Genomic DNA, 248,139 nt, shown 5'->3' on the forward strand with positions numbered 1-248,139 from the left:
TCACAAACACTTGATTGCAGTTCTTGCTGGCATGGTTAGCATGATCAGTTTTCCCATGGTGGTGAGCATTGTTTTTTCCATAATAAATGAAATCATCATTTAAAAACTGTGTAATGTATTTACTCGGGTTATTTTTTCTAAATGTGAGGAATAGGGGGAAAAAACTAACTAGGAAATCAGAAAGAGAGCAAATACCTTTTCGTGTCACTGTACACACACAGAAGAAGAAAGTTGGAGGTACACTGAGATATTATTTCTCACCTACAGTCAAGCCGTTGTAATGGCACAGACACTGAAATCCCCATGGGCAATGGTGCATTCCCAGATGAAAATTACACACAGCAGCACTTGTTCCTGATTATTTCCCGGCTGTCTGCTATGTACAGACGGCAAATTGCGTGTCATTTATGTCTTGCAGGTCAGCCTATTCATACTATCGGTCATGCCAATTTGCAATAGTGTGAGAGGTAAACACTCTTTTTTTTTTTTTAGTCGTCATCTCCAAATTCAGCCAAAGTGGTCAGAGTAAAGTTTCTGTGCTGCTAAAAATACCTCAGTTTGAAATCTCACAGGGCGCCGGGCCCTGTGTCAGGATTCTGAATTCCTGTTACTGATTCATAGGAGTCACTGTGCATGCTAATCACTTTCTAATTCCAGCATACTAACAAGCTGATACATGACACGATCGTCACATACAAACAAGTTGTTGCAAAAACATGGCTGTGGTGCAAGCTCTAGATCAGGGGTGGGCAATCTCAGTCCACGAGGGCCGGTGTCCCTGCAGATCTCACCTTGGGTCAACACATCTGAATCACATGATTAGTTCGTTACGAGGCCTCTGGAGAACTTCAGGACATGTTCAGGAGCTAATTTAGCCATTTAAATCAGCTGTGTTGGTTCGAGGACACATCTACAACCTGCAGGGACACCGGCCCTCGTGGACTGAGATTGCCCACCCCTGCTCTAGATTCACATTAAACTGAGGGAGTTAACGCCACACTGATAAGACGCTCTGATAAGGTCCATAAAACCATTACACTCTGAAAGTGTAAATAAGAAATCTGATGACTGCTGCATTCATAAGAATTAGAAGGGGGGTGGACAGCTCTCATTCATAATATCATTCAAGAGTAGCTCATATGCCTTTTATAAATAGGTGACTCATGATGATGATGACAAATAAACAAGGGCAAAGTGCAATGCTAAGGGACAAACAGAAAGGAGAGGCAGCCATGAATGTCACATAACAAAACATTAAACTCTCTTTACCTCTTACCTCTGAAATTTTTGCACATTTAAAACATGCAAAGCTGCTGTGGATGTAAGCATTTGCACAAATTTGAACAGATTTGTTTTCAGAGAAAGAAGCCTTTGCGTCAGTAGAAACTGTAAAGATAGACAGAGTTTGTTATTCCTCTTTATGTGACAGAATGTGAATTAATACTTTCATTTTCTTATAATAGGCTTAAACATTATAGGATGTTGTCAGCAACAAGGCCAAAGTACACACAGAGAATTCAAGGATACAATCTATCCAGTAGCAGATTTAAGAGGTACGAGAGGAAAAACATAAAAGATGAATACGTATTGAGTGACATGGAACAAGCACGGACGCATGAGTGACGAATATTCAGTATGTGAATCAGTTCTCCAGTTAAGCAAAACAGGTCTGCAGGTTTATTGGAAAATTACCTTTTTTATTTTTATGTGTGTGTAAAACAAATCAGTTTCGCGAAATGGAGTCGGTTTTATAACCACCTTTATTTTTATTAAAAGACAGCTTTTTTTTCTTCAGTTTCATTCCACTGTTACATTTGTTCAAAACAGTAAAACAAAAAAGAACACTTAAACTACTGGCCTGTATCCAGTATTTTTTGGCTCCAATATTGAGCAGGTTAAATAGTAATTTTTTAAAAACAAAAAACTATATTTACTAAGCCAAAACATTTAAAGTTAAGCAGTATTTGTGTTTCAGGCATTTTAAATAATGTCCTTGATGCTATACATGCGGGGTATAAACTTAAGAATGGTACTTAAAACTGCCACTGCACTTAGAAAGGCAGAATATATGAAGGAGTACTGTCCTTTTTTGTGTGCATTTTTACTTGTAGACTATGTAAAGGGATCAGGAAATAACTGCTGTATCCACTACCTCTTAGTTAGTCAATAATTATGTGATAATTATGAAGAATTAACTTGTATTTATATATCATATTTTTTAGAACGTTTGCTAAGTGCTAAGTGTGCACATGCATTATGTTCTAGTGAAAATCAGTGGTTTACAACCTTCTTAAGCTTATAAAGCCTTAAAATGTTTCAGAAACAGGGTTGTTGTTGTCTTTGACTTCCTTTTATTTTGTGATATTTTGCTGGGACTATTTTATCTGGTGTTTCAGAAGAACAAAAGTAGCTTTTCATTTTCTTTTTTGTTTATACCATTACACATCTTCGTGACTCAGATTTTTACATAATAGGTAACCACTGAGTCTTCATCTTCTCCTCCAATCAAGCCTGTCTACATGCGCTGCTGATACCTGTCTAATAAGCTTTGGTTGTTGTCTTTTCAGAGCTCAGCTAAAAGACGATCCTCTGGCTGTGTGTCTGCCTTGCAGTATCGCTCTAATTCTTCTGACCTTAGAATAATACTGTGTTAATATACAACCGAGAGGAGGGCAGGCCCTTCCCCGTATGTCTGAAGAGGCAGGGCAGCTTTAGCAGGCTGACAGTCTCTGCTACAGTTCAGTACTCAAACGTAGTCAGGATTTTTCTACTACTGGCAAGGCTACACTCATGTCATCCTGAAAGGTACCGAAGAGATACTTCATTGCTACTTGTGAAAGAGCGTCTTTCAATCACAGGACAGAATAGACAAAGAGGACTGCAGTAAAATGCAACAAGTGACCATGAATGTGAAGAAGCAGTTGTTGTCCTTATTTTGTTTTCTTCTGCCTTCTGTGGGACTTGTGTTGATGTGTACCGGGATCTACCTGGTGTCCCAGGAGAACGTGCATGAGAAGGCTCTGAGGGTCATTTTTGTGTATATCATGATTGGCTGTGGCCTCCTGGCTATGGTCATTGGGGTCTGCTGGGGCCTCTGCTCAGGCATAAAGACCGAGAGAATTGGACGCGAGCGACACATCCAGGTCTTCACTATTGAAAGGTAAATCTGTGTTTTCGTAAGAGGTGTGCATTCAATGCAAAAAACAAATGCAGAAAAAAATGTTTGTGTACCATAAAAATTCTTTGAGTAGAAATTGTACATATGATTGTACATATAACATTAGCCCCTATATTAAATATATTAAATATCTCAATTCTTAGTTTGTATATATGAAACAATACACCAAATATCTATCTATCTATCTATCTATCTATCTATCTATCTATTTTCCCTTACAGACTGAGCTCTTTTCCTCCTTCATATGAAGATTCCCAAGAAAGTCAAGTCTGCCCTGATGCGTCTCCTGGGTTTATGGTCATAGTCGATAGCACAGACATGCTGATGAGCCTGGCTCCTCCGTTGTACAGCCAGGACAGCCCAGAGGCCCCAGACTGCAGGTTTAGCTGGGAGCAACCTCCACCATACAGTGAAGTTGAAAGTATTCAGCAGGGACATATGGATGCAGAGGAGCTGAGGGAGCGCTTGTCTGGACACTGAGGGAAGAACAGTTTTTGCCTGACTGGTTGAGAGAAAAAAAGGAATGCAGATTGCAGAAGTGAATGACTTCCACACCAAGCTGAGTGAGAAAGTTCCAGAACAACTGGAAATGTTTTTATGTCACTGGATCGCTCAAGTGCCAAAAGATGGACAGCAGAGATGTGCTGACATCATCTTTCTGCCATGAATCTACAACCTAGTGTCTGTCATCCGTCGTCTAACAGGCCTGAGGGTCTTTACACGGGTACGGCCAGAATGAGCCCCAGTTTTAAGCTGCAAAAATTATTTGGTGTGACCGATAAGCATGGTTGTATTACTCCAGGTGGACGAGGTTTCATTTAACAAGGAGAACTTACTTTTATCTGCACTTCATTCAACCACTGCTGTGTTGGATGATTTATGCATTAGAAAATGCATAAACTAGTTTTTAAAGGTTAATCTTTGAAGCCTGATATATTGTCAGAGTTGAATCAGCTTTACTCAGCATAGCAAACGGGTAAGCTCACTGTCTTTATCGTCTGTTTGTTCATGGAAATAAAATGTCTTTATTACATTTCTAACAATATTTACACTACAGTGAGTAACAAATGCCCTGCCTATTGCAAACAGAATAACATTGAGTTATCAATTACCTCTGAATCTCAGTGCACCATAATTTATATGAATATTTGCTGTTTGTTAATCAGAAGTTCTTATTTAACCTTTATTCAGCTGGGCTATTCACAGAAATTCTGAAAACCTCTTTTCAGTTAACAGTATTGGAACGTGTAGATGAAACACTGAACAACATGGCTACTTTTACACTTTTTACACTACAAAATTTTTGCATTTCATATGAATTTCTTATAAGACGCATTAATTTAAAGTCTTTCATCCACTTTTTGCTGTCTTTTTAAAAAAAAAATGGATGAAGTGGTCTAATCTGCTGATTGCAAGATCATCTTGCAGAGATGGACAGAAAATGGAGAGTGCATTGATGAGTGGTTTTTAATTTGCAGTCTTTAACAAATTTACTATGCCATTACCCAATGTAAGGTTTATGCCACAGCTTCCTTAATGAATAGCGTTTGTAATTACCCAGACCATTTTTTATGTTTCTGCAAGTTAAGCTACCAGTGTGTGCACGCACTTTAATCAAAGTTGTATTTTTAATTTTGAAATTAATTTTTGCTGTTATCCATAAATTGTAAAATTTGCTCTTTTACAAAAATTTAATATTAAAGAACTTTTTTTAAAATTAAGATGCCAAATTACAGTTCTTTTTCTTGTATTTCTGAATAAAAAAATATTTTGGACTTCTCAGAGAAGTCCAGCGTGCCAGCTCAAAGTTGAAGACCTGCCTAATAAATAAAACTATCATTTTTAGTTTTAAACAAGTTTTTTGAAATATTTTTGTTTATATGACAGGTGACCTAACAAATTATTATTTAGCACTGTAAATTATTGTCTGATCTTTTGAGTACATTAATGTGACTTGTAACTATGTAACTAGTGTGACCTAACAATATACTGTGACTGAAAATACTGTCTGACTGTTACATGTTTTCTGCCTTTGCTGAATGTGCACATGCTTTCTGTGTATGACACTATAAGATGTCCTAATAAAGTATTTCAACACATGAAGACTACAACTGACGGCGCACTTTATCCCAATAAAAAGGCCGGTCGAGCACAAACAGCAGCATTGCAGCTAACCCATTTTTATACACAATATAAAGAGGAAAAGAGTGGTTGCTGCCATTTTTTAAATTACACTATTGGTGGTATTTTTTGATGGTATTTTTTTTTTCTAATCATGCTTTTGGCTATAATATGCTAAAGCTTAAACAATTTTAACTAAATTGTGTTTTTAGCAACTTGTCTAAAGTTGATAAAGTGCCCCCTATCCCCGTCCAGCTTATGAAATAACACCTGATGCTATAAAACTGTTGTATGGGGCAATAACCTGCTATGGCTGGCTGGTAATGTCTGGCTGGCTGAGTGAACACATCCTTACGGATATCCACTGGCATATCCTCAACTGATAAAGACAGCAATCAGGCTGTTTATGAGTTCTGCGTGTCTCATTCAGGCCATATAAAGATCAGCCTTCTTCATTTTTTTGTCTCAACACAACAACTTCAACACACTTTATGCTTAAAAGCACGCTCTTTCCTCGAAAGAGCGTGCATTCATACACCTCCTGATATATGGTGTCAGCACAACAAAACACCCAAGGGCAACATATTTCACTAAGTCTGTTTTTTTCTTTTTGTCCTTAAAGCCATCTGACTAAATGAAAAGGACAAGAATTACACACAAATATTTTATTTGGATTAAAAAAAAAAAAGAAATAATGAATTCAAACATGATCATACAACATTTTCAAATCCTAAATTAAAGAATAAAAGCTAAAACTCTGTTGAGAGTACATTTTTCTTTTTAACTTATGTAGGTTTGAAATATGACTGTGGTTACTTATCAAGTATTCATAGAAGAAATATGTTTTAATTTTATGGCTTTAATAAAGTTAACACATATTTATACCACAGTATGCCTTTATACTGTATGTATTATGGTGCAGTACTAGCCTCGGTTTAGGCAAATATGATGCAAATTTCAACTCATACATGCAAATTAATATTTAATTTTGTTTTAAAGTTTAAACAGAAGGTTAACTAAAGTGTTCAGATTTTTAAAAGGTCAAATAGTTGAAAACATGCTGTGATAGGTTCGAGCAATCTGAAATGTGAGTTTGCACGCTCATAATCTGTTCGCTGTCGACCTTTTTTCATTATTTATCCACAACAATAATTACGCCTGCCACGTTGATCCACTAAATGGTAGTCGTCAATAAAGAACAGAGAACACTGTATGCGACTTTAACTTTATTTTTGAGAGACAAATGTCAGCGGTAAGCATCTGAGTCAAAAAAGAAATGAAAAATGAGGCTGAAACTACAGAGATATTTTAAAGATGAAACCAAGAAAGTAACAGGTGCTTTGAGGATATTTTTCATGTGTTTGCATATGAGTGTGAGTGTTTTTTGGTTGGTTTGTTTTTTTCACTTGCTCATGTGATTACATTTGGGCCACGGCGTCCTGTCCTCTCGTGAATGTTAGAGATCTTCAGGGCAATGGCAATGAGAGGACCCAGCACCACCTGAAGACAAAGCAAAGAGAGCTGAAGGCAGAGCTTCGAAACTCAATCAGACCTTTAAATCTTTCACATTCACACTAAGTTACTGTCGAGTTCTTGAGAATTTCGTGAGCTTTTTGGTCAGTTTTTCTGTGCGAGGTTGGCACATTATACTTATAGACATCACGTGTTAACAGATTCCAGAGCAGATAACCAAGTTAGACTTACGTAAGTCTAGACCTTTAAAACTGTTTCAACATCCGCATTAAGGGGATTTTATAGGAGCTTTAACTTGGTTATTCAACTGGTTCTTTTTTATTTTTACATTTAGAAAATGCATACAAAGTGAGCATGAGACAACAAATAATGACAACATCCCACAAACTTGACATTATGACTAACAGGTTTGCTGTTGGGTCAGTGTTAATTTGAACCCTTTACTGCACAGCAGTAGTAATGAAGGTGTTTGAGGCTGCTGAAGAACATCATCTCCTCCTCCATCCCAGACACCACAGATCCGCTGCAGTTCGCCTACAGATCCAACAGATCCACAGAGGATGCCATCGCCCACGTCCTACACACCACTCTCAGCCACGTGGACAAGAAACAGGGTAACTATGTTTGTTGATTACAGTTCAGCGTTTAACACAATAGTGCCCTGCAGACTGTTCACAAAGCTCAGGGATCTGGGACTTAACAGCCGTCTGTGTGCATGGGTGTTGGACTTCCCCACTGGCAGAACTCAGGTGGTGAGGGTGGGTAGATGCGTCTCTAACAGCATCACCATCAACACAGGAGCACCTCAGGGATGTGTCCTCTCGCCACTGCTCTACTCCCTCTACACTTCAGACTGTGTGGCCACCCATGGCTCCAACACCATTGTGAAGTTTGCTGACGACACAGTGGTGTTGGGTGCCATCTCCAACAACGATGAGGCGGCCTACATGGATGAAGTGAAGAATCTGGCATCGTGGTGCCAGGACAACCACCTCCAGCTGAACGTCGGCAAGACCAAGGAGCTGGTGGTGGACTTCAGAAGGGGTCAGCACAGAGACTACAAGCCCATTATCATCAATGGAGCTCCAGTGGAGAGGGTGCAGTCCTTCAAGTATCTTGGTGTCCACATCTCCTCAGACCTGACATGGGCTGCCCACATTCAGGTCCAGACCAAAAAGGCTAGGCAGTGCCTGTATCACCTACGACAACTGAGGAAGTTCAGGGTCTCTCCAAAGATCCTCAGGATTTTCTATACAGGCGCTGTGGAGAGCATCCTCACACAGAACATGACATCGTGGTTTGGGAACAGCTGTGTGAAGGACCAAAAAGCTCTCCAGAGAGTGATCCGTACAGCAGAACGCTGCTGCAGGATTGTTCTCCCCCCGCTTCAGGACACCTACACCAGGAGATGCCGGACTAGAGCAGCGCAGATACTGAAGGACCCGTCCCATCCTGGCAACAAACTGTTCCAACTTCTGCAATCTGGTAGAAGGTTCCGCATCTTCCGGGCAAGGACAGAGAGACTCAAGAGGAGCTTCTATCCCCAAGCCATCCGTGCCCTAAACACACACACCCGCCCTCTCACATCATCTATAATTGACTGAGACAGGACTCTCTTCCAGACACTCTAAAGTTTAGAGTGTCTGGAAGAGAGTCCTGGTTTAGAGTCTAAACCAAGGCACAATGTACATTTCAAATTCCTTTAATTTTAAATATGTTTATATTGTCTATCCTGTAAAATAGTCAGATGTCTATTCATATTAATGTACAGAATTCACCTGCTTGCTGCTACTACTGCACATTCACCCAATGTATATACTATATATATATATAATGTTCTGCCCCCATTTTTGCACATGTCGAGGAGCGTGTCAGGCTACATTTCACTGTGTGTTATACTTGCATAACTATGCATGTGACAAATAAAGAACCTTGAACCTTGAACCTTGGACCTTGAACCTTGAACAGTATTGTGTGATGGAAAACAACAGACATGTACAGGGCCGTGCAAAAGTCTTGAGACACCCCTCATTTCTTTATATTTTGGTTGAAAGTAGCCAAACCTTGTCTTTACAAAAATCCAGCAAGGACCTGAGAGATGCATCTGAGCCTTCAGCTGATCCATCTACTGCTCACTGAACCCTCATCAGAAATGGTCTCAGTGGAAGAGTGGCTGTCAAGAAGCCATTGTTAAGGAAGGGAAACAGGGAGAAAAGGCTGAGGTATGCCAAATTACACACTGAATTTCAGCCAGATCTTGTCAAAATGCATGGAATTATAAATGCAGGAAAGTACAGAAAGATTTTAATCTATCACATAGTACCATGTGGAAAGCAACTGATAGACAACAAATGCATTTTTCAGCATGACATTGATCTGACATATACTCCCAGTCCGGTAAAAACATATGTGGATAGATAAACACACAGTAAAACACAATCAGTCATGGACTGGCCTCCCCAGAGCCTGAACTTCAATATTATTGACAAAGAACAAAAGAAAAACCAGCCAACATCCAAAAGAGAGTTTAAAGTGTCCTTCAAGATGCCTGGAGAACTATTCCTGAAGAAATTATAAGTACATCACTAAATCTATTTACCATTTTCTGGTGATCTCAAGACTTTTCCACAACACTCTACATTGTATGATATTCTCATCCCAAAACTGCTACATGCAAAAAAACATGTATTACACTGAAAGCACAGATTTTACTAAGGCTGCACACAAACATGTGGCTTTTTTTTAGCTTGGCTGAGAATCTTGTATATAAAATCTGTCCCTCTAATCTAGCTGAGTAAGCATGGCGTGCAATCATGTATGTCGTCTCTGATAATTCATGCGCGCTGGGTAAGGGCCAGAATGATTAGATGTTGAATTTATGATCTAATGATGGATAATCCGAGGGTTCAGTGCAATGCCACAAATAACACATTTTTATTGGCTGAATAAACACAGCAGCTAAATCACAGTTCAGGTATGCTTATCGTAACAGCAGTTTAGCGAGGAGGATTTTCTGTTTTCATGAATAAAAAGGGGGATGTAACATTGGGACATAACTTCATGCTGCCCTATACGTTTTGAATTACCGCACCTGCATTTTAATAATAAAAGACTAAAAAGTAATTCTCAAATACACACTTTGTTGCTTTTCTTTGCTTTTTTTATGTGGCAAAGTCAGAATTGAAATGTCGTTAATCTGAACGCACACACACACACACACACACACACACACACACACACACACACACACCACTCTAAATTGCGAAGGCATCTTTATAACTCCCGGGAGTGTTTAAAGTACACTACCTATCCCAAACATCCATAGCCACACAACAAGCTTTCATTGTTAAACACTCCAAAGTCTACAGGCCAGTCATCTAACAGTTTGAATGAAAGTTATAATACATAATCACAATACAACCACAGTACATGCTGTATCCTCTTTTTTTTAACTGCTCAGCCTGACATAAACCTCGGATCAAAATTTAACCATACTTCATCAATTATTGTCTGAAGACGTGAGCTCAAGACAACAAGTGATGAAACCCTTAGACATTTTATCACTACAGAGTATTTACTCTGCTAATATGTAGTGAATTACAGTATGTCAGAAGTAACATGTAAACAATTAGTAAATAAACTGCAGCAGGAGTGTTTTCCCCTGTTCCCTGCTGAACAGCCGTCGAACCGTCTTCTGGCCTTTAGACTCAATTAAAAGTCGCGGCCCTGAATACTCAAAAACAAAACTGCCTGGGAGCAGGCGCTTGTAATCAGGCTGACTGATCAATGGTACACCGTGTGCTAGGTTTAAGATATTAAATAGAGTCTGTTTCTCAACTTCTAGATAACATATTCCAACATTATTCCTCTTGCAATCTGAGCCATAGGTTTTATTTCTGCTATAAACGTCACAAGTTTTGGAACGACTGCTTCATAATTATGTTAAAGGTTTTAAGGGACCCAGATAAATATGGACTCTTTTCATTCCTATTTTTGGGGTTCCACTTGTTCCTCTCTGCAGCACAAATATTTTTCCTTTACATCCCTGTTAAATTTCCTCCTCCTCCTCCTGGAAGTCATCTAATTCCCGCATCCAAGTCTTTGTTGCTTAAAGACATGATGTCAACTGGAAATAAGATGAATTTCACAGCCTCTGTTTTATCCCAATTTGGGATAAAACAGAGGCTGTGGTTATTGCTTATTTAAATTCTGTACCAACAATGACTGTATATTACTCCATTCATCTTGTGCATATATTTAATCTATGTTATTATGCTTACTTGCATACATAAGTTTGGACTTTATTTAAATGGTAAATGGCCTGTATTTGTATAGCGCTTTACTAGTCCCGAAGGACCCCAAAAGCGCTTTACACATTCAGTTATCCACCCATTCATGCACACATTCACACACTGGTGATGGCAAGCTACATTGTAGCCACAGCCGCCCTGGGGCGCACTGACAGAGGCGAGGCTGCCGGACACTGGCGGGCGCCACCGGGCCCTCTGACCACCACCAGTAGGCAACGGGTGAAGTGTCTTGCCCAAGGACACCATGGCCGAGACTGTCGGAGCCAGGGCTCGAACCGGCAACCTTCCGATTACAAGACAAACTGCCAACTCTTGAACCACAATCGATTTAATTTTATGTTTGCTAAATCACAGACTTAAGTAGTAGTTTAGGAGTATATATGTATATAATTAAAGTTTTTAAACATTCAAATGATAGAATATCTCCTGTGTATCACACAGATACATATCATGCATTTAATATGTTGAAAAAGCTCATTATGAAGCATCATTTCTGCTACTGTGTGCCAACAAAGCTTTCCTGCGGTGGTAAAACTGGCTAAAGATGACATAATAATGCTAAATTAATAATGTTGGAAGAATTTACAAATGGCAAACAAATGGCCACACCATAGTTCAAGATAAGGATAGTACTTCTATACAGTCCTCTATTTTCTTTGGATCGTGATTTGGGTGGAGCCCATCCTGGCTGTCATGGGGAAAGAGGTGGGTACACCCTGGGATAGTCACAGTCTATCTCAGGGGAAAACACAGAGAGACAAGCACACATTCTCTCATCCATGTCTTCGGACAATTAACCTCACATGCACCTTTATTGAACCCAGAGGGAAACTAAAACACAGAAAGGCCCCAGAGCCAGACAAAGAGGTTCAAATGTTCAACCTTGGCTAGATGCCATTCCTGAAGGGATTTAGGACAGGATTTTTCCACTGAAAGGTGAGAAGTAATTGATATAAGCACAAATGTCACAAAAAGAAGGTACATAAACACCATCAAACCCATCTGCGTACCTGTGTCTCTCTGTTGTGTCTCTCCGGGTCTCTCTCAAAGCTCTCAGCATAAATGCGAATGGTGGACCCCATCCCTCCGCCGCTCCCGCTCATTCGAAACACCAGGCGGGACGCATCATTAAAGATAATCCTCAAACCCTGGAAACAAAAAAAAAAAATTGTTTTCTTAATTTTTATCAATTGACTTTTGTCTACTTTTTCATTAACTTACTATTCTCTTTCTCTTTTAAATATTAAAAATTATATAAACATATTTTTTTAAACACAAGTAAATGGCTAAAAGTAAAAGACAAATAAATGGTCATGTATTTGAGTGGATAGGATAAAAAAATCAAAAATCATTTGAATGCACAAATTCAGTGTGACTTTACAGCACACAAAAGTACAAATCTTGTATCATCAGACCTCTGTTAAAACATTCAGTCCTGTAATTAGTGATGCAGTAAAGGCAAACATCCGCTAGATGTCACTGTTACTGTGTGTTTTGTTGGCGCATGATTCAAACTGTACTCTTGATGCATGCAGCGCACTCACATTCCTAATGATGTTGGCTATAAAGTTGCATAAGGTTATAACTACAGCTGCACTTTCCAAGAATCTCCTGACTCTTACAGCAGATAACATTCTCACTAAGGTTCATAACTGAACTCTGTGTGTGACTCTTCAAACTTAATCCCAGGATATCACTGCATTGGGACCAATCAAATATATCTCCTGCTGACTGACGTAAGGAAGAAACTTTTCGACTAATGCATCTGTAACAGCGCTTATCTGTCCTGAATTCCACAGTCTCTCCTTCATTATTCGATTAGAGTACAAGAGTTCAAGGGAGGTGACGGCAACATGTTATGAGAAAAAACAGGACTCCAAACTGTATTGTCAAAGTATCCCCACCTCAGGCGTTAAGCTGTACTAGATGTCTCGATACTGACAAATGTTATTGCAACTATAGTAAACAAAAGTTTTGTATAGTAGTAAAAGTCAAGTGGATGCACTGTCCCAGTTCCAAAGCAGCCAGTCTCAGACAAATGGCTGTGAGCCTATTAGTTAACTGTGGCTCAGCATTATTGTTTACAGAACGCAGTACTAAATGGAAATATCTGAACCACTCTGGGAATGAAGGATAAAATGCCAGAGTCCAGGTGAAGAGAGACGGCGATAATCAGAGACGTCCGTCCAGCTGTCTGTCTCTCTATCTGTGAGTCTGTCAACTCACTAACAATAGAGTGGCAGTTATCAGAAGGCTGACTAATGCTTGTTAAAAACACTTGCCAATGCAGAGCTCAGAGGCCCCGAGTGGAGCACATACCAGCCATAACTCATGTGTGTCGTGCATGTGTGTTCATCTTTATTCATCTATCAATCCATTTGTTCATCTACCAGCCTAAAGGTGCTTAGAGATTTTGGAGAGGTCTTTGTCTGAGCCTCCCTCCCACCTTCCAGCATCCATGCCAACTGCTGTTCCTCTGCAACTGTGTGGAATTATTCATGGATTAATGTTGGTGTGGAAATGTGGGGAAAGAAAGCACAGAGCAATAAAGTCCCACTAACACAAGAGGGGAAACAAGTCATGGCTCTTCATTTGCATTTTGATTTCACACATGAAATGAGCTGCAGCAGAGAATATCTACACGAGTCAGCACTGACCATCGTAATCAACTGCTTCTTATAAACACATTAGGGTTTTTTAAATTTACCTTCGCCTCATATGTCTATTGTAGTTATTGAAACAGTTCAGTGAAGTTAGGATGTCCTGTTGTCAGTTCCAATGCGATAAATCAGCATACATTACCATATTGCCAGGGCCATATGGGCTATAATATAAGGGCAAGTAATAGTGAACGAAACCGAGTAGTCTTCAGGAATAGTTCCCTAGACTTGTTGAGGGACATCAGCCCTCTTATTTTGATGCTGGCTGCCTTTTGTTCTGCTCTTTGTCAAGATGACCTTTAGTATTGTTGAGACTCTGAGGAGGCCAATCCATGACTGACAGTGTTCCACTATCTGTTTTTCTATCCTGCATAGGAAGTGTCTTTGAGATCAGTGCCGAAAAGTCAAGCTGTTGCTAAACTGATGCCTTCTTCCTGGCATTACACGGTAAATCAGAATCTTATAGTACTTTTGTGTATTCATAATCCCATCAGTTTTGACAAGATCCTCAACACCACTCACTGAATTACAGCCTGAAACCATGACAGAGCGTCCACCATGTTTTACAGGTGGGTATAGACACTCACTGTTTACCTCTTACCTCTCTGACCTCCACTGACAACAATGTGAACCAAAAATTTGTATCCATCACTCTATAATCCCTGTTGCCACTAATTTTCAATCAAATTCTCATGTAATTTATCTCAGTCTTTTCTCCTTGCTTCCTTTCTTTAAAGATGGCTTCTTCCCAGCCATCCTTCCACTGAGACCATTTCTGATGAGGCTTCAGTGAACAGCAGATGCATCAGCTTAAGGATCGAATGACCCTCTAAGGTCCTTTGTCAGAATTTCTGCCTATTTCTTAAGGATGTGATCTTCAGATACTGTTTATCTGCTGTAGATCATTTTCACGCCTGGCAGTTCTTCTTTGTTCCTCCATTTATCTATTTTCCTCAGATTTTTTTAAGAACACGGTCTGGCTTTTTAAGGATGAAATATGTCAAGTTTCTAATAGTCCTTTTAGAATCACCTTGTAAGTGCAAAATTATGATTTCATGCCTATGAAACTGTGGCATTTCTTAATAGATTCGACTAAACAAATGGGGAAAAAAATCATCTGTTTTTCAAGACAAAGCATGAAAATAATAAAGATCTATTGCACAAAACCACTTTTTAAAAAGATAAAAAAAAAAAAAGATAAAAGATAAAAAACAAAAAAAAGATAAAATAATAAAATAAAGACAATGCCTTTACACAGAACTGTAGATCAGACTTGATCTTAAAAAGTCTGTCTATCTACACTCTCCCGAGTGTAAGTGCTTGAAACGTGTGCCTAACAGCGGACATCTTAGAACAAAAACATTTGTGTTACTACAGCCCTGCTTTCCACACTCTGAGGCACTTACAGTCAAAAAGCCATCAAGACACTGCTAATTCTATAGCTATCTTAAGAGATACAGCCACAGCCAGCCTTAGCTAAAGATACAATCAAAGTCATTCTTTTAATGAGCTGTCATCTTTATCATTTAGTCATTAGCTATTAGGTAAAGCAACATTTGATCAAATTCAGTCATAGATTAAAAAAAATTACCACAAACATAAAGAAGACAAGTTTCTTACTCGTTTAATAGAAACCTTCGCTTCTTTTTGTTGGTAGATATTTTTTACTAAACAAATTTCGCATAATACCAAATTATCCAAAAGGCAGTATCTACATTTAGCGCACAAGTTGTTCCATCATCTGATATGCAGACGACGTGGAATGAATTCAGTAGCCAGCTACAAAAGGCCGCGATGCCACTGCTGTGTAAATCCCCCAAGCTTTGTCTTGTGTATTTGTGTATCGTGTTTGAGTGTGTTTGCGTCTCTCGTGTGCCAGCTCTTCCCCCTTCAAACACACTTGCAATGGAGAGACTGCAAAGTGAGACGACAGCTGATATAATTCTGTCCTGGGAGGAATGTGTGTTGTAATAACATTCACTGGGGCGACTGGGATGCTGAGGATTTATCAGTATTTTGGGGTGACTGACTAAAAAGCTGTTGGCCTGCTGTATCCATGGTGACACAGTGGAATAGTCACAGCAGGATAACAAAAGACTCCTTCACGGCGTTAAGATATACAAGGTGAAGCCGGTGGTCAGAGTGGAAAACACAAGTGCGAACAAGGATCGGGAGTGGAAGGGTACGCATGTGTTCACGCTTACGCTCATGGACAACTGGACGGATGTACACACCAAAATGCACAATGTGTGTGTGTTTGTGTGTTTGTGAGGTGGGGCGGAAGCTAAGAAGTGTTGACAAATTTCCACAAATTTCTGGGCAGGAAAGAGAAGTCAGCTGGGTGAAAGTCACAGACACAAAGAAGAAGAAAGAAGGGAAGGAAGGAAGGTTGCATTAACCTAGCGAGTTATCGGTGTTTGTAGTGATACATGATGTATGTTATGTCCGTGTATGCATATGTTTATAATTTCAAAAGGAAGATAGACTGTCATGTCCAAACATGGAGCCTTGCTGATCAGACAGCACTGAAGCTTAGTGGGTGGTCTGGCTTACACCAGGCTGAGTACATGTATGTGAACAAAGGGAAGAGAGAGTGTGTGACCTGATGTGAAGCAGCTTTTCAGTCACTTTTCTAATGCAATGCAATTCGATGTTGGGTTGAACAAACAGGTTTGCGGCTTTTGGTTGGTCAACTTATTGTCAATCTCAGTTTAAGGTAACCAGTCTGGAGAATGGAACCAATAAATGACTTCAAAGTTGTTCTGGTTGTTTTTAATCTAATTGAGACCATGACAGAAACGACTATATTCTGCTGCATTCTACACAACGTCTGCTCTTTGCAAGCATCTGCACGCACAGCATGCTGACACCAAGCCAGTGAAGAATCCAACACTTAAGTGATGTAAACAGTAGTGTCATGAAGCACTTTCTCTAGCGAGTAATTAAGTAATGCGCTGTGCTACGAGTGATGTGTAGTACTTTACTAAAACAATTACAACTCAACAGAAACAGCAGGTTCAAGAGATAAGTAAAGCAAACAGGACACTAATAGCACCCAGCTTCTAAGAGTAACTCTAGCCTGAGTGGCAACTATTTAAAACAATCTTTTTTGCACTTTTTTGCACAAAAGGATCTACTGATCTGTCTTGTTACAGCTTAAGGTCCTTCTATGCTAAATTAATGTGTCGGTTCATGCTATGCTGATTGGTTTACAGGTGAGTTGGGACAGGGAAGGGGTGTGACTTATGTTTCCTGGTTTCGTTTTCTCCCGCTCTTTACTTTTTCTGTATTTCTAATTTAAGTTGTATTGTTTGTTATGTGGTCCCTTTTAGGTCCTTGTCTCTGTGTCCTTCCCTCAGAATCTCCCAGGTAAGTCAGTCTTGTCCTCATGTTTGTTTGCCTGTCAGTCTCCTAGTTTAGTTGCCTGTTTTCCCAGTCGTTTCTCTGTGTGTCTCTCTCGTCCCTCGCTCTCTCGTCTTTCATGTAGTAGTCAGTTTGAGTCTTATTGTGTGCTTCTTGTGCTTCCTGTTTTATTTTGACAGTCTCTTGTCCTGTGTCTGTCGTGAACTCCTTCTTGCTGTGTGTCCTGAGCGTTGTGATAATTCTCTGTATGTCGGTTTAGTGTCTGCCCTTAGCCTTCTCAGTTTTGTTATGTATCTATAAATTCAGCAATAAAGATTTCGTTAAGTTCAGTCTTGCCTGTGAGTCTGCACTTTGGGTCCAGTCCTGCCTGCCTCACACAGCGTCACCTGACATGTTGTTCTCCGTTGTTGAAGCGGGTCCTGAGATTAGCTGAGTGGGATTTGTCACAATGTAAAACACCTAGCCAGTTAGCCAGGGCTTTTTAAACTCTGCCTTCCTGTTGACCTGTGCTCCCTTCACCTGTAGTGATGCCTGTGTCGTCACCATGTTCAGTTTTGCACTACATGCATTTCACATTTGTCAGAACATCCAGCATTGGCTGCTTTGGTGGGCCACAATAAGATAAGAAACACTTTATTTATCCCATATTTGGGAAATTCTTGAAGAATTTTTTTCCCTTGTGTGCAATTTATAAATTGGTCTTGGGATTCCCTCCTAGTGTGTAATTAACCTTATATGGTACGGTGGTGGCACTGTGGGAGCTGAACGGAAGCTGACGTTTAATTTGTTGTAAAAAAAAAAATTCCTTTTTCAGGGTGCTTATGCTGGCAGCTGGCCTTTGTTCTGCAGCTGGACGATCGAAGTCAAGAGCTGCACCACAGTAGACACCGTATCTACTGGAGTGTTTCCCATGGTGGGCTGTATATTCCCATTTGGGCTTCTTTGGGTCAGAGCTGTAGTGTGAATGGCCAAATAATAACGTGTCATGCAACATCCTGCTGTTACAGCCTTCCTTACACTGACCTGGTTTCGAGTCACTGTTCCATCCACAGGGTCAATGTACTCGAAGTTGTCAGCCTTCTCCACGCTGTACATGTGGTCCCCTACAGCAAACTTCTGGCTGGTGAATGCTTTGTCTGAGATTACTGCCTCCAGATCTCTCATTAGGTAAAAGGCTGCACGTGGGTCCAGACCTTCATAGTCAAACCTGACAATCATAAGATGCACACAAGATTTATGAACACACGTAAGACTCAATGAGGTCATGAAAGCAGAAAAGGGAGAGTTTGCTTATGTTAGGTACGTTCAGTTTTCTTGCCGCATCATCTTACTTATGTTACCGAAAAGGGCTCTAAATTGCAAGAGATGTACCACAGAGATTCTGGGGACACGTCTTGTATAACCTGTCCATCTACTTTATGTGTTGTGGGAAACAAGCATCAGTTTAGAGAAGCTCTCTGTGGGAACATAAAAACTACTGCAGCTATCAGTGGGAAGACTGACTGTGGCAGCTATCTGTGCCTCTCACAGGGGAGAAGTTAAAATAAGAACGAGTGAGAAGGACTGGAGGGAGGGGGGTGGATTAAGGTGAAAGCCAGCGAGGCATATGCGGGGTCGGTAAGGACTAAGACGAGGTGAAGAGAAGTTATTACTGAAGTTAGTCAGCATGTATTCACACAATCATGATGAAGGTTCTGACGAAAACTAGTAAACGAGTGAGAAAAGATTTGAGGTAACCACACGGCATTAGCTTGTAGGCTATTTTGGATGTGTGACAATCACAGTGACGTTGTAGGATCAAGTGAATAAGGTTTCAGTCACACCAGCTTAGAGGCCAGTCGGTGATCATCTATCAACCACTCATCGTGGGCTGTCCGTAGTCTGAATGGAAGTTACAGGCTTGCCTACAAACACCATCCAGCTACTTTTTGAGCTGCTGTGAAACTGTAAAAATGCAACACAAACTGGAAACAGGAACCATTAACTTTCAAAGTAAAAGATTCTTGAACAACTTTTGCTTTGAAGGCAAATCGTCTCTATTTCTGTGTCACACTTTGTCAAGTTTTACTACAGCTTGGCTAGAAGTTTACGAGTATTGAAAACCAAACATGAAAATGCTTGTGGCTACCAGTGCGGCCCCCTAGCCTTCTAGTAGATGCACATGTGTTATCAATTTCAAAATCCTAGGTGACTCGCTCCGAGAAATTGCATTCATAAGATTTTCAGAAAAACTGACCTCTGACCTCTTAAGGTTGAGGTGACTGAGATTCAAACTGACCCCTGAGTTTTAGTACATGCACCTGTTTGCATGGTATAATTTTGAAAATGATATATCGTCTCATTTTGAAGTTATCGCATTGACAACAATACCACATCACCCTCCAGGAGCCAGTATCAACTACTTGGGAATAAGCCTTTTTTAATAGCAACGTGTGGTTGCATCGCACCATAATATAGCGGATGAATCTCGAGCAATGTGCACATGACGTCACATGAGAAACCTCAATAGATACACAATGTTTTGATTACTTAGCTGTTTACCTGCAGAAGTAGTTACGCCCAAACCTGGCCCAGTGTTCTCTGACAATCTGCTCAACGCCTTGTTTCTTGGCTGCCATAATGGACAACCACACCAACACGGACCACAAACCGTCCTTCTCACGAATGTGGTCAGAACCTGGAAGAGAAGGAAAACGTGCAAAATTCAACATCTCTGTGTAAACTTCTCTTAGTTATTGGGGCTAAACTTCCATAAAAATCTGCAGTGGAGCTAAATGTGGCCTCATGCAAGACATTGAAGGTTATTTTAATTTTGGAAATTATGATTAGCCCTTTAGCTCAGTGTAACACAAACATTAGAAACAAGGATAAGCAGTTAGCATGGGTCTGTATAAGAAGTTGTTTATACTTTCTGCACTGTTGCTTACATGGTAGCGCAGGTGGTCTACCAAGCTGAAGTTTGGCATATTTGTCACCAGCTCCTCCAGTATACGTTTCAAATTATCTTTGGACAAGATGCTGAATCTCAGTCTCAAGGTATAGATAAAAGTGCTATATGAATAGGTTTCTATGATTAGGTGAATGAGCTTTGCAGTAGAATGTAAGGCTCAAATTCAGTAGAAAAGCCCTACATAAGTACCATTACCTAGCACAGGACTTCCACTAAATCCAGATATACGGTACCAAGGTAGGAAAAACATGTTAGTTTGGAGTTAAGCTAGCTATTTTATCTAGCTTCTCATTTTTTATAACACCTCAGCTAACCATCTCCTAGTAATAGCTGCAAGTTCGACTTGATTTTACTATCTGAATCTTGTTACAGTAACAATGAATTAAAATTATGAACTGTTACTTTATCAAAGAAAGGGAACAATACTTTCACCTGCAGTTTAACTAAAGGGAATGTTTATTGTATTGACCAATTATTAATGTAACTGTATAATGGTGGGTTAATTTTAATCTACAACATTCAACTGAATTCATTCACAGATCCAATTCGCAACAGTTGCCTCGGGCTCTTGGAAACGTACAAAAAGTTGCAACACAAACAATCTTTCCTGCCAGCCCAGAGCAAACATAAACTCAAACAGAGGAGCGCATCACACCCACAGTCTCCTTCACTGGGGAGCTTTCGCTCTGTTCTCAGAGACAGCTGCACTGTAAAGGTATGTGTTGAGGTTAAGCATGTGTTACATTCCCCTGCTTGAGCTTTAAATGGAAAGTGAGCTGTTATTTTAAGCTGGATTTATATATATTTTATAAATCGGAAAGAAAATAAAAACTAAAAAGCAGTACTGTGTCTGTTTTACTATTCCTCTCAACATCTACACTAAAAATAAGAACCTAAAGCTTTATGTCCGGCACATTAGGAAACTGGCAGTTGTTATTGTTAAGTCCCTGCCTCATTCTCTGTGTCTTTGTCATTCATCTTAACAGAAAAGGTGGCGGAGATTGACACCTAATAAAAGACATCTAATATCTATGTCAACAAAGCTTAACCTGATGTGCCTTTGTTTTCAAAGTGACACCAATAAAACCCACAAAGTTTGACATAGCTCTCTAAATTAGCACTGTTCTTGCTGCGTGTCTCAGAGAGAGCAAGAGTGGTGTGCAGCTCTGATGATTTACTATCCAGGGCTCCCTCTGAGCTTTTTTGCCTTACATGGATAGATAACGAGTAAGCTCCCATAGTCCTCTCTGAGTCTCAGCTCTTTCCCTTTCTCTCCTCCTTCTCGATACTTCTCATATTTGGATTTGCTCGCCATCTTCTCCTCCGTTTGCAACAATCATGGGTCTTTTCTCTTCTGTTCACACCCACTGGCGTGTTTCTTTTTACTTCAAGTTATAAAATGTTAAATGTGTCCTCTCTAGTGAATACAAAGGGTTGAGTAGTTGAAAGAAAAAGAAGCAGAGGAAGTCACAAGGAATTAGAGAACAACGACTAAACTTTGGGTGAGGTTCGGACTGTAGCAAGAGGGACACGCATCTAAAATGCAAGCCTATACATGTCTGTATTTTTATGAATTGTTTATACTTTCCGGCGTGAGTGCGTGTCTGCATTAGTATTCACAAAACGCTACCACTGGAGGAGTGTCGGTTTGTTGCCGTGATTCAGGGAGCCCCTGTCTCCTTTTATAGCAGAAGAATGGGGATTATTTACACATGCAGTCAGGGTCACAGCCCTCTCATCTATTAGTTGACTCTGAATGGAGCTATGAGCAGGCAGGATGCACTGCTTATACACGTAGACCTCGAACAGACTGGAAGAGAACGGAATAGGGAAATTTTCACAGACGCCCATGTTTAGATCAGAATCAGAATCCGAATACTTTATTAACCCCTAAGGAAATGATGTGGCCACGGTTGCTCCAAGACAATAGGAACAATAAAAAGTGAAAAGATAAGAAATAAACATGTTTATAACCAGCAAAAAATAAAAATAAAATTACAGTTGTGACAACTGGAGTCACATTATAAATCACGTTTTTTACCCAGGGTTATTAGATGATATTATTCCAGCTCTCATACAAATAGATCACCTATTCTTAGAGGTGACAGGTCGGTAGTGTTTTGCCTTTTGGTTGCATCCCAGCAATCAAAGTAGTTCCAAAATAAAAGCTTAACCATGGTCGCCGAGGTTACCACGACATCAGTTGGAGGTATCACTCAAACGTCGTCAGGATGTCCTCGTTAGACTTCCTATCAAGAGAACTTTTGCAGTTTGAGTCCACCTGCTGTCACACTGAGGATTTGATTTTACATTAGAATGAAAACATTCCTGAGTTTTTAATAGGGACACTGTGAACAAAGAGGGGACGACTGTAAGAGTCCGATTTGTTAAAGTTACCAAGCGACAAATTAACTTGAATTTAAAAGGGCAAAACCATAAATAGCTTAAAAGTGTTACAGTAGTAACTAATATACAGGAATACTTGATAAACCGTTTGCAAGCCATATTAGTTGTCCTTTTAAAAAAACAAAAAAAACAAAGACAAATCTATTTAATTTCTTCTTTACAATAATCTGATCTATGTTTCTAACTTTGTGACATGCGTCCATCTATGGTTCGGTTTTTGACGTCGTACCCCGACCAGTTTTGACCAGGGAGATTCTGGTCTTCAACCATGTTTGCTGGGATGCTAAGGAATGAGCTGTTGAGCTGATGGGGTTGTTATGGCTCAGGAGGGAGAGTTGGTCGTCTACCAGTCAGAAGGTTAGTAGATTGGGTTCGTCAGTCTGCATGTTGAATTATCCTGGAGCAAGCTACTGAACCATGAATCCCGCGATGCTTCAGTCAGATTGGCCAAAATGCCAAAAAATTAAAAAATATCGTCTTTAAAAATAACACTTACAAACAAAACAATAGAGCAAGAAATATTACGAACCAGATGACCATAAAGCTTTTAAACAAACCCTAGCATTATAAATATTAACTGACTTGACTTACTTAAAAATGTAAATGTGCAAAGTAATAACGTGTCACGTGTCTTACCCTGTTAGGCTGGATTTTGTTGACTTCTTACAGCTCAGCTTTTTTGGCAAACTTAGACTATAATAGTAGCCGATTGGCAGACAAAAGTAGCAAAAAAGACCAAAATCGTAGGGAAAAATGTAAAGGTTTTTTTTGTGGTGGTGGTGGTGGTGACTGTTTCAGCAAGTTCTTGCTGCACATTTAGCAGCAGCAGCTGCTGGCCACTGCAGTCCTCTAGTGACAGCTTTGTTTGCAGGCACCAGTTGTTGCTGAGGGGAAAGGATGCACATACTCCCACTCACATTTTCAAAGATAGTCCGGGGATTTGAATGAGCGATCCTCTTTTCACAATCTAACCAGCTGATCCTGCCTTGCATTTGCATTCAGTAGAGATCTGTACTCATAATATTCAGCAATTTCAAATCTCTCTTTATAAAGGCAGTGCTTTTTTCTGTTTGGATAGTAAGTGAATGTGCTAGGTCATACCTGTCCCAAAGCTTTCCTCCCCACAGACGGAACAACGCCCAGAATCCATCAGGTTCCCGAAGTATCTCCAGCCTGTGGGAGTCTCATACAAGGCCAGTTTCATTGCTTTGGCAACCCTACAAACACGCAGAGGAGAAAAGTCAGAAAAACTGCCTGTACACGCGATGTATTTGCTCACATACACACAATATATTCATCTAATATCTAATAAAATCTAACATCTAACATCCCAGGTCTGATGTAGAAACTAGCTTACACACAAAAACTCTGACCTTTGAAATAAAACAAACCAAATGCTGTATGACAAGCGCAATCTGCCAGCAGCTCATCCAATAACTTAATAAGGCAAAGGGAGCAGGAACAAAGTGAGTTAACCTTTTAGTTCATGTTTACTTAGAACCTCAGCCGTGTGCTAGCATAGCGAGAGGAGAAGATGGAGTGCGTGTGCGCGTGAGTGTGTTTGTGTGTGTGAATACATGTGTATGTTGGGATCACGTGGAGGGGAAAAAAGATGCCAACAGTTCAATATGTGGGAGGAAAGGGAGTGCAAAGAGCCAAAGTGGAAAAGAGCAAAGAGAAAGTCTAATAAAAGTTCCCAGTTGCAGATTACAAAATAGAGAGTAACTAATCGATTTACTGGAACTGCAGTGATGCGATAAGAAGAAAAATGCACACTTTATGGTAAATGGATCAGTACTTATACACTGCTTTTCTACTCAGTTTGAGCACCCAAAGCACTTTCTGCTAGACATTCATACAGCACTTTAAACTCATGGTTCAGCATCTTACCAGAGGATGCGTTACCACTCAGACTGGGGGGAGGGCGGGGATCGACACACTGACACTGACTTTTGATTGGTACTTGAGCCTTGAGCTTTCATTCGACCATTTCCGCAACTTTTGGTTTTACGGCCAACAAATGTTTTTGTTTGTTAGCAGGATTAAGACAATTTAATATTTGCGTTCTTGCTTACAGCTTGATATAACTATCGCTTGAAGAAAAGGGTCGGTCTTTGATCCTATTAGAAAAGTTACCAGCTCAAGCCTGCTTAGTTTAGTTTTAGTTTTAATGTTTAGTTTGCAACAAACATCTCCACAGCAATCATTGCATAATATATAAACACTTTACAGGAGAAGTCTAAAAACTGCAGAACCAAATATTTCAACCAACAAAACAGATTTTGCAGCCAAGGGAACAAATACATGGATACTAGCATCTCAAATGCTCGTACTGTGGGATGTGGTGAGAGTTCATGGTGCAATACTATAAATGTGAATATGGGTGAGCTTCAAAATTTTTAAGTGGTTTTATACATATACACATGCATAAAACCCCCAGTGCCCTCCGCAGCTGTTTACAAGAGGATGGGATAAATGACCAAATAAGAGTAAACCAGCTTTATTCCCCCACCCTGGGGAAGAAAGTGCTGGAATGGAAAGACTGGCATTCCTAAAAGAAAACAGGAACTCTGAACTTCTGACGAGCATTTGATGTTTTGAACGGCACGTCCACGGCCAACATAAGCACTGACACTGACTGTAGCAGTGCTCGGCTTTCATGCAACGTTGCAAAAATGTGGCGTCCGAACAATGTGAGAATAAAGCAAATCGTGCTTTCTCAAGTTTGATGATTGCACCAACAGAGCTTTGCACACACACCCATGCATAGCATTCACATCCATACATCCTCAGGGATAAAGCACAAACAAGAACAGGTTTTAAGATCAAATTTCCAGTTCCACTAAAAGACAACTTCTTGAACACACAGTGCTAGAATGACTGTACAAGTGCATTTAAACAGATATAATAAAATGTCTCAGGATAACCGGGATGTTGGATTCTTCTGACGAGATTTAAAAAAAAAATTTTTTTAAAAAAAAACCTGGCAGATTAATACGTCTGGAGACACAAGGAATGAAATTGGAAGGCCTATTTAGAGCTGCAATCCCCTCGTGTGTAGGTGTGAGCCGTAAACTGTAATGCTCTCCAGTCAAAGTTCATTTTCTCACACTAGTGTTGACAATTTACAGGCAAGGAATCTAATGTCGGTCACATAATATACAGTATTTTTAAATGGTTAGTATCAATCAATTATTAGCTATATTATCCTTCCCTGTGAATACCTTCTTTAGGGTATTAAGGAAGTTCTATTTTTGGATGTTGATTATTTTGATGTTTACTGTCTGTGTTTTACTTACATTTAATCTTCTAATATACATGAAGCGATGAGCAAGTCCAGCCTTGCATGTATGAACAAAGCTAAATAACTTCATTCTAGGATGTGACAACACTGAGCTGCAGTTGAGGAAAGTTAGAGCAGGTCTGTCTTGAATGGTTTGGAAGCTCTGCTCCGACAAGATTAGAGCTGGAAAGAAATTTCATAACTGAGCAGGTAGGAGGTATGTCCACTTTCCTTCATCTCAACTCTCTGGAACCTCTGTTGCACACACGCTTACAATATGACCCACACTAAGTAACCTTTATCTTGCACCTCAGTAAATCCCAGCGGAGGGGGAAGGTACAATGAGTGAAGATGTTTCTCTACATCCGTGAAGTAAAATAAGGCCAGCTTTTGGCTTTGGCTTGACATTTTACCAAACATAGCCTTCAGCACCCTCACGCCTCAGTTTGGATTTAGGGCTCAGGCTAAAAGAGCAGCAATGCCGGAGCATTACTTGAGCTTGACCCGAACCAATAACCCTTAGTAGTCAAAGCAGAAATGCAATGTTAATTGCTGATAATGCTGCCACGGAACTCAACGCTGAACTTCTTTTTCTTCTTCTTTACGCTGCTCTCTTCAGGGGGCACCACAGCAGATCATTTGCTTCCATATCCCTATCCTTAGCAATCACACATTCTTCTCTGTGATCTTATTCTTCTCCTCCTGTCGATATCCTTTGTCCAATGCATTTACTGTCCATCTTCTGAGATCTTCAAACCATCTCAACTTTGGCTCTGTTACTTTGTCTCCAAATCGCTTAATCTGAGCTGTCTTTCTGATCTACTCATTTCTAATCCTATCCATTCATCCTGGTCACTCCCAACAAAAATCTAAGAATCTTCAGCTCTGCCACCTCCAGCTCTGCCTCCTGTTTTTGGCAGCACTACCATCGCCACACCACATATCATATATCATATGTATATATATATTTACAACCATCTTGTAACCCTCCCCTTTCACTCTTACTACTACTATCAGTCATAAATCCCCCCTGACACTCAGTACATACTGTACATTCACCTTTCCATCCTCCTCTGTCTCAGTTGTACACAGATTCTGTTGCTTTCATTCCTCCACCTCCACCCCTCCAGTCCCTCATCCACCTTCACCCTACTCTCACTGCAAGTCACAATGTTATCTGTGAACATCATAGTCCACAGGAATCCTTCTCTGTCAACCTGTCCATAATCACTGGAAACAAGACGGGATCTTGAGTCACTCCCTGATGTAATCCCACCCCGACCCTGAAGCCATCTGTCTCTCCCTACCTTCCTCTCTTGGCATTTTATTCCATGATTTTTCTGTTAGTTCTCTACAAGTCAGAGCTGAACATACTTTAAAATTAATTTTAGCATAATTATTGGAAGTGGTCATAGCTATTTTGGAGTGCCAATCTCAACATACCTTTGTGACATAATGTCAAAACAGTTTTCTAGGATTTTGCAAAGCTGTGTCAAGAATATATTTGCTATCGATCATAGTAAATCAGGCGATAAATGTGCTTGTTAGAGCAATGTTTATCTTTGCCTGCCTAGTTCTGTGTTCTTGATGCTCCTCTCCCTGCCTGACCTGATTTAAGTGGCCTTGTATGGCGTTACCCGGCACAGCGTCGAGGTCAATTACTCCTAATGTTCTCTGTCAAAGTAAATATAAAAGGTACTGTGTAAAGGTTTTAATCACTTTAGGTTCTTATTCATCATGCAATACCACTAGAGAGAATTAGTGGCTTGGTTTAATTACTAATTCTTTCCTCAGCACAAAAACAATCCCGATGACCACAACGCCAACGGTCATTAACAGCTTTCTGTAACTGTTTAGCTACAGCACAACATCAAATATTTGACCTTTCTACTTTGCCGTGCTAATCAGTAAAAGAGCTCACATTTCATGATCGTAACACGCACACCAGTGGCTCAATCCTACATCCTTCCATCCCTGGAACTGTGAAAAGAGAGGCAGATGTTTCCTTTACCAACATTTCCCACCCACTTTCCCTTCCTCCCTCACCGCGTCTTGCATAGCATGTGCACAAAGACATAAAATCACCCACGCACACACTCCAACCAAAGTGATAGATTTAAATCCAGCCTCCTGTCCACCTGAATCCAGTCAGTTTCCTTTGCTTATCTGAAAACAGTTGCATTCACTTTCTCTCTGTCTTTTCTGTTAACACACACTAACATACACATCAGCGCACAGAGTATATACACCATCGCATTTATCAAAGCTTTTATAACACAGTTTGCTTGACTTTAAACACATAGCAGGGAGGGAACCTCAGTCTAAACACTCAGAACACAGATACACACGGTCTCCTAAAACAGCCCACACTTGGACAGACTCCAGGGTCCGACTTCACACTACTAAGCACTTCAACACTTTCTCGAGTTTATCAGGTTCATGCCGTTATATACATAACATGAGTGTGACATGACGAACTCGTGTCACGCTCATACGAGCGGCAGTTGTGAAACTAAGAGTGGAACAAAGTGACACTGGTCAGCAACAGTGTCATTAATTACCAGTTAAGTGATCACAGATTTGCAGATGTAGTCAGACTAATCAAGTGAAATCATGTTAAACGTGAAAAAAATCAAAAGCCTGTGTTATGCAGTTTATTATGCATGATATTATCAGTGGGTTAAGTATTATCTATAAGGTTGCTTCTACTTCCCAACTAAATTAAAGTTTCCAGTAGATAAATGCATACTATCATCAATACAAAAGGGCAAGTGCTCAGAAAGTAGACAACGAGAGATAAAGATAATATTAGAAGAAGAACTGAAAAGCGTGTGTTGGAGGCATTGCTTCGCGCTTCAGGGTTGCAGTGGGACATGTGACATTTGTGTCTTGGGTATCAGCCTGTGTGTGTGTGTGCGTGCATGTGTGTGTGTGTGTGTGTGTGTGCATGTGTGTGATGAGGCCAAGCTGACTGGGGAGCCAGTGTATGCAAACCTTTCAAGCAACTCATTCAGTGTGATTATTAGGGCTCAACATCATAAGACATGACCTTAGGCAAGGAGTAGTGCAATATCAAGGGATGCAGTCTGTGTGTTTGTCTGCCTTAGTGTGCAACAGCACCATGTAAATAAAGATAACCAGCAATTCTGTGACGTAAAATTCCAATTCGCATACAATGGGGAAATAATTATTTGATCCCCTGCTGAATTTGTAAGTTTGCTCGCAAAAAGTTATCCTTCTCTAATTTTTATTGTAGTTTCATTTTAATGGAGAGAGACAGAATATCAACCAAAGATCCAGAAAAGAACGCAGTACATAACAGTTATAAATTGATTTAAATGTCATTGAGTGAAAAAAGTGTTATCCAAAAGTAAAAATGACTTAGTACTCAGTGAAGAAACCTTTGATCACCAGATTTATTTGCTGCTGCTTGGCAACTCACAAGTTTAGCTCCCTCCACTCATTTTCTATAATGTTGAGGTCTGGGGACTAGCATCTAAGCCCCTCCATGACCTTAATGTGCTGCTACGGCGTTATGTTTTGGGTTACTGTCATATTGGAAGACAGATTCATGACCCATCTTCGGTATTCTTTATGAGGAAAGGATCAGATAATTTCTTTGTAAATTAGCAAACTTACACATTCAGGAGGGGGAATGACAAAATTGTTTCTCTTACTGCCTCTAAGCATCTCTCACAACTGTGAAACCCAGATGGATCAGGGTTGGTAATAGCATCACTTCATGTGCCTTTCAGCAGTTACACACAGTAAAGGATTAGTTCTTTCACACACATAAAGACACACATGAATAAATGAAATAAATTTCACGGATGCTGTTTAGATTTTAAATCACACATGGTGGTTTAAGAAGACAGTGTGACACATCACTGCCCACCACAGGCCTCTCTTCATCAAGTACCCTTTTAGGAAGGAGTCTTTTGAGCTAAGAGTAACTTCATCGGGATAATGTAAAATATTGAAAATAGTGATTTACTTTCTTAATCTCGTCCAAATGCTTTTGGAAGTCCATTACCTCACTTTAGTGCATCTTTAATGTGTCTAGTTCATGGACACAAAATAAATATGCACCTATACGCTTCTTCTGGTAGAGGGTCAGATTAAATAAATATAGGCAGGGGTCAAAAGGAGGTTGTGTTGAAAGTTACTAAAAGGGAGGATGAAATCTTTGCACTTCTATAAGGTCTATTATTTATAAAATATTAAATCAGGATGTTAAATGTTTTAATGTAGTTAGGTAGCACATTTTAAACAGCTAAACTTCATGACTGCCATCCATATACATAGTCTTTAGCAACTATAGTAGATTCATCATTCATCAAACGGCTCCCTTGAGCAGCATTCTGCAGAAGCGTCAGCGAGGTGCTGTGCCGGGATCTCTCCTGCTGGAACAATGTTAATGGAGATGACTTTGGCGGTGATCACGTCCTCTCACTCACCACCCTCTGCTTAGCTTTACCCTTACATAACACACAGTATTTATAGGGGGGTGAGTAAGTGTGTGTGTGTGTGTTTGGTGTGTGTGTGTGTGTGGGGGGGGGGTGATCTCACAGCTTTATTCATAGTGGGTGTCGTCCCTCTCCGGAGACTGGACTGATGCAGGAGTTTGTAGGAAGAGTGTGGGTGGTGTTATAGAACTTCTTACATCTACTGATTGTGTGTGTGTGTGTGTGTGTGTGTGTGTGTGTGTGTGTGTGTGTGTGGTACCTATCAAGGGCAGCACTGGTGGCCATACTGCGAGCAAATCCTTTGACGCCATACTGTCTGAAGTAGGGGATGGTGGAGAGGTTAGCACCCATGATGGCCACTGAGTCCGATGGGTTCACAAAGAAGCCATTTTCTCCAAGGATCATGTATCGGTCCTGAGAACACGACAAAACCATAAAGTGCTTTGTGAGTCCTGTGTAGTTAGTTAGCATAACTGCATTAATTAACCCTTTTTATAGTACATGTATTGCCAACAACCCCCACAAAAAGACCAAAACAAATTGCTTAATTCTCCTCAGGCCACCATTGTTGTATGTCCCTTCATTACAATGAATATAGCAACTCTAGTTTATTTTGAGTCGGTCCCCAGCACTCCATCCTGCTGCCGTAAATACTTTTGAACTCGCCAAATAATGACTTAAATAGTAATGAGCTGAATTCTGCTGAAGGGATAGGAAAGCTGTCACATTTAAGACACTGATTAGAACATTGTTGGTCTTTTCATGAGCGTTACTGATAATGAAGAAACATAAGAAACAACATCCTTTAAGGACAAAGTGTGTTTGTATCACAAACATTCACATTACTATAAATGATCTTTAGTAGACGGTTACAAAACATAGAACAGTACAAGTAACAAATTCTCAGTACTATCCCCCCACCCCCCAGGATTCATTATTACTGTGGGGAGCGTAGAAGATATCGGTTACTATATATCCCCAAAAAAGAAACATCCACCCAGTATGATAATAACCACCGGTGCTAATCACAGTGGAGATACCGATCCTTGGGGGAGAAACAGAGCAGATGTGATGTAATTCTCCTGATGTTACACTACTAAGCAAACAGTGTGTGCCTGTGTCTGTTTATACAGAATAAATGTCTATTGGATGACATTGTGGAAAAAGTGAGACGCCCGTTGGATTATTGTGCATGCACTGCAACTTTGCACCCATTGCCTTCACTCCTGAAATCAACGTGCAATTATAAACAAATAAAAAATAAATAAGGATTTCTCTGCTGCCTCTGGCTGGAGTCAATATCTTGGATTTAGCTTTTATAGCAATAAAAGTCAGCTAGGCTTAAAGAAATGAATGAATAGATTGTGGAGCAACATGACATGTAAATACCACAAAAAGGATCTATTTAATTATTTAATATTATGGATTATTAGAGATATTATGTATGTATGAGAACTAAAACAGCCACAGCCACTTAAATATGTTCTTAAATATGATCCCAGCGCACACTCAGGTCAGTATTTTCTGTTTCTTTTTAAAAATATATTTTTAAATGACTTATTAAACCAAATTTTGAAGGATATTTGCAGGAGTCCAAGTTACTAAAGATCTCTTCATGCATTTTCCAATCCCTGTATTTTAATTTCCTTTTAAGCCAAATCCAGTTGAAGGAATACTGGACAATTCACAGGGGGCAGCTCATAATGTTCTTTAGGAACATCCTCCTGTGCAGTACAGATTAATAAGACCTCAGAAACATCCCTAAAATGTACAGTAAGTGATTTCGAGTATTACCTATTAATTTTTGCGCACTTCTTCCTTTGTCCTGGTTAATAAGAGTGTTTGCAGTACAACACAGATCAAAATAGGTTTTAGTGGAAAATTGCCGGTCATCCTATTGCATGTTATTTTATCCAGTTTTTGAATAACTTGGGGGTCTGTGTAAACGTTTCAAATGTCGCCTTAAATCTGTTGTTTTTTTCACGGTTGTTTGTTTTTTAAGGCAAACAGTACTGAAGCAGCTTTCCCCTCAAGACAGCCCAGAAGACATCCTACATGACTTTTGTCATTGTGCAGAAAATAATTATCTATATGTAAGAAATTGGTTCTACGGTTATGTAACTTTCTCCCTGCTCCCTTTTTTCCGGTGTAAATTAGTAGCCAGTTGTCAAAGGATGAATGTCCTGGGCAGAGGTAAGCTTAAGATTACAATTTTTCTTTAATAAAACTTTGAGTTTGAGTTCTTTAGGTCTTGCGCATGTTTCACAATATAAACAGTGAAGCCTTTCTGTTTCCTGAAATAATAGAGGGCTTTTAATTTGAAACTTAAACAGGAAATCTTGTTTGTATAAAGCGTTTACTGCGGTAACCAAACATTAACAGAGGTACGCAACACACTCTGTGATTACTGAATTACATTAAAAGCCACTTCTGGCCATTCCCTTGTCACAGTGGATTGCCACAGTAGGTAGCACTGTTGTTTTGTTTGACTTGGCAGTTTTATGCATGATGCCTTTCCTGACAAAACCCCCAAAGTGGATTTGTGTCTTCAGGTAGAATTGTACCAGCAACCTTTCATTTGTGAAGCAAATGTGTAAACCACTATTATATGGTACACTTGAAAGTATCAGACCATGGGTGCAGTGCTTTTCAGCACCACTACACCCATGTAGTCTTGAATAAATGATTGCACATTCTGGAGTAGGACTTCAACCAAATGGCTTACCCCATCTGCATCAAATGCCGCCCCAAAGCCAAAGTCGCCTCCTTTCATGGACTCTACCAGAGAGGTGGCATAAGTCAGGTTGGGCTCAGGAGGTCGGCCACCAAAGTCCTCCAGAGGTACACAGTTTACAGCAGAGTTAGCAGGAGCTCCCAACTCATCACACAGAATCCTACGTACATAGGGGCCCATCACTGTAACAAAGCAAAAGGTGAGTAGAAGTTAGCAGAATAATATGAATAACAGTAACTGCAGTGCAGGGCTTACAGGACGTATGCTGATGAACTGACCTCCGTTCATGGCATCTATGTGTATTTTAGGCTGATCTGGTCCTGTGAGGAGACTTTTAATGGCAGTGAAGTCAAAGATGTTTCGTAGCATTTGTAGATACACTTCAACCGAGTCTACAATCTCCACTGGATAGAGACAGAAGAACCTGTTAGTACTGGATGAGAGTATGTTTTTTTTCTGTGCATTTTGAGTGACAGAAAGAGGGGTTCTACTAGCATCACACAACAGGAAAGTTTGTAGCAATGTGGGGGAAAATCCACGCTTGTGGATAACACTGAAGAATTCAGAATGATGCAGAGAAGCTTTTTAACTAAACATGCACGAATGTTGTACCTCTGAAAGGTTTGAATTTGTTCTCGAGGTCAAACTCCTGTCTTCCGAGCCTAGAGAGATCAATGCGGAGATCGGGGCATATGGCGTACTCCTCGAGTGTCCGGCTCACCTGGTAGATCCTCTCCATCACTGTGTCTGGAGAGGGCCCTGCCAGACAGAGAAACAAAGACAATGAAAAATGCATCCCTCACTGGTGTTACAACTCCTGGCAGTGCAAGAGTCTTTGGATACATGCATGAGTTTACTTAACTGCCCATCCAGGAGAAGGTGTGGCACAAAGGCATGCTTAGAGAAACTTGTAATGTTATTAAAGTTTTATTTGGTGCCCTAGGTTTTTTACAAATCTAGGGCACCAATCTTTAACAAATCTTTAACAAATCACCTGTATTTGTCAATTCTGATATCACACTCCATTTTATATCATGGCCTAGGAGCCAAGTTGTAACATTAGCATTAATTTTTGCTGTAATATATATTTTTTTTAAATCAAATTGTCTCAAACTTCTATTTTTGACTTTAAAATTTCTAAATAAGAGTCAGATGGAAAAGCAAATGTATTTTCTAAATCCTCACCTCCATTTGCCACATTGAACTTGATTCCAAAGTCTCCTCCAGGGCCTCCAGGATTGTGACTTGCCGTGAGGATAATCCCTCCAATGGCCTTGATCTTCCTGATGATGCAGGAAACCGCAGGGGTGGACAGGAGCCCACTGTGGCCAATTACCAGACGACCAATCTGTGCATCACCAATATTAGTGAGAAGCAATAATGGTTTCATATCATGGCAGATATCACCTGGTCTAAAATCATAATATAATATAATATCTTTGTGTTTCAAAAAGAGTCATAATGCTTTATAAAAACAGAATGCAACATATTTGTAAAAAATGTTAAAAATGTTTGTTCCATTTTCAATCAAACATATGCTTTGAATTTTTTTTTAAAATCCAATCCATTTGTTTCTCTCCTGATTTCAAAAAGTTAAAAATCACTTCCTGTCCCAAAGAATCTTGTCATTCTGCAGGCGACTAATTGGCTGCCTGCTTTAAAAGGCAAATGATCTCCCTCTAGAAGGATGCCTAAATAACAGAACTACGCCTCTATTTATACTAAAGTGGTAATACCACCAACATAATTCTCCTTCTCTAAATAAAATTGTCCTCACTGGAGAGGAATTTGCTCTCCTGGCATCCTCTAAACATCCGGAATGTTGCATGTGTATATAAAGGACAGATCAGAAAGTGAGGGAAAGCCCTAACAAATGGAATCTTCTCAGTAACCAGTGTTGAGAAGGACAGCACATGCACTGGGTGGGTAGTTGGCAAGTGTTTCTATTATCCTTCTGGTTCTTTTCCTTGCAGTATGACAGAGGATCCCCAGCATGTAGACTTAGCCCTTGATAGATTGAACACCGAGGTGTAGGCAGTGTGTTAGCGGTGGTGGGGGGCAGACGTAGGCAGGAAAATAGAGCAGGATGGATGGAAGTGCTGATAAGGCTGACACCAGAAGACATTTGGCTGGACCAGCAGAAAGAATTTTTTTTAAACGCACTGATCCCCAAAACAAATTATATTCCTTTCCAATTTTCCTTTGGAACTTTTCCAAGCCAACTGCAAAGATCTCACAGCCTAAGAGCTGCAGGGACTTTCCTCCTCAGTGCCTCACTTTGTCTTCTTATTTTAACCTATTTGCAGCTGACTTGTTAAATTCAAGTCAGCAGGTTTGTATGTATCAGTATCAACAATTACTGCAAATGTGAAAAAACTATAAGCGACTGCACAATTCTGATTTATTATAAAACTCCCAAAGTCCCACCAGAAGTAGCAGAATAACATCTGATGACCCTAAATTTCCCAGCCCAGTGAATTGTTCCATCTCTGTGTTAATGATTTAAACATATGTGCAGGTCAAAAGAAGCCATAGGCTACATTAACATCCTGAGTTTGTTGGTGAAGTTGAATAATTATTCCGCTGGTCTTCCATTCCAACAAGAAGTGTTTTTTCTAAAAGCGTTTAAGCCTGCTTGTAGTAACTCACACCAACGCAGAGCAGAACAGTAACATTACTGCTGGTTACAAGTGACTCCTGCATGCTGACAGAGAGGAACAAATGCATGACACTGGTGGTCGCCCTATTCTTACCCCGTTTGCAGCTGCCATTTGCACTATCACCTCGATGGCAGCTCGGCTGAAGTAGCGGCCGTCGCTGCCCACCACCATGGTGCAACCCTGTCGGTCCCGCAGGTCGATGGAGGACAGCACGCTCTGGATGTAGTTCTGCAAGTAGTTTTTCTTCCCCTCGAACACCGCAGTCTTCCTCCGCAGTCCATTGGTGCCGGGCCGCTGGTCCTCGAAGGGGGCGGTTTGGACCGTCACCACCGGGATCGGGCTCGTCTCCATCCTCTTTAACCAATCAAGCAAGTTTGGTGGAGTTTTTTGTTTGTTTGTTTTGTTTTGTTTTGTAGGAGTTTACAGCACTGAGTACAAAAATAAGTTCGATAGAAACAGCTCAAAGATGCAACTTGTCAGTCTAGAGTGAAGTAAAGGTTGTTTCCCCACCGTCGAGGAAAAAAGCGGTGACAGCAGTCCCACACAGGGACGAAATGGCTATAGTGACAAGAAACAGCCAATCAAAAATGTTTTCACCTCGACCCAAGCCAGGAGTCGCATCCTATAGTACTGGCTGAGCTAAGCAGCCACCAGCACTCTCCTCCTCTGCTGGCGGACAACTCCCTCTTCTAATAAGCCTGAACAACTGACTATGAAGAAAAAAATAAGGGAGGGGTGGACTCGTCAAGACTCACAATCAGCTGAGCCTCCGGCCAAAAATAGACATCTGACTGATGGCAAAAGGGAATTGTGTCGGCACCGGTCTGCAACCGGACACGCCTGTGTGTGTGTGTGCTTTTCACTCTAACCCAGGCCATTACTATAGTCACAGAAATCTAGAAGTATCAGAGTGTACCGTTTTTATTTAATTGTTATTATTTTCTGAATTGAAAATGTTTTGATAGATCTTGAATTCTGGGTGTTCTGTAAATTCTTAAGTAGCCCATCCCATAACACGGACCAACTTCAGTGCGCTAACATCTGCTCCAATATTTTGGAAACAGTGCGACCTTGAGGCAGAATGGAAAAAGTGACTTTTAATTATCATTATTATTATTTTGTATACTTGATGAAACACGTAAACGTGAGAGTACCAATTAGGGATACAGAGTTTCATTTCTAAAACCTGCTAATTAACTTTCATTTGAGTGAGTTTCATTATTTTATCGGCAATGACCAGTGCGAGTTTAAGCCCTGCGTTTGTATAGCTTTTATTCATTTCCTGGTTGGAAATGTGTTTTTATAATTTGACATTGACTTACTTTAATAAAACCTGATTTTTGTCATCATTCTTGTAGCCTGCAGACTACAAGTGAGTTCAGTTGATCAAGAGGAAGCAGGCCAACACAATGTTGAACCCTTACGGTAAATACTGTCAGTTAAATTATAGTAAGTCATTTTTGCTGTAGCTAAAATAAAAGTTTGGCATCACCTGTACTTCAGGTACAAATATCAATAAAGACTACAGAAATATAGAAAATCTAAGTGTTTTTCAAACTTACACACAAACAATAATTTCTGCTCTGAGTAAATCCACATATAGCTCTTACGAGCACTGTGCACTGACTCAGATTATAACAAAACTTGCAATCGTTTCCCACATATTCATTTTATTTTGCCACGTTACTTAATAAAAAAAACACATTCACATTGACGAAGTTTTCCCCTGAAGCAACCTTGACAAATATATTACAACACATCTTATTTACAGACATAACGCACATAAATATCATGCAATAAAAAAAACATTTCTTTAAGAAATGAGCTACGCCAAACATACAGACACTGTAAAGTGTTTTCAAAGGGTTCAGCAACGAGGGTACGACAGTCTGAGGTGCTCGTTTATAAAAGGAGCAGTGCTCAGGATGGGAGGAGGGCAAAACTGATTCCTTGAAGGCTGCAGGAGGGTCGGAACCAAACAGGCAGCAGGGCCAGGCATGAGTTGACCGTAACCGAGAGCACCGTGCGGGCCTTGCTGTGGATTTGAGTTGTGCTGACTGATAGAAGAGGGTCTGCTCATGATGCTGTCGATGCTGAAGGAGCACTTTGCCTGTGGGCCGGATTTCGGCTCAGCTGGTTCTGCTGCGCAAAGCTGTGCTCTTAAGTCTTTAGGCCCAACGCACTTTCCGTGGCTGTTCAGGGGTTGTGGTAGGAGGTGGTAGGATGAGGAAGGCATCATGATGCTTTCCTGCAGGGGCATGTAACGAATAGAAGAGGCAGCCGTGTGGCTTACCTGGCCAGTTATGCTATATGGGTGTCCGTACGGCCGGCAGCAGTTAAAGCTGGAATAAAACATCAGTCCGTCTTTGCCGAACTCGGGCTGGTTTCTCTTGAACCGTTTCCTCCGGCGAAGGAAACTGCCGTTGTCGAACATGTCCTCCGAAGCAGGGTCCAGAGACCAGTAGTTGCCCTTTCCCGGGTTTCCGGGCTCCCTCGGAATCTTGATGAAACAGTCGTTAAGGGAGAGGTTGTGCCTGATCGAATTCTGCCAAGCGGGAAACTTGTCTCTGTAGTAGGGAAACTTGTTGCTAATGAAGTCACATATGCCACTAAGCGTTAGCTTCTTCAGCGGGCTCTGCAGGATAGCCATGGTGATGAGAGCAATGTAGGAGTACGGGGGCTTTACCGAGCTGCTCTGGGCTTTCCTTGACGCCGGTGCGTCTGCGCAGAAACTGTTCTCGCTTTCCCCCGACGATTCTGGTTCTGAAGAGTCAAATTCCGCACCAGATTCTGCTGAGGAACCCGTAGAGCACTCATTTCGATAGTGGACATCCTCGCCTACTATGTCAATCGCATCCTCTTGTATAGGCAATCCGGCATGTTGTGAAGCTTCAAATTCACTTGAGAGAGTCATGGTCACACCTAAGATTTCTCACAAACGCGTAAAAACTAAACTGTGCCAAAGAGGCCTTAATGGTTTGCCGTGCGTAAAAACCAACAGGCCCCTCGACTGTGCGTAAAAGCGAATCTATTGATACTCCTTGTGCTATCGTGATGAGAGCTGTGGCTTTATATCCTAGTAAGCTGCTGCCCTGCAGGCCAGTCCCATTAACCCTCTGGACCTATCAGAGTAGCCTTACACCGCGGGGAGCCCCGGGAAGCAAACAAATGAGGAAAGGGGGATTGCGTGGTCCTGATGTGCGTAAGGCCCATTCACACAATACATAGAAACACCACGGTGCCAGTATGTTATTATTGTGTTTATTACGCGTTTTATTTCAGTTATACAAATCCTGGAAGCGGAGACAAGTCAAATTGCGCGGCGCGCGCGCGCACACACACTCTTATACAAAAAACATTGCATCTGATTTACTAGTTGTTGGGTTTGGGTTTGTTTGTTTTTTTCGCTTTATGGTTGCCGGTATCGAAATCTTTGATTCTTCATCGACCTGTAACTGTCTTGTTCTAAGAAACAAATAACAAGTTAAAACTTACATTTTATATTACAAATCGCACAGCAGCAGAGTGGTGTGTGCGTGTGGGGGGGTGTCTTGAGAATTTTAACACCAGGTCTAGCACGTGATAAGAAATCAAGGCTTTCTCACTCGGAACCCCCTGTGGGTTCGTTTAGTTTGCCACCTCTGGATGCCCGTGGGTGGTTTGACCATGAAAATGGCCATGGTAGGGCTTCCCGCAGCCAGTTAAGAAAAGCTGCAGCAGTCGCCTTAACGAGGCCATCAGCATCAGAATCGCAGTCGGAAACGGCACAGCTGCACGGTGCGCTTTGTGTTTTCGCGCACCTTGGTTTTACAATCGCGACAAATGTAATGCAAAGCCGTTCTTAAAGCAAACCTGGCCGACATCAGACATGTGCTAAAACAGCGCTGCTGTAGCATCTCCATTGCAAATGACTAAGTTGGGGAAACTCCACCCATTTCTTCACCTGACAGGACCTACTGTGCGCGCAAGAGATGGTTCTCACATACCTGTATCAATGAAGGCTTAAGTAACAAATACCAAAAATAAAAAATAAAAATAGAGTAGCTGTATTTGTCAAGGGCGAATTTGTCAAGTGTTACAATCATCAACTAAAGCTGCAAGCGCTATTATTTGACAATACTGTGAGGCGCGCCCCTCACAGTATTGTCAAATAACTGCATTATTCAAAAGAAAATAAATGACACAGTGTATTTTTTGAAAAGGAAATTAATTTAAAGAAAACCGTGCTACTTACATTTATCTATTCAGAACAATATTTACAAGCAGTGATGCTATTTTACCAGGAAACTGATGAAAAACAATTGTTTTGAGTAGGTTTATCAGGAAATCAGTAGAATACATACTTCAGAAGAAAAACAAACGTTTATTTTGAATAATTTAAAATCCACATATTCAAAGTGGGAAACATAGGTAGGACCACTTCAAGTACCATCCATTCCCCAAGTAGCAGAGCATGTGCATTGCTGGGTTGGCTCCTAACTTTGTAAATATGTTTATTTTATTAAATAAAACTTTCTAAAAATGCAATGGATTAATTAAATCACTGGACTTGTTTTGGGTAAATTTTCAGGGTCAGAATCTACAACTCCTTCTAAACGTAGCTTTTAAAGCAGGCTGTGATGGACACTAGTGCCTAAACACTTTATCCACCCTCTGATCTACCAAATCTTCATATAGAAAAGGAGTCTGAATGACAATCGCAGGACAGCCAGCCCCAACGCTTTTGCTCCAGAGTCAAAATCTGAAGCGAAGAAGAGGAAAAAAGGGCTTGAAGCTAATTTTTCTCTGAGCCGAGTAGCACTGTAGAAACAAACTTTTCCTGCAGAATGTCCTTGTCCAGGTTCCTTCCTGCAAAACAAAGTGGATTTTAATAAAGTTTGGCCACACACAGATATGAAAAGTGTAGGAGTTTTTTCCACTGCAGATAAAATGCCTCCATTTACAGTAACGTCCTTTGGTTATTAATGACCAATAAGTAAGCTAGACAGAAAACTAGGACGCAAAGAAAATTTATGATTTTTTTTTTTTTTATAACCAGAAAAACAATTTTACAATGGTGAATAAACGTTAGTAAACTATCTCCATGTAGTCAATACTGGCACAGAGAATGATTTAAAAATCTATAACAAAAGACCATTTTAATCGTTTAATGCAACATGCTGAATTTTAAGTAGTAAGAAAGCAAAAATTGTGTTTTTCACTGATATGCAGTCAAAGTGATTTACAATAAAATAGAGATAAATAAATCAAAAGTAGGAGGAATCACAGTAAATTAAAGTGCTGTTAATACAAAATCAAGTTACAACACAGAATAAAGTAAACCGGTAGAGTAAAAATAGTTTCTATGAGCAAAAGTCTCAACATCAACAAAGTTGTTTTTACAGCTTTTCAAAGCAACCCACAGAGTCAGCTAAACACAGCTGGAGTGTGATACTGTTCCAGAGTGGTATGAGGTGCATAAACACAAAAAAGTGTGTGTGCGTCTTCACCTATAAAGACAAGCCGGTTTATTCGCGGGTTCTCCCAGAGCTGTTGCGTCTCATTCAGCTCGTACAGCTCGTGAACCCCCTGCAGGATCACTTGGTGGCCTTTATCTGCAAACGACACTATGCCCTGTAAAAAACACACCGGTGACACATTAACCACACATTTGGAACTGATTACAGTAGTTAATAAGGCTGACATTATTGATCACTGTCGCCACCGGGGTGTCTATTGTGTTGTGCTGTACCTTTAAGCGGATGACGCTCATCGGCTGCCCGTCTTTGTTACAGAAAATCTTTTCCCACAGCAGATCCTGAAACGGAGGAAAATAAATTCAAAGGACGTTGCCGTTTTGCATATAATTAGCAATAACAGCAGAGATATGAATGATGAAGAGCGTGTTCACCTGGATGAAGGCGTTCAAGGCGTCCTCAGACAAATCCCCAGCAATTTCAAAGGTCACAGTTAAAATACTCTGAGGATGCAACATACAATATCAAAATCAAACATATAATTAGAAAAATATTATTACTTTTAAAATTAAAAGTATATACTTCAAACATGCTTGGTTTCTATACGTTTGTGCCCTGAGCAGAACTGATGGGATTTACTTCAAACACAAATTCACATAAATTTTCAGTTTACTGAAACTAGCAAAGTCGTAATGAAAGCTAAACAAAAGAAGTGTTTTTCTAGCACCCAAACTGATGACTTTGTAAATGAACGTGAGAAACAACACGACCCCACGTGGCACCTGAAACCCAGCTCCACACTCCTTTTTTTTTATCACCCCCCCCCCCCCCCCCCTCTCTTTTTCCTCTCTCTCACACAGAAACACAGTCCCTCCCCTCCATACTTCCTCACAGCATTTAAAGGGCACTTTGCAGATATTTGAGGGGTTTTGTGTCAAAGTGTTAAAGTTATATACTTCCTTGTCTTTTAGTATAACAACAGAATAAGAGCATTCTCATTTACATGAAAAGAGCAACATGGGGGGAGAAGAGGTGGAGGGGATTGAGAGTGTGCCTGTTGAGCTTCATGCGGGAAAGGAAACCTGAGAGAAAAAGACAACAATGCTGTGATTTACCCACACAAATAACCCTAATCTCTCCTCATCCTGTGATAAAAGTTCATGGGTATAAAGCACAAGTGACAACAGAAAGAGACCTAATTGCTTAAAGGAAGCATACGATCTATTAACTGATGAGCATATCCATGTGAAACTAACCCTGGAAGAAACAAAGTTTTGCCAAATATTATTTAATATGAAAACAAATCAGCTCAAGAGACAATTGTGATTAGAGTTACACTTTATATTTTGTATTCATATCCAACATCCTGGATTCATAAATGGATTCTGTTTAAACAACTATAACGCCACAAAACGCAGAGAAGATTCTTGCCAGTGTCGTGATCATCTAGTCAACACACAATATTGCGTAAAATTCTTGAGCGACCCTCAAGTTCTCTATATATTTAGTTGTTCAGGCTTTCTGAAAGGGTTGCAAACGGCTGTTGTGTGCCAAATAGAAAGAACTGGGCTGAAAAACAAGTGGCAACAGGTCTGATGGCATGATGAAGCTTTGGTACAAATTCTCATCAGTGTATAAGGCAGAGGTCAGCAGAGAGATACAGCAGTGAGTGTTTACACGATGGAGGCTCTGTCATGATTTGGAGCTACTTTCCAGCCAGTGGTGTTGGGCATCATGTCAAAATTGATGGAATTACAAATGAAGGAAAGTACAGTGTGATTTTGATCCACCATGCAATACCATCTGGAAAGTATCTGATCGGCAACAGCTTCATTTTTTCAGCATGACAATGATCCCAAACACACTGGCAGTCAAGTAAAAGCATACATGGATAGAAAAGCACACACTAGAAGACCATTAGTCTTGGACTGGCCTCCCCAGAGCCCGGACCTCAATATTACTGAAGTAATGTGGAAATATTGTATTTACGTGCATGATTCAATAAATCACTGCACCTATTCCACATTTTCCTACCAAAATATAAAGAAACAAAGACCGACTTTCAACTTTTGCTCAGTACTGCAAGTCTGTCAGCTGTGAATGTTAAGTTGTGTATGACTCAGTCAGGGTTTGTTTAAAATGTCATAAAAAACATCAAAAGCCTCAAGTTGATCTAATCACAAAAAGGGATTTTTCACTACAGTGAGACAGCCCAGGGGAATGCAGGGCAGAGTTTTAGCCTGAGGACAATGAAGCCCTCTTTCTCCCGTAGGAAATGATGTGTTGAAATAAATTAGCAAACAAAACAAGAAAAACTCCCAGTGGTGTACAAAGCTCAAGAACAGGAAATAAATCAACTGAAAGAGACAATACCTTGTCAAGATGTGCTCTTGTAGGTTTGACAAGTTGGAGTTTCTCTGCAAGACTTCGAGATAAGAGAAATTATGGTTTTACATAGATTTTTTGTGACACTCAGATAAAAACAGATAAAGTAAATCAACCTCATTTTTAAAATATTACAGTAGAGTATTTGCAGTTTTGCCTCTGTACGCCACCCCATTGGATTTTAAATGAAATGGTTGAAGTGCAGACTTTCAGCGTTTATTCAAAGGGTGTAACAAAACTACATCATGAACTATTTAGGAATTACAGACATTTTCTTTTCTTTTTTTCTTTTTTTACACAGCCTCCTGTTTTTCAGAGGCTTAAACATAATAGGACTGTCGAGTAGTTTCACAGCCAGGTGAGACCCGTTTTCTTATTATTTCATGACAGATTAAGCAGCTAAAAGATCTAAAGATGATTCTAAGTGATGAACTTTGATATTTGGTAACTGTACACTGGAAACTCTATATATGAGGTCCACAGTGCATGTCAGTAACCTGGTTTCAACCTAACAGAGCATCCAGAGCTGCTGAAGGCAGAAAAATCCACAAATGAGCAGCAACTGAAGGCAGCTGCAGTAAAAGCTTAGCAGAGCAGGGGGAGAAACAGTGTTGGGAGTTATTGACCAGTGTTTTTTAAATAAAAATTTAAAAAGTAATTACTTAAAAAAATTATTTCTTTGTCCAATTACATTTGAGCCTCTGAAAATGGGAGATTGTGGATAATATCTGTAATTCCTAAACAGTTAATGCAATAGTTTAACCCTATTGTTTTGACTTAAAGCCCACTGCAGTGGTGTACAGAAGCAAAATTTTAAAAAATCTAATTTAATCTAATTATATATATATACTCTTTGCATATTATGTTATGTTAGACCACCAATTACATTTTGTGCCTTTGGAGCTGCCTCTACTATTTTTGTACTGTGTGTCCTCTTCTCTGATAGCTGACGTCGCGGGACATTTAAGAACCTGTTTGTGTTGATCTCACACTGTTATTATTTTAAATTGGTAACAGTTATTCTAAGGGGTTTATTGCTTATTGCAGTGCTTCCTACTGCGGACAGTGGGATCCCCTCAATGGACTTTAAGATGAAGCACAAGTTATGAAGTTTGCTGCTATACCTGGAATTATTTCATTTCATTAAAAAAAAAAAAAAAAAAAACACAAGCAGAAAAAAGAATTCACTTTTTCCTCCAGAGTTGGTCAGGAGTGATCAATAACAATTAAACACTGATGCTGAGCTCATAAGAAGCCACTGCTTTGTTTTTGAGGTTAACCAGCCAGACAGGTTTAAGCTTCTATCTAAAAATGGCATCTGGAAAAAATGCTTGGAACCATCTCCGTTGTCTCGAAAGCTGCAAAGTTTAATTCTGATTTTGTGGTATGTTTACTTTTATGTATTACTGCCTATTGCAAAAACATTATCATTATGGCCTTCATTATTAAATAAAGGTTAACCAACTGCAAATGTACTTGACCCTACTGATGACTTTTATCTGTTTCCTCCTAATCTTCTACAGAAAAGAAGTGGACTTTAGAGATTTCTTCTTTGTGTTTGATCTCAAAGTATAATGCAATGTATGCTGTGCTTAATTACAGCTCTAAACAGACTTGCAAAGGCTTTAGAAATGCCAATTAAATCCTACAGAACACCCACCAACACTTCCAAACAAACTACAGCCCTTGTGCCCCCACTTCTCCCTGACCTCACAAGGAGGCTAAATGTTGTGTCCAGCTGCTTGAGCCCTGCGTGCTGTTAGTGCCACACAGGCTGAGCGGCGGGGGGCCGCTTCAAACAGCCAGCATGGGATTGAAGGGAGGCGGGGCCCGTGATCTCAAAGGCAGGGGTAAAGGAGCTATCTTTTGGGACAAGGGAAACTCCTCGGGAGCCAATGGACACACACAGCACTAATCCTCTGCAGCTGGCCCAGAGACAGTGACTCGGGGCATGTAAGAGAGCTTTAACACATTCACATGAAGGGATGAACACTGATTCTTTTCATTATAATGGCATTCTACAGGGGATACAATGTGATGATCATCCTGTGGTGTAACAGAGGGATGCTCAATAAAAGAGTCTGTTAATTAGGGAGAAACATGGTCACCACGGTATCAGGACTGCTGGGTAGACAGTTCAAAGTAGCAGCAGAGGCCATCAGTGGCATCAAAATTATTATGTTTTTATCTTTGGACTGCAAGTTTTTGAGATGAGGACAACAGATATAAGTAGTGAGCAGTACATAAACTGGACAATGCATTAATAAAGTGCCAAAGAAAGATTTCAGCTCTGAAATGCTTTTATGTCAATATATTTTCTTGAATTTCTTTAGGGTTTCACGTCAGTTCTTATTCTCAGTAACATACCTTAAACACCTCAACATAAATATTTGTATCATCTTTAGTTTAAGCTTTATTTTGAAAATCTGTTTCTTCATATGAGGATGTCAATAATCATGCAGCACTTACACGTGTACCAGTTATCTACACTGATGTTATGTTTGGCTTTCAATAATAACTTGAGTTACATTAAACTGACTCACTTTGCTCCGTCCTTACTGTCGAAGGAATGCAGATCCAACACTTCAGAGAGATCAACCCTGCAGACAAAGATCACAAGTTATTTTATTTTATTCTTTAGTTTAATTTAAATTCCACACCAAGTTGAGTAATAAATCAATAAATTAAGCCAGACATTTAAACTTTTCTAAAACAAAGTAACCAAGTCAGCTGAATTAGGCACAAAACCCCCAAAAGTTTTGACAATGTTTTTTCGGTTAACCCCTCGCTGCATGGCGTCTTTCATCTGCTCACCCAGTTCTGAACTCTGAAGGAGTTATGCTTGTGTTAGCCAGATGCTACCTGGGTTCAATAACGCACAGCAGGGTGCGTGCGCACACATATTTGGATGCATGCGCATTCGCACATATGCAGACCTGGGGTCAGAGAGCAAAGCCTTGTGGGAAACTGGACACCACGCAGGGGTTTGGTGTTTACTCAGGTCACAGCAGTTTGTGTTTGTACATGTGCAAGTCACGTCTGAACAGCTTTATCTTTGACACAAAGATCTGAGCAGGAGTCACACCAAACACAGCAGGGGACCAGGCCACAGAGAAGCCACTTAACCCTTTCTCACAACACGATTCCCTATACCTTACCACTCACCTTGATCTTTGGGTTTCTATGATCTTGACGAGCCCATTTATAGACCTGAAGTCAGAGAAACCATAAACTTTACACATATCCACTCTACAGACACCTAAATAGGGAGATGACAACCAGGACAAAATATTGAATGCTGACCTGACAGTGTCTTTGACTTCCTTTAGTTCCTCCTCCGTCACCAAGTCTGTTTTGTTGATAATGGTCAAGTCAGCAACAGCAATTTGTCTGAAAGGATAATAAAGACAACGCTGAGTTCATGTGACAAGTGAACACGCACTTTAAATTTTCTATGACACCAACAATGGACAAAAAACAAAACAAAACCCACAAAGAAGTGTAGAAAACCTGACACACAGGTACACCTCAGTCCCATGAAGGTTCTTATCTATAATCAGATATTATGCAGTCATGATCTTGCCTGGCAACTGGCTAAAAGAGCATTTCTAGTATTTATGCACCTGCAACACCTTTCACAACATTAATATTTGATGTACATCTACAGAAGTTTTTAGTCAGTTTATTTTATATTAGAGAAGCAAGTGAACACAGTTGTTAAGACCAGTTCTTATTGGTTTTCTCAAATTGCCAAAGTAAAATCTCAACTTCCTCCAACTTATCATTGCATCATCACCTCTGGATTAAACTACTGTAACTCTCTGTAATTTGATTGTGCACACATTAATCTCTCCTTTGCTTCCAGTTAGTCCTAAATATTGCTGCACATCTCTTTAACATGATCACATAACTCCAGTCTTAGCAGGTTTACACAGGGCCCTGCCCATTTTCGAATTGATTTTAGGATTCTTTTACTCACTTTTGGTGCTACTTCTTAACCAGCTGCTCGACTTATATAATCCTAAAACTGCATTTAGAACATCTAGTCGAGATATTTTTAAATCCCATCTTAAAATGAATGCTTTTACCATGGCATTTTTTCAAGCTCATTTTCCCATCAGGTGTTTTACGCTGTGGCGTTTGTTTGGTTTTTTCCAACTTGTTTTTAGTCAGTTTGACTGGTTTTGTTTCATTGATATGTGGTTTTATCTTGTTTGTTTGAAATTAACTTGTAAAGCACTTTGACCAACCTTGTTGCTTTCAAGTGTGCAACAGAAATAAAACCGACACTGACAACCACAAAAGTTAAGTTATACATGACCGGCAACCATCTACCGCACCTCTTTTCATTGTGATTAAGTGTGTCAATTTTCCAGCGGAAAAAAGAGGCTAAATAATACAGTAGCATGGGCATGTATTAGTAAGTCCTAATGTGTAGCAACGTGAAATGCACAGCAAACTCAAGTGAGACTTGAGCACTGTTTAGTTTAGAGGTGAATACACAAAGACAAAGGATGCAAAAGGTCACGCAACTGCTCTTTTGTCATCAGCATATTTGTTCAACGACAACAGCACACAGCTGCTGTAAGACACAAGCTGGGAGACAAACACAGAGCCGCGACGAGAGCAGAGTCCACATTGAGTCATAAAAGCTTGATGATGGCGATACTGTGCGGTTGGTTCTGTCTGTAATTTTGGGAAATCCACCCTATTCATGTCTGCACAGTAATTATAAAGTTTGTTAGCATAGCTTTGCAAAGACAATAAATGGCTCCTGCTTCCAAAGAAATTATTTAAAAAAAAATACAGCCAACTTACCTGGCTGCTTCATTGACAAGTCCATCTGCTTTTTCCTCTGCTAGTTGCTAACATGTGGAGAGTGGAGATAAGTTACAAATGCAACGTCAAAATGACAAATAATAATAAGAATTTAAAGGGGCTGCATTGCTCATGCTTTATGCGTTCTTTCAAGAATCAGAATAGCTAATATGTACAAAAATGTGACACTGAGATAGATAAGAAAGGCCTGCGTTTAATATCTGCAAATTAAGTGATTTTCTTAACACGTGGAACCACGGGAGATCACTTTCCATTTTCTTTTTATCTCCTCTTCTTGCTGGATGGGACACAAAAGACTGCACTGGGGGTGCTGCATTTTCCAAAACAGCTTAATATGTAATAACAGGGAGAGCAGGAGGTGTTAATCTGGGTCCTGACCCTTAGTGCCAGTGTGACATTAATCTGTCATCGGCTGAATCACCACAGCTTTGTCTCTAGAGGACTGAATGACAAAAAATGTATTAAATAAAACCTAATAGAATGACCAATTGCTGCTTTTATCTGACATCCTCTCTCCTGGGACTGAAAAGTCAGGGGCAGATAGATTTATATAAATTTAGGACAGACAGATATTTGATGAGATAGATGAAAGGAGAGACAGGTGAGTGGATGTGACATTCCTATTACATGGTCACATCTCTGATATCCATTACTCTTTCACTAAGATTTAAATCCCCTGTCTTTCTGTCAGGAGTTTCTTCACGTTGCCTTTGAGGAGAGGACAGCGCCTAGGCCATGAAATGTGTCACCTCAGTGAGTATGACACCTTCAAATTAGAGCCCATTATCTAGATGTCACTTGCCCCACTCCTTTTAAGTAGCACAAAGGGGGCAGGATGTGACTGCGTATCTATTGCTGTTTACTGCAGGTTAACAAACAACTGCACAAGTTTAGCACCAAAAAGTCACTAAATGAGTTTAGCTACTACTCAGAATTTGCACTGAAGCTGACTGACATGGTCAAGACTACAACTAACAGTTATTTTCTTCCTATTATTAATTATTCAGTGTGAAAGATCAATCAGAATGTCCCCACAATGCAAAGTGAACTTATTAAACAGTTCAAAATCTCCCAAATTATTAAACTCAAATGCTCATTGCAGACCGTTTCTTGAACATCTTGTCTGTCTTGAGTAATTATTTTAGTACTAAATGTCTCAAAGCTACTCAAAAGTACACAACACAAACCTGCAGTCCATACTTGGCATCAATGACAGTGACGATGCCTAGGAGAGACAAAAACACCACATATCGAGGATTAGTGAATTAAAGGCGAAACCACAACTTGTGCTTGTCCTCTCTGTGCAGCAGCTGCCTGTTGGTGTTTGGTTTTGTCTGTCTGAGCTACTTTGTCTGAATTATTTCGAGAACACTTTTGGTTTTGTAGCCTGTAACAACAGAGTAGACAGCTGAGTATTGAGCGTGAGAACCAAGGTACCATTTAAAGTAGACACAATTTGGCCAAGTCAGATACACTACATGGACAAAAGTACAGCTCCACCCAAATATAACACCTACAGGAACTGCTCACCCGTGAAAACCCATGCCGTGAAGCTCCCGGTGCACAGGTTTCATGCTGATGTTAATGTCAGTTATTGAGGCTGCATCCACCTCAGCACTCGCTGACCTGCTGCCAGTTGGTTGTTAAGCAGTTCCACTTTGCAATAACACCACATATGAATGAATGAATTCAGTGCGCTCTTTAGAACAACCCATTCTTTCATGTTTGTAAAGGCAGACCGCATGGTGAGGTGCTCTGTTTTATATTTATGTACTTTTGAAAATAGGACTGAGAAGACTAGAATTCAAGGATTAAAAGGTGTGGCCCAATACTTTTGTCGAATGTACGTCATCGCTATAAAAAAATAAATAAAAAAAATAAAAAAAACACGCAGAATTTAAGCCAGTGTGATCATGTTTTTTAAAATCACATTTATTCTGCAATTTGAGCTTCATAGGCCCGAAACAGAAAACCTAAATTTTAGCCTTTAAGAATATTTTAATTCCGTTCAAATTTTGTTTTTAATGGTACAGAACAGGTAGTAATAGTAGTAGTAGTTATACACATAAGGGACCAGAGAAGCTTAAGTAAACACACCAGAGTTTACATTAGGATCTTTATACTGACAACACTATTATCATGTTATTTGTACAGAATAATAAGATCTGTGCTGGGATTTTCAAATTAATCAACTCTGCAGTGAAAAAGTTGCAATTAATCAAATTCAGAACAATTTTTAACTAAAGAAAGTGTTTAGTGTAGTTAAAGGCTGTTTGCATGAGCACCAAAACAGATAGAAATCCAGCCACAAATGTCAGCTGTTTGCAGTTCTCTGCTGCTCCGTGTGTGTGTGTGTGTGTGTGTGTGTGTGTGTGTGCGCGCGCGACACAGTGTGACATAGCAGAAACACGTGCAGCAGTACATTAACAGTGAAAGCAACTGCTAAAGAGTGTTAAGAGTGGAGGCTTTCACATTTACCTTACATGACGCAAGTGTGCATGCACCTGATGAAAAATACGTTTCTTAAACTATTTGGTTTTTAAACTGTTGCTTTATACTTTTAATTCTCCGTCTTTACAAACACAATAAAGGCAAACACATTCAAATGGAAAGACTTACAATATGTGCACGCAACTAGAGAAGGGTGCAATAAAACGTAAACATTTGAAATGTGATTTCACGCCTCACCAAAGACGCCATTATCTCTGTTTATCTCTACATAGGAAGTAGATGTGTGATGGGCTTTACAGCTGCAAAGTCAAAAAACCTGACAGACACAGCAAAAGCGCCAAAGTACAAACTTACATCATTACATATCTCTTACCGTCCAGATAGATGTCACTGCCAAGCTCTGCATCAACCCAGAACATGGAGGCCACAGCTCCTGTCAGAGGAAATGCAAAGTGTCTGATACCAAGGGCTAGATCCACTGACAATTTTCTTTCTGATTTATTTGAAAATGCTTTAGCTATCACAATTTCCACAGATTCAAGACATCTTAATAGTACGTCTTTTATTTGAACAAAAGAACCAGCAAATATGTAGTAAACACTTTAATTATTCTCACAAACCTTTCATGCATTTTTTGTCTGTGTTTTAAACAAAACCAATATCTGAAGCCTTCAGTTGTTCCTGTCCTTCTCGTACATTTGACTTGTTTCTATTTTCCTGAGGACGTGGTTATTACAAGACCCTCTGTTACCATGCCAGCCACCGCTTGTTCACATAGCTCCCTTTGTCTAAGTGCCAAGCCAGAATAAGAAAGCATTGTAAATATTTGATGCACGTGTAATGAAAACACTGTTTTTGAGTGGCATGTTTCACATAACTCATCCAGCCTCTTCTTGAAAGAAATGAGATAATCCCCTTGGGAGTCTTTATGACTGACAGCACTGCCAGAGCCAATGACAGACCTGTCCTCGTCCGTAACAAGCCAATGACGTGGCAGAGACGCGAGCCCTAGACCCACTCTGAGCGTCCTCAGTTGGTTCTGTCTTTTGTGTAAGCCATTAGCGCCTGACACCTGTCATTTAGTGGCACATCCCAAATGTTATAGCACTCGCCTTGTTATAGCCCAACACTGATTTTGTGATTCAAGCCTAAGCAATGAATGGATAGCAATACTATCACAGCAGTTAGTTATAAAATGGTAAACTTGAGATGAATATCCCTAGTAAACGTCTTAGTGCAGTGGTTAATACATTTGCTCGGCAAGAAGAAGCTGGTTCAACTGGGGTTGCATCAGGAAGGGGATGTGGTGTAGCAAGGCAGAGAGAGACACTGTTACCATAACGATACAGAAACCTAAATAAAGAATTATGGTTCACTTTTTAACCCTCTCAGGCTCAAATTAAACTTTTTGTTGCTAATGCACAACCAAGTCCTGCAGTGGTACTTCTGAATAAAATAAAATCTCATAAAATATGTATGTGGGGTAATCAGGTTGTTAGTTTTTAACTGTTGCAAATCTGCAACGCCCACCTTGAGAGGGTTAAAACTTCTAGGCAAGAATTTTATCTCACTAAAACAGATCGTTTAGCCTGTCAAAACAGTACTGGAAGTAGACTGACATTAATTTAGCACTACTCTAGCCTTACTGACCAAAGCCATATTTAACCATACATGCAAACAGTGCATTCAAACACAGAATAAATCTGTGCAAGCCAGAGGAAACCCACGCAAGCACAGGAAGAACAAAAACCACAGAGATAGGCCCGAGCTGGCCAAGACACTAGAATCAACCATCATCCCTTGTTGGTTCTAGTTTACACCAATCTTTACCTTTACATGACTTGAAAAACTTTAACTGGTGTGTTCAACTTTCTCTAGCATTCAGGATATAAAACGTAGCAGCTGAAATTGTGAATTTAAGATTTATGATAAAAATCAATCAATAACCGACTGGCAGACACAGAGACTGCGAAAAAATAAGATCTGACGTTCATGACATGACATCTGTGTGTGTGTGTGTGTGTGTGTGGGGGGGGGGGGCTGTAAAAAAACTGCTTCCAGCCCGCACACACCACCTGGTGGAACAGCTGGTGACTGAGGTTTCACAGAACCAGCAAATAACTGAATGTTTGCTGCCTGTGCTGCAGATTAAAATCAGCTACAAACAAACACACATATATGCTCAACATATTCTAACTTCTCCAAAAAAATGAAAAAGTATGTTACCTGGATCAGCAAGTCCAGTGGTTTCTAACAAGATGTAGTCAAACTTTCCTTTCTTCTCCATCAGGTTTTCAATGGCTTTGAGACCATTGTCCCTTAAAAAAAACAAAACAAAAAAACCCAATGACCAATAACTAAAGACAGCTTATATTTAACTTGCCAATTGACATCCTATCGTCTTATCCAAGAAAACACAATACAAACTCTTATTTGACAAAACAGCCAAAATCAAGGACTGAATACCCGCTCATTTATGTTTATATTTTTATATATATTTTCAATCATCTCTACATTACAGAGCAGTGGAGGCCACATGAGAAACTGGGTTTTGCTGTGGAGGGCCACACCAAAAATGGGGAACTCAATTCTGCTCAATAGTCATTTTATCTTTTTATAAACTGCCACTGATAAGATGCTCTGATCAGGCCCCAACGGAGGCCAACAGAGAAAATTCACTGGACACCCCTGTTATAGAACAATACCATATACAAAGAATTATGAATGTAGGATATAAGGTAAGTTCACATATAAAATATATGAAACATATATCACTTCTTCTTCTTCTTTAGGTTTTTCCCTTTAGGGGTCTCCACAGCAGATCGTCTGCCTTCATTTCACCCAACCCTACCATCCTCCTCTGTCACACCAGCCCTATATATGTCCTCCTTCACTACATCCATGAATCTTCTCAGTGATCTTCCTCTTTTCCTCCTGCCTGGCAGCTACAAATGCAATCTCCGACTACCTCACCGACAGACCACAGTACGTCAGGCTGAAGGACATCACGTCTGACACTGTGGTCAGCAGCACAGGAGCACCACAGGGAACTGTGCTGTCCCCTCTTCTCTTCACCCTGTACACCTCTGACTTCTGCTACAACTCTGAATTATGCCACATTCAGAAGTTTGCAGACGACACAGCCATCATGGGGTGTATCTGGGATGATCAGGAAGAGGAGTACAGAAGTCTGGTGAGGAACTTTGTCGCATGGAGTCACACAAACCACCTGCAACTCAACACCTCAAAGACTAAGGAACTGGTTGTGGACTTCGGGAGGTCTAGAGCAGGTCCACTGCCGGTTCAGATAGAGGGGGAGGAGGTGGAGGTGGTCAACAAGTACAAGTACCTCGGGCTGTGGGTGGACAATAAACTGGACTGGTCATGCAACACAGAGCACCTGTATAAAAAAGCCCAAAGCCGACTGTACTTCCTCAGGAGGCTGAGGTCTTTTAACATCTGCAGGAAGCTCCTGAGGATGTTTTACCAGTCGGTGGTTGCTGGAGTACTTTTCTATGCTGTGGTGTGCTGGGGGAGCAGCACAGCAAAGAAGGACTCATCCAGGCTGGAGAAACTGATCAGGAGGGCTAGCTCTGTGGTCGGCATGAAGCTGGACACTCTGGTGACAGTGGCAGAGAAAAGGACATTAAAGAAACTGATGGACATTATGGACAATGCCAGGCATCCTCTGCACACGGCCATTAACAACCAGAAGAGTCTGTTCAGTGACAGGTTGCTTCTCCCCAAGACAAGAACTAACAGACTTAAAAACTCCTTTGTCCCACACGCCATCAGACTGTTTAACTCCTCTCTGGAGGGGAGAGGGAGGGGAAACAGGAGGACAAAGGAGGGGGGAACAACTAAGCTGTAGTGCCTCTTCACCTCACTGTACAATACCTTTTGTGCAATACTTTTGTAAATAGTCAACGGTGCAATAGACTCAATACTTGAAATGTGCAATTCACTTGTATTTTTATTTTTATTCCTATTTATTCTATTTATCCCCTTCGTATATTTTATTTATATTGTCTCTGTATTTATATATATATATATGTGTGTGTGTGTGTGTGTGTGTGTGTGTGTGTGTGTGTGTGTGTGTGTATTATATATATATATATATAATATTCTGTAACTCTGTAACTTCTGTCGGTGCTGTGCTTTTTTGGAAATCGAATTTCCCAGAGGAACCCACCCGAGGGATTAATAAAGTTCTATCTAATCTAATCTAATATCCTTAATCCAACATATCTACTATCCCTCCTCTGCACATTTCCAAACCATGTCAGCATCACCTCTCTAACTTTAACACTAAAACCCATTCCAAATCCTGTCCATGTTGGTCACTCTCAATAAATACTTTTGCAAAAAGTAACAATAAATATATAAAACAATTCAAACTGGTCAAGTGATACAGCACTTAATCTTCCTGTTGGTCAAATAAGCCTTACAGACACAACAGATGTATTTTAGTTTATTTAAAAAAAACTATGCTCACAAATTATACCCTCACTGTACGCACAAATCAGTCCCACATCCTCCTTCACGCTTTGTGGTCGGAAACGCACACTTTGTGACTCACAAAGAAACCACAACTGAAGGTAATTCATCAAACCAAAGTCCAGGTTTCCACAGGTCTAATGTCCCAGTTTCTTTGCGACAGTTTGATGATGAAGACATGATTCACAGAGTATCCTCTCGCAAGTTTATGTTAAGGTGACGCTGACCGGACGTTGCAGGCATTGGTGTGGGCTCTGATCTAAGACTGCAATAACTGGGGACTAATGAAGCTGGAAACTTGAAAAGGACTGTTTCTGTAAACCCACACAACATGCTGATGGTCTAAAGAACATTATGATCGCAAGAAATCACACTAAAAAAAACTACATATAGCACATATCTAGTAATTATTTCCTATGAATATCTTATGTAGCTGGTTAAGATGCTGAAGTAATGTAAAAGGCGACACCTTCAGAAATTCAAAATTTGTAACATATTTTTTCTTCGCAGACACTTTTATTCATGATCCTCTTTGTATTATTTCATATTTCAATATCTTCAGTATTCCTCTATATCTGACAAAATGTGAATGAGAGGATAATTTATTTATTTATTTTTTGATCGTGGGACCCATAGTGCCAGAAATTATACATGTGTTTAAAAATCATTGCATAATAATATCCCTGAAAAATCAGAGTGAAACTATGAGTTTTATCGGAGATGGCTGTCACACTGAAAAGAAATCTCATACTTTTCCAATCTCACATAAAAATGCACCAATTATTACCACAGTAGTAGTATTATAATGTCTTATTAGAAATAGAAATGAGTCAAAATGTATATTCTTAATGCTAACTCAACACTAAATGGGCTTTAGCTACTCTACATACTTGACAGAGCAGCAGAGGCAGCCGTTCCTCAGTTCTAGCCACTCCTCGTATAGCTCTCCTGCCTGACTCACTGCAAGGGACTTCTCAAGGGCACTGCCTGCAAGAAGAGGAAAGATGAGCGATTCACACCTAGAAATTTATACCAATACATTCAACATTTACAAGATCTATAAAGATGTCAAATGAGGTTTTCACACCAATCAAACTAATAAAAACACAAATGTAAATAGGCTAAACTACAAAACTGTCCACTGCTTGACTGAACATAAATGAAGGCAACAATGCCATACTTCAAATGCAGTTCCTAACTTTAAAAAATCTAGATGAAAAACTTTGGCTTTTTGTATATCAGTGTAAGTTTGTTACTGTGCTGCCCTCTAGTGGAAATCAGAGGAAATAACAACAACAATCATTCACCTGTCACCAAGAAAACAGAACAAAACAGGCAAAAATAACGCCTGCTTTTGATTTCTCTGAGGCATATTAACGGTTTACTACCTTCTCCAAATTCATTTAGTATGACAGCAATCCGCTTGTTGTGTTGTTCTGTAAGGATATAGTTCAGGAGTGTAGTTTTTCCAGCACCTATGAATAAATAAATACAGAAACATATAAGGAGTGATATTAGTACCATACTTATGATGTAACACAGGCTGAGTAAACAATACCCTGCAGCTTAGTCTCAGATTATAACTCTTTTATAAGCTCATTAAAGCAGCTCGTAATACAGATCTCGCTCACCAAGATAGCCTGTGATGATAGTGACCGGTATTTGCCCTACGGGAGGACCCGGCTGTGTGTCGATGGGCACCAACTCTGGGCAATCATCATCCTCATCCAACATCATGCCAGAAATTATGTTTTAGGTGCACAAGGTTTATCTGACCTGACCAATAAGCACAAAACACATATTGCTGAAGATATGCACAGTAAATAATAATAATAATTACTTAGTACATCTGGAGAAAAAGGTTAATGACATTAGTTAAACAATATGCCGAAGAAATCCATGAATAAAAACATAACTCAGGCACATTTTCTTCAGTTGTGTCATAACACATGACTGAACAGGCCTATGAGAATTTTTTAGAAAGGGACTTACTGTATAATAGAGAAATGTTTACAAGTCTAAACAAACCAGCAGATGTAATGTTCTCCACAGTTTTACCAGAACAGCAAAAGTGACATTCACTGAATTATACAGTTGTGATCAAAAGTTTACATACACTCGTCATGATTGTTCAACATACATCACCAACTACTTTAAAACACAAGAAGTAGGTGCACAAGTTTGAGTTCATTTAGGAATTTCTCAAATCCACACAGGGAAAAAATTATACAAACAGATTTAAATATAGATGTGTACCCAAACTAATATTTTTAAATACCCCTTAGCAAGTTGCACTTGACCAGATTCTTTTGTTAGCCATCAACAAAGTTCTGCCACAGTTCCTATATTTGACTACTCTTCTTGGCAGAATTGGCAGTTTATTTAAATTTGCTGGTTTCCTGACACTTCTACCACTTATAATGAGCCATGATTACTGATGGGAAGTTAGCAGGCATTGGTCTGATCTGGTTAAGACATTTTAGAGCCTTCAGCGCAACTTACTAACAGACTGAAGTCAGTGTATGTAAATATTTGTGTGGATCAGAGAAAATCCAAAATAAATCCATACTTGTGCAACCAATTCTTCTTTGTTAAAGTTACTAAAAACGTATGCTGCATAATCATTCAACCTTAAAAAAATTAATAAGAAATAAATTTAAATAAAAAACCCTTTCAAGAAATCATCAAAAATCTAAAATTACTGCTACATTCATGCCCACGATGAGTGGATCTGTCCACAATCGTACGAGCCACCAGAATCGCCTGTATAACATAATGAAGAATAACGAGGAGGAACCGTTGTCTCTCCTACCTGCTGAATCACAATGACAACAGAAACAACCGGACTTCCTTCGAGTTGCTATGAATTAATTAAAAGGCTGTTCTTCATAAAATTGCAAACACTTGAAGTTTCATCAAAAAGCACTCGTCTCCACTGCTGTTGATTAGACAGCGTGTTACACCGTCTACACTCCGCTCAAATCCTGAAGCAAGGACAAAGTTCCGCTTTTGCTACCAGCGATGAACTCAACAGGCAGAGTAAACGCTAAAGGTGGAAATTACAAAGAATAAATTACAAAGAAATTCTTCTAAACATTTAAAACTTTTTTTTCATTAAAATAAATACGCTAACGTGTGGTTTCTCTCGGCTCTAGAGACAGTTTCTCTACACGGACCTGGTCCTGGTTGATGGTGGCAAACAACCACACGGTGGGGACAAAAAACAGTTCATGACAAAGCGTGTCACATGGGCAGATTTTTATAAAGGAAACTTTTAGATATAACATATAATAGTAGCATTAATACAGTGCAGCACATTTATGATTCTGTATATTGGATTAATATTGTTTTAGTATTCTATAAAAGGCCGCTGTATAAGGAATATGGAGTCAGCTGCAACAGCTTCCCACGTTTATTTTTCGTTTATCAACTGTCTTCAAAAGTTTGAGTTTGTGAAATTTATAGAGAGGCTAAATATCAGACATCACCCAGGATCACAATGTGATCCCCTGTGTTACAGATATATGACAGAAAACAGATATTACAACTAAAAATTTAAAGCCACAATTTACTTTAACTTCTCCAGATCGATAAACCTTCAAACATTACTGATAGGACACTTGTCAATAGGAAACATTTTTATATTAGGCTCAGTTACTTAAATATTGCATTTAGTCTTTTATTTACTTTCTTCTTATGCAAAATTTACCTGTTGTTTGAAGACAGTAAGCAATAGTTACAGACAATTTTAATCCTAAAGACTTAATTTAGTAGTTTTGTCTTTGCTATTTTAGTTATTGTCATGGTTGTCCGTTTTGAGCCCTGAGCTTGTTTGTTTTTTGTTATTGTTAAGTATTCTTCGTTTGGTTATAATCCATGGTATGTATTTCAAGACTGTGAGTTTTTTGACAATATTTAATTGTTATTCCCGAGCCTTAACTATGATTCCTTGTTTGGACTGAGTTTTGTTTATTTCTATGATTCTTCTCGCATTCTGAGTTTGGTTTTTGATTCTGTTTGGGAGTCATCCTTGGTTTTGTGTAGTCTCACTGTGTTATCTCCTTGTATTGTCAAGTGTCTGTGTGAGACACTTGAAAAGTGATGTCTTTCAGATTAGTATGTTTTATTTTGATTTGCCTCTCCTGTCTTCTATTTACTTTTACTTCCTGTAGCTTCTTATCCTTGATTAGCAACAGCTGTTTTTGGTTACCCAAGTCTTTCCCCTCTTCTTTGATTTTCATTGCCTCTGTATGCATAATTAAAGCCTCTTTTTGTACTTACACTGCTACCTGTCCATCTGCTTCTCTGTGTGTATCCCTGTCCTTGTTTGTATGTTTCTTGGCAATTGTGGACCATACTTTGTTTCCATTTTGGAATGTATGTTATTATGGGCTTTGTAACAGTCTAAAATAAACAGCTCATCATTTGTTCTTGTACTCTGCTGCTGAGCTCTGCTACACTCCAAAACAAGACAGTTATGTTCTGTTTAGATTTTCTTTTCTTTTCTTTGTGTGTTTGTGTGTGTGTGCATCCCCTTGATGTGTTTTCCAGTGTTTGTGAGGCTTAGACCAAGCAAAACGGCACCATAGCATAGACTCCCATAGGAACTTATAACTTCTGGATTGCATAATTTCTTGTTTTTGTGGCTAAACACTGCGTGAAACATGGAGAATAGTGAAAAATATCTTCCCCCCAAAAAAATGTGTTGTTAAAAAACTTTACACTTTTTAGAGGTTACATACTCAGGAACACTTGCGATATACAACAAGACTTCAGCAAGAAGTGGGAGAGAAAAGGTTGGAACAATAGCACTGTTATCAGATTTAAGCTAATACCGTGAGGTGGAAGAAGTGTGTGTGTGTGGGTGGGTGGGAGGGGGGTTATGTACAATTTTGGTTTATTTTGAATGTCATCCCTATTGTCCTATTTTTTTGCTGTTTTGTATGTGAGTGTATGATGTGTGTGTTGTTGTTGTTGTTTGGGTTTTTTTGCTTTTTGAACATTAGGTGCTTTGCACTGGTTACACTGAAGCAGTATAGTTAATGGGACCCTTTCTGTCACAATAAACATACCGTTAGTTCTCTTAGTGAGAGACTATCTCTCCACATGCTAGAGAACAACTTATTCTTTAACTTACTAAGGTTTCGTTAAGATGGCTCTTTACTTAGTTTTAAACATTGTCTGCAGACTTTTTAACATTTTGACAATTTTACAATTAATGAATGATCAAACAGTTTGCTCCCACCTGTTTAATTAGCTCCCAAACTCCTGATGCTTACATTTGTTTTTTGTTAGTTTGTCAATGTCTAATATCTTTGTTCATTTTTGGTAAATAGGCTGTAATCAACTGAAACAATGGAGTTATACATAATATAAAGACATGCCCTGTTTTTCCTGTATCCTTATGAGTCTACATTATTGCACCTACTCAGTAATCTTCATTAAAACCAATATAGCTTTTTTTTTTTTTTTTGAGCAAGTTACAGGCCAGCAAGGCATTTATAACAGTTTATATACCAGCAATCTTTTTTTTTTTTAGCAGATGATTTGATTTGTGCACCATCATACTGGTGGCACGATGCATAGCAGAGATAATCTACACCTATGTTTGGTTCAGGGTTCCACCGCCAGGGTTTGGGTTAAAGCACCTTCATGTGGTTACGGTTGTGGTTAAAAGTGAATCTGACGTTTTTGGATTTGGACAGAGCCAACCTATCAAACAAGTGTATTTATTTGGTTTCCCTCTCAGTCTGAGTGTCACGCCGAAAGTGGTCAGCGCTTTTCTCTCTCTCTCTCTCTCTCTCTCTCTCTCTCTCTCTCACACACACACACACACACACACACACACACACACTGAAGGAAAGCGCTTGTTAAAGCTCACCACGGCAGCGAGGGAGCGCGCGCGCCTCATCCAGCCTGTCCCATCACATCCCCTCCCACTCTCGCACCGTCGATGTCTACCTCCCTCTCTCTCCCCCTCTGTCTCCACGGGATGGCTCTCATTAAATGCGGAAGTTTACACCCAGTTAAGCTGCTGCCGCCGCAACCAAGATGAGCGTTGGTGTGACAGTTGAGCTGTAGCGAAGCTGGAGGAGCGGTGCGTCGGAGAGAGCGACGGTGCCAAACCGCGAGAAAACACCAAAGCCACCAGCGACACCGTCGCCGGACTGGACTTCAGACTCGCGTATGGCTTCTCTGGGCAGCGCAGATCGGCGGGCTTTCGCTCTGAAAATCAACAGGTAAATGTAGAGAAATTATAATATAGTATTGGGGGCACGGTTTGGTTTGGTTTGGTTTAGTTTAGGAGTGAATGTGAAGTCTTACTTCCCCTTCAGGGAAGTCCAGAGTGAAGCAGGCAGCCACATGTTGTGAATGTCAATGCTGCAGGTTGATTCACTGTGTCCCGGGAAAAAAAGAGAAAAGAAGGCAGCCTGGAGGATTATAAACAGCCAACTTTACTGCAACTTTAAATGCTCAGAGAATTTATGGCAGGTTATGATTAACCCTCAGGCCTTGTTCAAAAACACCACCCTTTCAGCTTGTTCATGGCCACAAGTGGCCACCTACAGATTAGGTCTGTAATTTTTTATTATTTTTGTTTTTTTGCCATTTTTTTTTTTTGCATAAAGCTTTTAAGTAACTTCAGTTCTTTCCATAAATATAAAATAATTATTACTTTTTTATTTTTTAACCCTTTAAACACCAGTTTGTTTGTCCACTGCACCAGCTGGACGACAACCTCAAATCTCACAATTTTATATAATTGCATTGCTACTGAAATTTCTTGTATTATTAATAGTAGAGGCTGGGGCATGTAATTGATTCACATCAACATTGATTATAATGCATTGTTATTTTAGTGCAGAGAGACCAAAAACATAAAAAACCCCTTTCAGCTTGTTCGTGGCCAAAAGTGGCCACCCCTTGTTTACATTTACAAAATGCTATAAAATTATTATATATTAAGAAAAATGTCCAGTTTTTTTTTTTACATGATTTTTTAGATTAGCATCAGGGCTGTTCATCAAAATCAAAATTTCATTAAAATTCTGAAATTTAACCCTTTAAATACCAGTTAGAGCACATAATCATAACAACTCATTAATAGAGAAAATCATAAAATCCCAGTTTTTTTCTAAATAATACATGCCATCTGATTTATTTGCTAACCATGATTAAGGTTAGATGCATAGCAATAATTAACACCATCAATGACATTTGTGGAACATTGTTTTTTTCTGCAGTGGCAGAAAAACATAAAAAAAACCCTTTCAGCTTGTTCGTGGCCAAAAGTGGCCACCCCTTGTTTACATTTACAAAATGCTATAAAATTATTATATATTAACTTGTGTTAAGCTTACAGTGGCAGCCATGTGCTCAGTCGGTCATGCATGAATTTGTTTATTTCTTGCTCTTTATTTACATACATGTCAGATTTGAGCAGCATGCTGAGCTTTTATCACCAAGCTAAACGATTTGCACATTATTTATGTCACTTCCTCCTCGTGAGGATGCTGATTATATATATCTACTGTTACTAATGTGACCATTTCCTGTATTTTTGGAGGGCTGACTAGCTCATAGAGCTTGTATAAATGACTAGGGATGTGGTCATAGTTCCTGCTGTGACACTTGAGCAGGTGTGGAGGAAGTATGTACATGGAAGTCTATTGTGTACCATGCCTCCTGTGCAGTAGGGTCATTTAACAAAAATACACTATTTATCTACTGTGATGGAATATATTTATAAGGTTCTGTAGGGCCTCCTTTGAAATGGTAGAGGAGGTCAGTTTGTGTGGATCAGTTTAACCCTGAAAAGGTTTTTTTTTTTTTTTGGTCATATACAGCTTTTAGAAGTTTTCATATGTGTAACGCTTAAAGAGCCATATAGTAGTAGCCATATTTTGTGAAAGATGAGCACACTGGTTACACCAAATGTTTGATACTGTCGATTGACAAATCACTTAGTCAAGAAAATCCATGTTCTTGTTTTTAATAGCCTGGAAGAATCATGACGACTTGCTGTGCTGTGATGTGCTGAGCAGAGCTGAGCTCAGCTGCTAAGGGATGTGAGAGATCTTGGGTCACAGCCTGAATCTACTGATGAGCCAGCAGAGAGGCACTGATTAGTGGCTGCTGTACTGTAGCACCTTTTCATAGTAAAAGAGCAACGATGGAATAGATTAACACTCACTGTGATTAGATTTTGGATATTCTGCTGCTATTCAATGTGACATGAGAACCACATTGATTTATAACCCATATTATACTTAAGGGTTGTATCCTCCTGAAAGAATCTTATTGTTGTCGAGACTGAAGGCACTGATGCAGATACTTTAAATATCTGTTGTTATGTTTGCTTTCAAGTGCTTGTAGTTAAGGGGAGGGGGGGGGGGGGGCTGGCTGGGATTGAGTTTGTGCTGATGTCAGTATAAAGACTAAACAGGTGCTCGATGCAAGTGAAAAAGAGAACAGCAAAGTCGATCACGGAAATTGATAATGGTGGAAAATGAATGGTGAGGGGGAAATGCTTTTGAGTGGATGGCAAGTAAATGCTGAAAACACTGATGAAGATTTAACACAAATCTATGAGTTACACTGGCTGCTAACTGAGTTGGTTTTGAAATCTGATAATGAGTACAAACTACTGCACTCATTGTGGCTACCATGATACTTAACGTTGTTTGGACAATTGTTGGAGAAATTAAAGTTCAAATGCACTTGTTTGAAAAAGTGCAAGCTAAAGTCAGATGTGAAAGGGGGAAAAACCTAGAGAGCCATGCAAGGCAACATAGTCCATACATAAGCAGCTCACATGAACAAAGAGGAACAGTTGTCACAAGATGAACCTGATCTATGCTGTCTGTGCACTAGTAAGCTGTAAGACCTGTTATTTTCCATGTCAACAAATCAAATCCATATTTACTGAGTTCTTCTTGTATGTTACTTGTATTTTATATATTAATTATGAAGACTTCCTTCCTTGGCACCTCTTATCAGGATGGAGTGCGAAGGAAATCCTGCGACCTGGGACACTAAGTCACTCACTGGTTTTACTTCACTTTTTTGCTAATGGCAGTTTAAAATCAGGAAATGTGTGTTTCTTCATAAGCATATAAAAAAAAAAGAGGAATGGAAAACTGCAGTGAAAATATGTCAGTCAAAAATATAACATGAGCTGAGTGTCCAGTTTTTTTGCGTAGACTCTAGGTAGCTGCTGGACATTTAATATTCCGAGATTGAATGTGATTGGACTGAAGAGCATATGGTAACAGGTGTGAGGACAGCTGTAGATGCTGGGCCTCTGTCTTTCAATACGCTTCAGCGAGGAGGGGGGATCTAGATTGAATTTCATCTGATTTCCTCTGGGTTTTTTCGCTAATGACATCTGTGAACCTGCCTGTCTGTTGGTGGGCCACTGAGTTATGAGCCAGTGGAGTGTCAAAAAAAAGCAGTTTCCTACAAACTTTGGCTAAATGTGTGCAGATAAAGCAGTCGGACTAAGCTGGAAATTATAATTCCTTACAGCCAGTTTTTCATGCTTTGAGCCTGCCTGTGACCTGAGCCTTGCTAAATGACTGCTGTGTTTGTGCGTGCCTCCCTTTGACAGGAAGCTGAGTCGTGATTGTGCTGATAGCACTAAGGCCCATTAAGTCTGGAGACATATGATAGTATGAGATGCACACTGGGGGCATCCCTTTGGTCTGCTTTCCTGCTCTTGTCATTTATACCACACTTCTGTCTGTTTTCCTGTGTTTCCTCCCCTGCTCAGATTAAGGAAAAACACTGAGAGGAGGGAAAGGGTTTTAAAGGTTCAAGGATCTACCTATGTCTTGCTAATATAGATAATTTTATGCTTGGTGGGAGTAATCAAATTTGCCATCTCTGGGGCTTATTGATCAGAGATGTTGCTGTGAGGAAGGGGGTAGAAGCAGACTCTGTCTGAGAAACACTTGGGTATTGATTTCTAAAAAGCTGGAAGGAATACACCATATGCACACATGGCAAGTGGAGACCTGCAATGTATGACATAACAAAAAGGGGCCTACTTCTTTGGGGTAAAGGGTTCTTGCTCTACAAGTAGGTGTGGTGTGAGGATTAACAGTATTTCCTCACAGCAAGAAGGTCCTGGGTTTCCACCACCTGTCCTGTGTGGAGTTTGAATGTTCTCCCTATGCTTGTGAGGGTTCCCTTCAAAGACTGGACCTCAGAACTGCACAAGAATTACACAACTGTTGTGCCCACAGATAAGGAAATTCTCCCCCAGCATGATCTAATATAACTATACAAAAGTCTTGAGCCAAGCCTCATTTTGCTAGGAAAATTGGGACAGTAATTTGTTTAAGCTTAAGCTTAACAAGTCAATATTTAGTATGTCCACCTTTATTCTTCAACACAGCCTGAACTTACTTTAGCAAGCTTTCTTGCCATTTTGTTTAGCAGTCTTCGGGAAAAGTTCTTCAGGCTTCTTGAAGGACATTCGTAGCTCTTCTTTGGATGTTGTCTCTTATTCTGTTCTTTGTCAAGATAATAACACACTGCTTCAATAATGCTGAGCTCTAGGCTCTGGGGAGGCCAATCCGTGACTCAGAGTTTTCTATTTGTTTGGTATTATTGTCAAAGCTGATAAATTAAGCTGTCACCAATCAGATGCTTCCTAGATGGTACTGCATAGTGAATCAAAATCTGGTGGTGCTTTTCTGTGTTCATAATTCCATCCATTTTGACAAGATCTCTAACACCGACTGAAATTCGGCGCCAAATCATGACAGAGCCTCCACCATGTTTTACAGGCACTGTTGTACATATTGTGCACGTTGACCATTTGAACCACAACTTTAAAACTTAGAGTCATCACTTGGCCTTTTCTCCTTGTTTCCCTTGCTGAAGAATGACTTCTTGACTGCTGAATTTTATTTCCTATTACTCAAGGACTTAAACAGTATTTGAAAGTCATTATCTGCTGTAAATAGTTTTAAAAGCTTCTTCTATTGTGCTTTTGAGAGATTCAACTAAAGAACTGGGAAAGATTTGGTGTTTTTCTGACAGACTGAGTAATAAAGTACCCAAAAGATACAATTTAAAATTGAGTCTTTCCTAAGTTGTCTATTATGTGTAGGCACAACTTAAGGTCTCTTGAGTTAGGTACGTATGTTCGAATGATTCATACATCAGTGTTAAGTGGGTCAACAAATAAAACTTTCTGCTAAAAATGTTCAGATAAAAGAAATAGATTGAAAACTGTTGAAAAAGCAGATAATGTCCAAAGAAAAGGTTTAAAAGACCTTCAGAAAGCCTAGAGAGCTATTTTTCAAGACCATTTTAAAAAACTGCAAGAAAGTCTGGTTCCTTGGAAGCTAAATATAAGGAAAACAGGGGCAGCCCGAGACTTTTTTCAGTACTCTATAATTGGTAAATGGTAAATGGCCTGCATTTGTATAGCGCTTTTCTAGTCCATAGGACCCCAAAGTGCTTTACACTACATTCAGTCATCCACCCATTCACACACACATTCACACACTGGCGATAGCAAGCTACATTGTAGCCACAGCTGCCCTGGGGCGCACTGACAGAGGCGAGGCTGCGGGACACAGGCGCCACCGGGCCCTCTGACCACCACCAGTTCCCCTGTGTCATCTGATAAAAGTAACCCATTGTTTACTGACCAATGAGGGGCGTACCTGACATCTTGTGTATATATTTAACCCACAAAGCAGCTTCAACAAAAATTATTTATGTCTGATAAATGATAAGATATTTAGCCTTGCTGTCCAGTCTCAGTGTCTTTGAAAAGGAGAATCTTATTTTTTCTTAAGAACAATGTCATTGTCATAGTATGACAGTGAAAATAATGCTGACAATATCGTAACAGCTGATCCATTAGGGAAGTCTTACAGACTGTAAATGTCTAATTATTCAAGCATGTTATCATTCACCAATTTTTTTTTTTTTGTCTAATAAGGTATGAACTAATCAACTGTGTTTATAATTGAAAAATATCAAAGCTGATTAATGATGCTAAGCTAGGGTTTTATTGTAATTGCAGCATTTTGTCTGCACAGTATGACTTGTGAGGCATTTTAAGCCCTTTTACTAACAAATAACATGATTATAGTGTGAGGCTTGTTGTGTCTTAGCACTGAGCCTGATCTCTCATCAGCAGTTCAACAGTGGCTTCATACTGACTCCCGGGGAGCAGCTGTTTTGATAGTGCCGTCCTCATCAGTGTTGATTAAATTTTCTAAAATCATCACTTGGGGAGGAAAAAGGCAAAGAAAACTACTTTTAATGATTGTCTTCAGGCTTTGTGTTCAGCTAGGAAAATGTTTTCTTAATAGTGATTCAAATGTCATGTCCCCAAAAGGAGAATTTATGAGAAGTTTTAATTGAGGTTTAGCGTGATCTAAAAAGCCTATAAGCATGTTTTATGTGTCCGTCAGTAACACTACAAACACACACAATAAGGTTACTCAAAGATATTAAGTTACATAGAAACTCAAACAATGTTTTCATATGCACTGTGGTAACCTGGTTACTGTAAAACTGAATATATATACAGTAATTCAGGCAATATAATGGTGAAATCACAAGTTACTTTTAGATTTAAAAAAAAAAAATATTTTATATTATTTTTTTAAGTTGCCACCTTGCTTTTTTGCTGCTTTTTGTACTGCATTGCACCTCAAATGCTTTCTATTTCATTTCTGCTTATAATTACACAATGAAATGTAGAATAAAGGAGGTTTATGACCCCAGAGTTGACAAAAATTATGCAAAAATGATGACAAAATTAGCAGTCGTGAAAAAGTATTAGCCCCCTTTCTGATTTCTTAGTGTTTTGCATATTTGTTATACTTGCATGTTTCAGATCATCTGTGGAACCATGCAGCTTCCACTTTGGATTTGGGACACAGACACCGTCTCTACTTTTAAGATCAGGCTTATCAAAAACACTCTCTCCTTTTTGATAAAGCATATAGCTGGGGCTGGATCCTCCCTTAGTTATGCTGCAATAGGCGTAGGCTCCTGGGGAATTCCCATGATGCATGAGTGTTTCTTCTTCAGTCACCTTTCTCACTCACTATGTAAATATAATTGAATTGAACTGAAATTGAGTTGTACAAAATGCAGTTTTTAAACTTAATTAAGGGAGAAAAGTTAACCAAACCTACCTGGTCTTGTGTGAAAAAGTAACTGCTTCTCTTGTTAAATAATGAATTTGATTAACCACATTTTTGTAAGGCTGAGTTTCCCTAAACACACTCGGGCCTGATTACTGGTGGACCTGCTGAATCAAGAAATCGCTTAAAGAGAACCTGTCTGACAAAGTGAAGCAGGCTAAAAGATCTTGAAAAGCAACACATCATGCCACGATCTGAAGAAAGACCTGAGAAACAAAGTCACTCTCTGTCAGTCTGGAAAGGGTTACAAATCAGTTTCTAAAACTTTGAGACTCAATTGAACCAAAGTGAGCGCCATTATACACAAATGGAGAAAACTTGGAAGAGTGGTGAAGCTTTTTCCAGGAGTGACCGGCCTACCAAAATTACTCCCTAACCCTAACCCCACGACGACTCATCCAGGAGGTTGCAAAAGAACCCAGAATGACATTAAAGAACCGCAGGCGTCACATGTCTCAGTTAAGGTCAGAGTTCATAGTTCCACGATTTTAAAAAAGAAAAAGAGAGGGACTATGGAAATGGCATCCATGGCAGAGTTCCAAGACACAAAACATTGCTGAGCAAAAAAGAACACAAAGGCTTGTTTCACATTTGACAAAAAAAAAGAACTTTTTGGAAGGTTTGAGGAAAGGAACATCATACCAAAAGTAAACTATGGTGCTGGTAGTGTGATGGTCTCGGGCTGTGTTGCTGCGTCAGTACATGGAAGACTTGCTGAATTCTGCTGTCTACCAAAACATCCTGAAGGAGAATATCTGGCCATGTGTTTGTAAACTCAAGCTGAAGTGCACTTGGGTTCTGCAGCAGGACAATGATCCAAAACAAACCACCAAGTCCACCTCTGAACAGCTTAAAAAAAACAAAGACTTTAGAGTGGCCTAGGTCAGTTCTGACCTGAATCTGATTGAGATGCTGTGGCATGACCATAAAAAGGCAGTCCATGCTCGAAAACCTTCCAGTGTGGCTGAATTACAACAATTCTGCAAAGATGAGTGGGCTAAATTTCCTCCAGTTATTGCAAATGCTTGATTGCAGTTGTTGTTGTTGTTGTTGTTAAGGGTGGCCCAACCAGCTATTAGGTTTAGGGGGCAATCACTTTTTTCACACAGGCCCATGTATTGTTTGATGATCTGAAACATTTAAGAGTGACAAATATACAAAAAAGAGGAAATCAGGAAGGGGGCAAACACTTTTTCACACCACTGTAGGTGCGTGATGTCTCCAAGATTGGATTAAATAGGAAATGGTGAATGCTTAAACATTGGAGTCTTTTGGATGCTTTTGATTCCTGGCATCCACAAATTCACCCCAGTAGGAGCCAGGCACCTTACATGATGGTGGTGGCTGAGAGTTTGTGTGAGTAGGTGAATGAAAATGTATTGTAAGGATCTAGCTAAGGTTAAAAGTAGGTATATACAGTAATGTGGAAAGGTCTTGAATCAGCCTTTAGTTCTTTAAACTTTACTAGGGAAATGGGTGCAGAGGTTTATTAAAACATCTGCAAATAAACATATTGTACAATTCTAAGAACTTGGAAAGTCAATATTTGGTATGAACATCTTTGCTGCCTGTTGTTCCGTTCTCAGTCATCATCGCTGCTTCAGTAATGTTGAGGTTTGAGCTCTGATCGATTTCCCTATGGGGAAATTGGCTTGCAGTGGAAGTCAGACATTTGTACACACCACATGAAAACAATCACATCAACATAAAACACAAGCACACAATATGCAGACATTTTCGCTCTTCCACACTAATTTGGCAACCTACATTGGTATCATAATTAAGCTGTTGCCACTCAGATACTTCCCTGTTGGTATTGCACGGTGGATCAAATCTGATGGTGCTTTTCTTAGTTCATAATTCCAATAATTTTGACAAGATCTCACACCATTAGCTGAAATGCACAAACCATGACAGAGTCTGCACTGTTTTACAGATGGCTGTAGACACTTAGAATCTACTTGTTTCCTCACCTTCTCTGTACATACTGACAATGACTCTAACCAAAAGTCATTATTATGCATTCAAAACTTTATAAAAACCTGTCACTGATTGTCAGCTACTTTTCCACTGAGACTATTTCTGATGGCGCATCAGCTTCATCAGATATAGTCTGAGTCCTGTTAAAGACATGACTTTTGTTGCAGTTTTATGTCTGCCACAGTTGTCCTCCAATTGTCTGGTTTCCTCAATTCTTTTTAAGAGTACAGTGCACACCATATTGATATAGGCTGCTAGTAACAAAGTGTCTAAAGATGATCTAGTGTCTGGTTACTTTTTTAGGGCAAGACATAAGAGCACAGTGGAAGTTGGCAGCACCACTGTTGGTATTCTCAGAGATCTCAGGCTTGCAGTTCTGTATGAGAAGCTGGTTTAAACCAAAGCTATTTCAGTACTTTTCTTTACTCAGCAGGATCTGATAGATTTGATGAAAGGTCCTACAGTGAACATTTTTTTGCTCTTAGAGTCTTGACTTTTATTCAACCCTGTTTATGAACTTTGCAGTGCTTCCAGTAGTGGCAAGTATTGCTTAAAATCAAATATTTGTCCCTTTATAAAGTTTTGTTTCTGGGTTGATCCACAAGAAGCAATTCCTTTTTCCAGGAATTGTGTCTTTATGATGTCTTACTAAAACCACAATCAGATACCAGTTTTTGCTAGATCAGTGATGCAAGCTGTTTTTGGTGTTATTTTGCTTAAGTGACCAAAGCTCTGTTTTTATCTTTCCTAACAAAAGCAGCTTTGGTTTTATGTAGCAAAGGATGCCAAGACCCATCACCACTGAAGAGAGACACAGATGCTGTCTGCTGTGTCAAGCTGTTTGTGTAGTGGTAAAAAAAAATGCCTGCTTGGATCTGAATACTGTTTTACTTGCCTTGTCTTTTTATAGACGGGCATTTAATCTGTATCAGTGAATGCGTAGTAGCACATGGACCCATGTGCATATATTAGCTATACTTTATGTACAGTATGTGTTATTAGGTTGTATGAGCTAGAAAGTACCAATGGAAGATATGTAGAAATGGCACAAGTTAGAGTGGTTAAGGGCATGTCTTTATAAAGTCTCATGTAATGAGAAGGGTTATTACAGAGTTTATATCGTCTTGGGTATAAACTCAATACACCCACCAGACAATCTGCTTTTGGACAAAAAAGCCTCAGCCTTATTGGATTTTTTTATTAGTTTTGTCATGAAAATCTCAACAGTAGCTTATTCTGATTTCAAAGAGACAACATGACAGAAGAAGAGGCATTTGAGGTGGGTGATTTCTTTTTGTGTGTGTGTCACTTAGGTCTCCACAAATAGATTTTTTTTTTTTAAAGCTTATTATACTGCAGCCCCTTTTAAACCTCATCTGTGTATGCAGTTCTGACATATTACATACTAAAACTGTAACCTGGCACATTCCCTTTAAGGAGAGCGAACAGAGATTAGTTTATTGATATGGAGGTACAGGGTAAAGGTGTGTATGCGAGAGTCCTCCACAACCAGTGTCCACCGTGTTATCTCGCGAGGGACAAACATACTGCTCTACACTTGTTCACTAGATACCGCCATATGATTGTGTGCGTATACTGAGCAGACATGAGGTGTGAGCGTTTTTATGATATGTGTGTGTAACTTTGTAGACTATAATCAGGCCGCAGCTGTATTTTGACTTGCATAGTGGTTAAAATATATTTTAAACCATGAATGCAAAGCTTTTTTTTGCATTGCATTGGTGTTGCTGTTGCTAATCTGGTCAATTGATCAGCTGTACCTGTTCGTGTGGGTGTGTGTCCTCTAATCTGGCTCGTGTGATTATTTTACAAGCATATTGCTGCAATATGTGTTTGTTTTTTAATGTACACAATTAATTCTTTTTACTTATTGTGCAGCACCACTTTCTTAAAACTCTGTTTTAATGGCCGTGAGCAGCTAGCTATGGCTTTAAATAAAAATGCTGCTGCAGTGCTGGACTTTGGCCTTTGTGTAAATTGTGTATACTGTTTTCCCACCCATGCCATGACCTTTTCTGGCATTCAGTTATTTTATTGACTCAGCATATTATGTGCTTTAGAGGGGGAGGAGAATGTGTTATAAACAGCATGACTGAAACAGGCTCGCTCAAGTATAGTAAACACATTCATAATAATAGTATGTCATGTTGTTAGCTCAGTACAGTTCAAAAGTCTTAATCCGCCTCTTATTTCCAAGCAGCCAGACTTTCTTGGAACTTTTAAAGCGATCTTGAGCAATAGTTTTCCAGGCTGTCCAAGTTTTTTTTTTTTTTTTTTTTTGTTGGACATTGTCTGGTTTTGCAGTAATTTTTAGTCTAGTTCTTCTACCTGATGATTTTCAGAGGGATGGTGATAGGGGGAAAGGGGATGAACCAGTGAACCACATGAATCACAAATTAATTTGGTTTTTGCGTTGCTTGGCATATTGTGCATCGCCTCCTTAAAATATTTGGGGAAACTGGACAAGTGGAGGACAAAAGAAGAAGTGGCAGGCCTAGGGGACAATAGCTGCAGCAGATGAACAGTATCTGAAAGTCATTCCTTTAGGTAATGGGGAAAAAATCTAGTAAAGATCTCAAAGAGGGCCTGAGAGATGCCTCTGTCATGGTTTAGAGTTGCTTTTTAGCCATGGTGTTGGGGGTGGAATTATGAACACAGAAAAGTACCATCAGATTTTGATCCATCATGTAATGCCATCTTGAAAGTATATGATTGGCAACAACTTCATTTTTGATTACAATGAAATGCATTGCCAGTATAGTAAAAGCATACATGGATAGAAAAATACACAATAGAACATCATCAGTCATGGATCGTCCTCCCCAGTGCCAGGACATCAACATTATTGAATAAAGGTTTTCATGCCATGTATTGATTTTTAAGCTTATTAGAACTGTGCAAGCTCTGATTTTGCCTGATGTACTGTATTTACATGCATGTTTATGTGTTTCAGTACACCCCTGCACCCATTTCACATTTTCTGAGGAAATATAAAGAAATGGGGCTTGGCTCAAGCCTTGCACAATACTGTGTGTCATGTTGTTAGTATTCATATTATGCCAGTTTGTTTTTAAGCTTTGAAATTTGTACTTGTTTTGTAATTCTTTTTCGAAATTTCCATGAAAGTGCTCATCAGATTGTGCATGCTCCATGATTCTGTAGCTTCAGTGGTTTTGACATACTGGCATTCCTTTACAGCATTTGTTATTAGTTTGCGGTGATAATTAGTAACAGCGATGTTGTAACAATGGCCAAGGGGACTTACTGAACCCGTGAGACTGACCACAGGCGAAGCAGTCGGGAATGTGACCCATTTGCTCAAGTCTTTGCCCTCTAACGCTTCCCTGTGCGTCAGCGTTACAATAAACTCTTTCTGACGCTTGCATATGCAACAATACACAGAAAATGGAGTAAATTTAACAGAAGACGCACACGAGAAAACTCAAAATGACATATACTTACACATACATACACAGACTGGGGTTTTGTTACTGAGCTGCTGTTGCGCAGATTTGGGTGGGGCTCCAGTGATATGGTGGATTAATTAGAAATAAGTAACTAGTGTATTAGTGGCCGTATCATGGAGATGGAATGTGTGCAGAAAATCAGGGCACTGTTCTCCCTTCTTATTGGTAAAAGCTACAGGCAAACACAAACACCATCTACCCAACATATTTGAATAGTACTCCATTCTTGTGTCATGTTGATTTCCTGCTTGCTCTGACCCTTACAGCGGGACACCATATCATTCAACGCAAGCATGACAAAGCCTCTACACAGCCAGCAGCGGTGGGCTTCTGTAGAGAGTGAACAATAGTTGAATAGGAACACCATGGCTGGCCGATTCGACTAAGAACAATTGCGGAATTGGTGCTGTTGCATCTGTCATTAAGATACACTATGTGTGCATGTGGTTGGAATTATACACAAAAGATGAGGTTGTAGAGTTTTTAATGCTTGTTTTAAAGCAAACATTCCCTTTAAAACAGCACACAAATATGATACTCTGGCTCATGAACACAAAACCTTATAAATCTGTGTTTTCTAACATTTTGTTTCAGGCACTCTTCTGCAGAGATCAGGAAACACTTTGGTGGGAACCATGGCTTGCATCACAGCCGAACCAACTCGAACGCTTCGGCCACAGTGTGGCTTACTGTGGTGAGTTTCCTTCTGTTAAAAGAATTCTTTTGCTTTTGGAGTTTAGTCTTTTGTTTTATTCAGCAGGAAATTGTCATATCATCCAGATTTGAACTGCAGGCAGATCTCAGGAAAGGAATGTTAGCAATATGAACTTTTTTTTTTAAGTATTTTTTCCCAGTTATGCTTATATTTCCTTATTCAAATGCGTAACATGTTAAGTGTGCTGTAATATTACATCTATATATTATTACTTCCCTTGTACCAGAGCAGTAGTGATGAAATCCTAGTTGAAGTGGGGGAAAAATCATGCTGTGACTAAAACATCAGTGGAGTGGCTTCCTCTTATGCTGCTTTAGTGATTCTGCTTATACCACTGGAGAGTTATAAGTGTATCATTTTCACATCCTGCCTTTGCTGTCATTAGCTCTGGGACTGTCTGACTCGGTGTGGTGTCTCACCTTGAAGATTATGCTTTGAATCCTGAAACAGTTCTTCTACAGCATGAGCTGCTGCTTTTGCAAAGAGCTGCCTGCATAGCCGTTTACACCGGCCTGACGCTGCTCTTTGGCTTAACATGCGTTGAAAAATGTAGCACATACTGAAAAGACTTGAAAGTCATTATGGCAGGTTGTTTTCTACTCTCCTCATTTGAAGCGTGACAGAGAACGATCCCTGCCCTCCAATGCCTACAGACAGAATGATGCACAGTAATCCTTTGCGGGGATTTGCTCCCGCTGCACTCTCTGTAGTACCCTCTGAACCTCTGTCTCTGCCTCCCAGCTTTATATGTTCTGCTCTCAGTCTTCTCGCTTTTCGTCTATTTCTGTCTTTTCCTCGCATCTTTTCTTCTGTGTCGCCCTACATTTCTCTCATGTAAAATTCTCTAAAGCTTGCAGTTGTTAAGTTTTGTGACATATATTTGTGTTTGAGTGACAGAGCTTAAACCCTTAAATAATGTTTTTTTGGGCTGTTTTTTTTTTTAAATTTTTTTTATTTTTATTTTAGTAATGATTCTTGAGCTTTCTGGCTGACAGGTCTTGAGGAGAAGTACTTGAGCCAGCTGTCCTGACCCGGCTTGTAGCATGCAGCATGGTTAATCTGTAACCTGCTTGAGAAATGGGTCAGTGCCTTGGATACTGACAGGCACTGGATGGGCGCTGCCTACCTTGCAGCTTATCCAGGCAAATCTTCAATATGTCCGGATTTGGGATGCGGGAGAGGATTTTTAATACCATAATCTCTGGGATGATAGTTTTACATTATTCAGCAGTCCCGTCTAGCAAAGGGATGAGGGAGGGGTGCTTGTTGCTGCAGTTGTTATGCGGATCACTACGTTAATATTGACTGAACCTGAGTTGAAACTGTTGCCTGGTCAGAGACATTAACAAATTTAAAAGCTTGCAGTCCGTGTGTGTGTGTGTGTGTGTGTGTGTGTGTGTGTGTGTGTGTGTGTGTGTGTGTGTGTGTGTGTGTGGCATGCACATGTATGTATCTCTAGTTTCTGTTCCTGTCTGTTGAAACACCAGTTGATGGAGGGACGCCTTGCTGATGTCACTTCCTTCAGTGTTTTGTGGTTTTGTCCCTTTCAGCTGAGAACTGTAATGTCTAAAACTGATGTCTAAACGTTTTGTGGGTCTCTAAACAGTCAGGCTCCAATTAAAGCATTGACTCTGTGGCTTCTGATTTATTTTTGCTAATGCTGATGGTTTTCTTTAAGCTTCTAGGTCTATGAAGCCCACTTTAAAGGGGTTCTGTGCATTGCACTGTGGCTTAGTTTCACTCAAAAGCACTGAGCGCCAGTAGGTACACAGTGTAGGTTCCCCATATCCGGAGTGCGCCATTTTGTACACTTCCTTTTTATGGTGTTCAGTTTTCAGCAGGGTAAGTTTGCGATGTCGGCTTGAGCTCAGTCTTTTTGTGAAACTAGAGTGAGATTTTGCTCACATATCTTCTGTCATGTTTACTGTAGCTTTATTTTCTCTTGGGTTCTTTACATCTGTTTCTTTTTTCTGTGTTCCTCCTGTATATCGACAGCAGTAATGTGCTTCTAAAAATGGTCATTTTTACATGAAAATGCTTTATTTGTTTTTTTTGTTTTTAAAAAAGCTTGTCTTATTTAATCATTTGTGCACATTCTTCACTGAGTTTTGTCACATCTTCCAGCCGTTCATGGTTTTCACTGCAATTATTGCACCTGTGATCAAGTTTGTCAAAAACGTCTGGTGGCTGTTGGCTTTGCAAGGAAAGCTGGATTCTTGCTGGCACCTCTGATGACTCCACAGAGCAGCAGGCACTGATCAGAGGCATGCATAGATTTGCATTCATTTGTTTTTGTTAGCCTCCATACAAGAAAAACAAGAAAAAGAGGCCATGTTACAATGATTCTTTGAACTTTGAGGCATACAGCCAGAGAAATGCACATGGAGTCAGATGAAGTTTGCTACTATAATGGTACTACTGAGGTTGTCCTCTGTAGAGAGGAGGAGTTAGTTTTTTTTTTATACCGGAGCCCTCTCATTTAAAACAATAATGATATAGTTCTTCCTTCTGGCTGTCTGTGTATTCTTTTGTCATGTGTTGCATGCTAAGCATTAATAATCGGCCGTGTGCAACAACATGCTCGTCGTTGCTTAGTGGAGGAAAAATATCCCTTAGGGTGGGTTGATGTGCAAAAACATGTCTGAAGGCAAATGGAATTTGCTCAGCTTTTAAAAGTTAAGCACAGCAGTGACTCATGTTTTTCTGCAGGTATTTCCACCTCTTATGTGTATACATGTTATCTTTTACTGTCTATACCAGTAGCTGGTTTGGCCCCCTGTTTCCTGTCTGCCTGAAGACACACTTTCTCTCACAGTTTTTGACAGGCTATCTGTATTTTACCTGTATGGGACAGTCCGCGTGACTGAAAGCTGAAATATTCTTCTAAAAAATGTCTGACTGTTCTTGTTCAAATTCATACTCTTAGAATGGCTTCCTTTTATTGTTCATCAGTTTTGGGGTTTTTTTCTTTTTAGTAATTTTTCATTATGACATTTAGCCCATTTCCATGGCTCAGATTAAGCACAGTCACTAAAAATATTTCCATCAACAACAAAAACAAAACTAAAAAACTAAAAAAAAAAAAAAAAAAAAAAAAAGCTTTCCGTCTGGGACTAGGCTTAAAATTGGTCTGGAAAATGTAGCCATTATAGGATATGGTTCTAAACCTTTGTCCTACCTCAGCTAACCCCTGATGATTATCAGATTGGAGGTCTGCCCAGTTTGCTGCAGTGACACCTGCTCCATGCAGGTTCCTTTTTTGTTTTTTTTGTTTATTTTTTTAACGACCACAGTCAGCAATGCACGACAAAAAAGGATGTGTGGTGCGCTATCTCATCAGTTGTGCTTCCCCCCCCCCCCCCCCCCCCCCCCCCCCCCTTTGGTACACTTTCTAATGATTATAAAAGCTCATCTGTGTCAGAGTACAGATTTGTTAAAAGGCTTAAATATGAAACTTTCAACCCATTTATATTGTACTTTGAAACCACTACAGCTTTGCTTTTGTGATGATCTGATGTAGTAGAGATGGAGTTACAGTTTCTGTCTAAAAATAGGATTTAAAAAAACACACACACACACACAAACAGCCTGAATGCCAGCTTGTTCCGGTTTCCGCTTGTGTAAGTCCCTGTGTCTATTGTTCTCAGACAGGTATGAGGTATTAGAAAATATTCATGATTCAACATGTTTGGTTATGCTTCCCTTTTTCTTCTCTGTAGTGTGTCTGAATTTTACAAATGGCTGTATAAACTGTAAAATGAAAAGTGTTTGGTTTTCCATTTTGCTTCTTGTAAAAGCTTATAGTTAGGGCTGGATCAGGTAACCGTGAACCAGTGTTTAGATACACTGCAGTATTCCTGCAATAGGACTCTCTATAAGTTTACACATCACTCTGCATGTAATCATTAGTTATTATTCATTTGTTGCTCTCTTCCATAGTGTCCTCTTTGTCTTGTAGGATAGCACTGGTGGTTGCCAGTATTTTCTAGATATTTAATTTTAATGTTTTGTTTTTTTTTCTGATATGTATTTCCATCTTCCCAATCCCAATATTTTCTCCATCATTCTTCGATTCTCCAGCCTCAGACGTATGATGCAGTGGAGCCCTTGGACCTGGAGGAATTCTTCATGTCGCAGTTAAAAAGTGGAGACTCTGCCCTGATGCAGGAATTTGGAGACTTTCCTGATGATGACCTGAAGGTGGAGCAGGTGGAAAAGGAGTGTCGCACTATTCGACACTCTGTCCCAGAGGATGGGTATGTTACAGGCCAATGATTGTTAAATAAGAGGATAATTTATGAGTCAATTAACATGGTTTTCTAGAGCTCACAAAAAGCCAAAAAGGACAGCGTTTTTTACTGACAGGTTTCTCTGAATGTCTTAAAATATTGATTAAACTGATGTTCAGAGGTGGGTAACAAGCCTTTATTCATCTTCCAAAGAAGTTTAGCAGATTGTTTTGTAATAAAATAAATATTTAGACTGTCTCCCCAAATTCATTGTAAAACAACTTTCTGCACGTTATCTTTGCTTATTCAGAGTATTCACAACGTGACCATGAAGTCCAAATTAAGACAGGAGAAGAATTCAAAGTTTTCAGCTGCTTGCATGTGTCTGCATATCTCATTGTCCTCATCCTTATCTCTTAACAGAGTGGAACTAGATCCGCATGTAAGAGACTGCATAAAGAGTTACACCCAGCCGTGGCTCGTCGTCTCCAGAAGGTAAAAGACTGCGTGTCCTATCTGATACATTCTTATGTTTACATGTTTCCTACAAAGACTCTCATATTCACTGCACACATGCACTGCATAATGCTTCAGTGTTGTTATCCAGACTGGTTCAGAGGTCTTTTAGTTAACCATGAATGCCCTTTTTTGTGTTTTTGTGTCTTTTCTGTCTTATGTGTATGCATGAAGATGCCAGGGGGATGGCTGGAGTGTGTATTCAGAGCGAACTGGCCTACACAAACTTCTTCGGAAACAGACCTTTGAGTCGGATTTTCAGCCAGAAAATCAAGAAAAAACGGTAAGAAACACAAACACACAGTCATGTGCTAAAGTTTTAGTTTAGAGGTTCGGATAAATAACCCAATAAATATTGAGTGTAAGTACCCTTTTACTTAGCCTGTGTCTTAACCAGCACCCTGTTACTCAATGAAGGAGCCTTCCTCCTGTTCAGTGTTGCGTGCAGCATACTATGAAGAAACAAGTCCTCACTGATTTCCTTCTCGGCCTCTTGTGTGCAGCGTGATGCTTCAGACATGCATTGTTGCTGTAGTCTCAGTTTACAGTTAGGTCGTCACATCTGATTTTGCTTGTTATTATAGAAACAGGTTTTTGACTAGATGGTGTTGCTTTGGTTTGTTGGTTATTACCACTTTAGACGGTCAGAACAACTGTGTAATTTGTCTATCTGCAGTTGTGATGTAACTATTATTTGCTGAACAACAGCCAGCAGTGAGAGATGGTTTAGTTTAGTGGGTTTTTTGTTTTTTTGTCTAGCTAAGCTAGAATATGAGAAAGTTAATGACTTTCCAATCTAAATACTGACAAGAAATGGAGTAAGTGGATTTCCCCAACAGCTTAATGCTATTTTTAAGCAGAACTACAAGAAAAGTTACTTGCCACAACTTGTCCTTGAATGACAGTGCGTTGGAACTCTGATAAAGTGACTTCTGTGTGGCAAAGACATTGTAGTGAGAGCAGTATGGTAGTCCATACTGATCAAGGCTTGGGAGACAATTGTTGGTGTGAAATGTGAGGCTGGGGGGAGACTGGGTTGGGAGACTGAGCGGGGAGTGGGTGGGGGTTGCTTTAATAGAGAACACAACAGTGTGTTGTTATTCACATCACTCTTTTTTTACCCTACACAGTGGCTCTTTTAAGTTTAGTGCACCACAGCCCTGTTGTATTATATTCAGCATTTTTCAGATCAGTAGCTGCCATCCAAGTGTTTGGATCTTTCATTATGGATCCTTGCCTCAGTCCTTCACTGAGCCAAGTTCACATCCTCTCTGTGCCCTCTCAGTCGCTTATTTGTCTTATAGTGGCCAAATCCCAGCTCCCAGAATCACACAGTCGCGGCCAATCCAAGTCCCAGCCAGTGCCACTCCCAGTTCCTGGCCCAGCCATCCCTTAGCCCCAGCCAGTCTCTTGTTGCTTCATCCTGCCAATTCTGACTAATTACCCAAACCAAAAGGCCCTCATTACTGCTGTAGGCTTCCCATGATCTATATGCCAGAATGAGAGTGACAGAGAGGGGAAGAACAGCTCTATTGTCCTTCAGCACTTAATAGTTCTCTTCTATGGACCAGTCTGCTTTAACAATCATGGCGTGATGGACTCTTGGAGCCTCAACATTGTGAAGCTTAAGCAGACTGGAAACTCAGTCAGTCCTAGCCTGTGGTGTGAGAGCTGGGATATGAATTTGATGGATGATAGGAGTGAAAGAGACAAGGAGAACGGGTGGCAAGAGGGACTGCTCAGATCAGGATGCAGCTTGGGAGCAGTGAGGTTATGACCTGCAATCTGGCTAAACCCCATTTTTGGGGTTAGAATCTTGAACTCGTGTCATTATAATTACGGTTGTGCATACGTGCTTGCCTGGATACAAAGGCTATCGCTTCAACTCAAGGTGAAAAGCTCAATTCGCAAATCTCGACACAGGAAATGGTTCAGGGCTGAATGAAACCCAGGCCCCTTGCAGCCCTTTGGCATATGGGTTGCTTGCTCAACTGAGTTAGCTACAGCGGTGCCCCACCATCCTGTTTTTTGGGGGTTTTTTTGTAAATATTCCAACTACAGGCAGTGATTCATATCCCGGGCACTCTAATGCTACTTTTAGGAAATTTGATTTCTTTGCAGATATTTACTTGGCGACAGGGGGTTTTATTGTTTGTTTTTGTTTGTTTGTTTGTTTGTTTTTGTTTGTTTTGTTTTTTTTTGTTTTTTTTTTTTAATGAAATCATTGATCCATTTGAAGAGGTTATACACCAAATTAAGTTACTTTTGTAGGTGGACTTCCTTATCGTGCAATGCCTTTCTGAGAGACCTCCCACTTATGATTTCTTACTTGAACCATAACAGCAGATCAAAAAACATGATTTCAATGGGGGAAAAAATCTGATCATGTGATCTCCTTGTGCAGTCAGGCTGGTTTTGGTTTTTTTTGTGGGGTTTTTTTTTTTCTGATTCTGGTTTAGGTGGAGGCATTGATGCCTAAAGAGTTTTTAACATGTAAGAATCTTTTATATGCCAATTAAAACTGCTAAAAAACAAAAACTATAAAAGGTTGACCTTTTTTTTTTTGGAGTAATAAACGAAGAAGCTTGCGGTGCATTTTAGAATACTTGACTGAATATAAAGTTTTACATACAACATTGCTCACAACTACTCAATAGGTCTCCCTCTGGATGCACAGAATGTGTCAGTACAATAGTCAAATTCATCACACACTTTTGTGAGCAGTTCTGGTGTCAGTGCAGCCATTGCTGTTTTTATGCCATCTACCAGAATCCACTCTTTCTGACAGTACGTGTTTCGATCATTACTAGTGAATGGTGGCGGGATTAAAGCACTTTTGAAATCAGATTATTTTTAATACACTTCATTTTTTTTAAAAATTAGACAACATATTCAGATGCTGTTTTTTCAAAAGGCTTCTGAGCACATTTATGAATCACATCACATCTAAGTGTCAAAATTATGCCGCTTTTTCTAGCTCTGGGTTAGCTCAGTTAGCTCAACCCTCTATGCTGTTCTCACTTTTGTTGAAAAACCCAAAGGCCTGTTGGGAGATCTGATTACAGAATTTGATTAACTCATTTAAAATTCTGTCAATATCATATCAGGAATGATGAGTAACTTATACCTCATTACCTTCTGGCCCTTTGTTACTGATTGGCTGGTCAATTTTTATGTATCAAATATTTAAAAAACAAAACAAAGCTTCTTGTTCATAAAAAATTAAGGATTAGTTATACACACCTGCTGAATATTGTGAAGTAACTCAAGTCATTTTACTCTCTTTTAAATACAGTGAACATAAGCACAGCTATATGCTGTGTCTTCTATACTGAGTAAGCCTTGTTTAGAAAAGTACAAGAGCCTGTCATTGTCTCAATCTAAAACAGAGGCTGTCTAGACTGACTAAATGCCTGTTTTGTTGTGTCCGCTGACCACGTAATAGTGGAAGCTCTATTTTTAATACAGTGCATGTTGATGATGGTTGATAAAATGCTTTTCCAGCACGGTGTTGATATGCTGTTGTTACAAACAAGGTTTGAGGTAAATGCATGGTTGTCTTTTTCTTTAAACCAAGGGTGAACAACATGTGTCTACTAATCTTGTTCCTCTGGATATTATAGTCCCATAATTTGGCTTTCCTTGTGCTTTCCTGCCTTTTTCTTCCACTTCCTTGTGTTTTCATTTTATTTAATTCCTCTCCTCCTGGCCATGACATGACCCTTACCCCTGCTCTTATTCTGTCATTGCTCCAGGTCAAGTCACCAACTCTAGCAACGTTGACAGATGACTCTGGCCACACACTGACCTCCTCTGACTTTAACTTGCGGTGCCTGACTCCAGACAAGAGAGTTGAGGGTCTTCTGGCTTTCAGCAGCCATGAAGAGCTGGATCGTTTAAACCAGGAAACACGGCAAGGGAACAGACACCCTGAGCTGTTTGCGCTCTACCCACCACCTGATGAGGTGAGATATAAAAACAAAGTTGTTTTTTTTTTGTTGTTTTTTTTTCCATTAATATTTCAGCTGCTGCGTTTGCCTTTCATGATAGTTGGGATCTGCAAAAATTACCAAAAATCGAACGGATGTACAACCACTTCTTTCAGATAGTAAATAGAAAGTTTTTATTTTAAGACATCTAAAACTGAATAGTAAATAGAAAATACTCTTTTTTTTTTTTTTTTTGACTACACAAATTCATAAATGATACAAAAACTAATAAAATTGTGACTGGAAAATTGTAATGCACATTTTCACTAAGATTTTATAGACTGCCAGTTACAAATAATCTATAATGAAACTAATAAGAGTTGCAGCCCTTTCTCGTTTTTCATAATATATTAAATACACATCTGAAACCTTAGGTGCCCACACAGGGAGCAATATGCAATGAGCTTGGGGACTTTCCAGTTCTCTGTTGCCTAGGTAACTCTCTAATGTATTTACTACCTGGTTACATGATGATCAGTGTATCCTGCACTCTCATTGGTAATAACTTTAGTTGCTCGTCTTGAGGTTGAGAAGAGTTTATCCGGGAAGTTGCCTGTAGTTGCTTAAAGTTCACAAATATCACTGACTTTCTATGGTCTCTGGTTGTTATATTGCTGCAGATCGCTTCCTGTGTGGACATGACTTGTGTTCTTAATTTCGCTTCTTCTCCATCCACAAGCATCTGTGCTTAGTTAAATCTTTATTTTTTTAAACATATTTCTGTAAATATCTTACAGGAAGATACAGTGGAAATCCGTCCTGTTCCCGACTGCCCCAGAGAACACATTGGAGAGCGCGTTATGATCAGATGCCAGTCTATAAAGTATGTCATACGTTTTCATTATACTGTAGTAGGGAGAATAGTCTTGTAGTTTAAACAGCTGCATAGCTGAGTAGTTGTTTAAGTGATGGATGGAGGATTATGTGAGGGTGGAGGAGTGTTGTTCGGCAGTGGTTGTTTTCCAGAAACTCTCCGTCCCTCCCTTTCTCTGTGGGATTCTGTCTCTTTTGCTCCTTCTTTCATTCGAACACATGCAAATGCACTTTTCCTGCATTATAGTCTTGATCTTCGTCATCCTTGTATAATTCGTACAGTTGCCAAATATTTGAGTTGAACTGCTTGCAATGCTTTGGCAACTTTTCTAATCCTTTTAACCCTCAGTTCAAGCACATCATCACTTCCTCTAACTAATTTGTGTCTAACAGGAATTGAAATTTCCTGAAAAATCAGTAGAATCAAAAACTGATGGAAAGCTAATTGAGGAAAAAAAATGAGGATTTGTATTCAGGATTTGCATCTTCTCCTGCGATAAAACTCCTAATCTAATTTTCCTTTGTGTGGCCTTTTAGGTTTGAAATAGAAATTGAACCCATATTTGCCACCATGGCACTGTATGATCTGAAAGAGAAGAAAAAGGTGAGCAAACTTTTTTCACTGTCAAATTCACTTTTTTTTTTTTTAATGTTATACAAAAGTGTGTGTGTGTGTGTGTGTGTGTGTGTGTGTGTGTGTGTGATAAGCAACAAAGAATAACAGTAAAAAAACACTTTCCTCAGTCTTGGGACTCTCTGCTTGTTTGCATACTTGCTGTGTATTTTAGCATTTTCTCACACAGCTGGGAGAAATAATTATTTTATCCCTGGCTGAATATGTAAGTTTGGTCACTTTAAAAGAAATTAATAGTCTCTCATTTTTATGATAGTTTCATTTTAGCGGAGAGAAACTGAATATCAACCAAAAATCCCCCCCAAAAACCCCACCTTGACAGAATTCTGCTCCCACAGTCAACCAGTCCATTACATCTATTGCTTGTTATATGTATAAAGCACACCTGTCCACAAAATGAGCTTCTTCCATTCCAACCTCTCCATCACGATTGGGCAAGACCAAAGAAATGTCAAAGGATGTCAAGGACAAGACTGTAGACCTTCACAAAGCTGGAATGGACTATGAGGCTGTCAACAAGAAGCTTGGTGAGAAGGTGACAACTCGTGGTGCGACAATTCGGAAAGGGAAGAAATATAAATCTTTCCTCACAGGGTAATGATGAGAAAGATGGTGGATCTGCCAAAACTGCCAAAACACGCTCCTTGCGTGTTAATGGTCTGAAGGCACCATGAACACCACAGATAACAAACTACAGCGTAATCTATTGAAATCTTGTAGCACTTGCAAGGTCCCTCTGCTCATGAAGGCTCGTACATGTATAGGCCTTCTGAACTGTGCTAGAGTTCTTTGGCATCAGCTCAAACCGCTGTGTTTGGAGAAAACCAGGAAACTGTAAGAGGAGTGGTCCAGTATCACTCCTGAGTGCACACCTGGTGACCTACTTTAAGAAATATCTTACAGCTTACTGTAAAATAAGTCATGTTTTGCTTGGGCATCAAATACTTGTTTCACTCAATGCTCAATAGCTACTCATGCTTTTCAATTAATAATTGATAATATAAGTTTATATACGTATTATACTTTTATGTAATGTGGGGGTTTTTTTTTCTGGGTTTTTGGTTGATATTCTGTCTCTTTCCATTAACAAAGAAACTACCATAAAATTAGAGACTGTTAATGTAACTGAGCACACTGCTGGGGACTGTTTGATATCACACGACAAACAACCACCATAACAATCCTGCTAATGTTTAATAAAACATTACTGGTCACATATCAATCCTCAACACTGATAGATAGTCACATGGTTTGGATACTTGCTGTGTATTTTATAATGAGTTACAAGCTGGACAAGACTGAATATCAAAAACCAGTAGTTACAAGTATTGTATACTTAATAAAAATCACAGTTTTAAAGGTAGCTTTTGCATGTTATTTGCATCTTGTTGATCTGGCGCAGTCTTGTAGTGGCTTTGGAAAGTCAGCTCTGCTGTGTAGTAAGGGATCACTGTAATCTGTAAGGTTTTATGTCTCATCATCCTCAGAAATTTATAGCCTCGGGGGTCGTCATGTTTGGCCTTGTATCTACTAATACTGCACATTATTTTTGCAGTAAAGCATTTCTGAGCTGTGGCTGTTTGTTTGTTTTCTGTGGATTTACACAGCTGGATAATAGTAGGGGTTGGAAGGATTAAGTGCTCGTGGATCTCTCACATAAGACGAGGTTTTAGCCACCGGGTTTGCCCTCTCATCTGTGCTGCCCTGATTTACTCTGGCTTGCCTGGAGGACTAATGGCTCTAAGATACTCTGTTGGGTGAGATAGGGCAATTTAATACATCACAATTTTCAAAACTGGGCCATATCTAACCTGGTCTTGGGTCAGAATCAGTGAAATATTTCTTGCAATGAAACATACTAATATGACATAAACAAGGGTTGTTTTTGGTTCTGTTGGAAGACTTTAAGAGCAGCGCTGAATTCTGACAGTGTCATGCATTTTGTTAAAGGTGACTGATTTTTATTATGTGCTGAGCTGAAGTGTATCCTTGCAGAGGTTAGTATAATTTCCAGCTTATTACACTGACTAGATACTAGTTAATGAACTGTGTCTGCAAACATGAATTTGAACTGTAAACACAAAGTGCGTCTGTGAACGAAGGAGAAACTGTCAAGCTTGTTTTGTCAGTTGTTGTTAAGGCCTCTTTTTTTTAATCTCTGAACTGTTCACTTTTACTTTATCTTGTTTGTTTTTCTCTTTCTTCTGCAGTGCTCAGCGCAAGTTGTTTTCTTTATGAGAGCCTTATCTTCTGTTTTCTTACTTGCTGTTCTTCGTTTTCCCGCATCCCTCGTTGCCTTGTTTGGTTTTGTTCACGTCATTTCGTTGTTTCACATCTGTGCAGATGTTCGTATAAATCAAAGTCTCTCTGGTCAATAAGCCAAGGTGCAGACACGGGATTTGACCTAACAAGTGGCCTACTTATGATGCAATATTCATGAATGTAAGCAGAGGTTTATGAGTAGGCAAAAAACAAAACATTATGTTCTTTTAGCAAAAAGGAATATCCATTAGTTATTTTTTTCTTCGTTTGTTTTCCTGGTGTTACTTTGCAACACAAGGAAAGCCACATTTTACTCGACTGACTGGAGCCAAGTGGGAGGACGCAATAATGAAACCACAGTTGGCAAGACTTCAGAAAAGCAGAGGCCTTGAAAGAACAGTCTAATGGATTTATGGAGCTATATTGTCTAATATTTGTAAAGGAAGCGGCTGTCAGATGTCTGCCTGAACATTTGCCACTCAGATCTGTGTTTGAATGAAGCTGCAAAAGGAGTCATTGTAGCGTCCAGCTGCTAAATTGGCTACACAGGGTGTTTGCAAGTGCTCTCCATCAGAAAATGTTAATCATCTGTCCTGAAACAGTGTGTGCTAGTGTTTGTGTGTGTCAGTCAGTCACGGACATGGTGTTTGGGGGTTAAAAATATCATGTTGAAGAGGTTTTTACATTCCTTGTGTTTCATTACATCAAAATTTGAAGTTTTCAAATGAATGCTATTATGATTTACTGAAAATGCTGACTCATTTAACACTCGTCCTTTGACCGGTTTATTTTTCTTTATGAACAGAGGATATTTTAGTCAGCTGGCTTTGATTACCAAGATTATTATTTCTCTGATTCCAAGAAGTCATTTTTCAGTAACAGGGAGAGTGTGGCTCTTTTTCTTTTTCTTAAGTTAACTGGGTCGTTTCCGTCTCAGAATCTGTGCCGAGTTTTGTCCTTTTGGCATGTTACACAAGCATGGAAGTATGCCAGAAGTCATCATCATTGAAAATTTTCTTGTGCTTATCTTGAATAAAGTTGCTGCTTTGAGGATTTTAGTTATCAGCCAAGTTTGGCTTTCTAGAGGCTTCTTGGTGTGGTCAGTGTAGTGGAGGCCCTGTGGGATAAGCAGAATGAGGTAGAGTAGTTACTGGCTTTCCAGTGAATAGGATCACATGACAGATACCAGGCCGGCCCACATCTGTGTTCCTACACAGAGGTCATTATAGAGGTGAGAAGAGAAACAGCAAAGCGGGCTGAACAGATGAACATTTGGTTTACATCAAACTAATCACCTAGATTAATGTATTCTTTCAGTCTCTCATCAGAAACCTTCCAGTTTGTTATGCCCTGATTACCAAAACAAATGTAATCCTGGATTTAATTTTGGTAAGAAGTAAAATGTTTCATCTGTTTCCCTGCAGATATCTGAGAATTTCTACTGTGACCTGAACTCTGAACAGTTTAAGAACTTCTTGAAAAATCACACTGACCACATTGATCCGTCCTCGACAGCCAAATCTGCCATCTTCTCTATCACCTACCCTTCCACAGATATATATCTGGTCATCAAGGTAATGAGAAAATCTATTGCAATCCACTGAGACGAAAAAAGCAGAAATGGTAGGCCTAAGAAAAGCAAATATACTATGCAGCGGATGAATAGTATCTTAAAGGCATTAATAAAACACAGTGGAGGCTCTGTTATAGTTTAGCTGCATTTCAGCAAGTGATGTGGGGAATTTTGAACATGGAGATTTTGATCTATCATGTAGTACCATCTAAAAAGCATCTGATTAGCAGTGGCTTTATTTTTCAGTACAACACCGATACCAAACACACTACCAAAGCAGTAAAGGCATACCTGGATAGAAAAACACACAATGGGACACTATCAGTTATGAATTGGACTCTGCAGTGTCGTTAGAGTCATTGGAGTTTTGAAGAAGAGTCAGCAGTAATATAGAGTTTGTGCAGTTCATCGTAAACTGTTGCTGTGGCCTTGATATAATTAATGTTTCCGTGTTTCAGATTGAAAAGGTCCTTCAGCAGGGAGAGATCAGTGACTGTGTCGACCCCTACGTGACACTGAGGGAATGTGACTCTGGAAAGGTAATGAATGCAGAGCAAACAGTCAAATTATTTACAAAAAAATGCTCTCCGGTTTACCTTTTAGCCTCTTATTAATACTTGCTGGGTATGTAAAAGGATTCTGGAGCTGATGTTTTTCAAAATGGCTAACTTTATTTATTTATTTATTTATTTATTTATTTATTTATGTCTTTATGGTCAGAACAAGGACAAAATTGAGAAGCTGCGGAACCAGGCGGATAGTTTCTGCCAGAGGCTGGGTCGCTATCGCATGCCATTTGCCTGGGCAACTGTTAATATAATGGAAGTGATCAGCTCTGCTACATTGGAGCGTGACATCACAGACTCTGAGAACACAAAAGGAGGTGTGTGCTAGCGTCATCTTACCTTCTGATCACTTTGCATTTGTCTGCATTTCCTAGGAGTCCTTGAAGCTTAGTATCACACTTGACCCTTGACATTTTTTTTTCCTCAGGAAAATCCAGCAGCATTGACCGGAGAGGACTCCCTAGGAGGAACTCTGAACGTTACAGTACCATCGATGAACCGTTTTGCAACGTTTCTGGCTTCAAGCCTGCCACCATCACTATCTCCACCATCATCAAACAGGTTTGTCTGCTGCCCAAGCAAAGAAATGGATAAATCTGTGAAAATGCTTGAAATGCAGTGAGATACCAGATAAAGATAAAGTTTCCCAGACAGACATGCTTGTGTTTACATCTTGGACTTTGATAAAAATCCTATGTGTTTCATCAGATTCTATTATTCAAACCTGTAGGGCTATTACTGTGAAAAATTACATGCATATTCCAATGTTTGTATATTTTTTATTGCTCTAATGGTTCATTTGGTCCTTGTCATCTGGGTTTTTCATTTAAAATAAATAAATAAATAAATAAAATCACTGTGTTTTTTAGGAAGGAGATCGTCTAAGCGATGAGGATTTGCTCAAGTCCCTGACTGAGATGAAGAAACCACAGAAGAGAATCAAGACAATACCAGGTTATCACTCATTACATGAGTATATTTTTATTGTTAATGTTTTCTTTTTCTTTTTTGCTGCAGAGAAAATTGATAAAATTTGTCGATGGAAAGATGGATAGAGAGAGACCTGGACCTCTGCAATAGTTTTAAATCACATAGGTCACCTGTTTAACTCAGTTAAACCAGCACCTGTAGCCTGATACTTTCATCCATATAGAGCGTTTGGGTACAGGAAATTGCAAAAACACAGCACAGTGATGTCACACTTTACAAATAATTTTTTAAAAGAGCTAAAATGTGTGTTCATAGCATGCTTTAAATTTCAAGTCGGTATATTTTGTTACTAAGCTTTGCGGTTGCTTCCTGAAGAGGACACCGAAACCAGTGGTACTTCTCATCCAGCTCTTGACAAAAAAGCAGTGTGCCAGTTTATATATTATTAAATGATATCATAGGCTTTATTCTGGATATTGCATATGCAGGTTACTGACCTTTGACCTTTGCATCTTCTAGGTACCATAAAATTGGACATGTCTCCAGTCAACGATACACCAACATCATGTTTGTCAACTGAGCTTATCCCTCTTAAACCTGTGGCTGAGAAAAGCACTCGTCTCATTAAGGAGGTGCTGGAGTTCCCCTCCAGTGAGGTTTATGTTCCTCACAACATCTACAGGTGGGCTGGAGTATGCACTATGTTGGCAAATAAACTCATGCTCCTTAAACATTTAAATGTGAGGTTGTGGGATATTTTATTCTTTGCGTTTCTGTGTCCTAAATGTTTTTTTGTGACTTTAGCTTTCTTAGAGAAAAGGAAACTACTTATGCAAGCCTTGCACCTTCAAGGGATGAAAAGCGAACAAGCCCAACAACAAGTTATTCTTGCTAAGAATATAAACAGGTTTCTTTGTTAAAATAGGCAGCACATTTCGAACAAAGGGCCAGAGGCAACATGAACTCTCGCTCAACAAGATCACTCAAGAGCTGACATTAGAAATTGTTCTCCTTTTTAGTGTAGTTTATATTTTTAGGCATTTCCATCCAGGCCACCTGCTAAATTACCATCAGTCAGTTAACAGTACAGAGTCAAGAATGGGGATTTAATTCTTCTCAGTACTCCAATCTAAAAAAAACAAACATGCATGAACAAGTCTCGGTAATTGCATGCTGGTGTTCTCTAAACAAGTGTTCAGTGGAATCTTTGGTGTTTTCCTGTATTTCAGGTTTCACAACAGATTACAATGTTGAATTAAACCCACAAAAGAACACAGATAATTACTGGTTGGCTTTACATTTCTCTGACATTACTGTCGCATCAGCCCTGCAGCTGTTGTACAGACAGTGCCATCTAGTGAGAAATAATCAAACTGCTTTGGTTTACATAAAGTGTAGCATAATTTATTTATTTGACTGTTTTTTCTAAACCAACAGTGTTCCTGACACAGTTTCTCTCCCTTTGCATGTGCAGGAATCTGCTCTATGTCTACCCCCAGAGGCTCAACTTTGTCAACAGGTTGACATCGGCAAGAAATATTACCATCAAAATCCAGTTTATGAGTGGAGAGGATCCTGGCTCGGCTATGTGTGTGAGTGCTGTTGTTCATTACCTGTCACTCATTTTTACACTAAAACTGATTTAACTTAACTTTTACTGATATTTGGTGATTTTAAAAATAAAATAAAATATGAAAGTGCAGTTTAATAATTGTTTTATTCTCACAAATTATTTCCCAGCTGCTTGTCAACAGGGAAGTTGCAAAATGCCCTCTGGTGGATAAACTATGCAACCTCAATAGTCATAAAACTTTATTTAATCCCACACTGGGGGAAATTCACTTGTTCCAGCAGCACAAGGGACAGGAAGAAAGGTTGAATTAGAGATATATTAGTTTTTTAAAGTAGAAAAAAATAGATAAATAAATATTGTACAAGAAAAAAGCTAAAACTCTGCACAGATGGTTACAATATACAGTTAAATATGCCAAGATTTTTATTTTTATTTGTACATAATGTGCAGCAGGAGTAACAATAATATATACATGTGTTTTTAAACAGTATTTATCCTGTGTGGGGTATTGTACAGTCTGACTGCTGTCAGCCTGTATAAATGCCGATATTGCCATTTCAGCAGATGGCTAATATCGGCAGATATATTGGTCACTGTCTATTTACTGACCCAAGCTCTGACAGTTTGGGTCAGTAGTTCAGATGAACATTCAAGTCAAGCACAGTCTACACATAGGATTCAAATTTATCATGTTAAATTAAAAGTACCTTTTTATTCTTTTCTTCTTCTGTCTCTATATTCAGGTCATTTTTGGGAAATCGAGTGGCCCTGAATTTTTAAGTGAAGTCTATACCCCTGTTACCTACCATAACAAGTAAGGACACATTATTGTGTTTTGTTACACTGGACTGTGTTAGCGTCTTTTTATCTATTTTGAACAATCAGAGTACCTTGACTTCATTTATCTTTTTGTTTTTCTCGTTTCCTTCCCGTTGCCTCCTCTTGTTACTCCGTATTTCCCCATCTGTAAGGTCTCCAGACTTCTATGAGGAAGTGAAGATTGCTCTTCCAGCACGTCTGACGGAGAGGCATCACTTGCTGTTCACGTTCTTCCACATCAGCTGTCAGCAGAAACAGAACCAGAGCGGCAGCTGTGAGACGCTCATTGGATACTCTGTAAGCTTTTACACATCACAAATCTTAAGAACAAAGAAAAAGACTGTTTAGTGTTTCAGCTGGCAAATCGCTGTCATCATTGTCAAAGGAAAGTGTTGCCAGACATTTTACTATTAATATGTTGTGACATTTGTGTGTCTGACTGCTGCGTTTTTAAATCGTTGAAGCTCGGCTGACATGCTGAATTTGTCTTTTTTCCTCTGATGCAGTGGCTGCCCATATTGAATATTGATCGACTGCAGACTGGTCAGTACTGTCTGCCCATCATCTTGGAGCGTCTCCCTGTCAACTACTCTCTACACACACCTGAGGTATAAACATCCTCCTGTTAAAAGATTAAAACTATTTTTTTATTATTATTTATTATTATTATTATGAAAGTAGAGTAGCAAACACAGGCACAAAAGTCATATTTATATTTCCTGTGTCTTGTAGAAACTTCCTCTTCAGGTCCCTCCAGTCAAGTGGATGGAGGGTCACAAGGGACTTTTCAACCTTGAAATCCAGGCGGTGTCATCCGTGCACACACAGGTGAGCGAAGGCTGGATGCCTCCAGACCAACACAGCAACACAGTGAATGTCTTTTTGGCTCACCCTGTCTATCTGTATACATCAGTACACACATGCATACCACAAGTGTCCATGTTGTTGTTCCATTCGCCCTGAAGCATGTCCCGACTCTGTCGCAGTACATTTGTTTCCTTCTCTGTCTCCTCTCCTCTGTTGCTTTTGCTCTCCCTGCTTCCCGTTCTAACAAACCCTGCCTTCTCCCTACCAGGACAACCACCTGGAGCGTTTCTTCACCCTCTGCCATGCACTGGAAGGTGGAGTAACATTCCCTGTGCGGATCAGGGAGGAGAAGATTCCAGAGAACAAGCTGGAGCATGAGCTGAAGCTCAGCATCATAGCCCTGTCCTCGTCCAGTCTAGAGGCTCTGGTCCTCTCCCTCCACCGAGTGCTAGATAAACTCTTCACTCTCATCATGCAGCCCATGGTCATTGCTGGCCAGACCGGTGAGTGGACTCTGTATTGTATCATGTATATAATGGATGTATAGCAGTGATTGTGGTGCTACATTTAAAAATGTCTTTCCAGTTGATTTTTTTTCCCCCAACATATTCTCAATTTAGTTATTGAGCTACCATGAAAAAACTGAAAGATATATCCCCAGAAAACAGATTACCACTTTATATTTGTACTTTTATTTAACCAACACTGCAAAAGAAAAAAAAATCCCATAAATCATCAGATTTGAAGCTAAATTAGGTAAATAATCAGATTTATTTTTCATTCACTGTACTCATTTAATTACTTGTTTTTTTTTTTTAAATCCATGCTTCCTTTCTGCAGCCAATCTGGCACAGATAGCCTTTGAGTCAGTGGTGTCCATCATCAACAGCCTTCATAACAGCCAGGAACTGATCAGGGACCAGCTGGGTAGGAACAGCCTCTTGGCAACCTACCTGTACTGGGTGTTTCGCCTGCCCGATCCCCCTCGAGACATGCAGAATCCAGGTGCTTCATCATTTAAAAGGATGCATTTCTTTTGTTTTGTCGTTCCTGTGAACATATTTGCTCTGAGTGTTTCAAGTATTAAGAATTTTCTTTGTTTCTTTTTTCCTTTTGTATCTATGAACATGTGATCAGGTACAGGTGGCGCAGTACCTTCAGCAGAGAGCCGATACAGCACTATGGGTCGGGCCACGGCTGCCACCGTTGGCAGCATGCTTCTCCAGTCCAGGATCAGAAGCAGCAGCAACCCTGATATCCCAGGCCCACATAACTCCGCTGAAGATGACGAGGTCAAAAATATTCTCTCTGCCAAGGTACTGACCAGCTTCATCAGCTGAGATTTCTCATGTCTTAACCTGGATCTGGTGCAAAATACAGAAAAGTTAGTTTAGCTTGTGTCCACTTTTTTTTATTTTAACATACTCTTTAAGGTTTTACTAAGTCCATGTTGCACTAGGCTAATGTACTGTATGAATTTGCCTAATTGAGCACACACACACACACAAAGTACAGTATGTAAATATGCCAGCATGCATCTTCATACACACAAAATAGCCATTTGCTCTTCATCCCCACAGTACATTAGCTATTGTAATAGGCCACTAGACACCCACTCTAATGAATGCATCCATCACATCCAATGTGATGGAACTTGTGTGTTACTGTCTCCAGGGCCACAACAACCCAGGCAGCCGCATGTCCACCTACGTAGACGTAAACAACCATCAGAACCCATCAGGAAACACCAGGCCATCCAACAGAAAGGTTCAAAGTTCTTACTTTCTTTACTTTTTTGGACCCGTTTTATTATGTAGCAATGCAATTACATTTTTATAAAAGAATTAGAGACGGAAAATAATGATACAGAAAACGGCAAGGAATGAGTATGAACTGGGTAACATATTTCCTTTTAATGATTTGTATCAACATTGACTTTATCTAAACTGATGGATATCTGTTGTTTTCATCAAAGGTGATCCGTCCCTGTTATTCATGTCTTCCCATTTAAAAGATTAAATACCATTTTTATGCCATCACATATACTGAATATGCTGACTGTGCATGTGTGTATACTCGTGTAAGTCAACAGACATTACCTTTGTACTCAAAGAAGGTTAGCTGGACCGAAACAGGCTAATTTAATGTCTAACTGAATTGCTTTCAATTAAGAATAAATGAAAAGCCTTGTTATTTTAGTTTTTGAAGTAGAAATTCTGGTTAGTCATCTCTATTATACGTTAGAGACACTGCAGTGACTGAAAAATAATTCTGTAGCAGTACATGGAACGATACCATAAAAGCTGTGTTTGATTTCTGTGTTCTATTTCAACATTACTTCTATCTCAAACATCCTGTAACACAGCTAAACAAATACTTTCATCCTCCAGTTCACCCTTATGACCACAAGGTGGCAGTGTGACACCAGTGACACTGATATTGGAGCTGTTTATGCTTTTTTTTGTGTCTATTCAAAGCAGCCAGCATATTAAAACCAGTTCACAGCAATATGTTAATATAATAATCTATTAGAACTCCAATTATGAGGCAGTCTTTAAAAAAATTCTCTACCTGCTATCAGGGTAAGACGGGTTCTCGTGAATTAAAGCATTTGTATTTTTTCTCTTGCAGCAATTTCATGAGGAGCTGGCCCTGCAAATGGTTGTCAGCACCGGGGTCTGCAGAGAAAATGCCTACAAATACGCTTGGTTCTTCTTTGAGCTGCTGGTCAGTGTTTATTTTTATACCTCTCTGCAAGAGGGAAGGCATCCACAGATGTTAATGATAAATAGACTGAGTTATAAAAATGAGTCATATCAAGCAAATGTGACCTCATGGCCAAACACCTCCAAAGATAAATGATAGTGGTAGTATTGTATGAATATTAAGAGGGTGTTCGAAAGCGCCCGAGGCAATAAATTACAAAAAACACTTGACAATTTATTTTCTGTTTTGCAATTCAGCTGTGTCATCACTGACATTCATGCTCATTCACTCAATTCGTCTTGCTTATTTATGCTTCTGCCCTCAACCTCATTGCCTACTTTAATTAAATTAGGGATTTTTGCGTGGCTTGATAGGCTTGTTGATTTGAAAATAGAAGCTGATGATAAAATAATCAAACACTGCCCTCTTTAACTATCAGGCCACCTTTTTAACAAAAAGAAAAATCAAAGATTGCGTTTTTCACCTTTTCTTAACAATTATCAATGGGTGTGTTATGGTTTAAACAGGTGAAAAGCATGGCTCAGCATGTGTCCCAGCTGGACAAGTACAATATTCCTCGCAGAAGTCGCTTCTCTGACCGATTTAAAGATGACATCACCACAATTGTCTCTGTGGTTACAGCTGAGATTGGGACCATCCTGGTCAAACAACAAAAGGTAAGAAACGTTAGTAATGATGACGACGAAAATAAATCGTGAGCTTCTGAGCCTAATCAATTTGACTTCGATCTGCAAACTCTGCAGCCGAGCGCATTCGTGTACCTTCTGTCCTCCTGGGTTGTGTTGAGAGAGGCAATTTCAACCTGACTGTACATGTTGTCGATGTCCTCCAAACAACAGGAAGTTGGGAGTGCTAATTATATTTGCCTCTGTGGAATCGAGAGCACAGCTTACACAGCTAGATACTCAGTAAGATCCATCTGGTGCAGCTTCCTGATTGCTGTTTGTTGACTGTTGTTTTAGGAGGTAGAGCAAGCAGAGAAAGTCAACATCAGCCTGGCTTTTTTCCTTTATGACCTGATGTCGCTCATGGACAGAGGATTTGTATTCCACCTAGTGAAAAACTATTGCAATCAGGTAAAATAACAGATTAATGTTAATAATTATATCCCTCCAGATGCTGATTCTGGAAAAATAAACTTTTATGCTCCCTTTCACTTTTAGATGTCGGCTAAGAGTGTTTCAATGCCGACGCTGATCAGCATGCGTCTAGAGTTCCTGCGAATCCTGTGCAGTCATGAGCACTATCTCAACCTGAGCCTCTTCTTCAGCAGCCCTGCCTCCGCACCCGCCTCACCGTGTCCATCCATCTCCTCACAGGTTCGCCCACTCGCCAGTGCAAATTTTACATGAATTATTTGGACACTCGGGTTACCGCTTTACCAAGTTGAGTTTATTTATACAGGAATATTAATGTGGCTGCAAAAATGTTAAGGAAAGTAAGGACTGGCCATCTAGGAGAAGATAACTGGGAAAAATACAAACACAGAACGGGAGTTTAGGGAGTAATTTAACTGACTAGATGAGATAAGATTAAGTTTTGTTTTGTTTGTTAGTTTTCTTTTAGTGAAAAATTCTGTTTAAAAAGTGCTTTATTTTCCATTAAGAAACATTTTTACGCTAATCTTGTTGCCACTCCTTCATTTTATCTATGTTTTCAGAGTTCTGGCTCATGCAGTTTCCAGGAGCAGCAGAGGATCTTGGCTCTGTTTGAACTTTCTCCTGAATTCAAGCAGCAACACTACCTCACGGGTCTGTTACTGACAGAGCTCAGTGCAGCGCTAGACATGGAGTCAGAGGGGTATGGAAGTACAGCTACTTGCACGTTACTCAAAACTGCCTGCTTTCTTACTTGACTAATTACATTCTTACTAAAAAGCTCCTGTCTTATTTGTTTTGTAAAATATATCAATTAAATCAATATCGACCTCTGTAAACATGTGAAAGCTGTGTACTAATCATTGGCGATATTATTCAAATGAAACAGTATGCATGCGTGTTCACAGGGGAAAGGTCCAGAGAAGGTCCATCAATGCAATCTACAGCCTGCTGTGTGCTCATGATCTTGACCATCGCTGTATCAAACCTGAAGTCAGGGCCAAGGTGGCTGCTCTCTACCTCCCCCTGGTAGGGATTATTATAGAATCCACCAACTACCTGGATTTCACTGGTACGTGTGTACACACACACACACACACACACACACACACACACACACACACACACACACACACACACAGGTTTGCTCCAGACTACAAGCTCATTGAAAAGGTTCTCCATGATACTTTATTACGATAAGAAAACTGAGCTCTCTTTCTGCTGATTTGAGACTCTGTTCAATGTTAATTATCAGAAACAAATGAAGGGCCTTTGGCTCATAATTAAAAAATCATTTATATTTATATTTATTTGTCCTTTTTGTAAATTCCATTCATGCCTTGTGGTGACAAATATAACTACAACAGTAAAGACATCACAATTAGAGACATTAAGTCTAGTCAAGTCACCTTTATTTATATAGCACATTTAAAAGACATCAAGTGTTGGCCATTAAAGACATTGCCAGTAACGTCACCAAAAATCAAATACAAACACAAGTGACACCCATTTCACACCATTTAACATCACTTAGATTTGTTTACCAGATCTTTGTACCGCTGCCCTGATGGTAGTGATGAAGAGGATATGATAGGTCACCTTTCCCACCAATACTCCCAAAATTGCATCATACTATCTTGTTGCTGTGTTTCTGAAAGCTACATGAAAATAAATATGTACGCTTTTATTGATTTTAATTTATGACAATAACTCATATGAAACGTATTTACTAAATCTACGTTTATAACCATCCAACACCTTCTCAACTCTGTATAGTTGTAACAAGTAACTTTTCTGTTTTATGTATTTTATCTCTAATTGAGATACAATTGTGTTACTTTTAATGGTGTAAGGTAATCCTGTGTGCTGCAGTCCTTCTCTTCACCAGTTTAATATAATTGCCCCTTGTTTGTCTCCGTAGTTTCTGACTCGCGCAGCGGGAAAAACAAGTCAGGCGGACCTGATGATGACCTTGAAAATGTCCCACCTATCAATCAGTCTGTTGCCATGGCAATTGCTGGGAACCCCTTCAACACACTGGGACGGAACGCTCTTCTTTCCATGGCATCTATGGTAATGGCCATGTGTATTTAATTTCCTAATAAAAGGACGGTAACAGATTATAGCCTGCTGCCTGTTGTTTTTAAAAGTTCAGACGTGCTTGTGTGTGCGCATGTGAGCGACTGTATCTGTGAATATTCCCATTCCTAACAGGTGAGCTGCACAGAAGCAGATTGATTAGCTGTCAGAGCCACACACATACTTCATTCATCCTGAAAAATCACGCACACGCATACACACACGTCTCCGGGAGATGGTTTATGGGCAGGCATTGCCATCATAAGTGAACAGGGCCATCCTCCCTGACAAACACATCCATCAAGTACAGCTACAGCAACAACACAGGCGCCAAAACCGAACGCTGCCATTCTTTTTATCTTCCTTCTGTTTCTTTCCAAAAGATGAATCAGTTCCTTGTATGTTGCTGCAAGAAGTGCTGTTGTGGAAAATATGATTTTGACAAGAGTGAGCCATTGTTCTGGTATCCACCACAAAACTAAACACCTCCCCCAGAGCACTTGGTCCTCATTTTTGGGCAGTCCACCTTCTAACAATGTTTCCAGTGAATCTTACTCATAGAGAGAACAATATTTTCCTATGATAAACAAGAGATGCTTTAGATTAAACTGTAATATTTGATGTAGGTTCTGGTAAGCTCCGGGCAGTCCTGCTCTTAAAAAACCCAAAAAAACACCCCAAAAGACAGAGACCTGGAAACAAGGTTCTAGGTGGGACACCTAGAGCACTAGGAGGTTAATGGCTACATTTATCAAAGCTGCTGAAAATGAAGCAGCGGTAGCCGTCTATACTAGCGATTCATCATCTCACGAGTGAAGGTAAATGAATCTGCAATAGATTTAACACCTGTTAAGATGGAGGAGAGAACCATATTTCATTGAAGCTAGTGAGAAACCATATTTGTGGTTTAGAGAAGCTTGTCAGTGATGTACTGTTAGTTTATTGTATGCACTTGTTAGAGTACACTGTATAACTCAATAGGTTGAGCACTGGCAGTTGTGTCACATGAATTTAATATGAATTGGATCTATGACGTTATTGCAAGCAGAGTGTAGTTTTAGAACAGCTTCATAGATTTTGTTTTGCGTGTGACAGTTTAATTTATTTCTAGGACACAGTTTCTAAATGTGTAATCTGCAGCAGATGCACACATTTCCATTCAGTGAGAGCTGCACTCCATTGGATACAACACATATCTGTCTCTGTCCTCTCTTCTTCCCAGCAAGGTAAATCCATAGCCACCCTGGCTGCAGACACCAGTCGCCACCTTTTGGTGTGCTTCCTGTGGGTGATGAAGAATGCCGATGGGAACCTGATTCAGCGCTGGACTATAGATATGCCTCCCTCACAGCTCAACAAACTGCTGGAGCTCCTCACCATCTGTATCTCCTGCTTTGAGTATAGGGTCTGTCTTTGCTTATTTTCTAATAATTTAATTTAATGCACTACTTTGGATGTTTGTGTATTTGCATACCTTCCCTACACGTGTTTTTTCTCACACTCCTCAGTGCATGTTACCAATGTATCCTTGTGTATTTTCTTCCTGGTTACTACGTGCTTATTGTGTGTTTTGTAGGGAAAGCAGAGCAGTGACAAAGTGAGCACCCAGGCCTTACAGAAATCTCAGCAGGCCAAACATCAGTTGGAGGAGGCCCTGCTGAGAGGAATGGGAGCCCGTGGGGAAATGATGAAACGAGTTGGAGGTGATGTGTTTCTTGGCACTTTAAGGAATAAAGCCTGGAATTGGTTTTCTGACATTTAAATGTAGAATGTTTCAAAGATTTACACACAATTTCCTAATGTTGTAAACCTCAACATCTGGCAATAAACCCATTCTGATTCTGACAAACTTCCTCTTAAAATAGTCAACACTCAGATTTTGGAAATCTTATGATAATTTTTATAGTTGTGCGGTCGAGGATTGCTGCATATATGAAAAGCCTTTTGTTTATTTTGTAATCCACACTTTCAGGCACTAATCATATAATTTTCTTCTTACACTGCAGTAAATCTTTTCACATGACAGGCTGTTCATACTTCTACCACATGGATGCAGTTTTAGTTTATAGTCTGCACAATAAGTGTACTTTTTTTTTTCTTCTCATGCTCTGTTTTTATATACCACACAGGAACAGATAGGACCATGGGTCAGAGAGAGGTCCTCCGCTGGAGAAAGGATCTCACTCAGTGGCGACAGACCAATGACAGACAGGATAAGTATGTTGTAATCTTTGTGTCTCCTTCTCAGTTTTTTTCCCTTTAATTATTACCTCTTGATGCACCTGGATGTCTTCTTCTATGCCTTTCCCTTTCTCTCCTTTTTCTTTTCCTTCTTTCTTTTATATTTTTAATATTTGCCTCTCTTTCCTCATTTTCCATCAGGACTAAAGCTGAGTTGGACCAGGAAGCTCTGATCAGTGGGAACTTGGCCACTGAGTCAAACCTCATAGTGCTCGACCTGCTGGAGACAATTGTCCAGGTCAAAACTGTCTTAAATACCCTGAGTAACGTTAATGTGCATTTAATAAATACATTTGCAATCATTTTAGACTTACTATGCTACGTTGTCATTATATATTATCGCCAGCCACTTCACTAGTTACACCTTGCTAGTATTAGAACTGCCTGAACTCCTCGTGGTATAGATTCAACGACATGTTGGATACATTCCACAGATATTTTGACGTGATGGCATTACTCAGATTTCTCAGCTGCGTTCTGCAACATCCCAAAGGTGTTCTGTTGGCTTGAGTTCTGGTGACTGCAGAGGCCATTTCAGTGAACTTGCTCTCTTGTTCGAGAAACCAGCTAGAGATTATCTTAAATTTGTGACACGGCACATTATCCTGCTGGAAGCAGCCATCGGAAAATGGTCATAAAGGGATGGACATGATGAGCAGCAACAACTCAGGTTGACTGTGGCACGTAAACAATGCTCAGATGGTACTGAAGGGCACAAAGTGTGCCAAGAAAATATCCCCACACCATTACACCACCAGCAGCAGGGCGGATGCTTGCTTTCCGTGCTTTCGTGCCAAACTTGGGCCCTTACGAAAAATTGCTGTAGAGTAAAACAAGACTCATCAAACCAGTCAACATTTTCCAATTTTTTCCAATTCTTGTTGCTGTTGCCTCAGTTTCCTGTTCTCAGTTGACAGGAGTGGCACTGGGTGCCCATCTGCTTCAAAGTTCAATGTTGTTCATTTGGAGATGCTCTTCTGCATAGCTTGGTTGTAACAAGTGGTTATTTGAGTTACTTTTGCCTTCATATGACAAAGCAGTCTCACCATTCTCCTCTAGTAGAAGGTTAGTTAGTAGACAAGGGTACACGAGGGTATCCACTCTATGCAGCTTTAATGGTCTATCATAAACTTTTTACTCATCTGCTTGTTGTGTACTCTCTAGCTAAGAAGTTAAACTGGGACTTTTGTATTCATGTGATTTATTTATTTATTTATTTTTTCCCCAGTGTTTCCCTAGCGTATCATCTATTTTTCTCTCTGTCTCACATTCAGGCGGTGCCATTGGCTGATTGTAAGGACAGCGTAGTTGGCGGGGTGCTGAAGGTGTTACTCCACTCTCTCACCTGCAGCCAGAGTACCACTTTCCTCTCTCACACCTTCAGCACGCTCAGAGCACTTGTCGTCAAGGTAGTTTCATGATGACGTGTGTGTGTGTGTGTGTGTGTGTGTGTGTGTGTGTGTGTGTGTGTGTGTGTGTGTGTGTGTGTGTGTGTGTGTGTGTTTAGTTTCACTTTTTGAAAATTCAGGAGGTGGTGTGTGTGGGTTGGTCTGTTTAGATGAACACTATCTGTGTCTAAATTAAATGTTCTTATTTGTTTGTGTGGGTGGCCAACTGCTGATACAAGCCAGAATTATTTATGTATATATCTGTGTGTGTGGCTGTGTATATCATCGTGTGTGTGTGTGTGTGTGTGTGTGTGTGTGTGTGTGTGTGTGTGCGTGTAGTTTGGAGATCTGTTGTTTGAAGAGGAGGCGGAGCAGTGTGCAGACCTGTGCCAGAAGGTGCTTCAGTACTGCAGCAGCCCTGTGGATGAGAACAGAAGCCAGGCCTGTGCCACCCTCTATCTCATCATGAGATACAGCTACAGTAATGCCAGTGTAAGCGCACACATCACAGCAACATGTAATCACACAATATCCTATTTATGTGTTCTAGTGAGCAGTAAGGATGCATAGGAACGTCCACAAATCAAGAACTAGCCACGCACTACCCTTTTTAAGCTTTCAGAAAAAAATGCTTTTGTATCACTTTGAGCTGAAGTGCTCACACAAGTTCAGAATTGCTTTTTATACATGTTCTCATGAAGACACACAGAAGCAGGGAGTCACACAGATCTTATCCTATCTTCTGCTCTCTTCCCCTTCTGCTCAGCTTTAATGTCTTTTCCGTGTCTATTTTAAGCGTGCAGCAAGAAAGTTTCTGCTGAAGGATGTGTCTCTAAGTGGAAAGCAGAGAGATATGTCACTGTCTGCCTCCCCATGTTCCAACCCCTCTATAACTAATGACAGCAACTCTGTGTGTGTATTAACTGTGCGTGATTCACTGCATATGTGCGTGTGAATGTGTAAGTATTTGTGCCGAAAGACAGGAAAGGAGGAAAGTCATGACAGAGTCGGGGAAGTGTTGGTAACGGAGGTGAAGCAATGATAGGAGGGAATGAAAAGGACATGATTGAGAAAAGACAGATATGAAGGAAGGGAGGCAGAGGCTAGAGTATCTTCTTTCATTCTCCACGCTGGTTCGATAACTGCTGTTGCAGTCGATATTTCCTGTGTTTACAGTCTGTACACTTTAATGAAAGTCAGACTCCAGCCCGCACAGCACATGCACGCACATGCACACACGCACAGCATCTCCAGTTTAAATGGAGTATTTCTCCTTTGCATGTCCCAGCGTATGTTTGTTTATGTGCTGTATACAGAGGGAGCTGTGATCTGAATTAGCGTAGCAGCTGAATGACTCATTGATGCAGAACTTACTCCCTACCTCTTTCATTGTTTATGTTTTTATCCCGTGATCTCCCCTCGTCATGTTCTCAGTCTGTCGTGACACTTTTTCCCTCCCTTGTTATTTTAGTTAATTTTAGACTGCTTTAAAAAGACAAAGAAAAAAAAAAAGACAACTGCAGCCTTTCCCCCCTCACAAAACAGATAAATGTTGCTAAAACCGGCCCATTTATGGAGAGGTTAAAATGAGAACAAGAGGAAAAGGGGGCAGATGAGAAATACAATTACAAAGAAGGACAAAGAGGGTTATTTGTTGACTTAAGCTATCATTTAGGCTACTTCTCCGTACTTTTCTCTCATACGCACACACATGCACACACTGAGTTAGAGGGCAGTGATGGGTGGTTAGGCTCTGGCTCCATGCTCAGTTGAACAGAATGGGGCCGTAGAGATGATCCATGGGTGATTATGTCTCTGCTAATGGGAGATCATTTCCCGCTTAGCTGGTCATGCTGGAGATAGATGGGACTTCACACATACACGACCACATTCTCTCTCACACATACACACGGTCCTCTCTGCAGAAGATGGAAGGGTGTTTGTCACACCTGTTTTCTTGGACAGGTAGTGTGAAGGATGGAGAGACGAGGATAGGATAGGGAGGGGAGCGGGGGGGGGAAACAGGGAGACTTTTGTGCAATCAGTATTTGCTCATGCTTGCTAATGGGGACTATTAATTCTTTCCAAGCGCATAGCAAAATATGTGCTGTAGCTCACTCATTGTGCTATTAAATGGTGATAACAAGAAAATGTTTCCAAAGACAAACTGCATATTATTAGGTATTACAGTGTAGTGGTTTACACAAGCAAAAAATCCCCGTTTAGTCCCAGGAGGAGACGCATATCCCTTAGGGGTTGCTTCAGGAAGGGCAACCGGTGTTTACAAAAAAAAAAAAAAATCCACCTACCTCCTGCGGTGACCTCTTGTGAGTAAGGGAGCAGCCAGAAATGGCGTTTCCTTCTTAACTGTTGTAAAAAATGTTAGCGGTTTATTTTTTCCATGCAACTTGAAGGCAAAATGTAATCTTGCAGTTCCTGTTATGTTCTGTTCTGTTTTGTCACCAGTACTTCCCCTGCATGCTATAGAATAACTATGGAGAAAAAAGGTTTAATATTCTGGTCTGTGGAAATCCAGTATACACTTACAAACAGTGCAAAGCGTTAAACACATATTCACTGCGGTCTCTTCTGTCAGAATTTCTCGAGAGTCAAGATGCAGGTCACCATGTCTCTGGCCTCGCTGGTGGGCAAGTCTTCAGACTTCCAGGAGGAGTACTTAAGACGCTCTCTGCGCACCATCCTGGCCTATGCAGAGGAGGACACTGAGATGCAGAATACTCAGCTTCCCTCCCAGGTATAAAGTTATACGCACAGTCACACAGTTGAGCAGTTGCATTACTGATTTTGATTCATAACCTTAAGCCTGCTTTTCGATGTATGTCTGGGTTTTTTTTTTCTTTTTACAGGTGGATGAGCTTCTAAGAAACCTGAACAGTATTTTATCCGACACAGTGAAGATGAGGGAGTTTCAGGAAGATCCTGAAATGCTCATGGACCTCATGTACAGGTAAGAAACCAAAAGCATCTGGTGTAAAAGGCATTCACTTGGTTTCTGTCTGTCTTCAGTGTCTTCCTCTTTGCATCCTACTCTATCATCATTTTCTCATCACTCTGTGGCTTTTCTCTGTGTTTCACCACTGTTTCCTATTTCTCTGTGGCCTGGATGTTTTGCCTCTATTTGCTGCCCTCGCTATGGTAACCATGTGGTAGCAGTTTAGTCTTCTGATCTGGCTTTGTGTATATGCAAATGCAAACAGTATGTGTGTCCGAGCGTGCATGCGTGTGAGAGAACACGAAGGGGAAACACTGAGACAGAGGTCATGTATGTGCTTTTGGTTATTTTGGCACTTCAGCGTGCTTCGCTGTCACCTATGGTCATTTATCATGCACCTTTCTATTTAGTTTTTGGTCTCGGTCACATGGCGAGTCTCTCATAGCTTTACAGACTGACCTGCTAGCTTTACACATATACCTCCAAGCTTTCTAGCACACATAGGTCATTGATGAGCAAAACATGTGGTCACCAGATGCTTGAATTAATTTGTAAATTTTGTAGGGTGATTTGCAAACATAAATAAATAAATAAATAAATAAATAAACAGTGTTTTAGATTTAGTCTTCTTCTGTTTAGTCGATAATTTTCTGTTCTTCTCAAAAACAGGAAATTGTGTTCAGCGTTCATGTTCCCCATAAAACACAATAACCCACTAATGTTGCTGTGCTCACTCTCATGCTCACATTTTATTTTGAGAAATTTGTCTTTCACACATTGGCATTTATTTATATCTGTGCCACAGTTAAACTGATATTGCTTAAGACTATTATTTGATCTCCTTTTATGTAGTGTATTACACAAAAGTCATTATTTTCATACAGTACATTCATTTCCAACTTTTCTTTTTCTCTATTTGATTTCAAAATATTTTGACATAAATGCAGTCATTAAAATACACAGTTTATGCAGAACCTTATCTGCAGTGAGCCCATATCATTAACTACCACTTTTGCACTTGTTTGTCCAGCATGTGATGGTTTTCTGATATGGAGATTTTGATCTCAGATAGGCTTTTACCAGATGAATTAGGGGGGAAAATGATCCCTTCTCCCACTCCCATATCTCTCCAGGATAGCGAAAGGCTACCAGACGTCTCCTGACCTCCGCCTGACCTGGCTGCAGAACATGGCAGAGAAGCACAACAACAGGAAGTGTTACACGGAGTCTGCAATGTGTCTGGTGCACGCTGCCGCCCTGGTGGCTGAGTACCTCAGCATGCTGGAGGATCACAAGTACCTGCCTGTTGGCAGTGTCACCTTTCAGGTAGACCACACAAACATATACATACAGAAATAACAAGGAGATAATAAGTTTTTAGGACTGAAACACAGGAACATAAAATAAGCAGTCTTCATTTGTTTATTATGGCTGTTGGTTGTTCTGTTGAATGAAGGCAAACCTTCAAGTGCACAGCAAGAAAATCTCACATCTCCCCGTGGATTGCTTCCATATTTGGTTGTGTGTGTCCAGAGGGGGGAGCTGTACACTCATAACGTCAACATGTAAATATGATCCCCTGGTATATCTGCTTAACGCTGTGTCTTTGAAGATGAAGAGGAGAATAAAAAAGCAAATGTGCTCCCGTGGGAAGATGGGAACAGCCTGTTTCCCTCATCTGAAAACAAACAGTTATAACAGTCACAAAGTTGATTATGTTATTGATGAGCTGTGTTATACACAAGACCTCTGTGCTCAGGACAGTCTAACCTGCAGCAAGCCACTGATTGGATGGTCATTAAACGAGTTCCATTTCTCACCGCAGGACATCTTATTTTAAGCCGTGTTATTGATCATGTGATTAGCGGGGCTAAATGAGTGATTAGCTGACGGATCTTCTCCTCAGAATATCTCCCCCAATGTGCTGGAGGAGTCTGCGGTGTCGGACGACATCCTGTCCCCGGATGAGGATGGGGTGTGCTCAGGTCGCTACTTCACGGAGAGCGGCCTGGTGGGATTGCTGGAACAGGCTGCTGAGCTCTTCAGCAATGTGAGACCATAAAACTGCACTAGTATTTGTGCTAACATAAAAAACCTGTAATGATTTTTTATCAAGGTTGGAGTAATTACTTTATAAAATTAGTATTATTAATGTGTTTTGTTTTTTTAAGCGGTAAATATCTACTTTGTTAATGCTAAAAAAAAAAGCCAGCCTTTAAGGATGCTGTATAACTGAAACAGAGAAAATCTTTGCACTTTAACAATAAATGTTTATATTTTCTTAAAATATACTATACTCTGTGCTAAACAGCAGCTATGGCTGTCTTTCCCATCAGGGTGGTCTCTATGAGGCAGTAAATGAGGTCTACAAGATCATCATACCAATCCTAGAGGCACATAGAGATTTCAGAAAACTGGCGTCAACACATGACAAACTTCAGAGAGCCTTTGATAACATCATTCAGAAGGTAATGACAGAGGAGGTGCTGTGTCATTTATTTAGTTAAAGTGAAAATAAGAAAGATCGTAAGATGCTGTAGATAAAACATTTTAAAAATCATTTTGGTACATGTTCTTATTCAGTATTTAAATATGTGTTTTAAACATCCTTGAAAACAAAAAACTGCTGCAAATTTATTTTTGGCTTTTAATAAAACCTTCAAAGTCTTCTTTATAATTTAAAAAATCCACAAAGGATAATTGACACAACAGAAATATCTGATTAGTATTTATTTGAGTGTGTTTTCTTCCCTCCAGGGACATAAGAGGATGTTTGGAACTTATTTCCGAGTGGGCTTTTATGGGGCCAAGTTTGGTGATCTGGATGAACGGGAATTCATCTACAAAGAGCCTGGGATCACACATCTGCCTGAGATATCACACAGGCTGGAGGTATGTAAGAGGAAAATGTGTGCATGTGTAGGTATGAAATAAAGGATATGGTGCCTGGCTGGACTGGTGAGATCTGACGCTTGAGGCTTTAAGTGAGCAGAACGACAGAGTGAAAGATTCACAAATTGTACTTCAGTTTTGATGACATTTAGAGCGCCTGAAAGCTATCATTTGCATGCTAAAAGGTGAAAAGAGGAAAAAAAAGAAAGTAGTGGATGCATTGTCAGCTGCACTTGAGTCAAATTAGTGAATCAGTTCACGTTTAGTGTATTTCATGCTTTCGAGTGTTCTTTTAATGCTTTTTATTCTTTAAGGAGTAGCCACCAATCGCAATTTGTATTTGAGTAAAAATGATTCTGCACTTTTTAAAGACCATATATTATGAACTGTACTGTATATTAACGACACAATTTCTTGCACTCCTAGAACTTCTACAGTCAGTGCTTTGGAGATGACACACTGGTGATGATTAAGGACTCTACGCCAGTGGACAGAAAACAGCTCAACCCCAATAAGGTGAGTAACTGTTATGCCAAACAATCAACTGGTAAATGTTAATCTCTAAATGATCAAATACTAATTTTAGTAGCAAAAATCTCCCCTGAGGGCATTTTTTGCCAGGCTTGTAGTTGTGACACCTGTAAGGACACTGCACTGTGTATTTCTACAATATTGTTTCTCCAAAACTCTAAAACTGCAGTGGTATGTCTATAGCAGCGTTTCTGCACTCGAGGGCTTGCTCCACTTTCTAAAATTGCTAGGCGAGACAGAAAGCGTCGTGATAGATGAATGACAGGTTCCTCTCCTGCAGCCAAGCAGCCCGGAAACTAGCATGACTGCTCATTTGCAACCTTTCTCTTATGTTATTAAAATAGTTCAAGGAATTACAAACACTGAAAACGTTCGAGGTCCTAGAAAAGCCAGTCAGTTGTTGAATTGTCTTCATTTGAGATCAACAATGTGTAGATTAAAGATTCATCTGGAGTTTTCAGAGGCATCGACTCAAGCTGGACAGATCTGATTTGCATAAACTGGCCCAAATTTATGCAAATGACAAGTGAGAACTCAATTCCCTGTGTTTTAAACAGCAGCACAATTCAACCAGAATGCACTGCACGTAGACTATCAGCGAGAAATTATGGATTCTTTGGACACATACCAGAGTTTACTTTATTAGATATAAAAACAGACAATAAAACGCAGCTAAAGGCACACGTTCCTTAATCACGATAAGATGCTATTTTCATGAATAATAACTTAAGAAAACACTACCATTCCTCTCTAGGCGTATATCCAGATCACTTATGTGGAACCCTTCTTTGACGACTATGAGATGAAAGACCGACTGACAAACTTTGAAAAGAACTTTAACCTGCGGCGCTTCATGTACACCACACCCTTCACCAAGAGTGGGCGACCTCGGGGTGAACTCAATGAACAGTACAAGAGAAAGACCATCCTCACCACCATGCATGCTTTCCCCTATGTCAAGACCCGCATCAATGTCATTCAGAAAGAGGAGGTAAGTGCTGAATACACCTGGTGTGGAACACCTAGCAGCTATAACAGCAGCTATCACAGCTGCAGCAATACCCGTTGGCTATATTTACTCGTCTTGTATTTCCAGTTTGACTTGACGCCTATCGAGGTGGCCATAGAGGACATGCAGAAGAAGACCAGAGAGCTCGCGGTTGCCACACACAGAGAACAACCCGATGCTAAGATGTTACAGATGCTGCTACAGGGCTCTGTGGGAGCCACTGTTAACCAGGTAATGAGCATTTGGGGCCGCTCGGTAAATAAAGGCAGCGATGCCATTTTGCACTACTGTGTGTCTTCTCCTGTTATAGCAGAAATGATTGCGCTTAACCAAATGACAGCTGTTCTTCTTAAATGACACTTTCTATCATGCATAATGTGATGGGGAAAATAACAGAGTGATTTACCTCCTATTTATGCTACCACATTTACAGTTTCCATTGTAGTCAAGGAGTGCAGGTGGGAGACATGGCAGTGATCACACATCAAAGCCCTCACCCCATCCGCAACCCTAATCCTTCCTTTGCTTTTCTCCTGATTTAGTTAAAACGTCAATTCAGGGCCCCTCTTCCTTTCATGTATCCGCTGCATGGCGTGCTGCACCGGAGGTCTCTTTGATCTGATAGCTTCCAGGTCCTGCCAGCATGGTGAATGTCGGTGTAATGACGAAGCAAGCTCTAGCGTCTCTGCTCGCCTTACTCTTTATCTTCCAGTGTCTAATCTGACAGGTCCCTTGCTCCAACCTGATGGTTGTATACATAACGCTAATGCTCTGCAGCTCAGTAAACATATAACTCTTGACTGTAATCAGTACAAGAGGCCGGGTTTCTGTGTGCGGGTCGGCAGCTCAGACCCAGGGCTGAGGCCCGGGCCCAGTGCATTTATGATTCTAATCAGAGCTGTTTAACTGCAGATACTGTGCGAGCGCGCTGCGGTTTTATGATGAATATAAGTTAGGATAACAAGATCTCATACTGGGCAAATGGGAGCCAAATGGAGAATGTATGCAGGGTTAGCAGTGACATTAGCTATACAGGAGGTAATCACAGCAGCTCCTTTCCTGATGGCTTCCTCGTGTTTTCAGTTCAGAATCGTAGCTCTTAGCTGCGTTTAGCCATTCAGGTAGTTGGTCATTTCCCCCAGTATGAATGAGGGGCTTTCTTATTCCTCCTTTGTTCACTTGCTGTCAAAACGCTTCCTCTCTTTCCTTCCTCCAGCCCCTCTTTGCTTTCTCTTTCTTCATCTCTCTGCTTCTTTGTTTTTGCTGATTGCCTTGTATCTCCGCCCCCTGTTTGTAGGGCCCGTTGGAGGTGGCCCAGGTCTTCTTGAATGAGATCCCAGCGGACCCAAAGCTCTTCCGTCACCACAACAAACTGCGCCTGTGTTTCAAAGAATTTATAATGAGGTAAGACGCTATCAAAGAATCACCACCTAGTGACAAAGGGTGAATAAATGGTGGTGAACAATGGGCACTGACTCAAGAGATTGAAGTATATAACAACATGTCAAAGAGATTTTCTTAGTAGGAAATGGAATGTATTTGTGAGATGTGACTTGGAAAGAGTGAAAGTCTTCTCCAGGATCTATATGCCTCTATTGTTGCCTGCGTAGGAAGATAAAAGTGCGCCACAAAGAAGCGAGAGTGAGAGATATCCTGCTGTTTAAACAGCCTGTCAGTCAAGATGAAGAGACTGAAGTGATAATCACAACTACATTTCCAACCAGATCACAGTTTAAATGAAGCAAAGAAGTAGGAGTAATGTGAATAATTATATATTATTTACATATTGAGACTATTTCCACTAAGCTGTTATTCTTCTAGCTAACTCTAGATTCATTATCACCAATAGTTTTAAAATATTTTCAATGATCACGACATAATTTGAACCATCATGCCCTACACGCTGCAGTGAGTCATGATAATTTTGTGCCGAGATTGTGTCATATCTGCACGTTGCAAAGTATTGGTGCGTGTGCTTGAGTTTGTTTGCTTTCATCTCATGGTTATTTGTTGTTTGCTTCCAAAAAATGGTGTCTTTCATTTTGTAACCTTCATATTACTTTCCACCTGCCTTAAATGTTACAAACAGATTTGCTGTAATTTCAGAAAGGTTTATTTTCTTTCCTAAATCCAGGTAAACAGGACTCACGGAACGCCAATTTTCTCAGCAGTGGCATTCTAATAAATCCACTTAGGAAAGCATTATTTTTCTAAGCTGGTCATCTTGTAATATTTAGTGTTGTATTATGTAGCTACATGAACTTCAAAGTATTTTTAAATGAGTTCTGTGGAGCTAAAAATTTAAAGAGAGGTTTCGGGGGATTTGTTGTTTCCTGGATTTGCTGATGTCCCACTCTGCCACATGCTCTGGTGTTGTTGCTGTCTAGTCCCATCCTGCATTTATAGATTTAGATCCTGTACACGCAGTAATGGTTAAAGAAGCCCATAGGTTTTTCTTGTTTTGTTTTGTTTTTTTGTTTTCAATTCAGAAACCTAAACAGCCAAGCATATTTTCTTTTTTTCTTTTTTTTTTTTTTCACAAACGGCGCTCACTTTGCAAATCATAAAACAAAATGAAGATGCCAAATGCTCATCTGAAGAGCTGTCTAAATAAGCCAAGCATTCAGATAAAGAGCTATACACCACCAGAAAATCCTGCACTCTTGTGAACTGTCATTAATGCTCATTACCCTGCTTATTTACTGTATACTGTTACACGACATTGCAGCTTCCATATTAACTTCATTAAAGGCTAAAAGATAAACATGTGTTTGCAATCATCCCCTTCCCTTGATTTCCTGCAGACTGCCCTGTATGTTGGCCATTATACATATCATGATAGAGTACTGTGGGTGCAACCCAGACTTGCCCTCTACTTGCACTTCAACTTAGACCCATTGTTCCCCCCCCCCCCCCCCCATTATAACAGAACATTGTCCCCTTCCCGGCACATGAGAAAAGAGGGGTTTAGAGTTCTTGCTTCTGCTGCTACTGTGATTTAAATCAGACTTCTGGATCGTTTGCATCGTAGCTCACATTCTAGCAGCGTTACTTGACAAAGCCAAATAGGTGGTCCCTGCAGTAGAGTATAAATTTGAGCTTATTTAGAGTTCTGGTTTGCAAAGGATTCAAATTCTGGTCAAGCAGTTACAGGACGGTGCTTAGCATACACAAGCACAGTGACTTGTAAAAAGATTGTTTCGTTTCATATTTTTGAAGCTCTTCTTGAGGTTACTGTATAATGATGATAATAATTAAAAAAAACAAAAAGCTTGAGGGGAAAACTCGATTCTTTTTTTCATTACAGCCAATGAACTTACATGTCACTTTCTGTCCTGCAGGTGCGGTGAAGCAGTGGAGAAGAATAAGCACCTGATTGCATCAGATCAGAAGGAGTACCAGCAGGAGCTGAAGAAGAACTACAACCGCCTGAGAGAGAACCTAAGGCCAATGCTCGAGAGGAAGATTCCCGAACTCTATAAACCCATCATCAGGCCTCGGCTGGAGAACAGGTAAACAGAGCCACCGCACCAGACGGCTTTGACAAGGGAAACGGAGGTGAGAAACACACATTGATCATTTTATCAGGCTGTGTCATCACTGAACCAAAGGGGAAGAGAGAATGAATTGATTACGTTTTTTCTAAATCAGACATCATGAGTGAGGATGGCTTTGACTGACAAACCAAGGACACTTCATGCTCAAACAATAGAGTCTTGTGGCTTAGTCACATTACAGTGAAAATACTGTAAGGCCACAACCTTCTTTGTAACTAGGAAAAATCGATGGTTGCACGGTGACTGCAGTGAACAAAACTGCGTTCGTTGCAATTAAATTGAAACTGTTGGGGTCTCCAACCACTGTTTCCCAGTATGACTGTAGCATTATTAATCACAGTCAAACTGTTTATCACCTGTTTTACTACAACACTAACCACTGAGATGATGCACTCCACCCAAAAGGGGTTCCACGGGTCAAATATGAAGCGAGCAGCATGGGTCACGATCGGGGTTTTTTTTTTTTTTTTTTTGCAACCAGAAGAGTCACCCCCGTTTGAAAGAATGCATTAATGCATTTTGGTTTTGCCTTTAATTATAACTGGCAATTTCTATTTATTTTTAGATACAATGTGGATATGATTTCAGTAGGGTTACTTAATATTAGGAAGCTATTAAACTAGAATATATAAATATAACCGTGTTGTTGCTGGTTTTGTTTACTGCTATACACGTAACCACAGATGCATCGATTTATCTCCATAGTTTTTAAAAAGAGAGGGAAAAAAATATTACAAGTTGTGATAACTGTTATATCTTTCATGTAATTATCTTATATGTGACAGTGTCTAACACCCGAGCCTCGGTAAAAGAACACTAGCTAGTTGGTGTTGTGGAAAAAATATCTGCTGCTCTCGCTGTTATCTGGTAGAAATTTATGGTTAAGATTCAGGGTGTTTTTAGGTTGTGGGAAGTAAATGATTACCTTACATCTACGCACCTTCGCCTACTCACCATGACTGTTCCACCTCTTCTTCCTCATAATCATTCATTATCTTTTGTTTCTGTTTCCCCTCCCTCGTCCGCTGTCTTCTCGCAGGGATTCCTTCAAACGTCTAAGTTTCCGCAGAACTCAGGAGGAAAACTCCTGAGTGCTTCAGACAGGATGAGGAGGCTGTCACACAAGTGAGAGAAAAAGAGAAGATAAGATGAAAGAAGAGAGGGGGGGACAAGAAAAGGAACAGCAGGAGCAGTACGCCGTGTCAACAATGGAAGACTCGCGGTTTCTCAGTGATCTGGCAATGTGTATTAATGTTGGCTGCGTGTTCACTTTTATGATGTCAGGCTGTTTGTCAGAGGAGGGAAAGGCGAGTGAGCACATACAAAAATGGATGGTGGGGTGGGAATCACCGGCAAAGTGTAGCTTATTGAGCATTTCACTGTAAAATCTTCAGTTGCTGTGTTAATTTCCATTTTTGGATAACTTCAAGTCCTCAAAATGCTGCAAACACTTCCTCTGGGTCAGTAAACTAGCTCTCTTAGGTCCTTACTAATCCCAGGCCTGGTGTGTGTGTGTGTGTGTGTGTGTGTGTGTGTGTGTGTGTGTGTGTGTGTGTGTGTGTGTGTGTGTGTGTGTGTGTGTGTGTGTGTGTGTGTGTGTGTGTGTGTGTGTGCCAATAATCCTCGTGTTCTGTGTATGTACATGTATATAGATGTATGTGAATGTCTGAACGAATGTGTGTTTATTTAGATTGTGTTTAGATTAGAAGCTTTTGGTGCCATACTGAAGTCACTTTGTACTCAGTGATGATAAATGATTCTGTTATGTGCTAAAGGGCCTCTGAAATTCCACTCTGGGCGTCTTATGCATGACATGTTCCAGTGTGAGCAGTGAGTGTAGATGGATTTTTGTGCACTGGAAAAATAGGTACAGATTCATGTGTTAACAGTTGAGGCCAGCCATGTACCTGGATATGTAGCTAACAGAAAAGTTTAACTTATTAAGAGTTTCATAGGCGACAGAAAGGCTTTTAAGGCTCTAAAACACACGTGGAATACACATAAAGTGTGCATTGTGGATATATTTGAAATATTACTTCAGATAATAACAAGATGTTTACAAAGTTGTTAAAACTATTTTGTGTTGTATTTTATGGAAATGTATTTTTAGATAAAATAACAGCAATAATGATACTAATTGGAAGTATATTATTCAGTTGGTGGGATTCAGTGACTGAGTTTACTGTACAATCTCAGCGTATGTTCCAACAGTTTCAGTTGCTCTCTGTAAGTAGACCGCGCTTCCTGCAATACACACAGTGCCAAATTCAATTCCTTATGTATTTACTGTGAGTGAGGAGTAGGTGAGGAACTTCAGCAGAAATGCAATAATGTAAAAAGTCACTCCACACGGATTTACTTTGCAAATTATGTTTACTCAGTATGTGAGAACACATTCCAGTGAAGAAATTTTATTACTGCTTGGAATATTAAATTGTGACAACTTGATTTTATGTGACATCATGAAACATTTCATCTAAATGATGTTATGTTGCAGGTCATTCTGTATTGCAGTGATGTAAATGTGCCTGGAGTTTCAAAAAATGGGTGTACATGTTTGTCAATGTGATTAATGCTCATGGAAATATTTGTTTCTAGGTACATATCTTATTTATTAGCTGCTGGGTGATTTGTTTTGTTGTTGTTGTTGTTGTTGTTGTTGTTGTTTTTTGTGGGGTGGCTAAATAAAATGATAGCTATGCAGTATGCATCAGCTGTGAGCATTGATAAAAATGTATACCTATTTTTAAAACGTGTGCCACATTAGCGCTGTAAGATGTATTCATGGGATACACCCACTGAGACTGAGTTAATGTTTCATGGTTATCCTTTATGTTCGTACATATTTTTTGTTTTAATGTAGATCTTTTTCTTCCAATTGTCATACTTGCAATGCTGTTGAAGAACCTGAATAAAAATTAATATATGTCACCACTGTGTCCAATCACATTTTAATATAACTGAATTAAAATGCAAAAATACATGTATTACTAATAAGTAGACTATTTAAAGTTTGTTTTTGTTTTTTTAAGGTTCCTGTTAAGAGTCTTAGCTTTTTTTTGGCGTCCTTTGTCTCAAAATAAAATAAAAATAGAACAAATAGGGGACTAAATAAAACTAAATGTTTAGAAGTAGACAAAAAAATAAAGAAACAAATAAATGCAATAATTACATTGAAGAGTATCCCCAGGTTGCAATTTAACTGAAGCTAAAACTGAACAGGAAGTAAAATTACACACACTGGCTACTTTATTAGGTATACAGTTTCATCTGCCTGATACTAATTATTGAATTAGCCAGTCACATAGCAGCAACTGTACGCATTTAGACATGCAGACATGGTCAACACAATCTGCTTAAGTTTAAAGCGAGCATCAGAATGGGGAAGAAAGGTGACTGTGGACTTTTCACATCCGCTCCAGCTGTTCTTGCACCTGGTACTTCTCTACTTTCTCGTTCTCATTCATTCTTTTTGATATCATATATCAGAATGTATATATTAATTCTAAAAAAGCATTTTAATCGTTACTTCCGTAGTTATCATAAAAAATAAATAACGTGCAGCGCTCGAGAGAGCGGGGAGGATTCAGGTGAAGGACTACAACCCGCTGCCGTCGCACTAATGTGACGACATCAACGCTCGACTCGCACAGGACGGATACAGCTTTGTTGTAGAACAAACGAGAGCTTGTGATGCTCAGCGGTATGTTACCAGCTGTTTTGTACAAATATTAGTAAATACGCTGTTATCCACAGCGAAGCCGGTTATTTGTGGCGACACCGTCGCTGCGGTTGAACCGCAGACTGTTTAATGACAGAGACCTGTGATGGCAAGTTAGCCGAACTCCTTCATGTCAGTCAGCCAGCTTCACACTTTAGTGAATTTTAAAACTTCAGATGTTCATTTACGTCGTGCGGCGTTTGGAAACACTGAGGTGGAGACCTTCGTTTCCTGTGCTGACCGAAAGTTTCTGTTTTATGTTTTCTCACACTTCAGCCTGTGATTAAAAGAAAGGAAAACCCTGGTCGAAGTTGAGCAGTATTGTGACTTGCCTGCAAGCCCTGCTCTGCCTCCAAGAACACAACTTAATCACTTTTAACTGTGTGACAGCTATCTGGCATTCACTTCCGCCCACTGCTACATAATTCCTATACCCTTAGAGCAACACTCAAGTTTTCTTTCCTTGGTAACAGTAAACAGACACTAATTTTATTAACAAGCTGCACGAGCTTAATAAAAGAGTGGTCACATAGATCAGAGTTGGCTGTTGTTGTCCAATCTTTTACAGTTATGGAAGATATGTTTTTCTCCATCCTGTTGCTCAAGATATCATGTTTCTCAGTGCTCATAATTTTATAAACTGCACTGAATAAGCTCTGAGGGTTTCTCACTGTAAATAGTAATTGCACCTCTGTCGTGCCAAGCCTCCCTCCAGCCCCAAGCAGGCTAAATAGAAGGACTGACAGGAAAAATAAAAGCAGGAGAGCTTTAATATAGGTTTCTGCAGATAGTTAGCTGTTACTGTCTGTGTGTTGAGTTTTTTTTTTTTTACTTGTACTGCTTTGTTAACACACATCAAAATTGGATCATGAAATTGTTTTCCTGTTTGAAAGTCGTTTCATTGTGGAATGTGGGCATGTGTAGAGTTCATTGGAGTTAAATGCAGCTGTAGCCTGCAGTCACCATGATGGTGTATTCACATCATGGTTTATGCACAGACAAAAATGAGTTAGATTTTTTCCTCAGATTCTCAGTCAGTGTGGGTTAGTTTTTTTTCTGTTTCCTCTGTTTCAGCTATCTTATACTCAACTTTGATGTCCTTGGTATAACATGGACCCAGATGGGGACCTAAACCCTGACACGAATGACCTTCCGCTTCGAGCGAATACTAACCACATACTGGTCAGGCATTATGTCCTGGACCTTACTGTTCACTTTGACAGTAAGGTCATCAGTGGTAGTATTGTTCTGTTCCTGGAGCCTCGTTCGGGAGTGAGGACTGAGGCTGGAGGAAGTCAGGATGGTTTTACATCCAAATACAAGGAGGTGGATGCTCTGGAGGATGGTAAAAAAGAGCTTGAAACGACTACAACAAAGGTGGTGAAGATGTGTGGTGATGCAGAAAGTATTCAGTCTTCAAGTCTGTGGCACACTACAAGTGGTGGTGAGTTCACCTTAGTGTTGGACTGCTGTGATCTTGACGTGTCAAAGGTCGAAGAGGTGGACGTCACCTCTGTGGCAGCCATGTTAAGCCGCTTTCCAGAGGTAACATCTAAAAAGTCAGGGGATGTTTCAAGGAAGCCACAGGCAGCTTTTATTCAGAACCTCATCTCCATGCCCTCCAGCCAGTGGAGGCAGCAGCATCAGCTCTTTTCACTGTGTGGCCGTGCCCCCGGTGCTCAGGATGGAAGCACACTGCAGTTCCATAGAGACCGATGGAGTCTACAGGTGAGGAAAAATGGAGTCACATCACCTCAGGAGTTCCCTTGTGCTCTCAGGATCTGTTATGAGACGAAACCAGCAGGAGGTTCAGTGCGGTGGACCAAAGATCAGGACAACAGGTTTGTTTCAGGATGCAAATCATCTGAATTATTCCATTAAAGATTGGCACATTATTTAAAAAAAGCAACAACTGGCAACTGGCATAAAATCTGCTCTGTTCAAAGTTACTGTGTAAGATACCGAGTGTGCTATGTCAGAATAATATAATATGTGCATTTGGGCATTGAAGTGAGGGTTGTTTATAGTTTACCATTGTTTACCCTTCCAGGGTGTGTGTCTACACCGCCGGTTCTCCCATCAACAACCGAGCCCTCTTCCCCTGCCAGGAGCCGCCTGTTGCCATGTCAACATGGCAGGCAACAGTACGGGCCCCCAGTGAGTGCGTGGTTTTGATGAGTGGGGAGGAGCAGGCAGTACCTGCTGAAGATGGGGACACACGTAAGCTTTTCAAAAACCTCAATTGTATATGTATTTCTTTGTTTTATATAAAAAAAAAAAAACACCCAGCACGCCCCTGCGGGCGGTTTATCCTTCAAGCTCGGGTCCTCTACCAGAGGCCTGGGAGCTTGAGGGTCCTGCGCAGTATCTTAGCTGTTCCCAGGACTGCGCTCTTCTGGACAGAGATCTCCGATGTTGTTCCTGGGATCTGCTGGAGCCACTCGCCTAGCTTGGGAGTCACCGCACCTAGTGCTCCGATTACCACGGGGACCACTGACATAAAGACAAGAAAGCTCCTTACCATGCATGGAGGGTTTCACCCCAAATCCAGCACCCTGAGGCTGTACGCTAAGCGGAAGGAAGGGGGCCGGGGACTGGTGAGTGTCAGCACCACAGTCCAGGATGAGACAACGAACATCCAAGAATACATTAGGAAGATGGCCCCAACTGACCGAGTGCTCAGTGAATACCTCAGGCAGCAGAAACCCAAGAAAGAGGAGGGAGACGAGGAACCATCATGGAAGGACAGGCCCCTGCACGGTATGTACCACCGGCAGATAGAGGAGGTGGCTGATATCCAGAAATCCTACCAGTGGCTGGACAAAGCTGGACTGAAAGACAGCACAGAGGCACTAATCATGGCAGCACAAGAACAAGCTCTGAGCACAAGATCCATAGAGGCTGGGGTCTATCACACCAGGCAAGACCCCAGGTGCAGGCTGTGTAAAGATGCCCCAGAGACAATCCAGCACATAACAGCAGGGTGCAAGATGCTAGCAGGCAAGGCATACATGGAACGCCATAACCAAGTGGCCGGCATAGTGTACAGGAACATCTGTGCCGAGTATAACCTGGAAGTCCCGAGGTCAAAATGGGAGATGCCCCCAAGGGTGGTGGAGAATGACCGAGCTAAGATCCTGTGGGACTTCCAGATACAGATGGACAAAATGGTGGTGGCTAACCAACCGGACATAGTGGTGGTAGACAAACAGAAGAAGATGGCCGTAGTGATCGATGTAGCGGTTCCGAATGACAGCAATATCAGGAAGAAGGAACACGAGAAGCTGGAGAAATACCAAGGGCTCAGAGAAGAGCTCGAGAGGATGTGGAGGGTGAAGGTAACGGTGGTCCCCGTGGTAATCGGATATATATATATATATATATATATATATATATATATATGTATGTATGTATGTATGTGTGTGTGTGTGTACATTTGTAAACTTTTGAATATTACACAAATTTATTGACTACTAAACTGAAAAGAAGAGATTGGTATTAGATTTCATTACTTGGAATAAATGGGTCTGTAGTGTCCAGTGTTGAAGCTAAAAGCTATTATGGGAGCATGGACTATTGATGTGTTTGAGAGATTGGATTTGTTGGGTTAAATAAAAAGGGTACGTGTGCACCAAAGTATCGGCTGAAAGCTGGTACCAGCCATTATCAGCCTAATTCCCAAATAAGATAACATTTACCGATTGCCCACGTTTATCTGCGTGTCACCTCCAGTTTGAGCTGGCTAAGTCTTCAGATAGTGTGACAGTGAAGCTTTTAAAATGGCTTAGCTATGTATTTATTTATTTTTTGTCTGCCAGGCACAAAAAATAGGAATAAATAAAAACATAAACAAATAAACAGAAAAAAATCAGCCTAATGCTTTTTAAAAAACAACAACATCAATATCAGTGCTTCGAGAAAAGAGAGCATTGTTGAGGAGTACGAACTGCACTGAAAAAGGTCTTTGTATTTTATTGGAATCAGTAGAGAACATTTTTCAATAAATACAAATACAAACCTTTTAGAGCTCCACATTTCAGATTGGGTCAGTAATTCAAATATGTATGATGTCAGCATCTGTTCCAAACAAACCAGTGAGAACAGAGAAGGTTTACAATAAAGGATATGCTGTGCAAAAGCTCACAAAAGAAGTAGATGTAGTTATTAATGGGAAAATGTGTAAACATAAATGTAAATACGGTATATAAGGGAAAAACAGAGTTTGTGCAATTCTAATGAGACTGAAATCAATATTTGGTATGACCACCTCTTTATTCTTTATCACAGCCTGAACTCTCTTGGGCAATCTTTCTTGTAATTTCTTTAAGGAGTCTTCAGGAATAGTTCTTGAATGACATTCAAAGCTTTTCTTTGGATGTGTGCCTTTTTTAAAATCCGTTCTCCATTGAGATGATCCAACGCTGCTTCAGTAATGTTGAGGTCCGGGCTCTGGGGATTCCATCCATGGCTGATGGTGTTCCATTGTATGTTTTTCTCTCCTTTGTATGCTTTTACTGCATTAGCAGTGTGTTTGGGATCATTGCCATGCTGAAAAATGAAGCTGTTGCCAATCAGATTCTTTCCAGATGGTATTGGATGGTGGATCGAAATCTGATGGTTGTACTGCATTCATTATCAGGATCCCCAACATCACTGGCTGAAATGGAGTGGCAAACCATGACAGAGCCTCCACTGTGTTTTACAGATGGCTGTCAAGACCTCTCTCCTGACTTCCTTTACAATTTGTAACTTAGCATACATCAGCCCTTTCTTCCTGTTGCCCTTTCTTAACAGCCACCCTGTGCCCATTTATGATGAGTCTCAGATCCCGCGTCAGGTCTTTGTTGGGGTTTTTTTCTTTTTCCTAGTTATTAAGGATATGACTTTCAGATACTCTTCATCTTTTTCCTAGCTTCAACTAAATAAAGTGGAACAAATTATGTGGTTTTGCAACAAGCTGCTGGTAACAAAGAGTCTAAAAATACAATTTAAAATTGGGTTCTTGGTAGGTTGTCTGTTGTGTAGACATAACATTGATTCATTCCTTGAGTTTGGTGCTTTTTTTATTCTTGAATGATTCATAGGTTAGTGTTAAGTGGCGTAAACAAAAAAGCATTCCTCTGAAATAGTGAGGTTCAAGGACTGGAAATTAGGAAATGTGCGAAAAAGCAGCCAGTATTCAAACAACCTTTGAAAGACATTCAGAAAGACTGGAGAACTATTACTTATGACTATTTAAAAAAATTAGAAGAATGTCTCTTTTCTTGGAAACAAAATAAAGAAATATGGCTCAATATTTTTGCAAAGTACTGTGAGTTTACTTATAATAGAAGTAACAGTTTCCAGACTGAGATAATTCTCTGGCTGCCTTTCAAGATTTTAATAACTTTCACATCATCTGAAAGGTGGACATGAGAATTGTGTCACTCTATACCGATGGGTGGGACTAGAAAGAAATAAAATGTCAAAGATAAACACATCAGATTGGACAGTGTAGTAAAAGCAAAATGGCATTTCAGTTCAGATTTTTCTTCTGTTTCTTTCTCCATGCTGCCAGTCGTCTAAACTCTTTACTACTTCTGTACCTTTGACATTTTTATTTTCTCTCTCTGGCACTTCTTTGGCATTTTCTCTGCAGATTTCTTAACGTGGAATTACTATGTTACAATGCCCATGCCCGCTTCCACCTTCACTTTGGCAGTGGGTCACTGGCAACAAGTCACAGCAGAAATCCCCCCAGAGCTGGAAAAAGGGGTGAGGGACGGGACAGACTGTGGCAAGACTGCCAAACTTGGGCCTGAGTATGGGCAGTGGACTGAGGCTGAGCGTGTGTCTAGACTTGGAAGTTCTTCAAGTGAAGTAGTAAAGGGCTCTCCTCTCCAGACTGGCAGGTATTTTATTAGTTTTTCCTGTGTTCTTTCCTTCTAGTAGGACCTCTTCTCCAGACTGTTATTAACCTAAGTCTGGCCATTCCACATTCTATGGTCAAACTTTCCTTACACTTCACCAAAAATGGTGCAGGTGAAATTAGGGTGATGAATAGTGTGCAGCACTCAATCAGCTTTTTTATGACAAATGCATAAAGGCTTTCACCATATTACATTAGGTTCAGTGCCCAGCAGAAATTATTGTTGGATAGAAAAACTGAGGCTTACATAAATTTTATAGACATACAGGATATAAAACGCAGGTTGGAGCATTTCGAAAGGGCTGGTTTCCTCTGTGCAGGGCATGGTCGATCTGGGGTCTCCCTTTTGCCGGCCAGCAGGTTGGCAAGTCTGCCAGTGGTTTCCAGTAATTCTCCTCCTCCCCCTCATGGTTGTCCTCCAGCAGCAGCCCACCATAGCCTGCTGCAGGCCCCATGATTCCCCAACTACAAGGAGGGCCTTTATTTTCAGTGAATGGCTTGAAGGAAACTTGGCTGTTGCTTGAAACCCTTGGAATGGTTCTGATGCCGAGGACAGACTTAGTGCTGGATATTGGATTAGAGTGAATGTGATTGCATGTCGGCACTTAGATATTTTTGGGCTCATTGTGGTTTGTGATGTATACTGTCATTTCCATATTTCCACTCCTTTCATTTCAGTGAGACAGTGCACACTGTGCCATGGATGGTTCAGTATTTCAAGGTCCATGTAGTCAAAAAGAAAAAAAATGGAAATTTAAAAAATGTTGTTATTAGCCTTTGGTTAAACTTTTCTTTCCTGTTTTCTTCTACAGCAGGGACCAGACTACCTGCGTAGACTCTGCATTCTGTTACTCTTCCCTTGAGGATGAGGGACTCTCTGTAACTGATTATTCAGGCATGGTGGATGACGGCATTTCTTGTTCCCATGGCGACTACCCTTGCCGATTTACTGAGCGGTCGGCTTGGTCCCAGCGGGTGATTCCACACCGTGTATTTAGCCCTGCCTGCCTTCTGCAAAAGGCCCAGGTGGGTTCTGACAAAGAGCCACTGAGAGTTGTGCTAATTAAATTTTGTATGATTAAAGGAGACGGCATCAGTTGACTTTTGTGTCACTGTGTCAGAGGTTTTCAACTACCATCTCTTGGCACCCTGGTAAACATATTAGACTGTATTTCCATGGGGAGCGGTTAAAAAAAATCCTTATCATTTAAATATGTGAGCTATAATAACATTTCTTTGCTTTTGGTTTGTTTCCCTTTTGCAGATGGGAGTCCTTAAGCTGTTGCCTCAATGTTTGGCTGCAGCCCATGCTGTTCTGGGGGTGCACCCCTTTCCCCGACTTGATGTTCTCATTGTCCCAGCAGGGTTCTCAAGTCTGGGAATGGCCAGGTAATGACATCTATGTTTTTGTTAAGAGGTTGCAAGGAGTAGATTATAAAGAAATGCTGGAACGAGAGAAAAAATACTAGTGAACAGGACTACAGGTTTAAAATTAATACAGGGAGTGCAGAATTATTAGGCAAATGAGTATTTTGTCCACATCATCCTCTTCATGCATGTTGTCTTACTCCAAGCTGTATAGGCTCGAAAGCCTACTACCAATTAAGCATATTAGGTGATGTGCATCTCTGTAATGAGAAGGGGTGTGGTCTAATGACATCAACACCCTATATCAGGTGTGCATAATTATTAGGCAACGTCCTTTCGTTTGGCAAAATGGGTCAAAAGAAGGACTTGACAGGCTCAGAAAAGTCAAAAATAGTGAGATATCTTGCAGAGGGATGCAGCAGTCTCAAAATTGCAAAGCTTCTGAAGCGTGATCATCGAACAATCAAGCGTTTCATTCAAAATAGTCAACAGGGTCGCAAGAAGCGTGTGGAAAAACCAAGGCGCAAAATAACTGCCCATGAACTGAGAAAAGTCAAGCGTGCAGCTGCCAAGATGCCACTTGCCACCAGTTTGGCCATATTTCAGAGCTGCAACATCACTGGAATGCCCAAAAGCACAAGGTGTGCAATACTCAGAGACATGGCCAAGGTAAGAAAGGCTGAAAGACGACCACCACTGAACAAGACACACAAGCTGAAACGTCAAGACTGGGCCAAGAAATATCTCAAGACTGATTTTTCTAAGGTTTTATGGACTGATGAAATGAGAGTGAGTCTTGATGGGCCAGATGGATGGGCCCGTGGCTGGATTGGTAAAGGGCAGAGAGCTCCAGTCCGACTCAGACGCCCGCAAGGTGGAGGTGGAGTACTGGTTTGGGCTGGTATCATCAGAGATGAGCTTGTGGGGCCTTTTCGGGTTGAGGATGGAGTCAAGCTCAACTCCCAGTCCTACTGCCAGTTTCTGGAAGACACCTTCTTCAAGCAGTGGTACAGGAAGAAGTCTGCATCCTTCAAGAAAAACATGATTTTCATGCAGGACAATGCTCCATCACACGCGTCCAAGTACTCCACAGCGTGGCTGGCAAGAAAGGGTATAAAAGAAGAAAAACTAATGACATGGCCTCCTTGTTCACCTGATCTGAACCCCATTGAGAACCTGTGGTCCATCATCAAATGTGAGATTTACAAGGAGGGAAAACAGTGCACCTCTCTGAACAGTGTCTGGGAGGCTGTGGTTGCTGCTGCACGCAATGTTGATGGTGAACAGATCAAAACACTGACAGAATCCATGGATGGCAGGCTTTTGAGTGTCCTTGCAAAGAAAGGTGGCTATATTGGTCGCTGATTTGTTTTTGTTTTGTTTTTGAATGTCAGAAATGTATATTTGTGAATGTGGAGATGTTATATTGGTTTCACTGGTAAAAATAAATAATTGAAATGGGTATATATTTGTTTTTTGTTAAGTTGCCTAATAATTATGCACAGTAATAGTCACCTGCACACACAGATACCCCCCTAAAATAGCTCAAACTAAAAACTACTTCCAAAAACATTCAGCTTTGATATTAATGAGTTTTTTGGGTTCATTGAGAACATGGTTGTTGTTCAATAATAACATTATTCCTCAAAAATACAACTTGCCTAATAATTCTGCACTCCCTGTAGAAGTAAACTGTGAGGTGTTTGTTAGTTGTACAGCGAGTTGATGATGAAGAATTTATACTCTGCTAGTCGTTTTCATGTTTGCTTGTGGGTCCTCCAGTTTCCTTTCACGGTCAAAAGATTTGTTTGTTAGTGTAACTGTTAATTCTTTGACTGGCCAGTGAGTGAAGAAAAGCACTATATAGTACTGTGCTAAAGTCTTGAGCCACTCCTCATTTCTTTATATTTTGGTTACAAGAAGAAGACTGTCTTTTATGTTTTTTAAGAGCAGTCGTTCTCCAGGTTTTCTGAAGGTCTTTTTACAGTTTGTCTTTGGACACTGGCTGCTTTTTCACTCATTTGCAGTCCAGTCCTTGTACCTGAACATTTAAAAAAAAAGAAGAAAAAGAGGTGGCCTAAAAACTAAATACAACAGTTAAATATCATCTGTCATTGTTTAGGGCTGCATTTGAAAATTGATGGAATTGTGAATGCAGAAAAGTACTGTCCAATTTTGATCCACCATGCAATACCATCTGTAAAGCATGTGATTGGGAACTGCTTAATGTTTCAGCAATGATCCCAAACATAATCCTGACATAGCAAAAACACTCAATGAACCACTATCAGTCATGGATTGGCCTCCAGAGCCCTCATTCAAGACGCCTGGGGAACTATTCCTGATGACTACTTAAAGAAATGAGAAGAAATCCTGACTAAGAGTTCAGGTTGCATTAAAGAATAAAGGTGGTCATACCAAATATTGACTTTCAGTCTTGTTAGAACTGAACAATCTCAGCTTTTGAGTTATGTACTATATTTCCATGCTTGTCTGCACATGTTTTAATAAACCGCTTTCACCAGTTTACTCCAATTTCCATCAAAGGTCTTTTATTACAGCTTTTTTAAACTTATAACATTTGATTGGTTGACCACCTAGGAGCAGCAGAAACAACCTGTCAACACAGAAATGTCACACTGCTTCTCTGTAGTTCCTTTTTTACTTTCACAAGTTGCAAAACAAAGTTATTCGAGTAAAGTTGTTTGCTCACTAATGGTTGGTAGTTCTTTTGCAGAAGTTTCTTGATTTCTTCAACAATTAGCAGAATAATGCCGAAAAGCTGCAGAGGGGAACTGAAAGGTTGGGATTTACACAAGTGGATACTGTAGTCATACAGTATGATCCCCTGTTAATGTAAAAGAATATTATAGCAGTTATTTGGTTTCAGCGGAGTATTTTTTACTGTCATTTAATCTAGGTGTACGCAGACCAATCTATGGACGGCCATGTAAAAACTTGTGAAGAAACATCAAAGATTTCCCACAGCAAAGCGACAATCAAGCACTTGTTTTTTTAACTTCAACCTGCTGCTTCTGTTTTGGTTTCTACAGGCAAAGTGTTTCAGGGTTGCATGATTAATGGCACACTCCACATTTCGAAACCCCCTCGCTCTTTCTTAATCTTTTCTGTGGAGATCCTCCACATACGAATTCTTTCTGAATTAAAGACTCCAGCTTTAAACTTTGTTCAATCACTTGTCATCCCTCCTTTGTGCCCCCACATAACTGCTTCCAGCACGGGCCTGCAGGAGTTATGACTCGCATATGCATGGTGCTTAAAAAATGATGTAATTGTGTGGTGTTGTTGTCTTTTTAAGCAGGAAACATTAAAATAGCTATATTAAAGCAAATAAAAAGACTAACACAGAGTTTCAAAGAAGACTTCAGCCTCTTTACTAAGCATCTCCTTAAACCCCTTTTTCCTTACACTCTCCTCCTTATTCGTTGTCCATTAATTTGCCCTCGACTATTCTTTACTTTTTCTGTTCCCTCCCTTCCCTCATCCTGTTTCCAAAACTCAGAAACTCACCACCTCTTTTTGCCTCCATTCACTTTTCCATTCCAAACAGCTATTTCCTGAGATTTTTTCCAAAATTGTTATTCCAATTCTTTTTCACATAATTTAACCTTGGTGCTTTTTTCCCCTTGTTTCTTTTTTTCTTTCTTCCTTTGTTTTTCTTCTTGAACTCACAAGGCCGAGCCTGTGTGACTGAAAGGACCATACTAGGGATATCCCCTCTAACTGACATCATCATCAGTCAATAGGCTGCTCTGTTGCATCTTTGTTTTTTTCCAGGATGTTTCAGGTGGTCCTTAGCCTCTCCAACTTACACTAGACCTGTGTGTATTTATGTTTTTATGCAGGGTTAGTAGTGGAGGTCTGGAGGCTGATGGGTGGTCACGAAGCCACAGGATGACAGATTTATTGTTTTGGACGCTATAGATAATAACCCTTCATGTATTTATTTCCTCTTCACCCTCAGCTTGTGTCTGTCCTTAGATCTGTTCCCCGTGCTCCATTTCCATATTTATTCTCCTTTTATTAGCTTAGTCTCCCCCCCTTTTTTTTGTAATCCTTGTGTTCTGAAAATCAGATGTGTCCTGCTTCTGTCACATCTTTACCCTTCACTGCTTCTCTTTTCATCCCCCGACTTTCTGTTACTCTCTTTGCTCTCGTAATATTGCTCGATCTTCAAGGCTACTGTGTTTGTCGTCCTTGTCTTTCCTCTCCACTTGTGTGGTTGATCACATTTCGTGCCCTTGGGCATTCCCCAGAAGTCATAGTTTCATATTTTCTCTACATTCTTTAGGCTGCGTATGACATCTTTATAGATACAGCTGATTGCGTCTAGTAGCCTTATAAGTTAAGCAAAACTTGGATATTAAAGTAAATTCAAGGTGATGAATGTTTGGGCCTTTAAAAAAACTATTCTAATTAAGTAAGCTGATCAGGGTGGTCGGTAAGCATCCTAGTGTCTGCGGTTTACAACCACAGTCTCTCTTTCTCTCTCCATCTGCTTTTATCCTCCCCTCTTTTACACTGCTATAGAAAAAGTGCCCCAGACAGGATATGAGCTCATACCTGGTTATGTAGTCTGCGTGATTTGCTGACGTTGTAGCAAAGTGTGGTCTTAATCAGAGCTATTTTAAGCAACAAAGCGGGACAAACGGGCAACAGAACAGACCTCATTCTCTACTTTGCATTTTTTTTAGTCTCTTTTTATCCAAAAACCCAGCGGTCTTTCATCCATGGAAAACATTCTTGCCCCCATCTTGTGAAAATGTGTCTCCCTGCTGTATTTATTTTGAATGGACATCAAGTGCTGACACTGAGGTTGTTCTGCCGTGGTTGTTGTTTGACGGATGTTTTCTTTTCCTTATGAGGATGGCTCCCAGGCACTTATCCCCTTTTCTCTGGCTGCTTAGGCTCCAGTTAGCTGCAAATGACAGAAGAGATTTAGGGCCTTCATTAAGCTTCAGACAGCACCTGCACTGACTCCCTATAAAACTCTGCATAGTTCTCAACCCAGTGTCAGACAACTGCATCCTCCCTTCAATGTTGGTGGTTCAGTCGTGGATGCCTCAACACATAACCGCAGGGTTGTGCTATAGAAAGGCTGGGAGGTCAACCAAAATGGAAGCGCAGATTGAGATGGAGATGAGAGAGACATGAAGAGGGTAAAGGCGGGGTTCACAACAGGCCAGCAGACCCCCAGGATGTGGGAGAGGATGTGTGGATTATTCCCAGCAACAAAAGCCATTAGCCCCTGGAAAGACTTCAGAGACTGGTGCTATTTAATCTAGAGATTGGGAGGTATGAGGGCCCCATTTGTTGGGATCAAGCCAAGCGCAGTTTTTGTGCAGTGCCCCAGTGGAAACAGCAGGAGCGGAGGGGCTATGGACCAGGGAGCTGTGGCAAGAAGGCATAAAGCTGTTGTAGTGTGATACTGAGAAGAGAGGGGAGAGGCGAAGCAGGGGAGGAATCACAGTGGCGTGAAGTTTTTATACTGAGATACGAAAGGGAGGGCAGGAAACTGAAGATTAAGAAGTCAAGTAAGGGCATGTCTGGACTCAAAGGCTGTACCACGTATGCTGTGTACCCACGAGGCTCTATGATTCACACACACAAAGCACTAGACTTGTGCAAATGTAGCTTTAAAGATATGAAGCCAGCAGCTCAAAGTATTTCCATAAGACTTTTTTTGTTTGTATTTTGTGCAACAATTTGGGTTCAAAAGCGTTGCAGGAGTTGTTGAGTTATGAACAGCCTGCTACCAGCATCCTGTACAGTACATACAAAACAGGATCATCTATTGCCTATTTGTATGTATTCCTGTTGTCTTCATGGCTGTTTCTTCAACAAACCAAGCTTTGACATACATTGTAGAGACACCGATGTGTTACCGCTCCCCATGTTATTAGTACAACCTTTAAGGCACTGAAGAGCCGATAAGGGAGAGGAAGACAAATACATGGTTAACCATTTATAGAGGAGTGTGGAGATGGATGAAGAGATGTCTGGGTTACAGTCAGTGAGCACATTAGGGGAATCCCTTAAAGTTAATTTGGCATCCAGTCAGGATAAAAAGTTCATTGTTCTGAGTGATTGAAGGACATGAGAATGGTGTAAACTAATGCCCTGAATATGATTGGAGTGGTCGTATTAAACCTTGCACTCTTTATTGAAAGCTCTGTATATATATATATGTGTGTGTGTGTGTGTGTGTGTGTGTGTGTGTGTGTGTGTGTGTGTGTGTGCGCGCGGGCATTTGTACAGTGTTTTTCATTTTTTACCTTTCTTAGGTCATACTGTTTTTTCTCTCTTTGTTTTACAATTTGAATCTGTAATCTCTTCATAGCATCACAGTCACGTCATTTCTGACTGGGAGTGACAGGAAGGGCACGGCATTTCCTCTCACTCTTTGAAGCTGACGTCTGTGTATCCCAGAGTGCTGGCTTGACTTGCAGGCCTAATCTAAGATCAGCGTGCCCAAAAGAAGACATGTCTGACATCCCTTGGAGAGCTTCCGCACAAGCGTTGAAATGCGCCTTTTCACTAGTGTGGGTGATGTGGGTTTTGTTTTGCTTCAGTGTAGACAGGCAGATTCCTGTTCTCGTGTGTCTGAGTGTATGAATGTGTGCATTGTTCAAATAATGGAACAAGGATGTGTATTTACTGTACTGGCATGACGTCAGAGGAGACCTACACAGATGATGTGTAGGTTTGGACATTAAATGAGCCAGATCAATGTGCAGTACTTTGTTGCTGCTGTTGGCGTATTTTTGTTTATCTATTTATTTATTTAATGACAGGGAAAGCATGCCCCACATTCTCATATGAATGGCAAAAACTCCAGCATTACGTTTAACTTAATCCTTAATATATCTTACTTATTCTTGTTATTTAAACCATATATTTAGTTACAAAATAGCAAAAAGACTAAAAAAATGAAATGTTGAAAATGAGACCACTAATTGTATTGTGAAAAATATATTTTTATTTGTATTGAATTTCAATTTGATGACAGCAGTGTCTTGACAGGAGACTGACATATGTGCGTCAATCGCAAAAAATGTGAAACATCTCAAGACTAGAGGAAATGGTCATCGAAGACTAGACCTGTTGAAGGGGAGGATGAATGAACTTGTGATCTTGTTGCCTTTAAAATGGTTGCTTTGAAGAACGGGATCGGGTCTGTGACTACTTGCAGGCAGTTGCCATTTGAAAACAACTTTTGTGAGTGAAATGCATTAAGTCATGACTGACTTGTGGAGGCAGTCTTCCACCATCCTACTGTCAGTTTGCAATTACAGTTTGTAGCTGTCTAAAAAATCTACATGCAGAAATTAACTGACAGAAATAAAGCCATAAATGTATACATTTGAATTAGAAACTTCTCCACAAATAGTGCCATAGCTGCTGCTGGAAGCTTATTAAATGCAGAAGACATAGGCGTTTAGCAACTTTGCTTTTGTATATGAATATAACCAGAATAAAACCAGCTGTAGGGCAATAGGGTACTCAGATCGTTGAGTGCCATGTTGCAAAGAGATGTGCCGCTGATTTGTTGCACTCATCGGCACAGACTGACTCCGATTGATTACGATGTGTTAGCAATATGTCTGCATTTATAGATTAGACAACAACTATTTGCAAACCTTTACCAATCTGTCATTGAGTGATTAAGTCAGTCTGAGTCAGACCATGATTGTTTGGAGACAAGTTTTCTCCTAAAAGTTGGCCTGTGGAGTTGCTCTTTGATCGAAAAGTGGTCACCCAGAATTTGAGAGTGTTGCACAGTCGGCCTCTCTGTGATGTGATGGAGAGAAAGAGATTATTCAGCAACGGTGTAAATAGAAAGACTGTGGAGGCGATGCAGTATAGAGTATAGAAATTTAAGGATCATGCTTCTCAGCCAAATTGAAGTTTGAGAAGTTTGTCATCATCGGTGCAGAAAGATTGAAGTAATCCAGAGAAATCTCTGTATACAGGGAATCAGACTGAGAAGTCTCAATCTCAGGATAGTCCCCATCAAAAGCAAAACACGTTACACAATTGCAAGCTAAAATTCATGCAAAAATAAAAACAGATATAACAAGATCTCACAATGTTGCCATCCTCGCTGCAAGCTGGTTCATTTAAAAACTGAAGGAAGATGTAAAATCGTCCTGCGGTCTTCCAAATCTAAATTTGTGTTTTTTGATATTGCTGATGGATAAATACTGTTTGTTAAGGAGAGGGATTATCTGGCTAGTTATCAGAGTGCACTTCAAGAGCTGTGATTCATGACGGCATGGGGTGTATGAGTTCATGTGGCATGAGTTGAATGAATTTGCACATCTGTCATTGAGTAACATATTGTGTGATTATATTTAGATGATGTCCTTTCCATGGAAAGCCTTGTTTATTTAAGCAAGAAAATACCAAATGACAGCAGCATGGCTGTAGTAAACAGGTCTGGCAATTAAGCTGACCTGCCTGCAGTACAGATCTGCCTCCTACTGAGAACATTCGGTGCATTATGAAATAAAAAATCCTGCAAAGGAAATTTCAGCCTGAGATCCAGGAACATGTGAGTCCGAGAGATCATTTAGTTTTCAAAACTTCCATTTAAGCGTATATTTTGTTAACATTTTACACAAAGTCCCATCTTTTTTAATCAACAGAGTTGTATTTTACACCGCTCCCTCCTCGTAGAGATGGGCTGCCTTAAGAAATGGGGGGAAAATGTTCAAGTAGTTAAACTGCTTGTTCCACTTGCAGTACAGCCAAACTAGGCAGCCATATAACTGTCACAGCCACAGCTGAAAATTATGACTGGTGTATACCTCTTGACCTCTTAGGCAGTAGAGGATTTTCAGCCTGACTTCAGTTGATTGCATTGTTTGTTTATGGCCTAGCAGGAAGTTACATTGGCGATCGGTCCCCGTTGTGAGGAAGTAGGGAGCTGTAGTGCCGGGGGGAGTTGGTACCCTCTGGAATAAAGTGCTCTCATTATAAGCCACATTCACCCATTTTCCACACATTTAAGCAGCACTTTATTCTGTGCTTTTACACACTGATGAATGCATGATAGACAATTCAGGTTTAAGCAGAGTAGACTGGCTAGAGCTGGTGCCCTGGACTGAACCTCTCAGTTGACGATCACTGTTTTTATTACTGTTTATTGTTGTTTTTTGAGTCTCTTTTTGATTAAGATGACTAGTAAATCTAAAATCTTAACCATGAATGAATTATTAGCGGTAAATTTCTCCAGCTTTATTTTCATGAAATGGTTGTTTGGAACAAAAGAAATGATTTCAACAATGTGACCAGGACTAATGGGATGAATCTCACAAAACTAACAGCTTTGGAAAAACAAAGCTGATCATTAAGGAAAGATCATTAACTTTGAGGAAAGGCATGCTGCTCGTTACCATCTTACATGATAAACAAATGAAATGCAACAGCAGAGCACAAAATGCAAATTAAAATGTTAAGATGTTAATCTTATTCTGTCCTAGTTTCCAGTATCTGCCTCAGTCTTTTGCCTCATTGCCAATGATTTCCTACCCTTTTGCACCCTTGCTAAATTGCACCTCCTGCCATCTTGTTAAGCTGTGCCATTCCCCCTTCTCTCTCTCTTCCTCCTCTCACTGTTTGTTCCCCAGTCTTCCCACTGCTTGTCCTTCCCTCTTCCTTCTGAGATCTCAGAGGATTTCTTGCCTTTCTGCTCTCCTCTCCAGTTTGATCTGCAGAGTAACTCTAGAAGTGTGTGATACAGACCTGCTCTTTCAGGAGACAACTAGGGGTTCAGGGTTGGGAGGGGAAAATGTGGGGGTTGGATTTTCTGGCACAGAAGACAGCTGTTAATCAAATAGTCAAGGATGAGGTGTTTCTTTCTTCCCACCTTGAGTGGATCTCCCTTTCGTCAATGGGCCTCACAAAAGAGCCAAGGGAGTCGGAGGAAAAAGCCAGCTCTGCATGCCTGCACCTGGACAGAAGGAGAGGGAGTGTTTTATGCATGCTTTTAAAGTGATTGCAAGTAGTTAAGACTTTTAGTTTCCCTTGCTGGTCTACTTACTTCGTGCTGAAAACACAGGCAGTTTCAAAGGTGACAGCCTGTTCTATCTGTCTCCCTTTGGCTCTTTGTTTCTTTTTCTTGGTCAGGACTTCCTCTTAATGCTGATAGCAGTGTACAGCTTAGCAAGTGTCTTGTTATTGCAAGAATATTCCTTTCTAGTTATCTCGAGCCTCTCAGCTTCCCTTCCGCCCCTGTATATGAGTTTATCTGTGCTGCTACACTATCTAATCACAACTGAAGCATCCACCTTTTTAACTCTTTTTCTGCTTGACAGGAGAGCGCCCCACATTATGTTGTGAACATGCAGGTGGTTTTTTTCTGCAGGAGTGAACCTGAAACAATTTATTTACAGTACTTGTTGAATTTTACATTATGACCTAAATGTCCTGCTCCTTCTCGGGCAATATTTGTGCTTTTATGTTCATCATAGAATGATCGATGATCGACGGTGTGCTTCTTTAGACTGTCCTCAGATGGGAACCTGCTGGCAACAGCTGGCATATAGTACTACATTTAACAGTAACACAGACACACTGTGCCATAACTCTGGATTAGAGGCTTTAGCAAGACAGGCCTGTCACGGCATACCCATTCTGTTAACGAATGGATGAGTCCAGTGGACCCATTCCCTCGAGTGATGGATGGGTCCATTGTATGGCATAGGGGACAATGGAGCTGATCTTGGTGTGCGTCCTCAGGCGTGTGTGATAGTGGAACCCAGAGGCTGGGGGTAATTTCATTCTGGGCAAAGCCAGACAGTTTAATGTCCGTGGGTCCTCTGTGCTGAACTGACCAAAATGAGACATTTGAATCAAAGTGCTGTGAAATATCCCTGGTAATGCTTCTCATGTGTCGCTTTGCTTTTAGCCTCAGGGACTGGCTGCACTCTCAGTTGGTCTGTTAGTTGTCGTTGTCATGCTAGCAGCATGAAGCTGTGTACAGCGGTGTGTAAGTCTCTCTGGTCAGTCCACCATTTTGATCAAGACATGTCAATTATATGTTTTTGGAAATTCAGAACATGCTTTCTTGCTTTGTTGATCCTTGAGCAAGTTCAAATTTCACCCATGAGAATATTTCAATAAGACTTACTGGAGGTTGGATTTTCTTATGAACATTAAGGGTTTACTACAGGGGTTGACTACAAATCAAGATGATGCCCTTTTTCTTCTTCACTGTTTTATTTTCAAGTATCTTTTAGTGAAATACACTCAACAAAAATATAAACGCAACACCTTTGTTACTGCTCCCATTCCCCATGGGATGGACGTAGAGACCTAAAATTCATTCCAGATACACAATATAACCATTCCTCCCAAACAGTGGTCACAAATCAGTCCAAATGTGTGGTAGTGGGCACATCTGCCATATTGAGATAATCCATCCCACCTCACAGGTGTGCCACATCAGGATGCTGATCTGACATCATGAGTAGTGCACAGGTGTACCTCAGACTGCCCACAACAAAAGGCCACCCTGGAATGTGCAGTTTTGTCTCACAGCAAAATGCCACAGATGCCACAAGCAATGAGGGAGCGTGCAATTGGCATGCTGACAGCAGGAATGTCAACCAGATCTGTCGCCCGTGCATTGAATGTTCATTTCTCAACCATAAGCCGTCTCCACAGGCGTTTCAGAGAATATGGCAGCACATCCAACCGGCCTCACAACCGCAGACCTCGTGTAACCACACCAGCCCAGGACCTCCACATCCAGCAGGTTCACCTTCAAGATCGTCTGAGACCAGCCACCCAGACAGCTGCTGGAACAATTGGTTTGCACAACCAAACAATTTCTGCACAAACTGTCAGAAACCGTCTCAGGGACGCTCAACTGCATGCCCGTCGTCCTCATCGGGGTCTTGACCTGACTCCAGCTCGTCGCCGTAACAGACTTGTGTGGGCAAATGCTCACATTCGATGGCGTCTGGCACGTTGGAGAGGTGTGCGCTTCACGGATGAATCATGGTTCACATTGTTCAGGGCAGATGGCAGCTGAGAATGTCCCAGTTCTTGCATGGCCAGCATACTCACCGGACATGTCACCCATTGAGCATGTTCGGGATGTGCTTGACCGGCGTATACGACAGCGTGTACCAGTTCTCACGAATATCCAACAACCTCGCACAGCCATTGAAGTGGAGTGGACCAACATTCCACAATTGACAATCTGATAGACTCCATGCGACGATGTGTTGCACTGCATGAGGCAAATGGTGGTCACACCAGATACTGACCGGTTCTGGGTCCCCAGACCCCCAATAGCGCAAAAAACTGCACATTCCAGGGTGGCCTTTTGTTGTGGGCAGTCTGAGGTACACCTGTGCACTACTCATGATGTCAGATCAGCATCCTGATGTGGCACACCTGTGAGGTGGGATGGATTATCTCAATATAGCAGATGTGCCCACTACCACACATTTGGACTGATTTGTGACCACTGTTTGGGAGGGATGGTTATATTGTGTATCTGGAATGAATTTTAGGTCTCTACGTCCATCCCATGGGGAATGGGAGCAGTAACAAAGGTGTTGCGTTTATATTTTTGTTGAGTGTATTTCGTATTTACAAAATTTTAGTAAATTCTAAATTGGCATGGCTGCAGCTCTTCCTATTAACAACAATGAATCCTAATTTGAGCTACATACATCTGAAAGTTTTTTTTAAATGTTTTTGTCGGTAGTTTGATTTATGCACGAGTTCTCCATAATCTAAGCGATTTAAAGAATAGTTTTTTTAAGGGTAGTTTTCATCTTATTGTCATTAAATTCCTTGAAAACATCTGAATCAAGAATAGGGTGAGGTTGTTGAGATTAAAACAGATGCATCATATAACCTGTGACATAATCCCCTTTTCAAAGTAATGGCTAAGCCACTCGTGGCTTTACATTTTCATAGGAAATGAAAAATAAATAAAATAAAAGCAGTGACTCATTGACACTTTCAAACATAAATGAAATTGCAGTATATAAGTCAAAAGCAGAGTTTTTCTAACAAACAGTTCTAATCCTAATAATTCTACCTTGAAAGAGAATATTTGGTGTGACCACCTTTATTTCACAGCACTGCCTGAACTCTTTTAGACAGGTTTTCTTCCAATTCTTTAAAGTAGTCTTCAGGAAAAGTTCTCCAGTCTTGAAGAACATTTTAGGCTTTTCATTGGATGTTCTTTGCCTTTTTTTCCCTTTTCTCTCATGAATGTTGAAATCCAGGCTCTGGGAATTCCAGTTCCATTTCTATCCAGGTGTGCTTTTACTACATTCGCACTGTGTTTGGGATCATTGTCATGCTGAAAAATGATGCTGTTACCAATCAGATGTTTTACAGATGGTATTGAATGGTGGATCAAACTCTGATGTTACTTTTCTGTGTTGACAAGATCTCAAACACCACTGGCTGAAATGTAGCTCCAAACCATAACAGAGCCTTCACCGTGTTTTATAGATGGCTATAAACAGTCACTGTTGTACATATCTTCCGATCTTCTCTGTATATGTTGATGGTCATTTGAACTAGAACACTCAAATTTGTATTCATCTCTTCATTAGACCTGTTTCCACTCACTTTCAGTTCAGTGACGCTTCACTGAACAGTAGATGGACCAGTTGAATGTCCAAATATGTCTCTCAAATATGTCCTAGTAAGGGCATTACTTTCAGAGGAAACACTTTTTAAGGAACCAGTGCAAAGCATACTGAGATATGCCAAATTTGTGGGTCTTCAGAAATCATCTTGTTGGTGCAGAAATACTATTTTATGTATGCATGGCATTTTTACTAGATTTAACTAAAGGAATTGGAACTAAAATTGTTTTTTAAGACTGCTAGTAACAATGTGCCTAAAGATACAGTTTCTGTTATGTGGAAATACCACACTGGTTCATTGCTTGAAATAGGTGTCTTGTTTATGCTTGAATGAGTCATAGGTCAGTGTTAAGTGGCTTAACAAACAACAAAAGTCATTCCTTTGAAAGTGGTGAAGGACTGGACTGAAACAAAAAAAGAAAAAAAAAACAACTTTGAAAGAAATTCAGAAAGAGCACTATAAATTACAGCAAAGTTTGGTGCCTTGGAAGCAAAGATAATATAAAGAAATAAGGGCTGGCTCAAGACTTTTGCACAGTTCTGTACATGCTGTATCATCGCACTTTTTAAATGGTTTAGGTCTTCAGTAAGAACCACTGCCCCTTTTTCTTCATATATCTCGCCTTGGGATATGCATGTCAAAGTTAACAAGAAATATAACCCTGTATCCTGACCCTAACCCTCGCAAAAGGCCGTGGCCATTCTTTGACGTCGTAAAGATCCAAGAGTGAAAAGAAGCACTGTTACAAACTGAGCATTTAGCATAGTCTGAAGCCTGAGCCTTTTGCTAATACTCATTGTCTGAAAACATGTTGAAAACACCAGAATCAAATACAAGTTAAGGTAAATCGTCCACTTTAAGTCTGAGATGGGCTGGGAAGGTGTAAGGAGGCAGGCCGATCATTGATTGATTTGGCCTCTTTATCACCAACTTTATTGTTCAACCATTCTGCTTTGGATTCAATTTATTTGGGCCACTTTTGTCCTTAGTGTTAAGATCACGAGGTAACAACTATTAATAGTACAGTGCAGTGATTATATTTTCTTTTGTTAGTATATATGTGAAACATAAAACATGTTTCATCTACGCTATAGCCCTCAGTTGCAGTGTTTTGTCTCAAGGGTACGCAGCCTGGTCAGGTGGCAACCCAAAACCTCTGCAGAAAAAAACAGCTCTGCTCGTTGGCTAATTTCACTTCAGTCTCGCCCTAATCCATCTTTCCATTCTGTCAAACACTTCTTATATAGCCTCGGAGCACTGAGTGGTCTCACTTTCCATCTCCTCACTGTCTCATACTCTTACGTTACATAAGATAGAAAAAAAAAAAGCAGTCTATTTATTACCCTGCAGGCAAGAAAATGTCTCAAATTATAATTCTGTGAAATAGATTTGTCCTGTCTTTTTCATTAAGGCGGAAGTGGAAGCTAAAAGAGGGTTCTGAGTGCTGTGTGTGAAGAGCGATGGGGTTTGGATGCAAGTAGCTACAGTCATAGAGGAATGTGGGTTATGTCATGTAGGTAAATGTTACGTCAGGCTGACTGACTGATTGGTCTTTAGTGCTCATCAACACATTGTGCATGTCCCTTTTAAATTTATAGAATTGAAGAACAAGCGGATTATTCCTATCTTTGCATTAGCCACACTAGCAAATTTCTCATGTCTAATTTTCCATTAGTTTTGAGTGTATGCCCACAGATTAGTGTTATGTCAAAATTGGTTGAGTGACAGCCGGAGAGTTTGGAAACTTTGACAACAATTTTAAATCAATAAACAGGGACAGAGTATCACTTGGTATAGGAGATACAAATTTTGAGGGCTGGACACGTGCATATCTTGGAAACAATCTTGTCCTTACTGGGAAAGGGACTTGTGCTGTTGTGGAGTTGGTAGCAACTGAAAGTGAATTTCACTCCAATGTTATGTGATATAGTGAGTAATTTAACAAGTAAAATGTGGCATATTACTCTTTCTGTATAATGTCCCTAACACTGAATATAGCAACTTCTGCAGAAGTGTCTCAGATTTGGGTTCAAACATGTGTGAAAAAAGTCCAAGATTTGTTGCCAGCCAATAACTCTCAAGGAGCGATACTGAGACTCATAGAAAAGGGGTTAGAATTAATTAGGTACCAGTGTTATTTTACTTATATTTCAGTAGTTCAGCCCACCAGTCAGAGCAGGCTAAGCTTTATGGTAGCAGAAACTAAACTAGACAGGTGCTAAAGTGGAGTGTTTCAAACTTACGGCTTATTTAGATTTCTGCAGCGAATCTTTGAGGAGCCTATGATGTAATCTGTGTAAGTGGCAGATGCTGTTACTGGCATTCATGCTTTTGTGTGGTGTTTTATGTGTTAATTACATTGTGGTCATGTCCCGGTGTTTTATATCCAGTGCAAGCCATGATAGAAACATATTAAATGCTGGTACTTTTTCCCTCCTGGGTCCCCACTCTTTGTTGTGGTCAGTTTTGGGTTTTTTCTTTTCAATTTTTAGAGGCAAATATACCATTGTGGTCAGAAGTTTACACACACTCATCATGGGTATGACTCTCATGGTAATTTGAGGCTTTTAATGATTTCTTTGAACTGATCTTTTTCCACTGTTGAATGATTGTACAGCATGCATCTTTAATAGGTTTAAAAAAGAGAGAATTTGCATTACAAGTTTGAATATATTTAGGATTTTCTCCAAGCCACACAGGGTCAAAAGTATACATCACTTTCAGTACTTACTTTTATTAAGAACAATTTAGTAATTTTATTATTTGTATTACCAACTAATAGTTGGTAAATGCTTGTGATAGCCATCAGCAATAATTCTGGCTATTTAACCTGGCAGAATTGGTAGAGTTCATTTATATTGGTTGCTTTTGCGGCACAGACACAGTTTTTATGTATAGTACAGATTTTCAGTAGAGTTAGAGTCATGGCTTTCGGAAGACGATTTCAGAAGCTTCATATTAGACTGTTTCATCCATCCCAAACCTGTTTTGATGTGTGTTTGGAATCATTGTATCCAAGTTTTAACCATCTAGCTGTTGATTTGATGTGAAGTTAAATACTCTGGAGGTAGTCACCTTTACTCCTCCCAATATACCTCTTGTCATTGTGGCAAAATAACTCAGTCTTTGTCTAATTGGACTATCAACTTCTCACCAGGATCCATTTGGCCTGTTAATGTGGGCAGCTGCAAATTGCAGTCGAGCTTGAAGGTGCTTAGCAGGTGCTTCTTTCTTGGTTGATCCATGGGAATATAAAACTCGCATCATTGTGGAACGTGATGGCGGTGTCCCTGAAGTTCTTGAAGAGAACCTGTTCCTAGTAATTCAGTTCCTTGCAATTGTTAGTCTGCCTGCTTATTGGTTCTTGCACTTGCGCTACAGTTGATTTCAGTTCGTGTGTCCGAGGAGAAACATAGTCTGCAGTGTGGATATGGACTTTACTTTTATTTGACTTTTATTACTTTTTTTTTTACTTTTAGTCCACAAAAGGATGAGAATGCAATGGTGAAAGCATTAAAGCTGAGTGAATGCCCAGCACAGCAGCCAGACCCTGAACTTCAACAAGTAACAAACCGATGAACAGTCAGGCTGCAGCCTCAATTTGTACATGTTCATGTTTCTAAAGCAGAATCACTGTGGCGATTGCTTTAAAGTCTCTTTGTGCTGGTTTTCATCTTTGCTTTGTGATGTCAGCTTTGTGTGTCCTATATGTGTGTCCTTATTAGGATAGGGATTTGTGTTGGTGTGTAGAACTGTAGCCTATAGTTTTTTTTTTTTTGTTAAATGGTGCATATCAGGTCTTTTTACAGCGTAACATGAAAGTAATGTAACGAGTATACAAATTACTTGCTCTTGGGAGTAATTAAGGTACTGCATTACTTTTAAGTGTTGTGTGTAATATGTTTAGTAATTTTAGAGAAATAATTCCAAAACTGATTGCAACAAAGTGAGGAAATACATTCAACATGCACAAACATTTGACCACACAGTATAGATTCAATTTGCAAAAATGTATTGTCTTTGATGTGCTGCTTAGAAATGGTGCTGACTCTCAAAGGGGAACCAATGAGAACCCAGTGAGATACGGAATCGTATCGATAAGCGATATCAGTAATGGAATTGGAATTGCTAAATTCTTATCAATTCCCATCCCCAAGTATAAGATAATAATTTGAAGCAATCAAAATAAAATTTTAAGTTGTGAGCATTACATAGGTTGTTTAAATTTATCATATTAAATAAATTACATTAGAAGACACAAATCCCTTGGGCTTGCCTTAGGAAGGTGTAAAAAATCTGTCAAATCAAACATGCAGAGCTACCCACCATAGTTAAATTCAATTCAATTCAATTTTATTTATATAGCTCCAAATCACAACAACAGTCGCCTCAAGGCGCTTAATTAAAGACTGCTTGTGAATAAGACAGCAGCTGAAAGTAGCTTTTCCAACTGCATTGCATTAAGATAGTGTTGGACTGCAAAAGTTTGGTATTTTGTAAATTGTGATATTTGGATATGATTAGATACCACATGTTGCCTCTACAGGTGATCTCTAGGAAGTATCAAATTATCCCTTTAGTGACATTCATGTTAATTTTTGCTGTTTGGGTTAATGTATTTTGGTTGCCTTGGAACAATAACCCACAAACCCAATAGGTGTCCATAGTGTTTTTAATATCCACTCAGAAACACACTCTTAAGAACATTCCTCTGGGATGACATCACTTTTGAGGCTCTGAATTAAACAAAGAACAAGCTGCACTGTGGATTGTTTTTACTGTAAAGGGAGGATGGATCAGACATCTGCTCTCCCTTTCCAGCTGTTACGCACTGAAAGGAGATTTGCTGAAAGTATGTGGGTGAGTGTTGATGTGGTCTACATTTGGACTTCTTGCTTGTTTATGTGTGTGCTCTGCTATGCCCACAGGTTATATTACTTTATTGCATCTACAAGCAGATTTCTATTTGTCGATTTCATTAGGTGACTCTCTGGCATGGCATCCAAGACTGAGTATAAGCACTTGACAACAACTAGAGTCTAACCTTGAAACGTGTCACTCATTCCTTATGCGCCGGCACTACAAAGCCTAATTTTCCCCTAACTTGAGGCACAGAGTCGCCTCCTTGTTCCTGATGACCTCTGATATTTTTTTCTGCTATTTATTTTCAGAGTCTGATGCGATGATGTGTTTGTGGGTGGGACAGCTCCCTCGGGGCCCCAGCCTGGCCCTTGTTCATGTGATCAGGCCCTACATGGAGTGGCATTTGGCCTGGCCCTGTGGGGCCCCGTCTGGGAGCAGTGAGCTGATCTGCAGCCAGCCTAGAATGCCAGACATTTGAAGTCAGACTTGTTAAAAAAGAACAGAGGGTGGTAGGAGTTTCGTCAAATATGCCCCTGTGTCTGAAATAACCCACAAACTGTCCGAGATGAAGGGAAAAGAGACAAAGCTTATTCCCATAAGCTGACATTAGGAAGCACAGCCCTGCAACCTTTGCTTGGACAAGCTGTAATTTGTCTTATATGTGTGTTTTTCCACAGGTCTCACAGGTCTGATAGCATGTCTTAGTGTTTGTTTCAATATGTGAACAAAGTGTGTAACATCATCTGTGCTATGGAGATTGAGCAGCTTAATAGTTATCATGGAGAGGATACTGTGACAAACAACAGGGTTTCAATATTTCAATAAATATCTATCAGATAATTTTTTCATTTAACCTTCTTTTTTTTACCCATTTTCACAAATTCTTTTCAGTCTCTGTGTCTACAGTCTTTCATTCACACATGCAGGATCAACACTCTGTTCTCATCATCTTTTTTCCACATCGTTGTGTCTCATGGGGCTGTTATACTGGTGTCCCAGCTATGGGCTGAGCTGGACTGGGGTTGTCAATTATAGAACTATGATAGGGCCCTTGCTGCATTATGCATGGAAGTGTCCCGCTGGGGTAAAAAACGGCCTACAGCCAGGAACAGGGGATGGAGAAATGAAGGGATGAATAATGGATGGAGAGATGGAGTAGCAAAACACTATTGCAATCTGTGTCTCACCAAATTGAAGACTTGCCCTGGCTCACACCTCTGAAACTCAGGGCCAAGTAACCCTGGGTGACTCAGAGTCACAAGGTTGTCATGTGAGAAAGCACAGGATGGCTTTAACCAGCCTTGAATTTTGTGTCAAGGACCCAGTAGGGTACTGCCATCAGAAAGGTCAGCAAAGGTCATGTCTGTTATTTTATGTGCAGATAGCCTCGCATCATGATCATATTTGTTTAACAACCTCTGGAAATTAATTAATTACATCGTTTGGAAGCCCTTGCGTATTGTCTCTGAGTCGTTTAATTATCAGCTAAGAAAAGTTATATTTCAAATCTAATTAAATGTCAGAAAGTATAACTCCATGCCTTTAATGCATTGTTCAGAAGAACATGATTAAAAAGGGAAGACCAGTGAGTAGAGTTAAGCCTTATTACACCCAAAGGGCAATGTGTTGTACAGCTAGCAGTCAATTAAAAAACAAATGAAGATCACTGCAGACACAAAACGGGGGCAACAAGTATGAATTAATTTACATAAAGATATCCAAGGCCCAATCAAACCTTCCATCATCAAACATTAACCCATTAATGTTCACAGAGGACATTTTATAGTTTCACACCACTTTTTTCAGTTATTAGACTCAAAGTCTTTTGTGTTTTATCATTTTAGGTGAAAATGATAGTGGAAGTGGAAATGACACAAGATGAGAAATGCAGGTATAGATGTAGTCCAGGTAAACTCATTTCCTCTTCCTTCCTTTTATGTGCTTCAGACACTACACGAACACACACACACACGAAAACACATGCACACGGAGAAAATACAGCCCAAAGCCAGCTGCTTGTTTACCAACATTTTTAGTCCTTGAAATGCTGGTGCAGGTGTATTTTTATTCACGTATCTGGTTTGTTGCAGTTGGCCACTGTAAATCTTACAGGGAGGCACAGGAGAAGAGGTGCCTCAAGTGACATATGGCTAAATCTGAGAAAGATTCATTATTCATGAGGTGATTGAATTAGTACATTCAACTGACACTGAGAGGCCGCGTTATGCGTAAAGGAAATGAATGCTAACGTTCCAAAATGTAAGATGTCACATGCAGCCAAGTAACTAAGCCCTTTATGTAGAAGTCCCAATCTGTTTTATTTGGCATATACAGGTTGTACCCAAGTTAATTTTAGAAAGCCTGAACAGGAAAAAAAACAGCATTAAGTGGATTTTTTGGAAAATTGGATTAAAATCTAATTTAGAGGTCGGTTTGAAATGTGACTACAAATGTGTTTCTTCAGATATGTCTAAGTGGTGATGTACTAGATATGTCTCTTCTCTTTTTCTTTTTTTTCAAACCTTTTTTGAATTGTCGATAATAAAAGAAACATAAAAAACACTTAACACAGCAATAGAGAGCATAAATCAGGTAGAGATAGTTTAGAACAAATTTGCATACAACAAAAAGAAAGTTTTCATAGGACACTATGCACTCATGTGAAAAACTAACCCTACTATCATAGGACTTTGGAGAATTAGGAGCAGGGGGGTGTTGGTAATCTTAATTGATCATCAACAAGTGTAAGCACCTCTATAAAAGCAGACATTTTGGCAGTTTGCTGGTCTGGAGCATTCAGGTGTCTGTTAACACAGTCTCACAATCTTCCCAGGAGTGGACAACCCTGCAAATTCATCACAAAGTCAGGCTGTGCAATACTGACATAATAAATAAGCCAAGAGCTACTCTCAGAGCTCAGACTCTAGTCCTCAGTTAGCATGTTAAATGTTAAAGTTATGACATACAATTACGCTTGTATGAAAGGGTTGCCAGGTTAAAACCTCTCAAAAAAGAATATGGAAGCATGGCATGGATTTGCAAAGATGCATCTGAACAAACCTTATGACTGAAGTAATGTTCTTTGGACAGAGCAGGTCAACATGGACGTGTGTGGCCGTGTTACCAAACATAACAACACAAACATCTCATGCCAGCTATCTAACACTGTTATTGAGGGGTGACATTTTGGATTTGTTTTGAAAAAGTGAAAAATAATAAAAGGAACACACAGAAAACATGTAAGGAAAAAGATCACACTGGATATCTATACTGACATGGACTGGATAGTGTGTTAGGAACAATAGGATGCCACATTGTTTGATGACAATAGAAATGATCAACCTACACAGGGTTGAATTCAAAGACATCTGGAAAATCAAAGTGAATGGGACAATGCATGGTGTCCTGGGGGTTGTCCTCTCTTATCTACACCTGGGCATCACTGAGCTCCATAATGTCCCAGTGGTGTTCTATTGGAATTAGGTCAGACAAGTGTTAGGGGCCAGCTAATGGTACCAATTCCTTCATCCTCCAGGATCTGCCTGCATACTCTCGCCACATGAGGTCGGGCGTTGTTGTGTTGTCCTGATACCTAGCCTGGGGAGGTTTGTAGGTCCCTGCATGGATATGGGTTCCCAGAACACCACTGACCAAAATTGATCATGATGAAAGATGTTAAAGGCACCACAATGTTCTCCACGACTTCTTCAGACAATTTCACATTTGCAACATGTGCTAAAGGTGAGCCTGCTCTCATCTGTAAAACGCACCAATCGGGCTCCATGGTACTTGGCAGTGAGCGCAAGGCCCACTAAAGCATGCCGTGCCCTCAGGCCACACTCATGAAGTCGGTTTCTGATTGTTTGGTCAGAGATATTCATACCAGCGGTCTGCTGTCCTGGAGTTGGACTACCTGTGCAGCCTCTGTAGGGTCCAGGAATCACCTCGTACTACCAGTAGTGACACTGAGCCTAGCCATTTGTTACAATGGTCCAGTCAAAGTCCAAATCTCAAACTGATTAAACTGCTTTGGTGGGACAGTAGAAAGCTGTGCACAAACCTCAATGAATTGATGCAATCTTGTAAAGAAGAGTGGGACGAAATTCCTTTGTAAATGATGTGATAGACTGTTAAAGTCATACAGGCTTTATTCTTTTTCGTTACTGATGGTTATACAAGCTCCTGAATGATGGAGTGTTTCTTTTTCACGGGAATGTAGCTAGTTTTTGGTTGTTTTTGTGTAAATCTTTAAAATTCTGATAGATATACAAAAAGGTAGGGCATGAAAACAACAAACGGTCTGGGCCAGTTTTGAGCTCAAACTCTTCCACCAAAGACAAGACCTTGAAACATGTTATAAGCGTTGCCAAGTGACCTTCAGGGTTATCCTTTTCTCATTCATACTGTGGTGCCATTTTGATGCAGTTCTTCAAGAAAAGGCTGAAAGTTTGGCTTTCAAGTTTGCCAGTCTCTTTTTATGAATATAATTTCTTAATAAGATCAAGTTTACAAAAAATTGTAACTTTGTCCTTCTCATTGTCCTCAAAACATCAGGGAGACCTGTTATGCTTATTTCCAGTTCCATGATTTTATTCCTGGACTGTATGGTTCAAGGTCCAAACATTCATTCCTCATTATGTACTAGGCCTTTGTCCAGCCCCTGAATTCATGCAGTGTCTGAAACAGGACATTTCCGCTCCTTTCCCTTTAAAGCTATCCTCTTTTTAAGCCAACTTTTTTCCGACTGGCTGCTATTCAAACAGAAGGTTTGAATAGTTTGCTCTTGTGGTAGTTCTGTTGTGCATAAACTGATAAATGAGTTTGTCATTTGAATTTCTAGTAGTATTTGTAATTTTCTGTAGTCTTGCAGTATTATCACTCTGTGTTTTGTGATTGATTGCAGTTGTTAGTGAAATCAACAGTTTCAATGAATAGCTTCTTTTTAAACATAATGTGCAATTAAAACAGTTTACTTACAAATTATTGTGAGGCTTTGTTTCTAAACAGCGCTGAAAATGTACAATACATATCAGGTACAGCCATTCATCCCTGCAGCAGACACTAGACTCAGATGTTTTGTGGGCTTAAACGATGCATACACATGTGCAGGTAGTACATATACATGAATCTGTATGGAGGTCTTACCATGCATGTATTCATGACAGGTCCCCAATGTCAACTAATGTCAGTCAGTGTATCAGTGAACGTGAAAGATGCTGTTGTTGCTCATCACCACCATGGTGGGGTGACACTATTTGTCACTGTAGTGATGGATTCCGTCTCCCTCAGAGGAACATGTGCAAGCGCCGTCTCTGAAAGGCTGTCTTTGTTTTTCACACTCACTCACTCACACACACACAAACACGGTGCTGTAACTGACAACAAAGGCGTGCTTATCCAATTGTGGGGGAATAAGATTAAGCTACAAAGAAACTCATATGCTAATGTTAGCATCTCCTGCTCCAGTGAGAGCCTTTGTTTGTGTAATCAGGAATAACATGGAATTAGATTTGAGATGCTGTCTCGGAAATGATGCTCATAAGACCCCATTGTATGATGTTGACATGTTCCTAAATAACTGAAGGGGAGGGCCTGCTTTCTGTCTGATGTAACAATCCCCTGGGAAATAAAGAGTAGTTGTGCTGTTCAGATATCTGATTTTGTTTTCCTCTAAACAGGCTGTGTGGCAGACCCGGCCTAAGCTATGTCTTTACTCACTGTTTTCCTTTATAATTGACTTAGCTTGTCACCATAATTAGGTTATGGCAAAGAAGAAATAACTCCTCTGTCATCTGGTGGTTTAAGATTGTAATCTTTCCTTGATGAGAGCATCTCATTTTACAGCTTACTGTATTTCATCAATAGCAGCAATATGGAGTCTTAGTCTTACTGTCGACCCAACAGGTCAACCAGTTGCTGCTGTTGTGTCTCAGAAGTTGAAAGTAAGGCCACTCTGCATGGGGCAAATGCAATAATGTGTGGTCTACTAAGCCACACATTATAGCATCTTTAACATATTTGTCACATGAGTGGGGTGGTGTGGCCTTTTGAAAAGTGCTTTTCACTAGGACCTGCAGTTTGCCATAAATTCTCCCACCGGTGTCAGGTCAATGGTGGTTGGGACGCTTAAAATCTAGCGAGTGTGAAAGGAACTCTAGACAGTCCGGTGTTGTTGTATGAGCCAGGAGAGAGGGAGGCCATTCATTCGCACCTCTGTGACCCCTCTCTCATTCTTCTGAAGAAGAATAGCCTGCCTCTCACGCACAGTCAGCCCTAAGCCCCTCGGGGCATCAACAGCCTGTTACATAAGAATGAAGTAAAGAATGCTCCAAAAAAGTCTTCAGCCATGACCTTGGCTTTGATAGAGCCCTGTGATTGGTCCTGCTCTACTAGTGCAAAATCACTTATTTATTCCTGTGATACCAAGCTTGATATGGATGTTGCTGAACCTGTAATAGCAACGACTAGCTTGTATTATCTGTTCATGATGAAAAGTTCGATTTTCAATCAAGTACAGATACTATAAAGGAACGTGCAAAAGTCTTGAGCCCTACATTTCTTTTTATATTGCTAGGAAAATGGAAAGTAGGTGCTGCAATTTATTGACGTGTACAGAGTTTATAAAATTCTGACAAGCCTGAAAGTCAATATTTGGTGGGACTACATTTGCTTCTTTTTTTCCTGTTTCTTAATAACATGTAATCAGAAAATATTCACAAAACTTGTCTGTGAAGGTTCTCAGTCATCCAGGTCATCGTAGTCAAAGGAGCTGCAACTTATCTTAAGGATAAAGGACACTCTTTCGAGGATGCCAATGTTCAAATTTTGGACAGAGAGGACAGATGGTTTGAAAGAGGAGTGAAAGAAGCCATCTATGTCCACTGTGAGCGACCATCTTTGAACAGAGGCGGGGGTTTACGACACCAACTCTCTGCCATCTATAATCCAGTTTTGAGATCCCTTCCCAGACGCCTTAACGCCCACTCACATCCTGGGCCATCTGACCTCAGGAATTCGCATGATAAGGTGGGGCCAGGTTTCACAATGAACACACCCGAAACTCTGGCTGATTGGGACCCACGCCCAGTTTCCCACCTTGGCTCAGGCGATTAGAGGATCATCAGGGGGTCCTTTTGTCCCTCTGTGGGGGGTCACTCCCACTAGGTTTATATCTGGGACTCTCCACCATTTGACCTTAGAACTGAAGAAGCTTCTCGGATGAGAGGTGAAACGTCTTCAAGCAACTTAAAGAAGTCCAGACGCTTTTCTTTGCAAGCTCCTTTGATTCACAAAACTTCACTTGTTCCACATTTTGTTATGTTTCAGCCTTGTTCCAAAACATAATAAATACATTTTCACCTAAGAATTCTGCACACAATGACAGCGTGAACAAAGTTTACTTGAATGTCTTACAAATTTATTAAAAATAAAGGTCAAAAATTTAACATGTACGTAAGTATTCACAGTCTTTGCCACAATACTTAAAACTGAGCTCAGATGCATCCTATTTCCACTAATCTTCTGTCAAATGTCCATCTGTGGTAAATTCACTTGATTAGACGTTATATGGAAAGGCGCACACCTTTCCATATAAGGTCCCATAGTTGAAATTGTCTGTAGACATCTGAGACAGTATTATACTGAGGCACAGGGAAGGTTACATAAAAATCATTAATGATCAACCCTGAAGGTCCCAGTGAGCACAGTGGCCTCCATCTGTAAATGCAAGAAGTTTGGAACCACCAGGTCTCTACCCAGAGCTGGCTGCCTGGCCCGTCTGAGTGACCAAACTAGAAGGGCCATAGTCAGGGACGTGACCAAGAACCCAGTGGTCATGCTGACAGAGGTACAGCATTGCTCTGTGCAGAGCGAAGAACCTTCAGGAAGGACAACAATTTCTGAAGTACTTCACCAATCTGGCCTGTTTGCTAAAGTGTCCATTCCTCAGTAAATGGTAAATGACAGCCTGCCTGGAGTCTGACAAAAGGCACCTGAAGGGCTCTGCTCTGATGAAACAAAGATTGAACTCTTTGGTCTGAATGCCAACCAAGTCTCATGTCTGGAGGGAGGAAACTAGGCACTGCTCATCATCTTTCCAATAGTATTCCTACACTGAAGCATGGTGGTAGCAGCATCATGCTGTGGGGATATTTTTTGGCAGCAGGAAGTGGGAGACTAGTCAGGATTGAGGGAAAGGGGAATGCAGCATTGTAGAGACATCCTTGATGATAACCTGCTCCAGAATCCTTTGGACCTTAGACTGTGGTGAAGGTGGATGTTCTTGGGTGACATGTACAGTATCCAGTTCACAAGTGATTGAATATCTTTGAAGAGATCTGATGGCTGTGCACTGATGGTCCCAATCCAACCTGATGTACCTTGAAAGGTTCTGCAAACAAGAATGGGAGAAATTGCCCAAAAATAGTTGCACCAAATTATAGCACTATACTCAAAAAGACTTAAGGCTGTAATTGCTGCCAAGTGCACTTCTATATTGTACTGAACAAAGGCTCTGAGTATTTATGTATATGTTATATTTTGTTTGTTTTATTTTTAATACATTTCCAAGAATTTCAAGCAAATGTTTTCACTTTATGGGGTGTTGTGTGCAGAATTTTGAGGTGAAAAATTCATTTAATACATTTTAAAATAAGACTGTAACGTGACAAAGTGTGGAACAAGTGCAGTGCTGTGAATATCTTGTTGGTGCAAAAATACTATTTTGGCTTCTTTGGCATTTTAATAGATGCAATTAAAGAAAGTGGAAGAAAGAATGTGTTTTATGACATGCTCCTAGTAACAAAGTGCCTAAAGGTATAATTTAGTCTATGTTAATTGGTTCTTTGCTAAGTTGTTTGTCATGTGTAGACACAACGTTGGTTCATCCCTTGAATTAAGTGCTTTTTTCTGTTTGACTGATTCATGGGTCAGTGTTAAGTGGCTTAACAAATAAAACATTCCTATTAAAATGGGCAGGTAAAAGGACGAGCTAAAAATGGGTGTAAAAGTAGGCAATATGTAAAGAAAAACTTTAAAAGATACATGCAACAGTCATTATTCTCTGCTGGGTCATAATTAATAAGACCACAAATGTCGCCTTAAAAAAATTATTTCTTTCCAAACGTCATTAAAACTAAAGTGTATTTACTTAATTAAGAAGTAAGGGCTTGTATAACAAGATAATTAGTCTTAATTTAGACTTTAAAATCTGTTATCAAAGAATGGCACAAAGGTAAAATATTATCTTTTAATTTGGGCAAAAAAATCTTGCTGTTTTATCCCTTTGTACAAGCAGAAAAGGCTTCTTATCTTTGGCATCACTAAAAGCACTTTGAGGATTTGTTTGAGTAGTTACTATCTGAATGTTTTGCATATACTACTTTTGCATTCATATCGAGGGTGCACCTAGGTAAATATCACTTTCTGTGTTTGCATATGCTTCAAATACACAATCTGAAGTGTTTTAAATATATCTAATATTTATTTCGCTTTCAAAAGTCACTCTGGCATTATAAATCTGTAAATGTTGGAAAAAACCTACTGAACTTGCGTAATTTACTTTTAATTCAAATCATTTTACCCACTGTTGTTTAACAAGTCCAGTCCTGGGAAATTGTGGCATTTAGGTTTGGCAAGTCTTCTGCATGAGTAAGTTGCCCTTCTCTAAACATAATGAAGAACTTGAGAAAAGGATGGGCAGTTTGTTCACTAGAAAATATGTGGGGTTGTGTTACATGACAGGTTAAGGCCAAATTTTCTATAATCCTAGGTGTGGAGCGTTACGTCAGCATCTTGATCTTTCTGCACAGAAGAACACTAGATCTCTGTGTCTCTGTTAGTTTAATTTTTTCTTGACTATTAATTCTGATGTCTGCAACATATTTTCTCATCTTTCACTCTGTGAACCTCCTAGATTACAATATTTTTTATCAAAACATTGCCTAATATTTATCTGTGATTTGTGCCTCAGACTCCTTTCTTGCCTTTAGAATGTGCTTTTTTTCAAACATGCTATTATTGTGTCATTACTTTTGTCTTCCTCAGCCCCCATATAATTTTCCTGTCCCAGAGTGTGTTGTCTGCTGGGAGTCCAGGTTCTGAAGAAAGTCTGTCTCTGTGTGGATCCAGGATTTGCCACGAGATTTCCCACTCCTGGTTTGGCCTGGTTATCGGAGCCAGAGACTGGACTGAAGAATGGATTAGCGAAGGCTTTGCCACCTGTCTTGAAGACATTATCTGGGCCCAAGCACAACAAGTATAAGATAATGTGTTTTCCATATTAACCACTATATGATAGTAACATACAATCACCGGCCACCACATTAGCTACACCTGTACAGCTGCTGGTTAATGCAAATATTAAAGCATATAAACATGTATGTTAAGACAACCTGCTGAAGTTCAAACTGAGCAGCACAGTAAGGAAGAAAAGTGATTTAAGTGCCTTTGGATGTGGCGTGGTTGTTGGCAGCAGAGGGGTTGGTCTGAGTATTTTAGAAACTGCTGAGGAACTCTACTGGGAATTTCCCACAAAACCATTCCTAGGGCTTACAGAGAATGGTTCAAAAAACAGAAAATAACCAGTGAGCCAAAGGACAGAGAAGAATGGCCAACAACAACTTAACAACAACTTAAATAATTTAAAAAAACAGGAGCTACAAGGATCACAGCAGCAGACGTCAATGCTAGGTGACATTCCTGTCAGCTACGAGTAAGATACTAAAATTCACAAAGAAATCATCAAAGTTAGACAATAGAAGGTTGGAAAAAACATTGCTTGTCTGATGATTCTTAATCTTGCTGCAAAAATTCAGAAAATAGGGTGAAACTTTGGTGCAAACAACATGAGCGCAAAGATCTTTTCTTGTATCTGTGGTTCAGGCTGCTGGTCCTGGCGTGGTCAATATTTCCTTTGCACTTTTTGGACCCCTTAGTATCACCCGAGCTGACCATATCATACCTGTCCATGCCTGCTATTCTGTCAATATGAACCCAAATCTCACATAAATGCTTTCAGCACCTTGTTGAATTTATGCCACGAAGAACCAAAACAACTCTGAAGGCAAAAGGAGGGCCAAGCTGGTACTAGAAAGGTGTACCTAATGAAGTGGCCAGTGAGAATAAAGGCAAGCGGGTGCCTCTGAGAAGATAATCTTCTCTCATTAGAAATGATTTATATGTAAATATTTTGAGTCATAAAAAAACAAATACTGCTAAAATATCATATAGCAAAATTCATTAAATAAATAAAATGCGGGTCAGTATTCCAACCTTTCGTCTGTTCAAACATCACTGTGACAAAAACATACGTTAAACTTTTTTTTTTTTTAAAGGCAACTAGAGAATATTGGAATACAAAAAAGCAAAAACAGGAAATAAATTTGAAAAATCACAAACAAACAAAGTTTTCTCAACCAATCACAACATTAATCAATAGACCATATCTCTTTAGGTGTAAAACCACATCAGTCGCATAGTTGATTCGTTAGTAAATTCTTTTCTAAAGATTGTTTTCCAAAGAAATTTTAACGTCACATTTTCCCAAAGGTCCTTCTACAGCCAGATGGTTAATTAAGGATCCCTGCAAAAAATATAAGAGACTAAATAGATAAAAGAAGTGGGTGTAGCATTAATGTTTGCAACACTTCAGCTCTAATCTTGTAGTTGATGGGGCTACAGACCTAATCCTCCCACTTGTATTCCCACACCATCTAGAGTTACACAAGTGCTTTTCTTTTGTCTGTGATGTTAAATCTAAACACCTTTATGATATGAACTTTGCTCTGCTGAAAGGATTTAATCACATCTGCTTCCAAGTGTTGCCAAACTGAATAACAGAGAGCGCTTCTATCACAGTGTCTTTATGTTTTTGCAGAATTCACCATATTTAGCTCTTTTCATCTGGCAATTTTGCATCGACTTTTGTCCATGTGTGTCTCCCTCCAGCTCTCTTTAGAGGAGAAAACCGAGCAGTTTGACCTGAAGGCCCTTCTGAGGTGGAGAAGACTTTCCGATGAGTTGCAAAACTCAAAAGAGGAACTTCAGATCCTCAGGTGTGTGTCTTTATACAGAAACACGTTTTTGGAGGGTAACTAAAGAGCACCATGGCAATAATCAAAGCCCTTACCTGAATTCAATTAATTGTGCATAGCCCACTTCTAACATGATGGGATGCCTTCAGACTTGGAATCTGTGGAACCTTCAAACAAACTGCTGTTTGGTGTCTGGCCATAGTCTAAGACACCAGCTCTTATCACCACTGATGATGCTCAAAATGAAGTTAATGTTCGTTGGCAAAATTCGGTTTTTAATTTGTTTTATTGATTCAGTTACCACCAATTTTTGCATCATGTTATGGTTATGTTGACCCTAAACAGTTTGCTAAAATAAAAAAATCCATATACAATGAGATAAATTTCTTTTGCAATGAACAGATTCTTTACAGTGAATGTTATCTTCTATTTTCAGGCCAGACTGTGCCTAGATTTTTCTTAGTGTCTGCACATGCAGACGCACACATGAACGTAGAGTCTAGGCATTCCAGGGGTACAGGTGTGGCAGGTGTGGCAATAAAGTATATCCAGGTGTGCTGTACCGTCATGTCTTAGAAAAGCTCACATCACGAGGAAGGCAAGTGTGCGCAAACACATAAATTCAGACAGACGGACAGTGTGGGACCCACACCCTGCTTTATTTCATCCAGGGTGGAAGCAGAGTGTCATCGGGGGATTATAGCTGTAAACCCCAACAAGGGCTTAACCCTTTAGCTAATGAAAATGCTGGTGATTTCTCTGTGCGTATTGCAGCTCTCATTAGACATTAAATCAATGGTGGTTACACTTGTGATATTTATGGATATTCACATTCACTTTAACAGTGAAATTCAGCCTGCTTCAAATACTTCATGTGGTGTTAGTGATGTTCTTTATTGGTGAATTTACCTTTGTTTTTAAAACTTTGCTATGATGATTTAAATTGTTCCAGATCTTTAAGACTGCTGTCTGATAACGTCTTTATTTGTGGTAGGCTTCAACATGAAAGGAGCCATGGCTGTGAATTACAATGTACCTTAAAATAAGAAGCTGGCAGTGCAGGAAAGGGTTAAATATACATTGGAGAGTGGTGTCGGTCAGAGTTTTCCTCCACAAGACAGACACATGGGTTGTTAGAGAGGATCAGGCTTATGTTTCTCGTCACCTGATGGGGTTACATCAACAACATCAAACTTTTTACAGTATGCGCACACACACATGCACACATGCTTGCAAGCCTGGCTGCATGTTTTGACTGACTGCTACATGGAAATATGGTGTGTTGCATTTGTAGTGAAAAACACGTTATTGTCAAAGTGGCAAATAACTCCAAAAGGATTGCCAAAGCAAGTTGGGGCATAAATGAACCCTGCTCACAGGCTTAATGATCTTAATGATTGAACACATTTAGTCTGTGTATATGTACTTCTATAATGCGGCTGTTACTCTGCAAATGTGCTCCTGTTTGTGTTCCTTTACTTCTGTCAGCATGTACATTTTAGCAAAGCTAATTATTGTTTGTTTACTTTCAGCAGAGGCCCGTTGTAATTATAGTGCATCTACGCATTTCATTATAACATTTTATTTTCTGAGTCCTTCCTATATAAAAACTCTTTATCAGCTTCCAGGGAAGAGCTAAGACATTTGCTGCCAGTTATGAGGTAAATGCAGTCATTGTTCATGTAGTTTGAGTTGACTGATTTGTAATGTTGAGTGCCTTTTAGTGCCCAGCAAGTCAGATAAAGCTGTGGACATTTGACGTGACACCATAGTGAAGAATGGAATTCGGCATACAGTATGCGTCGATGGAAAAAGAAAGTTTTACGATAGTAAATGACTAATGACTCAGTTATTACAGTTGACTTGGAGCAGCTCTTCTAGTTTCACCTATAATTACTACTAAATTACAGTTATTTTTCCAGGGGAAATTTCCCATATAAAAATGAATTATAACAGTTTTCTTAAACAAACAAAGTTATTGAGTTTTTTGTTTTCCAACTGTTGTCTGATGAAGTGCACAGCAGTCGAGATTAAGCTTGATCTTTATTCTTGATCCTGTGGGTAATACAGGTGATGCAGAACCTCAACTGTGGGGGTTTTTGAGGCCTTGACCACACTGCAGTCTTCATCAGTTTTCTCAGTGGACATTAAAATGACTCTGAACTCATCATCATTATTATGGGGCAATCATGGCTCAAAGAGTTGGCAGTTTATCTTGTAACTGGAAGGTTGCCGGTTCCAGCCCCGGCTCGGACAGTCTCGGTTGTTGTGTCCTTGGGCAAGACACTTCACCGTTGCCTGCTGGTGGCGGTCAGAGGGCCCAGTGGCGCCAGTGTCCGGCAGCCTCGCCTCTGTCAGTGCGCCCCAGGGTGGCTGTGGCTACAATGTAGCTTGCCATCACCAGTGTGTGAATGTGTGTGTGAATGGGTGGATGACTGGATATGTAAAGCGCTTTGGGGTCCTTAGGGACTAATAAAGCGCTATACAAATACAGGCCATTTACCATTTATAGAGTATGAATTGAATAACAATTCCTGAAAACTTGAAAACTGATAACTAACTCAAGGATGCTGCTGCATGTCCCCTTAAAGGTCCCATGTGACACAGATTTTTGTTTTCTTTAAACTGGCTCCCTGGGAAGTTTAAGGGTTCAGTTTGAAATTTTGGTCATCACGGTCTGATGCCTCCACATATCAGTGAGCTACTACAACCACACATAACACCAAGATCTATTAGGTGTATTGGTTGTACCAAGATCCAAGTTAAAGATAAAAGGTGATTGTGCTTTTGAGGTTGTGGAACCTCATGAAGATCTGTGGACACTAATGATACCTTTAAAAAGTAACTTAGGAACCACCTCTGTCTCTGTCAGCTTGCCTTTATTGTTTTGTTTTTTTTAATCTATTTTTTACACTTTTAGTTATTGTATCTTGTAGGGCCCTCAAAGTCCTGACACAGATCACTTTTTCATGTGGAATACACAACCTTTGTGCCCAAGTCCACATGTAACTTCATTTGCATTAGAACCACATGCACATAAACACTAACTCAGTGTCACAACACAGTGAAGACTCTCTAAGGATCTGCTGAAGGGAAGGAAAGGAAACCACAGTGGGATATATACAAAGAGATGTCCTCACCATACACAAATGCACACACAAAGGCTAAATGGTAGGTTGTTCTTTCCAAGTTCAGTAGGTCACAATTGACACCCCATGATCCAGCAGGGGCCCCAGTGGCCAGTGTTTATCAGTCCATTTCAGATGAGTTATATTTAGGGCAGCCTGGGCCAGACGCCATTCTCCCTGCTGATTTACTGGGCTGCTGGGAGCGCTGCTCTACCTTATCCGGTTTCCACAGTCAACCCAGTGTAATTTGTCAGGATATGGCTCACGGAGCTATAAACCTCTCGTGTGTGTATGTGTGTTCTCGTTTGACATTAAGTTCTGTCAGTAATAGCTCCTGATTTCCTCTCGCTTTTTCTCTCCCTTTCAATCTCAGACACACCCAGGTGTACGCACGGCTACGCATGCACACACACACACAGACAAACACCCCCCCTCTCACTGCCCTACAAGTCAGATAAGAACGCCATTTATTCTGAAATACATTTAGCTATTACGAGACGCTGAAGGCAGCAAGCACCGTTTCCTCCTAAAGTTTTAGTTAATCATCCCTGACAAAGACAGGCAGCAAAACCCAGGGATTCACACATCAATAAATCCCTTATAAAGAAGGCTGAAGTCCCTTTGTTTAACATGACAGTGATGAATCAACATTTTGTCTCTCCGTGGTCTGCTAGTGTCTCTGACATAAGAAATGGTTACATTTTCCGTGGAAAGACAGTACATGTTCTGTCACTGTTTTCATCTTTTGTCCTAATCCTTCTTTTTCCTCTCAGACCCACACATACACACAAGTTCCCAGGGGTACAGCACATCCCGCTGTCTTAAAAAGAGTCCATTTCATCTTATCGCAAGGAACAGACAGCCACAGGCTGAAATGAGCAGGTGACTGGACAGAGAGCAAGTTTTAAAAAAAATCCAGTGTTTAAAGGAAAATGTTGATATAAAGGAACCACATATAAAACAAACACTATATTGCATATTTTAAGTTTTAACTTGTAGCCCGTTTGTTATATCCAAATGTGTTATTCATTATATACAGTCACTGACAGACTGAGAATAATGAAAGTCTTTATTTCTGGAGAGTCAACATCATTAGTTTGATTTTCTGAGGCAGATTTTCCGAAATCAGGTCATTTCCATAGCGATTTCTCTCGCACAGCATTTATATGACATGCATACATCCACACAAGTGGGAACACGCCCTCAGATGCATGATGAAAGTGCTTGAAAGAATGACCAGTTGAATTTAGAAATTCCAGGAAGCTGATGACTTCCTCTCTTTCAGTACACTAAGCAAACCAAACATTCCTGTCTATCTTCTGCCCTTGATTTCTCCCACACCTCCTCCTTGTCTTGTCCTCAGCCCTAGTCTGCTTTACCCCCCTCTCTTCTGCATCCTGCCTTCCCTCTTCTGCTCACCATGGCTGGACAAACACTTGTGTAAATCAAATATTTGACCAACTTGTGGCTCCCTGCTTAAGCTCAAGTCAAAAATTTAAACAGTCACATGTGACTCTCTGTGCCTTTAGCCTTTCCGATCGTCCATGTACGTCTGCGTGTGTGTGTCTGGCCGCTTCTGTCATGAAGCGGTCTTGTGGAAAAGTGCAAGCCAGTGATGAAGGGTGTATTGATTGGTGGGCCAGGCGCCTGCCGTATCGACTTGGCAGGAGGGTGATCCTTCAAGGCCTTCCTATTGGCACACTGAGTTAATCTGCTCATTCTGATCAATACCAGCTAACTAAAACTATCATTGCACAGCATCCCATGTCAGGGATTTGTTTGTCTGGTTTTTTATTGGTTTTATGCGTGTTTGTTTGTGTGTTTTATGGAGGTTGAGGGGATGATTTGTATCTTCGTGACAGGGAAAATGAAACCCAGAGCGTGGCTCTTTTGTGCTGGTAGTCAGGGGTGCTTTTTTTGTGCGCAAGTGTTATATGTTCGCTCCATGACTCACGGGCAGTAAAAGTTAGAGCACAGCACTGTGAGGTCATATAAACACTATAGTATGCTATTATAAATCCACAGTTTTATTTCCAGCCTGCCTCTGGCAAAGTGTGGCAACTTGGCAATGTGTTCACCATTGAGAAATGGCCTGAGTGGTGCCATTTAGTGTTGCTGACAGTGTACTCTTGCTCTGTTGAAATGGTGGTTTTCCTGCAACTAAAATGTCTTGAGAGCAAGATAAAATAAAAATGTCCTCCTGTTCTCCAACATCTCACTCCTGTTTTGCCTTCTGGTCTTGTCATGTACCTGTGCACAGTACTGCTGATGGTGTGTGCTGAAAATCTCGCTTTGTGTGCTGTACGTCCATCTCTTCACTTGTTCAGTGTTTCTGTGAGCAATTTTTTCTTCCCTGCTCTGTTTGCCCTCCTGCAGACCTAACATGGAGAAGACTGGTCAGGTCAGTGAATCTGGCTCCTCCACAGTTAAGCATGCCCTCAACCCTGAAAAACCCTTCATGCAAGTCCACTACCTCAAGGTGAGACTAATGTCGTAGTAGGAAGGTGGGAAATGAACAAAGAAAGGAGGGAATTAATGAAGACAAATAAAAGAACCAGATCCAATCAAAGTATCGAATAAACTTATAGTATCTCTTTGTTTTTTTAAAATTTCTGTGAGCTTTCTTGTTTGGTGCTTTAGACGTTTGTCTATAATTGATTGTTTGCATGTCTCACCCTTTGTCCAGGGCTACTTTCTCCTCAGGTTCTTGGCCAGTCAAGTGGGAGAGCAACAGTTTATTGAATTCTTCCAATTATTTGTGAAGAAATACCACGGCCATCTAATTTTGTCCCAGGTGAGGCTGGAAACATATCTCTGCTGCTACTTCAGAGGCTGCTGATAACATTTTAGCTCACGTGTGAACTATTTAATTCGACCCGTCTCTCCAGCACATTTGCTGCTTTTATAAATTATTGGGAGGCTGATGTAAACCTGATTGCCACATTGTTACAATAGCTTTCTCTCAAATTGATGATTGTACATCAACAGAGGCACATGTGTTTATTCTGGTAGGGCCACAAAGCTGAGTGATCCCACCTGGAACTGTGTGTGTGTGTGTTTGTGTGTGTGTGTGTGCATATGAGTTCCACCTGGCTCCTGTTACTTCAGTCGCAGATTGAGTCCTCCCACTAAATAGAGGAAGTAACATAAACACTGTTTGACCTTGTACTCTTGACTTAAGATCAGGTATGCCTCTCTCTTTTCTTTTTGTCTTCCTCCCACATCTACCTAAACGACTCCATTTCTGCTTGTCTTTTTTTTTTGTTCTGTTTTAAACAGGATTTCCTGCAAATGTTACTGATTAGCTTTCCCGGCATGGAAAGGTATGTTGTTTGCTATGAGAAATCTCTGCAGTGTAATTCATGAATAATGTAAAGATGCATTAAAACCAATTTGGTTTGTACTATAGCAGGAGTAGTCTTAGTTTCTAGTTGCAGACAAATATGAGATGCGGTTAAAGATTATTATTTTTTGTTTGTTTCAATGTAGCTTTTAAACTTTCAGTGGCAGATGTGATATGTTAATCGATTTCATGTGAAATGCGTTTGGTCCCACTGTGGAAATATGGCAAACTGAAGCATCCAACACCAGTTCTGTTAGGTGAACAGTCTCATTCACTCTCATATTCACTGAAGTGTAAAAGGATAACTGCTCCTCCTGCTCTCCTCCTCTCTAATTCTCTCTCACTCTCTCTGCACTCTCTTAATCATTCAACTTTCTTTTTCTGCCGATTGCCTCATTAACCTCTTCATGTGTCTTGTCCTGCTGTCCCACGTTTTCTTCCTTGTCTGTCATTCACATTATCAGCCCTTTCTTTTCTTACTCTTCTTTTCTCGAGCATCTATTTGTCGGCTCTCAGTGTTTTCTTTCTGCCTTCTCTGTCATGTGGAGTGTGCTGCTGCTGGACGAGAAGAGATTGATTGAATTAAACAGAGGGAGTTGGGCAGAGTCAATATTTGGATTTGATGCCTCTTTCAGTAAACAGCTCAGTGAAATAGAAGGGTTTAAGATTAGAATAGACAGTTGCTGCTCTGGGTCATGGCCAGTCTTTTCGTGATGTGAGGTCATGTATCCTTGGAACAGTGGCATGCAGGGACTTTTACAGAAAGGCAACCAGAGACAATCCCAAACCTCTCACTCCCTGACCCCAAGCACACACAGAAATCAAAAACATACCATGCGCATTGCCTGTATGCTGTATTGAGGAATTTTTCAAGCAATTCCTTTAGGAAACTAAGCAATAAAACACCTCATTGCACATAAAATTGTATTTTTGGACAAATTTTGCGTAAAGTATCAAAATTCAGAATAATTATTATGCAGAAAAATGTTTCCTATCAGTGTTAAATATCTTAAAAATACTGGTGCAGATGTTTAGTTGTTGAGCTCATTTTAAATACTTTATGTTCTGTTTAATATCCAGCATCATATTCTATAAATTATATATTTTGTAGTGGATATCCTTTCCTACATCTTGATAATAAAAAGTGTGTTAACATTTTGAGAGATTCAAAAGTAATTGACTGACAAGCAGTTTCATGGCCAGTACATCCCAGTTTCCTCTACAAATTAAGCAGATAAAAAATCTTTACTTTGTTTAATCAAAGTTTACTTTGCATTTGGATCTGTTCATTAGAACTTTCATGGTGAGGTACAAGGAGGTGTAGATGTAAATGAAGGTCATCATTGGGGTGAAATGCCAAAATAAGTTATTTTGATAGTTAAAGATCACACTGCACTGGCCAGTAGCACCCAAAGCCCTCAAAGACAGTGTAGGAAAGCTAAAGTGAGTGCACATTCTCTCCTTGGTTTAAAAAAAGAAGCCCTTCATAACGTCTATGCAAGTCAAGAACACTCTTGAGTATTTTCTCTTGGAGCTGGAGCCCAGCTGCCATAGGACGAGAGGGAGGGTACATCTTGGACAGGTCACTGATCTGTTGCAGGGCTAACACATAAAGCCACAACCAATTTAGAATCTCTGATTAATCTAAGATGCTGTGGGAGATAATGAGAGCAAACGTGCAAACATCAGAACATGTGAACTCCATATAGAAAGTCCTAGCTGCCTGGTGGAATTGAACCTAGTGTTGTCTTTTGTGTGGCAATGATGACAATGGAAACCACTTGTTACACTGACGACTAGACCTTTTTCAGAAAACATCTAAAAGAACAAATTAAACCAATATTAACTTGCACCAAAATGATGGGAAATAAAAAGTATGGAGAAAGTAAGAAAAATAGCTTATGATCCAAAGCGTATCACATCATCTGTCAAACATGTTGGAAGCAATGTTATAGCATAGGCATGTATGGCTGCCAGTGGAACTGAGTCACTAGTGTTTATTGATGGCTGCTGAGAGAAGTAGGAGGATGAATTCTGGAGTGTACAGGGTTATACTTTCTGCTAAGCTTCAACCAAATGCTGCAAAAACTTTACAGGACAAATGGAAAATGCCCCAAAACATTCTCCAAAAGCAACACAAGAGTTTATTAAGGCAAAGAATTGGATATTTTTTAATGGACAAGTCAGTTGCCTGGTTTCAACCCAGTAGAGCATGCTTTTCAGCTACTGAAGACAAAAATGAAGGCGAAGAGGCGCACAGACAAGCAGCAACTGACGGTGGCCACAGTAAAGGGCTAGCACAGCATCTCAAGGGAGGAAAAACAGCATTTGGCGACTTCCTGCGAATATTAAAACGGTCCTCACATTCAACATTTTCTAAGTGTATCACATTACTTTACAAAATGCAGTACTTTTGCTAAATCCTTTTAATTAAACTCTGCACTATTTTTTAAAATTTAAAATCCACAGTGGTGGTGTTCTGAGGCAAAATACAAAACATATCATTGTCCAAAAACATATAGACTTAATTGTGAATTCTTACATGTCACTAAGAGGATGACTAATTAGTGAAACTAAAGTGAAGTTTACATTTTAGCGTCACAGAACAGAACGGGTAGATACATGCCTCATATGCTCTCGTGAGAGATGAAGCTTATTTCTCACTAGACCTATTATTAAGCATCACTTGATGAGTCATGTGGTATATTAAGTGTATTAACCTTTTGTTTGCCACACAAGAGAAGTATGCTGACATAATCCCATGTAATCCGACTTTGTGGGTTCTCACTGTTGGTGTGGCATATGTTTAGTCTCTAGACTCTGTCTATAATTTCAATCATGCCAAGAGTTTAAATGCGCTTGTGATGAAGTCGCTCATCACATTCTTAATCCTTGGTTTTTAAGCAAGTTGATGTTTTATTTGGAGTATTGCTTCTTCTAATATGCTTTAAAGTGTAGTTTCCCAATACACCACTCTTTTAATTTGCCTAGAAATGCACTAGATGAGCTCAGCTAGTGTGCGGGAGCGAGGAGCTCAGCCTCAACCCCGCAACAAAAAGCCAATTTAGTCACATGAGCAATGTTGAGAATTAGGTTGGTTGCTTGTTTTCAAGTTTGTCTCAAGGCAACAGATTGTTTTTGTGAGCATGTTATCTTTCTATAATTAACTTTGAGCTTAAACCACTGAGAATACATTTTGACTTTTACAAGTTGGAATAAGATTAAGGTGACTGAGCCTGATGAACTGAGTTTAAGATTACCTTAAATGGTCACTACAGGAGGTTAAACCCATTGTGACAATTATAATAGATTTACAAAATAGACCTATTTACATTCTGTGTCTGTTATTTTTCTCAACGTGTCCTTTTAGGGATAAGTTTGGAAAATGTGGGGGAGCCTGAATTGCATGTGTTTAATAAAGAAAAAATACTATCCAGAAATAAAAAATAAAAATGTTTCAGTGAAGGTATTACTGTATACTTATACTGCACTGAAACCTTCAGAGTAGCCAAGAGTGGAATTTTTTCTCTCTAAGCACAGGCGGGTAGGATTGATAGTGGGGTGAAGGGCATGCTATTTAGTTACTCTTCGACTCTTTGTGCACTTTGTGTGTATACTTGATGTATACTTTACTGTTTGCATAAATACACGAGGCTGAATGTGGGATGTTTGTTTGCATTCACATTTGTCTTTGCAAGTCAGCCCAGTCACTGTGTGTGTTCTCTGTATGGTGTTTGACTATTTCCACATGCAAACCATCCAATTTGGCCTCCTTTCAACTACTCAGACATGCATATACATAGACTCTTTTTTTTTTTTTTTTGCATGTCCATATGTATAACTCCAATTCATTGTCTGTGCATGCCTCTTTTCTTGCCCATGTATAGGAAGGTGGGTGTGCCCCTTTTTTGTTTAAGGTGTTGGCCTAAATCTCAAGTCTGCCATAACCCTAACAGTATTTTCCCAGAACGATGTTTTTACAGTGCGTCTTGGGCAATAACAGTCATTGCTGTAATAATAGGAATAATACTAACACTTGTGCCATTGTGTTCCAGAAAAGGCCTCACCCTCGGTGCTATTTATGCTGACTGGCTCGATCAGCCGGGAATTCCAAAGGTACGAAAAGTCCTTCAGTATTTTTTATTTTTTTGGCTGAGTTTAAAATAATTAAATACCAGTTTATGAAAAAAACAAGGCAATTCCTCACTTTTAAGCCTGACAGCTCTTTAAGTAGATAAAAACTGTGTTGGAATTTGTTCTTCATTGTAATGTTTAAGATAAATCAGTATTACTTAGGCTTCATTGTACACAATAATGCAGTAATTTAGTCTCACTAATTGTTGTAATTGTGCTTACAGGGTTGCAATTCCCAGTGCATTGTTTTTCTTGTAGTCCACTGAAGATTTCATTGTTTTAATGTTTTACAACCATTCTTACTACTCAGTAGTTAATGTTTACTTACTGTGGCAACAACCTGGCTGGCATTACCATGAACCGTAGAAAGACTGGTTCAATCCTGGTCACTCACAGGTTTGTGAAGTCCCATTTTGAAGCCCTGACTTTCACATTCTGGCAGCTGCCATCTTGGTTTTCTTTTAACCCCCAGATGTGTTTAGACAAGGTGACGGAGTTCTGAATTATGAGCAGCAGCCAGCAACATCCAGGAACCACTTTCCTCCATTGTCTCACGTCTAATGGAAGCTTCTCGTGTCGCATCTGCCACATTGGTTGTGTCGCATCCGGTATGGCATGACGCTACATCAGAAGAACAGCTTTAAAATGGCTACGCAGCAGGGAATATTATTAACTACTATAGTTTAAATTGTGTGCAATAATTCAGAAACCATTTGTTAAAAATGGCTTATATTTAAATTGGTTATAAAAGGTTATGTATATTAAGATTGTGACTGCTTTGCATTAAAGGTAGGTGCCAACCTTGCTCGGCTTCAACTAACAGAAGTTACTGAACTGAGCACCTTGTGCAGTTATTAACACCCTGACCTAGGAATGTGTACTCCACCAAGCAAGGTAGTTATAACCCCCCAAATAGTCATAATGCTAACCTTAGCTTTAACACAGGATTTCACAAACCAGTTTTTAACATCATGGTGGTCACATCCATCTTTAAGTTATATTTAGCCATTGCAAGACTGCTACTGTATCTTGGTGAGGTGAGCAGTCCTGCTTTATCTGCCCCCTCAAAGGGTTACAAATACTAGGATTGCTCAGACAATCAATCCACTCCAACAGCTTCTTCAATTCTGCCATCTCCATGGTTACAGATCTTAATTACCACTGTGCGTGTGTGCAGTTTTTAGTGTCTGTTCCTGTGTCTGGGAGCCTTCACCTTCTGGATGCGATGATGTAACTTGAGTCTTCCAGGGGCCTCTCAGGGTGGAAAGGACAGTGCGGAGGGAGTGCTCCGCTGTTTTTTCACACCCGATTGGGTGAAAGCTGATTGTTTTTGCAGAGGCTTTTTTTGTGTTTGATGTGCCAGTCAGAGCGATGGCTAATAAGATCAGCCCGATCGATTGAAACCTTTCACAAATGCAAGTGCTTGTGCATTATGTACACTGGGCACAAACACATTTTTAAAATCTCTTTCTCCTCTCTGCCTCCTTTGCTCTTGAATGTGCTTGAATTGAAGAAAGGCAGGAAATGATTTGGCCTAATAATAAACAATGACATCCACCAATCCTGTGCTGAACGATGGAGAATGAGAAGGCCAGTGTTGGTTTATTTTAGACCTCAAGAGTTCCCATTGGGATTATGATGTAGCATGGAATATTTTGTTGATTCATTGATTCACCAGAGCTTTTAGCTCCTTCTTCTACTTAAACTACACCTACATGATAGTGTTTATTTTTTGTATTAATTACCAGTTGTCATATACTGATTTAAGTGCTGCTGATTTACCTAGTACATAATTGATGCTTTTTGATCTTCCTGGCAGGTATTAGATTTAGATTTCCTAAACCTAAAAATCTTTAAAAGAGCAAAATGAAACTCTGGGATTTGACAAAGAAAATAGTACCAATACCTAGAGCTCTGTCTTTGTAAAAATTTGCTCTCACACTTGTGCAATACAGCAACACGTATGTGTTTTGTAGCAATAAAACTTAATTAAGACAAATATCCTGAAGGTGTTCACCAAATAAGTTTGATTTTCAGTCTAATTTTTAAAATATATATAAAAATATAAAAAGGTATTTTTTCCCTTCCTGGTTTAATTTTAATTTCTTAATGTTAATTTGTTTAATTTGTCTGAATTGTAATATTAGAAAAAAATAACCCGAGTACATATGAAATGGGGTTTTTAAATGATGATTTCATTTATTAAGGGAAAAAAGCTATCCAAACTTACATGAAAAAGTAATCGACCCCTAAACCTAATAACTAGTTGTGCCATCCTTGGCAGCAAAAACTGCAATTAGGTGTTTGTGATAACTGGCAGTGAGTCTTTCACATCACCGTGGATGAATTTCGGCCTACTCTTTTTTGCTGAATTGTTGCAGTTCAGCCACATCGGAGGGTTTTTTGAGTTTGAACAATCTGTTAAAGTTCAAGCTAATGATGCTTAATCGGATTTAAGTTCAGACTTTGACCATATATATGTGTAAATATATTCATTTATTTTTAACCATTCAGAGGTGTGTTTTGAATCATTGTCTAGCTCCATAATGAACTGATGGGCTCGACATTCTCTTTCAGGACTTTTTAGTAGAGAGCAGAATTAATGGATGTTTTAACCCTTTCCAGACTGATACATGTCAATGGCTTTGTTTTTTTTATCCTTGAATTGTGGCATGATGTGTTGCAGCTTGTAGCTAAGTCATTTTTTTTGTATTCAACAGGTCTCACAGTAATCAGGTCTCGGTGTGGGTCGTGAAATTAAACTCAGCTTTCCAAAAGTAGTTAATCCATCCTACAAACATCTTAAACATATGTGTGACAGATATGGGAAAAACTAAGAAATCAGGAATGTGGCAAATATTTTTTCACACAACTGAGCTTCATATTAACAAATCTGGATATAAATACACTTCCTCTAAACATATCCGGATGTGTCCAGATCCGGAGCTTTACAGTTGGAAAAACTGGATGTATTCACATTATTTATCAAATGAAAAGACTGCTGTGAAGAACTTTAAGTATATCCGTGCAAAGACATTTCAAGTAAAATATGGTTAAAGCAAAAATACCAAAGCATGAAAGGATCTGAGAAACAAAGACAGAGACGTCACCATTTACGAGTATGAAATGAATGAGAGGCACTTAAGAGGGAAAGAGATGCAACTTGTGAACTTCTACACGCAGTCAAATATCGATTCACTAAAGAGACTAGAGAGACACCACAGAGATGCAGGCGCAGGACGAGAGAGTTGGAGAGAGACAAAGGTCTTGCTATTCAGGGAATGGCAGTGGAGATCTAGGCAGCAAGAGTTATGTGTGGTATCCTGTTACACAATGGCAATTTAGTACTTCAACACTCACTACATTCTACACTACCCACTCTCAAAACCTCCCTCTCTCTGTACCTCTCTGTGTCTCTCCATCCTTGCCTTGTACACACACCTTCATGCTATTTCTGCTTGAGCAGCAGACACTTTTGTATAATACTTGTAGAGAACTACGCAGGCATCCAGTTATAGTATTGAACTTTGTGTGTGTGTGTGTGTGTATGTGTGTGTGTGTGTGTGTGTGTGTGTGTGTGTGTGTGTGTGTGTGTGTGTGTGGCTATGGTAACGCTAATACCTGAAACACAGCGCGGCTCTGTGTGTGTGCGTGGGAACGTCTGTGGAGTGCATACCGTGGATTGAGGCTGAGGCGAATATCGTGTGTCGCTGCTGCCTGTGTGTGTGAGTGAGCTGTGTGACATTGTGAACACCTTGCTTCCACGCACTCCTGTCTGTCTCCTTCTTTTTCCCCACTCCACGTACACACCCGCAAGCACACGTGTACACATGGCATCATCGCTCTGGTGCGTGATTCACATCACTTGAGCAGCGGCTTTGCTGAGGGCTTAAATAAGGTGAGAGAGTAAGGGCTGTGGGTGCGTAGATGTTCGCTTGCATGAATGACTACACATATATGTGTGCGTGTAATGGTGGAGGACTAAGGTGACTATCAGTCCTGTAGTTGCTTGTAAATCAGGTGATCCCCCCCCCCCTCCTTTTCGTACACCACCCCTTCCTCCTCTTTACTCCTTTCTCTCATCCTCCGGAGTCAAGTTGCGAGTTTCCGTCAGAGGAACAAGTGATAGCGCTCCCACCTCTTCCCTCTCCTCCCACCTCTCTTCTCTCTCCCTCCCCTTCCTGCTTTGCTCTCTCTCTCTCTCTCTCCTTCTCTGCCTCTGCAAAGCATTCCACTCTGTCCTGATCACTTGCCCCTGGCTCACTGCTTTCCCTTCTTCTCTCTCGTTCAGTGGCTGTATGAAAGGAGCGCCGTGTGGTCGCAGGCAAGGCTGGTGGAAGAAGTCAAAGCAGAGGTAGGCACTCTCTCTCTCTCTCTTTCTTTCCTCCTCTTCTTTCTTTCCCTGTCCCTTCCTCTCATCTTCAGGGAGTGGCAAGGAAGCACTCAGATTTTCAAATATTGCACCTTAGATTGCTTGATATGATTGTCACCTGATTCCCATCAGCCTCGTTTCCTTCGGTGTGTTACTCTGCCACTGTTTCTCTTTACTTGCTTTGTTTTTCTACCATCTGGTTGTGTCCTCCGCTTCACAGGGATTGATACCATCTCTTATCTCTACCTCTCTTGCACTCCCTTTACCTCTCTTTTTCTCATCTGCTCACTTTCGTTTCAGTCTCTCCCTCTGTCTGTCTCTGAGTGAAGTGCGGCACACAGCGCTCTACATCTGTTGCGTGTCATTCTGTGCAGCCTATCAGATTTCCCTTAAAGCTCTCATCTTGTTCTTAATTGCTTTGCCTATATTTTCCAGTTCTCCCAGTTGTATCTCTGTAAAAAGTAATTATTTGTATTTTAACTACCTTAAAACAGGAACTGTGCTTAAGCGACTGCGCTGTAGACGTGATTAATTTACTTTACATACTTTACATTTACTTTACATACTTTTTGGGAACTTGACTTTTCCTGTAGTCGTTTGTTTCTGTGAATTCATGTGGAACAAAAGGAACCAATGTTGGTAGATATGACTTTGGCCTTGATTGTGATTGGCTGTTGCACTCCAGGCTCTGTTACAACAACATACTTTCACTAGAACTCTTTTGTCTCAGCCACTTGTTTGGGTTGGAGCACGAGTGAGTGTGAGCCTGTGAGAAGGAAGGAGCTGTAGACTGTTATATATTATTGTGCCTGTCATGCTAATGGCTTGTTAACCTTACTTTTTTTTCATGGAGATTTGATTTGGTTTACATTTACTTCTTGCTATTTACTCTTTTCTCTACTGTACACCCCTTCTTTCTCTCTCTCTCTGTCTGTGTCATCATTACACCCTGTCATAATTTCTTCTGCGGTTGTCCCCTTTTTTCCTGATTCTCCTTCACGCTCTCTTCCCTCTCACTCAAACCCTGCTACTTTGCTGTCTCCACTTGTCTACCTTTACACGCTCTTCTTTTTCCCGCCTTCATCCCCCCAATTCTCCCTCCTGCAGGTTGTAAAATGGATCCTCCTCAGTCAGAGTCATCACGGGAAGGGCAGAAAGCGGAAGAGAATGGAGCCCAAGGTGAACTACAAAGAGGTAGGAGGCACTCTGCTGTATTAAAAACTCCATCTACCTTGACTCTGCTCTACTTCTAACTCTTGGACATGTCCCCTAGCTTGTTTGAAAGCCTCTTTCATTCTAACCACCTTGATTTTTTTTTCTCCACTTAAAGTAGCTGATCGTTACAGTATTTCTTGTTTTTCTGAAAACACAATTATCCCTAATTCTGTTTATGTGTTACGTCTGTGAGGACAGTCTGCCCTGTACTTGTTTAAGTCTGTGTTTATGTTGTGTCCTCTGTCTACATATTTAACCTTTTAAGAGCTTGTATACATCACATAGCATGTGTGTGGCCTTGGTAAGTGTGTGTGCGTGTGTGTGGGTAGGTGTCTGTGTTTCTCTCAGGGAGGTGGACATCATTGCGCTTTTTTGACATTGAGGAGATACTTTCTGGAACTTTCCTTTGCAAACAGTTTTCTTCTCATTTACCAGCAAATAAAATAGTAAAAATTCCATTAAAAACAATCCAAAAATGATGCTTTAGCCCGTGTGAGTATGTGTAGTGTTAATTAGGAATCTCTGGAGACTGCTAATCCCCTCCACCCACTAATTGACACATGGACTTGCACACGCCTGCATCATTAATGAACACACACTGATCTATAAGCCACAGAGGGCCAGAAGTCATTAGCGAGAGTGGAGCAGCTTTTATATATCACTCGCAATATGTTCAGATGTTGTACACTGTAGGAAACATTTTCAAAGCTACTCATCTTTTTCTACAATGTATTTTATGTCATGAATAAATTAGGTGCCCCCGGAGTCTTTGAATAAAATTTTGGAGGAGGAAATAAAACACTGCTCTTTACATCCACTTTATTTCTAGGGTTTCACATTTTCTCTCTTTGTACTGCTGCTTCCAGTGAAAGCAGGGGTATACATATTTAAGGTGTGCTTAAAAGTTTATTTTAAATAAGATCTCATGTTGGAGCATGACCTTTTTTCTGGATTCAATTAGCTTCAGCTCCTTTCAATTCCTGTGTTGTAATTTGGAGCACACGTGAATGAAATGTCAGAGCGGTCCCTACCCCCACCCCTTCCTCCCTTCAACCCACCTGATACCTATCGTCTGGCTTATTTACAACATAAGCACACACATATATATACACAAATACACTTAGTTCTATGGGGCAGCAAAAGGGACTGTTCCTATGGGGTGGGGGCAGAGAGTGCTGAAATCAGCCTCACGAAAGAATAGCCAATTACTGTCCACTTGGCCGTGCACAATAGTGAGAAAGAGGAGGGAGGGACGGATGGACGGACGGACGGATGGAGCGAGGGAGCAGGGGGGATATAGGGGCAGGGGTGTGGGAGGTCAGCGTTTGAAGTTACACCATAAAAGCCATCCTGAAAGGAAACACTGAGTGACCCCTCCCCCCCAATCCATCCACTCCTCTCCCCTCTCTCCCCTGCGGCCTGGCCCTCTCCTCTTCTCCTCCCCTGCATCTCCCTCCCCTCCCTTTGTTTCAGCGAACAGAGTGCCCCATGGACCAACCAGGTGTATTTTATATTACTCCTTCATGTACTTCAAACGCCAAACAGCCCAATTTCTCCTCACCCCCTCTCCTCTTGATCTACTACTCCTTCTTTCCTTTTCCCTCCATCTATCAGCCTGTTGTAAGGCTATAAATCACCTTGCAGATCTGATCAGCAAAGGTAAAGAGAAAAACCAAAGGTAGGAGCATAAAACGGCAGAGACGGGAAGGCAAGAGAGGACTGACTTAAATAGCTGAGGCTATGATTGGATCATTAGATGGAAAATTGTAAACCCTTGATATCACTATTTTGAATTCTGTATCTCCTGTGGTTTATTTTGGATCAATTCAGCTGAAACTTAAACTTAAAATAGATCTAAGCCACAAAATGATGAGCTTCAGTGGAAAATGACAAAGGGAGGGGAAATGGGAGATGCTACTTGAGACTATAGGTGATGGCATGACTGTACAGACAGAGGACAGCCACGGGAATAAAAGGTTAAAAGAAAAAGTAGAGGACAAGGGGAAAACAAATTGGTAAAACAGGATTTTTGGACCTCAAGCTGGCGCTAGACTAGCGGTGGATTAGAGGTTGATGATTGTGGAATCCAGTACGGTAATGAATCCGCTGCAGACATTTGAGGAAATGAGGACCAGAGTGGATATTTGAAAAGATGAAGCACACATGTGTGGATACATATGCAGCATTGGTCAGTTGTTGTAGAGGTGGTTAGGAAGAAAGAGAAGAAAAAGTGAGGGGGGCAAGAGAAAAAGTAGGATATTTAGTGGGGAGGAATCAGGCTGAGCTAGTGTTTAGCACTAATGACATCAGGGATGATTAGGGAATATACACACATTTACGCACCGACACAAATCTATAGGTTCATAAAGTGCATGAGCCAGACACCCCCTGCAGAGCAGCCCGAGATCTGGTCAATTTAATAGAGCCAAAGTTTATTACCAACTTCCCCTCGTCTTTGTTTCTGTGTAACGTTATTGATTTACAAGCATCTCGGTGTGCACGCCGAGCATTTTCCTTGTCCACACGTGTAAGTTGCGCGCGCACGTCTGATATGTGTGCATGTGTCCAGCGTGCGTGGAGAGGTCTGAAGAGGGATATTAGTCACGCCCGTGTGGTAATGGGCCTCATTTTGCTCTCATTTTCATCTGTGGTCTCCGTAATGAGGGGGTCCATCTGCCCCTGCTGATCAAGACAGGAAACCCTGTAGGGGAATTTTGTGAATAACTGGAGATCTTGGCCAACTAGTTTGGCAAAAATCTGCTTGCCTGTTCTGATTGTGCAGTTAGTAATTTGTAATTGATCTGGTACTTTATCATCAATTAGCTTCCATGTTAAATAGCTGGGAAATGGTCAGTGGGCATCGTAACAGACCAAAGCTTATCCTAAAACCTCAGTGCAGCCTTGTTAGCTGTATGGAACTGCATGGAAAAAGTGGCTTGTGGAAATTTCTTGTGGGTTTAATGGCAGGCGAGTTACAATAACATTTTAAAACTCCTATAATGGGGTTAAATTAAAATCTGGGTGTTTAATATTGCTAATGTTGATCAAGTAAACAACCTCCACACTTTAGGCTTTTTTAAGGTACTTTTGTACTTGAATGCAGTGTATTAGTTCAGTTTGTCCTGCTGTATTTAGCGCAGATGTGATAAGGTTCTGTATATAGAGCATGTTTACATAGCTCCTTCTCCAGATAAACATATCTGGAAATTGTGTAATCCTGAATTCTTTTCGTTCCAGCTGAAATTGTTTTAGACCACACTATTTTTAATTCCAAACTGCAAACCTTTGTGAATGTAAGCATGCACGAGTCTTCTGTCAATGAGATCAATGAGATTTTATTGTCCCAAACATTGTGATTTTAGTCATAATTAACCGAGGACTTCTAATCATTTCATTTAGATTGTATGATTCCACATTTTCACCATGCTTTCACCCACACAAAAAGATTTTTAGCCTTGTAGTATTTATTGCACGGTTTGCCATATGATTATAAACACAGAGTCTCTGCAGGCTCAGAGTGATAATGTAAGAACAGGGACATCTTTCTCTGGGCCACAGACGCAGCAGAATACGCTGACAATGAATCAGCTTCCATCTCAGTGTCACTCCGTCACCTCATTTGCACCTACACGCCAGTGTGCATCTTCCTGGTTAATGACACGAGTTACTATGGAAACACGCATCATCAAGTTTGTGTTTGTTGCCATGGAAATGTCAACAACAACAGGTTTAGAAGAACATCCTGTCTTGCAACAGCACTTCGATGGTTAAAGTGTACCCTCTTGAAACAGAAGCAGGGCGGTTGACTTAGACGTTGTCACACGGGCTGGCATTATCACAATATTCAGCAGCTGCAGCTTATATATTTTGTGAGAAATTATTGATAACTTTAACTTTATACTGCATGCCTTCTAGGTTAAAATTTTAAAGATACGCATGTCCAGTGTGGAAATTTAATTCTACTTCCGTTTGCTCTACAGCAGTTACTAAACGTACCTTGCAGCTCTGGAATGCCGCAAGGACATATATGTTGGCTTCTATTTTAGGAGACAATTTAAACCCGTGAATAAATGAACTGAGTTTGAGTGGTGACTGAAATCTCTTGTGTTGTAATGAGGTGCGATGTTGACTGATGTTGGTTCGACAGGGGAAGTAGTTGTGGTTATAACAGGGGCCCCTGTTGGAGAGTAAACAATAGGAAGGCCATGATCAAAAGCCTCTTCAGTTGGGTGGGGTTTGCAGGTGGTGCACATTACCCTTTCATAGTGGGCTTCTGTAATTAGCAGATGGGAAACACGAGAGAGAGCAATGTGGAAATAGTTTCAATCAGTGTTATTTGGTACTTCTTCATGACTTTGATTATTGTAAACATAGCTGAGGAGTGGGAGATGTTCCCACATAAAAGACAGACAGAATTTAATCCTTAGCCCATGTTTTGCAAACAAAGACTTAAATGTTTTGCGTCTGCATGTGTAAAAATTGCAGGAAAGTCTTAAGAAGGAAGTCCGAGACGCACGTATGCCCGAAAGCCTTGTATTTATTTTTCTCTCCTTCTGAATCTGTCTTCCTCTTCTTGCCGTTGTTTAGAGTTTGACCAGTAGCCATGAAATAAAGCATATCCGTTTAGTAATGGTGTTTTTCATGGCATCTGTGTTGCTGTTTTCTTCAATAAGACATCACTGTTTCAAATTGCACTCAGCCATAATTGGCGATCTGAACTCCGCCCCTGTGTACTGTTGACAAGGACACATCTGGTTTTCCCTCGTTTTTGTTTTCCAGTCTCCAGTGTGCTTCACTCCTGGTTTATTCGGCCTTTTCCTTTACTCTTTATATCAGTCTTTTTTTCCCCCTTTCTAACTCTGTCTCACTCTTTCTGTGTGTGTCTTTCTCTCTGTGATTTATTGGCAATGAATCAGGGATGAGGGAGTATGCCGAAGGAGAGATGGGAACATTCAGGGAAATGGCTGTTTCCGGCCAGACTTCACATCAGGGTGGGAAAGTGTATGTGCATGTGTGTGTGTGTGTGTTTCTTTGTCATCACCAACTGGGGATCAGCGAAGGGCTGCTTTCTGGCTCTGTCCGCTTTCGTGTAACAGCCCATTACACGAAAGCGGGCAGCCCACTGTTTTTAAATAAAATCCCGATGAAGCTTTTAATACACACAGGAGCACATGTGAGTTTTTGGAAAACATTGCATCCTTCCTTTTCGATAATACATTGAATAAAAAATGACCTTCGGCTTTGGTTGTGATTTTATGATGATTAGTTCTACTTTTTTAAATTTTAGACTTTTCTTATTGAACAATCATGTTATAGTCAGTGTTGGTGTGATGGGAGGTTGAAGGCTGAGGTTTTGTTCAAATTATAGATTGTTATAGTTTGCGAGTGGCTGCTGGCTGATGCCAGGTCACAAAGAGGGTGGCAGACCGAAAAACCACATTGTGATCACTTTGATTGCTAGCTGCAGTCGCATGTGGTTGGACGTTGACTTGTCTGCAAACACTTGCCGTTTACTTCCCAAGTAGTAGTGAAACTCGGGAGTGCGACGTAAACCACAAATGGAGACCTTTCACCTTTAAAGTAAGAGCTGTGTCTTACTGCTGCAATAACAACACACAAGTTTTTATATTTAGAAGTTTTAAAACTTTTACTTTGTCAGTGAACCTTCTCCATTTCTGACTTGCATCATAGCAATCTGCTACCAACCAAAGCAGTCATGTGCAGCATCCTTTACCTCTTTGCTACCAGTTTCACACTAGTGACAGCCACACGTTGGTGGCTGCCACTCACCGTTCTCTAGGCCTGCATGAATGGAGCTTTAGCAATGCATCTCATTACAGTAACTGGCAGTACCAACTCAGAACTGTTTGAACAATACAACATTTTCCCTTTAAACTGGTGGTCTCCAGGCCTGTGTTACTGAGGTCAAAGCTTAGATTCTTTTGTAAATATGATGTACAGATTGTCTGGACTCTTGGGTGTTAGATAAAGAGTTCAGGGAGGCGGGAGGCAGAGTTTAAATAAGGATGCGGTGTGAATTTGAAGTTTCATACACAAAGTGTTTAATATGAAAAACAAAATTCTTGTATTTCTCTTCAGTGGGAGCACCGCAACCAGTGGATTCAGTCATAATCACTTATTTATTTTAAGCTTTATTTTCTTGAACTTTTACATGTGATTTTCAGTTACTGAACCGTAGCAAACCATCTCCACAGTGCAGAGCTTTGTGGGTGTAGTGAGATAGGTGCCTGCAAACCAGAGGGTATTATCTTTGCTTATTAGCTGTGTTTTATCATCTGCATCCATTTATTCTCTTATGCTGTTAGTAATACGTCTTTTGCGTTACACTATTTGAACTTGTGTTGATAGAAATGGAGATACCCTCTAAAGAGTTTTTTCTAGCCATGTGAGTCTTTGGCACTACATATTTACATATTTCACAAAATGCACAAACACTGTACACCTGTATATCTAATCTATGTGTGACTGAACAATGATAAGTAGCCAGAAATTAAATAAACATGAGATAGAATGGGCAGATATATGGACTTTATTCTCCCCCACTCTGAGCTTTTAGTTTTCAGTTTCCAGAAACTGTAGAGAAGTATGAGCACACAGAGTCATTTACTGTCTGCTCAACATATACAAATAACACATTAACCACCTGAAAGACACAATGGCACATATAATGTAGCTACAGATAGGGAGTGAGGGTGAGTCCAGGACATGTTGAGACAATGGAGCACGAGCAAAACAACAGATCAATAAAAGTATCTTTGCAACTTTGTCATCTTCTGCAGTATCTGTTGTGCAAAGTGCTGACCAGGAAGGACAGATTGTGTGGGAATTGAGGGATCAGCAGCAAACAACTGCTCTTTGATTCACTGTTCTCTCACAATTGCTTTGCATCAATAAGCTGTTGATCCACCGTGACCTTCCGTGGAAACTTCTCAGTCTAGTTTGTGCTTAATTCAATGAATAAATAGTCAGGGATGAAGTAGTTTCATGACAGACCTGATGTCATAATCCATAAATCCAGTAAATGCTTCCTATAATGAGTTTAACTCACGGTGCAGCATAATTGGATATTACTGTATGAAATGACACGCAAAGTCTGTAAAAGTTACACCCAGTTTTCCACTTTCTCCTGCAGTCATGCTGAAAATAGTTTTTCCTAGTGACAGATAGCAAAAAGCTAGACAAAAATAAAGTGAGAGGAGATAATTAAAATTTATCAAGGTTGCAAGTGTTAGTGATGGGGAAGACTTATGTTTAGAGTCGGGCGAAGTGGAGATGGCTCCATTTGTGTTGCGTTAATGAGGGCAGAGACAGAATGAAAGTGAGAGGGATAGAGTGCCAGTGCCTATTTGTCCCATTTATCATTCAGCTGCGTTTCTGTTTTCGGGGTCATTTGAAGCTCACTGGCGCCCTCGTCTTATCCGGAGTTCCCCACCATCTGTGTTTGTGCATTCGTGTATGTGATGTATGTGTGTGTGTGTGTGTGTGTGTGTGTGTGTGTGTGTGTGTGAAGTTGATTAACAGTAAAGGCGTAGGGCATATAGAGATCAGCAGTCAGGGCTGACGATGTTGACAAGCTGTTTTATGCCGGTTGTTGCTGCTCAGAGATACCACTGCAAATGGGTGTTTATGTGCACCTGTCCATACACACACACATTAGTGATACTGTCTTTGTGTGCATCCTCTAGCCTTGTACAACTTGCAGCTAAAAGCTTAATCCCAATCCATTTAAAACCAGATCTTAACCTTCAAAAAACCTTTTAAATACATGTCAGAAACTGAGGATGAGCCAAAATGTTCAAACTTTCCAAATGTGTCCTCACCTTAAGGTCTCAAATTCAATTTGGTTTGCATAAATATTGACGTACACGGACACATGCACACTCACGGACACACAAATATAGAAATATACGAGAAGGCAAAGAGTTTTGCTGAAGAAGAGTGGGGTTGGCGTAAAGAGTAGTTGTATACAACGAGAGTAGCTCCAATAGGCTTTTCACTGAAGTGGTCAAAAGCAAAAAAAAGTACACACACACACATACACACATACACATGCATTCTGAATCCCTGAAGCATTTGAGTGTCATTAAAGTGCAGCTGTGTTTGTCTTTCCAGCACACATGGAAAACACATCAGGGACAGACGAAGCGAGAGAGATCAGCCTTCTGAATATGTCTGCCACAATACGTAGAAACAGAGCACCACACTTTGTCACTGGCACAGATCCCCATCGTTCATTTTGGAGTCTGTTCAAACACAAATGTAGACATTTGAGTATAATGCAGTGCTATAAAACGCAGTGTAGCGCAGAGGTCGCGATGTTAAAGCTGGCGACACTTCAGCCGGACATTTAGTGTAGAGTCATGTTTAATATTGGGCTGGGCTGTAAAATGGAAGTAGCTTTTTAATGGTGGGAAATGAATCAATGCTTTTCGCATAAAATCTGATTTAGGCGTCACCTCGCTGTTTTCATCGTTTAGGAAACAGCGCGCAATGTGGTGTTTGTGTGTCTGTGTGTGCGCATATGAACGCAGAGTGATGAGTGCTACAACATCTGTCTTTCCTGGTAATGACTGGGGAGACTACAGCGCCTCCGGGCATCCCCGACACATTTAGTGGCGTTAAGAAAAAAAAACTGCTCACACACAAACATTCACACATGTACACAAAGTAATGTCAGCTGTATGCTACTAGATCCAATGATTACAGAAATCCCTGTGAATGAGTGCAATAATATTACTCAAATATTTGACACTAAGTGTCTGATGTGCGGGTGCAGTGTGAGAGAAACCCTGGCTCATAATCCCCTGTTCTTCATTTGTTGGGGTTACGCTTATTCACTCCATGTGAGTGGGTGTATGTGCTAATGGCCGCATTGGCTTTCCTTTAACGTTAGAGACATTTTAAAACTGTTTGAGAAGCAGAGATAGATCCATCACCTAACTGTGACTTCACTAAGAGGCTTGTTGCCAGAAACCCCCGTTTTACAAATTTTATGGCCCCCCTTTGAGACCCATTGAGGTACTGGACCTCTGTGGGGTCTCCGTTAAGTGCCTGGCACCAGGATTGGATTGGAGTCTGGGGCGTTTGTTGGTTGGGTCCGTGCTTTGTGCTCTTTGTTGTGTTCGCCGTTGTGTGTGGTAGCTGGTTGGATTGTCCCGTTAGGATGGCTGCTGCCATTGGGGAGTGTCGTTACCATGGAAGTGCATGGTTGGTCTGGAGCAATGTTGTGCTGGGTGGTACGTCTCAAAGTAACATCAAGAACATTTCATCGTAACAAGATAATCAATGTTATTCACTTCACCTGCTAGTGGTTTAACTGCTCATCAGTGGAGACAGATTAAATATGTATTTTCAAACCACTCATTTTCTGAAATATGAGTCAGGTTTTTCCAATAAATCATGTGGTTTATAGAATTGTAAAAAACAAAAAACAAAAAAAAAAAACCAGGGTGTCTTCTATCTGTTAATTTTGCCTAACCCACAGTTTTAAAAATATTTCATTCACACAGGACAAGGAAAAGCTGAAGATCATCACAATTAAGAATTTGGAACAAGGGGCCTGCTGGGAATTATGGACATTTTTAGGTCTGGTTTTAGCTCTTGAAATGTTCTCATAACAAAATGTCACAGACACCGTCGATTCTTGCCCTGTTAAGAAGTAATAAATGCAATAAAACAGTAGAAGAAAAATACTCAAAAACAAAACAATAATTTTGTTGACATGTCAAGGTACCAAAAAAACCCTGCCGGGGGATGACAGGACTCACAGTTCGAATCTTTTCAATGCTCTTGTACTGTCTAGTATTTACAGTCAGATACAGATAAATATTCCTCTCCCAGTCTGTCATATATTGCAAAGCTGAGTGTGATATCATAATAGGAAAAAAGACGGGTTGTTGTGTAAGTTAATCTCTCCTCTTTCTGTTGCGTCTTCCTTCATTCTCTAATATCTTTTCCCCCTTTTGTGTCTGTATGTGTGCGTGTGTGTATCTGGCTCTTTGTGGATGCGCATGACTCCACAGCTGTGTGTGTCTGTCTGTCTGTCTGGGCAGCAGATATCTGGGTTTAGTCCATCCCACATACCTCTGTCAGCTCAGACTGCTTCAACCTACCAAGCCCAGAGTTCACTCATGAGACAACACGCATATGCAGTATACTCCACACATACACACAGATACACAGGCAAGTTTCTCAGCTCGCACACAAACAAAAAGACACACTGAGACTTAAACTTTGAGCCACAAGAGGATTCATACAGTCTCTTCCTGAACATGACCTTTCTTTTTGATTGGTCTGGCAACATTAGCCTCACTGCTGCCGCTCCTTTGTTTTTGACTATGTCTGGCAGACACCTCCCATTTATCGCCCACTGTGTTTTCTTTTCCACTATGTTTTCCTTTCCCCTATCCTGTTTTTAATCTAGATTTCTCAGTGTATCTTTCAACAAGAGTTGATGCTGTCACTCCAAACTGGAGGTCATTGCTGATGCATGTTTGTGTTTTACCCTTATTATTGTTGTCATCTGAGTAAACCTAGCTTGAGTAGAGTCCTATCTGCCAGTGTGGGTTTGTGTGCATGCTTTTGCCTTCACTGTGTATGCTGACATTTAGAAACCTAACCACATCCAAAATGGCGTGGTGGAACTCTGTTGCACAAGCCGACAAAAGTGCTTTGACCCATTTGCTTTTGTTACTGTGCCCTGTTAACCCCTGTAATTATTATAATTTAGAACAGAAACCACCACTGATATTTATCTGACAAATCCATTATATGAAAATGGATTTTATTTTATTTTTTTATAAATACTAACCCGGTGGTAATATTTAACCACACCCCATAGGCTGCTCTCATCCTCCAAGTATAGTGCTAAAACAAATGAGATAAGGAAATTAAACTGAGGCTATTTCCAGCCTTTGTCACAATTCATGCATTTATACTTAATGCCTTTAAAGAGAGTGCAGTTTGAAATTTGTGAGGTATTTGAATTGTATTTGTGTCGAGCATCTGGGACGAATCAAATGCTTCAGCTAAAATCTAGCATGTTGATGATTAAATCAAAAAAGTTGCAAGACACTTACTTAATAAGTGCTGGTATCAGATAAAGTTGACATCAGCTCTTATTTGGTAAGTTTAAGGCTTTTTTGTGAACTGCCAGCACGAGTAAATGTTTATATTCAAATTGTGTATAATTTAACAACCTTGTTATTGGAATTTACATATTAAAGGAAAAATCTGCTGTGTATGTGTGTGTCTCTGAAGAATTCACTGTGACTTCTAGGTGTCTGACAGGCATGTATTTTAACTTGTAGATCCACTCGAATTATTTAGACAGGGATAAAATAGTTTGTAGAGCTCTGTTTTAAGTTGCAGAAATCTGTTGCACTGATTTGAAAGAATTATCTGGCTTTGGATATGCATAAAACATTAGTTGAAAGGATCAACTCAAAGTTATGTTGGTATTGTCATTGGATTTGGTGATAAAAATATAGACTATCATCAGGCTTATGCTCTGTCTGCTTTCATAAGAGTTTGTCTCCCATCACTTTGTCCTTGTGTAGCTGCACAAAAAAGCCTATATGCCTCTGTTCTCCACAATCCCTTTCTCCTCACCTCTCTCTTTGTCTAAGCTGACGTCCAGCTGTTTGGTTGTGTCACTGTTGTACAATTGCTACAGAATCCCCCCCCCCCAACACACAAACAGCGGTCCTTTTGTTCTTGCTCTGTTTGAAAGGCCTCTCTCTTTCAAAGGCATACGGGTGGTGCAGGGGCAACACACTCAGCAGCCACCACCGAGACCTGGATTCGGTCTCCTGTTGTAACTGTGACTAGTTGTTTGGGGCACCTGCTTGTAGGTGCGTTGGAGCTAAGGTTGCTTGTTATAACCTTCTGAGAAATGTAATTCTTGTGGCACACTGGGGAGTAGGCTATTGCCTTTCTCTGCCTTCCCAGATTAGCAGTAGCACACTAGGTAGTAAGGACTGTCCCACAGGGGAATTGAGCTTTGCAAAATTGAAGAGAAAAAAGAAGAAAAAAAAAAGGTTGTGCTGATAAGAAAGAAGCCAGGTCTGAATTGTTTGAGGAGTTGTTTCTCTGTCCATCAGAACTTAAACAGAGGATTGTGGGAGGAGGAGGAACAGTAAGAGGGAGGCATCCACTGGAGACAGTTAGATTTGCAGCTTGTGTCAAAGCACAAAGTGCCAGAGATTAATTAAACTTCTCCCTGTTTTGGAGGTGTGTGCATGTGTGAATAAGTATGAGTCAGGGTGGTGATGAGTAGGAGAGAAAACATGTTAATTGCCTTCATCATCAGTGCCAAATTGCAGGAACATAGAATTTTACATAACAAACGCCCCACCTTCTGCAGCGCACAAAGAAAGAACAAAGTGCTGAGGCAGAGATGGAAAACCATCTAAAGAGCAGCAAAGTACACACCTCAATGCATGCTTGTGTATACTTGCACACTCATTTTGTGCAGGTGTTTTCTTTTTTATGTTGTTGGTGCATGTGCTGCTGATTCCCCACTGAGTCCCTCCCTACTTACAGGTCCACTGTGTGTGGTTTTTAAGCTTAACCCGTCAGTCGCAACCCCGTTGTGACCTCATGCTGCTTTTTGATTGGCCTGAGATTGTGAACTTGAGGCCAAGAAAGAAGACGAAGGGGGGGGGACAGGCAGCTACCCACCCTAACAGCAAGCTGCTGATTAAACATACTTGAAGAGTGATTCATTTACATAATCATGTATGTACATAAGCTGGGTTAAACGTTGGGGATTTAGGGTCGAGAACACAGGCTGAGTGCAGAGTGTATAATAAAGCTGCTCTTTGTATACGCCCTCAAAATTGATTCCAGCACATTTGACTGAGAGAACCTAATTTCGGCACATAGGCTTGTTTGTTTTCTAAATGAGCTTTTCATTCTCGTTCTCACAACGGTGAATATCCCTGACCCTTTGCGTGCTGTCAGCCCATATTTGTGTAGGGAGATAAATGAACAAAATAATTGATTTCAGCAGCTATTGTACTGTGAGGATAAAGCTTCTTCCCCTATATCTGTCCCTCAAAAGCCCTCTATATGTTTTGACCCCCTGAACGATTGCAACAGTAACTCACACAAACGCATGCATATATACTGCCTCATTCCAGCATCTGTAGCTATTCCGGTTTTTTGATTAGGCTGGTTTCCAATTTGGAAAGACAAAGAATGAGGGATATTAATGATTAAATTACAGATAGACAGGCACAGTTGTAGGTCATCACCGAGGTCATCAGTCTGTGACCGGCACTATCTGTGAGATCATCACCATGCTGTAGCAACAGCAGGTGTGACATCATTTGAGGAGATGATAGAATAGAGGATGGCTCCATTGCACAAGTTGAAAGGGCAGCATGTGACTCATAGATAACCTTTTAGTATCTCCTGTGCGTGTGTGTGTGGACTTCAATCCATTACCCAAAATTGCTTTACAAAACCTATGTCATCAGACCCTTTTGTAATGTCTTTTTGGACCTTGTGAACCCACAAGATTGCAGTATTATATCCTCACAGTGAATGAATTTATTTTTCTCGAGCCACTTATCATATTTATAGGGTCATCTCAATATTGCTGCACCTTCAGCTAAAGTCTCCCACACTTGTTCCACACCAGCACAGACTTACCACTATTGTGTAACAGGGACCTTTTGCTAATAAGTGATCATGTGATGTTACAATTAAATAAAGCGTTTCTTTCTGGGGAAGGTAGTAAGAGTCGGTAGGAGTACACATTGAGAAGCAAAAACTGATTAAACAGTTAAAGTAAAGCAGCGGTTCAGAGATTTCAGAGAAGCGGTTGAAAACGTTCCAAAAAATACCCAAGACACAGAAAGTTTCTTTCAAATTATTTGGTTTTGGTTATTTTCTTGCCTTTTGATTAGTATTTTATTCTCGGCCATCTGCCCTGTTTTTTTATGTTTTTTTTTCTCCTGCACATTTTAATTTCGTGCAGCTGTATAGAGCAGTTACGAGCTAATTAATAGTGTAAGTGTGTGTGATGCTGTTTATGCTGTCATGTCTGTTGAGAGAACTTTAACAGCTGCTTGGTGTACTGTTCCTCTATCAAGCTCAGTCCTGCCACTATGGTTTGAGCAGATGTACATTTGGGCCTTTAAATCAACTGTTAAAAAAAATAGGCAAAAAGAGATAAAAGAAGCAAGGAGGAGCTTTAATTGAAGGAGCCAGACACATAGTTTGGAGCTCTGAAAGAAAGAGTGAAAGGCAGTTGGTATGGAGACAGGGAGCAGACAGTCATGGAGACAGAGGCAGAGGGAGAAAGAAAGGGAGGTGATCTGAGTAAAAGAAAGAGTGAAACCTTAGTACCTGAGTCGTGGGTTGAGGCCTTTAGCTGCTGGTGCCAGAATGTGTTTTTACGAGCCTGCGGTCAGACAGACATAAAAGGCAGCCGAGCGGCTGAATGGCATCACACACACGCACGTGCATGCACACACATGATTCAATGGCCTCTCAGAAATCACAGTTTGGTTTTATAATGTCACAGTTAGTCAATGTCTCCAACCCCCATAATGCAATGTGACTGAACAAGCAGCACATTCTCCCCTGTGGTACTGAGGTAGGTAGGGACGGAACTGAGGGGAAGTAATGGAGGAAAAGAAAGCATTTGTGTTAGTTCAGATCAAACTTTATTTAATATGGGACAAAATCACAAGTCAGAAATTTGATTTAAGAGACTTTATGATCTTCACATCACACAACTTTCTTTATGTTGAGGATATGGAACACCCCCCAGAGCGGGGAGCAAGTCTGCAAGAATTTGTGGTCAACGGCAATGAGACAGAATCAGTCTGCTATAAATTTCTGCTTAATGGGTTGGCAATTACACGCAGTTTGTGATAATGTTGCTATTAACTGAGAAACATTAGTGAAAATCAGAAGTATCTTGCAGTCTGCTGGAAATCCATTGCTGTCCTTCTTTAACTTAAGAATGGGGAAAATTCCCTCCATAATCCCTTATTTCTACAGTCTCGCTAGGAAAAACATTGGTTGCAACCGTGTGCAGTAAACTTGCAAATGGTTGCTTCGAAGACAGTGATCGGGTCTGCAATTACTCGCAGTCAGTTGCCAGTTTCAAAGCAACTTGGGTACATCAAGATGGTGATAAAATGTTAATGACATATATTAATTCTAATGAACGTACATGTGTCTAACGTGCAGTTTATTTTAATATTGTAATTAACTTTAATAAATTGAAGGCAATAGATGGAAAAATTCTATCTTTTGCCAACTATTGTAAATTCCTTGCTGTTTACATACACAGAAATTCAAAGGAGCAGCTTAAATTCCGCCCAAACTTCATAAATTTGAAACAGAAATAATCAGAACGCAACCAACTGGCAACCATTTGAGTCCCTTATTACAAAGAGTCTCTGCAGCACAAACAGACTCAGATTTATTGCGACGTGCTGGCAATCTGTTTTAGACGGCAGTTATTTGAAAACCTTCGCCAATCTGTCTGAAAGTAATTACAGTCAGTCAAACCACAATCGTTTGGAGATTGGTTGCCTCCTACCAGGCAACCTGTGCAATTTCCTTGCAATTAAAAGCGGTTCCAAATGCGAAAAAAATTCAATGCAATCACCATTTTTTTTCCCCTAGATGTGAGGAGGTTTCCACTGTAGTGGGAGTGAGCCATATAGGGACAAAAGAAACAGAAGGGCATCAGAGGAGGTCGGATACCTGGTTGGACAGGTTTATTGTGCAATATGTGTTATGAACAACATATCTGTCCAACCAGGAAGAGTTAGAAGATATGCTGAGCATTATAGTAAAGTTGCAGTTAGAAAAAGAATATCAGTACTCCTAAACTGATACTCTTACTACACAAGATTTGACAAGAAACAACACAATCTGTAAAAAGTGTTAGTTATAATCCGTACCCTATCAACAATAGTTAGTTTAGCCTTGAAAGATAACTTCATAGAGGAATTACAACAAAACGGAAACAAAAAAGGAACAACTTTTCAGTAGTGCCTGGCTATAACTGATTTTTTATTTGTTTACATAGCTTGAGATGATTTGATCTACCACATTTTTTCCGTTTTGCAGGCTTTAATTTTAGTATAAAGTAATTCAGGATGTAGGACGTCTGTTTTGTCTGTCGTCTCCTTTCTGTTGTTTGCCTTTGTTTCCTGTAACCGTTGCTGTCGTCATTCCCCTTTTTATTTTTATTTACAGTTGTAATTGGTTGCACGCGTCTTATAATGGAGTGGAAGCAAAAAACACACCAAATAATAAAGTGCTAAAAAAAAAAAAAGGATATAGAAATAGAAGCATTTTTAAAAATTCAAATCAGAAAGCAGAAACGTGGGCGAAAGCAGGGATGATTCACCCACCAGGGGTTACTTGAGGTTATTGCAGTAATGTGATTGTAAATGGTGATTGGCTGCTTGAGCTAAGGAGAATAAAAGAGGTAGAGATCCTGACCTGATTTAACACAAAGATGTAAAGGTTATATTAATGTTTTGAATCTATTTGTGCATGCATAAAGGCTGCAGAAAATTGACATGGGCTCGCTGTCCTATGTACTGTACAGAACAAGAGTCCTGTTGCCATGGAAATGCTGAACAAGTGATGGATTGTTAGATAGGCACAGAAAGGATTTAAGATTTACCTTTTCTTAAAAGAAAAAAAAATCATTATTTTTGTTTAGTTTTTCACAATTTTAAAGAAGGAGATGCAGTGGAGTCAGCTGCCCCTCGTTATCGCTCCTTATGGTGATCAGTATTAAGGATAGAAATCCCACAATAAAGCTTCTGTTGAGCTTCACGTGATTTTGTGCTGTGCAAATGTGTTACACCGCAGCAGTAGTATGACTAATACAAGTCCCATAGTCCTATACACCCACACGTATGTACTGACACACACGCACACAAAATGTAGCTGCTTCTTTCTTTTGACTCTCAATTACTCTCAAACTCTAATTTTCTCCAACTCATCCCGCTCTTATAGGAATACATGCACACAACTGTATATATACACACACACTCGCACCTACACACAAGGCAATATATACCTTATTTCATTTATAGTTTGGGGTGGATATCATATCCTGTGTCTCATTGAGCTGTCAGTCACTGAGGCAAACAGTGTATATTTGCGCATACATGCGCTCACCTGGGTGCGTGTGTCATTGTTCTGTGGAGGTTTGGAGGTCAGTATGAGAGGAGACATTTCAGCAGCATATTTCCCAGAGGTTCTTGAAAGGTGTAATTCAGCATACAGCTGGTTTCAGATGACCCCTGTTAGTGGTTTGTAACAATGCGGAGTTTGTACGTTGGTGCGTAGATTCATTTATGTGTAGTCTTTAGCGTGTATGTGGATGAATGTGTGCGTTTGTGCATCTGAGAGGGAGCGACTGTGAACTGTCTCCCTCCTGACATTCCTTAATTTTAACAGACAGCATGGGAATGTAATGCTTCTTTAATTTGGTCAAATTCTTCTGTGTGTGTGTGTGTGTGTGTGTGTGTGTGTGTGTGTGTGTGTGTGTGTGTGTGTGTGTGTGTGTGTGTGTGTGTGTGGTGAACTTTTCACACAAATCATTGCGCTAGAGAGGGATATGTTTCCCCCGTCAGTGGGGTTTTCAGCACTGTACTATTAAGTGCTATTGTTAGGTACCAATGACCTAGCGAGAGTGTGTGTGTGTGTGTGTTTGCTTTCTTCTATTAGCTGTTTGTGTTGGTGTGCCATTCTCTACCCATTAATAAGGGAGTACTCATCCGTAGAGTTCACCTTTTACCCACAACCGGTCTTTCTCTTCCTCTCTTTCATCCACTAACACACATGTCCACGCTCAGGCTGCCCTGAAGTCAGAATTTCGTAAAAGCCCAGCAGTACAGCAGTTCTCAATCCATAATCCATATTTTAACATGAAACATAAAAGCGGATTAAACGCTTACCAAATTCTTATTATTTATCACATCATTGTGATAACATTAATGAGACCTTTTATATACATTTACATAATGTTATGTAAGTTGTACAGTCAGTCCTACAGGCGTAGGAGGAGACAACATTGTGAATAAGTGCTATATCACTCACTTCAGATTTCCACCTGATACAGGCTTCTCAGGTTTGCTGATGGATGCTGCAAGGCTTAAAAGAAAATGAGTTAAAGCAAGTTGAGCAAGTAGCTACTCTTAACCAGGGGTTCCCATATCTCATATTTAAAAAGTCAGCATTTCTTAAAGTATCAACACTTTAACATCACAGAAGGTTTTGGGTTTTTATTAAGCTACTTAGAAATGCTGTATATTCATGTTTCTTCCACTGCTCAACCAGTGCAATATGTAAAATATCCACCGACAATTTGTTGTCTTACTTTTGCATAATTGTTGGTTATCGCAAACCCCAGAATGAAATTGACAGGTTTTACAAATCTTTAAAATTTATACATTTTCACAAAGACCACAGTCATGTGGACAAACGATGCAAATCTGGTTTCCCTGTTTTAAAATAACTCGGTACACAACCACATACCTCAAATACAAGCAAAATATACACTTCAGGATAAATTGTATAAGCCACAAACAACCCACTTTTTTCTTATGTTGCACCAACGTGAATGCCCACAGAAGAAAAATAAATAGCCTTTTTTTAACCAGTGAACGTTCCCTGTCATTTTTTTCTGGCTTTAATTCAAGTCATTCAGTTAATTTTTTTTTCTTTACAGACGGATCAGTGGGGGAAAAAAATGGTCATGACTTTTTTCCCCCATAAGTCCCCCCCAAAAAATAATGACCAAAAAACAGTGGACCTAATCCTCTTCTGTAACTACCCCATCTAAAAGAGTCCTTGTAATTTAAAAAGTTTCCTTTTGTTTCTAACTTTAAAAATTTTCCACCCAATTAAGTATCCACCGTTTTAAAAAAAGGATTTGAATAAATAAATAAAATGCTTGAGGTAGGGAACTTGGCAAAAATGTGGATTTAGTATGGAATTGATTAGGAATTTAGGAGTTTTAAAGTTTTTAGTTGTAGAAGTAAGGATCCCTACCCAAGTAATCATGGGCTAACTAATTATGCACATAATAAGGTTTTAAAAAAGTGCAGTATTCTCCTCTGAAGAACAGACAGAAGGAGTATAAAGTAGCTTAAGTACTTTAGTTTGTTTGTGTTTTTGTTGATGTATGCTCGATAGTGTTGGTGTGGTGTGATGGTAACTTCACCATGGAGATGACAACTGATGAGGGAGACGATCGTGTTTCAATGTGTACAGTGTCTGTGTGCGCGCGTGCGTGTGTGAGGGTAATAATAACAATGTAAGTTGGTTTGTAATGTACCATCACTGACCAGGAATTTGCTTTTGGAGACACTGTTGCAGACATATTGATTACCACCATGGCAACACAAATATATACAACACACAACAGGCTTTCACAGTCACCGCAGAGGGATGTGAGGAGAGAAAGAGTTAGAGAGAGAAAGACAAAGAAAGAGCTTGCTCCTCACTTTTTAAAGGGAAGGGTAGGAGAGTGAGAAGGATCATGGGTGGGCCCCAAAGAGACTCTTTAGAGATGGAGACGGCACTTTAGAAAACACTCAGCCTTCACAAATTGGAGGGAGGAGGGATGAGGAGCGAGGAGAGTCAATAGAGGGTGAAGAGAAAGACTGGATATCAGATTTTCCACAGAGCTGGATGATCGTCAGTATTTGTGTGTGTGTAGCAGCGATAGTAATGTTTGATTTGAATGTTTTCCAGCTTGAGTCTGAGTGTTATTCCCTCAGCTTCAACAGGTACATGCTAAAGTACTTCCTGGTTTTAGATCAGGTATTTCCCAGCAGCACTAAGGAGGTTGTTTACCATAAATAGCTTTCAACAGACTGCACAAATGTAGCTATTCATCATGCATTTGCTGGCTGCGTTCACCTCAATAGAAAGAGGTAATCGTATCCAGAAAGAGCAGAATGTGGCTTTCTCCTCTGTGTCACTTTCTCTTCACTTCCACGCACCCTGCCTCTCTCAGTTGCGCACGCACGCACGCACGCACGCACGCACACACACACACACACACACACACACACACACACACACACACACTCACAGCCACTTCATACTTATTTTCACATTAGTCTCTGCGGGGCCTTCAGCCATTAATTGTGTCCCAGACTGGGACCACAGAAGAAGTGTGGCCGGTAGTGCTGGGTGTATCCAAGAGAGAGGCAAGCAAGGCTGGGCACAGCTGTCTCCGGAGGAGGAAGCCACTCTCTCATATCGTTGCCCACATCCATCCTCAGAATACTCATCTAAACTCACTGTCCCTGAAGATGGCAATCACAAGAAGAAAATAGATTGTTTCCTTCAGGTCTACCTCAGGATAACACAAGCAATATATGCACGATTAGGAAGCAGCAGTCAGGCATTTAGTTTTTCCTGAAAACCTTTTAGTCTGTGACATTGATACAGTGGGGGATTTCACTGCAGTCTCGCAGCCTACGAGCAGAAACGTTGTCAAAGATGCCCCCCCCCCCGCCCCCCCCCCCCCCCCCCCCCCGCCCAAAAGTGTGTTCCTGAACAGTGCTCCTCTGAGTTTCTCTCCAATAGAACAAAATCAAAAAAGACAACTTAATTTCTTTGCCCTAATATTTTCCGTTCATCTGTCTTTTGCCTATTCTGTAATATTTCCCAGCTGTACAAGATTCACTTGATTTACCATATTTATTTAATTACCACTTCAGCTGTTTTATTATTCCACCATTTCCTCTGTTTGAAAGGCGGCATTAATTGCCTGACTTTTATTGATGTATTTTTTTTTTTTTCATCAAAGCTTTCATTTCACGGAGGAGAAAATCTAACTCGCGGAAAATAATGCAAATGTGCTTATGTGTGGGTGCACAGGATCCAACATGTAAATGATTCAGCTAGTCTTGATAATTTTTGCAAGTTTGGTAATTTGAAGCTGCTGGTGTAAGGAAAATGTGAGTTTTCCCACCCCTTGTATTATTTAATAATGCCTCAATATGTTTTATGAGGCTGGCTAGATTAGTCAGAGCTATTAATATCATAAACCGTTGTCTCCTCAGCTGACGTCGGACCAGCTAGTGATGCTTCTGGAGCTTCTGTTGGAGGAATCGGAGTTAAGCGTGGCATCACTTCGTGCTCTGCAGAGAACCTACAGTCTGCAGAATCAGGACGCTGAGGTAAGACCACACACTCGCTTATTCACTCATACAAACGCAGACACATGCTCAGACAAGTGAGCATATTCACCCAACATTTACAATCCCCTCCGATAATAAAAGTAGCTTTCCTCTCCGTGCACATCTTAAAGCATGGCACTTAGTAATGTGTTGTAAATTCTGTTGTAAGAGCTCTCTTCTTTACAGCAGCCATTACTGACTAAATCCCACAAGTATTTGCTTCATTTTTTAATGTTGAACAAAGTTCCTTAATGGTACTGTTAACAGTGTTTGCCTGTGTGTGTGTGTGTGTGTGTGTGTGTGTGTGTGTGTGTGTGTGTGTATGTGTGCATACTTTTCACTGTTTGTACTCTCTGGCTATGTGTGTATGTATGTGTGTGCGGATGATCAAGTGCTTCCTCTCAGTACAGGAGCGCTGTGAAAACACAGCTGTGCCCGAGCCTGTAAACTGTCCACGCTGACTTCCATCATTAACACATGGCCTCTCTTGAAAAGAAAAATTTGATACATATTTAGGTTTTTTTTACGAGTTATTATTAGTTATATGAGCTGTTTTGTTGGGGCGGTAATGTATATAATGGAGCTCAGATGTTCTGTTATATAGAGGCTGCTCAATTGTGGTGCGTTTCCACTCATTTACTTGCTGGAATCTGAAATCATAAAGGCGTGATTTTCCCTAGCAGGTCCACGTAGCAAGCAGTGTGTTGGAAGCTGGAAACATTCCTTAGGGATTTTGGTCCATATTGACATGATAGCATCACACAGTTGCTGCAGATTTGTTGGCTGCAAATCCATGATGTGAAACCACATCCCAAAGGTGCTCTATAGGATTGAGATCTGGTGACTGTGTTGGTCATTTGAGTGCAGTGAACTGATTATCTTGTTCAAGAAACCAGTTTGAGATGAGCTGAAGTTTGTGAAATGGTGCATTATCCTGCTGGATACACTGTCTTCACGAAAGAATGGACATGATCAGCAACAGTACTCAGGTAGAATGAGGAATTTAAGCAATGCTGAGCTGGTACTAAGGGGACTGAAGGGTGCCAAGAAAATCACCCACAACATTACACCACCAGCATCAGCCTGAATTATTGATACAAGGCAGGATGGAATCATACTTTCATGTTGTTTATACCAAATTCTGGCCTTACTTTCCAAATGTTGCAGAAGAATTTGAGTGTTTTATTTTTTAAGCTTCTGTTGTCCAGACATGAGTGGCACCAGTTGTAGTCTTCTGCTGCTGTAGCACATCTGCTTCAAGGTTTGATGTGTTGTGGCATGCTCTTTTGCATACCTTGATTGTAACGAGTGTTTATTTGAGTTACTGTTGTCTTCCTGGGCATTCTCCTCTGACCTTTGGCATCAACAAGGCATTATTGTCCATATTTTCAGTTTTTCAACCCTGGAGATGGTTATGTGGGAAAATCCCAGTAGAATATATTTCACTCACTAATCTAGCCAGCCTCAAACATTTCTGAAATATACCGTGTTCAAAGTCCCTTAAATCACTTTTCTTCCCCATTCTAATGCTTGGTTTGATTTTCAGCAGCTTATGTTGACCATGTCTACTCAGTCAATATGACCTACACCCCAATATTTCCAAGATAAAGCTGGAAATAAATGGAAAAGGATTTGTGAAATTTGGATGAAAACTTAAAAGCTCCATCTGAGACCCATTAAACTCATCTTTATTTAGTAGGTTGCAGAGGTAATGTGAGGATTTGAATGTGGTTGTAAATGGAGCATTGCTCAGTCTACATTCTTCAGCTGCAAGTAGGTGGAGGGCGCGGCAACATCTGCTGCACAAATAAAAAAAAGTCAAAAACTTCTGTTAAGCTTAAAAGAAAGGTAGTCTTTGGTTCCTTTCTTGACCTTTCTGATTTTCAATTTAAACTTTAGCAGGTGATCTTAACCTACATGCCTAAATACATTGTAGTTGCTGCCATGTGATTAGGCAGTTAGATATTTGTATTGATGAACATGTGAATAGGTGTACCTAGATGCATTCAATCAGAATTCTCAACTGGCACTACCCCCCAAGTCAGGCTTCCAACTCGGAAAGTCGGAGCAGCCCTGCCACCCTCACTTATTCATCCAAGATGATGGCAGTACATGTAAACATTAGTAAAACTGTAAAAACTCTAGACTTCTACTGATATATATTTGTGACTGGCAAAGCTGACTAAGCCATATGCAGGGCTAGGCTCGATTGTGCTGTGTTGCTAGTGATAAGTAGCTGTATCTTGCTACCAAACAAATCCTGTTTTTCATTAGTTTTCTGATGTTCCTTTGGAACACATTCAAATCGGGAGTGATGTCACTTCCAGCTCCGACATCCGACTTCCGAGGCAAATGGAACGCAGTAAAAGTGGGTGTATTTCAGTAACTCGTCTGTAGTTCATTGTCTTATTTTCACTTCTAGTAATCCACCTCGTGGTCTCAGTCTGAGGTCACTGTGTGTTTGGCCTTGAGTCCAGCTTTTTACACGTACACCTCTTTAGTCAGACTTCCTGGCAGATGAAAGTAGATTCCCATCTGCAATTTCCAGGAAAAAAAAACTTTAAGTGTTTGCTAAAAATACGCAGGGCCATTACGCACATAGTCATGCATGGAAAAACACTCACTTACATACACACACACACACACACACACACTCACTCACACAAGCATACCTGCACACACCTGTCTGAAGGCAATGGGCCAGTCCTAATGTCAGTAATCTCATTCAGAAGAGGTTAATCACCTACGTCTCTCCATATAAACGTGCCCATTTATTCTCTCTGTCCAGAGGTCTTTTTTCCCCCCCTTACTTTTTCTGTCCTCTTCTCACGCAGCTTTGCATTGTCTGCTGCCACTTTCATCGCAGAGGATTGATGATTGATGTGTTTAAAATAAATACAGGACTGAGTGCAGTCGAGCCCTCTGCAGCTCTTCAGTGTTTACCTGATGTAGAAAGAGCTTTTCAGAGTGAATGAATATTGGGTGATATGAATAGCTGTTATGACTTCTAAAAAGGCCGTTAGTAATGCCGTGGCTCTGAATGCATTGTGAAACAACTGATTGATCACTTGAAGATAGACGTGTATTATCAGCCCTTAGCAGCCTATAGTAAACCCCCAGCTGTTCCTCTTATATAGCAGCATGACACTACATGTTATATATGTAACACAGAGGGCGGTCGAACAAAGTTTCACACAGTCAAAGTGGAGTGAAGTTCACATGAGATGCTGCACAAAGCAACAGAAGACTAAAAGGTCTGGACTAAAGGTGCTTTCAAGACTGGCATGCAAACTTGAGTTTCCGTGTGTGTGTGATTTGCGTAAGCATGTACACAATAGTGAAAGGAAATACGTGGCTGACCACTGGTGTGCGTGCTGTCGGAATGCTTTGTCTATGGCGTCAGTGACCATGAATATGTGTGCGAGTGTGTCTGTGAGCTGGGGCATGTGTTTGCATGTATGAGACCAAGTGCGTGGCCCTCTTCCTTTCATATGAGCCTCATGTGACGTGAGATCCCTTGTTGTGTATTGTTAGACTTATTGGTGCAGAGCTTTTGCACACCTGAGTCACATGCAAACCTTAAAAAACACAGTTTCTACACTCCGTACAGACAGGAGATAATACAACAGTGAGGCTGAAAATCTGCACAAGCTTACTGTGTTCCCACACAGGAAATTGATAAGGAATTGTTCAAGTGCTCTTATGAAGAATGGTATCAGTCTTAATGAGATCGATCCTTACCTGTGTGATGCTACATGAGCGCATGAACATGCAATTCAATTGCGCCACAGTGCACATGCACATATGGAGCATTATCTGAGACTATAACTGGCCTTATTGTGCAAGCGTGATGCTAGGATTAGGTTTACTGCAGTCACTGGAGACTTCACCGAACCACATCAAGAACTGGGAACATGCGGAGCCGAGTAGAGGAGACAACAGAACAAGGCAAAAGAGTTATTACCAAGGGTCATCTAAAAAGAAGTAAATCTCAAGTTTATTTATGCGCTTTAATCCAAAGGACTTCAAAGGACTTCACTGGCTCATATTAGACTGGAAACAAAAAACAGCTCCTCAAATGGGCAAAAAAAACCCCACCCCAGTTTCAAAAATAAAAACCTAGGGGAGGGAAATTCCTTGTAGACTTAATAGATGCCACTGGGCAAACAACATAAATAAAGCGTAATGGTTAAAGTAGTATAAAAAAAATGATAAAAAGGCAAAGATTTACAAAGAAAAGAGATAAATGGATAGTTCATTAAGTTTTTATTTTGTCGTTAGAAAACCAGATCCCACTCACATACACAGTTACACTAGCTTTACCAAAAGGTCTCCTAATAGCAGCTCTAAGGTTCTCTTGTATACATTTGTCTCATCCCCTTGCTTCATTTTTATGGAACTGGTATAAAATTTGGGAAAATCCTTTGTGAAGAAAGAGAATATTTCCCAAAATGCTGGTATGCAGTATGAGCATTCGCATCTTTGCTCCATGCGTGTTTTTGTGTGAGACGTGAAAGTTTGTTCATTGTGATAAGAGCGCACATACAGACGCTGTTCCTCGGTTGTGAGGAGGATTTGGGGGGGAGAGGGGAGGTTTGCAGTAATAAATGAAGGAATGTCACTGTGTAATTGCATGTGCTGTCAGAGAGAGGGGCCCAGCGAGAGGAAACGGGAGGGGAAGAAAAAAAAAGGAGGGTAAGGAGAGGTGCACCAGGCAGCTGCTCTGCCCCCGGGCTCTCCCCAGGAATGTAACCCAGCACGGGGAACAGCTGCCGGGGCTACGCAGGCCAGAAGGGCAGGGCTGGCACCAGAGGCTACACATGCTGTACACGCTCATGCACGCACACCCACCAATGCAGACGCACGCAGACGTTCCAGTGCAGGGTAGAAGAGCATTACTCTTAATTTGCTTTCTGCTCTGGGATTCTCACTGTCTTCCAGAATAAAGCTGAAAATAAATGGAAAAGGATTTTAAAAATCTGGATAAAAGAGCAACTTCAAAGCCCCATCTGAGACCTGTTTAACTCATCTTTATTTAGTCTGTTGCAGAGGTAATGTGAGGATTTGAATGTGGTTGTAAATAGAGCATTGCTCCGACTCCATTCTTAAGCTGCACAAGTAGGTGGAGGCCAGGGCCACATTTGCACAAGCAAACCAAAAACTCCTATTAAGAGTGTGACTGCTTAAAAAAAAGGTAGAGTCTATTGGTTCTTTTCTAGAATACACTATCTCAAAATGAATATCTGTACTGCTCCTTTAGAAATGCCCAAAGCCTGAGGTGTTGAAATAGAATCAATCTCCAGAAATCCCACGCTTGGTCACTGTACTGCCCAAAGGACCAGTTTATCATCCTGAGTGTGCTGAGATAGTTATGGAGAAGACTGAAACACCCACAAAAAAATCAGCCAGGGGAAACTGTCAGGCTTTAAAGTAGCGACAGTTCTTTAAAACATTTTTCATCCACATTTCCTTTTTCAAATCGCTCTTCTGTCTCTTTTATCATCTGTGTCTGCCTGTATATCCATACACGCACTTGCTGCAGATCCATGCACGGTCGCACATGTTCACGTGCACGCTCGGAGCAGATGATGAAGGATGATGGCTGAGGCAGGGACAGAGCCAGTCTCTGATCTCTCCTGTAACCGCGGCAACAGAGCTCCTATTGATCCTCTGGAAGAAAGGCCAAGCGTTAGCTTCCATGCGCACACAAGTGCACACATGCACGCGTTCAGTAGAAATACACCTCGACACACACGCACATGTGGAATTAAATCAAACTTTTTAATTTTTACTTGAACTTTAGACTGTTTCGGAAAGAAAATCATCTCAGTCTTCTTAAATATTAAATATATTAAACGTCCGATTGTGGATGACTCAGTCCACAGGCTCCCAGCTTGAGCTGTTTTGGTTAATCGCATGTTTGAATTCACTGGCTACAAGCAGGAAAATATATCTGTCAAAGTGGTGAATGCAAAAAAAAACAAACTACAATAAGATGTGTTTAGGAGTCAGTTGTTCCTCAAAATCATTACTGTGTACAATCTTCTGTCTTGGTTTGCAGGTCCGACATCGCTGGTGTGAACTTGTGGTCAAACACGCGTACGCTCAGGCTTACGGAGATGTGGAGCACTTTCTGATTCATGACCAAGTAAATACGCACAGCTGTGAAGCCTTTATCTGATTCAACCTGAGAAAAATTAAACTAAATAAACAGTTTTTTGTGTATGTGTGCTCCAGGCCATGGGTGTGTATCTGTACGGGGAGCTGATGGTTCAGGAGGACCCTGAGCAGCAGGCTCTGGCGCGTCACTGCCTCTCACTAGTCCAGGGAGAGATGGACCAATCGGCACGCAGAGTGGTGGAGGAGATGGTCCTATAACAGCAGAGGTGATGTCTTATTTTCAGTTCTTCATTCCAAATGCTGTCAAACATATTGGCTTTTATTTTTATGAATGCTGTTGTTCTGAGATAAAGTATGTAATAAATTTAACCTGACTGAAAACTTTCCGACAGCATAATTAGTTTTCCTTTTTCATCTTCTTTTTTTGCTCTCATTATTGCATAATTGGTTTCTCCTCAACTCAGAGGAATTCTGGTTTAATCGTAATTTTAGTGGCTTTCACTGGCACAGAATGATGGGAATTCTCCAAACAAGCCAAATAAGAAATATAAACTATATTTGCTTAGGTTTATAAAATAAGATTACAAGTTACCCGCTCAGGGATTTGGTGGCTTTTTATTTGGAGCTCAGACTGCAACAGGATGCTTTAATAGCTTGGTGAGTTGCTTGAACCATACACGGGAAAAAGAACCAGTAATCAATACTTTGTTATCTTTTGAAGTTTTAAAATATTTCTCGGCTACAAAGCCACTATCTTTATCTCATAGTTGACCTTCTAGCCTGAAATGGAGTCTGTAAAAGAAAGCTTTGTATTGAATTGATCCTGATTCCATCTACCCCAGCGGACAGTCCGCACTTGAGTCACTTGGCTACTTTTACTGCACATTCCTTCCTGAGCTTATTGAGTGTGTATGCACATGTGTGTTTGTACACTTAGAATGGGGCCTTTTCCGTGGTTTCACAGCAGCGCCGTCAGGATGTGTTTGTCAGAGAAGGAATTTGGGAATGTGTTCCTCAAACAAATGAGAGGGAAGACAGAAAAAAAGAGAGAGAGGGGGAACGGGTCAGTGAGCATTTTCTGATGGGCTCAGGATGGTCTCTACTCGATGTGGAGGCATTTTCATACTGTTGACCCTGAAATTCCTCCTGCGTGTACGTGTGTGTGTGTATGCAGAACCACAACTGTCAACCACTGGGCTTTTGGATGACTCCGTACAGTGAGGGGTGCATTGGTCTGACTCTAAATGAAGGAGAGAGGAAAAAATGGTTTAGTGAGAGAAAGAAGGAAGAGAAGGAGCAGAAGAGAGGACAGGGCTCTTTGAAGCTGCTGATCTTTTCATAACAGTCCTTTTATTACTGACATTAATAATGAATAATGAGACGAGGCAATTAAGTGGATCTAGGGTTGACAGTTGAAGTAAAGCAACCCAACTATTCTTCAAAATATTATTAGAGTGCTGTAGTATGTTATGAATAGTGTTATAAAATCTTATTAACTTTCAAGCGAAATACCCTGAGATTATAGCTTTACTTTTAAAAGTGCAAATAACTGAACTGAATTGAAGTTATGGCCACAAGGACACAAGATATTATTTTGCTACTGTTTTTAAAAGGCATGAAAAGCTGGATCGTGAAAAAGTAATTCTTTGTGAAAATTTGTTCAATTTTTACTCAAAATAGCAGCTTATCTGTTTTAGCGAACTTGTCAGTGTTGTCAGGCTACAACTAATACTAGATGTTTTATTAAAAACCGTATGGTCTGTGGTTGCTCCCATAGCTCGGTTGGCAAAGAACGAGACCCGTGTGTTGAAGCCAAGTCTTTACTCCTCGAGTCTAGACTAGCGATCCTTTTTCTCCATGGCATTTCCTCTCCAGCAAAGACATCAGAAGCCAGTCAGAAAACAGTCGATTTACTGGTCGATCTACGCCCTTAGCTTCACCTGGTCACGAACTGTGTGGGTAGTGACTGCAAGAATGAGATTGTGGATACAAGCGGTGGAAGTAAGCTTTCTCAGAAGGGTGCCTGCGTCCTCCCTAGGAAATAAGGTGAGGAGCTCAGTCCTTGGGGAGGGACTCCAAATTGAAGGAGCATCTAATTAGGTTGCATCTTGGGTGAGGTGCTCTGTCCTACCTGGAAAGAACCCCAGGGTAGACCCAGGACATGCTGAAGAGAGTATATCTCCTGCCTAGCTTGGGAATGCCTCGGTGTTCCCCTAGGACCGACCCCAGATGAGCAGCAGAAAGTGGAGGGAAGCAATAAGCAAATTAAAACAAAAAATATTAAATATAAATTAAATAGCTTGTTAAAAGCTTAAAAATCTCAACAATCTTCTAATTAGTGGGATTGCAATCCAATGGATTGAGAGAGATCCATTATAATTTTGGAGAAAAGTATAAACTAAGTGACCCATTTTAATACAGAAACAATAACCCCCCCACACACACACACACACCTCGAGGGCCACTCACAGTTTTTACACCAAGTTGATGAGTTATGGTTTTGACTTCATAAGCTGTTTCTCTGGAGGTGGCCCTGAGGGAAGTTTTACACAACTGCTGCTTAACTGACACAGGTGTCAACAGGTGCTGATAGCTGACGAGCTAGGATCTATTTGGATTTCATCATCTGATTGGAAGATTTGAATCTCCTCTTGCTCTCATTCTGATTGGAGGACACTTCTGATAGTTTTTCTTTGCAAAAACTTCTCAGTCTGTGTCTCAGCCAAGCGACTGAATCTGATTATAGAGCCAACGTGATTATAGAGCCCCGCTTGGGATTGCACACATTTTCACCATATTTAAATAGTTTCATCCACAAAGACCTTACACTGACTGACAGGAAGCAGTAAGAAAACAGATATGCTCTAAAATGTGTGGGATTTTCAAAATAAAAGCCTTCAATTAGCAGTAGCAAGTCCATCCATCCACTTATCAAATTCAGGGTTAAAATAAAATCTTCCAGTTATGTTTTTTATTTATGTATTTATTTTATTTTATTGAGATTTCTAATCCATGTGTTTCAAAATAAAAACCCGAAACTCGAGTGTTCAAGTATGAAGCTGCTGATTTTTGGTGGCTTTTTATTTGTTCAGATTTGACATTTACTTTTAAGGCAAAATACAAACACTGCTAAACCCAGTCACATTTCTTTATGCCCCACCCTTTCATTCACACACATCAGGTAGCTTTGTTGCTACACTAAGTGTAAGGTCAGGGGAAGCGTCAGCAACCTCGGTCAACACAGGATGCATCACGAGGTGCTGCTAAACAGTTGTCCACATCATCCTGAGTGACTTACAGCACTACATCCTATTTTAAGCCATGACCGAGACGGGCTTTTATCTTCACACACGCACACACTCCGAGAAAGCTTTATGCATTTGCACCGGATGTGAAAGGCTTTCTCGACAAGTGCTTGGCATCTGGCTCAGTCCTGATAAATCTGTCTAACACACACGTACAACACGCACACGTCCAGCGCCTATCTGTCTGTACCCACTGATCTGTTTCGTCATCATTCAATCCCTCACGACACTCTGTGGGTTGTTACTACAAGTGAGGAAGAAAAGAAACAATAGAAGAAGAAAACAAGCAGTTAGAGACAAATTTTCTAACTTTTATTGTTCCTTCCCATTGGACTGACCCAAACAAGCCTCCATAAACATCAGCGGATCACGCCGGTCAACTGAGCTAAGGTCCAGATCTCTAACCAATTAAAATGATGGATGAACAGACCTCCCCGCTGCTTTTTCATATCGCACTGTAGGGAGACGGATTTATGTTTTACTGCTCACTTTGTGTTCCAGCGTCGGCCTTTCTTAAGTAGAACAGTTCCTCCCTGTACCCTTTTACACCCTCGCGCAGACCACAGTACAGTGGGATTAGGCTGAAGCGGGCTGAGAGGGTTTTAACTGAAAACAACATGTCTGTCAAGGCTCACTCCCTGCTCTGTGTTCCTAAACCCAAAAAGCACAACCCTTAAAAAGAGAAGGGTGGTCTCTCCCTGTCTTTTTTTCAAGTTCTTTTCCCCCTCCCTGCTCACTCCCTCATTCTTTTCTTCCCCCTCCGGTACATGCCTCTGGAATCCCTCTTGATCCGCTTAATGAGGGGCATATCGCCGGGTTAGCCGAGCGTGGCGAATGGGAGACGAGGAGAGGGGTGACCAAGGAAATAGTACGAGAGAGAGAGAGAGCAAGGTTCTACAGGTCTGAAAGAGACAAACAAGCTGAAATCATATATATATATATATACATATATATATATATATATATATATATTAGTCTGAAGGCAGTTATAGGTTCACATTGGACTGGAGCTGGACTTGAGGATGTAACTAGAGAAAATAAGAGTGGAGCTCTTGTTCTTTCATGTCTGGGCTGTGAGGGTTCCTGGCGTGCTGATTTGTGACTTATGATAAAATCACATTGCCAGGGATTACCACACAGCCTTGACCCAGTCGGCTGCTATGGCAACCACAGCCCCTCCTATACACATACATAAACACACTCATCCTCCAGAAACTTGTGGGGGGGGGAACAAAAAAACAAACAAAAGAAGACTTGATTATCTGAGTGTGTGATTGTGTTTGAGGAGCTGGTGATTTGGAGGAGAAGAAGGGAAAAAAAGGGGGAAAGTGTGATGAAGGAGCTCATCACTGCAGCTGTTTTGTAAGAGCGCGTACACGTCGGACAGGTTTTTGTATCCTCTCTCCAGCCAGACACAGAGCTTAGCTGATTGGTGAACAGTGATTGATTCCCTCTTTGTTCACAGTGGCTAAGTTCTGCACCTGAGGAGAGCATGACCCAGACAGGGAGACAAAGAGGAGACGACAAATGGGTGTGGGAGGAAGAGAGAAGAAAAATGTGCCACAAAGTTTTTACAGTGGCGGTTACGTGCGTGTGTGGACAGTTGGGCCTAATTTTCCTACTTCAATTATCAAATGTGTGTTTATACAACACTCCCTTCCCCTTCTCTGTTTTAAGCCGTTTTCCCGCTCATTGCTTGATTGTTCTGCATCTTTTTGCACCTTTTTAAAATTATTTTAATTTGTTTAAAATCTCATTTCACTTTTCTTTTTCCCCTTATCTCACTGCTTTTGCTCTCAATAGCTCTCCTCTTGCATGTCTGGAAAAACTTTCCACTGAGACGACCTCGCTCAGAAGAATTAAACACGCAAGCACCCCCTTCGCAAATTCAAAACACTGCGCAGGATTACTAATGAGCGCCACGTTTCGCTCTCCTGCTTTGCCTGTTGTTCTTTCTCCTCCTTTCATCTTTCCCTCCCTGCTCCGTACTTCCACCCCTCTGCTTCTATCTCCTTTTAGTTGCGTAGTAGAAGAGATAATCCTGCAGATGATGCCAGTTGCACGCTTTATAGTTCTAGAGAAGGTGAGAGTATCTCAGGAGAGAAAGTGTACTTGAGGTACTAATGAGGTCTGGGGAGACCCAAACTCTGCTTAATGGTGCCGACAGATATTTCATCAGTCCTTAAGCAACGGCTACCATCATCAGGCTCATCACCATCGATGCCCTCAGCATATTCGAGTACTATATAATACAAGGCAATAATATGATTGAAATCAAGACTTTGGACTCAAAAAAGTGGCACAGAATTGATGGATGAAATGAACAGATGTAAAATAAACTATTAATAGGCCATTGTGAGACACTGACTTAATACTTCCTGCAGGCTATAGGTGAAAAAAATGAATTTAAGCCTTTCTAATAACCCTCAGAGCCTTTTTTAAAAGTCTCCACTCAAGGTGTGACGATCAGGTGACCATAAAACTTTAGACATTTGATACATTTGAAGACATGCTTTCACCTGAAGCACGGTTTCATGTTTCAAGTTTTCCCGTGTGAACATACTGCATAGAAACCTGTTTGGAATTAGCGTGTAACATGGGTTTTAGATTTGGCGTCTTGCTTTGTAAACATTTTTTTGTAAACATTCTGTGAATTGCGTTGCCCAAACTCAAAAGCGGGGCTTGATACCGCTCTCATAACTGCCTGCTTGATAGGAAGCCAGCAGCCAAAGCTGAACTCAGCACAGGCCTGAAAAGGGAGCGTGAGGATAGGCTGCGAAATCCTCTAAAGCTGAGTCATTCATTTTGTTTATTTACTCTGCTATAAACTGACTTTTCGGTTTTACAGGGGATTATATGAGAGAGACGGTTTCTTGGCTAGGTGCAGTTGCTTCCTGGAGTCTCCGTCGGCCGCTGAGCACCCGCAGTGACACCCTGCTGATATGCCGCCGGCGTCGTTCTCATTCTTTATATTAGGCATAAGTTAACCATGCTGCTGGCTGTGGCTTCATATCGAGTGGCATCAGTGTGAAGTCAAATAACTGTTCATTTAACTTATCAGTCATGTTGGGGTAAAGCTGGGTAACTTCTTTTAAAAAGGTTGACAGGGCCATCATAAAATCCCTTTTTCAAAAATGATCCTTTAAGAAGTTTAAGTGCCTCAGGTTTAAAACCTAAAATCACGTTGGCAGCCAAAAGTGCTGTCTGGGCATCCCAGGCTGATATGTATTGATTTTTGATCTAATCTCAGCCCGAGGAAGCAGAGATACAGAGACCCATAAAGCAGACCGATTCTCACACATTTCCACGCTGTGGAGAGAAAACAAGACCGAGGCCTCAAAGATGGAAACGCTGATAGTGATTTCAAGGTCTTTCCAATATTTTAGGTCTCCCCTTCTCTGTATTGAGTTCCTCCAGTAGATTTAATGTGGCGATATACACGTCTTATTGTTTTGTCTGAGATGGGAGAAACAAAAAAGCTGTGATCCTGCGAAACCCCCACTGATAACATGAAAAACAGGAATTCTTAGCTGGGTTACACACGCTTTGTTTCAAGCATCATGGGGAGTGCTGAGAGAAGGTTTTCTTTCCAAGTTCCTTAGACTGAGAGAAGGTTCCTGAATTAGTCAAGATAAGCTATACAAAAACAATGCACGCACGGTATGAAGCTTATCATGGACGACTATATTTTCCTTTGCAACTTCTTCCAACGGAATGATCAGTAAAACTCAGTCCTACTTCACATAACACAAAAAATAGTTATTTTGAACGGGTTATACAACAATATGTGAACAAAACGCATCTCAGAAAAATGAATTCCACAAAATGAAGTGCGCCCATCAGCTGTGCAGCTGGGCTATGTGCAGAGAGTGAATCTGACTTTATAGTTTAACTTGCAGTATAACCTCTGATCAGATGTGGGTGTAGTGTGTGCCAGAGTCCACTTTTTATCCAGCTAATTGTAATGCAAATCTATACTATTCTGGACCAACGGCTCCCTGATCAAAACAGTGACAGATGGTTGAAAATGTATTTTAAAACCGGTCAGTCTTTTTGGAATGGAAGCCGTGAGGAGGCATTACAGCGCTCTATATTAACAACGAGAAAATGGCGGCTAAACGAGGATAGATGTGTGAATTAGAAATGAGGGCCATGTGGAGCCTGCCATTTTTAGACCTATATTTAGGGCCTGTTAAAAGAATAATGACCATCAAAGGCCTGTAAAAGAGAGGAATTGCCATCAGAGCCCGTATCCAAAAGGTGATTTATTACACTCTAATGGGAAGGAAATGGTCCTCTGCACATCAAAGGACAAAGCAACATTGTATAAAGAGACCGAAAATAAACTTATTCGCCCCACAACGCCCACATTTTCTTCTCCTCATGCATGTGAAACTCGACTGATCGGCTGTTGAACATCGAGTGTATTTCAGGGAGTTGAAGCATTGAATTCCATTTCAAAGGATAAGCAGTTTGAACCAAGTACAGATGCTCATCGCAAGCAGGGAGTGGAATGTGGATTTGATGGGTTTAAAATTTCTATTTTTATGATCAGACTCTCGAAGTACCCTTGTAGTTTTTTTCTTTGAATGTCAAAAAAGTACACTTAATTTGTGCCAGCTCCCACCATCTATCGGTGGCCTCGCTGACACTTGTTAAGTTTCAACCATGCGAGCCGCAACGTTCAACAGCTGGGGAAATCCAACAGTGTCAGCTGTACGGTTTTTCTCGTGGGTTTAGCAAAGTGGGTGGAACGCTGCTCGACATGCTACCTGAGTTGGAATTGCTTTTTGCCTCATTACAAAGGGAAAAAACAATGCTCGTAGCCAGCACTTGATGAGAGATGGAGTGAGAACGAGAGATCTGGGCTTGGATTTCTGTGCCTACTGAGCTGATAATCAGTCCTACAGAATCACTGGCTCAGTTCAGCAGGAACAGGAATCCAGTCCACTCACCACCAGAGCAGAACCAAACGGACGTCACATGAAAGATATGAGTTATGGAACAGTTTTGGGGGTTTAGAAATACGATCGATCCATGGCGGGACGGCAGCTTCCACACAGCAGGGGCGCTGGAGTCAGATTAAATGCATTGTATTTTTTTAAGAGAATACTCTACATCGTTTTATTAACAGGTGAAGAAATATTTGGGAGCAAATGTATTTTTAAAAAAAACATCTGTGTGATAGGCCTGGGACTTCTTGGTAAACCTGGCTGCAGAAAGATATTGGTTAACACTTTAAATGTACTGTTGTCGTTGTTTTTGTTGAATATTTTGGATTTTGAACTTGGTGACATTGAGAGCAAACGGAAAAATGTCTTTTTAGGATATAAAAATGTGTTTTATTTAATCAAAATATTTTCTACTTGTATGTCCTGCATCTTAGCCAATGACACCTGCGTTGGATTCCTTAGACTAGACTAAAACCTGCATTGTGTGTTTGTCTTCACACCACATAGATAACCCGTTAGAGCATTGTAAGCATCTACCAAATGTTCTGTAAGGCTCCTGTGTGAACATATTCTTCATTTTCTTCCAGGTTGCTGACTACAGACAGGAGGGACAGGAGTTTGGCACAGCAGCCGCACGAGAGTCCAGCACTCACCTGCTCGTTTGCCTGGATGCTGCAGAATAGCTCAGCAGTGTGAAAACCAGAGGGTTGTATTCATGCTCTGCAACTAAGACCAACTGGCAAAGTTTGGAGCACAGCAGTTCTGTTCATTCAAGTCTAAGAAATAGCTGGTATGTGCTAGATATGTGCACAATTAGTCAGCCGGAGGCTTGAATGCTGGTATACTTGCTGGTCAGCTGAAGTAATTATTCATATTTTATTAACCCTCTGAGGACTGAGTCATCAAAGGTGTTAATCCCGATCCCCTCATATGAAAAAAGAAACAGATATTTGTGTAAAATAAGACATAATGTGTGATGGGTCTGTATAGAGTCTCTATTGTCTTTATTCCATGATTGCCAAGACAGCCACTTTGTTAGGATCACCCATTCAACTGCTTCTAAAAGCAGATTTCTGATCAGCCAATCATATGACAGCAACTCAATGCATTTATGCATCTTTGGAAGTGGCGTGCTTTTTAGAACTAATTGCAACTTGGATCTCAGAGGGTTAATGTACAATGCCAGTGACTGGAAATTGTTAACCAGTAAAATGGAAAGTTCTGCACATTTTAATATATTTGGTTAATGAATAAATTGATTAACAGCTTTAGATGACTCAGTTACACACAAAATATTTGTACGGACAACGTTTAACCTCATCCGTCAAATTTGGCTCAATTTTTGACTGTTTGCTGATTTCCCACCAGTCAGTTAATCCAATTTCATTCTCCTATTTAAATGTAGGAAAAAAAGTGAATTGAAAAGTGAATTGTAACCCATAACTATACAATCTGTTCATTATGAGATGTTGTATTGTTGGTGTGGAAAGAGAAAATAGAAAAGAAATAATGTAATTATGTAAAAAACAAAACAAAACATATTTCAAGGAAAAGTCACTGCATGTTCATCCAAGCTGAGCTGCTGTTAGTGTCTGTTTGTGTAGGTGTGTGTGTAAGTGTGAGTCTGTTTAGTCTAAAGTCACGATTCGGTTCTTTGGAGTTTAGACTGGAAATTCTTTGAGGTGAGTAATGTTTTTCGAGTTTTTTCGGGTTTTTTTCCTGTATTGAAACAGGCAACTCTCAGGGCATTTCTACATGTGCTGCTCTGCAGATACTAACGGCAAACCTGTTTGTGTATAATTGATTTTTTTGTATTTGCTGTTTATGTTAAAATAAAATGATGTTTTGTTAAAAATCCGTGTACAGCTTTTGTTTTAGAGACAAAACAGAGAAAAGCTGAAGATTAGTCAGGCACTCGTGGATGTTACACTGATTTTATATGTAAATTACATATCCGAGACACTTATTACAGCCGGGCAGACTCCATACCACCTGGAGGAGAAATGTTGCGGCAGAGCTACAGGAGATGGGCTACACCTGGAGGGAAGCTCAGCGTGGAGGGAACTTGATGTGGTCTTATGTCCCACTATGACATGCAGAGGATAAGAAGGCGAGGAGACTTATAATAAGGTGTTTCATAACAAGTGCATTTAATTGATTAATATGAGGATGTATATCTTTTGTTTCACAAATCCAGAGCATAAAAATAACAAAAAACAGCGCAGCACTAATGTTCTGCTAATACTTAATGGTTCAATGACATTTTTAAGCGCACAAATTCCAGAAATCACTAATTTTTCATTTGAATGATGCATCATACAACAAAAACTATTTCCTGAATAATGAAAGAAGCCAAAAATTAATTATTCTACAAACTATACATGCATAGTTTGCATAAATACATGCACATGTATTTGTTTACATTCTATCCAACTCCAGCAGTCAGCTAGTAGTAACAGTAAGTGTAATCTAAAAGCACCGTTTGCTTCCAGTTTTAAATCAAATGTGACCTAGACCTTGAGCTTTACAAACAATAAAGCTATTTACATACAGTACAAGTACATACAGAAATATCTGCATGAGTGACATTAATCATTTACATTTATCATACACTCAGCACTGTTGGAGCATGTTTTTCAAGCCAGAAACAGTAATTACACGACGATAACTGGCGTTTGGCTTTCCTCCCCACAAACCTACGTCTTACAGTCGGCATGTGTAGCATGAAGGATTTATATTGTGAGGCAATTATGAGAGTGGGAGGACTCTGACACGTCGTACGAGCTGCTGCTGCTATGCAGCGTGATCTGTCACGCAGAGTGTCCTTGTGGGCCTCGGCAGTTGTTTGTTGTGTGCGTATGTCTGTGACCTGGCTCCGTTGTTTTGACACAGTCCTGTCACCGCTCCACGGTATATCAACAAGAGAGCATGGCTATTTGTTATTCTGCAAACGAGCTAAAAGCCCAGGGATGAGCTCACAGTTGCGTGGTTTTGTACAATTTGGTATGTAATTGTGCGTGTGTGCCTATTGCTCACTCTGAATGCATTTGCGTTATCGTCTTTTGAAGTTCCTTGATCCTTAGATGAACTGTGTCTCTTGATAAACAGCATCCTTCGTTTAGTCTGAGCTCCAGTGAGCTGAGAACACATGCTGCTTCATCAAGCAGACCAGACTGATCCACCACCTGGACTGACACACACACACACACACACACACACACACACACACACACACACACACACACACACACACACACACACAAAACAGTTATTGCCGTGACTGGGCCAAAAATCATCACCAGAAAAACCAAATCTCGTCTCATGGGCATAATCATAAAGAAACCTGACTTCACGTTTATAATATGACACCAGATAATTCTTAATATTGGAACGTGTAGAAAAATCTTGTGTTTCCCACATTCACACGTAAGTTAAAGTACATGTTACATCATTAGATTTGATGCATATGAGACACATAAAAATGAAATACTAAAATAACTTTTTAGTTAAGCAAAGAAATGATAACATACAAGTACTTCAAAATAAAGCCTCACGTCATGCTTGCTTATTTTAATCATGACAACAGCTACAGCAACCACTGCCATTTATACATTTTGACTTTGTTATAAGTTTTATTTTATATACAAGGTATAACATAAAAAATAGAAATACAATCATGTCAGTTTATTTTATCTCCAATTAGCAAACCTAATTTTTAATATTCTTCCTTTACATGGACAGTGTTGCTGCCTAAGATGTTTTGGGGTTTAGATACGAAAATATGGAAAAAGATTATTCAAACTAAACAGCTTTTCACCTCATGGTTTTGAATACATTTCAAATACACACAGAAATGTACATATCACACCAATGATCTACCTGCCCATTACTGTGTATCCACCCTCTTATTGTGGAAAGCAGTAACAGGGTGGACGTTTTATTCTTAAATCAACCATTATTCCTCATGTGATGCACAACAGGCTAGCAAATGAAGACCATAAACATTATTTTTAACATGTTTATGAACCATGTGATCGGAATTACAAAAGAATATCTGTTTACACTGTAAATAAGGGTAACAGGGTGAACAGGTTATGCTTTAACGCATCTGTGAACCATTCTGAAACATGGGGGGGAAACGGTTGATGAAAGATTGATGTTTACTCTGGCTTTTATAGAGGATTTCCCTCCAAAACACTAATACAACTTACTGTAAGTCATGTAACTAGCAGACCAATAGAGGGGAGCTATCCAAAAAGACTGGTAAGAGTAACAGGACGGACGGACAAATGTGGGACAATTTATTTTATTTCAGACTTTAAACGTAAAAAAATTATATATATATATATATATATATATATATATATATATATATATATATATATATATAAAAATGTATTAATAGGGGGAAAAACATCTAATGTAGAATATTACTATTAAGGCTGTACAACAGTAATGAACAAGTTTGTGTTTTTTAATGACTTATATTAGCAAATGAACTTGAATGAACGGGGGTGTTTTAGGGTATTTGTGCTTAAAAAAATAAAATAATTTTAAAAATAAATATTTTCTAAACATATAACTGTTTTCTAATAGTTAATAGTGTAAGGCAAGCTTTTGAAATAAGTATTTGCCAATTTTTATACAAAACGCACTCAGATCTGTGATCGGGATTGAAAGGCATTAAATACTAGGAATGATTCACATTCCCAAAGTGTTGGTATTGCTATTGGGAATTACATGTCACATTTCTCCAAACTTTACACTTTTAAAGCATAATAAAGATGACAGACTTCATATATGTTTTAGAGGCTTTAAAGACCTGCCACAGGATTGACTTTGTCAAAAAGAGAATCGAGAAATATTCTCAGATGGCTGCATCTGATCCATGTTTCAACCTGTCCAAATGTCCAAGAATAGATTAGAATAGAAAAGCACTTTACTGTCACTGTACATGTACAATGAAATTGTAGAAAAAAAGACCGGTGCAGGACACTGAACCCTCCAACCCAGTAGGTTATGCAAAGTGCTGGTGTACCTACTTTTTGTGTGTGTCTGTGTGAGTGAATGAGTTAAAGAAAGTCACATTTAAAAAACAGCTGTCAACATAAAATAGTTTCTATGGACCACCACCTTCTTTCAGACCAATCATTTGCACTCGTACTTATGTATCTGAGATGATCCAGTGTGTCAAAATGTTCACCCATCAGCTTGAATGGGTGGTGGGCTAAGACTGTGCTGGTGTAGCCAGTAATTCCTGGACCCTTCCACCTATCCCTGAGACCTAATTATCATTACTGCAATGACCTTGGACATGGACGTTGGGCCAGTTTGACACAGGAGCTTGCACGAGTTTGACTGGTCAACCTTCTGAAAACTAGCAGAGGGTGTGGAAGTAGTCTATAGGTGTCCCAAGGACACAACCTTGAGGGGAAAACTAGCCAGGTTTTAATTATGTATGTTTCCTGATTTAAATGGATTTCATTTGCAGAACATTCAGATCAAACCTTGCATACAGCATGAAAGGAGGGCCGAAATGATTAACATCTTTCTCTATAAAATGGACCCTTTGAAGCATTTCTTTGTCAGTAGCTTGTATCTAAGGTCCAGCATTTCAAGCATTATGCATACTGAGCTTTGCATTTAATAAGAACTGGATGGAACAATAATCTGAAAATGACAGAAGAGAAACAGTTTTCCTCACCGCCTGTAAAACCTCTGCCGAGCCACTTGGTGGTAGCTGGCAGAAAACGGCAACATTAACCAAAAGGCTGACAGTCAATGATGGAGCAAATGATTGCTGCTCAGGTTGTGGTGAAACCAGCGTGCCCAGTGACTGCAGGCGGTCGCTGGGAAGAGGATGAGCTGCGCCTGAGAAAAGAGTGCGTATGTGGTTCCAAGCTTCTTTGGCCCGTGCCTGGTGGGAAAGATGTTTAAAAAGAAAGGAAAGAAAGAAAGAAAGAAAGAAAGAAAGAAAGAAAGAAAGAAAGAAAGAAAGAAAGAAAGAAAGAAAGAAAGAAAGAAAGAAAGAGAGCATGCTCAATTTCAACCAAGTCAGATTTAACGGGTCTTCTGGTGTCTTTCATGTAAAAAAATAAATGACAAACAGACTGCTAATTCAAAAATGAGACAACAAGAAAGCCTAGCAGAGAAGAACGTACAACTGTAGTAGAGGAGATGGTGGAGTCTCCAAGGGTTATGATGGGAGGCGGACAAGCAAGAGACAGAGAGGTAAAACTCAGGCAAAGCTGGCCCAGACACTCACTGAGAAATCAATACTACATCACCCTTTCCACCCAGCCCTCTCATCTATATCTCTCTCCCTCTCTTCACCACTGTCTCACTCCCTCCCTCTCAGTTAGGGGTCATCCATAATTAATTCATTAATGTGTTATTCCGTTTTTTGCCCCTCTGTATTGTTTCTTTTGCTTTCAACAACAACAGACCTGCAAATAACAGACTATCCCCGATGTTATGTTGCCGAGTTATGCTGAAGCACTTAGCTGCCGCAGTGTTGGTAAAAGAAGAGAAATAGTTGGAACAAACTGGTTTTCAAACAAAGTCTATTTAAGAAGATCCCCGGTTGCCTTCTTAGTTTATAATGACGGGGCAGAAATATCTGCATCGATCAGTTCAACACTTACTAAGCAATTATTTAAGTGGAAAATTTTGGATTTCATATAACTAGATTAAAATGATTTATGCAAAAAACAAACAAACTCACCAGCTGTGAAGCTCTGTGGTGCCACCTCTTGGTGGGGTAGTGGTAGAATATCAACAGCCACAGAAAGGGATCACCATCTTCAGTCCCAGATGTGACCAGCAGCTGGACAGCCACCTGTACCCAGTGGGCACACTGAACCAGCAGGAACCAGGCCTCAAACACGTTGTGGTGCCCCCTGCAGGACATTAGGAGAAGCAGCATTTAACAGCAGAAGTAGAACCCTTCATGAACAGTGGGTATCATTGGGAAGTGATTTGTTACCGAAAAGACACTGTACCACATGAGAGAACATATATTATATGAACACATACCTCACAGGGTACAATTTCTTTTTTTAAAAATGAATAATTCAATAGCAAACACCATCAGTTATATTAAACCAACAGTTTGTAGGATTTAGGGGGAATTGTAGCTTAGAAGAAGTATAGGATTCACGATTATGTTTAAATTAGTGTATAATCACCTGTAAGTAGAAGTTTTTTTGGGGCAACCGTGGCTCAGGGGGTTGGGAATCGCATCTGTAACCGGAAGGTCGCCGGTTCGATCCCTGGGCTCTCTGTCCTGGTCGTTGTGTCCCTGGGCAAGACACTTTACCCTACCGCCTACTGGTGTTGGCCAGAGGGGCCGATGGCGCGATATGGCAGCCTCGCTTCTGTCAGTCTGCCCCAGGGCAGCTGTGGCTACAACTGTAGCTTGCCTCCACCAGTGTATGAATGTGAGAGTGAATGAATAGTGGTATTGTAAAGCGCTTTGGGTGCCTTGAAAAGTGCTATATAAATCCAATCCATTATTATTATTTATTTATTTATTTTTTGTAAGCTAAAAAAAAAAACCTCTTCCATCAAGTAGACCATGTTGTGCCAGCAATATGTCTACAGGAGCCCAAAGTGGACAGAGCACCAACTGGATATATATATAGAGAGAGCTTTCCTGTGTGGCTTAGCTTCACTCTTGGAAAGGGAGGAGTGACGGAAGAGTATTTAGTTGCTTGCAATCTGCAACCAAACTGCAAGATGCCAATAAATCCTACATGCTGGTCATTTATGCTTAAAAATTCATGACTGATTATGTCAACTATGTCAACATCTGTGGTCATGAAATCCTTCGAACGACTGGTGTTAGCCCACCTGAAAGACATTACAGGCCACCAGCTGGACCCTCTGCAGTTTGCCTACCGGGCAAACAGGTCAGTGGATGATGCAGTGAACATGGAGCTGCATTACATCCTGCAACACCTTGACCGCCCGGGAACTTATGCCAGGGTCCTGTTTGTGGACTTTAGTTCGGCTTTTAACACCATTGTGCCTGAACTTCTTTCCTCCAAACTCTCCCAGCTCAGCGTGTCACCAGCTACCTGTCAGTGGATCACCAGCTTCCTGACAGACAGAAAGCAACAAGTTTGGCTGGGGGAGATCACCTCTGAAACCCGGTCCCTCAGTATTGGTGCCCCTCAAGGATGTGTCCTCTCACCACTACTGTTCTCCCTCTACACTAACGACTGCACCTCCAAGAACTCAGCTGTCAAACTCCTAAAGTTTGCAGATGACACCACTGTCATTGGCCTCATTCAAGATGGTGATGAGTCTGCATACCGGCAAGAAGTTGAGCGGCTGGTACTCTGGTGCAGTCAGCACAATCTGGAGCTGAACACTCTTAAGACTGTAGAGATGACAGTGGACTTCAGGAGACATCCCTCAACTCTGCTCCCCCTCACCATATCAGACAGCCCTGTGTCAACTGTGAAGACCTTCAAGTTCCTGGGTACAACCATCTCCCAGGACCTGAAGTGGGAGACCAACATCAACTCCATCCTCAAAAAGACCCAGCAGAGGATGTACTTCCTGAGACAACTGGGGAAGTACAGTCTTCCACAGGAGCTGCTGATCCAGTTAAGGTAATTTGGGTGGTCTGGTTCAGTTTGTTAATAGCTTGGCACTTAATCTACAACTTAGTCTCAGTTTTTCCGAGGTATTTGTGTGAATATGTACAACTTTCCCCTCTACAAAGCCTTCCCCAAAGTCCTGGTGGAAAATACAACTGCTGACTGTCAGCCTAACAATTTATACCCAGGCTGCTTTCCAAACATTGAAAAAAAGTGGCCATAAAGAAGAGAAGATGGTTTGTTTGTTGTTGTTGTTTTAAATACATGCTGTCAAACTGAGATGGCAACTGAGCAAAATTATACTAAAACAATCTGGTGTTCAGTGTAGAGCAGAAAAAAAACTCTGATAGCAGGCTGTCAACTGACTCATTAGGACTTTATGAATGAACCACAACTGAGTCCCTGCCATGGAAATTAGCACACCCCCATTGACAGGATCAATGGAAGATCAAAGCGACTTAAATGCAGATGATGCAGATCTAAGTCATTGTCTGATCTATTGATGAGCATCATAAACAACACCTCAAACTACTACATTTGTACAAAACTAGAAAACCTTCATTCAGCCATCACGATTCGTGATGGGCTCTGCGTAATTAGCAACAAGGTCTGATGTCCTTTGATGTCCAAACCAATCAGCTGATGGTTATGATCTTGAAAGGTATCAATATTCTCTGTATTTTCTCATCATTCGTAGACAAGTTCATATTGTAGGCAAGCTGCTTCTCGTTAGATTAATGTTTTATAAAAAATGAGAACCGTAAATCTAAAAGTAAAAAGAGAAAGAAGAAATATTGGCAAAGAAATTGAGATTTGGGCAGACAAAGTGGTACAACAGAGCGAACAGAGCTTCACAGCTGCAACAGCAAGAATGACTTCAAGTCAGAAGAGCGATAAGGATCTCGTTCTCAGATTTCCCTAATACCATCATTAGAGCTCTCCTCCTCATCTTCCCTCTCTCCACTTGGCTTCCAAATAGGAACAGCAGCAGCCCTCTGCAGGGCCTTGGCAGCTGCAACTTTGCTTGGAGCAACACAACACACTACTTTCCCACCGCTGGCTCCGAACAATGTTTTGGGAATTTTGCACTCAACTCCAGAATGAGGCGACAGTGGGGATAATGGGCCCTGTTAAAAACCGCAGCTGAAGGGCATCAAGTCATCCGTCTCCATCTCCACGACGTCACCTAGTTGATGTTCTTTTAATCAGAAACCTCTATTCTCTTTTTTCATGAATCCCAGACTAAATAGTCTACTTTTCTCTGTTTCGTTATATCTTTTTTCTACTCTATCCACTTCTTCTCCACTCATTTTCCCACTCACTTGTATTCTCCACAGTTCTCTCTTTCCTAAGCTAATAGCCTCTAATGAATGCTTGGAGAAGCTACGCACTCCTCCAGGACCTCTGTACTGTGAGGCAAGGGAAAAATATCTGACTAACCACCCCCTCAACAAGAGCTAATGGAAATAAGAACACCGCACAGGCATTCAGTAGGGTGGTGGAAGCAGGCACACATTAACACATTCTCTCCGCGAGCCATTCTCACTCTAACCTGGTGCTTCTGCCGTCTCCCTCCTCTTCCTCCTCTGTCAGTCTCTGTAATGAGCTGCTCAGCCAGTTCAGGTGATTTCTCCAAGCCCCCTGAGGCATCTCTGCAAGAACAGATTCAGATTTAATGACATAATGATGGCTTGTTGCACAAATAATCGCTTCTTACAATCCACTGATCCAAAGCTAACTATTAAGTCAATCTTGAACTAACCATTCAAGAATAATGAAAAATAAGTTTATTATTATTATTAGAAAAGTTATATTACTGAAATATGTGTGTGGTAAATGTAGCACTACAATAACCCAAGAATCAAAATGTGACTCCAACATTTAATTCCCCATAACACCGCAAACTGCTGCAACCAGCAATTATATTAATTATTGATTCATCTGCCAGCTATTTTCTACATTTACGGGAAAATTATTTGGTCTATTGAAAGTCAAAATACAGCAAAAATGGCACAGCAGTTTCACTGAATCCAAAAAGAGATCTTCATAGATAAATTTATTCCCTTAGTTTGAAATAGACGGATAAGAGGACCAAAACCAATAAATATTTGTATACCTTTGACAGCCTCGTTTTAGATTTGTTAAATCTTTAAATCTTATCATATTACCAGAAAAAAAGCATGTTCACATATATTAAAATAGATAATATAATTATATTTAGCTAAGATAATAGTTAAGCTTTTTATTAGTAAAATACATAAACAATCCTCCAAATATCTTGCACATTTACACTCACTGGACACTCTGTTAGGTACACCTTGCTAGTGTTGAGCTGAGAACTGCCTTCATTCTCTGTGTTACAGATACAGCAAGGTGCTGCAAACATCGCTCAGAAATTTTGGTCCATATTGACATGATCGCATCACACAATAGCTGCAGATTTTTCGCTTCAAATCACAGATGGTTCTCTCCCTTTCTACCACATCCCACAGGTGTCACGGTTCGGATGTGTGGTAGACAGGGAGTGGACCCAGATGCAAGACTCCAGAGACCAAAAGTAATCTCACAAAGGGAGCTTTATTGCTGAGCTCTTTACAGAAACACAAAGAATCACAGGCCTGAGGTAAGGAAAGGAGCAGGAAGGTAACTAATAAATCTAAAGTCATCAATAACTAAAGTAGAGACACAGATAATACAAGAGGTATCCAACACAAGGATCAGAAAACAAAACTACTGAAATTACAAAAGTAAAAACTCGAGCTCACAACTCATGGAAACTAACAAAAGGTGCTCTACTGAATTGAGATTTGGTGACTGTGGAAGAGTACAGTGCACTCACAGTCATGTTTAAAAACAAAACAAAACAACCGTTCACATTACCCTACATTACCCTGTTGGAAGCAGTCATCAGAAGCTATCAAGACTCATTAGAGCAGGCAACATTTTTACAGACTTCTGTTATCTAATTTTGGTGAGCCTGTGTGAACTGTACCCTCAGTTTCCTTTTCTTAGCTGGCAGGAATAGGACCCAGTGTGGTCCTCTGTTGCTGTAGCTCATCTGCTTAAAGGTTTGATGTTTTGTGTGTTCACAGATACTTTGGTTGTAAGGAGTGGTTATTTCAGTTACTGTTACTTTCCTATCTGCTCAAAGCAGTCTGGCAATTATCCTCTGACTCCTGGCATCAACAGGCATTTTCACCCAGAGAGTTGCTGCTCACTTGGTATTTTCTCTTTTTTGGACCAATCTCTGTAAACTCCAGAGATGGTTGTGTGGGAAAATCTCATTGGAACATTTTCTGAAATCCATATGACATCCAGAGTCCCTTAAATCAGCGGTCCCCAACCCCCGGACCGGTACCGGTCCGTGAGTCGTTTGGTACCGGGCCACGAGAGTTGAGGCTCGGGTGTGAAATTTATGGTTTTCAGGGTTTTTAATCGTTTTTTATTGTTATTTTTATCCTTAACTCTGTTTCCCTGAGTCTTTTCCCGTGTGTTATCAATAAATCTTCTTTTTTTTGGTACCGGTACTGGTTTTATTTTGTTGTATTTATCTGTGACACCTTAAAGGCCGGTCCATGAAAATATTGTCAGACATAAACCGGTCCATGGTGCAAAAAAGGTTGGGGACCGCTGCCCTAAATCACTTTTCTTCCCCATTCCGACGCTTGTTTTGAACTTCAACAGGTTGTTTTGACCATTTCTAACTGCATACCAATACCAAACAGCTGAACAGGTGTACCTGAAAAGTGGCCAATGAGTGTAATTTCAAAGCAGAAATGGCCCAACTGTGATTACTTTCTTGTGCTTTTCAGGATTCATTTTAACTGCTGTTAAAATAGTTTTTTCACATTGCATTGTAAAAAATAGATTTCCCACCGCAAACCAAATTTTTTCCACAGAAACGCAGTCCAAATGACACCTGAGGTTGACAAACAAACTTGAATAAATATTTCAAATACTTGTCAGCGTGATCCAAGTTTTTTCCCAAGGCTGTGTTTTAACAATGCAATGCTAAAATGTAATTCGTGGCTTTTTCAGAGAGGGCACGAATCATAATAAATCCTCAAATCTTCTACTTTTCTCAGTACCATTTCTATTCAGTCCCTGGTGAAAAATTGCCCTTCACCACACACACACACACACACACACACACACACACACACACACACACACACACACACACACACACACACACACACACACACACACACACACACACAGTAATAATTAACTCTGAGTTCTGGCTGGGCTCCAGCGTGTCCCTAAATGGCTCCATTCATGTAAATCATTCCTGCCTACAGGCCAGTCTGGGCACACACTGATAAGCTTACTGCTCCGTTTTGCTCCTGCACTCACCTACTGTGCATCTCTTTAATTGTAAAGATTCCCAAACACAAAAACTGTTAGCACAGTGATACACATCCAGCATAGATAATACTGATCCTTTTTGATAAGACAAATAAAAATGCTTTGTGTGTTTATGTATGATGACCCATATTTTCATTTGTTCATTTTTATAAAAAACAGGAAAACAGCTATCCCAATAACACAGGCACTGACACCTAAGCCTCCGTTTCTTTTCAAATCACCATTTTTCATGTCTGACATAAAAGGCTTCATAGTTATAAACTAACTACTATTGATTAGCAAGAACAAGACGCACAAAAGACCGTTCATTCTGCTGCAGGAAAACTGTTTACACAGTGATAAAGCGTAACTAATCACGGTCTTCTTCACAGTGATGGGTTTTGTGCATAGTGTCAGAGTGAAACATCCAAAAGCAGACGATGACGCACACAACATGTGTGTCTGCACACTGACCTGATGGCATCGTCAAGAGGGGAACCAGCAGACTTGAAGGCGACTGTGGGAAGAAGGCTTTCACAGATATGCTTGTCTGAAACAACACAAAGCACATTTTTACCTCAGCTTCATCAATGTAAATCACAGTTTCCTTCAACTCATGCATCAGTGTGCTCTGAAAGCCTGAAAAATGGCATTTTGAATGGGAGGCTGTGTAACAGTGATACAGTTGGTGCTAATGTGTAATGTAGCGTGTAATAGGTAGCGTTTTGTGCAGGGTGACTACAGCCATTAAAATCGAGGCCACTGTAAATGCACTATAGCACTGCCATCTAGTGGTTAATAGAGGTGAAAAGAAAGGAAACGCTCTACTCACAAAGCTGCATAGCAGATAATACATCATCCCTACATAGTAACACATCTGTTTTCTGGAATGGCTGACATGTAAGTGCCAGATTATTCCTTACAGTCCCACAAACTGTTTGGATGAATGCTCCCCAAACAGTGACAGAGAACATGTGTCAGCTGAGGGCTGAGAGTTTTAGCAAAAGTTGGAAAGTACACAGTGACACAGAAGTGTAAGAGCTCACAGTGGTTTCCACATTTATCTGTACAGAGTTTTTACCTGCAAACTGATGATGTGAATTCATTGTCTATGATGCAGGGGTGTGAAATGTGCTGTGTTAGGTGTGAGCAGCAGGTTCCCAGCTGGAGTTCAAGTGATAATAAAGTGGAGGATTCATCAAGTAAGTGATTTTTCCTGCAGCTCTAGAGGTAATTGCTTGTCGACTGCTGTGTTTGTGTATAACCCTCAGGTTTAAAAGTACCCTTTCTTTAGTTTCCACGCTAGATAAGAATCACTGGAGAAAATCTGCTCGACACCTACAATCCTGTGAAAGAGAAAGTTTTCACAGGACTCCATACGGCCTGCTGAAAAACTGTGATTCAGTAGCTTGTAGAATCACCTTTAGCAGCAATAAGCTGAAGTGATCATTTTCTGTATGACTTTAACAGGCTCTCACATTGTCATGGAGAAATTTAGTTCTTTTTATGACAATGCTTTAACTGAGTGAAGTTTGTGGCAAATAATTTATGCAAAACTCTCTTAAGGTCCTGTCACAATTTGACTGGACTTTGAGCAGCACCTGGACTCTCTTCTTTTCCCTTCCATTGCAGATTTTCCGCTGTGACTGAGATCCCTGTCCTGTTGCAAGCCCATATCATCACCTCTCCATCACCGTACTTGGTATGAGGTTTTGTGCTGATCTGCTGTGTTTTGTTTTTTTTTGTGCATTATGGCCAAATATCTCGATGTTGGTCTCAAATGTCCAAAGGACATTGTTGCAGTGTTGCAAGTGTTGTGGTTTGTTCAGATGCAACTTTGCGAATCCAAGCCTTTGTCAAAATGTTTTCAGAAACTAGAGATGAATAGACTGAAATAATCTATTAGTCAAATGACTGTTTGCAGTGCTGCAAGAAACAAACATGTATGCATTTATTGTAGCTGACCTGAGGCTTCAGCAGTGCCAGTTCCCTCAGGAAACACTTGGTAAAGGTTTGGACCAGAGTCTTAACAGACTCATTTCCTTCGGCTTGCTTAAGGATGTACCTGCAAAGTACACGTTCAGTAACAGCATATCACTGTAATATTCAGTAAGCACCAGAAATATATACTGACTTTCTACACAAACATAACATATTTCAGCCAGAACTCACCTAAAGATGTCATTTACAACCAAGAATATTGAGCAGTGCTGAGCACAAGCTTTAGGCTGAAACACAGAAACACACAAAAATTTAAATACTTCACAAATGCTAAAAAAATAAAAAAAATAAAAAAAATAAAAAATAAAAAACCCTACCAATCCAATCCATACAGAAATTACTGACAATAAATACCTGCTCCCATTAAACCACTTTGAATGTTTGTCCAGAATACTGACCAGAAGGTGTCACTGTTGAATCACCCAGAAACATTCTGCTTTTAAGCCTCAGTTATCCTTGTTCTCACTCTCTCCTCATTAAACACTCAGTTTACCACTCTGTCAGCCCTTCCTTCACGTACACACAAACACCCCCACACACAATTACTTTCTCATCTCCTCCTTAAATGCACTCATCATGTGTTTTGGATTTAACACATTCTTAAACGCCCCAGCACAAAAATTTAACAGCTGCACTGTTCATATTTTCTAGTCCCTAATTATCCTCCAACCCAACACCCATCTTATATAAGGACAAGCACTTCACTATGGGGGAGAAATGGCTTTATTCCTGCAAAATAATGTGCTAGTGGAATGATACAGAAGGGATGCAGATAGGAGTAAGCCTTTTAACTTATTTAATTTACACATAGCCAATTTAGAGCTACCACTTGTGTCAGTATTTTAAAAAAAATGTAGCTCACCGTTCACTGTTTGAATTAAAACACTAATAGGTTAGAACTTGATTATATAAATAGGGCGCTAAATTGCATTTCCACCAGTTTAGGCAGACTTTTAACCACACAAAGCGCCAAATTATGAGACCAATTACATTCACAGAAATAAACAGCACCGCCAAGTGTTTATGTGGTGTAATTACAACATCTTGTAACAAAGTGATTTTATTCTTAGTTTTATAACATGTGTGTTTCTTTTCTCTCCTCTCAGTTCAGAAGACACCATTAACCAGCCTGTTTGCACGGGTATGGAATTCCATAGAGTTTATGTATAACAGTGTACATCTGCATATTATGTGGGTTGCATGCCAACATGCATGCATGCATGCATGTGAACTGTCATGGTTTCCGCCTTAGTAAAAACAGATGGGACTTTTTTAGCGTCTTCCTCCATACCTTACCACTAACACTTCAAGGAGGGTCAATTACAGCACACAACAAACATTCTGTTTTTGGCAGTCAGACCCAGGAAGTGAGTGTTTATTGTTATTGGGCCTGCGCTTCTCACTGGATCACATGGGGGTGGGACAAGCCGAAATGAGGAATGTAAGAGTAATTCCATGGTTCCCATTTTTGAATGTAGTCTAAACAAGTGAGCAAAAGAGTTGAGGAGAGACGCAATCCAGTGTGCTTTTATGTCTCACGTTATTTGTATCCCGACAGAATATTACACATTGTATACTCAACATGCACGAAACACGAATCTGAATGTATATATTTGTGTGTAAGGTGATGAAAATCAGAGATCGTACAGCTCTACCAAAAGTGGAGGCACACCTTGTAAAGTACAACCCCTTTAGCAAACAGACATTAACATATACATGAATAATCTGTCCAGGGGTTCCCAAACATACAAACATGCCATTGTAAATCCGGAGCAGAGAAATAAACAGGCAAAAATTACATCCCTTATATACAAAGTTAGTTCAACTGTTTATAAAACTTTCCATCAAAGCAGTCCCTGCAAACTAAAGAGGAAGAAGCAGGAATCTAACCCAGAAGTTAGCAGACACGCACATTTTTGTGCATGCAGTGTCAGTGCATGCAAACAAGCATGTCCCTATCTAAAACTGAGAACGTGTGCTTTGCTACCTTGTTATATACACAGCTCAAGTAGACCATCACTCTGTGAAAACAAGAGTGACACAACTGACAAACTTTATCCAAGTTAACTGGAGCAAGATGACAGGTCAAATTTTGTTTCCGTCTTGAGTTTCACTGACATTTATAACTTCCACTCGGAGTGCAATCAAAGGGCTAGGTAAATAGGATGCCATTCATAACGCGCACACAAGTATTTTATTGTTGTGTACAGATGTTTGGCACAAACAATGTGTAAAAAATGTCTGCTTTAGACACACATCCAGATTCGGGTTGGCACTGTTGTATCTAATTTCAGTGTTTTTCCACAGCTTTCTCGAATTGTCTTTTTTAAGTGACACACTTAATTATTATTGTTGTCCTTACATCTCACTGAGGCTTCACTAATTTGGCAAACAAGTTTTAAATGTGGGATAAAAAAAAAGCAGCCTCTGTTGCCCCTCCTCCCAAAAAAAAAGAACACCACTCACTGCTTTTACTTTGTGAGCACTTTGCAGCAACGAGGACGTCATTTTCATCAACCAGTCATAACAATTTATAAATCAAAATCACCTCTGACTGGACATGATCTTAAGTTATATGAACTTAGGAGTGGCCAAGAACTCGAGCGACAGAGAGCTCCGTACTTACCCGGCACAGCAAAGGCTGTGTAGCACAGGCCAAATGATGTGAGATGGGGTTAAGAGCTTGCCAAATTATGTGAGACCCATGCAGCGCAAAGCCAACTGGTGTTAGCCGGGCAAGAACAGTCCATAAAGAGTCACCAAAAAAAGCAAAGGAATGTTTCCCAGAATTATGCATATTATAATCAGCAAAATTTTGCAGCAAGGCCTATATTAGAAGCAGCTAAAACTGCAGCTTAACACATAAGGAGTGTGCAATGATTTCTCATGCGAGCCCCTGTAATTCAGGGCAGATGAGTCAAAGTTTGTGCATAACAAACTAATTTAACAGCAGCAGTATATCACCAATATATGAATAAATGAGGCCAATTCATGCAGCAGTAAAACTGCAGAAAATCTCACAGTACAACAGGACAACATTCTGCACATTCTCTCCAACTCTGTCAACATAAAACAACAATATCCTTAGATACTCGTATTTCATCATAAGTTCGGCTCTTCAGATACAGCACGTATACTTTTTAAAAACTTTTTGGCACTTCTGTGACTGTCATGAACTACAATAGTATTGCCAAATTGTTGCTATAAAATGTAAATGATGGGGAAAAAAGATGAGACTTGATCTATAGCCCAGCAGACTAGTCAACAATCGTGTCAGGTACGATTTAGATGTAACTGTTTCAAATGTATTTTAAATCAGCTCCTAATTTTCAAATGTTCAAAGTTTACAATATAACTGATTGTCTGGGTTTCAAACTCAGGCTTTGATAGAGAATCATGGGTATTTTTTGACGTTTTGTACACTGCAGAATTAAGGTAGAAAATAACTAGAAAACAAACGTTTACCCACCAGCAGTGACTGTGCTACTTGTTGCTCTAGCTTCTGTGGTGTTAACCCTGTAGTTATAACAGACTGCAACAGACTGAGGACTGCTTCTTCCAGGCTGGAAAAGCTGTGATACCACAGAGATACCAAGGCCTGCTCCTCCAATGCCAAACCCTGCCTGGGAAAAGAAGAATAACTTACATCACTGGATGTATATTCCCAGCTGTGAATATTGTGTATATTGTAGATGCATGTATATCACAATCAGATAAAATTCCGGGTTACATTTGGGAAAATCCTTTCTACATCTCAACTATATGAGCCAAGAAATCGCCCTTTGTTTGCCTATGTAATGCTCCAATCTATAAAATACAACAATTAAAATGCTCAATATAGTACAGTAAATACAATGTGATAATGGACTAGGTCATAAAATATTCAGCTTCAAACCCTTAATACTTTACTACCTTGAGTAAGCAGAGGTCAAAGCATTCAGAAAGTCTTCACTGAGACCTTCTGTGACACAAGCCACCGGCCGCTGTAGCAATAGACTAATGAGAGAAGATGCCTCGGGACAAGTGACAATGGGGATGCATGCCTCTGATATATCCACAATCCTGTCACATGAACACCTACATGGAAGATAAGATAGATCTTTATTGTCACTGTTACCAGAACAATGAAACACAGTACTTTACCTCAAGTTAAACATAAACAACTCTGCTATTATCATAGAAAAGACAGAAATCCATCCAGGCTCAAGTTTTATTTTCAGTCCTCCTTTCCACACATCCTATTATTTAAAAATTCACAGTGTGTTGGATTCAAATGTGATTTTAAGTGCACACATAATTATACTAACCATTCTACAAGCTAATACTAACAACTTTGACAAAAGCTATCTATTAGTGTCCTCTAGAGTGGCAGCAGTTAGTCAAAGAGTTAGCTAATATGATGTTAAATGACTGATTACATCACCATCCCTGGATCTAAACTGTGAGGATTTGTTATTTTCTCTGCTGTATATAAATGCTAATAAATACTTTTATTAGCCTTTATTAAAGATAGTTTCAAGAAGGTTTTATATAAACTATGATGATTAATTTTTTCACCATTTTACAACATTTTCGTTAAGAAACAAAACAACCCACTGATGAAATATGAATGGCACTTATCCAGCTGGTCTACATATTTTATTTATTTATTTTTCACATTTACCTCTGACTGTTAAATAATGTGCAGCTTTGTCCAACGTTTTCCTGCAGCAGCGCCACCTTCTGAAAAGCCGGTCAAAGCACAGTTTACATATAAAGCATGTTAAATTCAATATCTTTGTATGTAATGAATGATACCAACAGAAACAAAGCAATAATACCTTTCTCAGGACTTTAAGGTGGTACTCTTTAGCTGGTACACCCGTACACTTCATTAACGCTTGTGCTGCAGTTTCATCTTCTTCTGTGGAAAGCTGACACAATACTTTCTGTGGAAGGCCAGAAAACACAATGTGAAGAAAAATATATGTACTGTATGCATACAGCCATGTGGAAAAGAAACACCCTTATGGCTTCTATAGGAATTAAGAACGCAAGTAGCAATCAGGTGCTGCTAATAAAAGATTGGTTTGGTGGTCTGCACCATTCAAATGTGTGTTTACAGAATCTTCTCGGGAACGGACATCCTTGCCAACCCACTGCTCAATACTCTGGAAAGTTCCCAAAAAGTGTAAGAGCTTGAGCTCAGGCTCTACTAGCCTTAGTTAGAATGTAAATGTTAAAGCTTATGAAAGGACAATCACAAAAAGCCTGAACAAGCATGGCTGGTTTAGAACTGCTACCAGAAGAAAGCCTTACGCCTCTAAAAAGATGGCACCATTTAGGTTTGCAAAATTTCACCTGAACAAACCACAAGCCATCTGGAACAATGTCCTTTGTATATGAGACAAAAAATAAAGATGTTAACAAAAAACATCACATTTCAGCCTAAATCTGTTATATTAACTGTGAAATACAGTGATGGACAGGTGGTGATCTGGGCTTGTTTTGCAGCCACAGAACCTGGGCACCTTGCATCAAGTCAACCATGAATTCCCCCTGTATACCAAAGTATTCAAGAATCACAGGCAGTCTGTACAACAGCTAAAGCTTGGCCCAAACTGGGTAATGGAACAAGATGGAACAAGATGATGAGACAAAACACTTGAAACAAATGGACAACAGAATGACTGAAAAAGAAAAGAATCAAGGTTTTGCAGTGGCCCAGTCAAAGCCCAGACCTCAATCCAATTGAAATGCAATGGTGGGATCTTATGAGAGCTGTGCATACACAAATGCCCACAAACCTCAATGAATTAAAGAAATGCTGTAAAGAAGAGTGGGTCAAAATTCTTCCACAATGATGTGAGAGACTGATAAAGTCCCAGAGAAATGATTACTTCAAGATTTTGCTGGTAAAGCTTGTTCTGCAAGCTCATGAATCAAAGGGTGTACTTAGTTTTTCACAGGACTGCAGAGTCCAGTGATTTTTTTTTCTTTTGACTGTACGTGCATCACAATATAACAAGACTTTGATACAATTTTCCAAACCCTAAGATCCATAACATCAAAGCTAATTAGTTACTGGAATATAGGATGACTCTACTGGCATCACATCATTTGAAACACATGAGTGGAGAAAAGGTATTCCAGTAAGTGAGACTGTATGGACAGCATATGAGCAACTTCAGAGATGAACATTCCTTCTTACAGAGGGCCTTGGTGTTTTACGAGAATTTTTTAAAAGGGGCCTCATCATACACTGATAAACTAGACTAATAAACTCAGCTGATTCTGGTCTTCAAAAAAATGCTGGTCGTAATCAAGGAACAACAGGAGGGAACACAATGCTCATAGTGTAAGGCACAATGCTACATGAGTAACTCTCAAACCGCTTTCAATAAAACAGCAAAACTGCCAAGATGTACGATTTCTCAAAATATTTAATAAATATGTCACAGCAGAAGAAGCGTTGAGACATATCGCCTTGTTTTTACTTTCAGTGTTGGCATTTAAAAACCAAAAGTGATGCCACACAGCATTCAGTGGTCTCGTGAATGATACGCTGAATTTTTGACAAAAATATTCTTCAGAATTCCTTCAGAAGTGCTTGAAAACTCAAAGATCCATAACATGAAATTAGAGATTGATTTAAACTTTAGAAATCCCCTCAACTCAACCACAGATTTGACATACTGTTGCAGGCTGGAAAGTGAGATCCAACAGAAACAGCCAAAGCCTCACATCTTCACTAGACATAGAGCTGCAGTAAAAACAGAGAAACATCTATACCACAAAGAACCAATCCCCTAAAACTACAAACAGTGTGCGCTTAACAATAGATAAGGAGAAAAGGAGACTTTGGAGCACAATTTATAAAGAAAAGAACTCAAGTGAAGCAGAAAAACAGAAACCAATGTAGGGATGCTGCAGCGTTGTTGGTGAGGATGTGTGGTTTCTTTGGCAAAGCCCTACAACACGCTAAGATGCTTACCCTCCACATAGTCGCAAAAAACAACCCAATAACTACCATCTGAGAGCCCTCAAACTCTGCACATTGAGTGCATAAAAAAAACCGATCAATCTTATCCCACCCTTGGTAAGGAGGCACAGTGAGGCTGGGGAATGAGAGGGAAGGGAGGCTGGTTAGAAGAAATATCAGAGGGACACTGGAATGCACTGCGATGGCTGCAGTTTAAAAGTCATAAGCAACCAAGTTGGCTTTGGGGACATTGACTGCCATTGCTGCCATAGAAATTATCCCTCCATAAATCTAAAATTAAAACAGAGGATGTAGAAAAATGCACAACGCAAAGGCTTGGGTTGTTTTTGATGGGTGTCTGTTAACAATTACTAAGCCATGACTGAATTCTCCCAAAACCAAAGAAAGACTGAAGTATAACCTCAGATGGTCAAAACAGCAAAGACAAAAAAAGAAGACGAAATGAAGGATAAGAGTGCAAAAAAGGCTCATTATAGAAAATAATAAAGAGAGAAGCAACTGCCCTCAAACCTGGCACAAAGACAGCTACAGGAAAGAAGCAAGAGCAATTTAAGTTTTCCACCAAAATGGCCAAATGTGTCACTTTTGACCCCATAAACCTTGTGTATATGGACATTTTAAGACATTGATTTTTGAAAGAAAATCATTTGTGTCATGTAGCCAACTCAGATTGAAAATAAAAGTTTTACAAGAAACACCCCTTTTAAATTCAGCAACTTTTATGATATAGTTTTAGCTTTTTGATTCTTTTCAATGCACTGATTCTTTTTTAGACTGAGCTTCCCTTTTGTTGACACATTGGTCATGATTTATGCTATGATAGGAAAAGAAAAACAAAATCGTTAGCAAGTAGACAAAATAACATTAATTATATTCCTTTATTCTAAATTTTAACTTTTGACTTTAAGGGAAAAGTATGACAAAGTGCTTTTGGTAATTAATTGTAATTATAAATCCACCCACCCTTCCGCTTCATCCCAAATGTGCTTTATTGGACTGAGTTTGGGAGAATTTCTAAACAAAAATTGAGACTCATCAGACCAGGCAATGTTTTTCCAATCTTCTGCTGTTCGGTTTTGATAAGCCAGTGTGAACTGTAGCCTGCGTTTCTTGCTCTTAGCTAAAAGGAGTGGCACCCGGTGCGGTCTTCTGCTGCTGTAGCTAATCTGCTTCAAGGTTTGATGTGCTGTGCGTTTAGAGATGCTCTTCTGCCCACATTGGTTATAAGAAATGTTGAGTGGTGAGTTGCTGTTGCCTTCCTACTGGATTGAAGCAGTCTGGTTATTTTCCTCTGACATCAACAAGATACTTGTCCCTAGTTTTTTGTATAGTTTTTTTTTTTTTTTAAATAAACATTTTCTCTAAACCCTACAGATGGTTGTGCAGGGAAGTCCCAGATGATTAGCAGTGTCTGAAATACTCAAACCAGCCCATCCGACTTCAAGAGCCCCATTTCCATTAGTAACTCCTCTGATTGACTCACCATGGATCGCCAAGGTTTCCAGGGTTTTCCATTAGGTTACCTGCTCGGCTGTTGTTCCAAGCGATGCGAGCAGGCACTAAAAAAACGTTGTCACACTGCATGCCACCGATTGCCATGCTATGCAGCACTGCTATGACAACGACAACGTACATTAGGTGGTACTCGATTATAATAGAAAATTGGTCAAACCAAGTAGGTACTAATGGAAAAGAGGCTTTAAATCAACCTTTCTTCCCTTTTCTGACACTGAGTTTGAACTTCAGCAGGTGGTCTACATGCCTAAAGCAATTGAGTTGATATGTGATTAACTGACGAGATATTTCTGTTAATAAGTAGCTGAATGGGTGTACCTAATAAAGTGTCAGGTGCATATTCATTTTACATGCCCAGTATTCTTGCAAGCCCTACTCATAGTTATTTCTATTAATTCTATAATTATTAATTCTGACATGAGAATGCATGTGTCTGTTGGTGGCCATTTAAAAGTCACAGTCTTTAACGCTTAGATATGTTGTTTGTGTATCAAGTAGAAAACAAACAAGCGATGAAACGATGAAAAACTCTTCCTCATAAATAAAAGGAAGAAATGGAAAAGAGAATCTCAGTCAATCGGGCAATGACACCCAAAAAGAATCAGATAAATGGAGACAAAGCTACTTTCATCTTCAAATAAAAACACATAAAAGGAGCCAGTGTTAGCCAATAATAAGAAATATGTTTTAAAAGTGAAGTAGCCACTGTGGCTCCAGGGCCAAGCTGTGGTTCACTCTGTTTGAGTCACTAAAGATAGACATCAAAGATTAAGATATCAAACGGTTCATCTTCTGTCCCTCTAATATTATACTCTCATGCTCTGCTTATCTGTCATCTCCTCAAAGCTCATGCCATGGTAGTGCAGCACTGTGTGGTCTCTCTGCAAGTACAGGATGTCGAGAAACAGACCAATTGAGTTAATGACTATCTGACATAGCCTACAGCTATAACAGGAATTCTTCAAACCCAGTCAGAACACTCAGATGTGGGGAAAAGAGGCAGACAGGGAGGGGTGAGGCAAAGACACATGGGAGAAAAGGCTGAGTACTCTTAAGTACTATCATTTTTTTAATAATAAAAATAGAAATATATGGCTACTAACATTACACACAGTAGCAGGCAGGCAAAACACACATATTAGTGCAAATACTCAAATGTGCATGCACAAACATGCACAAAAAATAATTAAATTTAAAAAAAAATAAATTAGGTGCCACTTAGCATCAGAAACTCAGCTTATTACAGAAGCAGCAAGAAAACAATGTTGGGGAGCAAGATCAGACAGGGCTAACAGAAAACAGGCTGCTTTCTGCATTCCAGGACAGTCAGCCCAACACAACACAGACACGGGGAGAGACACAGAGACAGACCATCTCTGGCCTAAAACCATACATCTGCCCTGTTCTCCCAGATGGGCCGAGTTGCGGTGAAAAGGTTTTTTTGTTCTTCCCGTTATTCCCGTCTTTTGCGGTAAATGGAAGCTCCTTTTGAGGACAAGAGAAGGACAATGAGGAGCAGCTACAGAGGTGGTTATGTTATGTTATTGTACTTTCAAGTGCTACACAGTACACAATACATGTGAACCATTTTTCTAGAAATGACCTCAGTGAACCCAGCACTGGCTGTCAGTGCAGCTACTACCAAACCATCATGAACAAGCATTACATTACTTTGAAAATACAATGGAAAAACTGGAAAAACTAACCAAGTTGTCTCTAGATTAATTTATGGTTTTATTTACAGTATGGGAAAAAATCTGTAGCCACCCCTAATTTATATTACTTTACTAGGAAAAGCCTCCACCATGTTTTACAGATGGCTGTAAACCACTGAACCTCTCTCCTGACCTCCTTCGTACATAATGACAATGATTTCAACTACCTCAAGAATGGCTTCTTGACAGCCAGCCATCCACTAACACTCTTCAGTTGGGGTCCTTTGTGTCAGGTCTTTGCTAGCTGAGTTTTTTCACCTTTCTTAAAAACATGACTTTTTAGATACTGTTCATCTGCTACAGAAAGTTTTTTAGGCCTGCCACTTTCTGTCCTCCACTCCTCCAGTGTAATCTGATTTTTTTACAATGCACAATACACTGACATATGCATGTGTGATAGGGTGATAGTAAATAAATGAATAAATAAATAGGTTTTTCTAGCTGTTCGTGTAGACGGCACCAGTTCATTCTTTAAGTTACAACTGTTGTAACTGTAACTGAGCGGTTATATCTTCACCATCTATCCATTTTTATTAACCCCTTATCTAAACTGGCTCAAAGTCATGAGGGAGCTGGGGCCTACTCCAGCTGTCATCAGGCTAGAGGTGAGCTACACCCAGGACAGGTCATCTCTCCTATCTAATCATAAACGAGTCTTATTGTTATTTGAGAAAGTAATATTAATCTTCATATCTTAGTATAGTTCACGTACACCTATGTACACAACCACAATGCACACATGCACTCTGCTTCTCCTCTTGCAGGTCAAAGACCCTCTGGCAAAATTTAAAGTTTACTTCCAAGACACTGTTCCAATTAAAAGGATGTTTTATTAGATGAGAAATTAATCCAAGTAATACTAACACACAGATAATCTGGCAAAAATGTGAATGTTCCACATTGTTTATCATAAGCCATCTGTGTGAACCCTCTCAAAGTTGAACACCACAGAATCTTTTCTTCCCTCTGTTCCCGTTCCCTCCTTTGTATGTGCGCCCTGAGAACACACAGTTAGCAGGATCCGCTAACTATAATATGAAGGCTGATCCTCCTCTGGTGACAAGAGGCAGTAAAACAGTCCATTTTGATTTGCTTTCAAAATATGTTTTACAGTTTGGGGCACAAAAGCTTAGGCAAACAGAGATCCAATCTACGACATTCATCATCCATGTCCAATTGGAGAGGAAAGAGAGAGCTGGCCATCAAACTCCTATTAAAAGTATATTAGACTGAAAATCTCTTCAGCAGCCCGAAGGCAGTCAAAGAGAGATTCTTTTATGAGTATTTGCTAAAAGAATGATCTGTAACAGCCAAATAATCTGTATGTCAACTCGGTCCAGAACGAATTAGAACATGAATAGCAAACACACCAGGTTTTAATATGATGGCAATAGGAAGGAAAATGCCTAAATGTTATAAAGGCATAAAAACAACTAGTACAATATCAGAATTTTATAGTTCCTTTCGCCTCTATTTTTTCCAGGATTCCTTTTTTGTGATAGATATCTACTCACAGTAGAACTATAACACATATAGTACATGCCACAAGTTTCTATATTAAGTCAACTTGTGAAGTGAACTTGAGAATTTTGGCTTCAGACACGAATTACATCTTCACTGCATATTCAAGTGAAACCATCTTTGTTCCCCTTTGTGTAATATATTTTGTGTCTTTTTCTGACATTCTCACAATAAAATATATCAGGTCACCAGGTCTTAGTGAATATGCTGCAATTATCACTGATAATCACTAAACTTATATGACATAAACAGTCACAGATATACTGAAAAAAAGCACTGAGCCATATACAAAACTGTGACCATCTTCAAAATATATCAAAAGTCAGACCAACTTTTATTAGTAACCTGAATGAGCCACTGATAAAGATTTAAAATGCTAAGTGCGTACCCGTATCCACTGGTTGGCTTTTTTCTCCACAGCATTGCTTGGACGCTCTGAGTACAGTCCCCAAAGACACCCAAGCAGCAGCCCTCTGCTTGTATCTGCAAAAAAATACACCACCACATAACGCATTATACACCATGCGAGAATGATTACCATCATTATTACTTTTATCTGTTTTGGGGCTGTGAAACCCACTAGCGATTGAGTGAAAGTTGTCCAGAAGCTCCACTCACCACACACGGTGACATAAGGATTCCAGCACAGCTGACCCAAAAGCTGGCCTAAGAAGGGCAGCCTCTTCATGGTTTCTGTTGTTGAGCTCTTAGAGGCAGAAAGAGGGAGAGAAAAAAAAGACTTTATACTGTACGTGTTTTTCATTTTCAATACTCTCTTACTTCTGGGAAGGTACATGCAGAAATATGTTTCTAATAGGATGGAAATATGACACAAATGGAAGAAGGACAACAAAGGAAATATCTTTTCATTGTTTCACTGTATTACAGATGTTTGCACCTCGTCACCTGTTTCATTTATCCTTTTAACCTAGCAACACTTTGTCATAACATTAAACATTAGAAGAATCTTATAATCACAATCCTTCCTAATTAGAACTGAGCTGAGTAACAGACACATCAACAGCTGTACAGTATACTGCTCACGCATCACCTTGTTTCCTTTGTTATGGTCATGTCACAACTCCTTCCATAGACTCAACAGTGATAGATACAGAAAACAGAACACATTGCAAAACAGGGCTCTGGTCAAGGGTGCGATACCTGTAAGGGTTTAAGAATAACAGACCATGTGATATAGTTCACCTCACAGCCAATTAAAACATCCAGAGATGTTTGGAGCAACAGCAGATGCTGCTTTTGAACTGGAATGACTTTTACACTTGACTTCTTATAACTTTAATTTCTATCCATTTTCATTTAATGGAATATCAAAAAACACTGCCGATACCCTCATATGAACAATAATAAAGCAGAGCTTGTCCCAGTACTTATCTTTTAAGGCCAGAACTAGTTTTACAACTTCTACAAATGGCTCTTTAACAATATCCAGACCTAACTTATAGTTTAGCAAAATATAAATATATCTGTCACAAATTTAATTCATTCTAGTTTTACCTTTGCTAGCAAAAGGCAGAATTTTCATTCAAACTGGAGACTGAGGCTTTGAGCTTAGATTTGGAAAAGAAAATACATATAAATAAACAGGTGTACGCTTCTTTTGTTGTTTTAACTTATTATTTTATGGGTTTACTACATCAACATGATTGCCCGCACTGCGACATGCAGAAAACAGATCAAAGAGATGACGCATGACTTAAATTTACAAGCATGTCTGCACATGTGAGCAGGAATCATGTTTACGTGCATGTGCAAAATTTCTTATTATTCAGCCCATATTAACAGACTATATCATACATTTAACCTCTGGGCTAATTTAACTCTACAGCAAGTCTTTACAGCAGAAAAATCCCACACAGTGATTCTGACATATGCCAGATGTAATTGAAGCAGCGTGCTGTTGCCTAATCAAAGACAATTGCTCTTACTTCACTCCCATGTAGGGCTGAAATAATTTGTTTATTGGAGAAGCTGAATGACAAACAATTAATCTGGAAAACAGATCAACAGGCAGTTAGAGATGTTTACTAGGGTTCTGTTCAAATCTAAAACTCTGAGTAAAAATGTGTGTGGAAATGCAATAGACAATCAAACAGAAGTACAGATGGTGGTAGACACAAGGTGCACTCGAGAAATTCTACTTTCTGTTTTTTGCATGACTTTAGTTTCCAGCTTTTACAGGAAAAAAGACAATTGGAACAAAGTGATTATTGTTCCAATTGTCCAATTAACAATTACCCGCTTTTTTGTTTTGTCTTGTGATATAAATCCGGCCCAAGTTCACTTTGCGGTAGGTTGTTGCATGTGAGGTCTACATCATTTTTTCTCTGGTGAATTAATTTTAGAGTTCAAAGAAATCCGCTGTTGAAAATCTGTTTATTCTAAAGTCATTGACTAACCTTGTAGAGCAAAGTCTCCTATTGAACATGCCTGGGACATGCCGGGTCAATGTGTGCATCAGATACAGCCACAACTAGGGTTATGCCATATCACACTGTCCGCAATAAATGGTAACTGGCCTGTACTTGTAAAGTGCTTTACTTAGTCCCTAAGGACCCCAAAGAGCTTTACACTACATTCAGTCATTCACTCATTCACACACACATTCACACACTGGTGTGAATGTGTACAAATGTTTACATGACTAAAAAAGTGTGATATTACGATATCAAGAATTCAATTCAATTGTATTTATAGCACCAAATCAAAACAACGGCCGCCTCACGGGGGCAGCCATATGCCGCGACCAGTTGGGGTGAGGGGAGGAAGACAGGACAAGAGACATGCTGTGGATTATTAAGAAGAAGAAGAAGGTTTACGTTTCTTAGCGTACAAAACAACATGAAAAAACCAGCCATGTCTGAAAGTGAGAGCCGAGTGCAGCCTCCAATGAATTAAGTTAATAGGGAGCTACTTTGAAATCTTCCAACAAACAGCAATGCTTTGTGAGGAGGGGGGAAAAGCAGCTGGTGATATACGACCCAAAAGAAAACAAATAGGAACAAAAAACTATCTTGGTATTTTAAGAAAAATAAATCTGCACATTTAAAAAACACACCACCCTGGTTTTTTTTGTTGTTGTTTTTTTAAATCAACAGCACATAAGAGCAGTTACTAATACTGCTGCATATTATTTTACAGTGAACAGTAAGCAGTAAAAAAAGAGAAAATGAACGTTTCTTTCGAAGCCATTATGCATCAATAGTGCTCTTTCCACCAGAATCAATCAGAAAACAAATGCAGAAGTTTCAAAGCAGGTGGGGGGAGGAAAAAAATGAGGCAGCATCAGGCTGATGCGTTTAAAAGGATCACCAGACTGTCAAGGAGACCGAGTTGACTCATTCAAGGGGATGAGATCAACATTAATGGGAAGCATGATGATAATAGGCCAATCAGAGTTTCTATAAAACCCCAACTATGCCTAACAAAACCAGCAACGCCATGTGAAACTCAGCCTCTCACACACACTTAGCCTTACCATCAGCTCAACAACCCATGGCAAATGTTGTCTGTGGGCATATGCATGAGCCTTTGCATGCTGCTGGTGCAACTAAAAAGGAATGCTCATTTACAATAGAAACAGCACCATACTCTGTGACTGCACTGACTGAATTCCCACAAGAATAAGCCATCATGAACAAAGTAATTATCTAAGACTACCAAAGCAAGAATCAGCATCAAAGCCTTGTCAACCATGTCCCTAATTGTGAAGTGGGTTTGCATCCATGTGTCTTGTTTTGATTAGGGACAGACATCTCAGATAGAAGTGACTGATTATGTACAAGCGAAACAGCCAATGGGACAAGTTTATAGAGAAGTGAGGTAACACTTTTGTCCCTGACATCATTGATCCACAGTCGCAATAGCCTTGACAATAAATACCAAAGTTGCTATGTTGATCACATAAATATACACTCACCAGGCACTTTATTAAGTTCACCTTGCTAGAACCAGATTGAACCTGTTTATGCATTCAGAACTCCATTATGAGACTCAGCAAGGTGTTTCAGAGATTGAACATGGTAGCATACAGCTATTAACACAGATTTTTTGGCTACACATTCATAATGAAAGTCTCCTGTTTCCAAAAGTGCTCCATTAAATTGAGATCCTGTAACTGTAGAGACTATTTGAGTGCAATAAACTCATCATCATGTTCAAGAAACCAGGTTGAGGTGATTTGAGCTTTTTAAAATCAGGCTGGAAAGCACCCTTCAAAGGATGGGTGGCCATAAAGGGATGGACAGGGTCAGCAACGATATATAACATATATAAAATAACAATGCCAAGAAAATATCCACCACACATCTGTTGCTAGGTTTGGACTTCAGCACATCTCTTTGACCATGCCTACATTCCTAAATGCACTGAGTGGCTGCTATATCATAGATATGATACCTATTATTTTATATTGTGATAAATTACATACTTGTGTTTACAAGTACACCCAACAACATCCTCCCTTCATGTTACTTTAGTGGTCCAGGATTTTCTGATCAACTCCTTTGAGGAGTGATGTAATAATGCATCTGTAGTGTAGCAGGCATGTTTAAAAGAGGACTTGTACAACAGATAGCAGGTGCACATATTTAAACACTTGACATTTGAGGTGAATATGATCGCTTATTTTCTTGTTCAGGGATAAAATAAAACAATGAATATACTGTATGACGCTAGAGCCAAAATTCGGCTTGGCATAAAGATTAGAAATAGGGGAATGCAGCTAGCTGAGCACCCTCCAAAATTCACCCAAATCCCAGCTCAGCAGCTGATTAATCTCATTCATCCTTTCTAAAATGTAGGAGCAAAATAGCAACATCACAGTGATGGATACAGTCACACTAGCTGTTAAGGTAATTAACCCGTCTTCTGGCTGCAGCTCCAGATGGATAGAGATGACAGCAGCAGTGGTCTTCTCATCCAAGATCTCGATAAGTGAAAACGCATACCTCCTAAAATGCAACTATTCCATTATGCAAGGCAACATCCTCCACTGTTCTAATCAAGTGTAAACCTGGAAATTAACAATAACTTGGAGTATTTTTCATCTCAGACCATAAGCCACAAGAAAGTTGTTAAGTCATCAAGGGATGTAAAATGCTGCCAAGAAGCAGGCTATCCTCAGCTGGTCTTTTATGAGCCAACTGCCAGTAAAACGGATTTCAAGCCAATTAAGCTATACCATTCTCTCTCTTTGAATCAGTGCCATCATTCTACACACACTGACACCTCGGCATGACATATACCCAGAATAATGTTAACGGAAAAGAAGAAAGACAGAGAAAAATATCTATAAAAATATGGGGCTAACCCCAAAACCAACAGGGAAGAAGAAAGACAGGCAGACATGGGACTGTTTCTGACTATTATCAAAGTGTTGCGGTAAAACATATGGAGTACATAGCATCACAAATTAGATCCTGAAAGGACACTATGACTCATGAGAGGACTCCTTTTGCAAGAAAAGTGGGTCACAAGAACCCGTGAGAGGAGAAAAAGCTGGAACGAGGCAAAATGACCATATAGAAACACCGAAATCTCACAGCGGCCATCCTGTCCCCTTCCCAAATTTGCTGAACCTGATACTGGGATACATTAGGTTAGCACTGGAGGTCCCAGTGCGGCTATTACCTGACTAACTCAACATCGCAGTGCTGCCAGCCAGACATACACAGCCTGTCCACAGCACAGAGCAGCTTCTGTTAGCGGGCTCCTAACGATGGACTCATGTTCATGCCCTGGCTCTAAAAGGGAGTGAACTCGCATACGGGGCGTGATTTTTAAACTAACTTAGCGCTTCGTTATTCAGATGGCTGCTTGGCTGTTCAACCTAGCTGATTAATTGTTCTGTTCTATTTCATCAGATAAGGCATTTGGAGCCCATTAAGCACACCTCTTAAAATATACAGAGCATTAAATCAGACTGAACAAGCATCTAAGAAGTCTGGTGTAGGAACAAGACCATCCACATTTGTCAGAAACATACACCTCAGGCTTATACCTGCAGCTTGACAAAGTTTACATGGGCCCCACTGTACACTTTTTGTGCTTACCATGCTGTTCACTTGTGTAAGAAGCTGGTGGAGGAAATCCCTAAGTCTGCTCATATGTAGGCAGGTGTCTTTCTGCGTGTCCGGACTGTCAGCCTGGCCCCATGCCACTGCTTTGTCCAGCCAGAACTGCATCTCCTGGTCATTCAGCAATGGCTCTTCAGTTTGCAGGGGCTGGCTCAGTGGCTGCTGCTCAGACATTTGGCTGCTGGTCAATGAAAATTTACTGAGGAGCTAAGAGTGGAAAGATAAACAAAAAAAAAAGGTAAAATCCAAATATTACACAGAGAGTATCTTATAATTTGTTCTTTATCATTTTTATTGGTACTTTCATTTATATACTATTTTTACATTTATGATCTTGACTTTGTGCAATGATTTAAAGCATATTAGCAGAATCTCTAAATGTTTTAAAGAAATTCTGTTTTGTATTGTGGAACTGGGCCACCCAAGACACTTAACCTGTAAACAGTGTTGAACACGGAAACTCCTTTGAAACCAGAACCTTCTTGCTGTGAGGCAACAGTGCTAACCACCACACCAACGTGCTGCCCTGTATTGAAAACATTAATCCAAATATATCAGTTAATAATTTCAATCTGCCAATGTTATTGCTGTGCTCTTCTTTAATATGTGTTCCAAAACTTTGTAGCACAGGTGGCACAGGGGGATAATCCAATAACAAGCTGAATTTACAACAAGCAGAAAATAAATTGAGGCAAATCCGATTATGATAACCTCTCGGCGATCAGGCCTACTTGCACACACATTCATGACAACCTACTGAAAAATAAACAGCACATTCTTCACCTTTTATGAAGACGGGGAGAGAAAAAACGTGTGTGGGGTGTGTGTGTGTGTGTGTGTGTGAGGATGTGTTTCGTGTCTGTAAATAGCCTGCTGAGAATGGTGTGTGTATTTGTTGTTTTTTGCTATAATGACGGGTCTGCGTGGGACACCACAGAGTTGTGTTTTATGATCACGTCGTTACACACGATTTGTTTAATGTCTTGCCATCATCTCTGCTGGAAAGCCCCTATGGCTCGCTGCTGTGAATATATAAATACTCATTTTCAGGCAGGAAAAAACCCAGACCAAATTAGGAACAAACACCCCTTGTTGACTTGTGTCTAAGGGGCTCCATTTTTCAGTACAGTAGAATTGAAAAAGAACTACGTGCTTAATAACTAAAAGTAATGATGTCACCCACAATTTCTATCACACAGGCAGCTACCTGTGCACAGGAACATGCTAAAAACTGTGGTCACACAAAGTTGTTGGTCCAAATGCATGTCAGAAGAAATATGTACATGCACAAGCACACTCGTCAGCAGCTCTGGTGTTGGCTGAACACATTTTGGAGCAGGAACGAGATGTGACTGGTCAAATATTTTCTTTGAAGATTTGTTAAACTAAGCTTGTGGACTTTGGGTTACTCTGCGTTTGCTGTTCCAATTATGAGATTGTTGACATTATTTCAGTATAATCAAATCAGTCAAACATCACTTCTGGCAAATTTACTTCTGTATGCTCAAGTATGTCATATTTAAAAACACTTGGAATAACTGAGAAGGGCTGTCACAATATTAGTCTTGTTAAAGAGTTTAGAATAACAAAGTAATGCATTTATTCATTTTAACCAGTGTAGACAAAGCAACAAGGGCCATGGAGTAACTTAATAAGTGGAAAATTATGTGAATTATATGCTATTACTTTCACCTCACCAACTGCAAAATGTTCAACTGTGCAAAAAGGCTTATTAGTTGGGTTGCAACAAAGCATTCTCATACTTAATATATTAGCTAGCAAAACATCTTCATTCATCTGTAATTCGCAAAGAATTTCTACAAAAGGGCCATGCTTTTTTTGCAGCTGAAAACTAAGTGGAAACCAAAGAGAGTTTGGTACTGACAATCCATTAATCTAATTTTAATTTCAGCAACACATCGCTACTTCCCAAAGTGATCTATTAATAATAATAATAATTAAACCACCAAAATCATTAAATTTATTGTAAAACACAAAATAAAGGCAGGTACTCCCCCAAATTGAGCTGTACCTGTCAGTTTCCAAACACAGAAGCTCAACGGCTTGAATGCAGTAACTACGCCACACCACATGATGTCAGTATTTCTGCCGCTCTGCACTTAGGTACACATGCTGAAACATTGTCACTTCAGTGTTAACACACAGAATAACTTCGAATTACAACTCCTATGCCAATCGGTTTCATACTGCTGCATGAGCCCAGCGCTGATTTTCTTCCTTCGTAGCCCGCAACTCCTGGTATTTCAGCTGTTCGCTAATTAACTAAACCACTCTACAGTTACACGTCAATTTGCTCCTGTAGTTTCAAATTACGACTTGCCTGTAAATGAGACGTATAGCCATTAGACTAAAATCTCCACGGAGCAGAAGTCAACTGTATCCAATCATTCTTTATGACTTCGGAGAAGAAGGAAAGCTATTTGTGACTCGATGAAAACAAACTGAACTTCCCTCTTCAACCGGGGTTCCGCGTATGGAAGAAGACAATTGGCTGGGCTCGACGTCACCCGCGAACTTCCTCTCCGCACTGCCAGGTGGGAAATTGAGTCATATGGCTGAACGCTAAAATATTATCTGATAATGGCCTCGGCACACTGCAAAGACTGAAGTATGAGCAATGTTCCCTCTAATTTTTCACGTGTCTGAGCGAACACACAAACTCCCTGAGCGGTCCCTTGGACCACTGTAAGCAACATTAGACGTGTGCACTGTGGTCACGCCAGCATCGAATCCATCCAAGTTACATGGTTTATTAATATAACCAAATTACAGCCTTCACATTTATGTTAGACTTCTTTTAATTAACTGCTTTAGCCCACTTAGAATGAAAAAAAAAATCTTGTTCATGACCTGTGCAGTATATTAACACTATTGGAAGTAAAAATAACATGAAGTCCAATTTTGAAAACACAACTTTCTTTTCTTTTCTTTTTTTTTTTTTTATAAAGCTCTGACTTGTATTATGAGTATGAGTCTGTGGTCTCGGAGAGAGTCCTGTAACTCTCTGTCTGCAAAATACAGTATATAATGACCAATGTTGGGCAATTAATTATATAGTTACTTCTTCAAAACAAAGTTTTTTGCAGCTGTTTACCTAAAAATGCAGCCAAGGCGTTTTTTGTTTTTTTAAAATAAACATTTCAAACTATTTACAGAACAATCAGGTGTTCTGCATCAAATTTGCCACACAAATTATTTGTGCCACTCCAACAAATAATTTCTGTCCACTATGAGATAAAGGAGAACAACAACAAAAAAAAACTGGTATAAAGTCCACACTTTTTCCATCAATTGTCCTGATCGCATCTCCAATGGTTGTACACGTTGTCGTTAACGTGGCTTCACTCCACATCAGCCGCTTTGCTAGCTAAAACACCGGCGTTGGCACATAAGGACGCTGTCATAGCCTGTCAATGATGTTGATTAGCTGCATAGATGTGAATGTGAATCGCATTATTGGCTGGACTATGGGATAAGGTGGCATCGTTCTGATCCCATACTGGAGCAACCAGTCACTTACTAATACTGAAAACAGAATTGTTAACGTATTTATTTTAATTTCAATTCAGGTTAGATATTTTTTTGTGCGCAAAGCAGATTTTCTGTGCGCAGAGACCGTGCCAGCAGTGCGTAATTGCGAACGCGCGCAGCTTGTAGGGGATATGGAGTATGAGTATAACGAACAACCATGAAATTTGAAGGTTTAAAGTGGTATGCATAGAGAGTTACCAGTGCTTCACGAAGAAGTAAAGAAAATAGTAAAATAAAGGTTTATTTGGATATTTTGTTAATGTAAGTAGTTTACAATGAACCAGTAGTCAGAGAAAGAATAGGACCTTTTCTTCTGTTGAAGAAGTAGAGGAGGCTGCAAAAATGTTAGGAATGTTTGAAAGTCTTGCATAATATAACACCATTATGGTTTGGTTGGTTCTCTGATTATTGTCATAATAATGCCTTACTTGTGCTGTTTATTTATTTATAGAACAATTACAGAGCAATTTTAAACATTATATCCTGACCAAAGTGATGAGATGCTGACTGATTACTAAGAGGATGTGAGTACACAAGCTAAAGTCTTGACACAATAGTATTTAAGGGAACAGACCAATAAAAACAAAAAGTGAAAAATGAAAAACAAAGCCTGGCGGTCATGCTGTTTGATTTAACTTAATGAATTCCATGTGATTTCCAACTTGTTATAAATTATAATTGCATGTGATCTATTGTGTTTTCACACTGTCATTTTGTCATAATTTGTTTAATCTAATCGTTTGTTTAATGATGAAAATATACATCTTTTCCATGCATAGCCTTATGTTCTCATCTGAGTGTACACATTTTCTTCGGGTTAAGGGTCCACAAGGTGAAGCAGAGTGCGTAGCATGGCCAGGAATTCAGGGGTCCCAGAGGGACACACTCTGGGACCCAAACCCAAAACTGTGAAGGGTTTCTAATCTGCATAGCTCAAACTGACAAATCACCCAGAGGCTCCAGTCAGACCCAGAGCAGCCTAGCACTCTGCACCAGGAAACGGTTGTTTAAACATACGTAATACATTGTGGGAGTTCATGCATGTACGTCTGTGTACATAAGCACGGATCCCAACATTAGAAAAAGAGTAAAATGTTGGTATTTGAACTCCTTGCAACACGACTTGTGCGTATGTGTGGCCCGGTAACGGTTAATGTAAGCCTTTAATGCTGAATATTCAAGTACAAGCTATGCAATGTGTGCACACTATTAAAGCTATGCAGTGTGTTTGATTTGGGAATATGTTTAAAGTGGTTTAGTGGCTCTACATTAGACTTCAGAATTTCTGTGGTAGGAAAGCCCAGGCCTGTGGTTTTGTGCAGATGAGTGTAAGCTATAGTGGGTGTGTGACTACAGGTGTGTGCGCTTATTTAAGTATGTGTGTTCAATAGCTTTAAAATAATGCTGAAATTGTATGTACAGGCTGTGAGATGTAGCTATCTATCTGTCTTACACATTTAAGTATATAAATGTGTTTCTAATATTGGGATCTGCTAACATCCAGAAAAAGCAGATGATAAGCCACCACCAGAAGCTTGCCATCAGCTCCACCCTCGTTGCCTGCTTGGGCCAGCATGTAGGTCAACCGGTGCTTGATCACTCCACATGCATTGTGGTGTGTGTGTGCGTGCGTGTGTGTGTGTGTGTAAGTCTTGTAAAAACATCAGACTATGGGTTTGGAACAAGGTCCCTGGCAAAACTCAAAAAAACTAGCGAGAGAAGGAAAGAAAAACCACGGCAAAAACTTTAGAGAGTGTGGTTTGATGCCCAAAGTGGAAACCCACACGCTGATGTTTTTTGTGTGTGCACGCGTTTATGTATGCGGCTGTGGGTGTGCGTTGCGATGCTTATGCTTGAATGGGCACATATATGGATTCTAGAAGAAATGTAGTGTAAACCACGTGTGTTTTTCCTGTACTGCTACTCTGTGATTATTACAGAGCCAAGAGACGGGTTGTCATGCAGTGGAGCAGCAATTCATCCATTTGCTGGTGTGTGTACGTTTTGCATGTGTGTATGTTTGCTTTCGTGCTTGGAACGGAGACCTGATCACAGCCAAATGGGCAATTGTGCCAGTGGGATCTTATTTCAACATCCAGACACAGTTTGGGACACTAAATAAATAAATAAGATAAATAAAAACTTATGACTACTATTGTGTTGATTTTGACATGTAGAAACTCTCTGCACTCTCAAATTCCCAGGTTCACCATCTCAATTACAATATCGAAATCACTAACAGTAGTCCCATTAGATCATTTAGGAAAACATAAAGACACAAAATAGAACATAGCCAAACTGTGATGCTGGAAATTAGAAATGCAACTCCCACCCCAGTGAAAAAAATATTAAGCATAAATAGAGTTTAGGGAAAGGCAAAGCATGTGATGAACAAATTTTTCAAGTTGTCTTTTTGACCTTGTGGTTTGGCCAGAGAGAGATGGAGCCAAGTGAGGAGATTGGATATCAATCTCTCCCAGGGTCACTGGAACCAAGAGCTGCACAGCTGCTGACAAATTAGTCAGTTCTGATCCAAACCAATGCTTTTACCAGTTCTGGTCCAAACCAAAGCTATTACCAACCTGGCTCTGCCACCGTGGTTCTATACGACTTGCATTTCTCACTAAACCATCCACCGATGCTGCTCTGTTATATGGCCAGCTTCTGTGAGTGTATTCGTGTGGAAAATATGATGGCTAAGATAAAGTACATTTTTAATTTCATCGTTTAAGAAAACAAGGATTATTCTTTTTGCATTTGTAAAATAAAGTGAAGAAAATGAGATATAAGCTAATCTTGTTTGGTGAAGTTACGTATAAATCAAGAAGCCTTGAAAGTTGTACTTTATTTGAAAGTGTGTTTACAACAAAAAAGCATGGAAAAGACAAATTTTCCAGCATCTCAAAGGTGTTGATTCCTCTGTGATAAAATTTACTATAAATGATCACAGCTGGGCTTTATCAGGAACTCATTAAGGTGAGGAAGGGGAGGAAGGAAAGAGACATTTAAATTAAAACAAAGGAATGTGCTGTTTAAAATCTTCAGATCTGTTTGGGCTTAACTCTGATGTCTGGCTTTGAGGAAACACAGAAGGAGGGGGCCAAGGAGAGAGAAAGAGAGAAAAAGCATTTTTTTTTTTTTTGAAGAAAAAGGAGTAACTGTTAGAGGTGTCTCCTGACATTGGGCAGCTCTCCTTCATTAATGGATCAATGTCTCAAAAAAGTGTTAGTCTGTAACTGCATCTCTGGTGGTTTTACTTTAATGTGCATTCAATTATTAAGGAAAGTTGGGACAGGCTACAATGCCAGTAATGTATTTTGATAGAAATAAGTCTATTTTAAATGTACTAGTCTAGTTTAACTCCAGCGATTTTATTTTTGTTATCTTCTCTTTTCATTTTCTTTGAAATGAAGTAGGAAGAGTTTGCTGGGTTTAAAGGTATCGACTCCATATGCTTTGGTGGCTTTGTTTCAGAAGGAAGAGCAGATTGTCCCCGGCTACTCACGGGACCCTCAAGTTGCCCTGATGTGGGAGTGTATGAGTAAATGTTACACAGGGTGCTTGCATATGGAAAAAGTGTTTGCATCAATCTATGTATGATTAGGTAAATAAGGCTTAAAAAAAAGGGAAAGGAACAGGCCAGTCTTCCAGCGCCCTGTCAGCTCCTATTAGCACTATGTCTTTTACTGATTAGATTGCTGTTTGCTCACCTCCTGGAGCTCTTCGGTCTGCTCCAAACATGGAAATTTACTGATTAGCAATCAAGGTGTTTATGCTTGTATCCAACACTTCTGTTTAGGACAGGGACAAGCTACCTAACTATCCTTCATTGGTCTAAGGCCTGGTTCTTATATAGGGTGCTTTGTGAGAACAAAAAACACATTTGTCAGCCAGTGAGTATGAATTTCTAGCAACTTCCAGCAACTGCTACCTGACGAGACTGCATGGAAACCATTTTCCTACAAGTTAACCATATTCCTAAAACATATTCTTTATCCTCCTTTTTTTTTCTCTGAGGCCAAAACAAAATCAAGAACATGTGATATTAAATTAAGACTTAAAACTTAAGACTGAGGTCATACGTGTGTAAAGAAAGTGTCTGCAGAGGTCATCGATCAAGGGAGCAAACTGAGAATAGTTGCATAGAAGTCTATAGTTTGTAGCTAGAGGAGATGCTCCCTGCTGGACGTGATAAAGAATGCAGCACTAAGCCTTTTCAGATTTAACTTAATTTTTTTAAACTCAAGAGCTATGCCCATGATCTGTCTCACAACTGCATTAAAATGTTTTCAAAAGGCACCAAATTCACAAACATAGTAGGGAGGTCACGCTCAGTAACTTGAAGTGTGCTTTAAACTCTGCTGTAGGACACAAAAATGTTAAAAAGCAGAATATGAAAATTTGTCATGCAGAAGGAAATCAAGTTCCACTGCCTTATAGTGCTTGGTGCAAACAGTCACAGAAAAAGTGTTTCAAATTCTGCCTAGAGGAACACCTCCCACCTCACACAACCCTTCTCACGTCTTTCAACTGCAGACACTTAAACATGTAATAAGGTAAAATACGTGGCATCTAATAACCTTACAAATATACAAAAATGTATTTACTCTATCCTATTCTCTCGTTCGTGGACAAACACATGTAGTCACAAGGGCACACACTTTATTGGCACTAGTAGGCATTTTAAAGTATTTTTCTTTATTGCTT

At 40.1% G+C, this 248,139-nt stretch overlaps 7 protein-coding genes across 14 annotated transcripts; 3 read left to right on the top strand and 4 right to left on the bottom strand.

Moving 5' to 3' along the window:
* The first annotated feature begins 2,815 nt into the window (after positions 1–2,815).
* LOC147317573 (transmembrane protein 252-like) lies at positions 2,816–5,270 on the top strand. Its single transcript, XM_086312934.1, has 2 exons — positions 2,816–3,160; positions 3,400–5,270. Exons 1-2 carry the CDS (start codon positions 2,889–2,891, stop codon positions 3,656–3,658), a joined length of 531 nt encoding a protein of 176 aa, XP_086169060.1. The 5' UTR covers positions 2,816–2,888; the 3' UTR covers positions 3,659–5,270.
* A 1,242-nt stretch (positions 5,271–6,512) lies between these two features.
* Positions 6,513–36,304, bottom strand: pgm5 (phosphoglucomutase 5). The gene is made up of 11 exons (XM_086314663.1): positions 35,698–36,304; positions 34,130–34,292; positions 33,557–33,703; positions 33,223–33,348; positions 32,936–33,126; positions 30,470–30,624; positions 23,563–23,678; positions 19,647–19,782; positions 18,129–18,312; positions 12,093–12,230; positions 6,513–6,799 (listed from the first exon to the last, which is right to left on the bottom strand). The coding sequence occupies exons 1-11, from the start codon at positions 35,953–35,955 to the stop codon at positions 6,710–6,712; spliced, it is 1,704 nt and encodes a 567-aa protein (XP_086170789.1). The 5' UTR covers positions 35,956–36,304; the 3' UTR covers positions 6,513–6,709.
* Positions 36,305–37,287: 983 nt separating this feature from the next.
* Positions 37,288–38,632, bottom strand: foxd5 (forkhead box D5). The gene has a single exon (XM_086312935.1). It carries the CDS (start codon positions 38,516–38,518, stop codon positions 37,472–37,474), a length of 1,047 nt encoding a protein of 348 aa, XP_086169061.1. The 5' UTR covers positions 38,519–38,632; the 3' UTR covers positions 37,288–37,471.
* A 1,315-nt stretch (positions 38,633–39,947) lies between these two features.
* Positions 39,948–58,248, bottom strand: zng1a (Zn regulated GTPase metalloprotein activator 1A). Of its 2 annotated transcripts, none has more exons than XM_086314665.1 (16): positions 58,045–58,248; positions 56,864–57,003; positions 56,621–56,707; positions 56,123–56,219; positions 52,962–53,053; positions 51,109–51,168; positions 49,472–49,509; positions 48,264–48,310; positions 46,749–46,835; positions 46,611–46,655; positions 45,989–46,045; positions 43,434–43,485; positions 41,495–41,563; positions 41,336–41,401; positions 41,094–41,217; positions 39,948–40,452 (listed from the first exon to the last, which is right to left on the bottom strand). In XM_086314665.1, the coding sequence occupies exons 2-16, from the start codon at positions 56,967–56,969 to the stop codon at positions 40,379–40,381; spliced, it is 1,101 nt and encodes a 366-aa protein (XP_086170791.1). In that variant the 5' UTR covers positions 56,970–57,003; positions 58,045–58,248; the 3' UTR covers positions 39,948–40,378. The 2 variants fall into 2 exon arrangements, with proteins under 2 accessions (XP_086170791.1, XP_086170790.1); XM_086314664.1 differs by having other exon boundaries at positions 56,864–57,008; positions 58,045–58,241.
* Positions 58,249–61,187: 2,939 nt separating this feature from the next.
* On the top strand, positions 61,188–116,712 carry dock8 (dedicator of cytokinesis 8). Of its 3 annotated transcripts, none has more exons than XM_086314668.1 (48): positions 61,188–61,471; positions 74,476–74,575; positions 78,677–78,852; positions 79,249–79,320; positions 79,516–79,624; positions 83,097–83,306; positions 84,068–84,153; positions 84,681–84,747; positions 88,464–88,613; positions 89,071–89,151; positions 89,333–89,495; positions 89,606–89,739; positions 90,048–90,132; positions 90,628–90,790; positions 91,583–91,700; positions 92,425–92,495; positions 92,653–92,797; positions 93,007–93,108; positions 93,233–93,328; positions 93,576–93,810; positions 94,148–94,312; positions 94,445–94,623; positions 94,982–95,074; positions 95,939–96,034; positions 96,541–96,690; positions 96,997–97,110; positions 97,198–97,353; positions 97,695–97,834; positions 98,040–98,203; positions 99,053–99,204; positions 100,433–100,615; positions 100,787–100,913; positions 101,340–101,427; positions 101,593–101,689; positions 102,726–102,860; positions 103,179–103,331; positions 105,436–105,594; positions 105,707–105,807; positions 106,926–107,118; positions 107,699–107,842; positions 108,129–108,260; positions 108,550–108,684; positions 109,111–109,200; positions 109,970–110,206; positions 110,312–110,455; positions 111,522–111,628; positions 113,566–113,782; positions 114,821–116,712. In XM_086314668.1, exons 1-47 carry the CDS (start codon positions 61,419–61,421, stop codon positions 113,738–113,740), a joined length of 6,225 nt encoding a protein of 2,074 aa, XP_086170794.1. In that variant the 5' UTR covers positions 61,188–61,418; the 3' UTR covers positions 113,741–113,782; positions 114,821–116,712. The 3 variants fall into 3 exon arrangements, with proteins under 3 accessions (XP_086170794.1, XP_086170792.1, XP_086170793.1); XM_086314666.1 differs by having other exon boundaries at positions 113,566–113,736; XM_086314667.1 differs by having other exon boundaries at positions 94,451–94,623; positions 113,566–113,736.
* A 700-nt stretch (positions 116,713–117,412) lies between these two features.
* On the top strand, positions 117,413–208,953 carry aopep (aminopeptidase O (putative)). 2 transcript variants are annotated; one of them, XM_086314669.1, is made up of 18 exons: positions 117,413–117,484; positions 118,577–119,343; positions 119,553–119,722; positions 123,141–123,393; positions 124,223–124,436; positions 124,675–124,799; positions 153,333–153,543; positions 155,235–155,341; positions 160,825–160,927; positions 161,135–161,242; positions 161,728–161,771; positions 165,847–165,907; positions 170,217–170,279; positions 171,405–171,491; positions 192,605–192,721; positions 198,783–198,869; positions 198,959–199,107; positions 207,686–208,953. In XM_086314669.1, the coding sequence occupies exons 2-17, from the start codon at positions 118,613–118,615 to the stop codon at positions 199,097–199,099; spliced, it is 2,622 nt and encodes an 873-aa protein (XP_086170795.1). In that variant the 5' UTR covers positions 117,413–117,484; positions 118,577–118,612; the 3' UTR covers positions 199,100–199,107; positions 207,686–208,953. The 2 variants fall into 2 exon arrangements, with proteins under 2 accessions (XP_086170795.1, XP_086170797.1); XM_086314671.1 differs by having other exon boundaries at positions 153,417–153,543.
* Positions 208,954–209,232: 279 nt separating this feature from the next.
* Positions 209,233–242,370, bottom strand: fancc (FA complementation group C). 4 transcript variants are annotated; one of them, XM_086314673.1, is made up of 16 exons: positions 242,222–242,370; positions 240,316–240,406; positions 239,857–240,087; positions 234,404–234,491; positions 234,174–234,268; positions 226,873–226,980; positions 226,716–226,774; positions 225,965–226,129; positions 225,522–225,675; positions 222,224–222,279; positions 222,017–222,116; positions 220,526–220,601; positions 217,257–217,356; positions 213,823–213,997; positions 212,803–213,015; positions 209,233–210,283 (listed from the first exon to the last, which is right to left on the bottom strand). In XM_086314673.1, exons 3-16 carry the CDS (start codon positions 240,052–240,054, stop codon positions 210,131–210,133), a joined length of 1,740 nt encoding a protein of 579 aa, XP_086170799.1. In that variant the 5' UTR covers positions 240,055–240,087; positions 240,316–240,406; positions 242,222–242,370; the 3' UTR covers positions 209,233–210,130. The 4 variants fall into 4 exon arrangements, with proteins under 4 accessions (XP_086170799.1, XP_086170798.1, XP_086170800.1 ...); XM_086314672.1 differs by lacking the exon at positions 240,316–240,406; XM_086314674.1 differs by lacking the exons at positions 240,316–240,406; positions 242,222–242,370 and adding an exon at positions 234,837–234,946 and having other exon boundaries at positions 239,857–239,985.
* Between the last annotated feature and the right edge of the window lie 5,769 nt (positions 242,371–248,139).

This window comes from Aulonocara sp. 'chitande type north' Nkhata Bay, linkage group LG12 (assembly GCF_057382095.1).
Source record: "Aulonocara sp. 'chitande type north' Nkhata Bay isolate Kocher_YH1m ecotype deep benthic linkage group LG12, A_spYH_male_GT1.1, whole genome shotgun sequence".
Lineage (NCBI taxonomy): Eukaryota > Metazoa > Chordata > Actinopteri > Cichliformes > Cichlidae > Aulonocara > Aulonocara sp. 'chitande type north' Nkhata Bay.

Bases quoted from the DNA above. Each gene is read 5' to 3' on its own strand.
- pgm5 (XM_086314663.1), bottom strand. From the start codon at position 35,955: ATGGAGACGAGCCCGATCCCGGTGGTGACGGTCCAAACCGCCCCCTTC. The intron at 33,349-33,556 runs GTACAACATTCG...GTCTCTATCCAG, and splicing joins CAAATTCAAACCTTTCAGAG to TGGAGATTGTAGACTCGGTT. The intron at 33,127-33,222 runs GTCAGTTCATCA...GCTTTGTTACAG, and splicing joins CATAGATGCCATGAACGGAG to TGATGGGCCCCTATGTACGT.
- LOC147317573 (XM_086312934.1), top strand. From the start codon at position 2,889: ATGCAACAAGTGACCATGAATGTGAAGAAGCAGTTGTTGTCCTTATTT. The intron at 3,161-3,399 runs GTAAATCTGTGT...TTTCCCTTACAG, and splicing joins CAGGTCTTCACTATTGAAAG to ACTGAGCTCTTTTCCTCCTT.
- aopep (XM_086314669.1), top strand. From the start codon at position 118,613: ATGGACCCAGATGGGGACCTAAACCCTGACACGAATGACCTTCCGCTT. The intron at 161,243-161,727 runs GTGAGGCTGGAA...TGTTTTAAACAG, and splicing joins GCCATCTAATTTTGTCCCAG to GATTTCCTGCAAATGTTACT. The intron at 192,722-198,782 runs GTAAGACCACAC...CTTGGTTTGCAG, and splicing joins TGCAGAATCAGGACGCTGAG to GTCCGACATCGCTGGTGTGA.
- fancc (XM_086314672.1), bottom strand. From the start codon at position 240,054: ATGTCTGAGCAGCAGCCACTGAGCCAGCCCCTGCAAACTGAAGAGCCA. The intron at 222,117-222,223 runs GTGAGTTCTGGC...TGTACTTTGCAG, and splicing joins GTTGTAAATGACATCTTTAG to GTACATCCTTAAGCAAGCCG. The intron at 213,998-217,256 runs GTTAGAGTGAGA...AATGTCCTGCAG, and splicing joins GGAGACGGCAGAAGCACCAG to GGGGCACCACAACGTGTTTG.
- foxd5 (XM_086312935.1), bottom strand. From the start codon at position 38,518: ATGACTCTCTCAAGTGAATTTGAAGCTTCACAACATGCCGGATTGCCT.
- dock8 (XM_086314666.1), top strand. From the start codon at position 61,419: ATGGCTTCTCTGGGCAGCGCAGATCGGCGGGCTTTCGCTCTGAAAATC. The intron at 97,354-97,694 runs GTTCGCCCACTC...CTATGTTTTCAG, and splicing joins GTCCATCCATCTCCTCACAG to AGTTCTGGCTCATGCAGTTT. The intron at 107,119-107,698 runs GTAGACCACACA...TCTTCTCCTCAG, and splicing joins TTGGCAGTGTCACCTTTCAG to AATATCTCCCCCAATGTGCT.
- zng1a (XM_086314665.1), bottom strand. From the start codon at position 56,969: ATGATGTTGGATGAGGATGATGATTGCCCAGAGTTGGTGCCCATCGAC. The intron at 56,220-56,620 runs GTAGTAAACCGT...CTCTTCTTGCAG, and splicing joins ACTAAATGAATTTGGAGAAG to GCAGTGCCCTTGAGAAGTCC. The intron at 40,453-41,093 runs GTGAAGACGCAC...TTTGTTTTGCAG, and splicing joins AAACCGGCTTGTCTTTATAG to GAAGGAACCTGGACAAGGAC.